Source organism: Phyllostomus discolor, chromosome 3 (assembly GCF_004126475.2).
Source record: "Phyllostomus discolor isolate MPI-MPIP mPhyDis1 chromosome 3, mPhyDis1.pri.v3, whole genome shotgun sequence".
Classification (NCBI taxonomy): Eukaryota; Metazoa; Chordata; class Mammalia; order Chiroptera; family Phyllostomidae; genus Phyllostomus; species Phyllostomus discolor.
Window position 1 is genome coordinate 127,859,632 of NC_040905.2, and position 288,358 is coordinate 128,147,989.

The window sequence follows — 288,358 nt, forward strand, 5'->3', positions numbered from 1 at the left end:
TGTTATATTTTAAGCCTAATAAGTCTTAAGGACCAACCTAAACACCTTAGTATTCTTAGGACCCTAATCCTGAGTCCCTGCTGATCGTTTATGGTCAGAACCACACAATTCATTACCTCAAACTGCACCAGGACTATTAATATTATGTCTCTAACTGGACCACATGCTCTTTCCAGGCTGGAGCAACATTGAAAGGCTGTCCCTCCTGCATTCTGGAGCATCGTGTTGTAAGATAAGTGGTGCTCACCAAACACTTGTTATTAACAGCAGTAGCAGTTATTATATTCAACAACGTGTAACAGTGTACACTCACTATAATCCTGCCTTACCAAATGTTGAGAGTTGTATCAATAGCTATAATCAAATATTCCTATAATAAGGAGAGATATTTGGCTCTGTAAAAGTAAATGTTGTTATTTGGGATTTCCTTTTTTTATTAAAACATTACAAATGGAGTGACAAATGGGAATGATGTTTTCCAGATGTTCTCTAAAAAAGACAACAAAAATATAAACAAGATTATTTTCTTATTTTTTTCCTGAGAAAATTCTAATAATACATTTAGTCTTTGACCAATTGACCCTTACCAAATTCACATTTTCTCCCTAAGCTTGGTGTGCTGAGCATAGGAAGGACTTGAGGAATCCATGTGTTGATAAAGGCACTTGACAGTGCTATCAACTTCAAGGTAGTTTGCAAAGGAAACACAAGAAGGCTCTCAGCCACTTTCTGTCATTAAAACACTTGGAACATGCATGGAAGAGAAGAGCAAACAATTGCTTGGAAACAAGTAGAGACAGTAAAAAGAGCACTACATGCTTCAGTCTATTGTCAGCCAAGCGTCAACACTTCCACCTATGTTCTCCACACTGCAAGAAAGCCAGGAACCACATTCCCAGAATCCCCTTCCCTGGGTGGTTCTAGGACTACTAGTGTCTGCTTAGGAAAAATACTTGCAAAAGATTGGGAAGACAGATTATTCAGAGATAGCAGTTATAACAGAAGATGTGGCCAGGTACTGAATTCAGAATACTGTCCCGGATTGCTCTACAGAGCTATCCACAACACTTCTGCAGAATGAAAGTTGGTGGGAGCTTCTGAAGGTTTATGAGAAAAGCAGCAACTTCCTGGGAATCTCCTGAGAACCTCTGAGTTTGAGGAGTCAAGCAAAAATTTTCAAGGAATATTTCATTTACTTTTATTCCCCTACTCTTTTTAACTATATTTCAATAGTTATGGGAGTCCCTTAGTAGTTGCTCTTACTTGTTGGTGTTTGGTGGGTTCTCTAAATGTTGAAACTTGAGTTTTTGTTCATCTTTAGGAATTTTTCTTGTATCAGTTATTTCTTTTATTGTTTCCTATCTGCCTATTGACTTTATTCTCTCCTTCAAAGAATCTAATAAATTTACTTAATTTCTTTGTATATTTTGGTCTCTTAAGTTTTCCCTCATTTCTTATTTCCCAGATTTTATCCTACAGATCACAGATATTTCCATCTTCACTTATGTTAAATCATTAATTTGAAACTGCAAATGAAATGTTATTTTAATAATCATACATATATACAATTTTACATATTACATAATAACTTAAAAAATTTCTTGCAACTTTTGCTCTGATTGCTCCATTTTTATAACAGCTCATTCTTATTTTGTTGATGCATGTGAATCTATCTAAGGTTCTTGATTGCAGTTCATATTGGCCAGGGTTATTTCAGGGGGGAAAAAACACTGTTTTCCAGACATTAAGAATTTCTATTTTATTTCTTTCATTGACTAATTTCTACAACTATGCTTTGAATTTTAATGGTCAGTTTAGGGCTTATAGTGTGCATTTTAAATTTATCACAATTTACTTACAAGTGATATTATACCACTTCACAGATAGTATGAGAATCTATAATATTATACTTTTATTTTTATTTTCTTCTTTAATCTATTGTTATATTTACTCTTTATTCTATTGTCATCCTTCTACACATGTTATAAACCCCCCAAACTGTTCCAAGTCACATGATCTTAGAGCCTAGATTGTCTAATCCATTCTCTTAAACTATGTCCTAAACACCTCAGTTAAACAAAACAGGAAAACAAAAACCCTCAGCGCAAATTTAGACTTTGGTGAGTCTCAGCTCAGAATGGTCATTCTGGTTTAACATGAAGTGGGCCCTGGCTAAAATGAAGCACAGTCAGGAATTCACATGTGTGTTAGTATGGATTCTTCATGGGTTCAACAATGTGTTCATTTAGGCTCCGAAAAGTTCTAAAATAGCTGCTGGGATAAAAATGGATATATTTACAGTTTTACTATAAGCTATTTCTCATGTGGAAAGTAAAATGCATAATGTAGCACACAGCTTTGAATTCCATAATGAACAATAATTACTTACACATATGGTGCTTACAGTATGAGTGCTGTATACATGCATATTAATTTATTCAACCTTACTTCATTGTAAAGTAGTCCATTTACAATAGGGCAATAAAATTGCTATATATGACAATTCAGAAAATGTTTAACTTGACAGTGTAATTAATTTTGAGGATGGTATGCATCCTGTTATATTCCTTTTTTGCACTTGTTATATCAAGATTTACAAGAAAAAATTTAGTTTTCACCTCAGGTGAATACTAATTTCTTTCTCTCCTTTAAAAGAAAAACATTTTGTGTTTTATCATTTCAACAAATTCTTAATCTTATTATTTGTACTAGTCTTGGTAAATTTGAGTTATTACTGTTCATATCATTTTATGATATGGCATCTGATTCTCAAATAAATATTGACAGGATCAGGTCTGGAATTTGTGGCATTATACATTGTTTGTATCATCTGTACCCCCCAAAGATTAATAAAACATACAGTCTTGTATAGCAGAATAGAAGGATTCCCCATGTATTCCAGCTGTCTCTGAGCACATTTGGGGAATATCAGAGTCCTGGTTCAGGAGAAGACCACTTGAGGTAGCAGTCCATGGCTAGAGGCACAGGCACCAAAGGATAGTAGTGGCATATCACTTCAAAAGGCCAGATGGGACCAGGAAGCAGACCAATCCAGCCATCCCACTAGTGAGGGGAAAAAACAATATTTGGATAAGCTCATATGGGGAGTTGAATAATCACTCAATAATAAGTAAAATGTATAGTATTATAGATAATGATACATGCTAAGGGAAAAATAGAGCAGGTAAAGGAGATAGGAATGGTCAGGGAAGGTGCCATTGAGAAGGTGACACTTGAGTAGAACCTGGAGGAGGTAAAGAGGAATGCCATACAGCTTCATAAAGAAGAGCATTGTAGGCAGCAAGGGCACTGGGCCCAGCCTGTTGAGAAAGATTAAGGAAGCCAGTGAGGAAGAAGTGAGGGAGGGCGGAGCAGGGACAGGCATAGGAGTGGAGTGTACATGTAGAGCAGAGGGCCAGATCACACAGAATCTGTGGGCCACTGGAAAGATGTTTGTTTTTCCAATAGATGGGGGCAGTTGCAGAGAATGTTAATGGGAGAGGAGGAAAAGATGTGAGTTAGACTTTAAATGCATCATCCTGGCTGCCATGTTGAAAGTAAACTTAGCAGGGCAAGGATAGAAGCAGAGAGAGCAGGTAGGGGCAAATTATACTAATTCAGCCTTGAGATGACTGAGGCTTAGACTATGGTAGAGGTCATAAAAATTGTTTAGTTCAGGGATATATCTGTTTTCTTATCTTCACCCAAGGACATTTCTCTACTGCTTTTAGATAGAAGGGAAGGAAGACAGGAAGGGAGAGGAAAACATCAATGAGAGAGAGAAAAAATAATTGGTTGCCTCCTGCACTCACCTGGATGGAGGTTCACACATGCTGGGACTGGGGATTGAACCCACAACCTACATATGTGCCCTGACCAAGAATTAAACCCTCAACCTTTTAGTTGCAGAACAACACTCCATCCAACAGTGATATATTCTGAAGATGGAGCTGACATGTCTGTCGATGGATTAATGTGGCATGTGGGAGAAAATGAGGAGTCAAGGATGAGCTCAAAGTCTCTGGCCTGAGCAATATATACTGAGGTGGAAAAGATTGTGGAAGGAGGAGTAGGCTGGAGAAAAAGATCAGCAGTAGTGTTTTGGGCATTTTTAAGTTGGACATGCCCCTCAATAATTCAAGTGGAAATGTTGACCATGTCATTGAGTAGATGACATTAGTGTTCAGGGGAGGAATCCAGCTGAAGATGCTCTTTAGGAATGTCAGTCTACATTGGCATTTATAGACACATGACTGCATACCACTCCCAAAAGAATGAGACTTTCTAACTCTTAGAAAATAAGGAGATGAGAGGAAACAGAAGAGGAGGTGGAAAGAGAATAGACAGTATGACCAGAAGAATACCAGGGGAATGAGATATTCAGAAAACCAAACAAAGAAAGTGTTTCAGGAAGATGAGGGTCAAAGTCTACTAGTAAGTCAAGAAGATTAAATTTTATAACTGACTCCTGGGATTAGAACCATGGAAATCATGGAAGACCTTGTTAAGAGCAGCTTTTGTGAAGAGGTAGAGGTAAAATCCTGGTAATATTGAGTTCAAAGTCAGTGAAAATGGTGGAGTAAGGACTTGTGAAAATTGCCTGCTTCATAAAAGCATTGTGAAAACTGGTAAAACTATCAGAATTAATTTTCTGAGAATCTTGGAAATTAGCCAAAGTCTTATAGCAATCTAGGGAGCATTTATGCAAGGAAAGCAGCCAAGTCTCAGTAAGAACAGAAAGGTTTGTGGAGCTGTAACTTGCCCTGTTCCCATCTCTTTCTCTCCACCTCTTCAGAAACCTCAAAAACCAGCAGCCTGACAGCCACTGGGGAGGGCAAAATGGAAGTGGGAAGTAGAGCCTTGTCTCAGAGAATTGTCTTTATTTGACATGTGTGGGGGTTCCCTGGAATACCTCAGTTAAAGAATGTCATTATTTGACCTGATTCAGAGCTTACCCAGTGAGAAAAAAGCCTTTGCTAAGAGGTGTTTGTTAAAAACATTTAGAGGTAATTGTCTAACTTCACAACTGTACAAAGTTAGGGCAAATTATAGGCTAACAAAAAACTTTAAACAGAAAAACTGAAAGTGAGATATCCATAGGGGCTTTGAGAAGCTCCAGTATATTCTAGGGAATCTAGAAGGCTATGCACATACACATGGCTCTGTGCGTGCTCAGGAATGACCTTAGCTCTCACTTCTCACTGGCTTTTAGGCTCTGTGTCAGCAGGAAGGGAAGGCTAAGGTAGAGTTGTCAACTGCTTGGCTGGGTGTTAAAGGCATGCCCCAATAAGTATACAGAGCCCTTATCAAAAACTGGGGGACTCCTCTTTTGCTCCAGGTGTTTAAGTAAATCTCTGATCACTAGCTGACCAATAAGCTAATCAAACAGAAACTTAAGTGGCCACACACAATAAAGAATACACACAGAACTTATTCAGAAAAGTTGTTAAACATGCAAATAATAACAAAAACAAGCAACAAGAACAAACTCTGGGAGAAAGGGAAATCTGATTTCCAGGGCTGCCACATTATATTATTATTTAAAATGTCCAGTTTTTAACAAAAATAATTATAAGGCATGCAAAGAAACAAGTTAGTCCATACACCAAGAAAAACAAATCAATAGAAACAGTCCCTGGGAAAGCTTAGGCACTGGACCTTCTAAACAAAGACTTCATTTTTTTTCCTTGTATCCTCTCCTGAGGACATGCTCATTGATTTTAGAGAGAGAGGAAGGGAGGGAGAGAAACATCAATTGGCCACCTCTTGCACATGCCCCAACTAGGAGCTGTACCCACAACCCAGGCATGTGCCCTGACTGGGAACTGAACAGTCTTTTGGTTTACAGGGCAATGCTCTAATCAACTGAGCCACACCAGCCAGGTTAGACAAGGACTTTAAATCAGCTGTTTTAAATATTTCAAACAACTAAAGGAAATCACATCTAAAGAAATTTTAAAAAGTATAAGGATGAAATGTTACCAAATAGAAAAGAGCAATAAAGGGATATTAAATGCAAAAGAGTAGGTTCAAAAGAGTATAACAAGAGATAAATTGATAAAAAGGCTAGCTATATTGATGGGGACAGGTCATTGCTGTCTAGGGGTTGAGGGCAGAGGGAGTGTCTGATTATAAAAGGGCAACACAAGGGAGTTTGGGGGGTAATGAAAGCATTCTGTATCCTGATTGGGCTGGTGATTACAGAAATCTATGCATGTCTTAAAATTCATAGAACTCTACCTCCAAAATAAGTCAGTTTTACTGTATGATGGTATAAGAGTAAAATTCAAAAACATCGAGTGTTGAGTATAGAAATAATAAAAAGATAACAAAATACGTGTTTCACAAAAGCTAAAAATAAAATACCAGACAATGCCATGCATGATGAAAAAGGAATAGGTTGGAAGACAGTTAAAGTTCCTTGTCTTATTCAGAACAGGCTAGTTAATAACCTCAGATTTAAATGTAAGTGTATACAGTTTCTAAGGATAATCAATAAAAATAGAAATATAATGGATCTTTCAAACAATATGGTAAATACACACACACACACACACACACACACACACATATAAATTCAACAGGAGGCAAAAAGGGAAAACCATAGAAATAAAGAGAAAGCATAATAAATTGGAAGCCTAAAATAAGTTGTTAAAAACAAATTCTCATATATATATATATATATATATATGTATGTACATATATAAAGATTAATTTTATCTACAGTGTTGGAGATAATTCAATCATATATTAAAAGAATGCTGCATAGCCCTGGCCAGGTGTCTCAGTTGGTTGGAGTATTGTTCTATACACCAAAAGGTTTTGGGTTTGATCCCTCATCTGGGCCCATACCTAGGTTTTGGGTTTAATTCCTGGTAGGGTTGCATACAAGGAAGCAGCCAATCAATGTTTCTCTCTCACATCAATATTTCTCTCTCTGTCTCCCTCTTGCTCTAAAATCAATAAACATATCCTTGGGTGAGGTAGCTTTTTTTTTTTAAGTGAGAGGAGACGGAAGGAAGAACAAGATAGAAAGAAACATTGATATGATAGAGAAACATCAATTGGTTGCCTCTCATATGCACCCCAGCCAGGGATGGAACTGCAACCCAGGCATGAGCCCTGACTGGAAATCGAATGGTGACCTTTTGCTTTGAGGGGCAATGTCCAACCAACTTAGCCACACAAGTCAGGGCTCAGGTGAAGATTTTTTAAAAATGCTACATAAAAGACACATATTAAATAGTGGGGGAGGGGACCAAAAGGATGATACAAGCAAAACAGAAAGATTAAAAATAAATAAATAAAAAAGAATAAATTCAATATAAGGCATAAATTGTATTATAAAAACAAAGCTATCATAGCAATATTGATATCCTGTAAAATATAATTTAAGGTATAGAGCATGAAAATGATCAAAAGGGATCATCTTATACTGTATCAATTAGGACTTCATGTGTGGCTTAACAAAACCCAACAAAAGTGATTTTAACAAAAAGAGTTAATTTTAACCATATAAGTAGTTCATTGCCAGGCTAACCAGAAGTGCTTCAGGGGCTCAGGATGTCAGCAATATTTTGGCTTCCTTCTTTCTCTATGTTCTGTCATTCTGTTGGCTTCCTCATGATCCTAAAATGAATAATTTACCTCCAGCCTCACTCCCCCATTCCAGACAGGAAGAAGAAAAAGAAATGCCAAGAAGCAGTGGTGTCTATATCAGAAGTTACAGACATGGCCTCTCTTAAATAGAAGGGAAATCAGCAGTTATGAATTATGAACTGAGTACATTGGTACTTCTAACCAAAACTGGGGCATTGTTGCTAAGGGTATATGAGGTAGGCCTCAGTGTTTACTACTCACAGTGCCAAAACAAACAGTAGTCTAAGTAGATAAAATTACCATAGACTTATATGTACCTAACAACATTGCTGAGAAATACAAAAGGCAAAACATTTGTTCCTGAGATATACAGGAACAAATTTGCGAAGTCACAGTCACAGTGGGAGTTTGTAAACAAGCCTCTCTCAGACAATGATAAATCACACAGGCAAAAAATAAAAATAAAGAAGATTTAAATCAGTGCTACTCAAAATTTGGTCTGTGTACCAATGTGCTATAAGGTTAGGAACTCATAACAGAATATAAATCAACTATGCCACTAAGCCCACAATTCAGTTTAGCTAATAAATTTTTTAAAACATTAGATCTTTTTGATGAAAGGAAGCTTTGAGTTCGTTTACATTCTAGCACAAACTCCTTTCTTGTCATAGACCTGATAAAATGTTCATAGACCAGCTACTTTTTCAGTAGTGCTCATTTAACTCTTCTTTATCCCTATATAAAGATTTCTTCATTGATCAGATACTTTGACTAATGCTGATTTAAATATCTTAACAAGCTCGAACCCAAACAATAGATTATAATTACTTTTTTCTAAGAGTTACTAAGCACCAAGAACTCAATTAATCCTGTTAAAAACCCAAGGGCCTATTAATGGGAGAGTCAGATTTAAATCTAGGCAAATCTAGAGGATATTGCTGGCAAGTGCTCTGCCATTGAACCCAGCACAGTAGGTTATTTCTGTGGTGGGCAGCATAAGTCCCAATGTGAGCCCCACCCTCCACACAAAGGCTAAGGGGTGACACACTTCATCCTCTGTCAGTATGCACAAGATCTGAACTGGTACAATTTATACTTTCTATCACATGGAGAATTGTTGATGCAACTTTGAATCTCATATTTCAATTTTAGCTCATATTAGTTTCAATAGTTAAGGCAAAGTCCATTTATGAGGTTTATTTCCAGAAATTCCTTTCCTTCTCCTGTGGAGAAGCAAAGACATTCATTTCCTTTACTTGAAGGGGATAAAGCAAAGGCTTGGGTGAGATGTCATTTTCTGTTGCAGGGCAATTTGAGGAATGTAGAAAAGATAGAAGTTATATGTTCATTTTCCTATGAATTGAGAGTAGACATCATTGTGAGAACAGCAATGAATGATGCTGTTCATTCGTTGACCTCCAAGTTGACACCCAAGTCATGTTGTAATTAACAACATGACTTGGAGGTCTCTCTGTCAATACCTATAGACCTTGTATACTGTGGTACAGTATCGTGTCATGTATATGTACATTTAACCCTATTGATAGATATTTGGGTAATTTCTATTTTGTTTTTGCTATGAAAAATAATACTGTATGTAGTTGTACCCAGTCTCCAAAGTTAGCTCTCAATTAAGTATACCTCAAGGCTTTCATGTCCTGATGTAACCCACTCCCACACTGAATCTGGGCTAATACTGTGACTCACTGTAACCAATAGAAAGCAAGGGACACGGTGCTGTAAGAGCTCCAGGCCTGTCTTAAGGAGGACTGACATTTCCAACTCTGTGGTCTTTGGAGCTGGCCATCATGTAAAAAGTCCTTTTGAAGACAGGCTGCACACAGAGGCCTTAGAGAAGGACATGCCCCCCACTTCCCTTGGAGACAGAGGCCTCATGGAGGAATATCAAGGTGCCATCCATGTGAGCGAAGAAGCCACCTTGGATGTTTTAACCCAGTTGAGCCTGAGTAGTTCTATCATCCAGTGGGAGAACCATCAGCTAAGCCTCATCAACCCACAGAACAGTGAGGGATAATCATGAATTGCTGTTTTAATCTACTAAACATTGAGTTTACTGTGTGGCAATAGATAAGTGACATTGCAATAAACAGTGCAACTTCCCTCCTATCTCTCTGTATAAGGAGAACTGAATGACTAAGTCATAGGGCATACACATCAAATATTAATAGCTCCTGCTGAATTACCTTCCCAAATGGCTGCACACCACTCTAGATTCCCACCCACAGTGACGGGAAGTAACATTTTTGCTTACCATGCTTGTCAGATCAAAATTAAGATTTCATTTCATTTGCATTTCTCTGATTACACTAAGAGAAATTGCATTTCTCTTAGTCAAATTAAGCATATCTTTCTGTGTCTACCGGCCATTTGTGTTGACTTGCCTGTTAGCCACCTGTGGGAGGAGAGGCCAACAGGACCGTGTGCTGGGTTCTTTTCTAGTTGTCTTCCTGGGGCTGCTCCTTGTCTCAACCTTCCTGGGTACCAGGAACCATTGCTATCAGAAAGCAACTCCCACAGCAGATAGACAGCTGAAAGCTATTTATCTATTCAATACCTGTCTTGGAGAGGCCAGTCTCAAGTCCACAACTGTTGGGAACCACCCTGCCTGGTTTCAGAAGCTGAAACCCCCCCATGGCTAAGGCTGAGTAAAAAGATCTTGGGACCATAAGACACTTAGGAGACAAAGCTTATGTCCCTGGCAGGGGCACTGCCTCTGCCCCCTCTATTTCACCCTGCTTGGCCCCAAGTGGATGACCGCTTAGCCAATAACGCGTAAAATTCCTCAAGGGAGGGATGACCTAAGACAGGCATGGTCATGAAGGGGCCCCCAGGGAAGGACTTGAGGGGCTATAGAAAAAGGAGGTGATGGACCCTTGCCCCTTGGCTTTGACATGGCCTGCACCCTCATTCTGTCTGCAAGAACTCTCCTCATCTCTTGGATGCCTTACTTGCCAGCCTGACTTAAGACGGAAACAATGTCTTAAGCCTGAAACAATGCCAGAGGCGGGTTTGGCCCTGTGCTGGAAAGGACAGTTTCCCTAGGGTGATCAGACCTAAGAAAGAATGCATAAAATCCTATGAAACCTACTTTGCTAATACCCTCAATTTAAATGATAAGGGTCCGAGCAGGAAGTGAGTTTTTTCCCCAAAGTTTTATGGTCCTTTAACTATCTGACCCTGATTGACAATAGACCCTCAGAGTTCTCTGAATGTTATGTATTGTTTGGTCATTTCTACCTCACAATGATTGATGAGCTTTATGTGTACACCCTGTATTCCTATGCAAATTAAATCCAATAAAAGCCCACTGAGGAACAGGTTCCTGGCCCTTCTCCTTTGAGAGATTGGCCACCTTTCCTCCCCAAGCAGATCATGTCTTGGTAGACTTATTCTGTTCATGATGGCTGGGGGGACCCTTCGGGTGGAGCCCCCCCCCACACACAATGGCCCCACTGTCATACCCTCAGGTAGACATCACTGGTACCCTCCCCCAAAATTTTTAAAAAGTGGGGGCTGCATCCAACCTGAGCAGCATCCAGACTGAGCAGCCTCATCCCAGGTGGTGAGAGACTTCACATCACACACCTCACCTTGAGATTGGCCTTTTGAACTGTGACAGCAATTATACCCCTAAGCCCCTGTTCTAACCACAACACCCCATCAACTTACCTTTGAGGACTGCCTAAGCCCCAAAAGGGCTATCACATCTCAGTACAGAAGTATCAGGGTGTCTTATTCACATCTCTGTAAGACCTGTGATCCTTTGTGGAAGAGGTCGCACACCTGCACAAGCACCCATTAAGTCTAGCACCAGCTTATTGGGATTCACAGGTATGAAGACAGCACTCCTCTGCAGGGCTGCTTGTCCTCAAGCAGCTCTATCCCAGAGCTAGACTCACTCCAAAGGTTCTCCGCAGACCAACAACCAGAGCTTCCACTCTGCTTGCCTAAAGTTGGAAGATCAAGTCTTTCCTGGAAGCTCTGGTTGTTGGTCTGCAGAGAACCTTTGGAGTGAGTCTAGCTCTGGGATAATTTAGCTGCCCCCAGAGAGTAAGAGCATCCACATGTACAGGGCAGTCACAGACCAGCACTCACTGGCTCTTGGGGGCAAAGGCACTATGGCCTTCTTCCCTAACACAGGGAATGAGTGCTTGTGTAGATTTTGTCTGTTTTAAATAATTTTATATTGGATAATCTTATATTATGCTTGACAATTTTATAATGAACAGTAAGTAAGTTGAAAGGGCTACCTCTAGTCTGTGTTCATTTATTACATTGTACTAGTGTCCTGGGGCTGCCATAACAGAGCATCACAGACAGGGAAGCTTAAAACAACAAGAAATTCTTGCCTCCCAGGTCTAGAAGCTGGAAGTCTGATATCAATGTGTTGGTCAGGCCTGCTCCCTCTGAAGGTGCCAGGGAAGGATCTGTGCTAGTCATCTCTCCAGCTGATAGTTCCTTGGCTTCTGGTACCATACCTCCAATCTTCTATGTGTGTGGCTTCCCTCTCTACACATCTATCCCTGTGTCTCAGTTTCCCCTTTTCATTCAGAGCACAGCGATACTGGTTAGGGGCCACCCTGATGACCTCATCTTTACTTGATCATCTAAAAAACCTCTATTTCCAAATAAGGTCACATTCCCAGTACTTCAACATCTCTTGGGGGGCCACAACTGAACCCACAACATACATTCGAACAAGTGAAGTAATGTAAGGCAGCTCACTGTGGGTCTAACCTAGTGGAACTGGAACAATTTTCTATGCGTTTCAGAGATTGTGCTATGTAGGAGAGGGGCTAGGTGTAGGAAAGGGGCACTGTGCAGTAAGACTGGTGATTGTGGATTCATATGGGATGGAGATTTGCTTTTAAGACAGAGAAATAAATTATTATTTTTTAAATTTTTTAATTTTAATTGTTCTTCAAGTACAGTTTTCTGTCTTTTACTCCTATCCCAGCCCACCCACCCCCCGAGAAATAAATTATTTTAAAGGGGATTTTAAAGATACTATAGGAATGAAATATTGTTGAACAAAAACCTTAGCAACATTTGTGTTTTCACCCAATAATCCTATTTTAGTAATCACAGTGATATAAATACTTCTTGGTTTTACTGACCTTTATTTTTTCAAAAAAGAATCAATGATTATATTTAACTGCCCTGTCAGGAAAAATGTTCTTACCACATATGTGGTGTAATGGGTAATTTTTTTTCTGGTCTTTGTCCCTGGTTCCTGGCACAGAGCTCCTAAAATCATTAGAGTGTCTTTGTTCCTTATAGCAAGTCCCTCTCAACCATAGCTGTGTTTGTGCTGATGGGGAGACTCTTGGAGGACCCCTAGGCAGCAAGCCTTATGAGAGTTGGAACTTTTAGCTTCCCCTGCCCCCACCCTCCCACTCCCAACCCTGACCTCCAGGGAGAGGAGAAGGGTTGAAGGTTGACTTCAATAAAAAATGGTCAATGATTTAATCACTTGTGCCTATGTAATAAAATTTCCATAAAATCCCCTAAATGAAAGGGTTCAGAGTGTTTCCTGGTTGGTGAACACATGGCAGTGATGGGAGGGTTGTCTCCTGAAAGGGCACAAAGGTGCCATGTCCTGCCCCCCTTACACCTTGCCCTATACATCTCTTCTTTGTGGCTATTTCTGAGTTGTATCCTTTATAATAAACTAGTAGTAAGTAAAGTGCTTTCCTGAGTTCTTCTAGCCTTTCTTGCAAATTATTGAATTTGAGTGGGGGGGTGGATTGTGTGAATCTCTGACTGGTATCTGATGAGAGCAGTTTTGGGACTGGGTGCTTAACTTATAGGGTCTGATGCTAACTTTGAGTAGTTAGTGTCAAAATAGAATTAAATTTTGGGATTCCCAGTTGCTGTTTGGAGAACTGGAGAACTGGTGTTAGAAAAGACACCATATTACTTGAACAATGATTGAAATAAAAAAAAAATAATTAAAAAAAAAAGAAATAGCAAAAAGAAAAATAAAATACCTAGGAATAAACCTTAAAAAAAAAAAAGAAAAGAAAAGACACCATATATTTGTTGTCAGGGGAGGAAAAAAATCTTCTCAACATGATTAAGGAGATTAAGACTAGAGCTTCAGTTAGTCTGGGCCTCCTTAAGATGACCACCTGCCAGGTGGGAGTTATCTTTGTACAAAACAATGAACCACAAAGGAAATATTATTATCTGTCAGTGTCTTTCTGTTGCTCCAGTTTCTTGACATAAAGATTGGAATTTAAAATAAAATTCCTTTGTTATACTGATTGCATTCAAGCTTTATGAACATCTGAAGTTCATAGTTATCGGTGAAAACTGGAGTCTTTGTGTCATCATACCTGAATCTAAACTTTTGGAAACAAGAAAGCCTATTCAAGCTGTCTGTAGACTAAAGGGTTTGAGATAAAATATACAAAACCAGTGTGGTTTGAATGAATGTGTAATTTCAGGATAAGCCTGTAATAAAGTTCATTCAGTTATGTAAGCATGAAGTGGAGAAAATGCTAGCATTATTTTATAAAGATTTGCTATACATTAGAAAGACTGTGGTCTGGTAAATGACAGAATTTATTGTGTTTGTCCTAAATCGTAGTTCAGCACCTTAGCATTTGCCTGCCTTGCTTTCTTCCTTCCTGCCTCTCCCCTTTCCTTCCTTTGTTAGCAAATATTTTGCTACTATATCTCAGGCATTAATGAGGAAACATCAGCTCATTCCTTATGGAGCTTCAAATCAGTAGGAAAAGTAGACAAGTCTTGTAAACTTGCCTCATACCAGTAAGATTGCAACTGTGCTATGTGCCTCCAGGTGGGATTCTAGGCACTGTGTCTACATGGACCTGGACCTGTTGTGGGATGCAGGTGACAGAGGCAGTGTCCCTCAGAAGTGACACCTGAAGGAATGAGTGAAAGCTACCTAGTGAAGGAAGTCAGAGGGTGCTTATTCCAAGCAGAAAGAACAGTCTGTGAAAAGGCCTCAGGTGGAAGGGAGCTTGGTCCTATTTGTGTTTGAGGAAATGGAAGAGAAAAATGCCTGGAAAATAAGAACAATGACAACAAGGTGCAGAGTGAGGCTGGGCAGTTAGGCCACACTGACCTTCATGCAGGACTCCCTGAGCATCCTCACAACATGACAGCTCCTGTAATATGAAGCTTTCAATCCTTACTTTAAGGGCCCTAAAAAACCATTGAGTAGCAATGTAGTTAGACTTGAGTTTGAGAGACATAAGTGTGGAGCTCAGATTAAAGCTGGGTGATGGTAGAAATGGGGAGATACTTTATCCAGGTGAGAGGTGAAATCATTCTGGGCTAGGGCCATGACAACGGAGATAAAGAACATTAGGCAGAAGGCATCCAGAAAGTAAAACCAATAGGACATGGTGAATATGGAGTGAACATAGGGAGAGAGGGAAGTAGGGAAGTGTCAGAGATGGGGCCTAGATTTCTGACTTGTGGAGCTACATGGATGGCAGTGCCTTTGGGTGAGGAAGGGAATTTAGGGAAAAAACTAAGTTTGAGGCAGGATTCATAGCAAATCGTAAGTTCAAGTTTGAACAACTTTAATCTCAGCTGCCATTAGAACAGCCAAAGTAAAAAGACCATGGAGACAGTTGAAAACATGAGTCTGGAGGTTAGGGAACATTTTGGGTTGGAGATATAAATTTTGGAGTTGCCAGACTTATAGATGGAGCTAAAGCCATGAACTTGGAAGAGATTCCTCAGTGGGAGGTTGTGGAGTGAGAAGAGTGCCTGGTGAGATACTGAGTGGAAGGGGAGGGCAGGAGAAACACCTCAAGAAGCAGTGGGGGAGCAGGAACTCTTGGTGCCATAGAGCCAGGGAAACATATGCTTGTGGGGAGGAAAGGTCTAAGGTCAAGTGCTGCAGAGAAGTTGCATTTCCTAGTCTGAGCGTCCCAGCTGATTGTGGCCCACCTGTTTGTGTAGGTTCAGGCCCAAAGCCAGATTCACAAGGAGAGTAGTGTGAAGGAATGGAGTCATCTTGTTTGACAAGTTGTCTTATTTATCTTATTTTGTACTTGGATTTGTGTACAGCTTGCTGCTGGTATAGCAGAAGGGTTCAGTTCAGTTGAGGATTTTCCTAACTAAAAAACGAGTAAGTGGAATTCCCACTGCATTGGTTTGTAAGTGTTCACCATGAAAGACGAGTGGGCAGAAGGCTGTGGACTGTGTCACCTACTTTCTGGAGGTTGGTATGCTCAAATATTCCATTCTTAGAGATATTTTTGGCCTGACCTAGCACTTACTGAGACCCAAAAAGCACTATCCATAAAAGAAAACAATTAATAAATTGGACATGATCAAAATGAAAAACTGCTGCTTTTGAAAAGGACATTGTTTTAAAAAATTGCTGTATTTTGCCATGTATAATGTGAACTTTTTTGCCCAAATTTTTGAGAGAAAAATAAGAATGTGCATTATACACAGGTAGTACTAATTCTGTAGCTATATAAATGTTTTTAATTCTTTTATTTATGTTTATGTGTTAAAAGTATAACTCTAGAAAGCAATAATGATATCTGCAAGCAAAATAATACCCTGGAATACGATAATTGGTTTTGTTTCTAAATATAAATAAAAATTGAATTAAAAAATTAAAATGAAAGATTTTTTTCCTTAAAGTTAGGGCCAAAAGCATGGTTGCACATTATACGTGGCAAAACACAGTATTCTCTCCACCCCTGTGTAGCTCTCTCCCACAAAGAAGATAGTTGACCTGTGAAACCAACAGGATACTGCAGAAAAAACTGCTTGACTTCCAAGTCTAAACTGTAAGACATTGCAACTTCTGCCTGGCTCTCACTCTGGGAAAAGCCAGCTGCTGTGTTGTGAGGATGTCCAAGCTCTGTAGAGAGGTCCATGTGGCCTCCTGCCCACACCCAACACTAACTTGCCAGGTGTGTAAGCAAGCTGCCTCGTAAAGAGACCCCTGACCCAGTCAGACCCTAAGCCAGAGGTGCCTACCTAAGCCTGTCCTGAATTCTTGATTCACAAAAACTACCTTTGTGAAATAATAAATGTTTACTGTTTTAGCTGCTAGGTTTGGGATGATTTGTTATGCAGCAACAGCTGATACAGGTGAGAAGGTGTAAGTAGCTCCCATCTTGCTTAGACCTAAGCCACATTCTGCTATATACTTAGAAAGAGCATATTTTGATCCCTCCCATTTATAACAATAGATGTATTGTGTTTACCTGTCCATTCTGAACTTGTAGGCAACCAAGGAAGGATGGAGTAAGGGGGAGATTGGTAAGAACAGGTCAGACTTACAGACTGTGGGGAAAAAGAAATGCTGAAAAGATAATTTTTAAGCAGCTTTAAGGAATCATGTGTCTTATAACCCACATTTCTGATCCCACCCAGGAAACTGTCAGCAAAAATACGCGTTGCTGTTTAAACTTTTGGTCAGGTTTGTGGGGAACCTAGTCATATGAAATTGCATACAGATGAGGGGCTGAAGTGCAATTGCGTCATTTCCCCAAGTTCACACCAAGAAGGAATGGCAGAGCTGCCCACCCAAAGGTTCTGGAACTACAGCCTCTAGCTGTGCCCAATGGAAAGAAAGCAAAGAGCACACCTCCTTTGAAAAGACAAAACTGTACTGATTGACCGGTTTTTAAGGGCAAGGCTCATGGAACCCTCCCTCTGTTGTCTGTCTGGTTTTCACTAGATCCAAAATGGAGGAGTCTGGAGCTAAGTGCTTCAGGACCAACTTTTAAAGTCGTGTTTACCCTTAAAGCATCCTTGAGGACCCCTATGGGAAGGAAAACCCAAAGATAAACACCTGGCAGTACTCAGACAACACTGGGAGAGCAGCCCCCAGTTGAAACCCGCACCAACAGTGTCAGAAGCCTGTGCTTGGGGTTGGGAAACCCCACAATTGGATAATGATTTTATGGTCTTCTTCCATTCACCCCGGGGATGCCTTGCTGCCTCTGGCCAGTGATGTCACAGTCTCTCCAATCTGCATTAGAAATGAGAACTGTGTGGGATACTTCCCCAAACAGATTCAGCACCTACAGTGAGAGGCCTAATTAACTTTAACATGGGTAATGGCGGAGCTGGCCCAGCCTCGCTGTCAACAAACAGGGAAAGAGCTTTTATTTCCTGCCATGTGTGAGGGAGGCAGTGGAGGGGCAATGGGCGGGGGTGGGGAGGTGAGGGGAGCTCAGGGGCCTCGGGGTCTGGCACCTAAGGCCTGGGATTTCCCTAATTCACCCCAACTAGCAGGAAATGGTGCTTGAGCAAAAATGTCAAACAAACTGTTCTATAATCAGTTAAAATATAAATCTCACAAAACAAAAAACTGCGACGCTGGAGGTTCCAAATCCTTTCTCCAAGACAGCAAAAACAAAGAAAATTCCTAAGTTACAAACTTGAGGGTCAGGCCTTACAATTCCAGACTTTTGCATGTGTTAAGCAAAACCAGGAATAAGCAAGAAAATATGCCATTTGAATTGCGTTCAAAATTTCTTTACAAGTGAAGCAAATTACTTCTGCATGTTCTGGGGCTCTGCAGAGAACAAATAGTGTTCTTCCTTTAATGGGTAAAATTACACAATTTGCTTTTAACAACAGTAGACCAAAAGCTACGGTGATTTCAGCTAGCATCGTGCTCTCAAGGGCTCCCTCCACTCGGCCCCACCCCAGCAATTTCTGAGCTTTTCCGAAGGTCTCTGTGGTCCCCACAGGGCGGCTGCAGCGTGGCCGGGAGGGGCCAGGAGGGCCAAGAGGGCGCCGGCGGGGCCGGGTCCTTTCCTTTCCTTTCCCTTTCCTTTTTCCTTTCCTTTCCTGTTTCCCTTCTCCAAGCCCTCGCTTCTCTGGCTCAGGCGCCGCTGGTTTCTGGGACTAGGTGGCTCTCTGATTTCTCCGGTGGAGGCTGGCGGGGCGCAGTGACCAGGTCCCCGGGTTGCTGCACGTTGAAGGTGGGTGCGGCTGGACACCCACAAAGTGCAGCCTTTGCGGCCAAGCATCTTGAAACGTAGGGCAGAGGGCGGGAGCGGGAGGAATGTCCCAGGACTGAGCCACTGTCCCGGGTCCCGGCCCCCAGCTTCCCGCGCTTCACGCCCGGGGCATCCCTCCGGCAGGGGGCGCCTGCCACGGCCTCGCTCTGCCCACCGGGGCGGGCGAGCCAGGGACCCTGCCTCCTGCGCGCCCGTGGTCCGCCCCTCGCGCTCGTCCCGGCGGCCGGACGCCCAAGCCCGCGTCCCGGAGTTTTGCAGTCTGCTGGAGCCGGAGCCGAAGCCGAGCGGCGCATCCGGCCGGGAGAAGTGGCGGACCACGAATTCCTCGAAAGGGACCAGCTTGCGAAGCGTCCGGGAGAAAGTGCTGCGGACGCGCGGCCAACAGGGGTGGTGGCGCCTGGCCCCCGGCGCCGCGCCGGCCCCCTGCGCCCGGCCCCCAAGGCCCGCGGCATGGCCCGGAGCCCGGCGCTGCTGCTGTTGTGCGCCCGGGTTCTCTGGGCGGCCGCCGCGCTCTTGCTCTTAGCGCCCCAGACCTCAGGTAGGACCCGTGCGCCGGCGGTGTCTCCTGGCATGAGTCCGTCTCTTTCTTCGCTCCCGGACCGCGGCCCGCCGGTTGGGCTGCTTCCCATAAGGCGCATTCTGAGGCCAGCTAAGTGTTTCCAGAGGCCGTGCGGGCGCCGCCGCCGGGGAGCCCCTCGCCAGGCGTTTTCGAGGGTCGTGAGTGTGAACGCGGCCAGGCCCCGGGTGCTCAGACGTGGCTGGTGCTTGTAAGGACCTTGATTCGGCCCTCTTCACTGAGGTTATCCCCGGCGCCCCCGTCTACTACAGCGTCCCCCGGGGGCCCGGGAAGTGTGTTCTTGACCCCACCGCTTGGTTGAGCCAGGCTTCGGATTCCCTTTTGTTGGGCCCTCCCCCTCCCCCACGGCCAGGAGGTAGCGGAAGCCGCTGGGGGGCGGCTGTCCCTGGGTGGTCTTTGGACTCCTGGGGCACCCTTCCGGACAAGGGACAAGGCCCACGTCTTGGAGGGACGAGCCGGGTTCCTCGGTGGCACTCTCTTCGGAGGGCACCCGCTGTCTCCAGGAGACCCTCCGTGGGCTTGGCTGCTTGGACTCCGCGGCGCGTGGGATCAGCCTCGCAGTTCACAGGGGGCTTGGAGGTACCGGCCTGGGGTACCGAAGGAGGCGGAGCTCTCCCACGCGGTCCAGAACCTGGGAGTTCCCCGGATTGTGCGCTGCGCGGCCGGATTCCGGGCACCCTGCCGGGTGGGGGAGGGCGCGAGGCTCCGAGGCAGGAGGTTTGCAGGATGGGGTTCAACTCAAATCCTAAAATGTGAGTCGCCCCCTTACACATAAGTGGGTTTGAGTGTCGTGCACCCCTCGCATTGTGTCCCATCCCTGCATTCCTGCAGGCAGGTGAGAATTTAGGGGACCCGCGCGGGAAGGCGCTCAGCTCTAACCGTTTCCTGCTGTCTTCTGCGCCTTCCAGAGACCAGTCCGATGACTCAGGAATGCGGGGCAACTTTTTCTGGGGGTCTTGTGTTTAAGCAGATGCCGATTACGCCGGACCCTTCTGGTTCCTTGACTTGGGAACGGGGTTTGTAGTAATGTTGCTTTCCCTTAAAGCGTCAACTGCTCGGGGCGCGCGGCTAAATGGTAAGTTGGTATATTTGAAGTCAGGGGAATTCTGACAACATCCCTGTGGATTTCTGCATCCGTCCACCTGCGGGAACCCTTCTCCCTTTAGAGTCAGGGGCGTCATTTGCAGCGCTGTTGGCCGGGCGGGTGGGGGTGTGGTGGTGGTCAAACCCCAGGACTCCACGTCTGGTTGCGTAGCGTGGGCGTGGTGGCCATGCGTGGGTTAGGGGCAGAAGCGTGACGGGGGCGGCTTTAGTTGCATTTTCAGGGGAGGAGTGTGGGGCGTGGAGCTGGAGCTGGGAGATGTGGTAAAGGGTGATGGGTCTGTTGCTCACATCAAGGTTGTAAGGAGAACAGGAAAGTGGCTCGCATTTCGGGTGGAGTAGTTTAAACATTGCCGTCGTCGTTTCCAGTCGAATTTAAGAATTCTCTGAGGAACAAAGCAATCCTGTGTCATTTTCGTTACTTTTGAACCCTGTATGTAAGTTTTTCCCCCCAATAAAATAATGGTAGCCTCTCTAGGTGAGGGAGTAGGAAAGCTGTTTATAGTTCTCTTCTGGAATTAGCCGAAAACTCAAAGAATATGATCATATTCAAAATATGAATCAGTTTTACGATTACAGGAGATTTGAGTGTTTGGCATCTCTTCTGCCCCGATGAGGAATCCCGTAATTTGAGTGTGTTTTATACACGAAACGTAAATCACTGTGTACAGACACGGAAAGGTTATCTCAAAAGGACTTACAAGTTCTTATTCTCCCTTTTTATAGAAGGCTCTTTTCCCTAAGGAGGCAAATCCCAGGTTTGGGACTGTGTGCCCCACTTAGGTAGGTTAGGTTGGGAATGGAAGTTTGGGGTCCAACTGCCTCCCCTCCGATTTTGACAGTGTAGTGTTTACTTCTGGCCGGGATCCCTGGAGTGATGGTCGTAATAAATAATGATAGTGATCCATTTGGAAGTAAATGAAAACATCTTGAATAAGAAGGCTTTGTGGGAAAAGAAAAGTCTTAATGTATGTAGTAAGGCAACATGTTTTTCTTATTATGGCTGTGTACCAAGCAAAGAAGCAGTGCACATTGGAAATGTTTTAGTATTTAGTAATGAGAGTGAATTTAACCCTTACGTCTACTTGATAAGGAATGCCATCCTGAGACTTTGAACACTACTGACCCGTGTGACATTCAGTGTAGGCTGCTATACAACGAAGCAGTGGGTGACTGCTGAGGGGCTCTAGTCAGTGAGCTGAACTTCCATTAGCACAGCATGTCATAGTTAGAGAACACTGTCAAGAATTCTGCTTAACATTTTGCATGCAAAAAAAAGCAACATGAGTTCAAAAGTATGCGTTTACCAGGAGTAGTTTTGGTGACAGTGACCTGCAGATTCGTGAGGCAATGTGAAATAATTTCTATTTTTATTGGTAAAACTTCTTGCTATTGTTTGGTCAAAGTACAGCTGTAATTGTTACATATATGTCATTATTTGTTAAGGCATGACTTGCCTTGGTTTACCCTCGAAGACAGTTAAGCCTGGCGGAGTCAGAATTTTATCCTGTCCTTTTTTAGGAATCTTTTCCCTGAGATCAGAGGGATGAAAATGAGGGTGGGGGAATAGCCTGTCTAACAGGTAGGGAACATGAATCCCTTAAAGGGGAATTCTAAAGCTAGGTTTCGGCTGGAGAGGTGGCACTCCTTTAACGTGTATTCCAGGGGGGCCAGGATGTAAAAAATTATCATTATCATTGATATGGAACTGGGTGTGAAATGCTGGGCCTCCCTAATCTGCAGACCCCCACTCCCCACCAGTCTGATTAAGTACAGGAAATGTGTGTGCTCTAATTATACTAATTCTAAATTGTAGTCAGGAAAAAAAGTGGGCTACTAAGTGTTACTAGTCCTCCCACAGGGTTTACAACCATCTTCTAATGCCAGAGGCCTTTTGGTGTTTATCTGGTCCATTTCCTGGGAACCTGGAGGGGGACCTGTGCCCCACCCCCATTCCTGTGGTTGCCCTGTGGAGAAGGACTGGCTGCAAAGCTTTGGGTTTACTTTGCTGTACCTCACGAGGAAGGGGGTGTTGTTATAGGCTATGACTATTCCTGGCAAAGAAAGTCGTCATTAAAATATTTCCTTCTTTGGGGACCTTGTAGTGACCAGTGACCACCAAGTGGATTCCATGAATATCATGCCTGAAAGGTTTCAAAGCAAAATACTGGGGGGATTGCTTTGCAGAGGAAGCATTCAGTGCTAGTTAAGTCTGCGTTCTGTGTGGCCAATAGCAATGTCATGAAAGGACCAGTAGGCTAAAAGGACTGGCTTTGAAAACATTGCTTCTCAGTGACCCTTTGAGTTCTTTGATTTTGTGTTGTTTTACTGCAGCACTGTAACAGGAATGTTAGTTCAGTAGCAGTGGGGCTTCTTGAGTTCTGAAGTAAAAATCTAAGCAAAACAAGGAGGTTGGTCCATTAATTATAGCTGCACTGGCTGGGCTTGCGCCATCCTCCCCCTTCAGTATGTATTTATTTGGTTTGGTTGAGGAGTTTGCAAAATTGGAAATAAGAAAGGGTTGGCTCTGTTTGAGTGTGCAGTTGTCATAAAGTAATGTCTGGAGTGTGATCTGCTTAAAATCATATTAACAGAGTGGTCAAGGAATTGTTGAATAATGTTGGAAATTTTCAGAAAGCTTTTCAAAAATAGGGAATTTTGTTGGTGTGGTTAGTACCATTGTTGGGATTTCTGGCTTTTTATTTTTTATTTTTGTAATTTCTATCTCTGAAAGAGCCAAAAAATTCAAAGCCAAAGGGAAGGAAATAATTATAGAAAAATTTAGCCTAATTAGAATAAGTGGCTTGTCCTCTACCAAGTCTTAAGCTCCAGGGGGAGGTGGTGATTGTGTGTGTGTGTGTGTGTCTTTAATTGTCCTTGGACTGAGCTTCAGTAAGCACTCTGTCATTTTTGAGTTGTTATCTGGGGAGGGTGTAGCTGCTTCTTCAAGTCCCCCTCCCCCTCACAGTGGGGGAGGGTTTCCCCAACTCTCAAATGCTCCTGCATAAAGGCTTCCACACCATGAACTCCAGGAGGGTCAGTTAACCAGCCTCCAGCTAAATTATAGAAATCCTCACTGGAGACTTGCATGGTGGACTATAGCAGCCACTATGCACAATAGCTGTTTAGGTTAAAGTTAATTAACCTGAACTGAAGGCACTAGTTGTATTTCATTAGTAGCAAGTGGCAGTTGGCTGATATCATTGTGGGAAGCTCTCTTGGCCACTGCTCTTTGTCCAGGGTTTGTGTGCTTGTCACTGTTGCTTCAGGAACATCTCCTAGAATTGGGAGCAAAAAGGGTCTTCCCGTTGTTGTTTGCTTAAAGTTTTTTTTGTTGTTGTTTGTTGTTGACTGTGGAGATTTAAATGCAAAAATGAACTGAATTGACTCTCACCTGTGGGAACAGAGTGCCCCAACTGAGAGGAGCTTAGAAGGCAGGCGTATGATGACCAAAGCAAGGAAACCTGAGCTATAGGGAATTAATAGGGTTTGGGGGATGGTGAGAAATAGGATGGGGACATAAGAGTTCCAACTAGAATGTGAGCAGCCCACAAATGGATGTCAAGATTGCATAGGGAGTGAGGAGGCCCAGGCTGAGAAAGCTTCAGGTACAATTACTGGGTCACAGAACGTACCCTACAAGTCCACCTTGTAGCACTATAATAGAATGATATTTTGTGTTTTCAACATTTATAGGACAATTGGGAAATAACATTTGGAAATTGGGTATTTTCTTCCCAACAGTGAAATAACCACCAGATAACCACATCATAGTCTTTTTATTATAACATGTGATACTGAAAAATTGAGGACCATAGTAATTCTGTACAGAGAGGGTGACAAGGTGCATTCTTGTCTTAAAGTAGTGTGAGAGGTTGGGTAGCAGACAGGAGTATGAGAGGCGGTGGAGGATAGGAGAATGAGAAACAGGTGTGTAGAGGATGTGGGTTGTGAGAAGCAAAAAGGTGGAGGAGCAAGGGTGTGAGAAGCAGATGGGTGGAGGACATGGAGGACGAGGGGTGGGAGGAGCAGGTGAGTGGAGGAGGAGGAGGAGGAGTGTGAGAATCAGACAGGTGGAGGACGAGGGGTGGGAGGAGCAGGTGAGTGGAGGAGGAGGAGGAGGAGGAGTGTGAGAATCAGACAGGTGGAGGACGAGGGGTATGAGGAGCAGGCAGGTGGAGGACAAGGGTGTCCGAAGCAGGTTGGTGGAGGGTGAGTGGTGTGAGAAGGAGGTGGGTGGAGGATGGGAGTGAGAGAGGAAGAAGGATTGTGGGAGTAGGATAAGTGGGTCCAGGGCCAGAGTTAGAGGTTAGGATGGAGGGCTGCAGTAGTCGACTGGCTGGTTGTGCATTTGCTTAATTTTGCAAAACAAAACATGTAATGGAGGAATCAGGAGTGACATCAGTTACTCAGATCCTTATTAACACACATGCATAAAGTAGATTATTATGTATATGCAAAAAAGACCCTTTTAAGCATTGTTAAGTGTACATTCAGTATTTTCACATTATTCTGTCACCATAACCACCACCCATTTTCAGAACTTTTTTCTTCTGTCCAAGCTGAAACTGTCCACATTGAACACTAGTTACCAATCCCTCTTCCCATTCCTGGAATCCTTCCTTGTACTTTCTGTGTGTATGAGTCTGCCTGCTCTGGGACCTCATTGAAGTGGAATCAAAGTGTATTTGTTCTTTTGTGTCTGGCTTCTTTCCTTTGGCATAGTGTTTTTAAAGTTCATTCATGTTGTAGCATGTGTCAGTACTTCATTTTTTTAAGGCCGAATAATAGTCCATTATGTACACACACGCCATGTTTGTAGCACATTTTGTTTTTCTGTTTATTGGTAGACATTTTCGTGGTTTCCACCTTTTGGGTGTTGTGAATAATATTATGAAAGTGTCTGCGTCCTGCTTTCAATTCTTTTGGGTATATACACAAATGAGGAATTGCTGGATTATATGGTAGTTCTATTTCTAATTTTTTGAGGAACCACCATACTGCCAGCACTTGTTATTTTCTGTTAGATAATAACCACAATGAGCGTGAAGTCATATCTTATTTGCTTTTCATTTGCACTTTTCTAATTACTAGTGATGCTGAGAATCTTTTCAAATTATCTGTATGTAGTTCATGGCCATTTGTATATGTATTTGGAGAAATGTCTCCAAATCCTTTGCCGATAGGACCTATATATTCTGGATATTAACTCCTTATATGATATATGACTTACACATATTTCAGTGTTTTCTTCCATTTTGTGGGTTGCCTTTGCACCTTGTTTTTTTAAAAATATATTTTATTGATTATGTTATTACAGTTGTCCCATTCCCCCCCTTCATTCCCCTCTACCCTTCACAACCCCTCCCATCCACATTCCTTCCCTTTAGTCATGTCCATATGTCATATTTATAAGTTATTTAGCTTCTATGTTTCCCATACTATTCTTACCCTCCCCCTGTCTATTTTCTACCTACCATCTATGCTACTTACTCTCTGTACCTTTCCCCCTCTCTCCTCTCACTCCCCTGTTGCTAACCCTCCATGTGACCTCCATTTCTGTGGTTCTGTTCCTGTTCTAGTTGTTTGCTTAGTTAGTTTTTGTTTTTGTTTTAAGGTGTAGTTGTTAATAATTGTGAGTTTGCTGTCATTTTACTGTACATAATAAGGGCTTGGTGATGATGAACTCCTTTAACTTGACCTTATCTGAGAAGCACTTTATCTGCCCTTCCATTCTAAATGAAAGCTTTGCTGGATAGAGCAATCTTGGATGTAGGTCCTTGCCTTTCATGACTTGGAATACTTCTTTTCAGCCCTTTCTTGCCTGCAAGGTCTCTTTTGAGAAATCAGCTGACAGTCTGATGGTAACTCCTTTGTAGGCAACTGTCTTCTTTTCTCTTGCTGCTTCTAGGATTCTCTCCTTCATTTTTACCTTGGGTAATGTAATTATGATGTGCCTTGATGTGTTCCTCCTTGGGTCCAACTTCTTTGGGACTCTCTCAGCTTCCTAGACTTCCTGGAAGTCTATTTCCTTTGCCAGATTGGGGAAGTTCTCCTTCATTATTTCTTCAAATAAGTTTTCAATTTCTTGCTTTTCTTCTTCTCCTTCTGGCACCCCTATAATTTGGATGTTGGATGTTTCAAGATGTCCTAGAGGTTCCTAAGCCTCTCCTCATTTTTTTGAATTCTTGTTTCTTCATTCTTTTCTGATTGGATGTTTCTTTCTTCTGGTCCACACCGTTAATTTGAGTCCCAGTTTCCTTCCCATCACTATTGGTTCCCTGTACATTTTCCTTTATTTCACTTAGCGTAGCTTTCATTTTTCATCTAATTTGCATGCAAATTCAGCCAATTCAGTGAGCATCCTGATTACTGGTGTTTTGAACTGTGCATCTGGTAGGTTGGCTATGTCTTTATTGCTTAGTTGTATTTTTTTTCTGGATCTTTTATCTGTTCTTTCATTTGGGCCATTTTTTTTTTGTCTTGACGCACCTGTTATGTATGAGGGGTGTCGGCTTTCACCCTGGCAGGGCAACCCTGTTGCTAGGTTGTGATGTTGTATGTGAGGGTGAGGTCCGAGAGGGAACTAGGGCCCTTGCTCCACTTTCTGCCAGCTTTCAGTCACTTCCTGCTTCCCACAAGCAAATTGGGTGCTTCTGGTGCTGATTCCCCTGTGGGTGGGTTTGTGTACATTCTAGGACCCTGTGGGTTTCTCCAAGGAACTCTCCTGTGAGGCTGGGAGTTTCTCCCAGCACAACTCCCACAGGTGTTTTCAGTATTTGGAGGCTTTATTTCCCTGCACTGGGACCGTGGGTTGCATGGTCTGTCTCGCTCCCCAGTTTTGCCTGGTTCATCTGTTTGGGAACGTGGGACTGCCGCGTCCACCAGCCGCCTTGCGCGCCGCATCCCTCCACAATCTGCTGCCTGGCTGGGTCCTCCAGCTGCCACCTTGCTGCGACCCTTTTCCCTCCAGACTGCCCGATTCTGCCCCTCCTACCGGTCTGGATCAATGTGTCTTCTTTAAGTCTTTGGTTGTCAGACTTCCATACAGTTCAATTTTCTGTTAGTACTGGTTGTTTTTTGTTTTTAAATTGCTGTTGTCCTTATTTTGGTTGTGCGAGGAGGCACAGTCTGTCTACCTGCACCTCCATCTTTGCACTTTGTTGATAATGTCCTTTAATGCACAAAGTTGTTTAATTATAATGAATCCATTTTATTGCTTTCTTGTTTTACCTATGCTTTTGGTGTCATATCCAATAAATAATTACTGACTCCAAAGTCATTGGAAGTTTCCCCCCATTTTTTCTTCTAAAAGTTTATAGTTTTAGCTCTTCTCTTTAGGTCCTTAACCGATTTTGAGTTAATTTTTATATATTGTGTAAGGTAACGTTCCAACTTCCTTCTTTTGCATGTGGATATTGTTTTCCTGGCACCCTTTGTTGAAAAGCCTGTTCTTTCTCCATTGAATATTTTTGGCCCCATTGTCATTTGCTACTTATGTAGATTGTTTTGGCTATTTGGGAGCACTTCCATAGGAAATTCCATATGAATTTTAGGAGGATTTTCTATATATGCAAAAAATGTCATTGGGATTTTGATAAGTATTGCACTGAATCTGTAGATGGCTTTGGGTGGTATGAACATCTTAACAAGTCTCGCATCCACACACATGGGTCTCTGTCCATTATTTAGAGCTTTAGTTTCTCTCAGCATTGTTGTGTAGTTTTCAGTGTGCAAGTCTGTCACCCACCTGATTAGATTTGTTCCTCAGTATATTTTTCTTTTTGGTGCTGTTGTGAGTGAAAATATTTCCTCAATTTGCTTTTTGGATTGTTTTTTTGTTACTGTATAGAAATGCAACTGATTTTTGCCAGTTGATTTTGTATAATGCAAGTTTGCTAAATTTGTTTATTAGCTCAAATAGATTTTTTGTGGGTAATTTTACTTCTTTCTGATTTTGGAGCCCTCATTTCTTTTTTTAAAATTTTAGCCTGATTGCTTTGTCATTGGAAGTCTAGAACTCCCATTGTTTAGTAGAAGTGGTTAAAGTGGACATCCTTGTCTCGTTCCTGATCTTAGAGGAAAAGCTTCCAGCTTTTCACTGTTGAGTATCATGTTATCCGTGGGATTGTAGTATATGGCCTTTTAGGTTAAGGTTAGTCTTATATATTTTTTGTATAGTTTTGATTTTTTGAATGTGTGAATGTTTTTTTGTATGTTCAAAAATAATGTTAAATCATTAAAGATGGTGGGAAATTAAAACTGAATGCAAACAAGTAAATAATCCCAATTACATTGCAAATGAATAATGTAACTATGCTGACAGGAGTAAAAAGAAACCTAGGTCAAGTGAATGTGGACCCAGTACTTTGACTATATATCCTCAGTCTGGATTAAAAACAGCCAACCTGATAACAGATCTCGCACTCTTAGTGGGTTTGTTTCTCATAGTGGTATGGTTGTAACAATTCTGAAACCATTTTGTGAATTGTGGGATTGGGCAAGTGAGAGATGTATTGATAGCATTGGATCCAGGGTTCCCACTGAGGAAGAAGGGAGATACAAGTGTGGAAAAAAGGAAGAAGAAGGAAGGCAGGGAGCAACCCAGAGGAGTTGGATTGGAATTGGTAAGATTGGTAATAAGTCATGATTTCATATGCTCATATTCATATATATATTCATATAGTATATATGTTAAGATATATAATAGTATGCTGAGATTATAATTCATAATTTTTACACTATATTTTTCCTACACATAGCAGTTATTTCATAGCCCCTTGTTAGCCATGAGCTCTTAGTGCCCAGATCTTGGTTTCTAAATACTGTTGCACATTAAAAGAACTAGCATGCATTGAAGAAATGACTGATAGGGGCTCAGGACAGGAAAAAAATACAAGATGAGCCAGAAGCATAGTCTAGTGATAGAAAGTAAGTTATCAAAAAAAAAAAAGAAAAAAAGGAAACATCAAAAACACAGGTGCCAACTTGGAGGAGTTCCAGTGGTCAAATCTGAGACAATTTAAGCGTCAATAAGGGCAAACATGGGTGCTTCCGGCCAAGATGGAGGCATAGGTGGACACACCGTACCTCCACGCACAACCAAGATTGGAACAACAACAATTTAGAGGCAGAATAACACCCAGAACTGACAGAAAATTTATCTGAATGGAAGTCAGACAGCCAAGAAGTTGAAATAGACCTGTTTACCCAGACCGGTAGGAGGGGCGGGGACGAGCAGCCAGGAGCGGGTGTGCGGAGAACAGAGAGAGTTGGGCGCATAAGGCAACGGGGGCGCATAAGGCATCTGGGGCATGCAAGATCGCAGCGGGTGGACCCTGAGTACACAAGCGGCAGCTGGTAGACCCAGTGAGGCGGCAATTGTGGAGCAGGGCGGAGCACGCAACCCAGGATCCCAGAGAAGGGACTGAGGTCCCACGGAGAACAGAGCTACCACCACTGTTCCCTCTCGGACCTCCCCACCCCACCCCCAGTCACAATCTAGGGACTGGGGTGCCCATCCCTGGTGAACACCTAAGGCTCTGCCCCTCACCGTAACAGGAACGACCAGACCAAAAAAAAAAAAAAAGAGAGAGAGAGAGAGAGAGATGGCTCAAACAGAAGAACAAATCAATGCCCCACAACTCATCCTTTTAAGCGACCGAGAGATAGCCAACCTATCAGATGCACAGTTCAAAACAATGGTAATCAGGAAGCTCACAGAATTGGTTGATTTTGGTCGCAAATTAGATGAACAAATGCAGGTTACCATAAAAAAAATGACGGAAAATGCACAGGGAACCAATAGTGATGGGAAGAAAACTGGGATTCAAAATAATAGAATGGACCAGAAGAAGAAAGAAACAACCAAACAGGGAAGAATGAAGAAACAAGAATTCAAAAAAACGAGGAGAAGCTTAGGAACCTCCAGGACATTGTTAAATGTTCCAACATCTGAATTATAGGGGTACCAGAAGGGGAAGAGGAAGAGCAACAGATTGAAAATGTATTTGAACAAATAATGAAGGAGAACTTCTCTATTCTGGCAAAGGAAATAGACTTCCAGGAAGTCCAGGAAGCTCAGAGAGTCCTAAAGAAGTTGAACCCAAGAAGAAACACACCAAGGCATATCATGATTATATTAGCCAAGGTAAAAATGAAGGAGAGGATCCTAGAAGCAGCAAGAGATAAGGGGACAGTAACCTACAAATGAGTTCCCATCAGACTGTCTGCTGATTTCTCAAAAGAGACCTTGCAGGTGAGAAGGGGCTGGAAAGAAGTATTCCAAGTCATGAAAGATAAGGACCTATATCCAAGATTGCTCTACCCAGCAAAACTATCATTTAAAGTGGAAGGGCAGATAAAGTGCTTCTCAGATAAGGTCAAGTTAAAGGAGTTCATCATCACCAAGCCCTTATTTTATGAAATGTTAAAGGGACTCATCTAAGAAAATAAGATAAAAAAAACATGTATAGTAAAAGGACAGCAAACTCACAATTATGAACAACCACACCTAAAGCAAAACCAAAAGAAACTAAGCAAACAACTAGAACAGGAACAGAACCACAGAAATGGAGATCACATGGAGGGTTAGCAACAAGGGAGTGGGAGGAGGAGAGAGGAGGAAAAGGTACAGAGAATAAATAGCATAGAATGTAGGTTGAAAATAGATAGGGGAGGGTAAGAATAGTATGAGAAATGTAAAAGCTAAAGAACTTAGAAGTATGATGCATGGGCATAAACTAACGGGGGGGTGTGGGTGGGAGAGGGTGTACAGGGTGGAGGGGAGTGAAGGGAAAATGGGACAACTGAAATAGCATAATCAATAAAATATATTAAAAAAATAGGGCAAACATGAATTATACATGGAACAAAACAGAAATTGTGATAAGTAGCCCTGGCTGGTGTAGCTCAGTGGATTGAGCATGGGCCTGCAAAGCAAAGGGTTGCCAGTTTGATTCCCAGTCAGGGCACATGCCTGGGTTGTGGGCCAGGTCCCCAGAAGAGGGTGTATGGGAGGCAACCACACATTGATGTTTCTGTCCCTCTCTTTCTCCTTCCCTCCCCTCTCTCTAAAAATAAATAAATAAAATCTTTTAAAAAAGAAATTATGATAAGTAAGTCATTAACTACACGTATTAGTTCCAATGTATTGGCGTAACAAAGTACTACAAAGTGGGTGACTTAAAGCAAGAGAAATCGATTTTCCTGCAGTTCTGGAGGCTGAATGTCCTAAAGGGAGGTGTCAGCAGTGCATGCTCTCCCCAAAGGCCATAAAGGAGAACGCTTTTACCTCTTCAGTTCCTGATACCTCCTGGCAATCTTGGGCTTGTGGCAAAGTCACTCCAGTCTCTACTCCTGCGTCACATGGCTGCCCACTCTGTGTCTCTGTGTCCCTTCAAGCTCTTGTAAAAACAACAGTCATTGTAGTTAGGTTCAGTTTAAAGCCAGGACGGTTTCATTTCTAGATCTTTAACTCATTACTGCTGCAAAGACTATTTCCAAATAAGGTCATGTTTGACATTCTGGGCAGGTTTGAATTTTGGGGGCACATTATTTAACTTACTGCATTACATAAAAGGAAATGGGAGTTGAGAACACTTTCTTTCTTTTTCTTTTTTTTTTTTAAGATTTACTTATTTGTAGAGAGAGGGGAAGGGAGAGAGAAAGGGAGAGAAACATCAATGTGTGGTTGCCTCCCACCCCTTGCCTCATTGTCCAGCATTCAATTTACCGAGCCACACCAGCCAAGGCTGTTTGTTTATTTTTCAGAAAAAAGAGAAGGGAGGGACAAAAAGAAGGAGAGAAATATCTCTGTGAGAAAGAAGCTTTCATCAGTTGCTTCTTCTATGCCCCCCAACTGGGAACTGAACCTGCAACCCAGGCATGTGCTGTGACTGGGAAGAGAACTGGCGACTTTTCACTTTGTGGGACGATACCCAACCAACTGAACTACAGTAGTCAGGGTGAGAAGCCACTTACTTTCAGCAAAATGCCAACTAATAAGCGTGAAGTGAGTTGGAAAACTCACATTTGTGACAATAATTGTACAGGTTGATTTGGGCAGGAATGATCAGTGAGTGGCTGACTTTAATTGAACAGGTCCATGCTGGACAGGATGTAGGAATGTTCATTGCTCATGGAATTTCTGCAGTCTATTTTTTTTTAAGATTTTATTTATTTATTTTTAGAGAGGGAAGGGTGGGGGAGAGGGAGAGAGAGAGAGAGGGAGAGAGAGAGAGAGAAACATCAATGTGTGGTTGCTGGGGGTCATGGCCTGCAACCCAGGCATGTGCCCTGACTGGGAATCAAACCTGCGACACTTTGGTTCGCAGCCCGTGCTCAATTCACTGAGCTATGCCATCCAGGGCTGCAGAGTCTTTATTATTGGCAAGGACACAGTTAGTGACTGTAGATGTAGAAACCAGATGTCACCCTAACTGGGTGGCAAAGGCTCACACCATCATGTGGACAGCGAATGCAGTTCTTCTAAGAAGGACATCGCTTAGATGCCATTCCAGTGGGGCAGCAGAGCCAGAATCTGATGGTGATACAAACCATCAGGCCCAGGTGGGATGGCATTTCATGAAACAGCTGGCTATAGTGAAGGGCAAACTTGGCTAAGGAACAGGCCACAGGACAAACCAGCCATGGGCAGAATGAGATTCCAGATGGACCTACATTGGAATGAGGACATGCCGATGGTGTCATTGGAACCTCTGATGAAACTGTATGTGGACATATGTTATATACAAAACGTTGTCAAAGTTAACACTCTTGAATTTGTTAATGTTACAGAGGTTCTGTTGGAGCAGGTCCTTGCTCGTATAAAGTATGTACTGGGTTTTAAAGGATAAAGGGCATCATGTCTACAACCCAATGTGGCTATGGAGAGAGAATGTTAAAGCAAATGGAGTGAAATGTGAAAAATTCGTGGATTCAAGTAAAGAGTACAGGGGCATTTTATGCATGTGACTCACTATTTTAATGTGAATTTGGAATTGTTTCAAAATAAAGTTAAAATTGTTCAGTTATGAAATGCGTGTCTGTAGCCAGTGGAATCCATGACAGAGTTGAACGAATGCTCTTAGAAGACTCAAATGGTTATAATTTTACTGGAAATGGTGTAAGACCTCACACAGGGATGGGGAGGGTAGAATCCACATGCCTCCAGGCCAGATGGAGTTTTACTTACAGGACTGAATACAGGACTGAAAATTGACAAGTCTTAGTCTAGTGTCTAGATTGCCAGGACTTCTTTTTTTAAATATATTTTATTGAATATGCTATTACGGTTGCCCCACTTTTTCCCCTTTCCACCCTGCACCCCTCTCCCACCTAGCACTCCCCACCTTAGTTCCTGTTCATGGGTTGTACATATAAGCTTCTACATTTCCTATACTATTCTTAACCTCCCCCAGTTTATTTGCACCTACCATTTGTGCTTCTTATTCCCTGTACCTTTTCCCCCATTCCCCCCTCCGAGCCCCTCTGATAACCCTCCATGTGATCTCCATTTCTCCGATTTTGTTTGTTTAGTTGTTTGCTTAGTTTTTTTTTTTTTTTTTAGGTTCATTTGTTCATAATTGTGAGTTTGTTGTCATTTTACTGTTCATATTTTTGACCATCTTTTTTTACTTAGATAAGTCCCTTTAACATTTCTTCTAATAAAGGCTTGGTGATGATGAACTCCTTTAACTTGGCCTTATCTGGGAAGCACTTTATCTGCCCTTCCATTCTAAATGAAAACTTTGCTGGATAGAGCAATCTAGGTTGTAGGTCAGTGCCTTTCATGACTTTGAATACTTCTTTCCATCCCCTTCTTGCCAGTAATGTTTCTTTTGAGAATTCAGCTGATAGTCTTATGGTAACTCCTTTGTAGGCAACTCTCTCCTTTTCTCTTGCTGCTTTTTATCTTTAATCTTGGATAATGTAATTATGATGTGTCTTGGTGTGTGTTTCCTTGGGTCCGACTTCTTTGAGACTCTCTGAGCTTCCTCGACCTCCTGGAGGTCTATTTCCTTCACCAGGTTGGAGAAGTTCCCTTTCATTATGTTATCAAATAAGTTTTTAATTTTTTGTTCTTCCTTTTCTCCTTCTGCCACCCTATGATTCAGATGTCGGAATGTTTAAAGTTGTCCTGGAGGTTCCTAAGCCTCTCTCCATTTTTTTGAATTTTCGTTTCTTCATTATGTTCTAGTTGAATGTTTATTTCTTCCTTCTGTTCCAAATCATTGATTTGAGTCCCAGTTTCTTTCTGTTGGTTCCCTGTATATTTTTCTTTATTTCACTTTGCATATAGCCTGCACTACTTCCTGTATTTTGCATCTGTATTCAATCTTTTCTGTGAGCATCCTGATTACCAGGGTTTTGAACTCTGCATCTGATAGGTTGTCTATCTCCTTATTGCTTGGTTCTTTTTTTGCAGTTTTTATCTGTTGTTTCATTTGGCCCTATTTTTTTTATCTTGACATGGCTGTTACATTGTAAGGGGCGGAGCCTTAGGTATTGCCAGGGCATGGCCACCCACTTGGCAGTGTTGTGGCGTTGTATGTAGTGGAGGGGGCTGAGAAAGAACAATGCTGCTTGTTCAGCTCTCGCCCAGCTTTCAGTCACTTTCTTTGTTACCCATAAGCAATTTGGGTCCTTCTGGTGCTGATTCTCAGGTGGGTGGGCTTGTGTATGTTCCTGGATCCTGTGGGTCTCTCTAACAAACTCTACTGTGAGGTTGGGAGTTTCTCTCACTGCTGTAGCCCCCATAGGTTTTTACAACCAGAGGTTTGAGGCTTTAGTTTCCCTGTGCTGGATCTCTGGGGTGTGTTGTCTGTCTCCCTCCCCAGTTCTTTCTGGATTATCCATATGCTAATGTGGGACCACCTGGTCCACCAGCTGCTGCCTTGCCGCCTCCTTTCCACCCACCTGTCTGTCTCTGCCTCTCCTACCGGTCTGGATGAATGTTTCTTCTTTAACTCCTTGGTTGTTGGACTTCCATACAGTTTGATTTTCTGGCAGTTCTAGTTGTTTTTTGTTTTTAAATTTGTTGTAGTCCTTCTTTTGGTTGTGTGAGGAAGCAAAGCGTATCTTCCTGTGCCTCCATCTTGGCTGGGGGACTAGATTGCCAGAACTTCTAACACATTTTTCCTTAGCTATTTAATTATAGAAGATGTCAAACATATGTAAAATTAGCCTAGTACAGTGAACCCCTACATATTTTTTACCCAACTTCAATAGTTACCATGTCCTGTTAATTTTGGTTCATTCTCCTTGGCCCACTTAATGAACCCTAGACAGCCTTAGTTTTTTAACTGGAAACACTTAAGCATGAATAGTAAGAACTGTTCCACATAATTGCAATGCTGTTATCACAGGCATCATAGGCAAGTGTCATCCCATGTGCTGCCAGCTTTCTTAGCTCTCTGGAAAATGGCCTTTACACTTGGTCTGTTCGCAGCAGTGAGAGCCAGGCAAGATGTACCCACAAACCTTGGTTTTTACTATCAGAGCAGCCTTCAGTCAGACCCTGGGGTTCGCATCAGGTTGCAGCTCTGCATTCCAGCAGGTGCATGTGCTGCTTCTCTGCCTCCCAAGGCTGCTGGCAGGGCCCAGGGGCCCTCCCCCATGTAGAGGATGGGGGCAGCGCACAGGGAGGGTCCAATCAAGCTTTTAACTAATCCAGCCCTTGCCAGTCCCTTCATTCTGGACCCCTCTTTCTGGGTGTGTCCTACTGCCTCTACCACCCCTAGGAGAGTGCTCTGTCCAGAGTGGGTCATTCTTAGTGCCCTGGGCTTATTAAAACCAAAGATGCTGAGTGTAGAAATGGAAGAAGGAAGGCATTTTAGCTTTCAGGTGTTTACTGCCTCCCTCTCCATTTTCATAAACAAAAGACTCAGTTTTGTGCTTCCTAGTGTGGAGGGTTTGGAATGTGTTCACAACATATTGGACAGATGAGGGGGCTTTGTAAAGAATTTGTAAGATAAATAACAAAATGCCCCAATTAAAAGAGGAACACAGGGTATAGCAGGCAGTTTGTAGAACAAGTATAAAAGGGCAAAAATTTAGGAAAAGAACTTGGGCTTATTAGGATTTAAGAAAGTGGAGATTATAAGACAGTAAATCCCTTTTTTTCTGATTGAGTTTTGGCTAAAGGTGGTGTGTGTCAGTAGTGATGCGGGGAGCATGGCACTGTGCCATGTAAGCTGCTACTTTGAGGGCAGTTTGACATTGCTTGTTAACATTTAACATACACATATTCTGTTGCCTGCTCTAAAACCAACATATGCTCCTGGAAAGCATGCTGTTCCCTGCTGTAATACTTCTAATGGTGAGAAAGTGGATATATTGATGTGCCTCTTAATGGGAGCCATAACCGGCCCCGTGTCTCAACTAAGGATTCTTGCACAATGGCTAAAAGGAATTTGGAGACCTATGGATGTCACCAGAAGGAGATTTCAAAGAGAGTTCCTGGGTGGGGAGAGAATCAGGCTGCAGAAGGTATGTGCTGCATGCTCTTGAGCTAAACAATCCCATCTCCCTTGCCCATTTCTGTGGGGATACTTAAAGCAAAATATGGAAAACATTTAACAGGATGTTGAGGTGGAAATGTGATTGGAGCTCTTTCAAAATTTACAGTTTCACAAACTCATAGATACAGAGAACAAACTGTTGGTTGCCAGAGGTGTGGGTGTTGGATAAATGGGTAAAAGATGTGGAGGAGATTAAGAAGTACAAACTTCTAGTAATAAATAAGTCACTGGGATGTGATATACAGCACAGGTAATATAGTCATTAATAAAGTAATAAGTATGGTGTCATGTGGATACTAGGCTTATTGTGGTCACTTCATAAGGTATATAAAACATAGCATCACTATATTATATATCTAAAACTAATATAATATTGTATGGCAACTATAACAAAAAAAAAGGAAGGTGGAGGAAGGTGTCCAGAAGGTACAAACTCCCTAGTTGTAAGTACTAAGGATGTAACATACAAAATGATGACTATAGCTAACACTGCTGTATGATATGTAGGAAAGTTGTTCAGGGTAAATTTTAAGAGTTCTCATCACTAGGAAAATTATTTTTCCTTTTTGATTTTTTTTTATTGTATCTATATGAGATGATGGATGATAACCAAACTTATTGTGGTAATCATTTCACAATACATGTAATTCAAACCATTATGCAGTAGAGCTTAAACTTACCAGTGATATAAGTCAATTATATCCTAATAAACTGAAAAATAATTTTAAAAACCACCGTAATTTACAGTTTCAAGTTTTTATGACTATTAAAGATGGAAGTTCATTGTTCTTAATAACTTTTTACAAACAGAATATTATATTGAAGCACAATTCAAAAAGATATATTGGAGTCCTAACTCCCAGCACTCTGATGCGACTTTATTTGGAGAGGGGCCTTCCCAGACATGATCTAGTTAAAATGAGGTCACTAGGGTGGGCCCTGATCCAGTATGACTGGTGACCTTATAAAAAGGGGAAATTTGGACACAGAGACAGACTTGCACAGAGGGAAGCCGAACGTGAAGCAGGGAGGTCATTTGCATGCCAAGCTGGAAAGCCTCAGAGAACCCAGCCCAACACACCTTCATCTCTGATTTCTAGCCTCCAGAACGGGGACCTTAAGTGTCTGTTAAGCCACCTTGGCTGCTGTGGTGCTTTGTGGAGCTTTGTCTCATGCTAAGGCAGCCCTAGCTGACTCATGCCTATATGTCTACACCTACGTACATGCTAATCAGGTATTGTTTTCTACTGATTTGATTTTTGGAGCATCTGCAAAGGAATTTATTTGATAAAAAGATTCCACTGCTAACCAACACCCCTTCTCTCTGAGTCCTCTGGGCCTTGTATGGTAACCAACTGTCTGGGCCCAGGGATGCTAGTGTTGGGGGAAGTCAGCACAGAGTCAGTAGGAGTTCTCTGTCCTCAGGGTCTGACATGGGCAAGTCTGTCCTCCAGGAGAGCTTGTGGACCAGTGCTGCTTCCCTAGACAGCTCTATGGTCGGCCCTGGGTGGCCTTAGAGCACTTCTGTGCCACCGGTTCCCTGTCCAGGCCTTCTCTCCAAGGGTCATTGGTCACCTACCCATTGGTCCTCTCCACCTTCCTCCAGCTGATTGCCTTGTTCTCAAGAGAGAATCCTTGGAGGTTAGACAGGGGTTCTCTCACTCTCCCAGAGGTCAGAGCAAGCGAGGTGGACCCTCACAAATTCCCCTAAAAGCCCCAAGATGCCAGGTGCCCATCCAGTGTGCCCTCCCTCAGGCCTTTGTTTCTCACAGGGAAGCCTGGCTAACAACAAAAACAAAACCCAAGGAAAGCAGACATCTTTAGGAGTGGGATTGTACAGCTTGTCAGCCTGTTGATTTACCTGGGTGTGAGGGCCTTTGTAGTAGGAGGCCATCGGACTCCTCGAAGTCTGGTCCAGTGGGGAGGCCTTGGACGTGCCAAATGGAGAGGAAGGGGCACGTGGGCGTGGGCTGGCTTACAGTGCCCTGGGCTCACGGGGTCCTGGGAGGGCTGGTAAGGGAAGGAGCTCTGGAAGTGTGATTTTCCATCCTTTGGATCAGTGGCACTTCCTTCACTTCTACCTTGTTACAAAGCGCAAGGATAGCTCTCTAGCAGCGTAAAGTTCCCATGGACAGAAAAAAGAATTGACTTGACACTGGCCCTGAGTTTTCCAAGAGGTGTCCCTAGCCACCCTCTTGGGAGCTTTTGTGGAAATCGTGGACAGGGGCGCAGGGGTCCATGGCCAGCTGCTTGTATGAGAGGCCACTGGTATAGGCACCTTTGGGTGTTGGAGAGTGGGGTGTGTGGGGAGTCATGCAGAGGGAGAGTTAGGAATGGTTGTATATATGGTTGCCAGTGTGCACCCCAGGGGCTGTCAGGGCTTCTGACTGTGGATGCTTCGGATCACAATGAGCTTGAATTTGGGGTGCAGTGAAGAGGGAAACTATTCAGTGCAGACCACTCCATTATGAAGCAGCATGGCTATAGGGCAACCCTGGGGCAAGGCTTCTCTTTGGCTAGACTGCTGTGCTCTTCTGCACCTGATTTGGTCTGGTCTGGTCTGGTCCTCTGCACTCTGCTCTGCTGAGACATCTTTGGTGTTTCAGTTCTGGCAGGGAAAACAGAGTCCTCATCTTGCACGGAAAGTAAAAGTGTGCTCTCCAAACCACAGGGGAACTGACTTATATATACTAAAGTCCTCACCCCTGGTTCCTGATTGATCCATCTTTATACAAATCCTTACATCCAAATCCTTATAGTTTGATAGGTCCAAAAAGCACTGTTCTGATTGGTCAGAATGGAGCTGCTGTGATTGGTCTGTGAAGATGCTGTTTGGAGGAGGACTGTGGCTTGTGCAACTCTGAATGGATAGGAAACGCCTCAGTCCTATTGGTTAAAATAAAATTTTAGGAACTCCTTTATAAGGGCTGGCTCAGAAGGCAAAAACACAGTGCAGGTGGGCAGTTCAGGGTGCGTGGCAGGCAGTTTTCTGTCTAGTGCAGTTTTCTCCCTGAAGTGCAGTTTCTGTGAGAAGCCCCTGTGTGGAAATGGCTACGAGACTGTTTTATAAATTTGAGCCCAGTTAGCCATCCAGGAGTTTTCTTAGTGTAGGTATCTTTTTTCTAGGGTCCATAGATACAACCTTCTGGTTGTCTGGTCCAGCAATATAATTGTTTTGTAGGTTAGAGTCAGCCACCCTTTTCATGGTATACCATTTTTTTCTTCATTATTTGCAAAATTCAGTATGTCATTGTTTTATTTTTGAAGAAGGAAAATCCATTGTTTGGCAAGGCAGACCTAGGCACAATTGCCTCTAATTAGTGAAGTGTTTTCAGGGTTCAAATAAGGTTCACTTACTTTTTCTTTTGTTATACTAAACTATGACCCCATTTTTTTAATAAGTAAAAGAAACCCCAAGATTTTTTTCTAGTTGAGTAGCCACATATTTCTGTGGGGTCTAAAAGCCAGGCTGATGCAAAACAAAAGAAAAAGAAAGAATGAAAACCAAGTGTGCCTATAAGTTGGTTTGTCCAGGATTAAGTTTTAAAAAATGCTCTTTATAATTGCTTTTTCCCTGGCCATAGATTGGGGCCTGCCTAAGTTTGGGGGTAGGCCGGGGGGAGGTCCTCATGATAAGGGAACTTTGTCCTGGGTCCAATTATCTATTTATAATTGCAGGCATTTATTTAAAAATCACTGTGTGAAAACCCTCATAAAACAATACTACATGTTTTTTGTCTTTTATGTAGGCAAATACTTCCAAGAGTCCCCTCCTGGCATTGGGTGTGATCAAAGAGACTTCATTTAGCTTTCTCTGTAATGTCTTAGTTTTTTGCCAGGCTAATGTATTTATTACTTGGTTAAATAAAAATCAAGAAAAAACAAAACCAAAAACCCAGTAACATGTAATGATTTGAAAAATCAAAACTGAGAAGGGCATAAAATTGAAAGCACCTCATAGCTTTTCATCTCCCTTCCCCGTGCTTCCCCCCAGAGACCCCCAAATAAACCTGTCTGGCAGTCTCTCTACTTCATTCCAGGCATTTTCTAGGCACACATGCTTGTCTGTGCATCTCGTTTATTTACTTATATTTAAAAATTGTGTTAGAAGTTACATGACATAAAATTAACCATTTTAAAGTGCACAATTCAGTGGAATTGCATATACTCATACTGTCATGCAGCTGTCATGCTTGCCCACATTCAGAACTTTCTGTCACTCCCAAAGCAAACCCCCTGCATTAGTGGTCACTCCCCATTTCCCGCCCTGGCCTCTGACAGCCACTATCTTTCTGTCTCTGTGAATCTGCCTATCCTGGAAATTTCATATAAATAGATGACAAAGTGGCCTTTGTATCTGATGTCTTTCATCAAGCATGTTTTCAAGGGTCATCCATGTTATAGCATCCTTGATTTGTTTTTAAATACAATGAGATTATATCATTCAGACTGAACTGAGGTTCGCTGTTTCACATACAATAGTTCTTATAAATCTTTCTATATTAGTGTGTACCAGGTACCTCATTTTTCAAACCCTCACTAATTTCTGTCACTTGGATGTATATAAGTCATTTCACTGGTCTCCTCTGGGTGGATACTTTTGATTTTAGCTACTGACATAAAACAGTGCTGCAACAAACATCTGTGGATACATATTTTGTTTTGTGTGTGTGTGTGTGTGTGTGTGTGTGTGTATCTGTGGAGTCAGTTCTCAGAAGTGAGTTTTTTGTCTGAGGTATTCATTTAAAAATTTTTTTAGATTCTACAAAATTTCTCTTCTAGAAGGTGGCAGCAGTTTATACTCCCTGCCAAGAGTTTGAGCTTTTCTGGATTCTCCAAGCCATGACTAACACTGGAAATTCTCAAGCATTTTCATTTCAGTAAGTCTGGGGGTTGGCAGGGAGAAAGTCATGTTAATTCTGTGCATTGACATGATTTAAATTGTCCATGATGCTGGATGTCTTCATAAGTCATTTATGTTTCTTTTTCCTGGAAAATACCTGTTCGCTTTCTCTTCTTACTTTCTGTTGTTTTTAGTTGTTTCACCGATTTCTAAAAATGTTTAACTTTATTCTAGATCATATGAACATATTTTTTCTCAGGTTGTCTTTTGAATGTGCTTATGATAATTGTTTCCATGCAGAAAGGTTTGTGGTGTCAAACTAAACTGCTTTTATTTTATGTATTTGGAGTTTTGCCATACCAAGATTTTAAAAAATATATCCTTTTGGGGGGTTGTTATGACTTACCATTTATGGCTAAAGCTTTCATTTGCATAGAATTTAGATCCAGCTTTACTTATTCACCTCAGAGAAATGAAATCCTTTATTGAATAATTTATTCCTTTTCAGTTATTGGAAAAACAGTCTTTTATTGGCATTAAAAATTTCATGTTAGGCCCTGGCTGATGCAATTAAGTGGATTGAGTGCAGGCTGCAAACCAAAGGGTTGCTGGTTTGATTCCCAGTCAGGGCACATGCCTGGGTAGGGGGCTAGGTGCCCCCAGCCGGGACCACATGAGAGGCAACCACACATTGATGTTTCTCTCCCTCTCTGTCTCCCTCCCTTTCCCTCTCTCTAAGAGTAGATAAATAAAATCTTTAAAAAATTCATATTAGTTTGATGTTACTTCTAGATCATTCAGTGTCTGTTCAATTTTTAATTACGATGGCATTATGAATTTTAATATTTGGTAAGATTAATATGTCCCTTTACCCATTTACCCAGAATTTTCCTGGCTGGACTTACTTAGTTTTCTAGATCAGTTATTTTCAATTTTTTTCATCTCATGGCACACATAAACTAGTTACAAAAATTCTTTGGCACACCAAAATATACATTTTTTGCTGATCTGACAAAAATAGGTATAATTTTGATTCATTCACCTTAGACGGCTATTGTGTTGGCTGTTGTCATTTTTTTACTTGACAGTCTAAGGGAAAAGAGGTCAGGCCCCTAATTAAATAGTCAGATAGTGCATGTTTTAAAGATTTATTGCTGCACGCCAGTTGAAAATCACTGCTCTAGGTGAATCTTAGAACAATTTTTATTATAAGTAAGGCAAGCTCTTACAGGTATAAATTTTCCTGTAAATGTAGCATCAGGTTCAGTTTTTAGATTGTGTTACATAATGCTTTTTATTGTATTTTCTAGATAGTCTATAATCTCAATTTTCATTTCTTCTGTGATTCAGGAGTTGAAGAAATTTTAATATTTCTAGGGAATTTTCTAGTTTTACTGTATTTTGTTTATAGGGAGTGTGGTCTGTATATATTAGTGTTGGGGAATTTCATGTTTTTTTCATGTTTCTTTAATGGCTTGTTATATCCATTTGGAACTTACAAAAACATAATTTCAGTTTAGAGCAACCTTACTGGTTATGTGATTTCATTTTCTTATATCTTTCTTATAGTTTTGTTTTCTTTAGCTGCCTGGGACAGAAGTGAATTCACGTATCTGCCATTATTTCTGTTTGTTTCTCTAATTTTACTTCAGTTTTTACTTTGTGTTATGAATGTTGTAGACAGGGTGAGGCAAAAGTAGTTTTGCAGTTGTGAGTATGCAAAACACAGTTTATTGTTGTATTATTTATTGTATTATTTCCATATCAACAACTATAAACAGACTTTTGCTGTACACTGTATATTTACAAAGGATCCTCATTGAGGATTGTACCTTTAAAGTGTTCCTTTTCCTTTTTGCTTCTGATTAAGTTGCTTAAAATATTATATGATTCTTCTTACTTGTGACATTTGCTCACCAGTCTTTATGTTTAAATATTTTTCTACCTCCTAGTTGTTTGGATTTAGACAGATATTTTAGATATAACAAATAGCTTTATTTGAGTTTTGATTCTTACTGATTGTTTTTCTTCTATATAATAAGTTTTTCCTCAATTATGTTCCTTGAGATAATATATTTTACTTTAAGTCTGTCACCTGTTTATGGTTAAATTTTCTATTTTTAATGTTTCTCTTCTCTTTGATTTGATTTGTTTTCTTTGTCTTTTACATTATATAACCAATCTAAATCATAAAAGAAGGGCAAAGGTTCAGGAACTTAACCGGTTGTGCCCCAATAATGACTGATCTTGTCCAGTTTTCTTGGGATCCAGTGTGCAAATTAAGCCTTCCTTTGAGTTTGTTTTGTCTGTTATACCCTTGCATATATGTTTTCCTGTTTGCTAGAGTCTCAGGGACACCACTTACAGATAGGTTGTGCCTCAGCTTCTGTAGTCAGCAGGTCCTCTACTTCTTGACTCTCAAAATGATTTTCAGCCTTGCCTGAGAGAGGTGGACTCACCTGTGGAGCATTTCTTTTTTCATATTGAGGGGAACCCAGGTCATTTGCAAATGCTTCCAGTTACTCTAATGTGAATCTCTGCTTTTCTGGGGAGTTTTAAAATTTGTGGTGTCTGCTTAAGGTTCTGATTGAACTGACTGGGATGTGGCTTGGGTATCCAGGTTTTTTAAAGCTTCCAGCTGAATCTTTTTCATGGTCAGGATTGAGTAGCCGCTCCTGTAAGACCTGAGTCTGGGAATTTGAAAACAAAGAGTATTTGCTTAGATTTACTGTTACTTTTGTGAAGTGAAAGCCAGGGAGCAGAGCTCCAGCTGTGGTGTGACCCCAGTCCTCAAACCTTTGTCCCTGATGAGGGCGCTTGATTGGGCGTTGGGTAAGAATGCCACTGGAGGTGCAGAACCATCCGGGTGTGTGGAGCTGAGGTTTGGCTCCACTGATTTGCTTCTGGTTTGAGGCTGTTCTTAGGTTTTCTTGAAAATGGAGGGGGTGGTAGAGGTCGGGGGTGGTAGAGTAAAACATCTCTAAGGCATGTTCTGCCATCTTTGTGCCAAATGTGTTTGGAATATAAGTTGAGTTGAAAAGAATTTCTGAGGGGACCAGAAGTAAACTCCAGGGCTGATTATTTTGTGTTTTTGAATGTCACTTATTCTGGAGGTGCTGGTTTAGTCTCTCGATGGTGTATACAGTCAGTTGCACAGGGCGAACCTCTCTCTCTCTTCACCAGTCACACCATCACGGTGTTGTCTTAGTCTTCTTCGCTTAACCAGAAAGTGTTGATAGTTTGGGGACATCCATGCTGACCACCAGCCTGGCCTCTAAGTGCTCACAGCCTAGTTCTTTCTAATTCTCTTCTGTGTTGCCACAGCATTTCCCCAAGTGGGTTCCCCTGGCACTCCTCCCCTGAGTTCCTTCATGGAAGAATGGCTCTGTGTGGAAACATTGGAGACTAACATGTGCAGTTTTGAAAAAAACCTGGTTTTTGTTTTTTAACACAGTGTTTCCCAAACATGTTTGGTTATGGAGCTCCTTTACTTTGGGGGCTTACTGTTTCTGAATCTGTTCAATTTTCTCGGGACCCAGAAACCGTAGTTGCTCTGCCTTTAATCATGGACCCACACTGCAGATGGTGGCGCACAGCCCACACCTGGGCATCTGTAGAGAAGAGCTGGGACACTGTGCATTTCATCGTTGCCTATCTGACCAGTTTGTCTGTTCAAGATCTTATAGCAAAATAAATAGGACTGTCGACATGCTGGCAGTGTTTGTATTTATTGAAGTAGCAGCAAGGACTGCAGAGATCAGTGGTGCCCAGTTCCTCCATGTGATTGAGATACCGTGGACGTGGGCCACCGACTACTTGCTCTGCACACCGTCTGGATGTGTCTTCTCGCTGCTTGCTTTGAGTCAGGATCATTTAATGCTTTTTAGACCCATGTCATCTTTGGAACAACCTCTGAGGAGAGGTGCTGTTGGTACTCTACAGATGGGCACACTGAGGCAGTGAGAGGTGGCATGACTTGCCCAGAGTCACAGCCCTGGAGTGGGGGGGTCTAGGTCTGGTTTTCCAGGGCTGCGCTCTCCAGTGCAGGGTTCCTGTGCTGTCCCTCTGCCTGCTCCTGGCCACTGGGCAGCCACGTTGGAGTGTGGCCCGTGTTGTGCTCCACAGGCACACCCCACACCACGATTGTATCTGTGGGGTTTTACATTCAAAGAAGAATCTATTACTTGTATTCCCAAGAGAAGGGGCCACATCCCAAGAGTAGGGAAGCCCCAGGTTGGTCAGAAGTGAGGGGAAGGGCAAGGCTAGGCACAGTGAACAGCTTTGGATTGGCTGGTTGCAGGAATAATGGCAGGCGTTGGGACATGGGGGCTGTTCTTGTGGTCACGTACCTGTCCCTGGGTGACGCAAGACCGGGAAACACTGTTGTGGTATGCATTGCTGGATAAGGCAGTGACTAGTGTGCATATGAAAGCATTGAACATTGTACCCCGAGCGCCCCTGTCCCGGCCCCCCCACCCAAGCCCTTTGCTCCCTGAGAATTGCCTTGCTGTGGACTGGGCAGCCTCTCCCTAGTCAGTGGGAGGCCACTGATGCCAGGGCACCCAGAGTATAGGAGGTAGGTCAACAATAAGTACAGTTGACCCTTGGAGGAGTAGGTGCCAATAGATAGTTAAAGAACCTAAGGCAACAGGAAGTGGCAGCTTGGGGTGGGGTTCGGAAATGAGTGACTCTTTGGCACTTTGTGCCCTGGTAGCAGGCCCCACAGAGGCAAGCCTCTTAGATGTAATACATTATGGGTACAGGACATTTGCAGTGCTCCCTTGGCTTTTATTTCAACAACAGAACTATTGAGATAGAGAGCATGAACCATAACATTCCTGTTTAGTGTGTACAGGGCATTCACAGAACTCTGCAGCCATCACTACTACTAAACTTTAAGACATTCCATCACCTGCACCTATTTTGACAACGTGTGGATGTACCACATGAAATTGCCTGTCTTTGACTGTTTTTAACCTACAAAAATGGCAGTCTCATACGCTTCAACTTTCAAACATTTGTCTTAAAATACCTCCTGAAAACTACTGTAAGGTTGTTCCTCCATCTTATTTTAAACCAATGTAAAAGTGTTTGGGGCCAGAAACCCTGTGTGTGGGCAGTTTGGTGTTGGCCTATCCACAGGCCATCACATGGAAGGACTTGCCCAGTGGCCCTGTGGGCTTGACTTCTGAGGGGAACATTATGAAGGTGACAGTAGGATCACTGAGGGGAGGGTATTGGGACACAGATTTCACTTTGATACAACAGTGACCTTTCTAATTATAAAGCTCCCTAAACCACAAGCTCTGCGCTACACCCAGTTGATTGGGTGATCATGAGCAGAGGCTGGTGGCGGGAAGCACTGGGGCATGAGCAGGAAGGGCTCCCTGCTGGCCTCTCTGGCTTCAGCTCACCTGTGCGGGTGCTGTCCTGCACCGCCCATGAGGAATGCCCTCAGCATTCTCAGCGTGCTCCAGAAGCCCCCATGTGTTCCTGGTTGACCCTGTTTCCAAAAGGTGCCAGCTTCAGGGTTTCTTTGTCTTTGTCTGGGATCCCACAGGCTTAGGATGGTGTGACCCCTCTCTGGGTCTATGTCCCATGTGGCCTTGAGGCCTGGGCTCTCTGGTTGGCCCAGAAGCTCCTCGAGGACAGGACTGTGGCCGCCGTTCTTGCTGCTGCCTATCCAGCCTACTCTGTGGCGGACACAGGCTCCAGGGGTTCTGGAAGGAGTGACCAGATTCACCTTGTAAGCAGGTGTGTATGTTCCTGCATGCGTGTGTGCATGCGCATATATATGCATATACAAATACATATGCTTTGTGTATACCTAAAGGAACATAATTCTGTCATGTTGAGTGAGCAGTGTAAATCACTGCCTTTGTAGGTGAAAAGGTTGAACAGTAAGTGAAAGAAGCTAGTCTGAGAAGCTGGCAGACTGATCCCAACCAGATTACACTGTGGAAAAGGCAAAACCATGGAGGCAGTAAAACACCAGTGGCTGTCAGGGTTTGGGGAGGAAGGAGGGATGAATTACAGGTGTGTGGAACACAAGGGATTTGTTTGGCAGTGAAACCACTCTGTGTGACCCTGTGGTGGCAGGGAAATGACTGATGCATTTGTTACTGCCCATAGAAATTTGTAACAGAAAGACTCAACCCTATGGTAACTATGGACTTCAGTTGATAACAGCATGTTGATATTGGCTCATCAGTATAGAAAATGTACCGCACCAATGCGAGATGTTAATAATAGGAGAAGCAGTTGAGGAGGTGTGCTGGGAGGGGTTCATGGGGAAGTCTCTGTACTGTCTGCTCAATTTTTCTGTAAACCTAAACTGCTCTAAAAGAATCTGTTCACTCAAAAAAGGTTGAATAGCAGCAGTTTTGTATGATTCGACCTTTCTTCTAGTTTTAAAAAATATGACTCACATATTGTAACATTCACCATTTTAAAGTACACAGTTGAATGGTTTCTCAGTGCATTCACAGAGTTGCGTATTTTTCACCGCGGGCCATTTTAGACCATTTTCATTACTTCAGACAGAAACCCTGAACCTTGGGGCCTGGCAAAAAACCATCTGCTTCCTGTCTCTGTGGGTTTACCTGTCCTGACATTGGAATAGTCTTTGAGTGAACACACATTTTAATTCCTTTTGGGCACCTACCCTGGGGTGGAGTTGTGGGGTCATATGGTCATCTGTGTGTTTGACGTTTTTAGGAGCCATCTAGGCTCTTTTCCAGTGTCTGTACCATCTTACATTCACACTAGCAGCAGCGTATGAGGGTTCTCTTTTCTCTACATCCTCACCAACACAGGCAACACAGGCAATTGTCTTAATTGCCTGTCTTTTTGATAGACTTTTTTTTTTTTTAAGAGATCCAGTGTAACTCTTTGAAATCACCTCTGGACACATTTTCTGAGTGTCACCCAGTTGTGGAGTTTAGCTGGCCCATCTGCCTTGTGGCTCAGAAGTAGAAAAGAGTGAGGTGTGTACCTGCTGTGGGAAGGAGGTCAGGAGGGTGGGCAGATGTTGGGTGCCCAGGCCCTTCCAGGTAGCTTTCTCATTTTCTCTTTTAGTGAGTAGGACTCTTTGAAGGCCTAGGAGGTGTGGCCCTCTGGTGCCTTTAATGGTGAGGGCACAGGGTCTTTCACCCATTGTATAATAAGCATTGTCCCCAGACTCAAGCCTCTACTCCTTTTTCTGTGACATTAATTATATTTTCTCATGAAACCTCTTTTCTGGTAGTTTCTTACCAGATACCTTCTTCCCCCAGAGGATCTGGGTTTGGATTTTTTTTCCTGAGTTGATTTTTAGGTAGCAGTGACCAAAGAGTTTGGAACTAAGAAACCTTCAGCCCAGTGGAGGGGAAATGACAGCATGAAAAGCAGCAGAGATTCTGGTCGAAGAGGGAATTGGAAATTCATGGCATACCCACCTAGCTGAGCCCAGTGTTGCTCTTAAACCGTTCAAGGGAGTGGGGAGAATGCAGTGAGGACAGGAGGAAATTCATGGTGATGGAGGTGTGGTTGGTGATGAAATGGATAAGCAGCACTTGAGTAAACACAGGAATTAATTTTGGAGCCACTGAATAGAGTAAACCTAGGCAGTTATGGAAGAGCACTGTGCCTCCTGGTGTCATCTGTTCTCTGAGACTTGCAGGCATTCGGCACTCTCCCTCTGGGGATGGAGACTTCTGAGTGCTTGTGAAGTCTGTTTTTTGTAAAGAGCTCAGAGGGTCTTTCTACCACACTGGCCAAATGCAGTTTTTCTCCCTCCTTTGCCTGTTTTTTTGGAGAAAGGGGTAGTTCGGTATCATTTTATATAATAAGGTATCACATTCTAAAAGAGTTGCTAAGTTCCATTCTTAATTATCCCCCTCAGTTTTGAAGTACCTGGTGTCAGGACATAGAAAGGGGCGCCAAATCACAGTAATTGTCATCTGTTTGGATGCTTTACTAGAAGTATGAATTACCATAAGGAAAACAATGACCATAATGGAAACAGAACGGGATAGGCTGGTTGATGGTTAGAATGCTTGCCTTCCACTTCAGAATTTTCTGATTTTTAAGGGAGGGTTTTTGGACTTGAAGTCCAGCAGACATTGGCAGTTGAGCAGAGAAGGGGTCCTGAGGATAGAGGTGGGGGGTGGGAGTAGGTGGAGGCCATGGTCCCTTGAGTTACTCCTGTGGGAGGGAGGTAACCAATTGAGGTTCTAGGGAGGGGCAGGGGAAGCAACAGGGGTGGGGCTATAGAGCTGGCTGTTGGTGGGGCATTCAAGTTAGGGCATTGCACTAGTATTAGCTTGGCTGGATTCACCAACAGTAAAGTCATGGAAGCTTCTGCTGATCAAAATAAGCTAACAGGACTTGGAAGGCATGTGAGATTATTCATGACTTTGGGTTTCTAATTTCATTCCAGAGTTATGGACCAAGACCATGAAAGAATTTCAGGTGCTTCAAAACAATTAGTGGCTGAGGAAACAAATTTCCATGGTTTGATCAGGTCAGTACTGGCTCCTAGGAAAAAAGTCATCCTGTCGTCCTTTCTTGTTCTCTCCTGAGTAGGGCAGCTATAGCCAAGATGTGAGGCTGCTGGGCTTCCTGAAGTCCTCCATAAGATTTTGAGTTCTTAGAGCCTCTGTTAATGGGTGCTGTGATACAACTGAGATAGAGAGGTTAAGAATGATCAACACTTCATTCTATAACTTAAACTAGCAGCCTGCCCTTTGTACTGCCCTCACTTCCCAGAAGGAGAATCAGAAGTGTACTGAACTTCTTGTGCTGGGTGCAGAAGAGATGGATTCCAGTTAAAAGGCAGCCACTTACATGGGCCATGTGTGCAGTTCATCTGTTGGGGGACACCAGTGGCGGTCACAGTTCTTAGTTCACTTCATGACCCTGTGTGAGTTGAAGACCACTGTGCCTTGGGGCTGACATTGGCTGGCTTCTGAGCCTGGAGTGGAAACATCAGGTGCAAAAGCCTGCAGGTCACTGTCACTGTTTTCAGCATAGTAGGCAGTTCCTTTGGTGAAATGGTCAGTGGCTAACCCTAGAATAGCCCTGATGTCCAATGCTGCATTACAGGAATGCAGATGTTGACATGGAAGGTACAACCACCTGTGGATATAAAAGGTGGCAAATTGGCTCTTAAGTGTTGAGTAGGCTTGTGTTAATTAAATGGTGGTGTTGAGTAGATTTAATCCAGACCCCAGTGAAAAGAAGCAGAAGAATTGAGCCCTGTATGAATTTTCTGCTGCCTCTGTGAGGCTTGCCCTGCTTCCGTTCTTGTGGCCAGTGTTCAGGTGTCTAGGTGTTCAGGTATCCTGGAGCAGAGCAAAGCTCTGAACTCAACCCTGGCCCCCAGAACCACTTGTCATGCCCTGGCAGTTGCATTCTTTTTTACCGTGTTGATCTGGGACCAGTTCATAGCCTGGTTCTGGGCAATGGGAAGTGAAGGATGAGCTTCTTTTCCAGTAATAACAGATCCCTGGAGCTGCTGTTTGTGGCCCTGAGATGGACCATCAGAAAGGCAGAAAGCTCACTGCTAAGCATGGTGGAGTGGACAGGTAGAACCTTGGGCCTCAGTGATGTCACTAGACCCTCCCTACAGATCTCTTCTTAAGTAAAGACCTTTATGGTTAGGATTTTTCTGTCATACTGAGAGCCCCAAACATCCTAACTGCTAGACATGAATAGAATTGAATTGTGTGAGTATTCTATTGTATTTAATGCAGGCTTAAACTCTCTGTAAAACATTTGCGATGTTTGTATTTTATGTTTAGCAGGGAAAATAAAATTTATGAAGTTACAATCTGACCTGATGAACTAAAATGAGGTTAGTTTGTGCCTGAGTTCTTAGCTTGTGACTTGAAGTTGACCTACTTTTGCAGATCTCTGAGCCCACAACATCCCTTTCCAGCCTGGCTGTGCTGGCCAGCTGCGCTGACAGTGGACCATGGCCAGGCAAACAGACGGGTGGGCACCTGGGCTGGTGCAGCAGTTAGGCTGCTGGTCAATTTTGGTGAGCAGCAGGCTGAGTATTTCATTTTGGTGTGACAAGTTCTTGGCTAGGAACTCTCCAGAGGGCCTGAGTAATCTTATTCTATGGAAACTTTTTTTTAACATTAAAAAATGGTTTTTAAAATATATATATGTACATATTTCACCATTTTAACCATTTTTAAGTGTACTGTTCAGAGGCATTAAGTCCATTCACACTGGTGATGCTATGCACCACCATCCAACCTTCTTCCCAAACTGAAACTAACCCATTAAACAAGCAATCCCCGATTATCCCTCCTCCTTGCCAGCCCCTGACACCCACTGTTGTACCTTCTGATTGTTCTGATTGTATAGGTGCCTCTTAAGTGGAAACTTTATGCAAATCAGAATTTTAAACTCTTAAGACTGCTGAAAGCATGGGCTGGCTAGAACAGAGGGAGTTTGAGGATAGCTCAGGAAAGAAATCCACTGGGTTTTACGTGGTCGTTGGATGCAGAGCTGGTGCCCTGCCCTGGGGTAGAGGAATTACAGAGGTGATTCTTGCTACCCAGCAGGCGAGGCAGAGCAGGCCCAGGGATTCCAAGATAGAACGCTGGTGAGGAAAAGCAGTTAGCAAGCCATTTTAATTTTCTCATCCAAAAGAAATTCTATAGGTTGTTTTTGGCAAAGTGATGTGTTGCATTAGGCTCTGTGGACTCTGGTACTCTGTAAACTGAAGAGGTTTGGGGCCATTGTGGTTTCTTTTTAAATTCCTCTTGTTGGCTTGATGCCGACAACAGCCAGATTTGCCATGATGTACTAATTTGGAGTGATGGAAGGGAAGGTTTTCCCTCCTGCTCAGCGGACTCCAGCTGTCCAAGGTGTCAGCTTTATGGGTTTTCATAATGAAATTATTAATGGGGTTGCATTTCTTCTATAAATTTGAGTCAATTTTGTTAGTTGGCACCTTCCACTTAAAATCTCAGTGCAGTTTTTTTTGGCTCTATTGAGTGTTTTAAAATCTCAGTCAAGCTTCTTTTTTGGATAATCTCTTAAATATGACATTAATTTTGTTAGTTATTATATGAATTAATAATCAGTCAGTTTGAAGGGACAGTTGAGGGTGTTGAATTTATTTCAAATATTTTCCTTTGGGACTGATATGGTTTACTTCCAAGTGATGATGGTGTGCTCTGAATTCCTGTGTAAACCACCCTGCCAAAAGAGTAAGTTCTGGTTCTGACTTACCTCATGGATCATCTGTCCTCTTGGGGATTAAATAAGTTAATGGTTAGGAAGCCCTTAGGACCAGTGCTTGGTTTGCAGAAAGTACTCAGGTAGTGTTGCTAGGATCTCTCTTATAAATCCTATGTGATCTTATCTTAAAAGCCATTAAAACTTATTTTTCCCCAACTAAATATTCTGTGTAAAACACCATCTGAATTCCCATAGTTGCGATATGTTGGATGGATGTTCTCCATAGATCAGTTCCTGCTGGACATGCCTTGAGGGTCTCAGGGGCTGCGTCTCCAAAAGCAAGCTTGCTGCCAGCATCTACCAACCTGTCCTTCAAGACATGGAATGTCCCCTGCATTCCCCTGATGGCCAAGACAGGAGCTAGGGAGTTGTTCCCGTCTCCTTCCTCTTTTCACCTGCCCTCCCCAATTGATACAACAATGTCAATTTTAGCTCCAGGTTGGCTTTGGATTCCCCCTCTCACCGAACCTGTCCCCTACCTGACATTTCCACGATGGGCCCATGTAAATCTGCTTAGGACCCTGAGGTTTATCTCATTATGCCCTACAGGCTTTTTGCGATGTGTGGAGGGGCCTCCTGTAGCTGTATTGATGTGGGCAGGGATGATGCTCCTTCACAGGCACTTGGAGGTGCCTTCCACAAGAGTCTCGAGGACTCTTGGGCTGCTACAGAATCCAGAAGTGTCTTCTAGAAGCAGTAAGAGTGACCCAGGCTCCTTTGTCATACCTCTCTTCCTGGCTGCACCTCCTGGCTGCTGGCCTCATCTTCCTACTGTGACATCTCAAATTAAAAGCAGTGTCTGGAAGCTGTTAGGACAGTGGCTGGCTTGTTTCAGGACAGACCTTGCTCTGAGCTTGCATCTGCCTTCTACAGCCCTGTGACCTTATTCTTAGCCCCACTTAGTCATCAGGGTCCATGTTTTGATGGAGCCCTCTTTGGTTGTAACTCATCAGCAGAGGCCAATTTCTGGGAAAATGATGAAACCCTGCCCATGAACCCTGGTGTGGGTATTTCTTTGTCTTGGTGCAGCTGATAGGTTGTAGGGGGGTCGGGACCTTAGGTATTCGCCAGGGCAGGGCAACCCTGTTTTCTGTGCTGCCAGCTCTCTGTGGGGGAGGGGCCAAAGAGGAAACGGTGTGGCTTGCCTGCTAGTCCCTAACGTACTGTACTTTTCAAGAACTCCCCTTTGAGACTGGGAGCTTCTCCTACCCCTGCAACGCTGTAGCCCACAGACACCTCTAAGTCCCCTTAAGCCAGCTCCTCCTGGCGCAGCAGCCCGCAGAGCTCAGCAGCTAGCCCCAGCCCCAAGGTCCTCCGCGACGTTTTTCTGAGTCAGCCTGGGGTCTGCTGCCTTACCAGTCTGATTATTCTGGTTGATTTTTTCTTGAATTCCCTTGTCGGAGTTCCATGTAGTTTGATTCTCTGGGGCGTTTGGTTGTTTATTGATTTCAGATTGGTTGTTATCCTCCTTTTGGTTGTGTGAGGAAGTGAAGGGTCTCTACCTACACCTCCCTCTTGGCCAGAACCAAATAAATTAAAAAAAAATTTTAAGATTTTCATTTGTGGTAAATTATACGTAACATAAAATTGACCATTTTAGCCATTCACTTCAAGAAGTTAAACAGTTAAACTTTCAGTGGCAATAGGTACACACACTTTTGTTGTTGTGCAGCTGCCACCGCCATCCATGCACAGGACTTGTCTGAGTTTCCAGCTGAAATTCTGTCCCGGGGCAGCCACCCTCCTACTTTTTGTCTCTATGGCTCTGACTCCACTGGGGACCTCACATAAGTGGAATCATGCACTGTTTGTCCTTTAGTCATGGTTTACTTCACTCAGCATGGTGTCCTCGAGGTCCATCTGTGTTGTAGCATTTGTCAGGGTTTCCTCCTTCTGGAGGCTGAGTGCCCTTGCGTCGTGTGTGTAGACCTGTTGTTTATACCTTCATTAGTCCATAGACATTTGGGTGGCTTCCGTCTCTTGGCTGTTTGGGGGAGTGTTGCTGTGAACATGTGTGAACAAATATCTCTTTGAGACCCTGCTTCCATTCAGTTCTTTTTAGTACCCAGAAGTGGAATTGCCGAATCAGATGTTAGGCCTGGTTTTGAGTACTCACGGTGGGGTTTTGCACTGTGGCATTTGCAGACTCCAAGGACGTCATTTCCCAGCACAAACCATGGATGTTTGCCTGAGGACCAGACTCTCATTCCCCTGACTCCAAACCTTTGCCTTCGTGTGCAGGGGGTGTCTTGAGCTGGGTGTGGGTTGGGACCTGGATCCTGCACTATGGCTGATGACTCTGAGGAGCCTGTGCTGGCAGGAGACTCACGTCTCGTTTCTCTCCACTCTCGGTTCCATTTAGAAGAGTTCCCCAGGCGTATCCTGAAAAGATGACTTCTGTTTAAGGAATGGAAGCTGCCCCCATTAGGCATTAAGTGAGCAGAACTGCATGGTGTGCTGGTCAAGGAGGTCCTTAGTGTAGCAGCTCAGAGTGTGGTTTTTCTCAGAAAGATGCCTTAATGGATTCAATTTTGGTTTCTTCTACTTTCAAACCACTGTTTTTAGTCCTTTATACTTTGGTTTTCATTCTGCAGATCCGACTTCGTCTTGGGGTTAACATGGTGACGTCCCAAAAGAACTAGGGTCAGACAGCCACCCAAACCCACCCCCACCCCGGAACCTAGGCGGTGCAGGATACGCTCTTCTGCTCTTGTCTTTTTTACATGGATTTTGAACAAATTCTTTGCACCCATTTGTGTTTGGAAGGGACTGCCCCATGTGTGTCAGCCTGACGCTGGCACTGTCCCAGCCTGTGCTGCGCTATGCGAGGAAGGGCCTGCGGGTGTATCTTCATGCTGGCATCTTGAGAATGAGGGAGTGTAAATAAATGGCTTCTTGTCTAGGACTTAGAGGATTTCTCACTTAAGTGGATTTTGTTTGCTGCTGTGACTCAGCCTGTCAGTTTTGCTCCCGTGATTTAAATACGTAGAGGAGCTCCATTGGGGACTTGTTATAAATGGGGATGGAGTTTCAGTTTTGTAAGATGAAAAGAGCTCTGTGGATGGACAGTGACCTCGTGGGTGCCCCACAGTGTGAATGTACTTAATGCTTCTGAACTTACACTGAGAAGTGGTTAAGGTAGTGCGTGTTATTTTATGTGTTTATGACAAGTTAAAAGATCTGAGAAAAAATTAGCCTGCAGATCTGAATGCACTGGAAGCTGTGTAAATCTGCAGCCTTAATGTTTTGTCAGCAATGTTCTGGGTGTTTCAGGCTGTCAGGGAATCATTGCGAACCAGTGCTGTTCTAAAACACAATGAAAAGGATTAATAGAAAATAAGACAAAATAATTAGTTAAATCCATTTAGTAATGCAAATATTATATGACCATGACTTAACTGGAAAAAACAATGAAATTAACAAAACCAAAGGGATTTTCTTAAACTCCATCCACCAAGGGGCTGTGCATAGTGGGAGAGACACTGGCTTCACTGGCTCCTGGGCTGCCGACACCCAAGGGCTGGTCAGAGCTGAGGTTAGGTGGCCCTTTGGCTGGAACTGGGTCTGTACATGTGTGATGGAGTCTTAGTGATTTGGTGGCATCTTAGTACCGGAGGTGGGAAGGCCTCATCATTTGATGGGAGCATAGACTGCTGAGCTATTCTCCCAGGAAGTCTTCCCCCCAAATTCTCAGACTCTCAAAAGTTTCTGTGTACAGACCTGTTCCTTTGGGGAGGGAAGAATTTTTCTTATAAACCTGTAAGTTTGTCATTTTGAACACCCCAAGTCTGTATCCAGGATGAGCTACTGAAACATCAATCTGCCTTCCCTAGGGGGAGCCACCTGCAGCCCGAGGACACACAGGCTCCCCTGAACCAGGCTGGGGGCAGTGAGGCTGCCCCCAGCACACTGTCCCCCAGCCCTACCAGAGCAGAGGTCACTGCCAGGACAGTGGAGTTTCGGGGACAACTGCTGCCTCTCAGGGTTGTGGTGTGGTTTAAGAAACCTCCCCTGAATTTTACTTTATTATGCTAGCTCAACAGTTATTACTGTTTTATTTCCTTTTAAAGAATTCTCTTCAAATGAGTAGTGTTTTTGCCTCTTTGTTAATAATAGTTTCTTAAAACCAGCAATTCAGAGTTGCACATAAACCTAGTCTGTAATTTTCTACGTTTTCTTTAATGTGCAATCTTCTACTGGGATCTAGAATTTCCCAGGATCGGCTCTACTCTTGGCTCTTAAAAAAAGAAAAAGAAGAGCATGCCAGTTGGCTTTCTTCCCTCATTCTTGATATTTTTACATTTGCTTTTATTTCCATTTTTCTCTACTGAAAGGTGTGTGTGTTTTTTTTTACCACCACTTCTCCTCCTCCTCCACTCATCTACCACATGGAGGAAGGGCTCGTGGTCTTTTAAAAAAAGAACACATTTGGGTGCACGTGTTTATACATACACGTGCATACATGTGTACATGCATGTGTGCGCCCATGTAGTCGAACCCATGCACATGAGTGTGCAACGCATGTGCATTTGCATGAATAAGAGGGCATGTATACACCTGTGCACATGTGTACATATGCATGTGTTCAGTGGCTGTGAGCTCGGCATAGTTCCAGGCAGCAGGCAGTATTGAAGGTGATATGTATTGAGCAGTTTGATTTTCCTTTTTGGAGGCTCTGCTCTGCCTTGTGAACTTGGAACCAGGGGCCCCTGAAGCATAGGTGGCATCAGAAATTTGAAGTAGTCAAGGCTCATTAGGGAAGTGTGATGTGCCAGGTGTATTTGATTCTGGAAGCTGGACATTGTAAGCCTTGAAGGGCCCTACAGTGTGTCTGGTTGTCCACCCTTGTGCCTTCCTTCAGGATTGGTGGCCGTTCTCTTGAGTACAGCGAGGAGGCCCTGACCCTGATGTCTTTAGGGTGGCCTCAGACCACTGGCACGGTGCCTGAACTCCTGTGCTGCCTGCCTCCGTCTCACCATTGGGAAAAGGCGAGGGCATGCCTTGCTTTGGCCCAGGCCCTGGCACTGACTTCTCAGAGGGGACCTGGAGGAAGATGGTGCCCCAGATTGAAGCCACCTGATGGAACTTTCTTGGACCCTGGTGACTCCTGGGTGTCCTTAAGCCAGGTGATGACAGAATGAAAGTTGGGAGAGCTCCCAGGTTCCGATGTGGGGAATCTCCATGCTTCAGTATCCTGTTATTGTCCTGGTGCTCTGTCTGGTTCAGCATCTACGCGGAGGCTGCCTCTCTGACAAAGAGGGTGGTGGTGTCTGGCCTTGCAGATGGTTCACCTTGTTTTTGTTTCTCTGAATGTAAGAAAAGCACTCTAAAATATTTCAGCCATCAACTGATTGTGGTTTTGGAAATCAAATGGATTTTGTTAGCAGATGTAGCAATCTCTTTATGTATACATAAAACAAGTGTGGGCGTTTTATTGCCATAGACTTCTTGGTCCGCCTCAGGCTCAGGTGTTTTTGTGAGCTCCTGGCAAGACTGCTCTGGAAACCGATGGAATGTGTGGTTGGCCCCGTTGTCTGCACAGCTGCTGGAACTCTCACATTGCTCACGATGACCAGGCTGACTGGGGGTGGGCAGTGTGCTGCTTTCTGGAACATTGACAATGAGGGGAAAACCCATTTCTGGGGAAGGAACAGATTTGCTGGTGTCAGGGAGGAAACTGTCATTTCTACAGAGAATACTTAAGTTGAGGTTGTTTCCCAGTTGTCTGCCTTTGAAATATTCCATGGAAGAGTTTGGAGACGTGGAACTGGGCTCATTTCTGCCTGGAGAAGAAAAAGTATGGCTTGACCTCTTGGGGCACAGCTACCCCACTAGTCTAAAGCACATTTATTTGGGGGGGCTTGTGTTGCAGAAGTGAGAGGGTGTGCAGTGGTGGGAACAGCTGAGCCTGATCTTTTTCCCTCAGCTTTCAGGGTGCAGAGGAGGCCCCACCCAGTGTCCATGTGGCATCTTCTGGCAGGCCGGGCTGGGGCTGAGCCTTGCTTTGGGGCCTTCAAGCTAGAGAGCACCGACAGTCCCAGTGCTGTGTTGAAGTGGCAGTTTTCCTGGAATTCTCTCTTTGGGGGGCAAAAGACTTTTTTGTATTTTGTTATTGTAAGTGTGTGTGTGTGTGTGTGTGTGTGTTCTTGATTTTAAAAAATATTGTGGTAAGATACACATACCGTAAAATGGACTATTTTAACCACTTCAGAGTGTACTTTGGTGGCATTACATGCATTCACACTGTTGTGTAGCTGTCACCACTGTCACCTCCAGAACCATTTTTATCTTGCAGATCTGTAGGACTGTCCCCATTAAACACTAACTCTCCCTTCTCCAGACCCTGGCACCTACCTCTATGAATCTGACTGCTCTAGGTTCTTCATGTAAGTGGAATCACACAGTATGTGTCCTTTTGTGACTGGCTTGTTCCACTTAGCATAATGCCCTTAAGATTCATCATGCTGTAGCATGTGTTAGAATTTCCTTCCTAATTACATGGTTTTTATGGTAATTTGTTTTGCAGTGCAGATATAATGTTCATATGTTAACTCCACCCTGAGGAACAGGTTCATATTAAAACGAGTTCTGCCGTGTTCTTTTATTGTTAGGATGGGCTGGTGTAAGGGCATCCCCAGCCAGGGGGTCTGACGGGGGTGTGGACATTGTGGGCAGACTCATAGAAGCTAGGAGGTCCCAGTACATGAGCATCACTAGATCTGTCATCAGGAGGAGCTTTTGGAGACCTGCTTTGGTTCAGCAGGGAGGCATGGAAGGACTGGCCGGGGCAAGTAAGGTGGTCCCCTGCAGAGCTGATTTAGGGCCAGGATCTGGGTTCCCCCTAGGGAAAGAAAAGGAAGGGCCCTGAGAGGGAGGGAGGTTTACTTCATGTGCTTTTGCTAAGTAAGGATAGAAAATTGAGTATTCTGCTTTAGATTAAAAGTGAGACATTCCTCCTAGGTAGGAAAGAATTAAATAAAGAAAACCAGTAGGAAAATTTAAAATAATTGCTTCTCGCCCCTTCCTCTGTTTTTGTGGGAGTCCCAATCTCTTTGTTACTTTCAGAGTGTGTAGGAAGCCAGTCAGCCACCTTGAGATTGTGCTGGGTGGAGGCCTTGTAAGCTATTATTCATCTGCAAAGTGGGTGTGACAGCTCTGTTGTGTGGAACACAGAGATGGGCCTGTTGAGTGAATTGAGGGAGAAACTGCACACAGTTTCTTTGAAGTGCCTTTGGTGCTTTTGGCCTGATGCTCTCTTCAGTCCTGACCAGTGGCATCTGGTGCAGGTAAAGGTGGCCTCGTTGCACAGGAGCTGTGGGCGAAGAAACAAAGCTCCCCCTATGCCTCAGGATCAGAGCCATCAGAGCACTTTTGTATTTAACACTCTGCAGAAGATACCTCCTTTTAATGTACTCGACCAACACTCGAAATTACAGGAAAGTTTTCTTCTATTGGAGAGCCTAGGGCTTAGTTCTAAGTGAGGGGTGGTGGTGCGTAAGTCAACAAGGTCTTTGTAGGTTTGGATACATTCAAAGCAACTTGTAAACTCTCTCTGTCCCTTGGCTGTGTGCATTTATGATTCCCTACAGGCATACAAAACACAGGTCTACAAATTGTTAACATGCAGGTTTTCATTTTGATGGTTATAATTGGATATATTATAATTTATACTAGATATACTACGTAACTTATCTATTTATGTATACCATGTAAATTTTACTGTCCCTATTTATAGTATAGTTTGCATTTCAGATGGGTATAGTTGGGCTGTCAAGTAAAGCAATTTGATGAGACAGTCCTTGTTTCTTTACTTTGACTGACAGACAGGAATCAGAAAAATCAGGGATGGTGCCTGCAGCCCTGTGCCATGTCTGATCAGCAAGCAGAGGGGTCACTGCACAACTTCCTGGCTTGTCCATGTGAGAATCCAGTAGCTTTTTAAAAAATTTGCCCAGAAAATCAATGAACAATCTAGTACCTGATTAAACATGGTGTTTTTTAATCCTAAGAGTTTTGTTTTTTAGTTCCTCTTTAATTAACAATGGATTTCCTTCTTAAAAACAGATGTGCATTCTTGACTTAAAAAGGGTTTTGCTTCTAGGAGGGGCTAGGTACCTCTGTTTTCAGAGAATTGAAGTGCAAAGTAGGTATAATTGTAGTGACAATTTGGGGGCAGTGGTTTTATGACACAGATGGAAGCTGGTGAGAGGGGCCTCCCAACTCCTGCCCTGGACCCTCCCGGGCAGCCATCAGGAGCCCAAAGCATCCCCTTTTTTGGGTGTTTTTTTCTCCATAAAGCTAGCAGCATCTGGACTCTTCAAAAACCATTTCCCTCCAGTGCCTCCGTTTTTAACAATTATATTGCACGTTAGCTGTTGTTCTCTTCCAGGTTAGTCATTGCCCGCCAAAGCTCTCCACCCTCCCTGAGTCAGGTCTTTGTCCCACCCCACCCCATCCCACCCCAAGCTTCACTCGTGGGCCCTGAGGGCACAGTGGGCCTGACTTTGCAGAGCTCATGGTGCCTTCATGTCCAGGGTGACCTCAGCCTGTGTAGAACTGGGAAACCCCAGTGCAGTGGGGTAGCTGCACTGCAGGGCTGCACACAGGGTAGGGGTGTGGGGCCTTATTTCACCCTACTTCCCCAGTTCTGGGTGTGATCTGTGGCTCAGATGCCCTCCCCTGTCTGTCACATGGCTGTGAGACTGGTCTTCTCTAGGATTCCAGGCTGGGATGCTCTTGATCTCTAGGACCATACAGATTAATGTTTTACTAAATTATCAAGGTTGCATTCACAGATCACAGGTAGATTTTATACTTTTAAAAGCTTAATTCTCTTACTCTTGGTTTCCTGGTATGTGTGTGCTTGCATGTATGATCATGTTTATATGCATGATATGTTTGTGTAGTTTTCTATATGTGTGGTGTGTGTGTGTGTGTGAGTATGTGTTGGGTTCAAAGTGTTGGTGGGTAAAGGCAGAGTTTGGGGAACACTTTGGGGAACCTGGTCTTAGGTGGCTGCCTTGCCCACCCCACTTTTCCAGCCTTTCCCAGTTCTGCTTTCCCAGCCTCTGTGCTCCTAAACAGACTTGTTTCCCAAGTGACTTCCACTCACCTGTTGACACTCCTCTGCATCCTACCCAGGGCATGGAGGCTGAGTTGGGCCCCAGGCACATGGACAGAGGAGGAAAGAGGCCCAGCCTGGAGTCTCATGGCAGTAAACTCCAGGCCTTGCCTCAGTGCCAGTCCCTGCTCTTCCTTCTCCCAGATGTCCACAAGCCCTCCAGCTGGGACTGCCCTGTGGCAGTAGCCTCTGCTCCCTCTTAGAGGCTGTCAGCACATGAGGACACTTCTCTGCCTCATTAATCCTATGCAATTTTCCTTGCCACCATTGCCTGCACTTCCACACCACCTTGGTGAGATTGACCACCTGGGCTACCACCATAGGCCAGATTTTGGGGTGCTAGTGTCTGGCCCACTGAGCCAGGCCTATCGGTGCAGCTCAGGAAGCACTGGGGAGCTGTATGTCCTGGAGACACTGAGAATGACAGGGATCCCACTCTGGGGTCTGCCCCTTTGTTCAGAAAGCCACCCTGCAGGTGCTTCCTGGACAGTGCAGAGTGACTGGGGCGGGGGAGAGTTGCCTCAGCACGGGGCAGTCCGGGGGTCCAAGGCCTTCCCCAGCCTCCTGGGGTCTTCAAGCTGGTGCAGATGTCAGGGACACCAGCAGGTACCACTCACAGGTGAGGGTGGGTCTGTGCAATTTTTTTTTTCCCTCCGTCCAGTTCTCTACCATAGGTGGGGAGGCAGGAGCTGCACCCGATAGGGTGTTCATTCAGCTTGCAAACACACTGGCCTTTGAAGTTTTATAAGCATATGTGAGTTAGGGGCACCGGGGCGATGGTTCTCATTGCCAATAGGTCCCTGGCCCAGATCCCATGGTGAAGGCAGCTCTGTACTGTGTAGCACTCACGTGGGTGAGTGCATTTGTCATTCTTTAAAAATAGGTACACATGCGAGTTACACTGTTACTGAACAAACAAGGGGGGCCTGGGATCATATACTATTACCGAAAGGAACCCCCCAGGTCCGTTATGTCTGCCGTCTATAGGAAAGATGTCTCTCAATGCCAGAGATTCATGAAAAGGAAAGGAAATGTTTATTTAATGCTATACAAACTTAAAGTAGTGACCCCTTAAAGTAATGTCCTCATCAAAAATCCTAAAGTCCCTTAAAACACCCACAAACAGACACAGTCCTTCCTTCCCCCTTTGCCCAGTCCAGACTACCATATCTCAGGAAAAGAAATAGAAGTCCATGGCTCAGGCAGCCCTCAGTTCTTCTCAGTAATCCTTGCTCGGCTGGTAGGCCTCCCTTGGTTCCCAGCACCCTCAGCTGTGTCGCCAGGATCTCTGCTAAAGCCGGGTGGTGGTTCCCCCTTCTAAAGCTGCGGGGGTCCCCACTCTGGCAAAGGCACGTGGGTCTCTCTCCCAGGGCCACGGGAGTCCCCACTCTGCCAAAATCTTGTGCTCGTCTTTCCTCAATGGCTGCAAGGAGGGGGGGTCACCACTCTGCCAAAGCCGAGTGGCGGTTCTCTGCTAAAGCTGCATGGTGAATCTCTCTCCCAGGGCTGCGGGAATTCCCTCTCTGCCAAAGCTGAGTGGTTCTCCCTCCAATGGCTGCCGCGTCTGGATTTAAATTCCCGCACCAGTCTTCCTCTGCAGCCCCGTTTCCGACTCCTCCCACACTCGGCCTTACACGCTAGATCTCATATCCTTCCAGCTTTACTGGGCTGCCATCATGAGTCTGGGCAGGTGTGACCCCATGTCATGGAGCCAATCATCTCTGAGCTCCCATGCAGGCGCTGTAACTCGGGGGACCTGTCCCCCAGTCACATCTTGGGGGGGTCCCTTTCCATCCCCCTGGCCCAGAGCATGGGCATAGCTATTTAGCATATCCAAGTGACCAGCCGAAGGCTATAGGTATGTTAAATGACCATGCCATGGATTAGCTGCAAAGCTGCCCTGCATGTTCTTGCTCTGTGTGCCCCTTCCCCCAACTCACACCTGTGGGGGAAGGGGTGGAGACATCTTAAAATCTCCTGGACACCTTGAGTTCTGGACCCCATTTCAAATGCCCATTTGGGGTCCCCCCTCTTGGTTGCACCCTGTAACAACACCTCTGTAAGTTGGTGTGTGGGCTCTGTGTCACCTCTTGGGGCTGGGATCCCGGCTCCAGTTGTGTGTTTTGGGTTAGGTGGTTTAATGTCCAGGCCATTTAATATCCCAGTGTTCCGCTGCCAAAGGAATCACCTCTCCTCCTTGCTGGGGTGTGGCGTGGGGTGCACAGCAGTACAGGGCCGGCCTCCTGGTGCTGCCTGGGGCACTGCTGTCAGCATTTTGGATCTTTTAGAGGGCTGAAGGTCCCTTTCTCTGAGGAAGGCTTGGAATGGACCATTTGTGGAGAAGTCCTGGACATGTGTACGAATGGGCACTTTAAGTGTGAGCAGGTTTTGGGACTTCCTTTCCAGAGGGTGACCTGATGGTGAGACTTGGGGGCGTGAGGCCTCGGGGGTGGGGCCCAGACAGGAGGAGGTCTGGACCAAACCTGCAGGATGTCTGTGTGGCCTGGGTGTCCCACTTTGTCTGTTACCAGAAGTAATACCCACGTGGACACATTGATACTCATAAGCAGACTCAGAGCGGGGCCCCAGCCATGGATTCTTTGTACCATTTATTAGCCCCATGACCTCTGGCAGCACCTGAAAGGAGGGCATGTCAGGAGGCCCAGTTTTCTCCTCCAGTTTAAATGGGTGAGAATGTCTGCCCTAGTTCCCATGCCATCACTTTGATCTCAAACAAGAGATTATATTTGGATGCACTTTGAAAATTAAGTAGTATAATTTTAAGTGCTAACAATTAGCTCAGCTTTCAAGTCTGACAGGATTGTAAACTCTTGCCTCCATTTTTGGGATGTTGATTCTGATCACAGTGTCTCACTGGGCTCGGTGGGCCCCCCTAGCACCCTCATGATGTCCAGTGTGTTCCCAGCTTTCAGTGCTTACCTGAATCAACAAGGAAGAGGAGCTTTTCTGAGGCAGAAGCACCCTCCTCACCTCCTAATGAGCTGTGTTTTCCTAGCAGAGGGTCTAAGGAGGGTACGGGGGTTGGGGGGTCAGTGCTGTTCATCTGGGGTTGCTGGGCTCTGCCAAGCGGAAAGTGGGCCTGTCGAGTGTGATTAAAGAGCCCAGTGTGATTTTGTGTTGGTGGTAAAATGACTAGAAAGTAATAATAAAAACACGGATTTGCAGAGAACATTGTTTTGTTTAATCAGTTTAAGCCCCTAAGAAAAAGAAAGAACCCTTAGAAGTCATTTAAAAGGGGATTACAGCATCCATGTGAATGTTCTCCACTTAGGCGTTAGGGGTTTAAAGCTCTAAGGGGGAAGGGGCCAGACAAGTTGCTATTTCTGGTTTTAGTCTTCATTCCAATGAGGCAGTTTCTAAAATGGAAATCGGAAGTGGATGGTGAGTGACAAACAGACTAGTCTGAGCAAGAAGAGTCATCTAGCTACTTGAAGTCCTGATCACCACACAAAATCCAGATGGGGCGGGTCTTCCCGGAAGCTGAAGGGAGAAAACTGGAATTTGACCATCTAGCAAGAAGTGATGATGTGAGGAGCGTGAACTTGGTTGGTTTTGAGTGGTAGTTGTGCATATAGACTTGGCGGGGACAGAATTGGGGGGAAAGCAGGGATCCAAGGCTGTATTTACAAGATCCCACCAGAGACAGAGTCAGCAGCCAGGATGGCACAGGCAGGGCCTAACAGGTCCCTTGCTGCCGCTTTTTTGATAGACTACAGGACACAGACTGCTTGGAGTTTTCTTCTAGCGGGAGGTAGAAAGACAGATACTGGGAAACTTTTCCAGTAATGAGTCCTGATTTCTCTTGGACCCTATGGATTTTATTATTGCTTGCAATACTAAACTTTGGCATTTGTCAGTAATGGAGGCTGTCACATCCACTTAGTAATTTGCTTTTCAGGTTCCTCCGTGTCTTTTCATGGCTTGACAGCTCGTTTCTTTTTAGCTGAATAATGTTTACTATTGTCCGGATGTACCACAGGTTATTTATCCATTCACCTACTTACTGAAAGACATCTAAGTTGCATGTTTTAGCAGTTATGAATAAAGCTGCTATAGCCATCCCTATGTAGGCTTTTGTGTGAGCATAAATTTTCAGTTAATTTGGTTAAATTCCTAGGATCATGATTGCTGGGTTGTTGGGTAAGAGTATGTTTAGTTTTGTGAGAAACCGCCAACCTGGTTTTCAAAGTGGCTGCACTGTTTTTTAGCCCCACCAGTAGTGAGTGAGAGAGTTCTGTGGCTCCACACCCTCACCAGCATTTGGTGCTGTCAGTGTTCTGGACAGGAAGAGTTTGCATTGAAGAAATAACTGAGTATCCTGCAGAGACGGGAAAGGGCAGAATTGTCCTTGATGCCCAAGAATAATGATGAGAATGCCCAGGAACAGCTAATGTTTAATACTCAGCTTCTGGACGTATTTAGAACGTGTAGTTCTCCATGGGAATTTTCAAGTTTTGCATTTTTTCTCTTCAATGGTAATCTAAAATCGTTGTTAATTAGTGAGCAGTTGTACATATTATGATGGTGGGGAGATCAGATGAGCCTGAGGCACATAGTTCAATGAAAGGTAGAAATGAGGGACAGAAACACTGGAATGTCCCAGGAAAGAACTTTCCTAGGAGAGCGAATGGCTAGTTCAAAGGTTCTGAGGCTGGAGCAAGCTTGCAGTGCTTATGGAGCAGGGCTGGTGCCACAGCAGGGATGTAGATGTTATTCTGTATGTACCAGGAAGCTTTTGGAAGCGTTTGAGTGGAGAAGTGCAGTGATCTGGTTTTCATGTTATGAAAGACCCTGCTCAGGGTCAAGCCAGAAGTGGTGGAAGATGGAACTCAGCTGCAGGTGTCTGCCTCTGGGCCGGACTGTTTGTTCTGCATCTTTCTGTAGGTCGTGGGCAGAATGCTGAGGTGCTCCCAGGCTTCCCTACCACCACCAGGCCTGCGACTAGGATAGATTTCCCTTTGTCATTAGGGAATACTACATGGCACAGTTGACCTTCAGGAGGGGAAACTGCCCAGCCAGCCTGACCTTATCATGTGAGATACACCTGGGTGTAGAGGTCAGAGACAGGAAGTCAGGAGTTCAACGGTGTTGCCGTCTTTGAAGACCAGTGGGCCAAGTGGTAGGGAATGGGTGTGGCTTCTAGAAGCTGAGAGCTGCCTGTCTGCCTCTAGCTGACAGTCAACAAGGGAGTGAGGGCCTTAGTCCTACAGATGTGAAGAACCAAGGTCCAACAACAACCCAAGTGAATCTAGAGCCACTAGAAGGGAACACAGCTGTGCTGACAACTTCCTTTTAGCTCTGTGACACTCTGACCTGAGAACTCGCCAGGCTGTGCCTGGACTTCTTGTCTACAGAACTGTGAGGTAATAATCATGAGTTTTGTTGTTTCAAGCCTCTAAATTTGTGGGAACTTGTTAGGCATCAGTGGAAATATACTGAACATGGATACACTTGAACACTTGAAAACACAGATGCAAAATATTCTATATAGAATTTAGCAAATAAGACCTGGCAATATGTTAGAGGAATAGTGATAAAAAATCTTTATCCTAGAAATTCCATGATGATTGAATATTTAAAAAAATCCAAATTAACATGTTAGAGGGAAAAATATTATCAGGGATGCTATAAGTGCTTGTGCCAATTTTCATAATTCTTTGCTGATGAAAAAATTAGTAAAATAGCCTTAGATAATTCAATAAAAGGAATCTTTTGGAAACCTACAGTGACTATTACACTTAAAGTAAAACATTTGAAAGTCAGGGAAGAGTTATAGATGTTTGCTGTCATTGTTACTATGCAGTGCTGTTCTGAAGTCCCATTGACATGATGAGTCAAAAAGATGAAAGAAAGGTGTCATTATTTGCAGATTATATAACTGCTGGTCTGGACAATTCAAGAGAATCAACTGACAGTGTGAAGACTAAGGAGAGAGATTAGCAAAGTGACTGGATATGAGTTGATAGAGGCAGACCTGAGAGATAGCGAGAGTTCAGCTCCAGATCACCACGATAGAGTCACATGAATTTTTGGTTTCCCAGTGCATATTAAAGTTATATTTACACTATACTGTAATATACTAAGTGTGCAATAGCATTAAGTCTAAAAATCAATGTTTATATACCTTAATTAAATAATACTTTATTGCTAAAAAATTCTAATCATAATCTGAGTCTTTAGCAAGTCATAATCATTGCCAGTGGAGAGTCTTGCATTGATGGTGGTGGCTGCTGACTAATCAGGGTGTCACTTGTAACCAAGGTGGTGGTTATCAGGGAGTGGGGGGCTGTGCCAGTTTCATAAATAAGGTAACAGTGAAGCTGAATGCATCGATGGACACTTCCTTTCATGAACAGTTGCTCTGTAGTGTGTGATCCTATGTGATAGCTTTTTACCCACAGTAGAACTTTCAGAATTATAGTCAGTTCTCTCAGACCCGGCCACTGCTTTGTAAACTTAAGTTTATGTAATATTCTAAATCCTTTGTTGTCTCTTCACCAGCAGTCGATTCCATCTCAAGAAACCACTTTCTTTGCTCATTTATGAGATGCAGCTCCTCATCCCTTAAAAGTTTTATCATAACATGGAAGCAGTTCAGGCACATCTTCAGGCTCCACTTGTAATTCTAGTTCTCTTGCAATTTCTAGCTCACCTGCAGTTACTGCCTTCACTGAGGCCTTGAACCTCAAAGTCCTCCAATCAACTTCTTCAAGACTCCTGTCAATGTTGATATTTTGACTTTTTCACATGAATCACGAATGTTCTCAGTGACATCTAGAATGGGGAATCCTTTCCAAATGTTTTCAGTTTATTTTCCCCCAATCCATCAGAGGAATTGCTACCTCTGGCCACGATAGCCTTACAAAATGTATTTCTTAAATGGTAAGACTTGAAAGTAGAAAATAATTACTCCTTGATTCAGGGGCTACAGAATGGCTATTGTGTTAGCAGGCATGAAAACATTAACCTCATTGTACATCTCCATCAGTGCTCTTGGGTGACCAGATGTACTGTCCATGCACAGTAATATTTTGAAAGGAACCTTTTTCTCTGAGCAGTAGATGTAAACAGTAGGCTTGAAACATGTAAACAGATGTGCTCTCATCCAGGATATGTTGTTTCATTTATAAAGCATGGTCAGAGAAAGATTTAGCATAATTCCTAAGGGGCCTTGAATTTTGGGAACGGTCAATGAACTTTGGATTCAACTTAAAGTCACTAGCTGCATTAGCCGTCGGACAAGGGAATCTGTTTGTCCTTTGAAGTTTTGAAGCCAGGCATTGAATTTTTCTCTTCTCTAGCTCTGAAAGTCCTAGGTGGTATCTCCTTCAATATAAATAAGGCTGTTCCGTCTACATTGAAAATCTGTTGTTTAGTGTAGTCACCTTCATTAATTCTCTTAGATCTTCTGGATAACTTGCTGTAGCTTCTACATTAGCACCTGTGTCTTCACCTTGCATTTTTATGTTATGGAGACAACTTCTTTCCTTAAACCTCACTTACCAACCTCTGCTGGCTTTAAACATTTCTTCCTCACCTCTCTCAGGCTTCATAGAATTGAAGAGAGTAAGAGCCTTGCTCTGGATTATGCTTTGGCTTAAGGGAATGTTGTGGCTGGTTTGATCTTTTATCCAGATCATTAAAACTTTCTCCATATCAGCAATAAGGCTGTTTCACTTTCTTTTCATTTGTGTGTTCACTAGAGTAGTACTTTTAATTTCCCTCAAAACTTTTTCTTTGCATTCACAGCTTGGCTGTTTGGTGTAAGAGGCCTAGCTTTCAGCTGTCTCGGCTTTCAGTATGCCTTCTTCCTAACTAAGCTTACCCATTTCTCTCTCTCTCTTTTTCGAAAGACCAGCATAGTCTTAGGATACTTTTTTAAAGATTTTATTTATTATTTATTTTTAGAGAGAGGGAAAGGAAGGTAGAAAGAGAGGGAGAGAAACACTGATGCCAGAGAAAAACACCAATAGGTAGCCTCCCATATGTGTCCCGACCAGGAACTGAACATGCAGCCCAGGCATGTGCTCTGACAAGGAGTCAAACCTGTGACCTTTTGCCTTGTGGGATGATGCCCAGCCCACTGAGCCACACAACTCAGGGCTTACACTTTTTTTTTTTTGACTTAGAGGTGTGCAGCTCTTCCTTTCATTTGAACACTTCGAGGCATTGTAGGGTTACTATTTGGGCTAATTTCAATATTGGCATGTCTCCCAGAGTATGGAGGCCACAGAGAGGGAGAGAGATGGGAACTGGTTGGTGGAGCACTCAGAAAACACATTAAGTTTGCTGACTTACATGGGCATGGTTTGTGGTGCCTCTAAAATAATTACAATAGTACTATCAAAGATCACTGATCTGAGATCACCATAACAAATATAGTGATAATGAAAAAGTTTAAAATATTGTAAAAATTACCAAAATGTGACACAGACACAAAGTGAGCAAATGCTGTCAGAAAAATGGTGGCAATAGACTTGCTTGATTCAGGGTTGCCACAAACATTTAATTGTAAAAAACACAATGTTTGTGGAGTGCAATGAGATGAGGTGTGTCTATGTAGGAAACTTATCAGCTTCCCAGTGCATCAGGAGGAACCTAATAGGACAAAAGCAAAAACTGGAAAACATCTAGAAATAAGTCTAGTAAAAATGTGTAACACCCATGAGAAGAAAACCATATACTTTACTAAAAGACCCCCAAAGAAGACCCAAGTGAAAGGAGAAGCCATGTTACTATCTAAGAAGACTCAGTTTTGTTCAAATGTCACTTCTCTGCTAAATAATCTATAGATTAAGTGCATTGTTAATCATAACCTCAAAAGACTTTTCATCAAACTCAGTAAGCTGATGCTAATATTCATGTAAGTGAGGAGGTTATCTAGTAGACATCAAAACATAGTCTGAGGTTCTAATTATTTAAACTGTGCGGTGTTGACATGGAATAGACAACTGCTACAGGCTGAGTTGTGTCCCTGTCGTATGTTGAAATCCTAACTCCAGTTACCTTAGAATCTATCTTTGGAGGCAGGGTCCTCAAAGAAGTAATTAAGTTAAAATGAGGTTACTAGGATGGGTCCTAATCCAATATGATTGGTGTCCTTATAAGGAGAGGAGATTAGGACACAGACCCACATAGAGGAGCCACCCTGTGCAGACACGGGAAGAGGATGGCTGTCTTACAAGACAAGGAGAGAAGCCTTGGGAAACCAGCCCCGCCGACACCCTGGTCTCAGACTTCTAGCCTCAGGACTGTGAGAAAATACATTTCTGTTGTGTAAGCTGCCCAGCCTGTGTGTGCTTTGTTATGGCAACCCTGGAAAACTAATACAACAACCAAGTAAGAAAACAGAAGAATCCAGGAACCGAGCCTTGTCTTTGTGAATACTTCATTTAATAAAGATGTTGGGGCCTTTGGGTATTCATTTGGGAAAAAATAGCTCTCTCCTCACCATTCACAATAATAAATTTCAGATGCAGTGTTGATCTAAGAGGTTGAAGAAGTATGTATAAGAGGTTAAGTTTATAAGCTAGGTCTGGAAGTCTCCTTAGTGAATACAAAAGCTATGTGGGAGAAGATTTCTCTTTATGAGAAACATTGTCATTTCACAGTGAAGATATCTTTAAGTGATTTCTCCTTTTTTTTTTTCCTGAGAAAAGCTTCCACTTTGACATGCGTGTATGGTCTGTTGTTCTGAAGAAGGAAGGCCAGGCTGATGGGAGTGGGTGGTAGACGACACCAGGGGGCTGGTGGAGGTTTCCCCCTGAGCTATGTGGCAGGAGGGGCCTTGTTCCAGAGCCCCTAACACCCAGGCACTTTCCTGCCAGGTCATGTTCATGGGGCAGCCAGTGTCTGTTTGCTCGCATGCTGTTGTTTTAAACATAAACCATATGTGTCAGGCACAGAATTGTGATGCTTACCTCAGAGTATGCAGGGAAAATGGCTCTTTGGATAGGGTATCCTTTTTCTGTTGGAAGTCATTTTAATGGACTCAATGTGTGTGAACCTTGGCTTTTAAACAACATTCGTTTTGTGCTTTTTAGCCCTTTGAAGCCCACCTGTGTTCTGGAAGTGGTAGAGTATTTAGAAATCCAGTCCAGAGGTCTGGATTGGGGGTGAGCAGCACCATCCCCTCGGGGCCCTGACAGTGTCCTGGTGAATAGGGGCGTTTGGTCTGCTCTTGATGGTCTGTGGGGAGTGGCTGCTGGTCAGACAGGAGCCTGGGAGGGTGGTGGGAGACACTGCTGGTGCTTCTACTGTCCTGAGGAAAGGCTTCCTGGGTTCCCTAGAACTATCTAGAAGCTGGGATTTGAGTTTCCCTGTCCAAGGCTGAGAGCAGCCCTCTGTGCACAGGTGTGTCCTTGCCTGTCTTCTCGGGGTCCCCAGATGTGGCCTCTGTGGCCCCTGATATTCTTCTTTCTTTTTTTTTTTTTAAGATTTTGGTTTATTTATTTTTAGAGAGGGGATGGGATGGAGAAAGAGCGGGAGAGAAGCATTGATGTGCAGGAGAAACATCAATCAGTTGCCTCTGACATGCCCCCAACCCAACCAGAGACTCTAACCGCAACCCAGGCATATGTCCTGACTAGGAATTGAACCAGTGGCCTTTCTGTTTGCAGGGTATGCAGAACAACTCCCTACCAGCTCAGCCACACCAGTCAGGGCTGGCTTTCTGTTTAGGCCTTTCTTTCAGAACATTGAGGAAAAGAGGCTGTTCCCATTTTTCTTAGAAAAGAACAATGGAGAAAAGCCAGCCAGACCTACACTAGGCTCTTACTGCTGACTGGACTGAAGGCCTGGGTACCCCTCCCCCCATGGGAGGGTGCAGGCCTAACTGTCCTGGAGTCTTTAGCTACAGAAACTCAGAAACTCGCCATCCCCAGCCCCCCCCCCCCCCCCCCCCCCCCCCCCCCCCGCTGCTCCACACCATCATCACCTCCAGTGTTCTCAGGGGTCCGAGCCAGAATTAATTTGGAATCTGTCCTAGGTAAGGGGGTTTCCTATGTGAATCAGCTGTAAAACACTATTTCTCAGCCTGAGAGCCCCTTAAAAGGGCAAAGTGCACAAATATGGATTTTAAAGTTGATCTATAATTTTTTAGACCTCAAGAAATTTCTGAGCCACCCTTTCTGAAACCAGGTCTTTTGGCTCAGTTTGAGGGAGTCACTGTGTTCCGTGCTGAGTTTTGAGTGAGGCCCTGCTATTTCTACTGAGCTGGTCTTCTGGTCCATCCCCTGCACTGTACATGAGTAGGAGGCATTACAGAGAGGTGGGGGACCTGTCCAACTGCCCAGAGGGAGGGCATCCTGATGAGACCCCAGGCACATCAGGTGTGTTTCAGGACATTTATTCTCAGTCCTCATAGGGTGACTTTCATGACTTAGTTTTGAGACAGGGCCTCCACAGTGTGTCCACCTGCACAGAGGCCCAGCAGTTGTGTGGTCTGGGGCGCGTAAAGGCCTGAGCATTGGCCCACATGGGGCAGCCTCAGCTCTGCAGGCAGGGGCTTGACTGAGTGCCAGGTGTGGGTGCTCAGTCAGTGCTTGGACTACTGAGTCATTCCACCAGTCTACCAGGAGGGGCACCAAGGTTTAGTATTGTGCTGGCAAGGTATGGGGAAATGAAGCCCTCACTCTTTAATTACACAGCTTTTCTTCCAAATGGAGTTATCCTCTGATTGTTTTTCCCAGAAGTTGTTCAATCCCAGTTAGAAGGCAAAGAAAAACAGACAGAGCCATGCATGTTAAAAAGAATCCCACCAAGCCACTTGGTGGGCAGCCTGTGGGTGTAGAACAGGTTTGGTGGGCACCCACAGCTCTCTTGCTGCGCCAGAAACCATGTAGAGTGTAACCCAGGCCACAGCTGTTGCTCCAAAGGGCCGTGGGGACCTTAGAGGGAGATTGAGAAAGGAAGAGGGCTTTCATTTTGGCTGTTGTATTACTCATTCACTTTTTTGGGATATGTCTGAACATATATTACATACCAAATTAAAGTTTTTCCAAGCCTGAAAAACAGACGGACCCTAAAACCTTTGAATAATTGGATGTCAGAAATGGAAGTCTAAAAGATTTCCTTTTTTTTTTTTTTTTTTAAGATTTTATTTATTATTTTGTTTTTAGAGAGGGAAGGGAGAGAGAGAGAGAGAGAGAGAGAGAGAGAGAGAGAGAGAGAGAGAGAGAGAGAGAGAGGGAGAGAGGGAGAGAGAGAAACATCAATGTGCCATTGCTGGGGGTTATGGCCTGCCACCCAGGAATGTACCCTGGCTGGGAAAAAGATTTCCTTTTGACTAGTGTGTCTTGTGCCCAGGACTGGAGATAGTCACCTGAAGCAAAACCCCACCTGACCTGCCCTCAAAGCCTTGCCTTCAGAAAGGTCTGTCTTTTCTGGGATCCAGGAAATTAAAAGCTGTCTTACTTAGGATTCTTGAAGAGGTTGAATTTCCTCCTACAAACCATGTGCATAGCATTCTCTCCTGTGAGGCTTTTAAATGGGAAGTAATGGGTTCCTGACCCTTGGTGACAAGAAAGATAAACCCCAGCAGGTAATATTATCTTTCCCTTTTCATCTGCTTATCTTTCTGCTGCCGGACAAACACCCTCGAGTGATGCTGCATCTGTGTGCTCACAAGAAACCTGCTGTTACGCCCACTTCCCCTGAAGTGGAAAACCCAATTTACTTAAGGAGAAAAGAAACTTTATCCAGGGAAGGAATTTGTTTTGTATTTTCAGAGAAGCTCGTGGAGGTCAGGAATCACTTCCTAACCTTCCCAAAGCCCTGGGAGGGGCCAGTTTACCCTGGAGCCTGAGGAGGGCTTTTGTCTCAGTGCAGGGGTTGAGAACTAGCTGTTCTCCATCCTGGCCCCAAGGTGGAGACACCACAGCATAGACAGCCTGTGGTGTAGACAGAGACCTACATCTACGTCGTCAGTCCTGCCCAGGTCAGCTGGGATTGAGGTGTGCCCTCATAACAAACAGTGTGAAGGATTGGTGTGGTTTCCATTACGCAGGTAGAGGGAATTGCATGAACCGGTGGACTACTTACTGGCTCCAGCAGTAATTGTCCACTTGTGCTTTCATTCTCTCCCCGCCTCTCTAAATTCATTGTCTCATTTGTAAACATCTTCCTATGTGTCTCAAAAAGATAAAGTCTCCTTTACAAAGGAACTGCACTGCCATTACCACACCTGAAACAGTGAACAATAATTTAATGATATAAAAATGCAGTCAGTGCTCACATTTTACTGTTTATCTCATGATTATTTTATTTTTTATTGTTCAACCAGGGCCGCAATTGGTGATTGACTTAAACCCCTTAAAGTAAATTAAATCTTACTACTGGAAAAAATTACAACATGGGGGAGGAGCTTTGGAGTTTTTCTAATGTCCCTCTTTGTGATGACATTTTAGTGAGTCCCCCAGATTCTGTCATATCCCAGCTGTACCCAGGCATTTTGCCCTGTCCTTGAATGATGTCCTCCGGCCTACTCTCCCTGATGCAGTAATGCAGTCACAGATGGGGTCGAGCTCTGGCCCTGCACCCCTTCCCCCTGCCTCCCCAGGGAAAGATGAAGGGATCATGCAGCCAGTTTACGGAGGACAGTGGTTGTCCTGACCTATTGACTGTGCTGATACTTCAGCTTGAGGAAAAACAATGCCCTTGGAGGTTGGTTCATTTCTGTATAAGAGGTCCAGGAACTGGGCTTCTAGACCTTAGACCCCTGCTGCTTCCCACCTCCCCCCCACTTCAGCAGAGGCTGCTTTGTAACTGCTCTTCTACCTTTTGACTTTCGACCTTTGCTCATGCCTTCCATTGTTCTTCCCCTGCAGGCTTTGGGCCACACTCCCATTTGGAAACCAGGCTGTCTCCTGGAGAGTGACTAACGAATGGGAAAGAGCTGGGACTCATAGGTTCAGGCCATTCAGTGAAGATTCTGGGGAAAGGTGGACAGTGGAGAGAGCTGCTGGCTTTCCTGCCTCTGCTCTGGGGACCGCCATATCTGGGCTTCTGAGCTCAAAGGTGTTGGCATTTTCAGTAGAAGACTTAGTGAGTTGGAAAATGCTGAGTTAAGGCAATAAAATGTTTCCTTCCCCCACTGATTAATCATCTTCTCAGCACAGGAAGTCTATGACTTAATTTAGAAAGTATGGTTAAAAAAAGTTGGTCCAGAGGCTGTTTGGACTTAATTCAGTGCATGTTAGTATCAATCCAAATTATACCCTGACATTTATTAAGAAAAAAAAAAGGTTCAAAAGTTTTGCCAAACTGGAAATGGAGGTATGCTCAGCGGTTGGAAGGAACAGTCTTGGATGTGCCTGGCAGCCCTGGGGGTGCTCTCCAGCTCCTATTCAGGCTGCAGATCCAGGACAGAAACAAGTTTGTCTTACATTGTTAGATCAGAGATCGGAGAAGATTGAGAAAAAGCCCTTTAGCATTAATATTCCGATGGTATTAAAAACTGTCAGAAAAACAGGCATGGTGAATGAGGAATGTAGAATATAGAATTTCTGTATCTGGAAGTCTGGGTTAAAACAAGGAAATCAAGCCTAGGTGGAGAGTAAATAATCTTCTTGGTCAGTCAGATAGGTAGATCGTGCCTGGATCCTCCCCCTCCAGTGCTTCCTAGAGGAGGTGACTGTGTGTCATGAGTTCCTGCCAACACATTGCTGGAGGTGAAATCTGAAATGCTCCTGAGAAGGAAGGGCCTTGACTGGTTTGTGTCACTGCCTGTGTCTGTTTGCAACACAGGGACAGGGGAGGTGGGTGTTACTGCGTGGGGCTGAATGGAACTGTACCAGACTGACAGAGGCTCAGGGCGGTGAAAGGAAGGAGAAAGGTACTCAAGTGCCGCACCTTTCCACGAGGAGATCTCCTTTGGTGACTGACTCCTCCAGCTTCCTTCTAGTCGAGTGGCATGCTGGTTCCACCTAACTAGTTGGGTGGTGAGTGTTTTCTCTCTGGTTTTCCCTCATCTGGCTTTTGCAGTGATTATAACATGCACTTTCCAAGACTCAGTTGTGCTCTGGCAAGAACTCCTGACATTCTACTCCCAGCTGGAAGTCAGGCTAGAAAGGGTCCTGGGGTGGGGAGAGGATGGTGTGAGGCTGATGGGATGGCCTTACGAGAAGGGATTTTGGTGGCATGGCAGCTCTAGCAAGGACTTCGTTGGAAGTTATGGCAGCTTCCAGCAGCAAGGGCATCATGGAGGGGCTGTGGCTGTTAGAGCACAGAATGGAGACAGATGTTTCATGTGGGAGCAAGAGGATTCCAGTTGCTGGATGTCTCATCCTGAGCTCTCTTGGCTGTGAAATTGTATGGAGCCTTACTCCCAAGTAGAATTTTCTGCCATGATGGAAGCATTCTTTATCTGTGGTGTCCAAGTTGTAGCTACCAGCCACATGTGGCCATTAGCACTTACAATGTGATTGGGAAACTGAATTTCTAATTTTATTACTTGATTTTAATTAATTTAGATTTTAAAGGCCCTATGTGGCTAGTGGCTACCATGTTGGGCAGTACTGTGGAGAGATTTTACCTTTAAACATTTTATCATCAATGCAAAAGGATATATACCAGCAAATTTACAGTGTGAAGAATGATGAAATGTGTGGCTGGGTACTTACTGCCTAGTTTAAGAAATTGAGCTTTACTCTGTTTCTCTGGGTCCCCTTAGCTCCTAAAGTAACAGCTGTCCTCCATTTTGGGTTAAAAATTCCCTTGTTTACTTTTTGCAGTTTTACCACATAGTAATGCATTAATTTCCTAGGGTTGCTGTAAGAAAGTACTGTAGATTGGTTTAAGCAATAGAATTTACTGTCTTACAATTCTGGAAGTTTGAAGTCCCAGATCACGGTACGGTGCCAGCGGGGCTGGTTTCTCCCGAGGCCTCTCTCCGTGGCGGGTAGACATCAGCTCCTCCCAGTGTCCTCACATGGTTGTCCCTCTGTGTGTCTGTGTCCTAATCTCTTTTAAAAAAAAATTTAAGTATAGCTGGTATACACTGTAGTGAGTGACTCCACATTTTTATACCTTACAATGTGATTAACCCACTAATGTCCTTTTATGACATCAGTTATGTTAGATTAGGACCCACTCAAACAAGCTCAGTTAAATGTAACTACTTTGAGGATCCTATCTCCAAACACAGTAACATTCTGAAGTACTGGAGGTTAGGATTACAGCATGGATTTTGGAGGGGTACAGTTGAGCCATAATGATCCCTAAGGAGTACATGGCTTCAGTTTTACCTGCTTTTGACCTTTATTATGTATGCTTGTGCAGCCTGCTTTTTTTCATTCAGCATTTTCATTGCCCCTTCATGGTCAGTGGGAAAGGCATGCCTTTCAGCTGCCTTCTAGTTTTGTGGGCCAGGGGTTCAGGTCTGGCTTCTTGTTTGCGTTTGAACAGGCCTGAACTAAACCACACTTGTTGTTGGCTTAGAAGGCTTTTGCATGGATATGACAAGGAGAAGCAGCTCCCTGTGGAGCCCTGCACTCCTTCTGCCTCAGCCAGATTCGGACACACAACACCCACAATGAGTGGCCGATGCCCACCTGGCCCCATGATAAAACTTTTGTCCCAGCCTCCACTTAAGAATTTTGATCTTTTTAACACCTCTCCCTGGCAGGCATTTTCTGCTCTCTCTTCACCACAGAAATCTACTTGTCCTCATTGGGCCTTTTACTATAAGCTTTTTCTCTTTGTAGCATTCTCATGATCCCACACAGCTTTGTTTTAACTCTTGCTAATGACTCACTGTCAAGGCATCATAGTTCAGTGATACTCATCCCCTGCCCCCCACCCCAATTTTCACCTAATGATAAAGCTGATTCATATATATGTCAATATTTGGAAGGAAAACAGTATAAAAAAGAAAACAAATTATTTATAATTATGGCACTGGAGATAACTCACTGTTAAAAATTGGAGCATTTACTTTTATTTTCATTTGCAATCATAAGATATGCTTTTATTTTATAGACATTTTTCTTGTTGCCTATATAATCCTTTGACAAACATCATTTTTTTCTTTTAAGATTTTATTTATTTATTTATTTATTTTTAGAGAGGGGAAGGGAGGGAGAAAGAGGGAGAGAAACATTGATTGACTGCCTCTCGCATACCCCTAGCCTTTGACCTGCCCCACCGCCCTATGACCTGGAATCAAACCAGCAACCTTTTGGTTTGTGGGGCAATGCCCAACCCACTGAGCCACACCAGTCAGGGCACAACCATAATTTTTAACGTTTGCCTGTTATCTAGCATGATATCAGTAATAGATTAAACACTTTGCTATTTTAGTAACATAAATTTTTCTAATTTTTCCAAATTCTATTTACGAAGTTCAGAATTTACTGGAAAGTTGCAAGTATAGCACCCAGAACTTTCTCCTCTGAACCATTTGAAAATAAGTAGCTGACAAAGTGCCTCATTACCTCATATGCTTTAGTGTGCGTTTGCAACAAACAAGGACATTCTTGTACACACCCCTACAACTACCATCAAAGTCAGGAAATTAGGGCTGATCCATGCCTCAGTCAGACCCCATCCAGGACAATGTGACCGGCCATCCCAGGAATCTTCTCCTTTTGTGAGAAGACTCCAGTCTAGGATCACATGCCCCACTTGGCCCCAGGCCTCTTTGGTCTCCTCCAATCTGGAGCATCCCCTAACCTGTTCTTGACCTTTGCACCCTTGACACTTGTGAAGGGAAGAGCCCAGTTTTGCAGAACGTTCCACTATTTGGTTTATCAAGTTTGGCATGTTTGGCAAGGCCAGGATGTGATGTGTATCTCTCTCATCGCATCCTATCAGATATGCGGGTTCAGTCTGTCCCTCAGCAGTGAGGTTCACCTGCCAGGCTCTCCCACTGAAATGAATCAGTATTTGGTATTTGGTGAGGGATACTTCAAAACCATCACATTCCTCATCAGAGTCTCATTTTATTCATGTTTATGTCTGTGAACATGGAATCAGGACTCCTGTTTTATTCGGGAGGTTATCATCCTGCCACAGGGGCTTGTGACTGTCATTGTCTTTTGGTAATGTGTCTATAAACACGGACGCTTTAAACATATTACTATATTAGTGTGCAAGGGTTGCTATAACAAAATGCCACAGGTGGGTGGCCCAAACACCAGAAACTTACTGTCTCACAGCTCTGGAAGCTGATGTCTGAGATCAAGGTCCTGGCAGGGTTGGTTTCTTCTGAGGCCTCTCCCTGGCTTGTGAATGGCAGTTTTCTCCCTGCGTCCTCATGTGGTTGCCTCTCTATGTATGTTTCTGTGCCCAAATTTCCTCTTTTTTAAGGACATCAGTCACATTGGATTAGAGCTGACCCTAATGATGTCATTTTAACTTAATTACCTCTGTAAAGGTCCAGTCTCCAAGTAAGGTCACATTCTGAGGTGTACTGGTTGTTAGGGTTTTGAAATAATGGATTTTTGAGGGATACCATTCAGCCTGTAGCAGTTACTAAATTGGGGTGTTTTTTTTTTTGTACTGACATTCTGCATGGCTAACTTTTTTACTATGATGAAAATGCAGTTTCACCTCCTTAGTCTTGCTAAGAATCTTCTCAGACAATGTGAGTGCAATCAGAGAGGCAAAAGGTCTGACTTTAAGAAAAGGGACAGGCAGGGCAGGGGTTAGAATGAAAGTATCTGTGGTTCTTGTCTAAGTTAATAGGACTCTCTTTTTTTAAATTCTCACTTGAGGATATGTCATTGATTTTAGAGAGTAGAAGGGTGGGGAGAGAAACATCTATCACTTGCCTCCTGTATATGTTCCGGCTGAGGATGGAACCTGCAACTTAGGTATGTGCCCTGACTGGGGATCAAACCCACAACCCTTTTGATGTATAGAACAACACTCCAATCAACAGAGCCACTGGCCAGGGCAATAAGACTGTCTTGACACTTGGTGTGTCTGTGGGGCCCAGGCTTCCGTTACACCCCCACACCTTTTTCTAGAGTTTGTTTCTTGGTAAACATGCCTGCTGTTGCAAGACTCAGGATGAGGCTGAGGGAGGGATATAGTGACTTTGTTCAAGGCTCAACTTATCCCCTGTGCAGACCGCCCCCAGTTCTGACCTGTGTAAATTCATGGCTATCCACCAGAAGAGTTCAAGGACTTGTGGATATTATTTTCTAAGCTTTAAAATTTTTATTTGCATATTTAAAAAATTTGTGCATTTTAGTAATTAAAATCATTTGAACAAAGAATGTGGCACTCTGGCCCTGGCTGGTGTTGCTTAGTGGATTGAGTGCTGGCCTGTGAACTGGGTTCTATTCTCAGTCAGGGCACATGCCTGGATTGCAGGCCAGGTCCCCAGTTGGGGGCATGCAAGAGGCAACTGATTGATTTGATGTTTCCCTCTCTTTCTTCCTCCCTTCGCCTCTCTCTAAAAATACATAAAATATTTTTTTTAAAAGAAAAAAAGAAAATGGTACTCTGATTACACTGCATTTTACAGCCTGCAGGACACCTTGGACTAGCTTGGTTTTTACTCTGGATTTCACCGTTGTATCACCCAGCTGCCTTCTTCACCAACATGCATGTCATGTAAGTTCTTTTCCTTCTCTGCCGGCTATACAGGCAGATGGGAGAGGCAGGTGTGGCCTTTGTTGTCAGTAATTTTCTGATGTGAAAAGGGGAGCACAGTCATTTAAACTAACCTAACCTCTTGGCATCTTACAAAGGTAAATAGTTAAAAGAAGTAAAATATGAAGGTAACACTTGTGCAGTGCTTGCACAAGTGTTACCTCTCATGCTGTCCTTTGTCCTTAGATTTAGAAGGATGCTGTCTCCTTCCCTGCTGCCCCTTGTGGTAGAGTGGCCCAGGAAGCTGGGATCCTGTCTCCTGTCCTGTGAACAGGGCACATGTCCATTCCTGGTGATGTGGGTGAATAGATGCTACCCATGAAGAGTGACTTTTTCTGTGTTTTGTTAATTTCCATGGCCTTTGGAGGTGCCGTTCTTTTGATTTGACTTTTTAAGAAAATTGGAGGTTTTTGTAATGAGTTCTTTGCTGGAGGATTCAGGAAATATGGTTGGCTTTTAATTTTGGTGTCACAGTGTGAGTGAGGGCCCTTCTCACATTGTGCATCTTAGAAAATGATGGGTGGCCACCATTTGGTTTGGACCTTTGAGTGGCATATAAAAGAGGCTAGTTATTATCAACCCCCCACCCCCAAAAGAGTGCTGAATGTGAAATGAGGAGCCTCTGGGACTGCTTTCAATGAATTAACACAGAGCTCATCCTCAGGGAACTCACATTTTATAGAACAAGCCCTTAAGTGAATTGATGTTCAGTTTGGTACACGCAGTGAGGTGGGGCTGTATGAAACACAGTGAACATCTAGAAAAGAAACCTGCTTCTGCCAGGTGAGGCCAGGAGCGCTTTGTGGAGAGCATTCGGCCTCAACCTGCCCATGGAGGGTGAGTCATCTTCACAGGAAGAGGAGGACCATGGAGGTGTGAAGAAAAATGGGATCTTAGACCTGGTAGGGGGAGGGGCTAACATGGTCCACTGAGGTGAGCTTCATTCACGTGCACTGTCCCCATCTCCCTCTACCCTCCACCAGTCTGTAGAATAAGTGACTTTAATTAACAGGCACAATTAAAGTGCTACTCTGGTAGTTTTCTAGCACAAAGGGATTTTTCAGGTACTGTAAATATTTCCTTTGTTACAGGAAGCTGGAATTGGTACTGGGGCCCTGTGAAGTTCTAAACACTATGGAAATCTTGTTAAAGCTGGAGGCTTAACCAAATTAAGGGGTGTCCCTCATAAAACCTTTCTTTGTTAGCCTCCTTTTGATGAGGAAATAATTGATTATCTTTGGGGATAATAATACCTTGACTTATTTATAGCTCCTCTCCCTGAGGACCTCTGGAACAGTTTGCAAATGCAACCTAATTATAATTCTCACAACCTCCCACTGAGGTAGGAGGCAAATATTATTGCCCCTTAGGCCTCTTCCTCCTCTTGTTTTAACATAAACCTAAACCTGGGAGGTGAGGAGACTTGCCTGAGTATAATTTAGCCTGTCAATAGACAACAGGAAAAACTGCTGTAAAACAAACTCCAGCTATACAATGACTTGATAACATCATTGGTGATTCTTCAGAATTATTACAGACTGAAAAAGAATTGGCTGTTAGTGATGAATGTAATAATGTCTATCTGGCAACAGTTAATATGTTTCCTAGAAATAGTATACATATAGATGGTAATTTTTCCATTATTGGTCTCTCTCTTCCCTGAATGCCATACTCTGACTTTCTTGATCCCTTTCTGGTCACAGAAACCCTGGATTCCCTGGTGAGCTCATTCTGTGTCTTTCTGTCTCCTGTCAGTCTGGGATGGGCACATGCCCCACGGCAGGCAACCCTGGCACTTTTTGATCCTCTTTTTCTCTTAGGAAGTCTAGGTGAAACCTTGAGTGTGTGGTAGCGAGGGAGGTCAGGTGAGTGGAGGGAGGCATGGGCACAGGAGACAGGAATGTTCCAAGAAATGATGTGTAAATGGTATGTTTTCTGAGTTCCACACACACACATGCTGGGTATCATTCTCAACTGATAGTTTGGCTGGATATTGTTCTAAGTGAGGGTTGTGTTTTCTGGAACATCACCCCACAGTTGCTAGAACCTGTGCAGCTGGTCCCTCATTTATTTTCTGGTGACTTGCTTTCATTTGGAGATACGGGGATCTTCTGTTTATCCTCGATGCTCAGAAATTTCACGATCATCTATTAGATGCACATGTCTTGGCATGTTGTTTTGAGGGCAGGTTTGTTTCTTTTAATATGGATATTTGAGTCTTTCAGTTTGAGGATGTTCTTTGTATCCTTTCTTTCTACCTCCCCAAAAGCTGGTTGTGTTATTTTATTTTATTATTATTGTTTTTTAAATTTTGATTGTTGTTCAAGTACAGTTTTCTGCCTTTTACTCCCATCTTGTATCCTTTCTTAAATAATGCCTCTCCCATTTTTTTTTTGTTCTTTCTGAAAGTTTCCCTTTCCTTTCTGTTCTTCTTGCTGTAACATTTCAACTTTATCTTTGAATATTTCTATTGAATTTTGCCTTTATTTTGGCATCTTAATTTCCAGTAGTTCTTTCTCTGATAATTCCTTTTTTTATTGCATACTGATAATTTTAAGAGTTCAATACAATTTCTAATGTCTCCAGAAATTTAATGTTTTTACTTTCTTTTGCAATTATCTTGCTTTTCTCCGGAGTCATTTTTTTATTTTAAATCTTGGTGCCTATTTTTTATATTGGATGCTTTCTTCAGATGTGTGGTGATTCTTGTTTGATTGTTGATTGAAACAATAGCATACACCTGAGTGGATGGGCGACTCACTTCAGGTTCATTTTGGGGATGGGCACTTTGCCCAAGCAGATGGCTCTCTGGCTCCAGAGTATGTTACCTCCATGTTGACTGGTACTATGCTAAGCAAATAAGTCAGTCAGAGAAGGACAAGTACCATGTGATTTCACTTATGCACAGAATCTAAGGAACAATATAAACAAACAAAATTGAAACGGACTTAATGGATAAGAACAGACTGATGGTTGCTAGAGAGGAGGGGTTGGGGGCTGGTGAAAAACCTGAAGGGATTAAAAAGTACAAACTGGTAGTTAGAGAGTAGTCACTGGGACATAAAGTACAATGTAGGAAATATAGTCAATAATATTGTAACAACTATGTATGGTGCTAGGTGGGTACTGGAAATAGTGGGGGGATCACTTTGTAAAGTATGTGATTATCTAAATACTGGGCTGTACACCTGAAACAAATTCAAAATAAAAAACATATATATATATATATATATATATATATATATATATATATATATGGGTTTTTGAATATATATAATGTTCAGAAAAGCAGAAAAAAAGAATGTCATGGAATCATAAAGTATTTAACTTCTGAGTCTCCATAATGTTGTTGTGACTCACTCACCTTATTCTCGGTAACAGTAGTTTATTCATTTTTATTACTGAGCAGCAGTCCATTGTATGGACGAACCACAGTTTACTTGTCCATTTACCTGTTGAAGGACATTGGGTTATTTCTAATCTTTGACAAATTAGTGTCTAGCTTTTCGGGAGAACATGTTTTTATCTCTCTCTGGTAAATACCTATGAATGGGACTGCTTTGTCACATGGTGTGTGTATTCAATATATAAGAAACTGCCACATTGTTTGGGAGAGTGTCTCTATCTTTTTGCATACCTACTGGCAATACAGGAAGGTTTCCGTTTAGCATTTTTGTCCCTCTTGCTTCATTGCTGATGACCTGCGTGTTCTGTTTCTGACACGAATTCCCTTCCGTGTGAAGCACTTCCCTTCCTTTAGCAGTTCTTTAATTACAGGTTTGCTGACAGTAAATGCTGGTAGTTTCCCTTTATTTGAAAATGACACCTTCATTTCACAAGGGCATTTTTGCTGGGTGGGCATAGAATTCTGGGTGAGTAGTTTGCTTCTTTGAGTGCTTTATTATTCTGTTCCATATCCTCTGAGCGCCACTGTTTTTACTGAGAAATCTGTAGCCATCACAATAGTTTTTGTTCTGTATATAATTTGTTTTCTCTGATTGGTGTTAAGATTTTTTCTCTTTGTCATGTCTCTAGTTTGTTAGCAGTCTGATCGTTACAGTTGGGTGTCAATTTCTTTGGGTTTATCTTTCTAGGCTTTCCCTGAGTTTTTTTATTTGTCAGTTTATGCTTTTTCCACATTTAGGAAGTTAATTTTTTCACTTGTCTTCACTCTCCTTCTAGGACTCTGATGATACAAATCTCAGACCATTTAATTTTGTCCCACAGGTCTGTAAGGGTCCCTTTTCTTTTCAATGTTTTTTCTCCTTTGTTCAGATTCTACAATGTTTATTGACATTTCTGTCATTTCCATACTACTCTTTAGCCCATCCTATGAAGTTTTTCTTCCATTTATTGTTTTCATTCTAAAATTTTAAATTTTTTATATCTCCAAGTTTTTGGTATATAAAAATTGTATCTTTCTGTTGATTTCTAACATGCTTGCTTATCCTTACTTGTTCTTACTTGTTGGAGCATTTTTATAGTAGTTGTATTAAAGTCTTTGTCAGATAATTTCAACGTCTCTGTCATCTTGTTTTTAACGTCTGCTGGTTGTTTGAGATTTTCCTGGTTCTCTGTATGTTGAGTAATTTTGTATTGTATCATGGAGATTTAAAATACTATATTTTGGCTCTGAGACTCTGAGTGTTGTTTAACCCCTATGGGTAATGTAGGTACTGTTTTAGCAGTTGGTTGATACATTTGTGTTCAGGCTGCAAGTTTCCAAACACCTTCCAGATTTGTGGTTGCAATGTCAGTTCTGCTTTCACAAAGCCTTTGTAGTGCTGTTTGGAGCTGGCCTGGTTGGGACCTGAGCGGTGTTCTATTTTTCACTTCTATTCTCAACATCTGTTTAGGGTCAGATCCACACATGCACAGCTCATGGGTGGTCCCAAGAGTTTATAAAAAACTTTAGGGATCACTTTTCTGAATTTCTCCTTCCCCATGACTTCCCCTATACCTTTTGGTTTCCTGAGCCTTCATTTTCAACCTTTTGGCACAAATCTTGGGCTTTAGTTACCTGCTCTGCAGCATATTCTCCTGTGTCTAGGGCTAAGCAGTTGGAGGACAGAAAGAGAAAAATGCAGCATATTTCACTACCACTTGGGACCCCAGCTCCTCCAATTGCAGATAGGTTCTTCTTCCTCAGAATTTTATGTCCCCACAGTCATCTGTTGCCACCTCCAACCCCACATCCTTAGCATCTCATGGGGACTGGTCAGGAACAGAATGAAGAAAATGATAAATAAAAGAATAATGTGCTTCCCAATACTCTTCTAGAAGGTAAAGATATATTTATTTTTACACTTTTCAAGTAGAGCCAGAAGACTCCCCCTGTGGCTCCCTCTTCTGTGCTCATGGCCACCTGTGAGTTTCAGGCCATGTCTGTTCCGGTCCAGGTCCCTGTTCTTTCTGTGGGAGAGACAGGCAGGGTGTCCCTACTCCATCTTGTCCAGAACCACAACCCGTAACATACTTTTTTATTATGATAGAAAATTTGCTATTTGGATCTATTTTTCTGTTTTGTCTTAAAGCATAGTAACACTAACCCCGTTTTGAGGAAGATTGGCAGATTTCAGTTGTTTCAAGATTCTATCCATTTTTTCCAAGCAAAAACATGTATTTGCAGTGTTTTGTTAGAGTCACTCCTCAGTACTCTCCTACCCATAGAACTTTGGGGATGATAGAAATTTCCATATCTGTGTATGGTGGCCACTGCAGCTATTAAGCATTTGAAATGTGGCTAGTTGGAGTATGTAATAAAATTTTAAATTGTTAATTTTAATTAATTTAAATGTCAGTAGCCCCATATGTTTAGTCGTTTCCTTATTGTACAATGCAGCTTTAAGGTATACTGCTGGCAAGCTCGGTTTTGGGCCAAGGGAAAGAATATCACTTTCTTTCTTTGCTAGTTTCTGTGAGTACATTTCTTCTGTGACTCCACTATTGTAACACAACACCTAGCTGTGATGTTTTGGTTTAGGTAATTCAGGAAGTGGCTGTTTTTATTTTTTTTAATGTGTTGCTAAATTTGGATAGCATCCAATGTTAGAGGCATATTCTCTGGAGCAGTTTAAAGAAAACATCTTCATTACATTTTGGGGGTGGGGCCCAATTGAGCATTGCTGGCAGCTCCGATTAAACTGTTCTCTTTCTTTCATGAGTCATCTTAAGCAGGCTGACGTAGGCCCTGAAGAAGCCAACATTTTTTCACTGTAACCACCCATCCATGCTTTCAGCTGAAAACCAAAGTATAACATAGTCCATACTCTCTTAGTCACTCATTTACAATAAACTCATATCTTGGGTCCATATTTTGAAATATTATCATGCTCTGGTCTAATTCTTTAATATATTTTATTGATTATGCTATTACAGTTGTCCTATTTCCCCCCTTCACTCCCCTCTACCCTGTACACCCCCTCCCACCCACATTCCCCCCTTTAGTTCATATCCATGTGTCATAAGTTCTCTAGCTTCTACATTTCCCACACTATTCTTACCCTCCCCCTGTCTATTTTCTACCTACCATCTATGCTACTTATTCTCTGTACCTTTTTCCCCTATCTCCCCCTCCCACTCTCCTGTTCATAACCCTCCATGTGATTTCCATTTCTGTGGTTCTGTTCCTGTTCTAGTTGTTTACTTAGTTTGTTTTTGTTTAAGGTGTTGTTAATGATTGTGAGTTTGCTGTTACTTTACTGTTCATATTTTTTACCTTCTTTTTCTTAGATAAATCCCTTTAACATTTCATATAATAATGGCTTGATGATGATGAACTTCTTTAACTTGACCTTATCTGAGAAGTACTTTATCTGCCCTTCCGTTCTAAATGAAAACTTTGCTGACTAGAACAATCTTGGATGTAGGTCCTTGTCTTTCATGACTTGGAGTACTTCTTTCTAGCCCCTTCTTGCCTGTAAGGTCTCTTTTGAGAAATCAACTGACAGTCTGATGGGAACTCCTTTGTAGGTAACTGTCCCCTTTTCTCTTGCTGCTTCTAGGATTCTCTCCTTCATTGTAATCTTGGGTAATGTAATTATGATGTGCCTTGGTGTGTTCCTCCTTGGGTCCACCTTCTCTGGGACTCTCTGAGCTTCCTGGACTTCCTGGAAGTTTATTTCCTTTGACAGATTGGGGAAGTTCTCCTTTACTATTTGTTCAGATAAGTTTTCCACTTGTTCTTCCTCTTCTTCTCCTGGCACCCCTATAATTAGGATGTTGGAACGTTTAAAGAGGTCCTGGAGGTTCCTAAGCCTCTCCTCATTTTTTTGAATTCTTGTTTCTTCGTTCTTTTCTGGTTGATGTTTCTTTCTTCCTTCTGGTCCACACCATTGATTTAAGTCCTAGTTTCCTTCCCATCACTATTGGTTCCCTGTACATTTTCCTTTATTTCACTTAGCTTAGCCTTCATTTTTTCATCTAATTTGTGACCAAATTCAACCAATTCTGTGAGCATCCTGGTTACCAGTGTTTTGGTAACAGCATCTGATAGGTTGGCTATCTCTTTGTTGCTTAGTTGTATTTTTTCTGCAGCTTTGATCTGTTCTTTCATTTGGGCCATTTTTTGTCTTGATGCGCCTCTTATGCAGTGAGCCTTAGGTGTTCACCAGGGCAGGGAAACCCAGGTAGCTGCATTGTGACGCTGTATGTGCGGGAAGGGTCTGAAAAGGAAAAATGGTGCTTGCTCCGTTCTCTGCTGGATTCCAGTCACTTCCCCCATTTCCCACAAGTAAATTGGGCCCTTCTGGTGCTGATTCCCGGTGGGTCGGCCTGTGCACGTTCTATGACCCTGTGGGTCTCACCACCGAACTCTAGTGTGAGGCTGGGAGTTTCTTCTGTTGTCTCAACCCCCTCAGGTCTTTTCCGTCAGTGGTTTGAGGCTTTATTTCCCTGCACTGGAGCCCTGGGTTGCACAGTGCGTCCTGCTCCCCAGTTGTTTCTCCCAGTTTATCTGCCAGCAAATGTGAGACTTCCCGCTCCACAGTCTACTGCCTCACTGGGTCCTCCAGCTGCTGCCTTGCCTGAGTCCTCTCTGCCTGGCTGCCTGTCTCTGCCCCTCCTACTGGTCTGGACAAATGTGTCTTCTTTAACTCCTTGGTTGTCAGACTTCTATACAGTTCGGTTTTCTGTCAGTTCTGGTTGTTTTTTGTTTTTAAATTGTTGTCCTTTTAGTTGTGTGAGGAGGCACAGTGTGTCTACCTACACCTCCATCTTGGCCAGGAGTCAGAGAGTTCTTGTTCCCTTGTCTAATGTTTTAAAAATTTTATTTATTATTTATTTTTTAGAGAGGGGGAAGGGAGAGAGAGAAGCATCATGTGTAGTTGTCTCTTATGTACCCCACACTGAGCCCCACACTGAGGACCTGGCCTGCAACCCTGGCATGTGCCCTGACTGGGAATCGAACTGGCGACCCTTTGGTTTGCAGGCCGGTGCTCAATCTACTGAGCCATAGCATCCAGGGCTTTGTCTAATTTTTAAAGGAAGTACAAAGAACTAATGTTCAAAAATCTGTTTCTTCCTAGTGCTTATAATAAGATACACAAATTGCTTTTGGCTGCTTTGTGTTCTTTTAAAAATAAAATGTTTCCACCTTCCCTGATGTTATTTCTGAAAAGTCAGTGTTTTGATATCCTAATTTGTAAGGAGGAGGAAGGTTAATGTGATTAAAATCACTTTTTTTTTCAGTGAAAAAAAAGAAACTGTTCACAGTTGAGTCATTTGATTCCCAGAGTTTCTAGTCTGGGGACTATTTTCATAAACTGAAGTGTCACTTAGAGGTGTCACTGTCATTTGAGGGAGAACCTGCTGGTTGGAAGGGTGCAAACAGTCTATTTTCTTCAAGTGGCAGGCTTAGGAACTCTGAGTGCCTTCATGTGGTTTTTCCCTTTGTTGTCCCATGAAAGAACTGGTGGAGAGAATTTAAGCTTTTTATTGCCATATAGAATTACTGTATTTGAAAACTAGACTAAAAAATTTTAGCTGTAGTTCTTTGAGGGATTTTTATAAGTCACAGAAAACTGAGTTGAACTTTGCTGTTGGGGGAGAGTATTTTGCAAAGCACAGAAATTCTTGGTTAAGGGATGTACTATAGCCATTTAAATTTCCCTTTTGAGAAAGTCTGTCCATTAAAGCCATGACAAGAACTTGGTCCTCCCTTCTGAGCAGCCAGAAGGCAGATAAAACAGTCTGTGTAACAGAAATAAAACATATGGTACATTTGGATTAACCTAGATCTGATTTATCTGTTACTTTTTTCCATGCACTGTTATAGCGAAAATGATCTATGTGTAAGTATAAGTAAGTTGCTGTCTGAAAGGAGCACATCGTGAGAGCATCCTGGCCCTCTGTGACTCCTTTGGCATTCCCTCATGGACGTGGAAACAGCAGATTCTAAGGGCCTCTGCTGAGAAGGAGGGACAGTGCGGAGGGCAGCTCCAGAAAGTGTATGCGGAGCCTCTTGACCCATGTGACTGGTTCTCCAGGCTATGTACCTTTGACACGTTTTGATCTATGGCAGTGTTTTGCTGCAGACTTGGGCGTAAACATTATGAGATGTTCAAGTTGTTATTGGGTTGGCCAAAAAGTCTGTATGATTTTTGTCCATAAAATAAAAGACATTTTTATTTTCACCAGTATTTATTGATTTGGATATTTTGAGTATGTTGTTAACTGTCTCGATTTGATGGCTATCAACTTCGACTGGTCTATCCGACTGTGGAGCATCGTCCAGTGAGACATCTCTAGCACAGAACTTCGCAAACCACTTTTGACCTGTTGGATCGGTCACAGCACCTTCTCCACACACTGCACAAATCTTTTTTTGCATTTCAGATGCGTTTTTACCTTTCTTGAAGTAATAAGGCATAGTATGCCGAAAATATCTTTTACTTTCTTCTGTCTTCAATATTAAAATGGCTACACAAAAATTCACCAATTTTGATAACTATTTTAAAAATGCACATTGATATGACAGCTGTCACAATATAATCTAACAAAATTGTTTTGAATGAAGTTAAACACAACTAAGCACAACAAGAGGGATTTTACAGAAAAAAAAACACAACAACAAATGAACTTTTTGGCCAATCCAGTATTAAGATTCTGTGACAAGATGGGAGAATTCCACCCCTTTTGCATTGACATTGCTTCTGTCTTCCCCTGCCCCTTCTCCTCTCCATGTCCGTGGCCCAGGTTCTCAGTTCCCAGGAGGAGAGGCGGGTAGGATAACCGGAGCAAGTTTGTTGCCTCAGATTGGAACATAGTTTATTCTCCATTGCAGGAACCAGGCTTTGTTCTGGACCAAACCATTGACAAGTGTGTTGGAAATGGTAGGACCCCTTTTCCACAGGTTCTGGGCCTTTAAGGTTGAGTTTAAATTGTAGGGAAAACACAAGGGTAAGGATGGACACCTTGCACAGTGGAGTGGGTCCAGGACCCTATCTCTCAAAGTGAGCCCACCTCTGCCTTTTCTTGAAGCCAGTCTCATTTTCCCTTTGCTTCTGCTCCCTTGCTTTTGCCCTAGCTTTTATGTTGCCTGAGTCTGTCCCCTTTTCCTTCTCATTTCCAGCATCTACAAATTAGTCACTTATGATATACTTTGGTTGAGATTTAATTCATATACAAATGTAAGTCACCAGTTGCAGTGTACAATTTAGTAATTTTTAATGTATTCAGTGAGTTGTACAGCCATCTCTATAATTAATTTGAAAAGTCTTATCACCTCAAAAAGAAACACATTTCTTTTCCTACCACCCCTGTCTCCTAATCCTCTCCAGTCCAGTGGTCTACTAATATAATTTTGTCTCTGTGGACTTACCTATTCGGGACATTTCTTTTTTTAAGTATATTTTATTAATTATGCTATTACAATTGTCCCAATTTGTTCTCCCCTTTATTCCCCTCCACCCTGCACTCCCCACCCCCCGCCCTTCAGCATTCCCCCCATGTAGGTCGTGTCCATGGGTTGTACATATAAGTTCTTTGACTTCTCCATTTCCTATACTACTCTTAACCTCTCCCCGTCTATTTTGTGCCTACCAGTTATGCTTCTTATTGCCTGTACCTTTCCCTCCCTTCTCCCCCTCCCCAAGTGATCTCCATTTCTGTGATTTTGTTCCTGTTGCAGTAGTTTGCTTAGCTTTTTGTTTTTTTAGGTTCAGGTGTTGATAGTTGTGCCTTTGTTGTCATTTTATTGTTCATAGTTTTAATCATCATCTTTTTCTTAGGTAAGTCCCTTTAACTTTATATATAATAAGGGCTTGGTAATGATGAACTCCTGCAACTTGACCTTATCTGAGAGGCACTTTATCTGTCCTCCCATTCTAAATGAAAGCTTGGCTGGATAGAGCAACCTTAGATGTAGGTCCTTGCCTTTCATGACTTGGAATACTTCTTTCCAGCTCCTTCTTGCCTGCAAGGTCTCTTTTGAGAAATCAGCTGATAGCCTTATGAGCACTCCTTTGTAGGTAACTGTCTCCTTTCCTCTTGCTGCTTTTAAGATTCTCTCTGTATCTTTAATCTTGGGTAACTTAATAATGATGTGTTTTGGTGTGCCCCTCTTTGGGTCCAATTTCTTTGGGACTCTCTGGGCTTCGTGGACTTCCCGGAAGTCTATTTTCTTCACCAGATTGGGGAAGTTTTCCTTCGTTATTTGTTCCAATAAGTTTTCAAGTTCTTGCTCTTGTTCTTCTCCTTTTGGCATCCCTATGATTTGGATATTGGAATGTTTAAAGTTGTCCCAGAGGTTCCTAAGCCTCTCCTCGTTTTTTTGTTTTTGTGAATTCTTGTTCTCTTCATTCTGTTCTGGTTGAATGTTTATTTCTTCCTTCTCTTCCAAATTGTTGATTTGAGTCTTGGTTTCCTTCTCTTCACTGTTGGTTCCCTCTATATTTTCTTTTATTTCACTTTGTATAACCTTCATTTTGCGACTGAACTCAGTCATTTCTGTGAGCATTCTGATTACCACTGTTTTGAACTGGGCATCTGATAGGTTGTCTATCTCTTCATTGCTTAGTTCTTTTTCTGGACTTTTGATCTATTCTTTCATTCGGGCCATATTTCTTTGTCTTGGTGCACCTGTTATGTTGTAAGGGGCAGAGCCTTAGGTGTTCACCAGGGTGGGGCAACCCACTTTGCTGGTTGTGGTGCTGTATATGGGGGAGGAGTCAGAGAGGGAACAATGCCACTTGCTAGCTTGCTTGGCTCTGGCCCTGCTTTCCATCATTTCTCTTGCCTCTCACAAGTGGATTGTGCCCTTTCAGGTGCTGATTTCCAGGTGGGTGGGTTTGTGTATGTTCTAGGATACTGTGAGTCTCTCCAGTGAAATCTGCTGTGAGACTGGGAGTTTCTCCCACCAGTGCAACCCCCATAGGTATTTACAGCCAGAGGTTTTGAGGCTCTATTTCCCTGCTCTGGAATCCTGGGTTGCACAGTCCATCTTGCTCCTAAGTTGTTCTTCCTGGCTCATCTTCACATGAATATGGGAAATCCCATCTGTTAGTTGCTGTCTTGCCTTGTGTCCTCTCTGCCCAGTTTCCTGTGTGTGTGTCCACCCCTCCCACCAGTCTGGATGAATGTTTCTTCTTTAACTCATTGGTTGTCAGACTTCCATGAAGTTTGATTTTCTGGCAGTTCTGGGTTTTTTTTTGTTTTTAAATTCGTTGTTATCTTTCTTTTGGTTGTGTGAGGAAGCATTTCTACCTACGTCTGCATCTTGGCCGGAACTCCCTAATATATAACATTTCCTTTTTAACTTTGTATTATGAAAGAAATTCAAATATATAGAAACATATGTAAACATTCATAGACCCATCACCTAGCTATTTGGAAAATTTACACTATTGAGGACATTTCATAAAATGGAATTACACAATATATGGTCTTTGTGCCTGGCTCCCTCCCCCACCCCCCACTTTTCATCCTTGTTTGTTGCAAATATCAGAACATCATTCCTCTTAATGGCTGCATAGTATTCAGTTGTATAGATACACCGCATGTTATTTATTTATCACTGTAAAGGCAATTTGGAATGTTTCTGCTGTTCAGCTGTACTGAACAGTGCTGCTGTGAACATTCCTGTACAAGATTTTACGTGGACATGTTTTCATCTCTTGGGTACATGCTTGGTCCTGAGGTACCAAGTTGAACATTCAGCTGCCGAGAGACTACCTTCCACAGCAGCCCCACCATTCTATTCCTGCCAGCCGTGCAGGGGGCTCCGATTTCTTCATGTTCTTGCAAACACTTCTTATGTGTCTCTTTAAGTTTATCTATGTTAGTAAGTATGAAGTGCTATCTTATGGTGATTTTGACTAGCATTTCGTGGATGACCAATGAAGCTGAACATCTTTAATGTCCTTATTTGCCATTTGTATGTCATCAATGAAGAAATGACCTCAGATTCTTGGGCCATATTTTAATTGAGTTATTTGTCCTTTAATTATTTAGTTTTGTTTTTATTAGCTTGGGCTGCCATAGCAAAATACTGTAGACTGGGTGGCTTCTATAACAGAAATTTCCTTCTGACAGTTCTGAGGCTGGGAAGTCCAAGATCAGACTTCTGGCGTTGTTGGGTTCTAGAGAGGGCTCTCTTCCTGGCTTGTAGCCGGCTGTCTACTTGCAGTCCTCAGGTGGCAGAGAGAGTTCTGGTCTCCTGTCTCTTTCTCTTCCTGTAAGGACACTAATCCCATCATGGCAGCCCCTCCTTCTTGACCTCATCTAAACCTAATTACCTCCCAAAGGTCCCACTGCCGGATGCTGTCACCTTGGGTTTCAGGGCTTCAACATGTGAATTTTAGGGAGGCACGAACATTCCATCTATAGCAGTGTTCTTTATGTATTCTAGATATAAGTCCCTGATCAAATATATGATTTGCAAAATTTTCTCTCATTTTTTGGTTCTCTTTTCACTTTCTTGAGGATGTCCATTGAGGAACAGAAGTTTTTAATATTGATGATGTCCAGTTTATATAGCTTTGTTTTTTTTTTTTTCTTTTGTGACCTGTCTTAGAAACCATTGTTTAACTCCATGTCATTTACATCCCTCTGTGTTTTATGCCCATATTTTTTCTAAGCTTTTTATAGTTTTAGCTCTTACATTTAGGTCTATGATACATTTTGCATTAATTTTGTGTATTTTGTGAGGAGGTGGCCCAACCTAATTTTTTGCATGTGGATATCCTGTTGTCCCAGCACCAGCTGAGTTGTTTTGGCAGCCTTCACAAAAACCGGTTCACTATGACTGTGGGTCTTTATTTCTGGACTTTGAATTCTATTCCATTGATCTCTGTATCGGTTCTATGCCATCAGCACACCATCTCAGTCACTGGGAGATGTGAAGCCTCCAGCTTTGCTTCTCCATTTCAAGATTTTTTTGGGCTATTTTGGGTCTCTTGCATTTTCATAGGAATTTTAGGAGAAGCTGATCAATTTCTAGAAAGAAATAAACATTTGAGATTTTGGTAGGGATTGTGTTCAAACCATAGACAAACTTGGGGATTATTGCATCTTAACAAATATTAAGTATTTCAATCCAGGAGTATGGGGTGATTTTCCATTTATTTAGATCATCTATAATTTCTTTTAACAATGTTTTGTAGTTTTTGGCCTTTCTTTTGGGGTGAGATGTAGTCTTAAGTACTTCTTTCTTTTTGATACTAATATCAATAGAATTGTTTTCTTAACTTCATTTTCAGGTTTTTCACTGCTAGTGTATAGGAATATAATTGTTCTTTGTATATTATCATATTTTGCCATGTATAATGCTCGCCCACTGAGTTTTTGGCTCAGACTTACAGGAAAAAAATCTTTTAACTTTTAATTCAATTATGTATTTATTTATGTTTAGAAACAAAATTGATTATTGTATTCCAGGTATTATTTTGCATATGGATATCTTATTGCTTTCTAGAGTTACACTTTTAACATGTAAACATAAATAAAATAATTAAAAACACTTGTGTAAAGCCCTGGCTGGCATAGTTCAGTGGATTGAGTGTGGGCTGCGAACCAAAGCATCGCAGGTTCGATTCCCAGTCAGGGTACATGCCTGGGTTGCAGGCCATGACCCCCAGCAACCACACATTGATGTTTCTCTCTTTCTCCCTCCCTTTCCTCTCTAAAAATAAATAAATAAAATCTTAAAAAAAAACCCACTCGTGTAGACAGGGAACTGGTACTACCCATGTATAATGTGCATCCATATTTTTCCCTCAAAAATTTAGGCAAAAAAGTATGCATTAAACATTGGAAAAAATACGGTACTTTTTATGTTTCTATTTTGTATATATCTGATCATCAACACACTCACAGGTGGATTAAATATCTCCATCCTTAAACGAGCTTTTCTTCCTGACTCTTTGCCCTGATCAGCTCCATCCATTTGTACAGAGAGCAGGAAACAACCTCGGTAGGATTTGACTTTTTCTCACAATCAAGGGCCACTGAGTGCTGCCCTAGCCCCGTCTCCTGCTCACCTCTGCAGAAACCGCACAGTTCCTCTCTCCCAAGGTAGGAAGGTGAGCTGGATTTTTTGCCCTTTCTGGCAGACATTGAAGGTCTCTGTAAGTTGGTCAGGGGTTCCCTTTTCCAGAAGTCCCTGATGGGAGGGGCCTGCAACCCTGAGCCCTTCCCGGGGAGTGTGGTCTCCTGTTACCTCTTGTGCCTTCCTGAAAGCATCCCAATTAGAATCTCTGCTCAACTCCCAGAGACAGGCCTGCCTTACAGCTGTCACCTTTGCAGACACACCCAGGGCGGGCCTGTAGGACCATATGCTCCAGTGCCCCTCAGTGTGGGCTGGGCTTGGGGGTGGCTGGTATTCTTTGTGTGGTTTCCTTTGTGATGTTCCTGCCAGGTGGAGCCGCCCACGTCTGTTGTTGCTCAAACATATCCCTTATCCAGGGATGTCAAACTCATTTCACTGGGGCCACATCAGCCTTGAGGTTGCCTTCAAAGGGCCGAATGTAATTTCAACTCCTTAACAGTCAAGGGGAAGTTACATTTATACGGTCCTAAAATTATTTTGGCGAAATAATTGTGAAAATGTGTTTGACACCCCTGCCTAATCCAGGGTTCTCAGGAACTTTAGTCTAGGACAGGGTTCCCCAACTTCTGGGCTGTAGACTGGTACCAGTCCATGGCCTATTAGGAATTGGGCTACACAGCAGAAGGTGAGCTCACATTACTGCCTGAGTTCTGTGCTCCTGTCCCTGCCTGGTTCTTCCATGAAACTGGTCCCTGGTGCCAAAAAGGTTGGGGACTGCTGGTGTGGAAGACTCCAGAAAATACCCTTGCCTTCATCAAATTCTTTCTTGGATGTATGGGAGAAGGACTTTCAGATGTTCCATCTGGTCAGAACTGAGTTATTCCTGCCTTCACCTTGGGTTAGGTCAGTGCTGGTGTCTCCTCGTGAGTCACCAAAGTTCCTGTTACGTGGCCTGCTCTGGTGAGCCTCACAACTGTCTGGACCCAGGCCCACAGGCTTCTGGGACCCTGCCCCTTTGTCCTTTGCAGCATTTATCTTTTGACTCTGCTCGGTGGTGACTCTGGAAGGAAGGGCTGTATCCTGCATGATGAGTGCCAGGGTTGTGTGTTTAGGCGGTAGACATCAGCACCTGATGCCTCAGTAGGCGCCAGTTGGTCAGCCTTTCTGTACTCACTTTCCTCGCCTGTGTGGTGGAGATGCTGTTATTCACCTCAGAGGCTCATTGTGAGGATTGATAAGTTGCCACATGTCAGTGCTTAGAACATACATGACACATGCAGGCACTGAGGAAATGCTTGTGAGCACAAAAATCATTAAGTGAGCTCAAAATCACTTTTGTTTTTAAAAATATGAATACTTATTTTAGAGCAGTTTTATGTTCACAGATAATTTAAGTGGAAGGCACAGATTTCCCATATACACTCTGCCCCCACAAGCATAGCCTCCCTGTCACCAACGTCGCAGCATCGTGGTGCATTTGGTACAGTCACTGAACTTTCACTGACACGTCCTTATCACCCAGAGTCCAAGGTTTACATTACGTTCATTGCTGGTGTGCATCCTGTGGTTTCGGATAAACGTGTAATGACATGTACCCACCGTCACAGCGTGCCATACAGAGAGCAGTGTCACTGCCCTGAAATCCCCTCCTCCTCACCTATTTACCAACTCCTCCTCCCCAACGCCCTGGCAGCTGCTGATAGGTGTTTAAGGTTTCTTCATGTCTTCGTGGCTGGATTTCTTTTTATCACTGAGTACTACTTCATTGTCTGGATGAATGTCTTATTTTTTAAACCAACATCTTGCCTCTGTGTGAATAAGACCTGCTGTCAGTAGCAGTGGTTTTCAGCCTTTACCTGCAGGGCTTATTACACACAGCTGATCTAGCTAGCCCTGTCCCCAGAGTGCTGGTTTCTACAGGTCTGGGGTGGGACTCAGATTCTATATTTCTGAGGACTTCTTGGGGCTGCAGCAGGCCACTAGGTGCTTTGGAAGCATGGCTCTGTGAGGCATATGTGCACGTGTAAACATCTGTACATGTGCACTGTGTGTATGTGTGCACATGTATATACATGCATGTGCGCACATGCATACATCTTTCCATTGCCTGGGTGGGTTGGTGATGGTTGCTACCCTCCCCAGGTCAGCCCTCGGTGGAACAGGAGCCTAGGTTGGGGACTATAGGAGTACGCGTCCTCCCCTGGGGGCCAGCCTAGGGGGACACTGCTTTTGTTTCCCAGGTACCATTGTTCCCTCCTTCCAAGGCAGGATTAGGGCCTGACGCCTAGTGGGACCAGGCTTCATTTGTACTGAGTGGGCTGCTGGCCCTGTGCTGGCTTCCTCCTAAATCTGGAGGACCTATGGGCACAATTTCCACCCGCCCCTCCATGTTCGCCCCTTTATTTTTTCATGTTCACTTCAACAGGATTTATGCTTGATTAAATTACTCTCTTTTATCATAATTAAAGGAAAATGTGGTTGGAGAGCACTCCAGACACCACACGATGGAAAACAGATTGCTGAGCCAGCGGGAAGGACAGGAGGCCCAGGCCCAGCTCCCGTTACCTGCAGGCAGGCTCTCTGGGGCAGTGTGCCTGAAGTGATGACCTGAGTGAGGTCAGGACCTTTGTGCACACTGCTTCCCGAAGTCCCTGTGCTGGGATTTTTGAGCCCCCCCAGCTGACCTGCTTGCACTTTGTGAAGATCCTGCTTTTAGCATACTTGGTCCCTCACAGCTACTTGTCATGGTGACACTGTGTAAATGTCCCAGTGCCTCCCTGGCAGTCACAAAGCCCTCACTCCTCGCTGGGGCTTCTGTGGACTTGACCCATGAGGTCAAGTCTTGTAGGTGTGATGGTCTTGAAGCAAAAGGGAAAACAGACTTGCTAGTGCTTGTGAAATGACCCCTGTCATGTATGTGGGTGTTTGGAATGTTGAGTGAGAGAGCTCTGATGTCCCAGAACTGCTGAATCCCCCAGGGAGGGGACAAGGAGATGACTGAGGAGGGGTGCCAGTCACTGAGGGATAGCATTGTTCAGTCCCCATTCTGCCACACCACATAAGACAAAGGGCCATTTTTGGGGTAGGTAGCAAATGAGTTCTGGGGCCCCTGAGCCTGTCAAGTGACTTCAACGGAGAATGGTTGAATTTATTGCTGTGTCCATTGTACATAATAAACATGATACCTGTTACGTGGGGTTGTTGCACAGGTGGATCAGGGAGCACCTGCTGAACAGTGGGAATTGTTACTGCTGTTATGGGGTACCTTTCAGGAAGTGAACATGGGGCCATTGCACGGTCCCAGTCAGCTTGGGCTGCCATGGGAGGTACACAGATAGGGTGGCTTGAACAACAGATGTTTATTCTCTCACAGTTCTGGAGGTAGAAGTGTGAGATCATGGTGTGGTCAGGGTTGGTTTCTCTTGAGGCCTCTTTCCTTGGGGTGTAGATGGCTGTCTTCTCTGTGTCTCATAAACAAAGCCTGCCTCCTGGACTCTGAGGAGACCTGCATCAGTGCTGTGAGACTGAAGTGCTCATTCCTGTCACATGATTTTGGCTCCTTAAAAGAGAATATTTCATCTCTTTGTTAATTTAAGTTATATTGGGAAGTGATAGGGAGCCAGATCACTTTCACCCACAGATTAGAATGAAATAAAATGATTACTTCTTACTCTCCAGTGAAGACTCTGCAAATGAGTAATGTCTATATACAGAATGGGCTGGGATAGAGCGCTTGTGTTGAGGAAAGTATAAGGCAGCAACTGTGTAGTGGGCAGTGTCGTTGTTGGTACCCGCCCTCCCTGATTGCTACCAGGTCATGCAGGCTGCTGACTGCAAGCCCTTGAGACTGACTCAGGCCTTTTCAGGCCATTCTTAGCCACAAGCCAGGTAGACTGCAGATGCAGGAGCTCTTAACATATGTATATCCCCTGCCTCCAGCAGCCCTCCCCTGCAATGTGCAGGACTGGGTAAAGAAATACGCCAGCTGCCTGGCCCATTGGGTGAGTCTGCGCCACAATGTATGGCCTACTGGCGTACCCAAAGAGGGTGAGTACTAACTAGTAACACTGCTCATTCGTTCTGGCTCAGTGGGCCAGAGAGTTGGCATATTTCTTTACCTAGTCCTGGTCATTGCTGGTGAGGGTCATCTGGTAAGGTCCAGGCCTGGAGGAGCCCAGTGGGCAGGTAGTCTCTGAGCCCTGACCTGGGCAGCTGTGCACAGCTGGAGGACAATCCTGTATTGTAGAGTGGTTGAATCCTGTTTGCCATCAGTACCCCCAGCAGAGTCCTCATTGTTTGGCAGACTCACTCACTACCTTACTTTGTTCAGGGGGCTCATCCTCCCAAACACCATAATGATTGTTTTTATCTGTTCACACAACCAACATTTCTCATTTGCTCTCATGGCACTCACTTTCCAGAGATGGCTACAGTGAGAAAGGCAATAAGCAAATGGACAAGTGCTAGGTAGTGTTAAATAATGCGTGCAGGCAAAATAGGATATTGAGGTGGGCAACTGAGACCTGCCTCATGTAAAGGTGAGAAATCTTTTCCCTTCACCTCTTTAGGTGTTCTTGCCTCTTAAATCACAGAGAAGAAAGAAGACTTCAGAAGGGTTAGGGTTAGGGTTATGCCGCCTTTCCCTTTCCCCTTCCCTTATTCCAACGAAAAGCCATAAAACTCCACTTCATACATTTTTCTGCTCGACCTGTCTTCTGTTCTTTTTTGCTTTTAGTTTTTCTTTTTCTTTCTTCTTTTTCTTTCTTTCTTTCTTTTTTCTTTCTTTCTTCTTTTTTCTTCTTTCTTTCTTTCTTTCTTCTCTCTCTCTTTCCTTCCTTCCTTCCTTCCTTCCTTCCTTCCTTCCTTCCTTCCTTCCTTCCTTCCTTCCTTCTTTCTTTCCTTCCTTTCCTTCCTTTTCTTCCTTTCCTTTCCTTCTTTCTTTCAGAGTTCCTTGACTTACTTTGTGGACCCCATTCCTTTTCAGCTTCCCCCTGTACATCTTGCATTGTTTCACTTGTTTATAGCCCTGCTCTTTGAACTGAATTCTTTGTGTCTCCTTTTAGAGATGCTCAGATTTCCTGCATTTGAGGATAAAATTCTGCCCATCACATACCTCTTGAAGGAAGTTGAATGCACTCCTCCTCCACAGCCTGGGAGGGATAAGTTGCTTTCCTTCCTGTCAGACATGGGATAGTCTTATCATAGTCATATACATGTTTTTTTTTAATATTTAATTTTATGTTTTCAATTACAGTTGGCATTCAATATTATTTTGTATTAGTTTCAGGTATATAGCATAGTGATTAGAAATTTACATACTTTGCAAAGTGATCCCCTTAGTAAGTTTAGTACCCACCTGGCAGTAAACATAGTTATTACAATATGATTGTCTGCATTCTCTATCCTGCACTCCACATCCTCATGACTATTTTAGAACTGCCAATTTGTACTTCTTAATTTTTCACCTAGTGTCCTAACCCCCACCCCCACCGAATCTGGCAACCCTGAGTTTGTTCTCTGTATCTATGGGTCTGTTTTCAGTTTTAGTTTATTTTGTTTTTTAGTTTCTACATTAAGCAAAATCACATGGTGTTTGTCTTTGTTAGGCTTATTTCACTCAACACAGAACTCTCTAGGTCCATCCGTGTTACACAAATGGTAAGATTTCATTCATTTTTCATGTGCAAAAAACATTCCATCATATATATGTATGACATCTTCTTTACCCAGATGTCTGTTGGTAGACACCCAAGGCTGCTTGCATATCTTGTCTGTTGTTAATAGCACTTCAGTGAACATAGGCATGTATATATCTTTTCAAATTAGTGTTTTGGATTTCTTCAGCTAAATATCCAGAAGTGGGATTGCTGGGTCATGAGTAGTTCTATTTTTAATTTATTCAGAAACTTCCATATTGTTTTCCATAGTAGCTGCACTAATCTGCATTCCTAACAACAGTACAAGAGGGTTCCCTTTTCTTCACATCCTCACTAAACATGTTTGTTGATTTATTGATGACGGCCATTCTGACAGGTGTGAGGTGGTAGCTCATTGTGGTTTTAATTTGCATTTCTCTGATGATTAGTGATGTTGAGCATCTTTTCATATGTCTCTTGGCCATCTGTATGTCCTCTTTGGAGAGGTGTCTGTTCAGGTCCTCTACCCATTTTTAAAATCAGATTGTTTCTTGACTTTTATAAGTTCTTTATGAATTTTGAATATTAACCCCTTATTGGAGGTATCGTTAGTGAATATGCTCTCCCATTTAGTGGGATGCTTTTTCTTTTTGTTGATGGTTTTCTTTGCTGTGCAAAACTTTTTTAGTTTGACATAATCCCATTTATTTTTTCATTTGTTTCCCTTGCTTGAGGAGATGTATCCAAAAAAATACTATTAAGCAATGTCACAGATTTTACTGTCTATGTTTTCTTCTAGGAGTTGTATGGTTTCAAGCCTTACATTTAACTCTTCAATCTAGTTTGAACTTATATATAGTGTAAGAAGGTGGTCTGTTGTATTTACTATTATGAGAGGTGAAAGTAGTCTCAAGAACACTAAGAGGTTGGTTGTAAAGAGCCAAATGAGCTTATTTGATGCAGTAAAATTTCTCTAAGATGAAATTAAAGTAAGGCAAACAGTAGGTATACTTTTCTTACAGTGATAAAAGCATTTTTAATTGCAGTTGATACTATATGTTTTTCTGCATATACAAAATGCAAGGAACTCAGTTAAACATTTTGGAATACTGTATTTAGCTGTGTATAGTGTGTTCCCATGTATAATGTGCATCCATGTTTTTGGCCCAAATTTTCAGGAAAAAATCTTTTGTTTTAATTTTTTAATTAAATTTTAAATTTATATTTAGGTACTTGTTTTTTTGTATTATAAAGGAATTTTAGCATTTATTTTTTAATATATGATGGTACAAGAAATTTTATGTAACAAATAATTATAAAACACAAGACCAGATACAAGACACAAGAAATTTTATGTACTGGTAACAAATTTATGATGCCCCGTGTATATAATTCACATCCTTATTTTTCTCTCAAAAATTTGGGCAAAACGTGTGCATTAAACACAGCAAAATATGGTACTAAAGGGTATATAGTGAGCTGGCTGGATTCAAGATCATCATAGAAACATCAGTGTTATTTTTATATACCTTCAAAAAAAAAACCCCACTGAGAACAAGTAATGGAAAATAATCCTGTTTACAATAGCAATGAAACTAATCGGATACCCAGAAATAAACACAGTGAGAATTTACATCAGCTCTATGACTTCACTGAAGAATGTAAAAGAAGTTTGGCATAATTAGGGAAATCCAGTTGTTGGATGGGAAAGCAATACTATAAAGATATCAGTCAGTTCTTCTGAAATTAACATACAAATTGAATACAGTTCCATTTATTACTTCATTAAGTTATTTTATAGAATCTAGCTTGCTGTTTCCAAAATCCATGTAGAATTGAAATTGGCAAGAAGAGCCGAGATAATTTTGAAAAAGAAAAACTAATGCTATTTTTGCTCTGATATCAAAATTTATTTTAATAATTACATAGACAAATGGATCAAAGGAATAGACTATATGTAATCCATTAACAAATCCATGGGATATACATTTATTAAATGAAATGTGCCTTTTCAATTGAGTGGGATAATAATGAAGCTTTATTTATTTATTTATTTATAGAGAGGGAAGGGAGGGAGAGAGAGAGAGAGAGAGAGAGGGAGGGAGGGAGGGAGGGAGGGAGGGAGAGAGAGAGAGAGAGAAACATCAATGTGCAATTGCTGGGGGCTGTGGCCTGCAACCCAGGCATGTGCCCTGGCTAGGAATCGAACTTGCGGTGCTTTGGTTCGCAGCCTATGCTCATTCCACTGAGCTACACCAGCCAGGGCATAATGAAGTTTTTAATAAATAGTTTTGGAAGAATATCGTGTTAGGCATCTGCTTTATACCTGTCACCAGAAAAAAAAATAGATGTGAGAATTTATGACCTTTGGATAAGGAATTTAACCTTAAGTAAGACAACAACGAAAAAATAAATGATTGATACATCTTAACAGAAACTTTGTTGGGCAAAGAATATTAAAGAAAGGAGTTTATAGAAGGAATATACAAATAGCCTGTAAAACTAGAAAAAAACCTCACCCTTCCTTAGCAGTATAATAGTTTCTTACTGCTGCCGTAACAAATGCCATAACATTAATTGCTTAAAACAACACAGATTTATTCTCTTACAGTTCTGGAGTCAGAAACCTAAAATGGGTCAGTGAAAATGACTCCTTCTGGGGGCTTCAGGGGACAATTCATTTCTGTGCCCTTTCCACCTTCTCCAGGCGCCCACAGTCCGTGGCTTATGGCCCCTTCCTCATCTTCAGAGCCAGCAGCAGAGCCACCTCATCTCTTGCCTTTGCTTCACAGTCACATCGACTGTCCTTGCCCTCCTACCTCCCTCTTACAAGGACCTGAGTGGTGGTTGATTGGACCTACTTGATAAACTGGGAGCATCTCCCTGTCTCAGGGTCTTTAATTTAATCACATATGCAAAGTCCTTCTTGCCATGTAAGGTAACATACTCACAGGTTCTAGGGATTAGGAAATGGACATCCTTAGTGGACCATTCTACTACATTCCTGTTAGGGAACAAAAGAAGTTAAGATTTTTAGCTATCATTTTGGCAAGGGTTAAGGAGTGTGTTAAGGCTGGTGAAGGGTAAGGAAATGGGCATTTTCATAAGTTGTAAAGTATAGATTGGTACATCCATTTTGGAGGGCAATTAACCATATCTCTTAAAGTCAACAGTGTGTGCTGCCATTGACCTGGTGATTTCATGTCTTGGGCTGTGTTCCAGACTCAATGAGCGAGGGGCACAGAGGGTATGAGGGTATTCATGGCAGTGCAGTTTGTGAGAGATAAAAGGAACATTTACTGTTCATTTTGGAAGTAGTAAAAAAAAACCCAAACCTGCAAACGTGGCATCTTCATATTAAGGAATGTTATGCATCTTTTAAGAATGAAATGAAAATAAGAAGTTACTCTGACTTCCAAGACCATGATGGCTCAGTGAACAAAAGTCATTTGCAAAATTGCATGTATGCCAGCCCTGGCTGGCATAGCTCAGTGGATGGAGCGCGGGCTGGGAACCAAAGTGTCCCATGTTCAATTCCCAGCCAGGGTACATGCCTGGGTTGCAGGCCATAACCCCCAGCAACCGCACATTGATGTTTCTCTCTCTCTCTCTCTATCTCTCTCCCTTCCCTCTCTAAAAATAAATAAATAAAATCTTAAAAAAAAAAAAAAAATTGCATGTATGCCGTTTATTTAGGGAAAAAGACACATTCAGAACAACCTATTTCCATAGACAGAGGAAGACTTGGAAGCATAAATGACAAAGTACTGAGTGGTTGTATCTAGTGGGGGTCGGGGATGAAGGTATGTCCAAGTGGAGCTCAGCTTTGCCTAAGAGCGTGATTCATTGGGGGCAGAGTATTCACACACATTTGAAAAGCAAGGTCATTGTGCAGTGAGCACCAGTAGTATGTACCCTTGAGGAAAGTGAACTTGGTACTTGAGCTGTGGGTTCTGTATGAATTGGGCATATGGCTGGGTGGGGAGGGGGGGACTCCAGTCACAGCTCTTTGTAGCTGGCTTTCTCAAAAGCAAGCATCAGTCCGCACCCAGAGCTGACAAGTTGAGCCTGAGAGCACTGTGTTTTCTCCCGGTCACACCCATCTAGCTCCTCTGTGGACATCTTTGTGGTGTCACAGTTCTTCTCTAACTCTTGGGCCCTTTGGGCTGCTCACATTCTCTTTTCCCATGCTGGGTCCTCAGGGTTGATGTCCTGACAAGGCTGGGAATACTGTGGCTTTGATTAGGATGTGGAGCAGAGTTTGTGTGCACAGTTCCTATGATGCTTCTATAATCACAAAACCATGGGAAAAAAGGGGTTTGGTCCTGTGGTAAGGTTGACCAAGGTGATTGTCATCCTGTTGTCACCTTCAGAATGGTACAATTTGAGTGTGGACCCCCCTTTTTTTAAAGATTTATTTATTGATTTGAGAGAGAAAAGAAGAGAAAAGAGGAGAGAAAAGAAACATTGATTTGTTGTTCTAATTGTTGATGCATTCATTGGTTGTTTTTCATATGTGCCCTGACCAGGGATTGAACCCACAACCTTGGTGTATTGGGACGATGCTGGAGCTGAATGTGGACCCTTTACTGGGTTTGTGGACAGTGGTTGCTGTGGACTTGAACTTTCAGTTCTTGCTGGTTGTGTGTTAACAATCCTGATTTTTGCCCTGGCCAGGTGGTTCAGTTGGTTGGAGTGTTGCCCTGTATATCAAAAGGTTGCAGGTTGGATCCCTGGTCAGGGCACATACTTAGGTTGTGGGCTTGAGCCCTGGTGGGAGGTGTATAGGGAGGCAACCGATTGATGTTTCTCTTTCACATTGATGTTTCTCCCTCCTGCTCTCCCTCCCTGTCTTTCTAAAATCAATAAGCATATCCTTGAGTGAGGATTAAAAAAAAAAAAAGAATCCAGATTTTCCTAGAGAAGAATACTCTTAGAGTTGTGCTTTAGAAGTTTTTGAACAGAAAAGTATTGTATAATGTGTGTGTTTTTCCCTCCTGTTATTTGGAGGTTATTATAAAAATGACCCCAACTGCCAGCCAATATTAGTGCAGCCCAACGCTATAGACTGAAAAGCCTTATGTCTTGCTGTTACCCTAATGAAGAAAATAGATGGCCCTGGGCAGAGGCCTTCTCCCCTCTCTGAGAAACCCGAAGAGTATAGGTACAATGTTCCTCCCCTGCTATGATCTCTGTGGACACCTCCCCCTATATCCTGACCTTTGAGGGGTTCTCAGGAAAGAGTCTTTCACCTGGTTCATTGAACAGCATTTTCCTTGACTGTTGATCACCACATGCATCTGCTATGGAAAAAGAAACCAAGATGTGGAATCAAACCAACACATTTTCTTGCCTTATTTTCCATAAAACACACCCGTCCTTTCAGTGAGAAGACTTGGGTATCATTACTTTTTGTGCCCCTGATGATAAAACTCTTCAAGATTCTGCTTGTTCTGAAAGCTTCCACAATACAAATAATATTTTCTGTAAAAGGCTCACCTGTTTTATATTTCAGGGCAGTTTTGACACTGCTGGGTGGGGGTGCTAGCCTGGGAGTCTGTTGAAGCTGATGCCTGTGTGCTTCCCATTCTGGAGAACGAGGCTGCATGCTTCTTTCAAGATCAAAGATGCACTTGTGTCCAGCTGAGCAGAACTTGAGCTCTGGGGAGTGCAGTTTTTGGTGGCAGTAGAGAGGTGAAGGATGACTTTCTGCTCAAATAGCACCCCTCAGTTCATCATGTGCTGGGGGGTATTCTTACCTCTACCCCTGGCACATGCGACATGAAAATGAGAAAAGTGGCTGTGAGAGAGAGATGTGATTTAGCATATAGTTGGGTCTTTCTTGTCAGTTCAGACTTATTTTCAGAGACCTGTATTGTAATGTTTGCTGCCCTTCACACTGATTCCTCTGGCGTCCTTGGAACCTGCCTATGTGAAGTTGCGATGGACTGAATGTCTGTGTCCCCCTAATTCTCAGGCTGAAGCCCTACCCCACTATGGGATGGCATGTGGAGGCGGGACCTATGGAGGTGATTAGGGTAGACGAGATTATCAGGGTGGGCCCCTGTGATGAGATCAGTGCCCAGGTAAGGAGAGGAGGACATACCACGTTAGGACTAAGAGAAGGTGGCTGTTTGCAAGGAAGAGGGTTCTCGCCAAGAACTGAATCTACCAGCACGTTAATTTTGGACTTGTGCCTCCAGAACTGTGAGAAAACAGGGTGTGCTGTTTAAGCTGCCCAGTCTGTGCTGTGTTGTTATGGCAGCCTGAGATGACTGGGATGGGGGTTAGGTTTGGGAGCCCTTTCTGGGGACACTTTTGGGCTTCTGTGTGGTGTGTGAATGCAGCCTTTCATTTTGGGGTGTACTGCATAGAGGAGCAGGTGATAGGTAAGTACTCTACAGTAGATGGGCCCTGACAGGACCTCCTGGCGCTCAGAGAGATGATAGCCCTGCCTGCTGTTGTCAGCCTGGGCCTCGGGCTGGATAAGAGGGCTGTGAAGGGAGGGAGAGTGGCCACCCCCAGGGACCCCTCCCAGGCTTGGAGTCTGTCCAGGCAGGGCAGTGCTCTGTTCCAGTGCCCAGCTCACCCCTGCTATGTGCAGGAGTGACTTGTGGTGTCATCTTGAATCCCATCTGATTCCTTTGTTGTGGGGACAGGGTTCGTCATGGGCTCCTGGGGCTATTGTGAGTGTCTGCTGTCCCTGCTGTAGCCCCGTGTACTTATGGACTCACTGTTTCCTCAGTCGTGCTATCTGTCCTCCTCTGTTTCCAGGGACATCTACTCATCTGTTAGTCCTGGCTCTGCCCTGCAAGTCTCCGCACTGTACACTCTGGCTGCCCAGTATCAGATGGGAACACTTTCTGAAGTGTGTCTTTATGCACTTTGGCACAGTTTCTGGGGGCACAGTTCTGCTGCCGAAGTTATTGATATTTGAACCTGGTGTTTTCCAGGGGAATAAATCTCATCTTTCAGCCCAGCAGCTTTCCAAGGGATTCTCTGGGGCTCTGTATTCTAAGGAGTGTCTGCCACTGAGGGGACAGCAGGAGGCTAGAGATGCCAAGACCACTGAATAGAGCAGACCATCACATATTCAGTAGTGAGGTTTCACCTGCAATTTCCAATAAAGAGAAGGTCCTATTGCAGAGAGAAAGTCTACCTCGGTCAGTTCTGGCTGCTGTAACAAAACACTCCATACTAAGCGGCTTCCACAGCAGATGTGTATTTCTCACAGCTCTGGAGGCTGGAAGTCAGAGACCCAGGTGCCAGTGTGGTCATGCCCTGGTGAGGGCCCTGCCCTCTTGCTGGCTTGCGGGCGGCTCACACCATGGAGGGAACTGTTCTATGGGATCAAGGCTCCAAGACCTCATGCAACCCCTGTCCCTCTCATAGGATCCATCTCCACACACAGTCACATTGGGGTTACAGTTTCAACATGTGTATTCTGGAGGGACATAAGCCAGTCCATAGCAGAATCAAAATCCAGTAAACAGCATCCTTAGTCTTAAAATGAGGAGCCTGAGGCTTACTTAACTCGATCAAGCTTGTTCAGGTGTGACCAGCAGGCCCAGGGCTAAGACCCTGTAACCCCAGCATGGGGTTCTCAGAGATGCATGCCTCAGGCAGTCCCCTTGCTCATGTCAAGGCCATCTCTGACTATGCCCATTCACTGCCATCGCTGTTCTGCTAGCTGCTCTAGGGCTGCTTGTGGAAGTGCTTAACTCAGTGTCTGTATTTGTTGGCACTCACCAAGATGTACACTCAAAGAGGGTACCTTTTGTGAGTAAATTATTCCCTACTACAACAGGTCCTCGAATAACGTTGTTTTGTTCAGCATTGTTTTGTTGTAATGCTGAGAAGAGAAAAAAAAACAGTCTATTCCCATCTGGGACCATTGTCCCCATGTCTGCATGGGTTTTTACCTGGGATTCTGGTTTCTTCCTGCGTCTCGATGATGTGCAGGCAAGGCGATGTTGACATCGCCCCACCTGAATGAGAGAACGTGTGTGTGCGCACACGTGTGCCTGTCCCTTCGATGGAAGGGTCGGGCCTGCCTGCGCCCTGAGCTCTCAGGACAGGCGCCTGCCCTCTGCGACCCTGAGTGGAATGAGTATGGGAAATGAATGGTCTTGCTTGTATTTATTCATCTTTCTTAAATGTATGCATAGCTCACATTTATTTCAGCATTTAGTATTGGAAGCATTTGTGTCTTTATTTTGAAGTTTGATGATGTTTTTGTGATCAGAAATATGCTGTAGGAACTTAACTCTTGGTCGAATTGGTTTCATCATGTGTCATTTTGCTTTAAGTTGCAGTTTCAGAGGACCTATCGATGATGTTGAGTGAGGGCTTCCTCAGTTAACATCATGTGTACTTAGTGAAGAGTCGTTGTATGTTGCAAACAGTGCTGGATTGGGCGTGTGTTCTTTAGACTCAACCCCATAAGAGTGGCAGTTGGAAGTGCGTGTATCAGAATTTCCATGTGCTTACCAAGTGGGTGAGTTTTTGGCTAAGAATTGAATGGCCATGAGAGGAAAGATGATTTTCCAGGACAGGTGTTTCCATGAACTTCTACAGGTTTCATACTTCTATGAGCAGAGCTGACCTGGAGTTCTTGGATTTGGTGGGAGGCCTGATCTTTCCACAGTCCTGGGGAGACTGCTTTGGGTCATGGCCTGGCTCCCCCAGGACAAGCAATGACTCTGGGCTCCCAGGCTGGACGCCAGGGTGAGGGACCCTGGGAGGACAGCGTCCAGAGCCCCTACTATTTCCAAGAAAGTTACTCTTGTCTGCTTGAGCACCGTGGGGGCTGGAAGGGCAGCTACTTGGCCTTGAGAAAGGACAGAAAATCAAAAACCGTCCATACACAAGCAGACCACTGTACTCTCTCCCTTATTTTTGATTGGATTCATAATTTGGAACTGTGTCATGAATATATATACTTTGGCTAGCAATACTTTGCAAACCTTGAAGTGGCTGTTTTATTTTTTATCTTTTTATTTTTTAAAGATTTTATTTAGTTTTCGAGAGAGGGGAAGGGAGAGAGATAGGGAGGGAGGAGACCATCAGTTTGCTGCCTCTCACAGACCTCCAACTCGGGACCTGACGCTTAACCCAGGCACATGTTCTGACCAGAAGCGAACCAGTGATCTTTTGGTTTGAAGGACAATGCCCAGCCCACTGAGCCACACCAGTCAGGGCTTGAAGTGGTTCTTTTAAATCAGGATGCATGTGTGGGAAAATAAAGGCATTATTTCCTGCAGCCCTGACCCACGGGTAACAGCTGAGATTGTGGAAAAGAATTGCTAAATTCAGCCTCTTTTGTCCCAGTAAGTTCATCCTGGTTCTGGTTTTCCTTTTGACCTTCCCAACCATGTAGGTTCTGGTGGCAAGTATGTATTCCAGAGCCTGAGAGAGGGCTTGCTGTGATGCGGCAGACAGCTGAAAAGATCTCGAGTAAGACCACAGTGTGTGTGTCAGCAATCAGTGGAGAAGTGAGGGCAGCGTCCTTAGGCAGGAACAAGTGCCTGTCTGTAGAAGGAGCAGAGCCCAGAGCCCACCACGCCTCCCCAGAGGAGGCCCAGGACCCTGCCAACAGTGCTTCTTTGTGTTCTTGGCTCCCAGGACTAACAGCTCGAAGCTGGGAGTTGGAAGTCTCGACATCAGGCAGCAGTTTATATCAAAATAATCACTTTAAGAAACGGTAGGGAGCTTAGCTGGAGAACCATTTCCTCTGCCCTGAAGCGCATTCTGATTTATGCTGTTGGCTCTGGGCAGGCAGCTTGCAGAAAGTTTAGAACTCAGTTATGATGACTCCTCCCTTCTTCCTCCCCCAGTCCAGGGATGAAAAACATTCCAGAAAGAGAGTTTTCAGAAGGTTTTTAGTGCTGGCGAGTGGCTGCTGAAAGGATCCTGGTCTGTCGGGGAATGAGATGTGGTGGGATGCTTGGTCAGCGCGAGGGCCGGGCCAGCTGGCAGGAGTGTGTGCTGGGCCTTTCCTCTGGTTCTGAGCTGAGGCTCTTAGGAACCTGTGGTCTGCTTCTCTGACTAAACAGTCACTTGAATTCACTCTTGGAGAAGACCTCCTTCCTCAGATGGAAGCAGGGGCAGCGCCAACCGTGGTGTGTTGGGGAGGGCATGTGTGTGTCAAGGCTGGTGTGGTGAGGGTGGCTCTGCTGGTGTGTCCCCATCTTTGTGTCGGGTTCTGGGCAATACCACCACGTCACATGGCTTCTCTCCGTAGGTGATGAGGCTGTCTCAATTTCTTCCATTAAGCAGGTGTAGGTGTAGGTTTGGGGCTGGATGTGGATTCCCTCCCATCCCCCTGCCTCGTGAAGGCAGGTGGGCCAGGTAAAGAGTGTGCTTCTCCAATGGGGCAGTCAAGATGCCCACCCCTCTGCCCTGGGCCTCCCTGGTCTCCCGTCTCATCCTTGGTCCACCCAGAACAACTGTCCTCTGCCCTCAGGTAGGGTGGTCAGATCTGGCTCCTTCTCCTGAATAGTTCATTTGGTGGATGGGCAACCTCATGTGACAAGTAGACTCTGCCAGGTGTCTGGGGAGGTCAGAGTGTTCAGAAGCAGAGCAGGAAGAGAGAAGGGTGGCAGCAGTGTTCCAGTCCAGCCAGCCTTGTGGATTTATTTCTTGTGGATAGTGATGTACCTGGAGAAAGACATGGTCCCGTGGGGTCTATGGATGCACAGTACATGCTACGTGGAAGCACACTCCTAGGGTGGGTAGAGTCCTGGGGGGGGTGCCCATTTTATCCCCCCAAAATTGGGAATTGAAGTAAAAACACTCCTCCACCCCAGTCAGCATTCTTCCAGGGCCTGTGGGCCATCAGAATGTGTTTTGTGGAGGATAAAGAATTTTCTGGAACAATCAGTAAGTTCTGGATCAATGGGTTGTTTTGAGGGGGCCATGTGGGCCTTGGACCTGCTTCTGCACGAGAGCCCCTCCAGGGGGAGCTGCTGTGTCCCTGTGCCTGGGGTGGGGTCTTCCTTGCAGAGGCCCCAGCCACCCTCTGTTTATTTCAAAGTTCCTTGGTGCTTCTGCTCAGTAGGGCTGCTTCTGTCCCATCCTCATCCTAGGTGACTCTCTTTTTGGTTCATCTTCTCCCAGCAGATACTCATGAGTGTACAAGCAAGTACAGAAAGCCATCTTGGAGGGGTGGGTGGGCTTTTCCAGGGACTCTGCCACTGGGGTTTATGGACACCTCAGTCCCAGGGCAGGAAGGAGCGGCCCGTGAGAGGGTGCTGCCTGCTGCACCTGCATACAGGAGCCTGGGATAACTTGGTGACACTGGCACTTTCTCTGCCCACCCCCTTCCTGTGAGCAGGGTAACTCAGGGGGCCTTAGTGGGTAGGTCTAGGTCCCTGCCCCACTGTGGAATGAAAATGTTGAAATGTGCAGAAAAGACTGAGCAAAGTGGCCTGTTTCTCTGTTGTCTTGGATTCAGGGACACTTTGGGTGATGAGAAAAGGGCTGAGCGTTCTCCTTCGGTGACGGGGAGGGGTGGGACGGTGGTGGCTTTGGTGTGTGGGGGGGTTTCCACTGGCAGGAGAAGCTTAGGCACAGGTGAAGAGCAGGCACCTGAGTGCTAGCCTGTGGGCATGTTCTTCAGTGTCCTGAGCTGTGACTTGGATGATGAGGGAGATGCAAAGATTAACCAGGCTGGGGTCTGGCACATGCCACATTTTGAGTTGGCCATTCCTCATAGCAGGAATAATAGTAACTATGTAGATATTCACGAGGGTCGGGGTCAGGAGTATGTTTGAGAAATTGGGGAGGGGAAGAAGAATAAGAAATCTTTTCCAATGCTGACAGTCCATCCATCTGGTGAAAATACTTATTTTTAACGGTCTCTCACCTTCACACTTTCCCTCGCCTTTATTTCCTTCCTCCACTCTCCATCAGCCTAGCAGAGCAGGTCCAGGCTGTGCTGGTCATGTGGAGGGACCTGGCTGGGACCTGGCTGCCTGGCCTTGGAGAACTTGGACTAAGATGCCTTTAGATGGCTGCTGCCAGGTCATGAACAGAAGGTAGAGGGACATGCACAAGCTTCTGGTGGGTCAGGTCCCATTAATGTAAGAAGAGGACGTTCAAAGAGCAGCACCAGGGGGGATAGCATTAGGACCTTTCCAGGGATGAGAGCGCAGGTTGCAGGCAGAGGAGGGGCTGCCACGAGCCAGGATGCCAAGGGCTTTGAACACTGGCCTGGCAACTGAGAGTCAGTCAACTCTGAGAGCAGTGGGGCAGCTTGGAGGTTGGAGACTGTAGAGGCTGCCAGCTGAGCCCCACCCAGCGCTGTTGAGAACCAGCCCTTGCATGGAAATAAATTCATGCAACCCCTGCTACAGATCCATGCTTGCGCCCATTCACACGTCACAGAGTAGCTAGAGTTAAAGTATTGTTACTTTACATAAACCATGAAAATGCTCTTTTAAAAATCAACTCTGGCCCTGACTGGTGTGGTTCAGTGGGTTGGGTGTCATCCCACAAACCAAAAGGTCAGGGCACATGCCTGGGTTGTGGGCCAGGTCTCTGGTTGGGGATATGCAAGAGGCAACCAACTGATGCTTCCCTCACACATTGATGTTTCTCTCCCTCTCTCTAAAAAATAAATTAATAAAATCTTTTTAAAAAGTCAGCTCTGGAAGAGCTGCAGACTTCTGTAGTCCTGGCAGACACTGTGGAGGAGCTGTGACTCAGGTGCTGCCAGGTTGGGGCCTGTGCTAACATTCTGAGGCCAGGGGAGTTTGTGAATGTCCACACAATGGAAGGGCTTCTGAAAGTGTCAATGACATAAAAAGAGACATAGCTTAAAGACAGGATAGCTTTAAGTTTCAGAAGTTCTTGGTCTGGCCCAGAAAACGTTGACTTGTCCACAGATACTGTATGGAGGGATTAGATTCACTCACGAGCCCTGGCCCTGGGTGTGAAATGATGGGTCATCTGTGTCCTGTTCTGTACATGAAGAGAAGGGGGCATGTTGTGCTCAAGAATTGCTGTGTGTCAGGCCCTTGGACCCAGGTGGCAGGATGGACCCAGGGTGTGTTCACCTTGGCTTCTGCTGAGCAGCAGTATATCTTGGGGTTGTAATTTGTATTCTATTTAAGGAGCTGCTTAAACTTATCTTCAGTGGTTGGATAAGGTCTTTCAATAACAGTGACAGCATATTGTCACATATCTATGATGTTTTTGTACCTGTAAAACATAACATGTATGCAGCTCAGTGGCTTGAAAATATGCCCTGGGAGACTGGGAACTTCCTTGGGCTCTGTGTTTTAGGTCCTAGAAGGAGCCCAGACTCCCATGGTCTCCGCAGGGTGGGTGCATGGCACATGGCTGCGCTGGCTGGCGTTGGAGCTGGGAACAACACATTAGATATTTGTTCTCTGTCAGGGATGAGGGCTTTTTTATGACTAGGGGCCTCTGTGAGGCTGTTGGGTATAGATGAGTCTAGAACATGCAGTTAGAAGTGTTGGTTATTGTCATCGGTTTGCCATTTGAAAGCCTGATTCTGGGTTCCTCACCATAAAGTGAAGGCTAGAGAATGAAAGAAGAGGTAGCAATGTCACTGGTTGTCGTGGCAGGTGGATGAGGTTGAACATAGGTATAGCCCATGTAGCTGATAGATGTTACTCCAATATACATTCTCTCTGATTTATTATGACCCTATGCCCCCAGTCACCCAGGCCTGCCCTGCCGCCTCTCCAGGACAGCTGAACCAGGTAGGACTGTGTAACCAGGCAGATGTCTGGGTGGATCTCTGGTGTGTGATAGGCTAGGCTCACTTGTGGGGTGCTGTTCCTGCATGAGAAGCATGCAGAGCTTCAGGGAAGAAGGGCAGCACCTGCAGTGGGCTCTGAGCAACACAAGTGTACTTGGTGCCTGCCACCAAGGGGCCTTTAGCAAGCAACTGAAATAAATGTGCTTGTGAAAAAAACAGGAATACAGTTCATTGTTGCATCCAAAAATAAAAGGCCGTGGAGAGTGGGGATTTCATTAAACATATTTGGATCTTCTGGTAGTGTTGTGGTATCAGCTGAGAAACGTGGCTTCTGACTTGGCTAGGCGGCTCAGTTGATTGGGGTGTCGTTGTGTGCACCAAAACATTGGGGGTTTGATCCCCAATCAGGGCATGTATGGGAGGCAACTGATTGATGTTTCTCTCTCTAAAATCAATAAACATATCCTCAGGTGAGGACTGACTGAAAAAAAAAAGTGCCTTCTGGGTCCTGATGCTGCACTGATATACCACTGCTACACACACATACACAGAGACACAAGGACACAGACAAGAACTCACACATACAGACCCAGGTGCATGCTCTGCTCTGACCATGCCAGGAATCTTTCAGGGTTTTGGGAGGAGACCAAGGGCCCGGCACCTCTTGGCTACCCGATCCCCCTTCCCCCGTGAGCCCTTCCTCCTGTTGAATCACAGAGTTAGCTCCTCGTCTGGTCACCCCTTGTGTGTCTCCCTCGCCCGCCCCACCACATGTGGCAGTGCACAGGGCCTGTGCCTCTGGAGCGTGAGCTCTCAGTGCCTTTATTCTGCTACCCCTTTGACTCTTTGCCCAGGATCTGTTATTAGGTTTCCTTGCTACGAAAGTGAAATTTTCCACTTTGCCCTCAGAGTTCACAAAGAAACCTTCTTTCTAGTTTCTGCTGAAGTAGACTGCCACTGTATGCTGAAAAATGATTTTCTTGTTCTTTTATTGAAAACTCCAGAGTGGGGCATTTGCTTTTATGAATGCTGGGTTTCACAAAAATTCGTAACATCTGTAATGGTTAAAGTGCGTAAACACACAATACCTGCTTTGCTGATTTAAAAGGACCTGGTGATACAGACCCCATTTTCTGACCTAGGGTCACTGTCCCCAGGGGCTTGGGCCCCTCCCCTTCTAGGAGGACAGAGCCGTGCTGTAGGTGACCCCTGCACACCAGCGGGAAGGACGTGGGCTCTGGGCTGCAGCTGACCTGCTCAGAAATGGATAATTTGCAAATGTGAGGTTCTAAATCGGAGTGGAAACCCCTGGGTTTTTTGATCTGTGAGTGTTTTCGGGTCTCATTTTATAAAAAGGTGATTCACAATGAAGGAAACAAGAGGCAGGCAGGGTATGTGCAGTGGTTCTGGAATGTTTCAGGTGAGAGAAGTGGTGGGGGTCATGGTCACAGCCTTGCCTGTGCCTAGGAGGCACCAGGCAGAGGTGCCTTTCCAGGTGGTCTTGGAGAAGACGCCTTGCAGCCCAGCTCTGCAGGACTGGGCTTCCTGACCAGTGGAAGCAGGCATGTAGGGTAGGCAGCACACAGCTCCAACGGGCTCGTTCCCAACACTTTCTCTCCAGACTCTGGGGTTTGGGTGGCTTGCTCTGTCCCAAAATAGCCTCAAAATGCCTGATTTAATTCTCATTTACATGCTATCAGGCAAAGCTGAGCTTTTCAAAGTGATACTTTCTCCTCTGTGAGTTGTGGTGGGCACACCTTCCACGGTCCAAAGGGAGAGTTCTACCCTCAGGTTTGCTCGTGTTAAGAAATATGCTGAGTATGTTAACTGCCTAATAAACTATAAATCCCAAAATAACCCCCCTGGATAAGGCAGGAAAATCTCCAAGTCAACTTGCAAACAGGAAACCAGTCTTGTGAGGCCAGTGGGAATGTTCGTGATTTGTTTTTTTCCTAAAGTATGTATTTAATGTGGCATTTTGACAGTGAGAACTACCACTTGAGATTTTTTTGTTTGTTGTACATGTTCCAGGTAGAATGTCTGAGAAAGTGGCACTTTAATCTACATCATTTGTTCTTTTACTCTACTTTGTAGTTTAAAATTAAGGTATGGAGAAAATAAATTGAACCTACAACAACACAAAAATACTTTTTCCTACTTGCCAAATGTGTATAGTTCAATCTAAGATCCCTGGGCCTTAAGAAATTTTCTTGTGCACGATTGGAATTTTTCTTTTTTTAAAACAGTTTAAACTTCTTTGAAAATGAGACAACTGGGAAATGAAAACTTTATGAGAAGCCTTTGAGAGTAACTGCCGGCTTTTTACTTGATGGGCCCTCTCCTAAAGCCCCTCAAGATCTCTCACCTTTAAAGAGCGTTCATAAACACGCAGGGGTGGGGGTCTTGTAATATAGCCAGGTTTTTTCCCTTCCCCTCTCAAACAGTTAAGTCTCATCTTATAATATTTGATAATCTTTTTATTGTTACAACTTTTAGTTTCATTATTCTTGATGTGACCTCATTACATGGTTTTCTTGTTTTAAGACCAGAAAACACTGTAGGACAGAAAATCTTAAGGAAAGATTTAATAATGTGCATATACATAGTTTTTAAAAATCTGAAATGAGGTTTCTTTTTTTTTAAAGATTTTATTTATTTTTAGAGAGGGAAGGGTGGGGGGAGAGAGAGAGAGAGAGAGAGAGAGAGAGAGAGAGAGAGGGAGAGAGGGAGAGGGAGAGAGGTTGGTTGCTGGGGGCCATGGCCTGCAACCTAGGCATGTACCCTGACTGGGAATTGAACCTACAATGTCTGGTTTGCAGCCCGCGCTCAATCCACTGAGCTACACCAGCCAGGTGAAATGAGTTTTTAAAATTGTTTTCCTTGAATACATATTTCTTAAAAATTATTTCATTAACTTTCTTCTTATGATTTTCAAATCCAAAACTTAAATTGTTATAGCTTCTTCTGGAAACAAACATCTTTTATACCACATTTTAAATATAGTAGTTCTCCCTGGCTGGTGTCTGTCAGTTGGTGACAGCATTGGCCTGTGACTGCAGAAAGGATGCTGGGTTTGACTCCCAGTCAGGGCACATACCTAGGTGGTGGGCTGATCAGTGGTCCAGGTGTGAGCACATGCAAGCCCCTGTCCGGAACGGTATGATCCCTGGTCCAGGCTTGAACAGTATGCACCCAGTCAATGCTTCTTTGTCACATCGATGTTTCTCTCTCTAAAATCAATGAAAAAAAATGTCCTTGGCTAAGGATAAAAACATAAATTAAATAAATACAGTGATTAGTTTAGTGCATTGGAGCACACACTGAATGCTGCAGGGCTCAGGTGGCAGGAGGTGGCCTCACCTGGCACTGGGGCTGCAAGGCTGGAACTCTGGCCAGCAGAAGTTGATTTTCTCTCTCCAGGTGCTCAGAACCCTGCAGCAGGTGGTGTTCAGGTTCCCAAAGGCAGTGTTCTAGGAGTTGGGAAGCAAAGAATGCCAGGCCCATGAGGCCTGGGCCCATGAAGTGGTACAGCATCTCTTTGCCATATTCTCTTGATCTGTGCAGCCACAGAGCCCCCAGACTCAGGAGAATGTAGAAGAGGACCAAGGCACTGTTCCATCTTCAGTCCATCCTGCTGCCCCACCTAGACGCCTGTGTTTCTCCCTTCACACCGTCTCAGTAAATGCTGAAGCCTAGGCCTACATTCCTAGGGACAGTTTATTGGTTTAGGGTGTGGTCTAGGAATATGTATTTTTAAAAGGGTAGTTCTGTAAGGTAGCTCTAAAGCATTACCAAGGTCATAATTGAATAGAACTAGGTGTTTGGCATGTAATTTGTGCATAGCAGGGCCTCAGTAAATACTTAGTGAGGTGTATTTTCCTAAGGTGGCTGCCTGGGCAGGGCACACATTATTACGGACCTGACGGTGAGGCTCTGGATGCCACCAGGGACCGCCGAGGTTATTTGGTCCAGAGACCCTCACTCCAGGCCTCCGTGGGAGTGTGACAACCCTGTGCGCACACATACCAAGTGTGTCATGTGTGTGGTTTAGTCCTTGTCACAACTGGACAAGGCTGGGAATACCATAGCTCCCAGAAGTTAGAAATTCACCATGAGGTCAGCAGCCCACGAGCGGTAGTGGTATAGCCCCAGCTCCAGGTGGGTGGTCCCTGTGTTGTCCCCACAGTGGGCAGCGGTGGCCAGGATGTTCTCGGCAGTGATGCTCATGAAGGAGCAATGGCTTGGAGAATCAGGACCTTTTCTTACACTGGAGTCTCTCTCTCACATACACACACACACACACACACACACACACACACCCCAGTACAAATAGCCAGGTTGGCCACATGCAACCTCATGGGTGAATCCCACCACCTGGAGGTCAGACCAGGGAAGGAAGAAGCCGTGGGTAGCACGCAGGCTCCATGTGCAGGGGTGGTGTTTTCCACTGGGCACCGGTGTAGATGGTGGAAGCCTATGGAAACAGGAAAGTGATAGCCAGAGAAGCATTGCTGTGGCATGGAGAAATGAGAAACGGTTTCTCTGGGGAGGGGGAGGACCAGTGGGTTTCCTTGGAGTGTATTTTTGTTATGACTTCTCTGTAGCCAGAACTCCTGAATCTGCCTTCCCAGCTGCAGGGCAGTTTTGCCTCCCCAGTCGCCCCCCACCTCTGCAGTGTACTCCACTTCCTCCAGTGCTCTCAGGTTGCAGACTCCTTTGTTCTCTGCCAGCTGCCTGCAGAAACTTTGGTCATGGCTTATTTCACAGATGTCCAGGCTGCTGCTGCTGGCCCCTGGGTCCATGGCTGTGAGTTCGGAGTGGTACTGGGAACATCTTCCCTGGGAGACACTGGGGGACCAGGACTGGGGCAGCTGGGCATGGACAGACCTGTGGGCAGGGGCATTGCTCCTGCTGCCAGCTCCTTTTGAGGACATGGCACAGGGGCTGGGCAGTGGGTATGTGCAGAGAGCACCAGAAGGTACTATACTCAAAATGCAAGTGCAGTTGTGAATTAAAGAAGCCAGTGAAACTGGAGTGTTTTCAGAGAAGGACACCGGCCTATGTGTTCAGCGTGTTTGATACATGGGGCACATCTTGGCTTTCATTAGCAAATAGCTCTCTCTGCCCTAGCTGGGCTAGTGATGGATACTTGGAGGTGAAGAGGGAGACAGAGCACAGCCGGACGGGCTCCCGGCATTTCTATTTCTGATGTTCTAGCAGGAGGGCAAGTTGAAGCTCAGAGGGGCCGTCTCTGGACAGCCTTTGTTTCCAGACCTGTGCAGCCTCTGGCCCCTTCCCCGGCCCCACATTCATGTGCTCGGAGACAGAAGGCAGAGTGCATTCCTGTGCTGGATGAGAAAGCAGTCATTTCCTGGCAGAGGGTTTGGTTAAGTTGTAAAGTGGCCTTGCTGGAGCAGAGCCTGTGGTACCCTTGGGGAAAGATACCCGAGGGCTGTGTTTGCTTAAGCCTCGAAGGAGTCGATGGAGTCGATGTTGCCCAGTGGAACTGGAAGTAACCCTGTGGGCTGGGTCTGGTGGGCTCCACCTTTTTTCACACCCATACTCACTGCCTTATAGTTGCAAAGCTTTTCACTTGGGACTCATGCCTATTGAGAAGGCTTTAAAAATTAGATTCCACTCTATTTTTCCCTCTGGGATTGTGTGTGGATAGATGTGTCCATTACTCAGTGTGGTGTTTTTGTTTGGGCTAGAACACAAATCTCGCTGACGTTTCTTTAGTGTGGCTTTGAGAGAACAGCACTGCTGACTGTGCTGGGGATGTTCTGTCCCCCATTATTTCACCCATGAGGCTTGGAGGGGAGGGAAGATGTAAGGAAAATTCACACAGTGCACATGCCTGGTCCAGTTCAGGATTCATGTTTGTTTGGTCGCACAGTTAAAAAATAAACCGCTAGACACAGTTTTGTTCTTTAAGTCAACCGAAAATGGGCAGCAGGTAGGAATAGTGGGGAGCCAGTCCCGATGAAGTGAGGGAGCGAAGGGCCACCCCAAGCATGCCCAGGGCATGTCTCTAGGGTCCCAGTCTTGTCCCTTGAGCCAAGGGTGTGTGCTTTTCTCTCTGGGCGGCAAGATTTACTGGTCTTTGTCTAGGAGATTTATTTGCAAGCTGAAACACATTTTAACTTTCAACACATCAGCTGGAATGGACCTTGGATGAGCTTTATAACTCTGAGGCCCAGGAAACTAGCCAGTCCCCCTCCCTCTTTGCCCCTCTCACCATTCCTGACCTCAGCCAGTGCTGCCTGAGGCTGGGGCAAGACCACAGGGAAAAAACCGTGCTGCTCACAAAGGCCTTGCATTTCCCAAAAGCTGGCCTGGAGAAAGGTGGTACTTGAGGGTACAATCAAGCTGGGCCCAAGGAGCTTGCTCTCAGCTGAGATGGGCACTCAAGCCCACTCTTCCTTGCACAGAGCACAGCACAGTGGACTGGGGGAAGACTGGCAGGACAGGAACTGCAGAGGTGTTTGGGTCACATGGGTCACAGGCTGGTGTGGGATGGACTGTTCTACTAGGGAGGGGAAGGCACTATGCTGGGTGTGTGGATGCTGGTTGGGGAGACCAGGGATCCAAGTACCTGGATGGTGTGGCTGCCTGTGTTGGGAGTGGTGGATTGGGCAGGGCTGGGGAGCTGCTGTGATGTGGGCTTAGTGCACTTGTCCACCTCCTCTGTTCCCTTCTGGGCTAGTGCAGGTTTGGGGAATGTACACCTGTACCTGCTTCCCTGCTTGTGTTTTCCAAGTCAAGAGGTGCTAGGAGGCTCCTGCTGGGGGAGCTGTGTGTGTGTAGTGCCAGGCCCATGGGCTGGCACTGCAGCCTCTTTTCTGGGACCCCTACTCACCACACCTGGAGTCCTTTCTCCACCAGGGCTCAGGGCTGCAGGAGGCTCCCAGTCTCCTCCAAGATAGGGATTGCATTTCCATTTCTCTGTTGTTTGGGGATGATTTGGGGAGTGTTCAACAGGAGAAACAGAATCAGTGGAAGATGTGCGCATATGAAGTGATTTATCCCAAGGAATTGGCTCCTGGTGTGGCTAGGAAAGTGGAGACCATCGTGAGGGAGGGCTGAGGCAGGGCCCACTCTGGAGCTCTTTCTCTGTAGAGAAGCCTGCTCCCTGCTCTGAAGCCATTCACCCATCAGTCAGGCCCACCAGACCTCTGGGCAGTGGACATTAGTCACATGTACAACATAGACCTGCATCTTTGATTGAATGGCTGGACTGTAGCCACCCACATGAATCTGGCCATCACGGGGGGAAGCTTGTATCTTTCTTCCTGCTTAATTTAGCATCTCATTAATGTTTTAAACAATAAGTGCTTTCTTCTGTAGCTAATGACTATGTTTAAATTTAAAGTAAAAAAATGTACCGGTGTCAATCTAAGGAAGGTTGCCCCCTGCTCCCCTGAATAGCATGGAATGACAACCCACTGTGTCCTGGGCACTGTGAGTGTCTCTGTTCCTCGTCCCATTTCTACGAGGTCAGCCATGCCCTGACTGATCAGGATGACCATATAGTCCACATGCAAGTCCAAACAGGGCAGGACACCCATGCTCAGCCTGAGATATGGTGTTTTTGGTGTGGAGGGGCCCTGGTTTGCATTCTTGACTTGGGGACATTATCGCAAGCTAGTTCTTGGCTTCACACAAAGCATTTCTTTAAGGGGACAGGAGATGGGCCATCTCTTTTGGAAGTGAGCTGCTTGGCCTGTTTGCTGCTACATGCACAGATGTCTGAGATACAGCCACTCGAGATCTTCCTTTTTGTCAACTGATCTCTATCCATCCCCAAACATGACTTCCTGTTCTCATCCTTTTTCTAAAAACAACAAATGTTGTTGCAAAAATAGTAAGTAATATTGCAAAAATAGTAATAGGAATTTTGTGAAAATCTTACATTGTAAACCTTCCTATATCTCAAAGGCCAAAAGTAGCTGCTGGGTATCTCTCTTTTTCTGTTCACATACAAAACCTTTTTGCTCAAGAAAGTGTTCATATTCACTTTCTTTGAAACTTGTTTTTTTCTCTAGTATGGCAGCATAAACATCGATCACTTTCAGGTATGGATGTGTATTTCTTTTGTATTCTTTCCAATGGCTGCAAAATAAACTTAGAAGCTCTATTCCTGAAGCTGCTGCCCCAGGTCAAGTTTCTGCCTCCACAGTGGGGAGTGTGCTGTTAGCTGTGCACCTTCTCAGACCTGCGCCTGGGAGCTGTGTGTGCCTGCGGCTTCATTACAGCCTGTAAGTCCAGGGGGCTTCAGTATGAAGAGCAAGGAGACACTCAAGTTAAGTGCTTTGAAAAGAGAGAATAAGGGAAACTTGTTAAAAAGTTGCAGTTGAATTCGATCTGATAATGAATATTGATGAGAGTTTTGTATTCAGGTTCATGGGTATGTGTAAACATGTCACTTGAAGAAAACCAAGCTAAGAAATAGATGATACATTATAACATATGTGATTTTTGAAGAAATTAACATAAACAGAAATCAGTAGACTGATTAATGATGGTTTATTTGTGTTTTTTAGGTTAAAATATTTATTATAGGGGTGCATTATTTTCTGTGTCCCACTTTATGTGATAGGCTTCCATTAATCACGTTGGTAAGGAGGTGTCAGCTGACCTGCGTTCTGGAACCGGGCTCTGCCCTCATTTTGTCACTCCCTGCTCTGATTATCTGATATTTTCTTCCCACAGCTCCAGGGATGTGGAAACATTCACAGCTCACGCCTGAGCCTGCTGCCTGCTCTGAGATGTGCATGTAAACACTGCCGCACACTTACAGGAGTGGCATAGAGTGTGAATTCAGTTGTCTCACTATGAACGAAATTCAGAGAGGTGACTACACACACAGTTCAGTTTATTTAGAGGTGGGACAGTGGGGTGATGCCTGGTTAGTGGATTTTTAAGCTGTACCTTGAGGTCATTTGAAAGTGGAATTCTCCTTCATTCCTAGCTGTGTTTACTTTCTGATGTCTGTAATCATTTGGACATTATGAATAGGGAGATTATGAGATAACCAAAAGACTTTCAAGAAAATTAATCACATATTTTTTCATTAATGGAAACATAGGAAACTAAAGATAGGAGGATAACTTTTTATAACATTAATATCTATGTCAAACTAAAAACAAACATTAATGGTGTAACCTAGATATTCCTATTAATTTGAAGGCCAGTTAAAAAGACTTACATGATATTGTTCTGCAAAACTTGCCTGTGTATTGAGACATGAAGCAGAAGCAAGGAGAGCTTTGAAGGGTTGTACAAGATGCAGTTATTTGATGAGATTTTGTGTCTTAAAATCTCAAGTGAACATACTAGCAACTTTTAGAATTAATTTTGAATTCCTTATTATATTTGGGTAAAATATATTGGAAAAGCTTGCTGATGTATCACTAATAGTCAGAGGCTTTGTAGAGGGAAAATCCCACTGCAAGAAGAAAAACCACATACCACCCACCACCATACCAGTGAAAACATGTAGGTCCCGTTGAAGTAACTGAAAAACTTTACTGAAGGATAATGGAAGCATGTTAGAATGGTTAGGTTTTAAATAAGGAAAGTAATTTATTCATGTTCTGGAAGCTAAGTGTTTTATAGATGTCATTTCTTCCCAGTGTAGCAACATTTAAAATAACCTCAGTGTGCCCCCAGCAGGACTTTTGGGCACTGCTGGACAGTAGCACAGCCCTGTGGCCTATCTGGAGGAAGAACAAAACCATTAAATGGCTGAGAGAATTTTTAGTATGAAAAGTGGTAAAAGGAGATCTTTACTGTGTTTTAAAACATATTATAAAGCTGCAAAGGCTAAAACAATATGGTACTGCCCCAAATGACGACTACTAATAGAATAGGCAATGAACAGTAGTGAACATGCAGAAGAAAAGTACTCATGGGCTGTACAGAAATTTAAGAAGTCCATAGAATCCTTTAAAATCCAGAAATAGAAATTAATTTTAAGGAGGGTAGATCGCTTTTTGGTTATCTAATGGCAAAGATTTTTAAAAGTTATATTCTTAATATACTGCTGGTAGATGTGTAAATTGGGCCAATTTTGTTATTCCACTTTCACTTCTAGGAATTTGTCCAAGAACATTGGGAGGGAAAGAAACAAAGTTTTATATGCAGGAATGTGTATCATAGCTTTATTTGGTACAGTTAACGATGGGAAAAAGTCTTGAGTGTTCTGTAGCAAGAGTATAGTTAAGTGAACTTTGTAAGCTACATAGAGAAGTATTTTATAGACATTTGAACAAATCACGCTTTCAAAGAGTAATGAATGGCACAGGAAAATCTTCATAATACTGTCTACAGTGATGGGAACTATTTTACAATATTCACCTGTCTATTCAATGGAGACATACTGAGTGCTCATGGTGCTCCAGGCAGTGCCCCACTCCTAGGTCTGTTTGCTCTGTAAAGAAAATTCTCTTCCTTATAGAGCATATAGTCCGGGGAGGAATAAAATAATATATGAAATGATTGTGACTGTGTAACAAAAAGTGTGTGTGTCAGCATGTAGAGGATATATAGTTTGGGGAGTCAGAAAGAAATGCACCAAAATTTTAATACTGGTTTTGTCCGGGCCAAAGTGTGACAGGTGATTTTTTTTGTTCTTTCGTTATACTTTTCGGTACTTACCAAACTTTCTATAAAAGTTGACTTATATTTTGGTAATCAGAACAAAGTCAAGAAAGAAACCTCCATAGTCTCCCCTTCTCAAAACAATACCCATAAACACAGTAATTGTTGATTTTTTTGCACGGATGAAACATCCTTTACTTAACCCATGGGTTTCTGTCCAGAAAGTCATCCTGTACAATTGCAGCATCTTGGAATTTAACCACAATATGTTAGATTTTATTATTTAGGAATGCTTTGGCTGTAACACAAATAATGATGTGGGTATGTTGAGATTAAAAACACCATGAAACAAGAAATGGGGCCTGCAGTGTGGATGGGGTCACTGACAGGCATAGAAATAACATAGTGATGTCAGCACTGGCAGAATGCTGGGTTCTGTGTGCTGTGCATTTCACTCTGGGAGATGAGATGGCATGCCCCCCCCGCCCCCAATGGATGGCCAGGGAGTGTCAAGTAGACCAGCTAGTACTTGGCTGAGCTGGAGTTTTAGTCCAGGGAGCAAAACCATAGGTCATCTACAGCAATGGCACCAGCATTTCCTCCTCAAAAAGCAGTATTTCCCCAGAGCCACCCTGGGCACCTTCCTGTTCTCCCATCCAGTTAGTGACTTTCCAGGAAGAAGACCTGAAAGGCCTGCGCCTCTCTGCCTGTGGAGCATGGTGGATTGAAATGACTCATAATGCTTGTCATTGGTGTATTTGTAAAAGAAAGACTTCTCTTTCTTTCCCCTGCTAAAACAATCAGAGCAGCGGTACAAGTCAGCAGTTTGTGGCTGTGGAGAACATCTGAGGACTTCCCCTGTGGCTTTGCTAAATTGGTGCTTCTCCTTTCCCAGTCCAATTAAGAGCTGATTCACAGTCCTGGGGTTTATAAAAATAGGACATGACATTGGTGCCCCTCTTTTGGGGGGGGCTTCCCAAAAGATAGGAGTTGGGTTGTGTTCCTCAAAGCACCTTCTCCCAGGTCTCAGGATGGATATTCCTGTGGAAATCTTCCTAAGTGTGATCATTTGGGCAGTGGCAGCTCTCCAGGTCTTCTGAGTTCTCTGTTTCACATTTTCGCCAGAGTGCTGGGAGGCCAGTTAAATGTGAGCGGGACCCGAGGGCTCCCCAGGGTGGGAGTGTGGCCTGGGCCTGTCCCCAGCTCCCTGCCTCAGAGCACCGCTCTTGGGTGGGGCAGGTGGCCCAAGTGTGGGTTTTACTTCATTGCTAGTCACCAGTCATCCCAGATGACCAAAGGGTTCCTTCCACATCCGGGACAGGGCTTCTTTTCAGGGCTTCTTTGTATCACATGCTTGTTGCCAGAGGTGGGAACAGCTGTGTGTGTTTTGCTTATTGTCTCTGATGTCTGAAAGACACATGTTAGTTGTCACTGGCTTCAAGCAGGTCACAGAAAACATTCAGGGTCAGGGGCTCAGCCATGTGGCTTGTCTGACTTGGGGACCATGACTTAAGCCTAGAGCTCCGATGCCTTCATTTCCTGGAGGCCCAAGGACTGGGGTAACCCCATGGATAGTGTGGGCCTTACTGGTACCTGGGTTAAGGCAGCCTTGCTTTGGCAGAGAAGAGAGTATGGCTGGTAAGAGGCCTTGCTGAGCCCTCCTGCCTCGTAATTGCAAACACATGGCTGTTTCCAGAGTAGGGGCAGACTCCATGTCTGCCTGGTGACAGCAGCGTGTGTGTGTGTCTGTGTGTGTCTCCGTGTCCCCGTGTCCAATGCCCAAGGAACCTGGGGAGCCGCATATAAGGGACAGGGGACAGCTGCCTCATGCCTCAGGTGGGCTCCCAAATGTGCTAACCCAGAACATTTTCAGTATAGGTTGGTGAACACTGGGATCTTTTTGCCGTTCAGTCACCCTCCATTTCATTCTGCAGTTTGGGTGACTGACTGTTTAAGTAGACTTCTTGAATGCACAGTGTCCTGAGGAGGGATGCCCAGCGCATGGCTCACACACCTACCTCCCTGTGCAGGTGAACCCCTGGCTAGAGGCCTTGCTTAGAGTGGGGAGGGCCCTGCTCGCACAGCAGAGTGAGTGCTCTTGTGTCAGAATAACTGTGTTCAGTGCCCAGCGGTCCCTTCCTTGGGGCACTGACCTCTGAGGTCCTTCCTGGTCCACAGTAGGCCAGCTGCAGTCTCTTCCCTGCTGGAGCTCAAGGAGGGGATATGTGAGGGAGAGTGGCAAGTGCACATCAAGAGACCTCAATCATATCTTCTCAGAGACACTTTGCTGACTAAGGACTCCTTGAGAACCTGAGGGTGGTGGGCGGGGCTGTGGGTTTCAAGGAACTCAGGAGCCTGAGGAGGAACCTCCTGTGTTGGAAGTTAACCCAAATAACCGTCGTCCCAATCCAGCACCCCCCTGCCAATGTGGCCTTTTTGTTTCCCCTCATCTTTTGATTATGGAAGTCTTTAAGTATTTAAAAGCGTTGAAAGATAGTAACACAGACAGGTACACTCTCCACCCAGATTCAACAGTCCTTAATTAATGTTAAGCCATGTTTCTTGTTGTCTTACTCTCTACCCTGTCCCTCCTCACTTCATAAAATTGTTTGCTATACAGTTCAAAAATAAGTTGTCGATATCATGATATTTCTCTCCACCTAATCCTTGAGCACCCCTGGTTAGGAGAGACTGTCTGTGATCTGACTGCCACCAGACCCTTGCTGGGTCCACCTAGAGAGCCAGGCCAGAACATGGAAGGCTTCCCAGACCCCCAGAGATCGTCTGACCCACTCTCTGGGGGGGTGTCATGCCCCAGCACCCCACCATCCTGCCCTGTCCCATAGAACTCCTTCGTGCCTGGCAGTTGGCGTGGGACACATCCGTGCATCCTGTTGCCGCCAGGACATACCTCATGTAAATCCCTTGATGACGTTTTAATGTAATGATGGAGTTGATAGCCCCCTTTTCCTGTGTCTCGGTCACAAGGGATTTTACATAACAACCCACCTCCTAAGAGTAATGACTTTCTTTACGTAGCAGCCATGCCACTCTTGGATGGAAGAGAACAGTTAATTCTGTGCTATCATCGAATGTTTCCTGATATTCACACTTCTGTAGGTTTTCCCAAAATATGTTTCATTCCTTTCTTCTCAAAATAGGATCCAGTTAAGTTTCACTCACAGCTTTGGTTTTTATAACCATTTGGTCTCCTTAATCTAGAACAATCCCCCTCCCCACACATCTTCTTATGTCTGTGATACCAGGGATTGGAGAAGACAGGCTGGTTTGCTTGTGCAATGCCGCAGGTTCTGAATCTGGGATTCCCCTCCCAGGGGTTGTGTGCTGGCTCCTCTGGCCCTTGGGCCTGCTCTTAGGCAGACTGCCACAACACCACTGGCCTGAGCACTGGTAGGTGGAGCTGTGCACTCCAGCTTGTTGCACCTGGTGGGCAGGTGGGCCATCTGGCTGGGAGGTAAATCCCACTGCGTATAGTGACTGCCCTGCTCACCTCTGGCAAAGCCTGTTGTTTGCCATCTGCTACAGCTAAGCAGCCTGTTCAATCCTACTTGGTCACTGTGCATAGACCCTGTTCCCTAAACAGCCTTTGCTCAGGGCTTTTGCCTGAATCAGTTGCTTTGTGGCAGGTTGTATAATGATATTCTGATTTAGTCATTTCTACTGCAAAGTGTCTCCTTACTCCAATTTTTGAGAATCACTAAGGGTGATTTTTTAAAAACCCTCAATGTATCATAATTACTTAAAGTCACTTTTATTCTTCCTGGTACATTCAGCTGCTGGGCATGTGCAGGCTGGTGCCTGTGTCCTTCTCACCTGACCCTGTCGGCGTGCCAGGATAGGGAGGCATCCCCATCTCAGACCAGCAGCCAGCTGCCTCCTAGGACCCTGGAGTGCAGAGAGCAGCAGGCACCTGTGTGCTCAGGGCCAGAGGCCCTCAGGGTCCCAAGGCCCTCTCCATGGCCAGCCCCAGGGAAACTATGTTTGAAAAATCATGACTTTGTCCATGTAGTTCCAGTTCAAATTTACTGCTGGACCGAGGCATCTTTACCTTTTCATTACTTTCATGAGTTGCCACGTCCCAACTTTGTGCCATTCCTTGAAGGTTCTTTTCTTGATTTCTGCTTAGTAGTGACTTTAAAAAAAGATTTTATTTATTTATTTTTAGAGAGAGGGGAAGGGAGGGAGAAACAAAGGAAGAGAAACATCTATCAGTTGCCTGTTGAATGTGCTTCTACTGGCACTGAACCTACAACCCAGGCCTGTGCCCTGACCGGGAATGGAACTGGAAACCTTGGCATTGTGGGACGACGCCCAACCAACTTAGCCATACTGGTCAGGGCAGCAGTGACTTTTTAACGCTGACTTATGCCCATCTCTTCTTTGTTCATGTACACTCTTTACTATGTATAAGTTAAGAACCAGTTTTATGTCACAGGCCCAGGAAATATAAAGCTATGAAAAATGGGGACCCAAGATCCTGGGCTCAGGAACCGTTTGGCATTATGTTTTCAACCAATTTCTACTCATGCTTCATTGCAGAAACATAAATTTCTGAGAAAAGGAGAGTGTTCCCCCATTTGGGGCTCAGAGCTGGAAAGAATTTGTCCAATTTTACTTTATCATTTCTCTTGAGTTCAGTGTATGTTACACACACTTGGAACTATCTGCTATCAGTGCCGCTGTGCACCCCCCCCCCCCCCCCCCCCCAGAATTATAGTCATGGGAAGATTATTGCTCTGTTGCCTTTAGGATATCACAGAAAGTCTTCACAGTGGTGCGCCGGCCTTTCCCAGAACCTCCTTAAACCCCCTCCCCCATTTTTGTTTTTATGAGCTCCACACTCCTCCAGTCTTCCTCATGGAAGCTGGACGGGCCCTGAGCCTGCGCCCTGTGGATCGAGCTCAACTGGGCTACCTGTTCCAGCACCTCAAGGGCAGGTGCCATTCCCAGTGACCTGACTGAGAACATGCACGTTGACACCTGCTGGGACAGGTCCTAGGTAGGCAATATGTGGGTCCCATCTTGTCCTTTGGTGTATGGGCAGGTGGCTGCTGTCTCCATGGGAAAGAGTGCTGTCCAGTCTGCTGTGTGACCTCAGAGGGCTTGGCGCAGGGTCTCCCTAACGCTTCAGATTTCTACTACGCCTCTGTGTGGCCCATTGCTTGGGGCTAGAAGACCATTGGTGGCCTGTGGACTAGAGGTCATGACTATGAAGAACAGTTTCAGTATTTTACGTTTGCATAGTGATTCACCTGGATATTTTTTTTTTGTCACTGTTTTGTTCACTTGTGAAGAATCAATGATCAGGTCTCTGGGTTTTCCCTGCAGTGGCTGAAGTTTCTGGATCTGGAAGGGCCAAGCATAGGTCCTGCTGCTTCAGCTGTTCCGGGGGCCAGTGCCCAGGCCTCCACCTGTGGTGGTGTTGCTCCTCTGCAGCCCACACCTGAGAGCTTCTGGGACCCTGCTGCCATCCTGCTCTGGCTGAGTCAGAGCCACCCATACTCCCTGGGGAAGTGAGGCAGTAGAACTAGGGGGTGGGCCGTGACAGGGAGAGTAGTGATTCTTATAGGCCTGTGTGTGGCCTCTGATGACAGCAGACTTGCTCTTGGCCTGAGGGATGGTGATGGGTTTCCCAAACTTTCACTTTGAACACAGCCTTTGGCTTTGTTTTCTAGGGGATGGAGGAGAAATATAAGCCCTGGCCTTACCAGGAACATCCAGTAGTCCAAATCATGCTAGGTTTTTTTGTTTGTTTGTTTTTTGTCTCTCTGTTGTATAGTGTTTCTTTTCCTCTCTGTTCCTTTTACAACATACCTATTTTCCCCACTATTTTATTGATTAGATTTGAATTAAGCCACAACATCTTTTTCCTTGAGTAGACCTCAGTAAAGACAGGTCACATGATTTGCTAATAGGCTGTCACAGGCAGCCAGAGGCAGCCCCATGCAGTCCTGCCCTGAGGGTGCCCGCTGCAGCCTTACCTGCCTTCATCACTCTCAGGGACTGAAGCTTGGAGGTTGCGAGCAAGGGAACTTTGTTGGTTCCTTAGGCCAGGATCCATCTGCCTCTGTGTTGCAGACAAGGCTCTGAGATCTTACATTATGTTCCTGGGATGGGGTGGGGTCTGGGTTCCTCAGTAGTTGTGGGTTTCCAGTGGAGACTGCTCCTTGAGATCAGATATAAAAGTCTTCCCCAGAGAATACGTTTGTGTCCTGGAGTGAATATCTGGACCGAGTTGAGCCTGGGGGAGTGGGAGGCTGAATGCAGCGCCCAAGCAGTTTGGCTGTGTCTGAGTAGAACAGGGTGACTGATCAGCCTCTGGCCTAGGAAGGGTGGGGGTGACAGGAGCCATGTTAGTTTGGAGTTGCTCAAGAAACCAGATGGACGTGGCGAGCTAAGGAGTAGGGTTTATTAGTGGGGAATAAAAGGGAAAAGTGGAGCCAACCAAGGGAGGTTAAGACTCGCTCAGTTGTCCTTAGGTCAGGGTTTTTAAGCGCCAAAACCCTCAAAGGGTAACTGGTTAGGGTGTCAGAGTCTGATTGGCTAGAGCTTTTTGCTGGGTGCCATTTCTGCTGACCACTGTTCTTGATACATCTCACCAGTGTCCAGTTAAAGCTGCATCCTCTTATGTCGGATAGGCTGACCCCAGATCCCAATCTTAGCCGGGCATCTGTTTGTCCTGGGTAGGGTTGGCAGGCAGTTTCCCAGGCTACAGGTTCCCACGGTACAGTTTTTCCACCTGGTGATTTTCCATTCCTCCTAGGCCTGCCCAGGTGTGTCAAGCCGGACCAGAGGGGCTACAGGGGAGGGACTCAGCTGGACCTGGGCGTGGCCCTGAGAGAGCAGGCTGCAGTGGCTGTGGGATGTGTTGGAAGCAGAGTGGTGGCTCTGTGGTGGAGGGAAAGTGTGTCTTAACTGAAGAGGAAAATTAACGGTAATAACAAGGTAGTATGAGTGCTTGGCACATGCTGGATGAACTGGCCTGGTGGCAGTAACAAAGGGTCACAGAATGCGTGTTCTAACAGACATTCATTGTCTCAGCTCTAGAGGACAGAAGTCCGAGAGATGGTGACATCCAGGTTGGGTTCTCTGAGGCCTGTCTCCTTGGCTTGCAGATGGCCATCTTTTTCCTGTGTCTTCACACTGTCTTAGTGTGTATCTTCACACTGTGGGTGTATGTCTGTAAGTTTCTCCTGTTTCCAAGGACACCAGTCATACTGGATTAGGGCCAACCTTAATGACCTCATTATAACTGGATGACTTCTATAAAGGCCTCTCTCCAAATAAGGCCATGTAAGATGCAAGGGGTTCAGCATATGAGTTTTGGGGACAAGATCCAACCTGTACACATACTTGAAGTTTGTGGCACTTGGCCAGTGCCCCTCCCTTCCACAGGATACCCTGCCCCCAGTCACTTGCTTTCTTTACCTTTTGGAAGCGGAAAGCTCCTAGATGTTCATCTATAGCCTAGACCTGGTCACAGCAAGGCTTTCCTTTCTCTTTGAGATCCTCCTTCAGGTCATCTTGCTGTCTCCAGACACCTTCCCTAAAACTGCTTTGGCTGCCCAGGAGGAGTTAAGAGGCATTGCTGGGTGCAAGGGAGCTGGACCCTGAAGACTGTAGAAGCCTTTGAGAGGACAGAGACTTGCAGCATCTCAGATTCTATCTGGAAGGGATGGGGGTTGGGTTTAGAGGTGTATTACCTTGCAGAGTCAGAGTCAGTTTGGAATCCTGGAGCATTCGTGCAGAAACCCCAAAGGAAATGTAAAAACATTCCAGCTCCCTCAGGAAGGCAGCAGCTTCAGCAGCCACAGATGGCCTGCGTGTGTCACAGGATGGAGGCAGCCTTGCCGGGGCTGTTCTACCCAGGGGAAACACAGCTTAGACACAGAACCCATGCTGCCAGTGTCTGTTGCTCAGTGTGGCCCCACCATCATGGAGCACTCTTGTCTGTTTCAGCCCTGGGTCCAAGTCTCAGAGGTTCTGATTTTACTTGTCTCTGTGGGGCTCTGGCATTGATCTTGCTCCAGTTCCCTAGCTGATTGCAGTGTGTAGGCAGCAGTCCTCTGACCTAGTCCACCCCCTGCCTTGGCCATGAAGAAGCTGGGGCTTAGGCAGCTCTAGAGGTGCACCCAGGACTACCTGCTGGCTGGCACAGCATGCTAGAGTTGGGATTACTGACTCCACAGAAATGATGCAGTATTGTGAGCTGTCACAGTGGAGCCCAGGTCAGACACACAGACCTACGACGAGAGCTGTCTTTGTGATCTTATTCTTTTTTATTTAAAAATTAGTATAAATTTTTATTCTCTTCCATTCCATATCTATCTTCATCTTTATTTTTCAAATATTCCCCCCAAATTTGAGTTAAGAAAAACAACCCACTGTCTGGGAAGATGAGCATATTTCCCTTGTGGCTCCGGACTGACTTCCTCCCAATCATACACACAGACATTTACACATAGACACATACACACATACTGACACAGATACAGACACACACCTGTAGATACACAGACACATAGAGATACACACAGACAGGCACACTCACAGACACGCAGACATAGACACACACACAGAGACTTCTCACTACTGCACTTGGCCTCATGGGGACAACTGAGAAGACTGGGTACTACTCCCTGTGCAGTGACAGCTCTGCACAGTACCTGGTGGGTGAAGGAATCTGAAGCTTAGTGAAGAGGTGGAGGCAGTTGGGCAGTGGCTGATGCTTGTGTGGTGTAATTGTTTTATTCCTGTACTTTCTAAGTTCTTATCCCAGTAAAAACATGAACTGTGTGTGCTTCATTCGGGACCTGAGCCCTGGCTAGTGCACTGTCACCCCGCTGTGTCCCAGGGCTCTGCCCCTTGCCACCACTCTGTGGCTTCAGGGAAGCTTGGTCACTCAGTGGCTGGCCTGGTCTCACTGTGGGCATTTCACCAGAGGCAGACCACCAGTCTCCCCACTAGAGCTGAGGAGGGGAAGAAGGGGTGATGTCCAGGCTGCTCGGGTAGAGCTGTGGGAGCAGTGGGATTTCTCTGTGGGGTGGGAAAGAGGGCTGCCATCCTGTAGCAACAGAGACCAGTGGTGCGGATACACAGAGGAAAGCAGAAGGGAGAGGCAGAGAGGGGACTGTGCAGGCTAGAGAGCCTTGCTTCTGGTGTGGCTGTCACTCGCTGGTGGCAGTTTGGGAAATGAACCAGCATCCGCCCAGAAGCCAGCCTTCGAGCTGACTTACGTGGAGCTGTTCATATCCGTTGGCACAAAGAGAGGCCAGCCAGTCGCTATTTAGAGTTTCAAAGCTGTCTCAGTGCATCTGGGCTGCTCTCACAAAGCACTGCCACTGAGCAGCTCACAAACACAGACCTTCATTTCTCACAGCTCTGAGGACTGGAAGGCCAAGAGCAGGGTGCGGTGGTGGCGGGCCAGGTTCTGGGGAGGGCTCTTTGGCTTTCAGATGGCCTTCTTCTCACTCACTAAGACCTCGCCTGGTGGAAGAGGTGAAGGGGCTCTCTGGGATCTGTTTTGTAAGGACACTAATGCCATCCATGGGGATCTGCCCTCATGACTACTTAACACCATCATGTTGGGGTCAGGTTTCAAAATATGAATTTTCAGGGGACACAAACATCAGACCACAGCACAAAGTCCCTTGGGCCACTGCTAAGTGCCCCTAAATTCTGTCCTGTGCTTTCTCTGTTCTGTGAAAGGGTTAGACTTCTTTGTAACCAGCTCAGGCAGTTGATCTGTTTCCTTGTACAAGAGGGCCATGCGGACTCCTTTGTAATAAATTCTTCCTCCCTGCCTCCCAGAGGGCTCTGTCAGGAATGATTCAGGTTTCAGCATACCTGGTGTCCAGTTAGCTCCGGGGGACTCAGAAGGGGAGGGCTGGCAGCGCCCCATGGCTGGGTAGGTGGGTGTCATGGGTGGAGGAAGGGGACTCATGGGGATGTCGGCCATTTGTGCCAGTTAAAGATACCACAAGAGGTTAATAATACCCTGGGAGTGCTGTTGCTAGAAAAGTTGAGTTGTTCTGCCCTACTGGAACAAAAGATATTTAGCTGTGCATATGAAAGAATAGAAATCTGTCATCTTAGAATTCACTAATTTACAGTTATGTGACACAGATTTGAATAATTAGAGGATTTGATCACTGGGCATGTGAAACCTATACAAATGTTGGTCGATGTTCTTGGAAAGAAGTCAAACTTTGAAACTGTTTGAGCAAGTCATGACTCTTTATAGGTTGCCACAAGCTGAATTGATTTAGTTTGGCAGAAACTACAAAAACAAACATGGAGTTTAGAAAAGCAAAGGATCATGTGATCATAGCTTTGGCCCCAGAGAAGAGGAAATGCTTCATAAATTGCACTGTGGACCACTGCCCAAGGCTCCCTCCCTCCACCTGATAATTTTAAGATAGTCTGGAACAGCTCTAAACAAAGGCTGAGACCCTGAGACAGCCTGGCTCTCCCCCTCCTCTGCTTTTTCTCCCCACCTCCCATTAACAACACACCAGGTTGTGGTTTCTTTCAGCTTTTACTCCCTAAGTAAATCATCATGGTAGTTAAACCCGGCCTTGACTTTTCTTCCGTTACCATGGATACCAGATGGCCACAGGACTGCCTGCATCCAGAGGGGCCATGGATCTGAGGGAGGCCCCTTCTTGGGGCCGGGCTGGTGCCTGCCGGGTATAAAAAGGTGGGGCAATAGCCATCAGGGCGTAAACCCGTTTCTCTGGCTCCTTGCACTAGACAGTCTTTTCTCAGATAAGTCCCTACACTCTGAGGCCTCATTTATGCTGACACTAACTTGGCCTCACCAGTTAGCCATAGGGCTTTTGTGGTCCTGCAGGTCTGGCTGGCTACTGTGATCTCTGGACACCATGGAAGGCCTCCGAAACTATAGCAGTCAGTTCACTGTCCTGGAATGAATTTGGGGAGGTGGGAACATACCCACTGAGGTCTGCCCCCCACAGCTGGGTCCCAACCCTCCTTCCCCACCTGGACCTCAGAAATGAAGTTGAATGAGACTGAGGCCACTGGTTGGCCAGCACTGAGTTTCGAAGATGTGTTGTCCATAGTGTTTGGAGTGGGAGTGCAGCACTCCTCACTGCCTGTGTGGGGGAGGGGAGAACCTAGAAGACAGACAGAGCAGAGAGGGCTGGAGCCCTGGGGGCTCCCGTCCGAAGTCTTCATCGTCTCTCCTTCTTCAGAAATGCATGGTGGCTTCAGAGAAATATAAAGCCTTGGATTGTCACATTTTTAGAAGAGTTACAACTTAAAATAGTATCATTTGCTAGTGAATGGTTGTAAGTACTTTCAAGTCCCACTTATGTGTTTTTTTCTTTTTGAAGTTGGGCTCAAAACCAGTAACAAGTGGTAAATGATGGTCATTGCCCTTCTCTCCTGTGCTCTTGCTTCCTTGGCTCACATTTAAATCCACCATGGGTTGTCATGTCACTTCCCTTGAAATACACAGAACTCACCAATTCTGGAGGAGAGTGGAGACAACAAACAACTACAAAATAAATGAAGGGATTGTGGGCAGAGGTGATGGAGATGAAGAGGATCCTGTGAGGGCTGTGATGGAGTGCTGGGGCATGGGGTGTAGGGGAGACTTAGGGGGCGGCACAGAAGACCTGTCTTAGTAGGCACTTCTTCTGGGAAACCTGGCTGAGGAAACACTGTTTCCCTTCCCTGGCAGGAAAGAGTCTGGGTGGCCGAAGACCAATAGGGAGATCGGGTGGCTACTCTGGAAAGGGGTGAGTCGTACCAGAGTGGGAACCGGCCTCTGCAGAGGTGGTGTGGATTGGTGACTTTAGTTGAAGTGGGGTGGGATGAGCTGCTTCTTGGAGGGTTTGAAGCAAGGAGGTGAGGACTATCTTCTGAGGAGACTCCTCTAGCTGCATGCTCACAGAGAAGCTACAGTGGCCGAGTGTGGAAGTAGGGACCTGGGGGGAGGCCACGTTAGTGGGCCAGAACAAGGATGGTGGGGCAGGAGAGAAGGAAAGAAGGAATTGGCTTTGGGACCTGTCCTTGGGGGCAGAGCTGACTCCTGACCAGGAGTTAGGGAAGGATAGAGTATGATGGCAGCTGTTGTTTGTCTTGAGCAACTGGATCAAAGGTGTTTTTTTCCTACCATTTACTGAGAAGGGTGTTCAGAAAGACTCAGGGCGTTCTACAGAGCTGTCCCTCTTAGTCGGCTGGATCATGAGCATGCTTAGAGCACGGCCATGGGAAGCAGATAAAGAGCAGCCCCTTCCTGTGGGTGGTTGTTACTTTTGTGTTGTTGCTGTTGGGTTTGTGAAACATACCCATTTGATGATTTCCTCTAATCAACTAAAAAGGGTTCCCAGAGCTACTTTACATTGCAAAGTGCTTCTCTGATTTCTTTGGCATCCCATCAAATGCTTTTGGTTTACAGGGAACTTCCATGAAGACCATTCCTTTCTCGAAGACTGACAGGTGAGGTGCTGTCGCATTTTCAGTCAAGAATACACTTTGATAGCCAGCAGGCAGTTCCTGAGCTAAGAACAGTATTTACACAGTTTATTTGGGGATTAGTGAAAATCCTGTAATTCTCTATGAGCCTGTCAAAAGCCACAGGAGCTTGATTTAATGTTTCAGTCTTGAGCGAAATGCACTCACTTTACCTGTAAATATTTAATGTTCTCTTTTAAGCACCTTTTCTGAGTCATGTATTCTAATTGCCTTCAAGTTTATTTTTCAGACCTTGAAAATGTCTGTGGTTACTTTGCTATTCAGAGGGAGCTATACTGCTCTGTAATTACAGCTCATCAGAGAAAAATGATTTTATATACGCCATGAATTTGTAATGTGGCATGTTGGGAGACATAGATCGTTTTAAAATGTAATGCATATTATGTATTATCGAAAAGGGTACTTGACATTATTGGATTTCCTTCTTGAAACAAAATCTATATAACCATGAACTTTTTCTTAAACCCATTCACTACATGAATAGAGCATCGCAGATTACTAGAAGAGTTAAATTGCTTGCATTCTCTGATCCTGACCTAGAACAGTTACCATCTTTCTGCACCTTGTTTTTGAGCAGGTGATGAGAGAGAAGTTTGCTGGGGGGCAAACACTTGACCAGGCCCTTGGAGTGACTGAGAGAAGCAGAGGATTGTCACTGCATGTGTCTGCTCAGGGGACTGATGAGGAAGGGCGTGCCCAGTGAGTTTCGTTAGTCCAAATCAGCAGGGCCTGGGTTTGAACTCAGTTTTCTTTGTTTCATACTTTAAATTCTAAAGTGCACATGATAATTTTATAGCATTTTATAGCCATGCCACAGGTGTGTAATAATCAACAGACTCCCCATTTCCTTTGCCTATCATTAAGATCCTTAAAAGGCAGGAGGAACCCTGTCACTTTATCTTACAGAGAAGGAATTAGGAGCATAGATGGAGTCCTAACTTGGGAAAACTGAACTTTTTTTGGTGTGGTCCAGACTCTGGTACTCAGCAGCTGGCCTGCTGTAGTGGTATTGCTTATTGCAGTGATTTGCAACTGGAGTGCCACAAAATTTTAAAAACATGAACGATATCTGACTATTTAGTCAGGAGCACTGACCTCTTCTCCCTTAGTGCGTCAAATACAAAAATGACAATAGCTAACACAACTATAACCATTTGCTGTGAATGAATAAAAGTTATACCTATTTTTGTTAGATTAGCCAAAAATATAATGTGTTTTTTGGTGTGTCACAGAATCTTAGTAGTTATGTGTGCCATGAGATGAAGAAGGTGGAAAATTGCTGGCTTATAGTGATGTTGTATTTTTGGCCTATATTCAGAAGTCATGTCTCAGTGGCTCTGCAGTCACTGACAGAGACTCTGAGAAGACACCTGGCATTTCAGGGTGGCTGTCTCACCATGGCCTTGGGAGCCTGTCCTCAGCAGAGCATGCACAGGGCAGTGACCGAGGCCAAGGTCTGTGAGTGCCAGAGGGGTTGTTGACGAAGCCAGCTCTTGCACTCCAGAGACAGAAGATGCTTCCAAGAGTAGAAATATGCCAGGATTCCTTTTTCTTTTTTTCTTTTTTTTTTATTTTCTTCCCTTCTTAAACATTCTTATTCTTGATAGAACACATTTTGCCATTTCTTTCAGTCGGGAGAGAAGATACAGGACTATTCGTGTATCAGAGAAGTTCAGGATTATCATGGAGCACCCGTAGTGTCCAGCAGGCCCTTAGCTCTTGTTATGCCATCTTTGCGTTTCCTCAATGGACTTGATCATTTCTGGTGTCCAAGGGCCTTCTCTTAACTTTGGCTTGGGGAAGCCTGTAGGAGACCATTCTGCGTGGTGTGGGCCCAGCTCCCACTAGGAGATGCACAGGACCCACACCCATGGATAGGTTCTCCCGTGGGGAATCAGGCCTGCAATGTGCTTAGGCTGCTTTGAGTCTTGCTCTTGCTAAAAAACTCCCTCACCCTGAATTGAGTACATTTACTGCAAAGTAACTTCCTAAAATCCATGCTAAACCTTCCAAGGATGAGTATAACCGGTTCAACCACTTTTGCCTTTTCATTTGCAAATATCCCTCTTCTGTGATGTGATTAGTGGCATTAGCTCCTTTGTTTCCTGTAAAAGGTAACCACCTAAAGTGAACCTGTGCATAGTGAATGAGGACCATCATGTAATGTGCTGAGTAACCCAATAAAGGCCGGTCATGGCAAGGGCCAAGGCTTTTGCTCCCCTTGAGAGAAAAGCCATGCTGTCCCTTTTCCTCCACCGGACTTGGTATCCGTGTGAATGTCTCATTTCATCCACAATTACACAGGCACTGCGGGCCAGTGTCTGCACCAGAAGCCTCACATTCCGGGGTTATAAAGACTCTTTCCTGAGAGCTGTATGGCTCTGATGGGAAGTGTGAATGGAGTGTTGGAAAGGCCTATTCAGAGAACATTGTAGAGTGGGCCCTGGCTTTGTACTAAGTGGTGCAGTGCAGCCAGGGGGGTTGGGCATGATGGAGTCTTCTAGAGGGCTTTTTTTTGGGGCTCCTGGGCAGGGAGGGCTGGGTTTCTGTGGTTGGGTGTGTTTCACGTTGCCCTGTGGTTCCTCAAGGATCCAGAAAGCAGGCCCTACGGTGTATGGCTGTTTACAGTTCACAAAGACCCTTTTTCACATCATAATTTCCCTTCTGTCCATTTATTTGGCTCCTTTAAGCGTGTGGGTTCTGAGTGGTGTTCCACAGATGGCAAACCCTCCCTGACCCAGACGTGCCAACCCTAAACAATCTGGTTACTGTTTAAACAACCGGTGTAAATAATGAGCCCCTCCATTACCTAGAGTATATATACATTTAGACAAGGACGAGTTCTGTAGAGTGAAAGTTTAGGTTATGTGAAAACACCAACAGCTGTAATTTGTAGGTCCTTGTAGAGGGAGGAGTGTGAGTGATGTCAACTGGCGAAGGCTGACATTTCGTTTATGTACATTCTGTCACTGTGCCAGGAGGCCAGCTTTGTTATATTTCCTCTTGTGTGAATTAGTCTTGAGAGGGCAGCACCTGCCAGAAGAAAATTACTTTTGCCCAAAGCCAACTTTGTAGAGGTGGCAAGTGTAAATGAGTACCCTAGCAAGGCTGGCTTGGGCAGGGCCCTAACTTTGTGTAGGGAACTGCAGTTGGTTAGCTGCTCTTTTCTTAGTCCTGAAAAAATAATTAAAGTCAAACCACAAAGGCATGTAATTAAGGTGAACTCAGCAGTAAGTAGACAGAAGAACATGTGAAAAAGAAACATGATGTTGGCCCTAGGAGCATGCCTCATGCTTTGCTGCTCAGAGCACAGGCGTAGGGCCTGCATCTCAGCACAGCCTGGGTGGGTTCTCCTGCTGAAAGGGCAGAGTCAAGGCTTCCTCTTTTTATTTTTTGGCCAAGGTGGGAACTGTCTGAAGACCTATAAAATTAAGTAGTTTTCTTTACAAGGAGAAGTGGGTGAGGCAGAGAGCCACTGGGGTGGGAGGGGTTGCTGGGTTTTTTTCACTGACTGCATAGGTCATGCATACCCAGCCTCCACCCAAGACCTGCTGGAGAGGGTCCCAGTGTAGGAGATGGCTACACACATGTGCATGGTCCACCATCAGAGTTGCTAATCCTGCCTTGTGTTTGGAAACAACATTTGTGTCATTTTTCACAGTCTCTACAAACTGAATTTGCAGATTAGTTTTGAGGCCTTTCCTGACGTCCCCTTCCCCCAAAATGCCTGGCCCAGAGTGGGAGCTGAGGGTGTATTTGCGGTAAGATTACCTACTTGGGAAAACGTGCCCGTCAGGTAACCTCAGTTAGCTGTTTGCTAAATCTCTCCTTTTCTCCCAGTAAGTAAATTTGGGAAGTTGAATTTCTCTTTTTAAAGATTTTATTTATTTATTTTTAGAGACTGTAGAAGGGAGGGAGAAAGGGAGAGAAACATCTATTGGCTGCCTCTCACACATCCCCTACTGGGGACCTGGTCCACAACCCAGGCATGTGCCCTGACTGGGAATGGAACCAGTGACCTCTTGGTTCACAGGCTGGTGCGCAGTCCACACCAGCCAGGGCAATGAGAAGAATTTTAAACCTCAATCTGCCAGCAGACTCTTTAGTTGTATGTGCCAGTTTGACCTAAGCAGGCAGAGATATCTAGGTAGATGGCAATGGCCCTTCTGTATGTATTTGTACATCACCTTACCTTTTACACTAATGTGATTCTGGAAAAATAAATCATCTGGGTCTGTTGTACTTTTTATTTTCTGTTCTTGAACTTGAGGTGTCAATTGTCCCATCTCCATGCATTGGAATCCAGCCCCATTCGGAGGTGGGCCTGAGGTGTCAGCTTGGGGAACCTGTGCACCGCCAGCTCCATAGGCTATAGGGCAGAGTGCTTGATCCTACCTGGAAGTGTGCCAGTGGTGGGAAGTCTGTGTTGGCCTCCATCTGTTGTCCTATCACTAGCACTTCTGAGAGGGCTCTGGCAGAGGTGGCCCACCCTCCTCCCTCTGCAAAGTGGCCAGGGCAGGTGGGTCTTAGGCAGCTCTGCCCAGTTCCTGTACAGCCCCAACCCACCAGTTTTCTTCCCTGGGCTATCCTCACAGGAGAAGTGTGGTCATTGCCAAGGCCCGTACTCATAAGGGCTGAGTTCCCAGTGTGTGACCCACATGGCAAACAGTACTTGTCAGGTAGCTCCTGGCCTTCCTGGGCATCCCAGCCCTGCTGTGCTCTCTGTCACCTCCCAAGCCAGAGCTTCAAGTGAGATCATGTGGTCCCTGCTTTCCAGGCTTCCTCTATGACACAGGCCACAGGATTTGTAGCTTTGTGCCCAGTAGACCATGTGACAGCCTTCCTTCTTGGGCACACAGGCTTCTGTGGGGGTGCTGGCGCAGCCCCCTGTGTTAACACCCTGTTTGAGGTGGAATTTATCTAAGTGGCAGCCATTCCTGGGCTGCTGCAGGATGCCGCATGTGTTGGCTTTCACCTCCTGTGCGGCCCCATGCTGCCGCCCTGGGCAGAGTCACTGCAGCCAGCAGCCTGAGAGCACAGGGCCTGGAACTGGCATGCCTCTGCTCGTAACCAGCCAGAGCACAGGCGCAGGAAGGGTTGCTCAGTTTGGCTGCTGTGTTCTGGCTCCTCCTTTGGATCTCTGTGACCATGCATCACAAGTGAGTAATGTCTGTGAGAAAACATCTGCTTAAGCGTAATGCAAAACCACACTTATCAATCTAGCAGGTCCTTCAGGCCTTGACAGAAGAAGGCATTTGCTGGCTGCTTCTTATGTGTGTGATAGATACCCTTGTACATCAGTGCTTTAGGACGAGCTTGGTTTTCACTGTGAAAATAGAAAAGTTGTGAAAGCTACTTCAGAGAGGCAAGACCTATTACCAAACATGCTTGAACATCAAGACATTATTGTGCCCATTCTAGATTTGCTGGGCAGCTTTGGGCACAGTGGAAACAGCTCAGCCCAGAGTGGTGGCAACTTGGTGAGGTTGTGGTGGCGGGAGGCGGGGGGAAGTTGCCTCCTGCCCCTATCTTGCACTTGGTCATTTCAAAGGGCAAACTGTTACCAGATGGGGTCTGGACCCGTAGTTACCCAGCTCTGGAGTGGCTCTGCCTTGGCCTTGCTGGTAGTGTGTGATTCTTGACTTCTTGTGGAAAACATTTTACAACATGAGTCCTGGTGATTTGGAGAGTATATTTATTAAAGTTGGGAACATTGAAACAAAGGAAGGACTTGAGATAGAAGAAGCAATTGGAGAGAGCCTAGGCAGGGCTGCTTTGTTTCTCTAAGAAATACAAGTCACAGTAAAAGAAGTGGGCTCACTAGGCAGAGGAAAAGGGAGCCTTAGAGACAGATTCAGGGGGTTACCGCTGGAGAAGGGGCCACTGCCCGCTGCTCCCCGGGTTGCAAGTCTCGTGGCGTCCTTTAGAATTCAGGAAGAAGACAGCAGAGATACAAGGTGTGGGCATGCTCTGGCAAGAGTATACTGTGGATTCTGTGTTTGTGGCTTTTTGTCTTTGGCCACCAGCTGGAATTTTAGGGGAGGTCTCAGGGGAAGGTCTTAATAGAATATTCTTTAGCTTCTCAGGTATGCCCTTCAATATGTTGATTCATTAAAATGTGTGATAAAGGGATCAGGATTATTCTTCTGGTTGGTTTTATTTTTAAAGAATGTTATTGAAAAGGGACTAGGGCCAAGGCTGGGCTGCCCCAGGATGGCCTGGAATGTATAAACCATTTGCTCCTAAGTGAAGACAAAATTTTGTGATTCATTAGCTGGCTGTAAGTTGCTCAGACTGTTTGGCCATGTTTAATTATTTTCCTTCAGTTTCCCTGATCCTACTTGTCAAGGAATTTCCCTAGCTTCTCACTATTCTGCCTCAGAATCAGCTGTCTTGTTGGCCAAGTGTTGGTAGGAATTAATAGCATGGAGTGGCTGGTGTTTTAGCTCTCGGTGCATATTATCAGTTTTACTAAATGGCCACAAATTGTGTGTCTGACAGAGGCACTCATTATCAGTTACAGCTGTCCTTACTTTAGACACTGTTACTGGGTTGGGAATGAGGTAAAGCCAATTCCTAGTGATGTCATCCTGTTCCAGTAAAGGTTAACATTAGTCAAGAGAACGCCTGGGTCAGGTCTGCGGGCTCTGAACCTTTCGAATACCATAGTAGTTGAGGGGACCCACTACCATTGCCTGCTCTGGCTGCCCACCAGTCCCCAGAAACTCACCAAGAGGTGTTGCCACGTGTCAGTGAATTGCTGGAAGTTCATCACACTAATGAGCACTGGCCTGCTGGGGTTTGGTTTTGGCCCAGAACCTATCCCCCTAGTACAGCTACAAACAGCCATGAGGCAGGCCTGGTTCCTCCCTTTTATAGCTCTTCCTCCTTCCCTCTCCTTTTCCTTGTCCCACCCCCTCCACCTGTTTCTCCCTCTTCCCACCTCCTACAGTTGTGGTGCTCCCTGGCTGCCATTGGGATCATCTGGGGAGCTTGGCAGGTCTGAGTACAAGCCAGCATGGGCTTTTAAATGCCCCATGACTCTGGAGTGTCCCTGGGACTGAGAATCGGTTCTTTGCAGTCATGTGGGCCTCTATCCGTGGGGGAGACTGCTCCATATGTGGTGCTAATGAAGAAGTTAAGAGCAAAATATGACCCAGCTCCACACCTGGGCAGATGGCCTTCCTGGCTGTTTCTTGAGTTCCACTTTCTCCTTGTGACATGGTGAAAGGGAGACACCTGACACTTTCGCACAACTGACTCACCAGTTAGGCATTTAGATGTCCCAAAAAACCATTCATACACAGAACCACTTTCAGGACTTCAGGGAAGAAAACATGAGCTTGTGTCATTAGTCGGCACGTCTTCTGTAAACTTGACAGATGTCCTCCACATTCACTCCATGGACCAGCCAGGACATTTCGTTCTGGTTAGTGACAGGTGGGGCTGCCTGCGTGGTAGCCTGAAGGAGCGCCGTTTTCTGTGATGTGTGTCGAGTCCCATGTTAGGGATGCAGGGACAGAACTCTGCGTGGACAACCCCCCCGCCCCACCGACATGGTGCCACAGCACTGCTTGGTGGTGCAGCCATAGCCTGTTTCCTCACTGTTAGAGCAGAGTTTGGTTTTGTTTCTGTGCCCTGCCCTGTACTTCTGGATAGCGTATGGCCCAGTTCTCACCCCAGGTTCTGTTCTCCAGCTTTTCCTCCCATACAGAAGACAGGTATTTGCCTTTTGCATTTTAAGCTGCCTCCAGGCCAGGCCTTGAGCTGGATGCTGAGGGCAAGGTCCTGAATAAGCAATCAGAAGGAATTCGGTAATCTGACTTCATGAGTTGGGCATGAGCAGAAATTTCTAGGTTTGTTTTTTTTTTTTTTTAAAGAAAATCACTTTCAAAATGTTTCTGTGGTTTAATGTGTATTTTCCTTACACTTTCTCTGTTGGTGGTCTTGTTACCATCTGAATAGTCAGGTAGAAGTCAGGTGTGTGTGTGGGGGGGTCTTCTGTGCAGATGAACAACTCTTGGGTCCAAGGCCTGACCTCTCAGGATGGCCATTTCCATAGCAGCTTCAATCAGTGGGTACACCTGTTGAAACCTCTGCGTGACCTTGTGAGCACTTGCTCAAATTGCTTATCCTCTTGCCCTCAGTTCTATCTTAACTTGTTTGTTTCCTGAGGTTTTAACTCAGGAGGCCTTGCTGATGGCACATCAGCCACACTCGGTGCACTTTGAGTGACCTACAGGTTTCCATGTTTCAAAAATGGAGCAAAAGCTCTAGACACTTGAACGTAAGGAATCCTTATAGGTTTTCACTCCCCCAAACATTTCTTACCATTGACATGAGCATAAGTGGATGATTATTTTTAAGTAACACGCCTATTTTTCTTCCTACAGTGAATGTCAGCTTAGTTTTTCTGATAGTACCTTTCTTGTTTACACCCAGGTCATCACGTACTGCCCAACTATGTAATGTAGCATATAGTAATACTACAGCTGGCAAGGACAGGTTTGGGACAATGGACCGTGGGTACCCAGGGTTCAATTAGTGCAGGCAGGGGCATGGGGAGGACCAGGATATCCGCCAGAGAGGACAGTAGGCATCCACCTGTCCTCTGCAAATTAGCCTAGCTTGTTAGGAAATGATCTGTCACATTCTCATAACTTTTCGATATTTCATCAACCCGCCCCCAACCTGTCCCAGGTCCAAAGTGGGATTTGTCCTTTTCCTTCTCCAAACCTGTTTTGGTTAATAAACCTTTCTCTAGCTTTCCACACCCAGCAGTCACGTAACAGCTGGTTCTACCTTTGAAATTTTGTCATGTGCATTTTCACCTTTTAATATCAAACTGAAGCTGAACTTTATGCTGAATTCCACTGGGTTCTTCACTTCCTCAATATCTGTGTTGTGGGGTGATGGGTGCTCCCCTGTTGTGCTTATGAGTCTGCTTTCCCATTAGTTACATTTCATAGTTACTTTCCAGGAAGAATGCCAGCTGAGGGTAATGGGACCTTTGTCCTTCAGGGTCATGATATTGACAATGGGATGCAATTCAGTTGAAACTTTTAATGGACTTCTTTCTTCATACAGCCCTAGGTGTCTGTGGGATGCTTTCTGTTGAGGTGTTGTGAAATGTGTATATGTGTTCATATGTGTGCAGTTCCATGTGCTCATGAGTGCTTCTTTCCATGAAGACACACCTGGAGCACATTGACATTTCTTCCTCCGCTGCCCCCTTTGCTTGCAAGTGTCTGCATTTTGGATGTTAAGTTCTCATGTCAAGAGTGTGTGACTGCCAAGCCAGGAGGTGCAATTTCTCTAGGCTTCCTGCTCTAGCCGACAATGGAGAGTGTCACTCAGTCAGAGCGATAGAGGGAGGGCGCTAAATTAGATGGAAGGTAAGGGGCGGATGGGAGAAGGCTGGCCCTCAGGGGCAGCTCCAGTTCTGAGCCAGCCACCAGGGGCCTGTATGTAGATCCTCACCTGTGTACCTGGGCTCCAGGTAAGGGGATTGATGCTGGATGGGGGGCAGGGGGCCTCTCGGGGTTGCTTACCCTCTCCAAACTCAATGCCTGTGGAATGAGTAGATAAAAACCAAGGGGTCACATGACTTATTGGCTGAGTGTGGGTGTGCAGAGGGCTGTGTGTGACAGTGAGTGCAAGTGATACTGAAATGCAGAGAGGGATTCTGAGGGCAATCAGGAGCAGTCCTGTGGCTTCTGAAGCCCAGAGCCATTTACTGTGGTTGTAAGTCATTAAATACTTACTATTCAAGCATGAACAGGAAGTGCTTTGGATAAGTAAGCACTCGTCTGTGAGGAGGAGGAGGAAGATTAAGGGCACACACCTTATTCCTACAGAACATCTTGGTGTAGTCTTTTAAATCATAAAAAAAAGGAAAAGGGGTTTTCCTGCAGGAAAAGTAATAGGGCTGGATAATGCAAATGAAGCTTTCAAGTGATCTAGTTATTTAAACAAAGGAAACCTAAAAAGTCAGCTACTAAAGGAATTTAATGGCATTTTCATCCCTACTTCTAAGTCCCTCGAGCTCAGGACTGTGATCTGCTCTTAACCCATGACTAAGTTTCATCCCTAGATGGGATGAAACTACCCCAACAGGGTAGAGAATTGCTCCTGTTGGTGGATCCCAGGGCCTGGGTGGCGTGGAACTTAGGTGGCGTCTCCAGGACTCAACCCTGGGTGAGAGTCAGCCAAGTGCAGACACCCCATGCTGATGAAGGCAGTCTGGGAGCATGTGCACTGGGAACCTGGTTCTTGCCAAACTGCCAGATCTGGACCTGGGGAAGCGGGGGCAGCCTTTTCTTCTGCTCCATGCCCTTCTGGGAAGAGAGACTTGGTCCTTTGTTCCTGTTACCTTCTAGCCACAGGGAGCATGCGGGCTGGGCCACCAGGGTGCAAGCCCTGGGTGGGGCATTGTCTGAGGTTAAGAAGAGGCTGCCAAACAAAGGCTCCTTCAAGGGTAGCTAGGTGGCTTTGCGGTTGTGGGGACAGGTGCAAGCTCTACTAAAAACACCTCTAGGTAATATTGATGGGTGTATTGGCACTGTGTTTCAAATCAGAAGAGAGAGTGGGCAGAGACAAGATGGTGTTAACCATTTCCCCCTGGCAGCACTGAGTTAGGTGACGATTTTGGTGGGACCCAGCATGTTGTATCTGGCCCTGGGGAAGCAGCTTTCAGGGGTGGCTGCTGTTAGTATTGTTCCCTTTTCAGATAAGTATACTGCCACATGTGCTTTCCTGGTGTCAGAGGTTGGGAATGGGTGTGTTTCTGGTGATGTTAGCCTCCATAGGGTCACCACATTGCAATCTAAAATGTTTCTACTCAGAGATGATTCCCCAAAGCGTAGGATGTGGGCCTTGGAGTTCACACCTTCATTCAATGAGATTCTGAAGGCAACCGTGAAGCAAACCTGCATAACCAGAATAATCCTAAAACGAGAGTCCCAATGGGAAGTTCAGACTATGCAGTTTTGTGTGCAGGGCTCCAGGCAGGCCCAAGAGAATGCGTGTCTCCGATCATCCATGTGCACCTGTGGTCCTGCCAGGGCTGGTATACAGTTCTGCAGGAAATCATGGGGAGCATCTCTGCATGGAACCTTCTCCCGTAATGTGCAGACTCCAACCTGTTCTGGCCCTCTGTGTTCTCAACCAGCTTGCATGAATTTGTTGTTAATTGTGGTTTAAAAAACACAAAATTTAGCATCTTGATCACTTTTAATTGTACAGTTCAGTAGTGTTAAGTACATTCACATTGTTCTCCAGAACTTTTTATTTTAAAAAACTGAAACTGTATACCCATCTCCCCCTCTCTCAGTCCCTGGCACCTGCCACTTTATATTCTGTTTCTATGGATTTGACTGCTCTACCTTCATATGAATTATGTGATCATCTAATATTTGTCTTTCTGTGACTGGCTTATTTCACTTCACATAATGTCCTCAGGTTCATTCATTTGTACCATGCATCAAAATATTTTTTAAGACTAAATAATAATAGTTTGCTGTTTATACTTACCACATTTTATTCAATTATCCTTTGATAGACACTCAGGTTGCTTCCACCTTTGGGTATTGTTAATAATGTTGCTATAGAACATGGGGATACAAATACCTCTTTGAGACCCTGCTTTTAATTCTTTTGGGTATACCCAAAATATGGTAATTCCATTTTTAAATTCTCAAGGAACCTCCATACTGTCTTCCTAGAGTGGTGCCACTTTGTATACCCACCAGCAGTTCACAAGCCTCCAGTTTCTCCTCATTTCCACCAGTGCTTGTTATTTTCTGTGAATGGACATGAAATGGCATGGTTTGGTTTCGCATCTCTCTAATGATCAGTGGTTTTTTTTTTCATGTGCTTGTTGACCATTTGTATATTCTCCTTGGAGAAATGTCTGTCTCTGTTTTTTGCCCATTTTGGCCAGTCCCTTTGACTGTGCATGAGGCAGCATCCCTGTGTGGCCCTCCAGCTCCCTTCACTTTCTCCCTGGAATAATGGTGTGGTGGTTCCTTTACCTCTGCAGGGGGGAAACCGAGAAAACCTATTCTTTCCACTCTCCTGGACCATGCCACCTGCTTGGGCTGGATTTGGTTCATTTCCTATGGGCAGAGGGGTGCTGTTTCTGGAGCTCTTTATGCCTGTTTGGTGAGCCCCTGTATTCGTCACTGCTTATGTTTAACTGGCCTTTGAAAAAGCTCCATTGCACAGAGGAAGGGCTTCCCTTATATCCTTGGGCCTCTGGAAATAGTTTCTTCTGCTCACAGTTGAGACTCAGCAGGGGTCTCAAACCCAAATGCCTGCAGGACACAGGTGGGTGGGTACCTTCCACATTAAGAAAAGGCTAATTTGTGAGGGACTTCCTTGACCAATGAAAGGCCCTGGTGATGGCTGCCAGTCTTACTTAACCCTGCTCAGCCTAACCTGAAGTGTACACTGGAGCATGGCCCATCTGCCTGGAGGCCTCACTGCTCACACTGGTCCACTGGCCAGCAGCATTGTATTGCATGGGAGCTGTTAGGAATGCAGAATCCCAGGCCCCACCATGCAGAGTCAGAATCTGTACTTAACAAGCTCTTTGGGTGGTTTGTGTGCTTGTTAAAGTGTGAGAGGGCTGGTCCAAAGAGATTGCTCAGTGTAGACATTAACTGCTCCTGGCTGCAAGCCAGAGAATGGAAAATTTCCGTTCATACAAAAATCTGTCCATAAGTGTTCTGTTTGGAATAGCCGAAAACTGGAAACAGGAGGTGTCATTGGGTGAACGAATGTATAAACAAACTGTAGTCCACCCATACCATGGAATACTGTTTTGCAGAAAAGAGGAATGAAATATTTCTATAGGCACCAATTAGATGCCTTTCAAAGGCATGTCGAGTGAAAGAAGCCAGTGTTAGAAAGTTATGTAGGGGAGGAAAAGAAAAAACTTTCTCTGCTCTCTTAGGTTCTATGGCTGGGCCCTGGGAATTAAATGACAGACAGCTTAACAGGAGGAAAGGCACACAGGTTTCATTGCACAAAGTGTTTCATAGAAAGAAAGTGAAAACACAAAGAAGTGGCTAGGCTTGGGACTCAAATACCATAAACAAAAGGATATAAATTGTGAAGAAGTAATTAGACAAAGGAAGGGATTTGGGCTTCCAGTGGCAGAAGAGTGTGAGAAAGTGACAAAGAGATACCCGTGGGGAAGTAATAATGGTGGAGAAGGGTGATTTAGTAGGGATTATTCATGCAGACTTGCCTTGGTGTTGTCTCTCTCTATAGTGATAAGGGTTGTCCTTCTTTTTCTGGTACAGGAGAATGGGCACCTTCACAAAGGGAAGTCCTGCTTTTAGGCAAATGGAGGAGACTAGGGAGCTCTCCTGTCTCTGCTCTTCTGGTCCCTTTCAGTTACATACTTTGTGATTCCACTTTTCTCAAGAAGAGAAAACGTCAGTGATGGAGAAGAGAGTGTAGGGCTGTCGAGGGAGAGCACAGAAGAGGTTTTTGGGTGATGAAACTATTCTGTATATTGATTGTGGATTTGGTGACCTGAATCTATTCATGTGTTAAAATTCATAGATCTGTACATTAAAAGAGAAAAGTCAGTGAAAATGCAAACAAAAACAGAAATCCAGTGTTTTAATGAATAACTGTGTACACATATCATTTCACGTGTATGGGTTGATCTTGTAGGTAAACTTCATAGAGGTGGAATTGTTGGGTTGGGTCACATTGTGTACCTTTGTGGATATGGGTCATTGTCCTGTGTGGCATTTGGCCTAGTTACACATCACCACTATGTGTGTGCAGACCTGTCCCCACTCACCCTCCTCAGCCTGTCTTGTCCTGTGACCCAGCCTGGTGGTCTGTGATGTCTGTTGGGGGAAAATAATCTCCATTTTAAAATGCCAGGTAACCTTGCCAGAGACAGTGGACCATTGTGTTGGAACGGTGAGTCACAGCTGCGGTCTGTCTGCTTCACCTTCAGTTCAACCGAAAGAACTGACTCCTTTCAGCCAGCTCTCTGGGTAGTTCCACTCTCTCCATGCCCCTGTCATTCAGGACATGCTGGTGGAATAGTCCCAAGGCCACCCTCCTTAGGACCTGACTACAGCCTACTTGTCGACAGGTGAAGTGGCTCTAGGGATTTGGAACAAATCACAGTAGCCCTGGAGTTTGAGCTCCCTCGTAAAACTGCCGTAAAGACATTCTTGGTGTCCCTCCTTTTTCATTTCCCCTTTAGCACAAGGCTGTGGGGTCCGTTAGTCCAGAGGAAGAGGATAACCTGAAGATTTTCAGACTGTGTCCAGCAGCCTACCCTGTGCCTCTTCCCTCTTGGATGGTTCCTGTGACCAGAGCTTCCTTAAGGAGCTTGGCCTGGGGAGCAGAGTGACACTGACCCCATGGCTACTGAGGCCTCTGTTCAGGGGAGTTGCATAGATGTCAGTGTCCACTTTATCTAAATCCCCCTATGCTTTAAATTCTTGATACATGATGGTAATGGTGGGAGGAGAAGTGAGGCAGATGGGGTGCCATCCAGCATCCTCTGTTGGAGTTGTCCAGCAGCTCAAGTGTGGGGTTTGGGAGCCAGCTTGTTGGATGTCCTGGTCTGATGTCCTCCATTATGCCAAGCTTTACCCTTCAACATGAGTAAAGGCCTTTCCTCCCTTCAACTTTGACATGGTATTAGACTTGGCATCTGTTTTGAGGGATAGTTTAAACAGGGCTGTGGCCATTATGAGCTCCTTGTTGTCTACAAGCCAGTGCACATGGAAGAAACGCCTATTTGCATAAATAATGAGTGTCTTTGGAAACATGGCCATGAACTTGAATGTGGCATAGGAACTGAATGTGAAGCCAGATGGGGAAGTGTTTTTAGTAGGAGTTGTGGCTTGGCATGTCTGAACTGTAAGCTCCTGGTCCCTTTACCTATTTCTGTCCCCTTCCCCACCCAGCCTGTGTCTTTGTCTCACTGGCCTTCCATTTTGTGTTTACATTTTTATTACAATGAGAAACCACAGGGAGGTGAGACCATGAAGTCCTTCCCATTCTTGTTTAAAAGGTACACGTTTCCTTAAGTAGTTCAAGTGTCTGGGCAACCTAGGTTTCTCTCTGGCTGGCCAAGGGCAGTGACCTACCTTTTTTGGTAATCCTAGCCAGGGATCCAAGAGGGGCCTGGTCTGCAGGGGCTCTATAACACACTGGTGGCCACGCCTGCAATGCTGTCATAATCTGAGAAGCCAAATCATAATGAAGAAGCAAATGCAGACATGGCAGTGCCACAGAGAGGGGAAGCAAAACCCTGAACTTTGGTCTTGCCTCTTCCCTCTCTGCCATGACCTCTCTGCTTTGTGATCTGGGTGCTGGTGCCAGGGGCTTTGGAGCCCATCCTCAGGGGAAGGAGCCACAGCCCTGGCTGGCATCTGGGCTAGCTCCCAAATGAGATGGAAGAGGAGGAAAAATTAGGAAAAAGGGGACACATGGAGAAAAAGATGAAGTCTTTAACAGTTTTCATGTATGGATCATAAAGCACAATCAGAGAAGTTCTGTGTGAATCTTATAGAACCATCACAGTGAGTCAGGGATTGAGGCCTCCTTATTGCCTTTTTGCATTTAAGGAGACATAGATGTCAAGGCGCCATTTCTCTTGCCCCTGGTTCACAGCTAGAGGTAGGGTGTACATGGGCATCTCTCTGGCTATGAAGATTGGGCTCTTTCAGTGCACATTTCAGAGTTCTGTTTTGGGTATGAATTTAGGAGAAGTATGAGCAAGGAGTCAATGACTGGATGAGAATATATCTAAATTTTGTTTAAACTCTCAGGCTTGCTGACTGAAAACTAAAAACACGCAGGAAAATAGGTAGTAGAATGGAGTCAAGCAGAGTTTCTCAACCTTGGCACTGTAGACACTGGGGGCCTGATAATTCTTCGTGGTGGAGACTGTCCTGTGCATTGAAGATGTTTGGCAGCATCCCTACCTTCCATCCACTACATGCCAAGGGTGCCTTCACCCCAGTCCGACAATAAAAAATGTCTCTAGGCATTGCCAGGTGTCTCCTGGGTGACAAAAATCCTCCCTCCCCACTGAGAACAACCAGAGTAAAGGCAAGATATCTTCTGGGAAGGTGGAAAGAAAACTGGAAAAGGAAACAGAAGAGGGTCCATCATAACTTCCTCTACCCCTTAACACATACAGATGTCCAAAATGAAAAGGAAAATTACAAAATTACAGTGAGAAAGGGGGAGAAGAGAGAGGGAAGAGTGTGTGTGTTTGAGAGAGGGAGAGAGAGAAATGGATCTGTTTGAAAATTCTTCACAAGCAGGTCTTCAAAAGGGTATTTTGTTCATGTAAATTGCCTACAGATGAGCAAAGGGGGGGGGATTCTCATATGCCAGCAGCTTCTCTCCTCCTCCTGCTCCTCCTTTTACCTGAAGGCCCTCCCAGCCCTACTCAGCTATGTGCTGAGCAGAAATAACAGCCATTTTCTCTTGAGTTCTGTGTTGGAAAAGAGGGTATGAGGAGAATAGGACACAGTGCTGGAGGATTTGATAGGAGGCACCTCATACTACGATTTTTCATGGACAAGGAAGGAGAGCCCAGGATGTCAGCCCCCACCTATGTACAGGATGGGAACCTCCACAGTTATTTCATCAGGTCACATTTTCCTCCAAATCCAGCTGCTTAAGAGTGCTGAAGGCCTAAAGCCACATGGTGGATTTTTAGGGAGCCCCTGAGTCAGGGGAGCATGTATGTGCGTGTTTTCTGGGTGTCCCATGTGTGTATATGTTTTTGTGTGCTTTTGTGATAATGACTGAGAGAGAGATCTCCGGGCACCATTTAATTATTAAGGCAAAATGCTTTACTATGTCAAGTTGAGAGCACTCCTGCAGATTCGAGAGACAGAAAAGTTAAGTCAGTCTTGTGATTACAGTGACATTCCATGATTGATTAATTTAGGGCTTTTGGTTGTGAAATAAGAAGCCTCACAGAAATGCCTCAGTCACGACTTACGAATTTAAGAGTCTCAATGAGGTGAAACGATGTGTTGAAAACGTCCTTTTTATAGGGGCACAGGAAATAAGTAGTGTCTGGTGATATGTAGTGTCTTAATTCTTCTAATAAATTATTTGCTTTAAAAGGAGACAGTATGGAGTTTCCTTGAAAAATTGAAATGGAACTGCATTATGACCCAGCGATTCCACTTCTGGATTTTATCTAGAGAAACAGGAAACACTTATTTGAAAGAATGCATGCACCCCTGTGTTCATTGCAGTGTTGTTTACAATAGCCAAGATATGGAAGCAGCCCAAGTGCTTCCAAATCTTCAGTACATGAGTGGATTAAAAAAAAAAGCTGTGGAGTATTTACACAATAGAATACTATTCGGCCACAAAAAAAGGAAATCTTACCTCTTGAGACAGTATGGATGGACCTGGAGGGTATTATGCTAAGTGATATAAGCCAGTCAGAGAAAGACAAATACCCTATGATCTCACTTATATGTGGAAAGTAATGAAATAAACAGACAAAATAGAAACAGGCTCATATATACAGAGAACATATTGACAGCTGTCAGAGGGGGGCAGTATTGGGGGCTGGGTGAAAACAGTGAAGGGATTAAGGAAAAACAAACAAACTCATAGACACAGACAACAGTATGGTGATTACCAGAGGGAAAAGGGGTTGGAGAGGTAGAAGAGGGCAAAGGGAGGGAGGTACACAATGATGGAAGGAGACTTGAGTTGGCATGGTGAACACACACTATTCTAGAATTGTGCACTTGAAATCCACGTAATTTTATTAACTAGTGTCATCCCAATAAGTTCACTTAAAAAAAATGTTCCCAATCTTACTTTCAGGGGTAAAACAAGTCGAATATAAAAAGTGAATAAATAAAAGGAGAAGTTTAGAAAAGATAAACAGTAATTTGTAGAAAAAAGTGATAGTTGGCAGTTACATGTATTTTTATGATAACTGCTAGCCTGGTTTATGTTGCTTTAATAGCATGGTCAATATTACTGCTATAATACTGTCAGTATAGAATACAAACATTTGTGTCAATGTTGCAAAAGAGAAGAAAGCGGATATCTCATGGTACCCACTGTGTAAAGATGGTAGGTGGGAGTATAGTGGAAAGACTCTATCTTGAGAACAAAGTCATGTTTGCCATAGAGGGGGCGGGTAGGAGATTGGGTGGAAAAGGGGAAGGGGATTAAGAAGTACAAATGTCCAGTTATAATATTAGTCACAGGGGTGTAATGTACACCACAGGGAACAGAGTCAGTAATATAATAACTATGTGTGGTGACAGATGGGTACTAGACTTAATCAGGGGGGATCACTATGTAAAATTTAAAAAAATATTTTCTCAGTGGTTGCCATGAGGGTTACTGTTATGTTTTTAAAAACGTAGTTCAGATTAATACTAACGTAATTTTGATGGTAACCACTTTGCTCCAATATATTGCTCTTCCCCTCCTCTTTTAATTATTAGTGTTACAGAAGCTTATATATTTTAAGTCCATCAACAGTTTCTAGTTCTTCCTGTGAGTTAGAATTCCTGTTCAATGTACTTTTATTTCATCTTGAGTGACTCTCTTTACTATGTCTTATAGAGCAGTCTACTAATGGCAGATTTTCTCCTTTTTGTTCATCTGGAAATGACCTGGCTCTCCTTTTGTTTTTTTCCAGCACTTTTAAAATGCTGCCCTCCCCCTCCCCCCTGCCCTGGCTTTCTGATGAGAGCCAGCTCTTAACCTAAGGGTTTCTTGTATTTTACTGTGTATAATGCACATGTTTTTGCCCAAATTTTTGAGGGAAATATAAGGATGCACTGTATATACATGGATATAATGATTACCCACCATAAGCATAATAATCCTGTGGCACCCACATTCTGTGTGCCTTATACACAGCAAAATATGTTAATGATGCTGCTTTCAAGATTCTGCCTGTGTTTTTCAACAGTTTAAATTGTGTCTACTTGTGGATATCTTAGAGGTTATCTACCTCTCATTCCTTGAATTACTTAAGTGTATGAATTAATGCTTTTATCAAATTTGGGAAGTTTTTAGTCATTATTTCTCCTTTCTGCCTCTTTCTCTTCTCCTTCTGGACTACCACTGTGTATGCGTTGGTATTCTTGAGAGTGCCCCACAGGCCCGTTAGTCTCTCTTATTTTACTTCGTTCTTTTTATTTTCTTCTTTTCAGAGGGAATAATCTCTATTCCAGTAAAGATATTAAATTGTCTTCTAGCTCACTGATTTAATAGTCTTGGCCCCTTCAGGGACCTTTTCTGTTGGGTGGTCTCTCGCCACTGTGCCCCCACCATGTGTGTGGCATACTTTACTATTTCCTTGTGTGTCTTTGTAATTCTTAGTGAAAAAATGGACATTTTAGATAATATTTTAACAACTCTGGTAGCAGATACCGCTACCCTTCAATGTTTGTTGCTGCTGCTGTGGTTTTTTGTTTCTGTTTTCATTTTGCTTTTTGGTGTCATTTCCTTGTTACTGCTTGTTTGTTTAGTGGCTTTCCTTACTAATTCCCTGGGTTTTGTATTCCCTGTAATGTGTGTCCACTGAGTTATTTGCAATTTTGTTAACTTCTTTTTGCTTTATTTTTTTAAACCACTTTAGGTGCATTGGACATTCAAAAAGTGTTACATGTTTACTGTATACAATATGGTAAGTTTGGAGGCAAACATCTGTGAATCCATCACCACAGTCTGTGCCATAAACATGCTCAACTCCTCCACAGCTTCCTCGTGTTCTTTGTATTTATTATTGTTGTTGTTGTTTTGTGGGTGTGATAAAAACACTTAACATAAGGGCCTGTCCATTTTTAAGACTGGCTCCTAGAGGGTCCCAAGTGAGCCAGTAGAAGTGTGTAGTTAGCCAGTCACTGCTCAGGAGATTTCCTTACAGACCTCACTGCATGTCTTTCTCCTTTACTAAGGGGATATTGTGAGGAGGCATGCCATCCAACCTCGGCCTTACCTGTCACTTCCCAAGTGTACGAGGGATGAAGGACTGGTGACCTGTCCCTTCCCAGGTCTTTCCTGGGTGTGTGCGTGGCCTTGTGTGGGAGCATAGCCTTTGTGATCTTGGAAATAGTCAGAGCTTCTGAAGCACCCTGGGGTCCTCTCTAGCTCTCAGATTGCCTTTCACATTCTGGGCGGGGCTTGGGTTTACTGCCGTTCTAGTCACAGCATTTGGCCCCAGAGGTGTTGCCAATAGTGTATTGCTGTTTCAGTAATGCCCCAGAATTAGCCTCCTCCTGCCACCCTTTCCACGACCTACTCCCAGCCCAGCTCTGAGTCAAATCTAGAGATTTCCCAGGCTGCTGCAAGTCCAGACAAAATAATTGACTGTGGTAAGCTACTTTTAACAGAGCTTCAAAGTGTGAGGTCTTCAGGGGAGGGCTGGGCTACAGTTGCAGCCCATGTTAAAGTGGCGTCATCCCACTGGCTTACTGAGAGCCAGTCCTTTCTCTTGGACAGATGATTTTCTAGTTTGTTCTGTGGCTCTGATTAATTCTCTGAGGCCTGAAATGGTGAGTTTTTTGTTGTTTTGTCTGCACTTAGGGAGCAAGTTCATCTAGATTTTCATGCCACCAATCCGTAGGTGGATTGTTTGGTGTGCTGCCTGTGAGCCCAGTGTCTTCCCTTAGCAAAATGTAAACTGTGATGCAGCCACTGTGAGGTGTGTGTATCCCAAGGTGAGGCATTTTATGGTTGAGTGACACATGGTATAATTTTAAAGTTGCGAAGTTTTTTTTATTCATTTGGAGTGGTAAAAACACATCTGCGTATTGAAAAGCGTGTGTTGTCAGAGAGATGGAAGTGGGGTATGAGTGGAGAGGAAAAGCAGTGGGAGATAACCAGGTCCTATGGCCTTCGCCTTGGAAGGGTGCAGTCAGGAAGGCGGAGCTGCTGTGGAGGAAAGCTAGATGCATGTTTGCGTGAGCTGAGGTGCAGTTTGTCAGATGCACAGGTGGAGATGTGAGCAGGTGCTCACGTTTCTGGGTTGGGCTTTCCGTGCAGAGATGTGCTACTCTGACTGCTTTGCTGTGTCATCAAGGGGACAAGTACAGAAGGAGAGGGCCACTGGAGTACATTAGCATCTAGTGAACCAGAGATGAGAAGGCCCTTCAGAGAGACCCGCAGACATGGGCACTCAAGTGAAGGGGTTGGGAGGACGATGCCCATAAAATGAGAAGCACTGTTACACGTTGACAGCGTCATTACCAAAAATGGTCAGACAGACTGCTCCAGACCCCACTGCACACCCTTCCAGGCCTGCTCGCTACTTGGTAGAGGCATGGGGAATTGGGGGAGGGATGGAAGTACCATAAGTATCATAGGAAAAGGAATGCCAGACTGAGAGGAGGGGCCCGGCTTGGGACCCTGGCCGCTGATGGAGACCCTGGGGAGACGAAGCTTGGAGGACAACAGTGCCCCAGTGATGTTTGTTTGAGGGCACCCATAGGGAACACCTTAGAAGGGAGGAGTTAGGGTGCTGGAGTTACTAGCAAGTGGCTGGCAGTTTTCTGCAGCACATGGGCAGCCCCACTACAGCACCTCTGGACTTAGTCCAGATCCCATTTATTCCTTCTCACTGAGGCTTTCTCTGTCTTTGTCAGTCTGAACCACACAGTTGCAAAGTCACTTTCAAGTCAGCATTAATTTTAAAGAAGCTTTGAAGATAAATAACACTACCTTTTATGGGTTGAATTCTGTCTCCCTAAAATAGATATATGGAATCTCAACTCCATATACCCCCAGTACCTCTTATTGTAACCGTATTTGGAGATAGTATCTTTATAGAAGCAATTGAGTTAAAATTGAGTTGCTAGTGTGGGCCCTAGTCCAATGTGACTGGTGTCCTTATAGGAGGAGATTAGGACACACACACACACACAGACACAGCCTTGTGAGGACACAGAGAGAAGACGGCTGTCTGCAAGCCAAGGAGAGAGGCCTCAGGGGAAACCAGCCCTGCAGCCACTGATGTCTAAGTCTCCTAGAATGTGGTGCTTTGTTATAACATATAACAGCCCTAGCAAACTCACAGAGAAGCTACCTTCGAAAAATCACCGCCACCATCTTTGCTGATTATAGATATTCACCCCCAGTTGCTTCCATGAAGTCAAGGTGATCACTGCTCACAAATCTGCTGCTTTCAGACATGACAGCTGGTGGACCCCTCCGGGGTGAGAGCGGCCTCTGCAGACCTTCAGAAGCCCTTCCCCCTGGATGTCATTCACTCCACCCCAGACTTCTCTAGTCAGCCCTGAGCACGTGCCCCCACCCCCACTGCCACCAAGGCCTTTCACATTCTTCCCTTAAGCAAATGAAAGGTAATGTCCATCATTGCCATAGGACAGTAAACGTTTAATTCTTTTTCTATGAGGGTTGGTTATTTTTTAAAAGATATCTTTTTCCTCTTTACCTTTAATTAAAAACCTTCTAGAGATTCAAGGTGAATGGGAATTAACTGATATTCAGGAGTCTTCAGTAAAACCACATGGAAACAGAATGAGCTTGGAGGACTAACTCATTATTTCTATTTGCTCTTTTTCTGTTGGTTTGCTGCAGTAATAAGCGGCCACCTCAGAGAAAGCAGCCAGGAGCTTGGGTGGCAGCAAAGAGGTTCTGGGTCTTGCCTTCCCAGCCATATCTATTGTAGGTAGATGTGCCCTGACCTCCTGGCTCTGCCAGAGTCCTCCTTGCAGCTTTGGGGGCTGTAGGTTCTGGGAAAAGAAGGTCAGTGGGACAGCCTTGCTCTCCCTGCCACAAAATGTGCCCTGGACCTTGATGCTGGGGCCTTAGTTGGGGGCTCTGTCAGCTGTCAGTGGCCGAGGTAGAAAAAGTGCTACGGTGGCGATACTGGAGGGACCTAGGCCTGAGCACAGACTTGTTTGGGCCTTTGATATTTTGCTGCAGAAGTGGAACCAAAGCAAAGGTTGTTGGATTTCACTGCTATTTCAGGGCAGAGTTAGGGCAGCCCTTTAAAGCAATGTGGAACTAACTAGATGCTAACATTTCCTCAACTCAAAGTTAAAAATAATGAAATAAAAAATTACAGGCTGTTAGATATTACCGATTAGGCCCTGGCAGCTTACCTGAATGCTGTGTGGTTTTCTAGCTAGCTATTAAGACACATGGTGGAGTGTTTTAATTAGCACATTCCCAGAAACACGATCAAGTCTCCTTACAATCGATGTACTTTCTCTGGCCCAGTTCCCAAGCCGATAGACTCATTTTTCAGAACTTTCTACTGTGTTCTTTCCAATTATTAATTTTTCTCTCAAGTGTTATATTGCCAGCATCATGGATATTTTCGATTTGATGTGTTGCTCAGCTAAGTGATTGTCCTGGAATGTGTGATTGGCATTTCCAGTCACAAGTGGATGTGCTGAGTTCTCAGGAGTGCAGTTCACTGTGGGGTCTAAGCTGCCCTTCCACAGGCTGCTGCCTGCCGCATACTCACCTTCAAGGCTGCAGTCTTCTCTGTGCCGTGACTGCTGTTCCTTCTCATGTCCTGGAAATTACACCTTTTCAGAAGGATAAACAAATCCAAGAATGCCAAGCTTTGGTGAGTAGAATGCCCTCACTAATTAAAAGGAAACTGCTTTGAAGTTGTTCAAATATGGCAGAGACTGCATCTCATTAATTCTCAACACTTGCACTGATTCAGATCAACAGGTAGAGATTAATGGATGAATAGTCTGAATAACAGAACATTTTAAAGAGAAACACAACTCAAAAACACCATGGACTCAAATCCAGGAGTGTGCATTGAAGTTCATTAGTAAATTCTAGCTTAACAGTGTCTCTGCTCTTAATGAGAGAGCTAGTATTTTAATACTTGAGAAATAGCTTGGAAATCAGAACAGACCCATATGCTACTTCGCAGATATAAATTTCTTTTGTCTTACTGATGCCATAAATCAAGGTGTCACAGAAGGTCTGCAGAAGATTGTATTTGGTACACAGTGTCTAATTATTCAGAATTAGCACATATTTGGGTGGGGTATGCAGGCCCTGTGTGAAACTGACTCCTTAGCAACCCCATCCACGTCACCTGAAAATCCTTTCATCGGGTTGTTCTGCAGACACCATTGGTTCGTCCCTGAATAGAAAAGATATTTGATAGGTGCTGCCAAGAAAATACCGTAAGTTCCAGGTTAAGAGCTAGTATCACCATGCCATGACAGTTCAGCTGAAAACCCAGCATTCTCCAAAGTGATCTAACTTCTGGGAATGCACGGTATGTTAATGAATCCCATGTTCAGTCCCAGAAATCTGTGCCGTATTCTGTTCCTGCGATCAGCACTCAAGCCTGTCTGGGAGATGTCTCTTGTGACTGCACTGTGAAGAATGAAGGGAGTTTGGAGATAGACTCTTTTCACTACAGCTCTTCTCTGCCTGTGAGCCTTGGTTAAGGCTTGAACAATGTGATCGAATGTATTACTGTTTTTTAATAAATTTCTGACTTTAGGATAGTGTTAGATTTATAGGAAAGTTACAAAGATACAGAGAGTTTCTGTAGATCTCACACTGCATTTCCCCTGGTGTTAAATCTTACTTTGGTATGGCGCACATGATGCAACACATGTGCATCATTCTTTTTTAAAAACATATTTTGATTATGCTATTACAGTTGTCCCATTTTCCCCCCTTCACTCCCCTCTACCCTGTACACCCTCTCCCACCCATATCCCCCCCTTTAGTTTATGTCCATGTGTCATAAGTTCTTAGCTTCTACATTTCCCATACTATTCTTATCCTCCCCCTATCTATTTTCAACCTACATTCTATGCTACTTATTCTCTGTACCTTTCCCCCCTCTCTCCTCCTCCCACTCCCCTGTTGCTAACCCTCCATGTGATCTCCATTTCTGTGGTTCTGTTCCTGTTCTAGTTGTTTGCTTAGTTTCTTTTGGTTTTGCTTTAGGTGTGGTCGTTAATAATTGTGAGTTTGCTGTCCTTTTACTATACATGTTTTTTCTTTCTCTTCTTAGATAAGTCCCTTTAACATTTCATAAAATAAGGGCTTGGTGATGATGAACTCCTTTAACTTGACCTTATCTGAGAAGCACTTTATCTGCCCTTCCATTCTAAATGAGAGCTTTGCTGGATAGAGCAATCTGGGATGTAGGTCCTTGTCTTTCATGACTTGGAATATTTCTTTCCAGCCTCTTCTTACCTGTAAGGTTTCTTTGGAGAAATCAGCTGACAGTCTGATGGGAACTCCTTTGTAGGTGACTGTCCCCTTATCTCTTGCTGCTTCTAGGATTCTCTCCTTCATTTTTACCTTGGCTAATGTAATTATGATGTGCCTTGGTGTGTTTCTTCTTGGATCCAACTACTTTGGGGCTCTCTGAGCTTCCTGGACTTCCTGGAAGTCTATTTCCTTTGCCAGATTGGGGAAGTTCTCCTTTTTTATTTGTTCAGATATGTGCTCAATCTGTTGCTTTTCCTCTTCCCCTTCTGGTACCCCTATAATTCGGATGTTGGATCGTTTAAAGATGTCCTGGAGGTTCCTAAGCTTCTCCTTGTTTTTTTGAATTCTTATTTCTTCATGCTTTCCTGCTTGGTTGTTTCTTGATTCCTTCTGGTCCACTCTATTGTTTTGAGTCCCAATTTCCTTCCCTTCACTATTGGTTCCCTGTACATTTTCTTTTATTGCACTTAGCATAGCCTTCATTTTTCCATCTAATTTGCAACCAAATTTAACCAATTCTGTGAGCATACTGATTCCCAGTACTTTGAACTGTGCATCTGATAGGTTGACTATTTCTTGGTCGCTCAAAAGGATGAGTCCTGGAGGACTTACCTGTTCGTCTGTTGGAGACATGTCTCTGTCTCTCTCTCTCTCCCCACCCCCCAACCCCCTGTCTGGTCACTCTTGTTATGGTGAGGGGCGGAGCCTTAGGTGTTCACCTGGGCTGGGCACCCCAGTTGCTATATTGTGACATTGTATGTGGGGGCGGGGGTGGAAGGGAACAATGGCAGTAGTTCCATTCTCCTGGGATCTCGGTCCCTTCTCTGGGATCCTGGGTTGTGTGTTCTGCCCTGCTCCACAATGCCGCCTCACTGGGTCTGCCAGCTGCTGCTTGCATACTCAGGGTCCACCGCTGCAATCTTGTGTGTCCGGAAGGCTTATGCACTCTTGGTGCCTTATGCGCCCAGTTCTCCCCGCGCACTGCGACCCGCGCCTGCTCCTCTCAGCCCCTCCTACCAGTCTGGATGAACGGGTCTACTTCTACTTCTTGGCTGTCCAACTTCCATTCAGATAAATTCTCTGTCAGTTCTGGGTGTTATTCTGGCTCTAAATTGTTGTTGTTCTGATCTTGGTTGTGTGTGGAGGTACGGTGCGTCTACCTATGCCTCCATCTTGCTGGAAGTCCCTTTTTTCGCATCATTCTTAATAAGTTCGTACTGTTCATGGTCCCTTAGGCTTTCTTTACCTAGTATCTTTTTCTGTTCCAGGATCTGATTGGAGTTACCACATTGTAGTTAGGCATTAAAGTGTAATTTTGACATGAATCAGACCATACATTCAGTGTATCATTGCATTACCACAAGCTACACTTACAATATTTGTTTCATATTAAATGTTCTCTTTTCTTTAAACATCAAAAAAACAATAAGGAGCTAATAAATCACCACTGTCTAAGCGATGCTACCAAATGTTTGAAGTTTCTAGTACCTTTACATTGTCTCCCTGGGTGTGTTCACAGTGAAAATCACCCACATCCAGTGGAGAATCAAGCTAGAGTACCATAAGCTGGACACTCTTGATGGTCACATCATGTGACATTAGGAGCATGCCTTTTAGGGTTTTGCCAAAATGAAGGACATGTAGTTTGCTCTAGGCAGTAGCCTCATTTTCAGAAGAAAATAATTAAGTCTTGAGGAGTTGGGGCAGATGAGGCTGCTCTCAGACTCTTTTCTCTTTTCAGGTATTCCCCTGTATCCAGTCAGGTGGCTGGGGCTTGGGTATCAGCACCATCTAAATCCAAAGCACTCAGACTGGCTGAATAGTAGATGCTACAACCTGTTAGACCAGTCACCCACTTAAGCAGGTTGGCAATGATTTCCTAAGCTGGTCATGGGGTTAAGAAGGTGGAGTGAGGTCATTTGGTCAGCTCCAATGACATGCAGAAGAGCATGCCAGTTAGAGAGAAAGCAGATGATAGGAGTGTCCATGCTGTGTCCATTTTGGTTGCCCCTGTACTGATGAAATACTTCCCTGACTCTCCGTACTGCAAGCCACATGTCCTCGGCAGCAGGAATGCAGACATGGCCAATCTCTGCACCAGGTGGACCTCTGGACCGATACACTTGGGTACCCTAGCTTTTCATGATTCTCTCTAACATCTTTTGTCATGTCTGAGTCTCGCTTCGCCCTCCATATCCTGTCTTAACCCGAGGAGCCAGAGCCCCCTACGGTGTGTGGTGGTGGTGGTGGGACCTGCTGGTGTAACACTGAGCGGGGGCCTCCTTTGCCTACCTAGTACAGCCTGCTTCTAGCTAGACTTCATTTTATTTTATGCTGCTACCAACATGAAATTTTTTAAATGTAATCATAAAATTGATGTTTGTTCGAAAGGCCACATATTATATCGTTTCATCTATATAAAATGTCCACCATAAATAAATCTACGGAGATAGAAAGCAGATTAGTGGTTACAGGGCCTGGAGGAGGTGACATTGAGGGGATGGTAATGGGATCAAGGTTTCTTTTTGAGGGTGATGAAATATTCCAGAATTACCTAGTGGAAATGGTTGCCAACCTTGTGGATATACTAAAAGTCACTGAATTATAGATTTTAAAATAGCAAATTGCATGGTATTTGAATTGTGCCATTTCAAATTTTGATGCTTGCCCCAGCTGGTGTGGCTCAGTTGGTTGGTCATCATCCCGCAAACCAAAAGGTTGCTGGTTCAATCCCCAGTCAGGGCACATGCCTGGGTTGCAGGTTCAGCCCCCAGGTGGGGCACATATAGAAAGCAGCCAATAGATGTTTCTTTCCCTGTCTTTCTCCCTCCCTCCCCCTCTCTCTAAAATTAAAAAAAAAAATTTTTTGATGTGTATTCATTGCAGCGATGCTTAAAACTAAAATAAGAGATTTAAATTACCTGTATAATTCCAGGTAACTAATAATGACATCTTGATGTATGTGTGGCAGTTTTTGTTGTTGTTCTGTGTTTGTTTTTTTCTTTTGATTTTTTTTTTCAGCCTTTTTTAGGGTTCCAGCCCTGTTGGAATCCGCAGAAACACTGGACCCTGTTCCCACATGTGCCCTTTCCCCAGACACACACATACCTGTTACATTTCGCTTACAGATTTTAGGAGGCGTAATATATTGAGTGAGGGAGACCATTTTGTGCCTATATATAGTGACACTTCTAAAATTTCAGAATATAAACGATGTCCTTAATTCTCAGGAAGCCACAGCAAGGCCTGGTTTTGTTAGAAGTTAAGGTCTCAGTTCTAAGGACCGTGGCAAGTGGACATCCTAGATGTACTCACATATTGGGCTTGTGAAGGAAATGCACTGGGCCTTTTCCTTTGGATGCTTCCACATCTAAGTCTCAAAGCTGGGGGGCAGCTGGGGAGATTTGCTTTGCTGTCAGTTTAGTGGGCTACTTGAAACTTTACCCATTTTTCCAGATATATAGACAGGATACTTTTTTGCTCAAATACCCAAACAGATTTTACCTAGGATAATGCTTGAGGCTGGAAGAAATGAAAAATCAAATTCCAGATGCCATGTGTACTGACTGGCACAGAGAAGGTTAACATTTCTAATGTCATCAGTGACTTTGCATGTCTGGGTGGGGTGACACCTCTGGCCCCTCTCACACAGGAGACTTCATGTGCATGAAAGCACAGGGTCCAGCAGAAGTGAGGCCTGCTTGAGTGTGGCTGGCAGGGTAATAATATGGGTATCATAATTTACAGTTTTAATTTGAACATTTTACCTAAAATGTCTTTTGGTGTGCTTGAGTGTCATATTGCTATGTTACAAAATTATATGCTTATGATTTTGTGATAAAAGATTTCATAATAAAAACGGGGTGTTACTTGTGTCAGACCCTGTACTTCAGCTCCCAACTGAAAGCTGCCTTAGAAGACCTGGGAATGTTTTCCGTAGTGGAATTGGACTAATAGCGCTTATTTTTCTTGGGGATGTATATTTATTTGACTGTTTCATGCCATTTGTCAATTTCTAAGCAGTTAATAATTTTATACCTCTTTCACATGTGTGTATATATTACAAGTGTGTTTGATTTTCTGTGGTCTCTGTATATTTAAACAGTGCTGAGTGATGGCATGTGTGACATGCCAATTTAAAATTTCAAACTCAAACTGCAAGCCTTTAATTGACCTATTGACGGCCTTGCATAGCACCTGCTTGTCTCTCACGTGCAGCAGCCTGGATTCTACTTACGTTCCAGTGCTTGGACCACTTGCCTCCCTGGGGGTGCAGCCCTGCTGTTTGCAGGGTGCTGAGGAAGGTTAATATGAACAACAATGACTAACTCAGGAGAATAATCTCACTGCCACAGGAGAGCTGTGTGGCTTGGGGAGGGCGGTTTTAGAGAATAAAGATGTCACTTCCAAATGATGAACCTGGAACGTTGTTGTGAAAAATGGCATGGGAGAGTAGCTTCCAACACGTGGGCATGTTTGAACTGGAAGTAATAGCAACAAGGAGTCCTCTAAAACTGGATGTGAAAAGCCAGGGAGCTATTCAGAAAGTCTCTTCTGTAAGCTCTTTGGACCTGAGGCTGAATTTTAAAGGTGCTGCAGATCTCAAGCATCACTTGCATGTCCCGTGATTTAGGAACTGGTGGTGAGGAGAGGATTGGGTCAGACACCTGTGCCCTGAAGTGTAAATGAGCCACTATTTACTGAGCTAAACAGTTTGAAGAATCTCAGCTTCCTGATTCCATCTGAAAATCAACTGTGCTTCCTTTTTCAGACCTCAGCTTTTTCGAGCAAGGTCTCATTTTAAAAGGGGTCTGAAATGTCCGGGCAGTCTATTCTTGTCTCTCTTTCAGGACAGACAAGGGGGTGACCCAATATTGAATTATAATTTGCTTTTGGTAGACTTTTAAAAAAAATTGTGTAAACATACAACATAAAATGTACTATTTTAACCATCTTTAAGTGTACGATCAGTAGCATTAAGTACTGGGGTCCACAGTGTTGAACTGAAACTTTGTGCCCATTCAGCACGAGCTCCCCATTCCCTACTCCCCCAGCCCCTGGCACCCAGCTTTCTATAGTCATACACTTTTCTTTCTGCATGAGTTTGACATCTGTAGGTTCCTCATAGAAGTGAAACCATATTCTTGCTTTGTCACTGGCTTATTCCAGTCAGCATCATGTCCTCTAGGTTCAACATGATGTAGCATATGTCAGGGTTTCCTTCCTTTTCTAAGCTGCATGATATTCCATTGTGTGTGTGTGTCTAACTCTTGAATAAGCTTTGATGCAGTAAACCCAGATCTATCCAGGAGATGTGTTGTCAGTGTCGCCCCTGACTTCACCGTCTTCCCTCCTCTCTTCAGTGTGGGGACTCAGTAAAAGCCAAGATCCCCAGTGAGTCTGAAAGGAAAAGCAAAAGAGAAAGGGACTGGGGTGGAACACAGAGAAGGGTCTATGTGAGGCCCACTTAGTTCCTAGGACATCAGTTCACACCTGCCCATCACTCCCCTAGATTTGGAGAGAGGGCCATGTATTCCTAGTTGAGCGAACCAGATCTATTTGCCCTTGGTGTTTATGAGTTGGGGGTGGGTGCTACCACTAACACACAGTCTCCAAGGGGTGGAGAAAAAATTGCAGCAAAGGTGAGAACTTCTGTCTTTATAGTTGTGGGTAGATTCGTCCTTGGGCACTGGCTGCAAGTGGGTCTAGGGACCAGGAGGGGAGTGACTTGCTTAAGAAATTCTTTAGTTCTGAATGTATTCAGATTTACCAGGGACTGTGTCTGGAGAGCAACCTGCTGACTCTGCTATGGAAGTGCTTTACTTTGGCAGCCAGTGTTTTGACTCTTTGCCTTCCCAGAATGATGCTCGGGGCTTCAGTGACTTGCTTCATCTGCCTCTGCTGCAAAGCATTTCATTTTGCCATGCTTAGGGTAAACATAAGACCTGGGTTTACTGTTGCATCAAATCCAATGCTACAAAAGCCCCCTAGCAGTTACCATAATGCCTTTTCCCTCTAGGTTTTCTATAAACAGAGCACAGTCTTGCTAGAACATGACTTCATTTGCATGAGAAGCAAAGTAAAGGTTCCTGAAGTAAAAATTCATTAACATGTGTGCTGTGCTCTCTTGTCCAGGAGATTCAGAGGTTCTGGATCTAAATGACCCTTTGGGACAGCTGGATGGACCTGACAGCGCCATTCCAACTCTGAAAGGTAAACGGGAAGTGCTCTTTTAACGCGAGTCTTTGGCCATGTTTTCAGTGCTACATAGAGACTCATGGTGGTTTGCCATTTCTACTGAAAGCTTGGCCTTCTGGCACTAATGGCTGGGGTGCCCTGTAGCCTGGCACTGCCCCATGAATGGGCATGGTGGCATGCCAAACTCCATAGCTGCCTGGAGATGCACGGAAGGTTGGGGAGGGCTACTTGGAGGTGACAGGTCAGGGGTAGGCAAATGGGCACTGGAGGGAGGGAGGGGCCATAGGGAGTGTGGGCCTGAGTAGAGCTTTAGGAGGTGGACTCCTGGCTTGGCCACTAATTCTCCTGCTGACAAGTGGCTCTCTTCTGGGATCATTCCCGATGTGATTGTCCAGAGTGGGAAGTTGTCTCAGGTGGGCAGGCTGCTCTTCTCCACAGGGTCCTCAAGGAGTAGGTTCTTTGTCTTGTTGACACAGCCTTTCCCAGAGGTTTTAGCATCACTGCTCACTTGGCAGACTCTGTAGGCACCTTAGATTTATAGAGTCGATGGAACATATTTCCTGCCTCGCAGCCCAGTTACTCTAGGAAGTGGTGCTGTTCTTTCTTCATCCACTGTCGCCCTGTTGCCTCAGATCCCTGTCTCAGTCAGCTTGGGTGCTATAACAAAATACCACACATGGGGCAGCTCAGTCCACAGGAGTCTTTTTCTCACAGCTCAGGAGGCCGAAAGTCCAGGATCAAGGGGTCATATGGTCAGTCCTGTTGAGAGCTCTTTGTGGCTTGCAGACAGCACTGTGTCCTCGCCGGAGAGAGAGCTCTGGTCTCTTCCTCTTTCTCTGAGGACACTGTTTCCTATACAGAGCCACACCCTCAGAACCCCATCTAATCCTAATCACCTCCCAAAAGCCCCACCCCCAAAAGCCAGCCCATTGAGGGTTAGGGCTTTAACATTTAAATTTGGGGGACACACAACATAATTTATAAGTTACTGATCAGAACAGCCACTTTATTTCTGGTTGTTTTTGTTGTTGTTTTGTTTTGTTTTGTTTTTTACTTTAGCATGATTTGAAACCCAGAAATCCATAGTAGTTTCATAGCCCTCTGCACATCGATGCTGTCTGCCCCTTTAGGACTTGTGTCTATGTCTGGGTCTTCTGGGGACTGAGCAGAGATGACTCAGGTCCACCAGGCTCTGCCAAGGTATCCAGAGTATCCCTCTTTGTGGTCTCTGCCTTGTGGAGCTTAAGGGCCTGAAGAGTTGGTGTCATAAGGGAAAACGGTGAGGTTACACAATTAGGAATTATGGTAAGGAGCCCAAGGAAGAGAGGAGGTCATGTTGAGCTTGAAGGAAAAGGAGGGGCATCTTGGTTTGGGGAACAGGATGTTGCACTGAGATCTGAAGAATGACATGTCCTAAGAGGTGATGGTGGGGATGTATCCCAAGGCAAGGCCCTGCAAAAGCCCCGAGGCCAAGAGAGCTCAGTGTCATGGGGCAGCTGAGAGAGGTGGGGGCTTCTGGGCTGGGGTGGCTGAGGTCAGAGAGCTTGGCTGGATGGCTTGATACTGCATCCATCAGCCATGCATACGTCTTCCAGTTTGAATCAACTAAAATTAAGTAAAATGAAGAATCCAGTTCCTTGGTCCTACTAACTACATTTCAAGTGCTCAATGGCTTGCACAGACCTAGAACATTCCACCATCACAGAAAGATCTGCCAAGCCCCTCTGGGTAGAGCATGCATGGCTCATTGGATGACAGGAGAAAGTTGTTTCATCACAAGTGCCTTCCCCCCATGGAAGGTTCTGACCTGGGATGTGGTGTAACCTGATTCATACTCTGAAGCTTGTTGGACAGCTCTGGAGGATGATGGTGGGGAAGTGGAGGGGCAGTTGGTATGGAAGAGAGGCTGGGTGAAGAGACGTGGAGAAACCACAGTACTGATCTAAAACCCAATCTGTGGTCATTCTGTGGACTTTCCACTCCCTTAGTAACGCATGCTGGCTCCCCCATTAGAGTGTAGACCTCCTTGTGAGCCTGGACTAAGGGTCATGGGGCAGGGAGGAGCTGGGAGTGGGGGGGAGCAGCACCCTAGCCATCACTATTTCCTGCCTAGAGGGCTTACAGCTGGAAGAGCATCTGCTGATCACGGGGCAGAGATGCCTGTGGGCTGAACATTCATGGACATATGTATTCTCATACATATGCATATCTAGCCACGGGCTGCAAACATTGATGAGTCAGAGTCAGTGCCTCAGATGGCTCTTGGACCACCTTTTTGATATTTGAGCAGTGCTCTGTAATGCCCTGTACTTAGTTGGGATTTGATGGCTTCCTGACTGGCTAACCCACATGTGACTGTGTTAAAGCCTGTGCCTGTGTCATTATGCAGGGAGTTTCAGGTAAGGTTTGGAAGCTTGCACTTCTCCAAGGCATAGGAACGTCAAGCGCAGAGGATAACTGGTCAAGAGGCTGTGTGTGTGTGTATGTGTGTGTGTGTGTGTAGACACACACTTGTAAAAGGGCAGTACACCAAGTCCTAGAAGAATGTTGTTTAATTCAATGTCATTTCATTATAATTGATGAGATGCCATAGGAGCATACTTTTGTTTTTATTAGTCACATATTTTAGGATGAAATTGGTTTCATTGTATATTGTTTTGCTGAAAGTCACAGAACTTATGAGGACTTACTGTACAGAAGGAGCAGAGAGCCTGAGAGGGCAGGCCTTGTCCTCATGGTGGCACATGGGGCAGTGTGGTTTGTGAGTGCCACAGTCTTGGCTTGACCTTGGCTTGGCCAGAAAACAGACCTGGATTGGATGGCAGCTCCATCCTCCTGTTATGGCAAGGGCACTGCTCTGAGCCTCAAGTCACCCCAGCCACCAGAGGGAGGAAATGGCCTAGGGGACAGTACTTAACCCAGGAAGCAGTGGCTAGATGTTGATGTCATTTGTTGTGATCATTTGCAGTTATGATTGTTGGCTGTGTGTGCATCACTTTTCAGGCATGGACACCTCAGTATCCTCTCTGGGATGGAATTCCAATGAGCAGTCCTCAGGGCCCCAAGGGACCCGTTACATCCTATGCAGCCCAGTGTTCTGGTTCTGTAGTACAGTTTACTTCCTTTTGGGTAAAGTTTCTTGCACAAAAGGGGGTTCCCTCTCGCTGCCCCCCCCACACCCTCATACCCTCAGTGACAGAGGAACTGGCTTGGCAGTGCCAAAGCCACTGTTCCATGTGCTTTTTTGCTTAAAGAGCTTCTGAGAGTGTTGCTGCCTGGCTATGATTGGCTTAAATCATGTATAAAAAGTACTATAAGCTGAATGGACAGTATGAGTTATCTCTTTAATCCAGTAACTGTTTATAGTTCCTACATATCTGTGAAATTGCAGACTGGTGAAAGTGGCCAGCGGGCCAGGCCCTCAGTGACACCACCGCTCCGCCTGAGCAGAACGGGATCTGAGAACTAGTTAGATGTGTAAAAAGCATTCGTCTTCAGGTGCATTCTGCCAGTATCGAGCACTTAACATGGCATTGGTGGTTGGTATTTAGAGAGAGATCCCAGGGCAAAATGCCTATCTAGAAGAGAAAGCGAACAGAAAAGACGTTGTGGTTTAGAACTAAAGAGTTTGCTTGAGTTTCTGTGTGCCAGAATGCTGCCATTGTTGGGACTGGTTGTAGTGCTGTGTCACCAAGGGACTGGTTACAGCAACAGTTTGGTTCCATGCTACATTAGATACATTAGTTTATTGTTATTATTACAGAAGTGTACATTTAGCCTAGAAATCATTTGCTTATTTGTTCAAAGGCCATACTTTCAACGCATATGCCACATATCTCAGGTTTTATAAAATCAGTGCTGTGGAGTATCTGTGGAAGCACATCCTCTCTGAGAGGTCAGTGGAGCACTATCCATCCTGCAGCCCCCACAACAGACCCAGCATGCTGCCTCTCTTGCCAAAGCAGAGAGCTGGCTGCTCAGCATCCCCCTGAAACCAGGAGGGGAGTTCCTAACCATACTCACTGGAGGAGGGCACATTGCAGTGATAGGATTTCAAAAGCATTCTGAATGATGGGGCAGGAACCGATGCCTGCTCACCATTCTGTGCTCTGGAGCTGAACTAAAATTTCCATGGACAGAGAAAACAAAGCAATCAATAGAGGCCATTGTGTTGGCATGGAAATGAAGCCTGTTCTCTGGTTACTTAGTTTTCGTTCCCAATTCATGTAGAATGTATGGATTGATCAGTATATCTGGTTTATTATGGAACTTTTGGGGTATGTGTGTGTGTGTTTCCTGAAGTTTAGTACAGAATGAGGGTCTCCATGCATGGCTGATGGTGTAAAATTGAAACAGCACTCTAAATTGCAGACACAGCTTTATGTCTGTATCTGGGAACGTGGACCTGGGCTGAGCTGTGAGCCTGAGCTCCTGCACCTCCCCACTGAGTGTCCCCTGGTCCATCATTGAAACTTGGGGTAGTGGTAGAAGGCCTAAAATTTTTTCCAGCTTCCTGTGCCAGAGTCACGTTTCCAGGCTCTCCATCTGGGCCACTCTGGAGATGAAGGCCATTTGGTTTAGCACCTCTGACCTCCTGCTGGCTGTGCATTTTATTTTTCAGGGCCCATTGGGTTGTCCTAGATGTGGTAAACTGAATGGTGTTGGTAGAAAGTCCCAACCCACAGGTCAGAGGTTTCAAAGCACACACAGCAGTGTGTGCAGGGCTCAGACTGTGGTCAGGTCCTCGGAATGTGCGTGTGGGCACTCCTGTGGACAGTGGGAGTGCACCCGGCTGATTTTCACCTCCAAGCCTTCCTCATTATCTCATCTTCTTCCCAGGGTTTTCCACGTCCCGCCCCCTCTTTCCCCCAGTAGTTCTGCTACTGATGCTGCAGCTGGGATTGAATCATGGCAACCGACACCACCGTCATCTGGCTGGTACCATTGATGTCTGCCCTTCCTACTGCAGTGACAGAGGAGGCAGGGGTTCTTCTCAGCATGTTGGGTGTAAACATGATACTGCCATTCACATGTTTATTCACATGTGCTTATCTTACAGCTGTCTCTGGTGTGTGTGTCTGTTTCATATCCCTGTCCCTCTGTGAGGATGTGAGTGTCACCCTGTGCATAGGAAGCTGTCTCCTCCCTTCTTCGTCACCTTGCATTAGTTTCTGAGGTTGTCACAATGAAGTGCCACAGACTGGGCCCTCAAAACAATAGAGACTTACTCTCTCAGAGTTCTGGAGGCTGGAAGTCCCAAATCAAGGAGTCGAGACTCTGAGGAGAAACTGACCCATGCCTCTTACCTCCTGTTGTTGACAGTCCCTAAAGTTCTATGGCTTATGAAAGCATCACTCCAGTCTCTGTCTCAGTTGTCACATGGCCTTCTTCTCTGTGAGTCTCTGTCTAAATATCCTTCTAATGAGGACATCAGCCATGGGAGTAGGGCCCCCCATATGACTCCAACTTAACTTGACCCTGTTTTCAAGTAAGGTCCCATTCACAGGTTCCAAGGGTCAGAGCTTCCACAGAACTCACTGGGGGATGCCATTCACCACCCAGCACCCTTCTCCAAATGTGCAGACATTCTTTGGTGCTGCTCTCCATTTCACAGGTCATTTCATTTCATTTTCCCGTTTTTCTCATTTTCTTCGACTCTCATCCTTTTTAATCTCACACCCTCCTCTCTTGCCCCCGTTGCTCTCCTGCTAAGCAGCCCCCCTCTCATTTTACATGACTGGTCCTGTTCAGACCACTAGACAGCTTAGTGGGGCAGTCTGAAAGGGGGAGCCCTGCTCCCACGACTTGACTGGTTCATTGACCTGTAATGAACCAGGTACCTCCTGGGAAGAGCAGCTCTCAGGGTCTCGAAGTCACCAGCCCTTCCAGGCAGGTCGTCTGTTTTGTTTACCATAAATTAATGCCCTGTAACCTTGTGACCCCTTGTAGATAAGGCTCTCCTTATCTCCTTCCCAGATACTCAAACACCTACATAATCTGACCAGGTTGGTGAGTATGTGGGTGGTCAGTTGGGATAAAAATGAGGTCACTAACCTGTAAGGCAGGAGTGGCACCCTCGTAGCAGGTCCCTCTGCCTCTGGTGTGTCTTCATCTGGACTGGGCTCCACTGTCCCAAGTGTGTGGTGAGCAGAGTTGGCCTGGGCAGCAGGAGACAGAACTCATCAGCATGTCTTGTGAAACTTCTTCCACTGTGAGGAAGGGAAACCCTCCTTGGAAACTAAAAAGGGAGATTTCCGATCTTTTTGATGCTGTAGAGTGCTGACCACCTCCCTGTGAGTGGTCAGCACCAGGCCTGGTTCCTCTCGGCCCATTCAGTTATGTCTGCCGAGGTTTGAGGGAGCTCTCGAGGAAGCCTTTGTGAGCCAAGGAGGAGTTTAGTGATGGGTCGTACAGACCCATGTTTTGTACATAAAGGAAATGAAGTTGACAGGTTAAATGGCTAGCTGTGAATAACACACCAAAAGAACAGTAGCAAGGCGCTTCATCTCTGGAGAGTTTTCTTTGTAGCTTTCATTTTGGCCAAAATTGGTGGAACAAACTAATGTGGCCACCCTCCTATGTAAATTATATGCAAGTGCTCAATCAGTTATTAGTCAAACATGTACATGATTAGATGAACTTGTGAGAGAAATGGAGAACTGCCCAGGAGCCAGGGATGGGAAGGGAACAGCACTGTGCCAGGCTGGGAACCAGAGCAAGGGACCACAGGATGATCCTGCTTGGTTGGTGGCCTTGAAGAACGGCCCAGGTATCCTGGGAAAACGTTTCCCTGAGGCAAAGAGTTGGGCTCTGCAGATGTCATGCAGTTTTGATATAGGCTGCTCAGCAGTGGCAGGTGGTGTCACAGATGTGGGCACATCTCTGGGAGCTAGAGAAGAAGGAGCATTAATATGACATGGACACCTCAGCAGAGCTGGTGCAGGCCAAGAGCAACAGCACGTTTCTCAGGTCCTGCAATGCTCTGATGTTGGAATAGCCCCCAGAACATAAATACGCCACTAGAGAGAATACCAGGAGTAGGAAAATCCCCAGTGAGATGACCTTAAAAAATACACTAAAGTTACTAATTTCAGGAGAACTAGGGGTTGGGACAGAAATCAAGTTTGGTTTTAGGAAAATGAAGGCATTTGCATTTCTTGTACCCTAATACAAGGCCTGTGAGATATCAGCCCTGCTGTAGAAACTATGCTTCTAGGCTCAGTTGCATTGGAGCCTTGGCTTTTAACATCAAGCTGGAAGGGAACCCGTGGGGTCTAGAGAATAGAGGTGTCGAGGATGAGCCTCTACAGAAAGCCAGGAGACCTGGGGTTTGCAGACTATTTCACCCATCAGCCTAGGGAGATGCCTCCACCTTGGCTCCAAAGTATGAGACACATTTTCCCCATGAGAACTCAAACTTGGACCCACCACTTAGGAAACCAAATCTGCATGACTGGAATGTTGCAGGGATTCTAGAGTTCACATGGGAACTCAGCAGTGCCCATTGCAGGAACCCAGTCTTCAGGGGGTTTCCACAGGAAAACCAGCCTGGCAGGGAAAAATTACAAAGCATACTTGGAGAGGCCTGGGGCGAGTGGTGCATTAGCAACCAGGGAAGCCAGAAGGATTAAAAATAAAGGAAGAAAAAGCGGTGGATTTGAAAAGGAACTGAAGAAACCTTGTGGACAAAATTATAGTTGATGAAATGAGAAACTTGATGGACAGGTTAAGGAGTAGACAGTGCAAAACTAAAGATAAGAAAGGATAGGGAACATAAAGGAGGTAAAGGGCATGAGGAATCACATAGGAAGTCAGCATGTATTTAGAGTGAGATTTCAAAGAAGAAATAACTGGGGAGGGAGAAACAATATTTCATGAGCTTTTGGTAGAGAATTGTATGCAATTGATGAGAGACACAAATTATCAAATGTTTAGAATGGCACCAAGGCCCAAAGAGGCCAAAATGAAAATAAATTCACAGCAGTACTTTGAAATGGCAAAGAGAAATATGAAAAGTATCCCCTTTAAAAGGGCAAGGGTCAGATTACTCACGAAGGAATAAGAACAGGCAAGACTTACGGTAAGTGCAAAACCAGAGGATGCTAGTGTAATTGCCAGTTTAGACTTCTGTGCCCAGGTAAGCTGTTACGCAGGGATAAAAGTAACAGATTTTTTAGAGCAAGACTCTGTTTCAACCTCATTGCTTTACTTGGAAAAAGAATGTCAATTGGGAAGAGTTTAGTTGTACTAAGAGGAAGGAATGAGATGCAAGTGGTGTTGACAAAGAAAGAAATTGGCAAACAGATCAGCAAATCTAAATGACTCTCTTAGTTAAAAAGCAGCAATAATAATGACTATGGGGCTTAAAAATGGAGCATAACTAAATATTGGGAAGCAGTAACTCAAAGCCATAACAATAGAAAATAGGAAAGGTGAATCAAGAGACAAAATAAAAACAAAAACAAAACCCATCACTTAAAAAACTCGCAGATTAACATGTAGACTCATAAATTAACATGTTAAATATTATGTTGTTTGTAAGGTTCACATGTGCTATATAATCATAAAAGTGATTTAAAAGTTAAAAATAAAGAGTAGGGTTGTGTTAACCAAAAATACTCTGAGGTGACTACGTTAATGTCAGACAAAATGGCCTTTCAGACAAAACCATTACATAGTAATATAAGGACCGGATGATGTAATAAACCTGAAGTTTATTGTTCCCAGCAACTCAACCTGACAGAATTATTCATAGCTGTTAGATAAATACAGAATCAGTTGACATATATCTCATTGATACTAATAGATAAGCATATTAAAAATTTGAACAACAGACTTCCGGCCAAGATGGAAGCATATGTAGACACACTGTGCCCCCTCGCACAACCAAGATAGGGACAACAGTAATTTAGAAACAGAATAACAACCAGAACTAACAGAAAATTGAACTGTATGGAAGTCAGACAACCAAGGAGTTAAAATAGACACATTCATCCAGACCGGTAGGAGGGGTAGAGTCGGGTGGCCTGGCAGTGGGACCAGATACACAAGGCATCCAGGGCGAGCAAGACCGTAGCGGGTGGACCTTGAGCGCGCAAATGACAGCTGGCAGACCCCGGCCAAGGGATAGCAACTGGCAAACCCAGCAAGGGTATGATTGTGAAGCAAGGCACTGTGCACAACCCAGGATCACAGCCCTGGGAAACAGAGCCTTGGGGCACTGATTGACAACACCTGTGGGGGTTGAGGAGCAGGGAGAGACTCCCAGCCTACAAAGGAGTTCCCATCAGAATGTCAGCTGATTTCTCAGAAGAGACCTTACAGGCAAGAAGGGGCTGGAAAGAAGTATTCCAAGTCATGAAAGGCAAGAACCTACATCCCAGATTGCTCTATCCAGCAAAGCTCTCATTTAGAATGGAAGGGCAGATAAAGTGCCTCTCAGATAAGGTCAAGTTCAAGGAATTCATCATCACCAAGCCCTTATTTTATGAAATGTTAAAGGGACTTATCTAAGAAAAGAAGATAAAAAACATGTATACTAAAATGACAGCAAACACAATTATTAACAACCACACCTAAAACAAAAACAAAAACTAAGCAAACAACTAGAACAGGAACAGAGCCACAGAAATGGAGATCACACGGAGGGTTAGCAACAGGGGAGTGGGAAGGGGAGAGAGGGGGGAAAGGTACAGAGAATAAGTAGCATAGATGGTAGGCAGAAAATAGACAGGGGGAGGGCAAGAATAGTGTGGGAAATGTAGCAGCTAAAGAACTTATGACATATGGATATGAACTAAAGCGGGGGAATGTGGGTGGGAGAGGGTGTGGAGGGGAACGAAGAGGGGGTAATGGGAAAACTGTAATAGCATAATCAATAAAATATACTTTTTAAAAATTTGAACAACATAATGGACAAGCTTAATCTCATGAACATGTATATATGAGGTTTGTCCAGAAGGTACAATGTAATATGAAAAATAGAGACATTAATTGAAGGAAGTACAAGATACATTGTACATAGGACAGTGATGCCTCAGTCCCCTTCAAACTGGGCACCTTGGGACTTCACACAATTCTTCCAGTCACCTTCAGCTATCCCATTGTATTTTCCCGAATCTCATTAACGGTCTGAAATCTCTTCCCTTTCAAAAGTGATTTTAATTTTGGGAAAAGTCAGAAGTCACAGGGCATCAAACCTAGGCTGTAGGAGGGGCTGAGTCACCTGGGTGATTTGATATTTTGCCAAAAAACTCTGCATGAGAGAGATGCATGAGTGGGTGTGTTGTCATGATGAAGCTGTCACTCACCAGTTGCCCAGAGCCACAGCCTTGTGAATAGTTTCCACAGAGGGAGTTCAAGCTTAACGTAAAATTTGATGCAGATTCATTGCTCTACTCAGTCACTTTGAATGCAACAGACATACAGTACACATGCTCACTCAACACTGTCTACTGTCCCCACTATTAGAGTGAAGTTGTCATTGTTCACACATGTGCATGCTAGTCCTCTCTCTTTGGCTCTCAGGTTACGTGGATGTTGCATAAACCATTCTCATTTTATTAACAATGGTTAGGCTTTTTCTAGAAAGACCTCATATAATGCCTTCACTGAGAAATTAGAAAACACATTTTTACCAGTCAAATGTGGACCATTTACAGAAATTGATGCCACACTGGGCTCTGAGCGAATCTGAGTAGTATCAAAGAAACACCGTCACTCAGGTTGTCTTCTGTGACAACAGTGCAATTGTAGCACACTTTTAATAACTCATAGCTACAAGAAAAAATTATAATGTAAATTGCAAGGTTTTTGTTTCTGATCAGCCATATGGAGTTTAAATAAGCTGATTTATTGGGTAGCTAAAGAGGACGTTGAAGGGAGCTCTGGTGGCTGGCTCAGTTTATTGGAGCATCACCCATGTACCAAAAGGTTTCGATCCCTGGTCAGGGCACATGCAGGAGGCAACTGATCAATGTGTTTCTCTTTCTCTCTCTCAAAAATCAGTAAACATATCCTTGGGGGAGGATTTTTTAAAAAGAAGTTGAAGGGAAATTTCACATTTAGTGAATATATTAGGAAATGAAAAAGAAAATTTGAACAGGCCATACAGAAGGAGAGTACCAGTGGCCAGGGTCTTCCAGGAGATGTTCAAGCTCATGAGGAATTCTCAAAATGGAAAATATAATAGCAGCATGTTTGTCAGGCTGAAACACTTTAAAACCCCAAAACGCCAAATGTTGGCAAAGTGGTGTGACAGCTCTGTAATTGGGACAACATTAGTGGAGGACAGATGGTTTCAAGCACTGTTGAGACCTAGAGAAATGAGAGATTTCACAGCCCTCTGAGTTAGCACTCCTGCTGTCCAGGTGCTTCTGCATATGTACAGGACGAGCCACATGTTATGAGAGGTCTTCAAACACTTGTTTGCACCAACAAAAACGTGGAAACAACTTACTGCCCCTCCATTGGAGAAAGCATAATGAAACTGGTTTATTTGTACAGTGAATATTATACAGTAATTTTAAAAAGTGATTAAATTCAAGTTGACTTTGAGTGAAAAAACATAAAACAATTAGCCAAGATGTTCTTTCAGGGAAAAATTTTAAAATGTAGAGTAATACAGATACGTCTTGGAATTGTGCATGCTAGTTCTGTAAGAGAGGGGGAGCAATATGGGTCTGTGGGCTTTAGTTACATTGCATAATGGTTTTTTTTGAAGTGTAAGTCAAATATGGCAAAATGTTAGCATAAAATTTTGATGTTATATACATGGATACTATTAATATTTGTATTTTTCTGTATGTTGACAACATTTCAGTATTAAAAAAATCAAAGGAATTGTTGAACAAAAACACTTCGACAAAAGAACATATGAGTAGTATGATTTTTGAAAGTAAAAAGGCTATATTATTGTTAATTGAAGAAGATACCTAAATAGAGAGTATAAGACAATTGACTCAAACTATTTTAGCTAATAAGGTAGTTCAGTAAAGTGACAAGATAAAAGGGAAGTATACCAGGTGGACTGGACAATGAATGGCTCCCAAAGATGCACACGTCCTAATCCCTGGAAGCTTCCCAGACACAGGGACTTTGAAACTCATATTAAGCTAAGGGATTTGAGATGGGAAATGATCCTGGATGATCAAGGTGGACTCTGTGTGTTTGCAGGGGTCTTTAAAGGGGAGGCAGGAGGACCAGAGTCACTGGTGGGAGGTGCAGTGAGAAGCAGAGATTGCAGTGATGCAAGGAGAGCGCCAGGATCCAGGGCAGGTGGTGGCCTCCAGGGCTAAGGAAGCCATGGGAAGAGACTTTCCTGGAGCCTCCAGAAGGCACACAGCCCTGCAACACCTTGATTTGGGAGGTCTGACCTCCAGAGCTATAAGATGAATTTGTGTTGCTTTGCGTTACTAAGTTTGTGCTAATTTGTTACAGCAGCAAGAATAAATTAGTACAATATATAGATATGTAATTGTTTTCCTGTAAGCCTTAAACCACTTATATGGAAATAATAGAAATGAAACCAGCTCACTCACTAGTAAGGAAAATTACAGAGTACCTAGAAAACTACCTAAAAATAAATGTGAAGATGTATGGAAAGAAAATGACAACGCTTTTTTGAAAAGATGAGAAGGTCTGAAATAGAGACATAGACCTTGTTTTCTCAGTATTGTCAAAAGGGCAGTTTTATACAAATATCTGTAGAAGCAGTTCTCCATCAACACCCCAAATTTTGTGTCCTCACCTGAGGACATGCTTACTGATTTTAGAGAGAGGGTGAGGGTGGGAGAGAGAGAAGAAGAGAAACACTAATGTGCGAGAGAAACATCAATCAGTTGCCTCTCATACACACCCTGACTGGAGACTGAACCCGCAGCCTAGGCATGTGCTCTGACTGGGAATTGAACCCGTGACCTTCTGATTTATGGAACTGATGCTCCAAACAACTGAATCACACTGGCCAGGGCAATAGTCCAATTTTTTTTATTATTATATTTTAATCATTGTTCAAATACAGTTTTCTCCTTTTTGATCCCAATCCATTCCCCCCTCCCACCCTCCCCACTTCCCTCCCATTACCACCCTCCCCTTAGTTTATGACCATGTGCCCTTTAAGTTTGTTCCTGTGAGCCCTTCCCATTGACCCCTTAAATTTCCTCTTCTCTCCCCTCCAGTCACCGTGAGCCTGTCCTCTATTTCAGTGTCTTTGGTTATGTAGAGCTTGCTTCTTTGTTTTGTTATTTAGGTTCCTGTTAAAGGTGAGATCATATGGTATTTGTCTTTCACTGCCTGGCTTGTTTCGCTAAGCATAATGTTTTCCAGTTCCGTCCATGCTGTTGCAAAGGGCAGGAGCTCCTTCTTTCTTTCTGCTGCATAGAATTCCATTGTGTAAATGTACCATAGTTTTTTGATCCATTCATTTACTGATGGGCATCTTGGTTGCTTCCAGCATCTAGCTATTGTAAATTGTGCTGCTATGAACATTGGGATGCATAGGTTCTTTTGAATTGGTGTTTTAGTATTCTTAGGATAGAGTCCCAGCAGTGAAATTGCTGGGTCAAAAGGCAGATCCATTTTTAGTTTTCTGAGGAAGTTCCATGCTGCTTTCCATAGTGGTTGTACCAGTCTGCAGTCCCACCAGCAGTGCACTAGGGTCCCCTTTTCTCCACATCCTCTCCAACACTTGTTGTTTGTTGCTTTGTTTATGATGGCCATTCTGACTGGTGTGAAGTGGTATCTCACTGTGGTTTTAATTTGCATCTCTCTGATAGCTAGCAATATTGAACATCATTTCATGTGTCTTTGGATTTTCTGTATGTCCTCCTTGGAGAAGTGTCTGTTCAAGTCCTTTGCACACTTTTTCATTGGATTCCTTGTCTTCTTAGAGTGGAGTCGTGTAAGTTCTTCATATATTTTGGAGATTAAACCCTTGTCTGAGGTATCATTAGCAATATGTTTTCCCATACAGTTGGTTCTGTTTTAATTTGGATACTGTTTTCTTTGGCTGTGCAGAAGCTTTTAATTTTGATGGGATCCCATTTGTTTATTCTTTCCTTTATGTCCCTTGCTCTAGGGGACACGTCAGTAAAAAAGTTTCTTCGTGAAATATCTGAGATTTTCCTACCTATGTTCTCCTCTAGGACTGTAATGGTGTCATGTTTTATATTTAAGTCTTTTATCCACCTTGAATTTATTTTTGTATATGGTGTAAGTTGGTGCTCAAGTTTCATTTTTTTGCATGTGGCTGTCCAGTTCTCCCAACACCATTTGTTGAAGAGGCTATTTTTATCCCATTTAATGTTGCTGGTTCCTTTGTCAAATATTAATTGACCATAGAGACTTGGGCTTATTTCTGGGCTCTCTGTTTTGTTCCATTGGTCTATGTGCCTGTTTTTATGCCAGTACCAGGCTGTTTTGATTACAGTGGCCTTTTAGTATAGTTTAGTGTCGGGTATTGTGATCCCTCCTACTTTACTCTTCTTTCTCAAAATTGCAGCAGCTATTCGGGGTCATTTATAATTCCATATAAATTTTTGAAGTGTTTGTTCTATGTCTGTGAAATATGCCATTGGTACTTTAATAGGAATTGCATTGAATGTGTAAATTGCTTTGGGTAGTATGGACATTTTGATGATATTAATTCTTCCAGTCCACGAACACGGTATATGTTTCCATTTGTTTGTGTCTTCCTTGATTTCTTTCTCCAGTGTTGTGTAGTTTTCTGAATACAGGTCTTTTACCTCTTTGGTTAGGTTTATTCCTAGATATTTTATTTGTCTTTTTGCTACTTCGAATGGGACTTTTTCCTTGATCTCTGCTTCTGCTGTTTCATTGTTGGTATACAGAAATGCCTTTGATTTCTGGATATTGACTTTGTATCCCGCTGTTTTGCCAAATTCATTTATTAGGTCAAGCAGTTTTTTGGTAGAGTCTATAGGATTTTCTATGTATACTATCATGTCATCTGCCAACAGTGACAGTTTCTTTTCCTCCTTGCCGATTTGAATGCCTTTTATTTCTTTTTCTTGTCTGATTGCTGTGGCTAAACCTTCCAGTACTCTATTGAACAGAAGTGGTGAAAGTGGACAGCCTTGCCTTGTTCCTGATCTTAGTGGAAAAGATTTTAATTTTTGCCCATTGAGTATGATGCTGGCTGTAGGACTCTCATATATGGCCTTTATTATGTTGAGGAATGCTCCCTCTATTCCGACTTTGCTGAGTGTTTTTATCATGAGTGAGTGCTGTACCTTGTCAAATGCTTTTTTGCATCAATTGATATGATCATGTGGTTTTTGTCTTTGAGTTTGTTTATGTGATGTATTACATTTACTGACTTGCGAATATTGCACCATCCTTGCATCCCTGGGATGAATCCCACTTGGTCATGGTGTATGATCTTCTTAATGTACTGTTGGATGCGGTTTGCCAGTATTTTGTTGAGGATTTTAGCGTCAATGTTCATCAGTGATATTGGCTTGAAGTTTTCTTTCTTTGTTGTGTCTTTATCTGGTTTTGGAATTAGGATGATGTTGGCCTCATAAAAAGAGTTTGGGAGACTCCCATCTTTTTGGATTTTTTGGAATAGTCTGTGAAGGATAGGGGTTAGCTCTTCCTTAAATGCTTTGTAGAATTCTTCTGTGAAACCATCTGGTCCCGGGCTTTTGTGTGTTGGGAGTTTTTTGGTTACTGCTTCAATTTCTTTTGTTGTTATTGGTCTGTTCAGGCTTTCTGCTTCTTTTTCATTGAGTTTTGGAAGATTATAGTTTTCTAGAAAGTTGTCCATTTCACCTAGGTTTTCAAATTTCTTGGCATACAGTTCTTTGTAGTAATTTCTCACAATCCTTTGTATTTCTGTGGTATCTGTTGTAATCTCTCCTCTTTCATTTCTGATTGTGTTTATTTGGGTCTTCTCTCTTTTTTTCTTGATGAGTCTGCTTAAAGGCTTGTCAATTTTGTTTATCTTTTCAAAGAACCAGCTCTTGGATTTATTGATCCTTAGAATTGTGCTTTTAGTCTCTATGTCATTTAATTCTGCTCCTATCTTGGTTATTTCCTTCCTTCTGCTTGCTCTGGGCTGCCTTTGTTGTTGTTCCTCGAGTTCTTGTAGACATAGGGTTAGGTTGTTTGTTTGGAATGTTTCTAACCTTTTTAGGTGGGCCTGTATCGCTATGAACTTCCCCCTCAGGACTGCCTTGGCTGTGTCCCATAAGTTTGGGGTTGTTGTGAGTTCGTTTTCATTTGTTTCCAGAGACCTTTTGATTCCTTCCCTAATATCATTCTTGACCCAATCATTGTTTAATAGCATGCTATTTAATTTCCATGATTTTGAGTGTTTTGGGTTTTTTTCCTTCGGGTTTGTTTCTAGCTTCAGACCCTTGTGGTCTGAGAAAATGCTTGGTATGATTTCAGTTTTCTTGAAATTCTTGAGGCTTGTTTTGTGTCCTATCATGTGGTCTATCTTTGAGAATGTTCCATGTACATTTGAAAAGAATGTATATTTAGCTTCTTTTGGATGGAGGGCTCTGTATATATCAGTAAAGTCCATTTCCTCAAGGGTATTGTTCAATGCCACAATATCTTTGTTGATATTTTGTTTAGAAGATCTGTCCATTTTTGATAGTGGGGTGTTAAAATCTCCCACTATAATTGTGTTGCTGTCCATATCTTTCTTGAAGTCCTCTAAGATTTTCTTTATGTATTTGGGTGCTCCTATGTTGGGTGCATATATATTTACAATATTTATGTCTTCTTGATGGATTCTTCCCTTGAGTATTATGAAGTGACCTTCTGGGTCTCTCTTTATGGACCTTTTTTGGAAGTCTATTTTGTCTGATATGAGTATTGCTGTCCCGGCTTTTTTTTCCTGTCCATTTGCTTGGAAGATTTGTTTCCAGCCCTTCACTTTCAGCCTGTGTAGGTCTTTTATCCTGAGGTGGGTCTCTTGTAGGCAGCATATGTGTGGGTCATTTTTTCTTATCCATTCAGCTATTCTATGTCTTTTGATTGGCGCATTTAATCCATTTATGTTTAAGGTTATTATTGATAGGTAGTTATCCATTGTCTTTTATGTACGTGTGTTCGTCTTTCTCTCTCTCTTTTCCCTCCCCTCCTTAAAGCAGTCCTTTTAGAATCTCTTGCAGAGCTGGTTTGGTCGAGGTGTATTCTTTTAGACTTCTTTTGTCTGTGAAGCTTCTTATTTGGCCTTCTATATTGATCGAGAGCCTTGCTGTATATAGTAGCTTTGGTTGCAGCCCTCTGGTTCTCATTACCTGGAGTATTTCTTGCCATTCTCTTCTGGCTTGAAGTGTTTCCATTGAGAAGTCAGCTGTTAGCCTTATTGGGGCTCCCTTGTGTGTTACTTCCTTTTTCTCCCCTGCTGCCTTTAAGGTTCTCTCTTTGTCTTGAAATTTTGTCATTTTAATTATGATGTGCCTTGGGGTGGGTCTCTTTGGGTTCCTCTTGATTGGGACTCTCTGTGTTTCCTGGATTTGTGTGACTTTTTCCCTCATCAAATTAGGGAAGTTCTCCTTCATTACTTGTTCAACTAGGTTTTTGATCCCTTGCTTTTCTTCCTCTCCTTCTGGTATGCCTATGATATGGATATTATTACGTTTCATATTGTCTTGCATTTCTCTTAATCCCTGTTCATTCTTTCTGAGCCTCTTTTCCTTTTCTTGCTCTTTTTGGATGCTGTTTTCTACTTTGTGCTCCACCTCGCTAATCCGATCTTCTGCTTCATCAACCCTGCTTTTCATTCCTTCTACTGTGTTCTTCAGTTCAGAAATTGTATTCTTCATTTTCTCTTGACCTTTGCTGAGGGTTTCTATTTCCTTTTTCATGTTTATATAGTTTGCAGTGAGATTGATGTAGTTTCCCTCTAATTTCTGAAAGCTCATTGTGAGTTCATTGAACTTCCTGATAATCATTGTTTTGAACTCACTATCTCATAGTTGAGTTGCCTCTATTTCATTTAGCATTTTTCCTGAGGCTTCCTCGTTTCCCTTTAATTGGGGGTTGTTTCTTTGTTTTCTCATTGTTCGTGGGTTTCTTCTTTTTACTTCTTGTTTGTTAATTTGATCTGTTCTAATTCCCTGTAATTATGGTGTGAACTTCTGTGGTAGAATATTTGTGAGATTCCATGGTGCAATCTCCTTCGTGTATGCTGGTGCTCACAGCTTCCCCTTACTCTTTTTTGTGATCAGTTGGAGGAGTAAGGCAAAATGGTTCAAAACAGCAAGACAGTATACTATGATACTTACTTTAGCAGCCAGTAGAGAAGAGAAGGGTTATCCTTTGGCTCCTTATATTGTTAACCGTGATCCTCCACCCCACTATCCACGTTTTAGGAAGGATAGAAAGAAGGTAAGACTCTTATTGGGAACGAGAGGATTGTTAGTTGGATCTAGAAAGCTGTGAGGCTGTTGGAGGTCTGATTCTAAGGTAGGATTGGACTAAAGATTAGTATGTAGGAGTAGTGAGTAAAATAATAGAGACAAACCCCTCAATATTATAGTTCAGAAAATTGCAAAGCTGGCTGAGATCAGGTAGGGGTATTGAGAAGCATTTACAATTGTATAGACTAGGTCTTACTAGCAGTAATAGTAAAGTGACAGTCTTGTGGCAGAATCGATGAGGTCTAGATAACAAGAATAAAGAGTATAGAACCTTGAGAGGTGTATTAATGGAACACAGATGAAGGACAGTAACTTCTCAACACCTTGTGACTGAGATACCAGGGGGAACCTATCAAATGACAGTGTAACCAGCCAAGCAAAGAAGATTATACAGAAAGAAAAAGAATACCAAAATATTATTAAAATAAAAAGTGTTGGAAGATTGAGAAAAAGATAATACAAGTTTACAGTAACTTGCAAGATTAAAAAAAAAAAGGAAAGAAAAGGAGAAGATGTAGTGCAGGAGAGATAAATTTGGAGTGGAAAGAATAATATTAGGGTGAATGGAAGAGAAACATAAGGGATTGCAAGATAAAAATAATAGGAATTGAAAAATAAACCGTCACTTAAAACACAAGATAAAATCAATCAACCAACAACAGCCAGAGAAACCTAACAAAGCCAAAAAAAAAAAAAGACAAACAAACAAAAACAAAAACAAAAAACCTCTTGTTGGTTTCTAACTGGCCAGACCAGTTTTTCTGATCTTGCTGGCTTCAGCTGGCTGAGGGACCTTTGAAATCCTTCTCTCTCTCCCAGCCAGACCTCAGCTGGTTTGTCAGGAAGCCTGGGCGCTCCCGCACACACCGGCTCTCTGGATCTCACTTCCCCGTTCTTCCGTACTCCGAGGTCCTGTAGGTTTCCAGCTCTATGATCCCAGGAGGCACCCGCAACGTTTTTGGATTCAGTGTGCCCTCCCTGGGGATCGTAAAAGGGCACGCCCCTCCCCCAAACTTTTGAAATTGGGGTCTAGGATCGCCCTAAGTGCCTCGCTGCGTCCCTTCCGGCATCAAAGTGCGAGAGTCAGTCATCCTGTCGGGGCTCGCGCCAAGCCGTTTCCAGCTCCGTGTTCCCCCCTCCGAACCGCACTGTGCCTGGGTGTGGGCTCCTTTCCCTGTTCCCCAGGTCGGGGTGGCTGGAAATTTCTGCCACTACTGTAGAAACGCACCAAGTGCCACAACCCTCTCAAGATCGCAGCACGAGATTCAGGCCTCCCTATGGGGCACGAGCGGAGGGGACCCGGGCCCGGCTCTGAGCTCTCCACCGATCTGCACTTCCACCGGGCTAGGGTTACATCGCCCGTCCAGGCTGCCCCGGGCCCTGTCAGATAGTGTCCCTCACTCCTCCCAGGCCTCTGGGCGGGTGTTCACCGTCCCTGGGCTATTTTTTTCCAGTCCAACTGTCCAATCTGTTCCTTTTAGCAACGTTCTCCCCTGGAGTTGCTCACCCCCAGTATTCCGGGGAGGGAGCAGCTACTTCTCTCTCCTGGGCGCCCTGGGGCAGACCCCAGAGCACCCCGGGTGGACCTGGGGTCTGCACACCCCTAGACCCCTCGCTGATCCCTAGGTCCCTTTTGTCCTGTAGCAGACTCCTTACCGTCTGGTTTTCCAGTGAGCACAATAATTTTTGATGTCCTGCTTTCAAAAGTGATTCGGTAACCTAGTCCACTTGCTCTGTTTCTCCACCAGTCCGCGAGTTTCTCTCCTCTTCACAGAAGCCAAGAAAAACGCTGCCTAGAGTAAAGCCTCCATCTTAGGACCCCCCCCCCCCCAACAGTCCAATTTTTAAGTGGAACTTAGAATAATTCTAACGTGAATGTGAGAAACTAGCCCCAAAAGGTAACATTTGTTATTCTTGATTTCTAAATATATTTCAGTCACCATAATTGAACGAGTATGACTTTGCCACAGTAACAGGCCAAGCTCAGTGGGGTGGGAGCAGGGTTAGAAACACATGGAGATTGTTTAAGGTGGGGCAGCCCGGAGGAACACCTTCTGCGAAGGTGACCTTTCGGCAGAGGCTTGCCCCTTGAGAAATAGGGAAGCTCCAAGACAAGGTGTTCTCAGCAGACTCTGTGATGAGGGACCAGCTGGATGTGTTTTAGAAAGAGCAAAGAACCCTCCTTTCCAGTGGAGAAAGGGAACTTTCCAGAAGCAGGATACTGTGGATATAAGTTAACTTGTCTTTATCATCTCTCTACTTGCTTTCTTCCTAAAGTCTCAGTTTTATTGACCTAGCTAGGGCAGAAGCAGTGAATTTATGAAGTTACCATACTGACCTATGGTTTTGGTCTCTCTGAGCCTCCAGTAGAACATGAAGGAGGTTGACTCAAGGCCCGCATTGGAATGGGGGTGGCCTTCTCTATGTCATTGCACCCAGAGCCACCCCCAGGGATGGTGTTGGCCATTGAGGACTGCTTTCCAGTCCTGGCGGTCCCCTCTAGTGATGCCTCTTCTCAGTGTTGTCTGTTCTGCTTTAAGTTCATTCTTAGAGGGTTTGGGTTCACTGGAACTACAGCTTCTTTCTCCTCAGCCCTTCAGAGCAGGGCTCACAATGTTGAGCAGGGTTGACCCCAGGCTCCGTGCCCAAACAGAGGGCAGGGCAGGCAGGAACAAATCCTCCCTGTCTTTACCTCTCAAAAAGGAGCCTTCCTGGGGACACTGAAAGCCTCAGGCTTAACAGTTGCCAACTTGTCAATCAGGGGTGTAGAGGAAGCTGTTAAAGGGAATGAATGGAACATTGAAGGAGAAGTCCATGTTTCCATATGCTTCTGAGGGGAAAAAAAATGTATTCTCGCAAAGGAGTAGATACTGAGGGTCTATTTACTATAATTGGACAGTCCCGGTTTCCCCTCACGTTCCCTTCTAAGTGGTACAGATCCTTAACTTTCTTCTCTGAGCACTCCCATTCTTTCTTCCTCGACAAATGTCTCTTCTGTGTTGAAGAAGAAGAACCTTCTGTACTTCTCAAGATATTTAACTGACCAGTGGAGATGTCCCAAGTTGATGTGTGCAGATGTCCTGAAAATGGAGGGAGGTGATGGCAGGATAACTCTGGAACCAGCCCCTACAATCGATGAGATGACAGTTAACAGAGACTTCAGTGTCCCGGCCCTCAGAACCCCTCAGAACTCCTTTTAGATTTTGCTGGTCGGCTTGGAGACACAGTCCCTCACATCCTCCCTGTACCCGAAGCATTGCACTTGTCTGCTGGGAAGCCATGGTTTGTCATGCATACAGATGAGAATTACAGTTAAACTTAATGCCAAGAGGAAGAGATTGTTGTGACTTTAATATGTTATTTTCTATTTTAAATTACAATTTGCTGACTATTCTATATTCCTTAGTGTGCTTTTAGTGTTATGAAGACCTTAATGAAGCATTTGAATATTAAGCAACTTGAAAGTACTTCATATGAAACCCTGATTAAGGTGGGCTCTGACCAGAACACAGTGCGACAATGTGTTTGCCATATTCTGTCAGAGTAACTGCTCGAAACTGTAAAGTCAGAGTTGGTGTTATGTTCAGGCGTGCAGGGTCTAGTGCAGGAACCTCAGGCACACAGGTCTTCCCCAGCTGAGCTGGTGCAGTTGAGTTAATGAAGAGCATTCATCCAGAATGCCACTAGACTTGATTTAGAACATCTTTTCAGGGGGTTGTCATTGACATTTCAGTTACCTTCCAGCTTTGTGTCATCCATAAGAATTCTCTTTCACATCTTAGTTCAGTGCATTGAGAAAAGGGTTGGTCTGGAAGGAATCAAGATAGACCCTAATGATATTTATTAAATACAATAATCATAAATAATCAGCGTGAATTAGTAACACCTCTCCAGATAGATATCTATCCAATCTTCTTATGAAGGAAAACTGCCCCTTTATCATGAAACCCACAGCATCCCACCCCCTCAGCTACCACCAACCAACCACCCACTGTGGGGGGGGCCTCACCCATCCTGTGAAACGTACCCTGGGGGTCTACTCGAAATCCTGTAATTTTCTATCCAGTTAAATCAGTAATAACAGAGATAGGCCATCTTTCAGTCTTTCAACTTTATTTTTTAAAAAAGAATTAGGGACCAACTAGAAATCAAGGCAGAAGATTCAGAACACAAGTATATTTTATACTAATATTCAGATTGTGCTATCTCAGTTTTGAATTCAGAAGCGAGTTCACCTCCTGATGATTGACTGTCTTGTCTGTCTAGACTGTTTTTTATGTGTTATTGAATTTTAGCATGCGTGTTTATCTTGAGAGAGTGACCTCCTGCCCCGATCTACACTGCAAACACACATGCACACACATATGCTACACACACACCTCTCTCCTCACTGTCCACCTCACTTCCTCTTGTTCCCTTGGCATGGGTTGCAGCTGAGCCCAGAGCAGCGTTTCTAGCCCTGCTCCCTCTGTATTCTGGGTCTTTCCCTGTAGAGAGTGAGCCCGGGGCAGCTCCTTTCTGCATCTGACCCAGATGCAGTGGGACATCAGCACCACTTAGCCTTGTCATTCTTGTTTTGGTTAGGCTAGTGATTAACTTGTGTTTTGGGACATCTTTGTCGTGGGGCAAGAGGGAGGATGGATTTTATAAGCGTGAATTTACATCATAAATTAGTGAGATTAGGTTAGATTTAGAGCTTGAAAACGAAGTATAGTCAGTCCTCGTTATTTGTTGATTTCCTGTTGGTGAGTTTGCCTACTGCCTAAACTATTTGTAACCACACATCCGCCCTCACTCACATTTGTGGTTCACTTACAGACATACTCAGATTAGGGAATGTGGATTTACAGCTGCATGCACCCCCAGCTGAGCATGAGGGAGGTAACACTCTGCCTGCCTTGTTTCAGCTCACACCAGGAACAAGTGTTCTTTCCATGGTTGGTAGTCCCATGGTTTCACATTTTGTTGGTGATTTCACTGGTTAAAATGCCTGATACACCCTGGCTGGTATGGCTCAGTGGATTGAGCGCCTGTCTGTAAACCAAAGGGTCATCGGTTCAATTCCCAGTCAGGGCACATGTTTGGGCTGTGGAGCAGGTCGCCAGTAGGGGGTTCTTGAGAGGCAACCACACATTGATGTTTCTCTCCCTTCCTTTTTCCTTCCCTTGCCCCCTCTCTAAAATAAGTAATATCTTTAAAAATATTTTTAAATGCCCGATACTGGTGCCGAAGTGTGTCTGGTGTCCCTAAGTACAGAAGGCTGAGACTGGCTCCACATATCTTATGGAGAAAACATGTGAGCTGGATATGCACCCTTCAGGCAGGAGCTCCAACACTGTCGGCTGTGATCATGATGTCAGTGCCTCAACAATACATAATAAATAAGGTGTCTTTACACAAAAACACACATAAAACAAGGTTAGGTATAACTCATTTGATGAAAATACTCTGACTACAGGCTCAGTTACAGCAGTGGTTCTGTATTCCCTAATTCAGTATTGCAACATTCTAGAACAAAGTTCTGCTGATAATGGGACTGGACAGTATATGTGAAATTAAAGCCTTCCCCAGCAGCTCCCAGGAAGCCCTTCCCACCAGCCCCTGCTGAAGTTTGCTCTTATGTGACACTCTCCTTTTCAGGTTACTTTCTTAACTTTCTGGAGCCAGTGAACAATATCACCATAGTCCAAGGTCAGACTGCCATTCTGCACTGCAAGGTGGCTGGCAACCCACCCCCCAGTGTGCGGTGGCTGAAAAACGATGCCCCAGTCGTGCAGGAGCCGAGGCGTGTCATCATCCGGAAGACAGAATATGGCTCTCGGCTACGCATCCAGGACCTAGACACAACAGACACCGGCTACTACCAGTGTGTGGCCACCAATGGGATGAAAACCATAACTGCCACTGGTGTCCTGTTTGTGCGGCTTGGTGAGTGAGGGTGGTCTGGGCCTGTCCATTTGCAGCTAGGGAGTGTCACAGCCATTGCAGGAGATTAACTTGCAGTTTGAAATTGTACACACACACACACCAGCAGAGAAGAAATGAATAAAACCGTTACCCAGAGCCTTCCCCTTGGGCACGGGGCCCAGTTTACCCTGCTTCCCATTCAGCTAGTAAGAAGAGGGGCACAGATGGACACATTGGATACAGAACATAAAATCAGCACAAAGGTGAGCTCTGAGATTTAGCGGGCAGGGCATATGTTACAAGTTCACCTTGCCACACACAGCCTGAGGGGCCCGCACAGGCCCAAATACCTACCTACCCCACTGATACCTGGCCCAGCTGAGAGGAGGGGTGGACAGCCAGCATGATGACAGTTCTGTACTCTTGAGCTTGTTAAATGGCTGGAAGGAATGTGTCCCCTTTTCATCCCAGTTGTGAGAAGGTCCCTGCGATGCTCCAGCTTGTCACACAAACCTCATGCCACTTCATCACTGATTAGTAAAGTATATCTTATGAATCAAGGTTAGATGAAAGAGAAAGAGAAAAACTCCCAATAATATGTCCAAATGATTTTGCCTCAACAGAGTGCCCCTCCATGTTTTGCGGTTTCCCTGTCCCTGGCACAGCATCCTGGGTGGGGGCAGAGCCGGCCAAGGACAGCTTACCATGAAGGGGCACCCTGGGCTGTGGCTGCCTTCACCATGGGCTTGATTGGAAAAGAGTTTGGTTCCAAATCTGAAATATTAATAACATGTACTTTTTTTTTCTTTTTAGGTCCAACACACAGCCCAAATCATAATTTTCAGTAAGTACCTGTTTTCCTCAAACCATTTTCTCATTCTCTGAGGGTTTCCATTACGTAAAAATCCAGGTTTTAAATCTAGCACACAACATCTTTGCCGAATTTGCTGGAAGTTTGCTGGACTTCACACCAGGATGGCAGTATGTTTGTTGTGTACTGGAAAACTTATATTTTCCAGTCAGTGTTAGGAAAATTGTCATGAAAACAGACATTGCTAGTACCTTTTATGTATTGTGACCTTCCGGGCAGGTACCTGGAAGAAGTATTAGCATATGGACCAGTTTGCCAGGGATACCTGGACTTGGTATCCAAGCACATTTAGAGCCAGGGAAGCAGTTCCCCTTGAAGTCCCGGCACCACCCACAGCCATAGGCAGATTCTTATACCCACATCAGCCATGAGGAAGCTGAGGCTCCAAACCCAGCTCAGGGTCTTCATTGAGCCATGAACTCAGGCCTATTTCCAGTCCAGTCTTTCCAGCATGCCCATCCATCGTGGGAATATTCCCCACTGGACCTGATTTGTTCTCATTGTGTGCCTGAGAATTACTCTGCAGCACCTGTGTTTGAGGTTGCAGGCATGGTTGGATTCCTCATTTCCTGCCCAGACATCAGAGAACCAAAACTTCACTTACAGTGTTCTAAAAGACACGGGTGCTGTGTTGGTAAGCTGAGTACTGTTTGCACATCCCTGTCCCCTTGGTTCCTCATATACACTGACCACTGGGGCATGGCATGGGGCAGGGCTGACCCTCTGAGCATACAGCAGATGCTTTTTGCACAAGGAAGCTTTTGGGGAATGTTCTGTGTTCAGCAAATGTGCTGCAGCATTTCTCCTTAAGCGATCATTCTTGAGTGTAATGAGGAATGAAGAAGTTGTGTAAAGGGAACATCTATGATGCTTTAAAAAAGGAATGAGTCACTTCAAATGAATTATTTTTTTTTCTGTCATGTAATTTATTTATGTGATAATTTATATACTTTACATAAATATATAACAAACATACAATATGTTAGAGTATATAAATATAATTTATATATAACTATAATATAATTTAATATATAAATATCAAGTATATTTACATTTTGAAATTTTATATAAAACTTTAACAATATTTTAATATATTTTTTTCTCATTTTTAATTATGGGTTAAATCAATATATTTGTGCAAAGATAATTTTTAATTATGAGTTATAAATCAATATGTTTGTGCAAAGAATTCAGGCAGTTGTGTGCCCCAGGGTCCTACATTGTCATGTGGGTGGACCAGCACTGGGCCTTTCTTAGCTTTGAGAGCTATAGCATCTCACTTTTACTTTTTTTTTACATAAATGATAATTATGTTTGACATGTTTAACAGTCTCAGAACATTTAAAATTCCCCAAGGATTCTTTCTTTCTCTCCACCCGCAGAGTGAGTGCTTCTTTCTGCAGCGTCAGGCATTTCCATGGCTTCCGTGCCCTCCAGGGCCTCCCTGTCTGTGACCCAGGACTGTTGGACGGAGTTTCTCGAGGGGGATTCTGAGGACTAGAGCATGGAGGGGCACACATGGGCGAGGCTTCCCTGTCCATTTCTCTTTGTCTGCAAAATGATCCCTAAATCTATTCACTTTGCTACTCTGAAGGAGGAGAACTTTATGACCACCTTGGTCCCCCTTCCCCATCACCTGTGAGGCTTGCTGGACAGAGACGTTTCCTGGCACTTACAGTTTCTCTTTGCCAACTGTCTCCTCATAGTCCTTGCCCACTGCCCTTACATTGTTTCTTTTTTTTTTAAGATTTTATTTATTTATTTTTAGAGAGGGAAGGGAGGGAGAAAGAGAGAGAGAGAGAGAGAAACATCAGTGTGCGGTTGCTGGGGGCCGTGGCCTGCAACCCAGGCATGTGCCCTGACTGGGAATCAAACCTGCGACACTTTGGTTCACAGCCCGCACTCAATCCACTGAGCTACGCCAGCTATGGCACATTGTTTCTTAATGATTTTCAAAAATTATATATCTTCTTGATAACACAGCAATTTAAACTTTCTATCATTTGTCAATAATTATGTGGGTTCTTATGTGTTTTTTTAAAGAACACCGTAGTTTTCTTGAAATATTCTGAGAGTATTTTTATTGGAATTGTAATGACTTTTTAGATAAATTTGGGAAAATTAATATTTAATCGAATTGTCAAGAACCACTTTCTTCACGCTTTAAGATAGCCTTTTTTCCTAACACTTACTATGAAAAATTTCAAACATAGAAAAGTAGAAAAAATTTCCCTGCCAAGTAGACGCTACCGTTTACATTAACTACGTGGTGCTACTTCTGTCGCTTTGCTTTCCATCAATCTCCACCCATCAGTCTGTCTTTTTTTTTATTATTGATCTCACAAGTTGCAGATTTTTGTACACTCATCCTGAAATTTTTCAGCATGGAAATCATTAACAAGAGTTCAATATCTGTACATTCTTGTTTCTTTTTGAGTTAACTTAGATACAATGAAAAGCACAGGGGTAGAATTGCCAGTGCATATTATTCACAGAATACTTAGGATTCCTGTGTTTCATTGTATGTAAGTTTTAGGTCAGGTGATCATTATGTCACACTAATGTCTTGAAAAAGTAATTTTTATTAGTCATTTTAAATGTTCAAGCAAATGCATTTCAAATTATAAAGTTTCCTCTGAACACCATTTTGACTACATCTTTCTCTTCTACCTCCAGCCACAGGCACATAAGCTTTTATTTTTTCTGAATTTTTTGTTGCATTATTATCAGTGAATTTGGGATATGTTTTACTTTTGATAATTTGTTAAGGTTTTCTTTGTGACCAATTAGATATGGTCAGTATTTGTGACTATGTCCTGTTGTTTCAACAAAGTGTTTTATGGTGGGGGCCACATGCATTTTGATTCATACAACAGATCACATATGTTAAGTGTGTTATTAAAAATGTGTTTTGACTTCCAGCCAAGATGGAGGCATAGGTAGACACACTGTGCCTCCTCACACAACCAAAACTAAGGACAACAAAAACTTAGAAACAAAAAAGCAACCAGAACACAGAGAAATGAACTGTACAGAAGTCTGACAACCATTCATCCAGACCAGTAAGAGGGGTGGAGGCCTACGGAGGGGGGTCGAGGGGTCCCAGCAGGAAAAAGCAGTGGCTGGCAGACGCACGCCCAGGGAGCAGTGGCAGTTCGTGGACCCCAGATGTGCAGGGGCAGCTGAGGGACCCAGTGCAGACCCTGAGTGTGGGAGGCAATGAGCAGACCCAGTGAGGTGCGCAAGGCAGCTGGCTGTCCACAGCTACACATTTATGTATAGATAAACCAGGCAAAAACGGGCAGCAACACAGACTGTACAACCCAGGGACCCAGCGCCAGGAAATAAAGCCTAAAAGCACTGATTGAAAACACCTGTCGGGGTTGAGGTGCCTGGAGAATCTCCCAGCCTCACAGGAGAGTTCCTTGTGGAGACCCACAGGGTCCTAGAACGTACACAAGCCCACCTGCCCAGGAGCCAGCACCAGAAGGCCCCAGTCTGCTTGTGGGAAGCGGCAGAAGGGGACTGAAGTCTGAGAGAGCATGGAGCAAGCGCCATTGTTCCCTCTCTGACCCTGCACCCACATATAGCATCACAACCCAGCAATTGGGGTGCCCCACCCTGGTGAACACCTAAGGCACCACCCCTCAATACGTTAACAGGCGTGACCAGACAAAAAAAAAATGGCTCAAACAGAACAAATCAAATCGCCGCAGCCAATGCTTTTAAGTGACCAAGAGATAGCCAGCCTATCAGATGCACAGTTTAAAGCACTGATGATCAAGGATGCTCATAGAATTGGTTGATTTTGGTTGCAAATTAGATGAACAGATGAAGGCTACAATAAGTGAAATGAAGAAAAACGCACACGGAACCAATAGTGATGAAAAGAAAACTGGGTTTCAAATCAATGGAAGGGACCAGAAGGAAGAAAGAAACAATCAAACAGAAAAGAATGAAGAAACAAGAATTCAAAAAAATGAGGAGAGGCTTAGGAACCTCCAGAACACCTTGAAACATTCTAACATCCAAATTATAGGGGTACCAGAAGAAGAAGAGGAAGAGCAACAAGTGGAAAACTTATTTGGACAAATAATAAAGGAGAACTTCCCCAATCTGGCAAAGGAAATAGACTTCCAGGAAGTCCGGGAAGCTCAGAGAGTCCCAAAGAGGTTGGACCCAAGGAGGAACACACCAAGGCACATCATAATTACATTAGCCAAGGTAAAAATGAAGGAGAGAATCCTAGAAGCAGCAAGAGATAAGGGGACAGTTACCTACAAAGGAGTTCCCATCAGAATGCCAGCTGATTTCTCAAAAGAGACCTTACAGGCAAGAAGGGGATGAAAAGAAGTATTTCAAGTCATGAAAGGCAAGGACTTACATCCCAGATTGCTCTATCCAACAAAGCTTTCATTTAGAATGGAAGGACAGATAAAGTGCTTCTCAGATAAGGTCAAGTTGAAGGAATTCATCAACACCAAGCCCTTATTACGTGAAATGTTAAAGGGACTTATGATAAAAAGGAACAGAAAAAAAAGACATCAAACTCACAATTATTAACAACCACACCTAAAACAAAAACAAACTAAGCAAACAACTAGAACAGGAACAGAGCCACAGAAATGGAGATAACATGGAGGGTTAGCAACAAGGGAGTGGGAAGGGGAGAGAGGGGGAAAAGGTACAGAGAATAAGTAGCATAGATGGTAGGTAGAAAATAGGGGGAGGGTAAGAATAGTATGGGAAATGTAGAAGCTAAAGAACTTATGACACATGGACATGAACTAAAGGGGGGGAATGTGGGTGGGGAAGGGTGTGCAGGGAGGAGGGGAATGAAGGGGGAAATGGGACAACTGTAATAGCATAATCAATAAAATATATTAGAAAATAAAAATAAAAATGTCGGTTTTTATGCACACAGATCACACACTCATTTTCTCAGTTTTCAGTTTTTTAAATTTCTGTGTATGCCCTTAAATACATATGATGTGAGGCTGTGCCATTTTGTTATGTTTCCAAGTCCCTATGTTTTTTCCTTGAGCTTCTTTTGCATATAATGAAATTTTGCTGCACTGGCTCTCTCTTCATTTACGTTTGCTACAAACCTCTTTTACAATTCCTGTCCCACTTTTTTCCTTTTTGTGTTCTGATTTATGTAGTCTCTTGTAAATAGTAAGCAAGGACATTTTTTTGGAAGTTGGTAGGGGGCGGTTTCCAATTTGAATCTTCATGTAAATACATGTAGGTTATGTTCATTTTAACAAACATACAGCATTCTATTGCAGGAGTCAGTCTCACTTTAATCATCCATGTGCCTGCAGAGTGAAGGACAGTTATCTTCTGTGACACAGGCAGTCTTGTGTGAACATCTGTCCCTGTCTCCTTGTCCCTGTGGCCGAGAGCCCTCTGTGGCAGTAGAGACCTGGACCTGGAATTGCAGGCACACCTTCCACCTCCATCAGGTTGCCCCCCCCAAGTGGCCAAGGAACCCATAGTGCCCCTAGCAGGGCATAAATTCTCCTTTCCCCAGGTTTTCCAACACGTGGCATTATCAGAACTTCAAACTATATCAATAGTAATCTATAGTAATTTGCATTTGATTTGACTAGTAAATAGCGAACATATTTTGAATATAAGTTGAACATACTTTTTGTTGGTTTAATAACCATCGAATTACCTGTTCATATACAGTTTATCGTCCTTGTTTGAGGATTTTATACCTGCAAATTCTGTTCCTCACTGAAATTTCTTTGTAAGCCCAAAATTAATACTCAGGGTGTTTTCACAGTCTCTTGTGGACATGTGTAGAGCAGTCACCCAAGGCACATGGTCCCAGCTGAGGTGTGCTTTCTTGTTTGAGCCCTCCTACTGCCAACAGGTGTCCTTTTTGAGGTCTGTTTACACTTTATGCTTTTTGTTGGTGAATTTACTGTTGAAATGGCACAGGAATGGTGCGGCAGTGCTGTCTGGCGATCCTTAGTGAGGAAGCTGGGGTGTGTCTCCTGGAGGAAACATGAGTTAGGTGGGCTTTGCCCCTGAGCTTGGTGTTAGTCAAACAGGAACAGAAACCCATGTGAAATAAGGTGATATATTGATTGATTAATGAAAATGTGATGAACACGTACAGTAAAATGTTTTTCCACAAGGAACAATGGCTTAGTATTTGCTAATTCAGTGTTTACAGTGACTTTATAGAAAAGAACTACTACCGATAACCAGAATGGGCTATATTTTGTTCACATTTCATTAAGATGTTTGTCTTCCCCTTACCGATTTGTAAAAGTTTTAAAATATATTTTATATATCCTTTTTATATAGTTTTTACTCCATCTGGAGCTGAGGTTCTGTAATATGTTTCCATATCAATGGCCTAGTGAAGTGATTTTCAACCTTTTTCATCTCATGCACATATAAACTAATTACTGACATTCTGCAGCATACCAAAAAATATATTACAGTTTTTACCAGTTTGACACAAAAAAGGTACAATTTTGATTCATTCACACTGAACGGCTATTGTTGTGTTGGCTGTTGTCATTTTTTTGACCATCTAAGGGAAAAGAGGTCATGCCTCTGGCTAAATAGTCAGATATTGCATGTTTTTTTAAAGATGCTATTTATTTATTTATTTTTAGAGACAGGGGAAGTGAGGGAGAGAGGGAGAGAAACATCAATGTGTGGTTGCCTCTCACACGCCCCCTACTGGGGACCTGGCCTGCAACCCAGGCATGTGCCCTGACTGGGAATCAAACCAGTGACCCTTTGGTTTGCAGCCCATGCTCAACTGTGCCTGCCGAGCCACACCAGCCAGAGCAGATATTGCATGTTTTTAAAAAAACTTTCCCCCCAAGGACATAATCTTTATATGGGAACTGTTAGAGGAAGAGAGGGAGGAGTTAGGACTGGTGGGCATGTGGGGGGAGGGGCTTCTCAAACTGCTTTTTAATTTAGTGCTCCTTGCCTGGAGGTTGTTAGGGTGAGTGAGAACCATTGTAAAAGTGAGAGGAGGGGGAGAGGAAGAGGAAAGGTGATGGAATGGACACTTTCCTTAGGGATGGAAGCCAGGACCAGGATATGGGGGCTGGGGGTAGGGAGGGAAGGCACCCTTTTATATACTGAGGCTCAACCAAGGTCACTTCTTGATGCCAGCTCCTCCACCCCAGCCCTATCCCAGCTCCTGGCCCAGATGTCTGCCCTTCTAGTTCCCTCAGCTTCTGTGGAGAGGAGGGGAATGAAGATGTGGGGAATGTGTCATCCCCTGACTCCAGGTCCCTTGCCTAGGAGAACGGTTCACTCAGCCTGTCCTAAAGTCCCAGCTAGTGTCAAGAGGACAGGAAGGCAGCATGCAGGCAGGGGAACAGTTGTGCCCATCACCACTCCTCCTGACCCTCTGCCCTTCCCCGGCTCCTCACATGAGGTTGCACCTCTTGGCTCCATCCTTGTGTATTTCGTCCTTGTTCTCCCAGTCTGGCCATCCTGCCTGCTGAGTGAATCACTGCAGTCCCTGTGTGAGTCAATACAACACAGCTGTCAGTGGCCACGGCAAAGACGTCCCTGAGGCTGTACTCAGAACCAGGAGGAGCGCTCCATGAGGGACATGACCCCTACCTGCTTGGCCAGTAAAGTACCCTGCTCATATGTAACAGGAATAAGCTACTGCTTGGATAGCTCCCTCAGTGTGACCAGGTTGGTCCACATGCCCAGTTTGTAGCCAACCAGCACAACCTTGGCATCGAGGCAAGACTCCTAAGTCTTCCCATGCCACTTCTTGAGGGCACTGTTCAGTGTTTCTGGTCAGCTAATGTGGAAGCAGATGAGCACAGCATCTGAATCAAGATATGCCAGAGGTTGGATGGTAGGGACATAACTCTGGGGGTAGGTATCCTTGGTGATTACCTGTAGCAGTGTCTCTTGCCTCACCCCATGCCCCCTAACACCATGATCTACAGCAGCTGCCCTGCCTCTCTGTGGTCCTGTCTATGCTCCAGACCCTCACACAGCCCTCCCCAGGCATCACTGAAGCAGTGCAGCCACTGGGCCCAGCACCAGCTTCTTGCAGGCCAGCACTGAGCTCCCACCTAGGCCACGGTGCCCCCTCTGCTTTACTCCCATCCCCTTAAAAAGTGCTGGCAGTGCACCAGTTGAAAATCACTGGCCTAGTGTCTTGTCCACTACCTACTGAATACCGCCATCTGTAATCAATAAATTCACTGTGACCTCTGTCATGCGAAATTTCTGTACATGTAGATCTGCTTCTAGGCTCTCTATTTTCATCCAGTAGCTTCTGTACCTAGAATAACAACACAATACTCTAACAGTATGGCTTTATAATACATCTTGCTATCTATAGGTTGGGGCAAAAGTAGGCTTAGTTGTTCATATGGGAGATACTATAATAATTAATAAATAATAACAAGAATAAACTGTTTTGTATACTCACAAGTGTAAGCTGACTTTTGCAACACCCTGTATACACAAGCAGCCTTACCTACTACTATGGACTGAATTGTTGCTACCCCAGATACATATTCTGAAGCCATAACTTCCGCTGCCTGCCTTCCATGGGACTGTATTAGAGATAGGTCCTTTAAGGAGGTAATTAGGTTAAATGAGGTAGGTCATGAAGGTGGGTCCCTGATCTGACAGGACTGGTGTCCTTATAATTAGGGGAAGGAACCTCAGAGACCTCTCTGCCAAGTCAGGACACAGCAAGAAGGTGGCCACCTGAGATCAAGGAACTGAATAGGCCAGCACTTTGACACTGAACTTCTCAGCCTCCAGAACTGTGAGAAATCAATGTCTGTTGTTTAAGTCACCCCATGTCTGCTACTTGTTAGGACAGCCTGACCTGACTAGTACATCTACCTTGTTACTGTATCATTTTTCTAATTATCTTGACCATTGTCTTTTACTCTTTCATGTGAGTTTTATCAGTTTGTATTTTCATTGGAATTGCACAGAAGTTCAATTTTTGCCGTTTTTCAGATCCAGGGTGATAATGTAGTTTTTCTCCTTTGGACATATCACTATTATGTTACATAAAAGACTTCCCGTTGAATCACTTCACCATTCTAGACTGACTGCACTAGGTCAGGTGAGCTGTTCTGTGACCGCACTGACCTGCTAACTCTGCACTGGCACGTGACTTTTTGCCCAACGCCTCGTAGCCCGAGGCACCAGCCCATTAGCAGTTGTCTTTCTGATGCCCTGATTTTTTTCTCTTTTGGCTGTGATTGTGTTTCAGTGGACTAACCACCTCCTTTATGATGTCTCTGGAAGTTATGCAAAACAAAGACAGAAAGGGAAAATCAATCAGCTTAAAACAAAATCGTTCACAAGTTACACATTTTTGTCACTGGAATATCAGCAGCTTAACCTAGGCTGTAACTGCTCTTGGGCACAGTAGTTAAAGGTCTTTTGTTGTTGGTCTAGTGGTGAATCCTTGTACCTGCAAATGGAGAGGTGTACTGTGAATGATAGCATAGCTTTGGTTGATCCTGTGTCCTGTAACTCAATTTCAGGACATGCTGCTGTTGGTTCTGAAACTGGAACAGGAGAGGTCATGGTGACTCACCCCCTCCAGGCTCATCGCCCTACTTCCCAGTGCTGCCTCACATGTCCACACATGTAGACGCTGGCAGTGTGTTGCACATCAGTTTGCCTTTGCATTGAGGGTGGTGGGGAATGGAAATCCTCAAAGGTTAAAGGAGTTACTACCATTTTACAATAGATTTTCTTTCCCCATTTACGGGAGTGAAGTAAGGAGGGTTTGTATGTGGAGAATAAAAGCTTTGAGAATAGGCTGCTTTCTCACAAATGTAGGTTCAATGACAAGGTTATTATAGCTTACTTAGGTAGTGTTTCAGTAACGTGAGGGGATTAATGTGAGGCTATGCATCTCATATTTCATAGTGAGTTTCATTTTTATCTGGTCTTCTAAAAAGTGGTTCATTCTTATGATTATAGACGCCTACATACACTGGTGGGGTAGCCTGCTGGTGTGGAGATGGGTGATGGGGTGGGGCAGTTGGTGCACAGCGGGGTGCATTCCCTCAAGCTCGAGCATCAGACTTCCTTGTTGCCTGCAGTGCTGTCCTGGTCCAACCTCATGGCCCACAGTGCATACACACATAATGTGTTTCAGTAAACAGCTACTTAAAGGAAGGGTATTGTACTTTTGGACAGTTAAAAGTTATGGGAACTGTTGGCTTCTGGGAAATCACCTTCCTTGGGCCTGGGTCCTGAGCCCTCTTATTTTTTTACTTCACAGATGGTAGTAATTCCAAGGCTTCAGCCATTCTCCCCCCGAGTGGTCATGACCTAGAATCCCATTTCTAGGTCTGATGTATATCACCTCCAGGCCCCCAAAAGCAGCTGCAGAATGGTGTCTCTAGGTGATGACTCAAAGACTTTGCATGTCTAAACAACTTAACCAGCTTCTACTTCACACTCCTTCCATGGCTGTTTTGGGGGAGTTTGTCATAAATCTAGTTCATACTTTATCCTAATTACAGGAAAACAGTGCTATTAAAAAAACAAAAACAAAAACCTGAAACTGCCAACTGACAAGCCAGTAAATAAAAATAACTCAGAAGAAACCAGGCTGCCTTACTATTGGTAAGTAAACTAACTTGATGTTAAAGCCCTTAAGCCACCAACTTCATCAAATTGAGTTGGAAGGAGGTGAGAAGAAGACCTAACTTTTTTCTCTATGATTTCTTATTTTGGTAAATTTTACTTTCTGGAAAATGTAACAACTTTTTTTTAATACTATAATACAGAACCTGAATAAAAGATAGAATCTTAATCATTGTAAGGTTATGTGATACAGCCGATAAGTGACTAAGTAGGCAAGCATTGTAGAGTAAACAGAGAATGCACAGTCTCCTTAATTTAGACCACGTAGTGACACATTTAATGCCCCCGCTTAGCTTTTTGCATTCACCTGAGCCCATGTATTAACTATTATGCCCTATTCATGCGTGAGAGCTTTTTATACACTGATCTCCAAAGTCACCCAAGGAAATACCAGTCTTCCAAAGTTTACCGAGTAGGGGACCAGCACCCTAAGCATGGTGGAGGAGAATAGCATAATTTCCCAGTGGAGTGGTCATGTCAGAATCAGTACATCTCTACCTCTGGTGCCTCATGCAATCCTGGCCTTAGAGATGGCCACAGCAAAAGCCAATGTTTCTAAAAGTTTCAGCTGACTGGGTTTTTTCCACATGAGTGGTGTTGGGTGTATTCAGTTGGACCAGGTGAACTTTTTGCCACATTTAACCCAACATCAGTATAATTGGATGCTAGGAGCATTTCATTGTGGAAGCAGAGAGAAATTAATATAAAGTATGGTATTTGATTTTGAAGGAAATCATTCATTCAACAAATTTAAATTGAGGGCCAGTCCCTGCAGTCCCTGTTCAGGGTGTTGAGGACACAGCAGCGAATGAAACAGACAAAAACTAAAATTCCTTGTACTGTTTATATGCACTTAGGGGGCTTCTTTCACAAAGCGTGATATTTGAAAGATTCTTTGTGTGGTTTATTCCTTTTTATTGATGACATTCTGCTGTATGAAGGTACTACTATATGTTTATGCACCTGTTGATGGACATTTGGATTCCTAGTTCGGAGCAATTATAAGTAAAACTGTTAAGAACATTTGTGTTCAGGTATTTTGGTGAACATGCTTTCATTTCTCTAGAATAAATTCTAGGTGTGGGATTGCTGAGTCAGTAGGCAAATGTATATGTAAAGTACAAGAAATTGCCAAAGTCGTGTCTCCAATTCACACTGCCACCAACAATGTCTGAGAGTCCCAGTTACCTCACTCTCTTACCAACATTTGATGTTGTCAGTCATTTAATGTTAGCCATTTATGTCACATAATGTTAGCTATTCCAGTGCCTTGTGTTGTGATGATGCACAGTGGTTTAGTGTACATTTCCACCATCATTAAAAATGGAACCATCTTTTCAACCTACACTTTTGTGAAGTATTTTTAGACCTTTTGTCCAGTTTTAGTGTATTGTTTGTCTTCTTATTGCACTCTGGGATTTGTGTATTATGAATACAATACTGTATATTCGGATTACAATTCCTTTGTCAGATATATAAAATGTTCTCTCCAAGCCTGTGGTTTGCCTTTTTCTTTTTTTTAAGATTATTTATTTATTTTTAGAGAAGGGAAGGGAGGGAGAAAGAAAGGGAGAGAAATATCAATGTGTGGTTGCCTCTTGAGTGCCCCTACTGGGGACCTGGCCTGCAACCCAGGCATTGTGCCCTGACTGGGAATCGAACCAGCGACCCTTTGGTTCACGGGCTGGCACTCAATCAACTGAGCTACATCAGCCAGGGCATGCCTTTTTATTTTCTTAATGCTGTCTTAATGATCAGGAAAACCTAGTTTTGATAGAAGTCTAACTTGTCATTCTTTTATGTGTCATGTCTAAGAAATTTTTGCCTTTGTCTATCTCAGTACTGTAAAGATATCCTTCTGTGTTTCCTCCTAAAATGTTACAATTTTAGTGTTTATATTTAGGTCCGTGATCCATCTTAAAAGCAGTTTTTTTGCACTGCTTTGCAAAGTTATGTGTTGAAGTTCATTTTATTCCATACAAATATTCAATTTAAGCACCATTTTTTTCCGGTTCTTGCCTGAGGATATGTTTATTGATTTTAGAGAGACAGGGAGGGAGAGACAGATGGACCGACACACAGACAGACATTAATGGGAGAGAGAAACATTGATCAGTTGCCTCCCTTATGTGCCCCAACTAGGAATCAAACCTGCAACCTAGATATGTGCCCTGATGTAGAATTGAACCCTTAACCTTTTGGTATATGAGGTGGTGCTTCAACCAACTGAGACACTCGGTCAAGGCTCAAGCACCATTTTTGGGAAGAGGTCCTGGCCTCCTTGAATGCCTTAGAGCCTGTATCGAAAATCAGTTGACCATATGTGTGGGTCTGTTTTGGAATTTTCTACCATGTTCTATTGATGTACTCTCATACCCCAATTCCACATTGTCTGGACAATTGTAACCTTATAGTCAGTCATACAAGCAGGTGGCAGAAATCCTCCTTCATTCTTGTTCTTCATGATTACTTTGGCTATTCCAGTACCTTTGCATGTGCATGTAAATTCTAGAATTAGTTTGTCGATTTCTGCAAAAGGGTCTACTGGGCTGTTTTTTAACTTCTGATTTTGAAAGAACTCCAAACCTACTAAAAAGTTACAAAAATAGTAATAAATAGCCCATATGCTCTTTACCCAGATTTACCAATTGTCATCATTTTGGCATATTCGATTTATTATTTCCTCAGTGTATATTTGCAATTACTATTGTTTCTGCATCATCCCAGAGTATGTTGCATTCATTATACTTCTTTGTTGCTTAGTACTCAAGTGTGTGTTCAATGATATTTCCTTACAGAACTGCACCTTCAAATGTAGGGCATGTGTCCTTGAATTGCCATTTGTCCTCCGGTTTCTTTAGTTGTCCCACTTGTGCTGTTCAGACCCCTCTCCCCTCAGCACAGAGTCTTCACCATGTTGCTTTAGTCTCAACTGAGAAAATAACATGGGTCTATGTCTCTGTGTTTTCAGTGGTTGGTTTTTAAATGTTAAAGTAACTTCGGACTCCTGGGTTAACCCAGTTGGCCCATTACCCATTTCTATAATGTCTTTTTACTTTGCTGAGCCCAGTTGGCTGTGTTTTGTGGAGCATGTTGCTGTTTGATTAAGAGACATATTGGTCTGTAATGTTTTAGGATATTCTTGTCAGGTATTTTTTTATTAAGGTTATATTTGCCTCATAAAATAAATTAGAAGGTGTCCTGTACTCTATTTTCTAAAGGAGTTTGTGTAAAATTACTAATGTTTATTGCTTAAATGTCTAACAGAACTCAACAGTTTCCATTATTTGGACCTAGAGTTTTAATCATGGAAAGGTTTGTGATTACAGCTTTCATGTATGAGATTTGGGTCTATACTGAGTTTCAATTTGTATTGGCAGTGATTTTGATGTTTGTGTTTTTCAAGAAATCTGTCATGTTTTTAAGTTGTTGGATCTATGTTTATATATTTGTTCATAATGTTTCTTATTATCTTAATATTTGTTAATGTCTTTGGTGATGCCCCCTTGTTCTTTCCTGGCATTAGTGATGTGTATTTTCTTTTTTTTCTTGATCAGTTTTTCCAGGCATTAGCAACTTATTAACTTTTTTAAGAACCAACTTTTTGCCTTATTGATTTTTCTGTTATCTTCTATTTTACTGATTTCTGCTCTTGTCAGTAATGTTTTCTTCTAATTACCTCAGTTTTAATTTGTCATTCTTTTTCTAACTTCTTAAGGTGTAAAACCTTATCTAAGTATTTACAGCTACCTTATTTTTATTTTTTGTAGTTTATGTTTTCACATTTTATTTAAAATTCTGTTTAATTTTCCTTGCATTTTCTTTTTTTAAGCCCAAAGTTTATCTGGAAGTGTGCTATTTAATTTCCAAATATTTGAAGAGTTTCTAAATATCTTTCATTACTGATTTCTGATTTACTTCTGTGCGATCAGAGATATATGGTTTCAATTATTTTAAACTTACTGCGAGTTACTTTGTGGTGAGCATACAGTCTTTCTCGAGGAGCATGCCCTGAGTGCGGACATGTGTGTGCTGCTTGTTGGGGGTGCTCTGCAAAGGCTACTAGGTCAAGGGGGTAGTTACTCTTTCCACTGCTGTTTCATCACTACTTTTTTTTATTAGTTCTCATTGCCGAGAGACCGGTGTTAGAATTGCCAATTATAATTGCGGGTTTGTCTGAGTTGTCCTTTGGTTCTGTCAATTCTCGTTCCCATATTAGCTCTGGTATTAGTTGCATTCATGTTTATGTCTTTTTGGTTAATAGACCCTTTCATTTGAAAGGCGTTTTTGCTGAGCACTGGGCATCTTGGCTGCTTCCAAGTGTTAGCAATTATGGGTAAAACTGCTACAAACATCTCTGAAGGATTTTGTGTGGACTTAAGATCTCCATTCGTTTGGGCAAATACCTCTGAGGAAGAAGATAGCTAGATCGTAAGATGCCAGATCTAAAAAGAAAAATTTACTGGGGAACTCTACTCCTTCCACTGAGCTTACAGACTGTGTTTCCCCAGAGACGACGACCATGAGGATGGGTTCTGCCAGCCTTACCGGGGAATTGCTTGCGCTCGCTTCATTGGGAACCGGACCATCTATGTGGACTCCCTCCAGATGCAGGGAGAGATCGAGAACCGAATTACAGGTAGGAGCATGGGCTTTCCTCGGGAGACAGCTACAGGTGTGGCCACCTCTCACCACTCCAACAGTCCACTTGTGCGTTTTTTCAGGTCCTACCTTGGACAGTGGGTTGCTGCTCCATGTCTCCTGCAATAGAAAGAGATCTTTTTTTAGAAGCAGTTGCAGTGGCTACCATGCTTTACCTTAAAATATTCCTCCCATTTATATGTTTAAATTAGCAAGTATGGGTTGTTAGAAATAACCGTACTTCTGACACACTGAATGAGGCCAACTGTGCAGGTACGAAGCCCTGAGTTGTCTTGTCCTCACTGCCTCAACCAGGGTCTTCCGTCCCAGGGCTGGCCACCCTGGTGCAGGCAGCCCAGCCCCGAGACACTTACTGCACTTGACTTTTTTATTCTGCCTTTTGTGACTCTGCACCCTCTTGGAGTTGTGCTGGTTAAAAGGTACATGGGCCTGATCTCAGTTGTTTGGGAGAGGTTGCAGGTCATGCACGGGGACACTGCCATGAGCTCAGACCTGTACCAGCCCTCAGCTCCCAGAAGACACTTTGAAGCATTAGAGAGATGAAGCAAATCTTTCAGGAATGAAGCAGCTCATTCTTCATCTCTGGTTGGATGTTAGCCTTCAATGCACTGACTTTTACATATTGATGTAAAGGTCTTCCTGGGGGAATCCCTTGAGAACTGAGGATGTGAATTAAATGAGCTCTGCAAAGCCCTCTTCCTCCTGTCTCTTTTCTCCCCACGAAGGCACACACATTTCTTGTTCCAGATGCTATAAGCACCCAGGAAAATCTTGTGAAGAAGGCAGGTGTATCAGTTTAACTGGGTTCGCTACACAGTAGGTTTTTTTTAATATCCTCACCTGAGGATGTTTTTTTTTTTTCATTGCTTCTAGAAAGAGAGGAAGAGAAAGAGAAAAACATTAATGTGAGAGACAAACATCAATTGGCTGCCTCCCATATGTACTCAGACCAGGAATCAAACCTGTACCCAGGCATGTGCCTTGACTGGGAATTGAACCCACAACCTTTTGGTTATGGGAGGCAGTGCTCCAACCAACTGAGCCACATTGGCTGGGACTCTACAGAGTAGTTTTTGACCTCACCTGTCCACAAGAATCACTGGTCAACCTCTGATGCTGGGTTGCCTAGTAGAGTCTGATGAGGTTTGCCCTGATAAGGGGCAGGCCTGACACCCCCAAGCAGAAACTCACGTGCGTGTCTTTGAGGTGTCCTGTTAGGTTGGCCAAAAAGTCTGTGTTTTTTTTTCCCCTAAAATAAAAGACACATTTTTTTATTTTCACCAATAACTTTATTGATTTTGATATTTTCAGTATGTTGCTATCTCCTGCTATTGACTTCTAATGGATAGAGGCCAGGGGTGCTGCTAAATATCTTTCAGTGCATAAGATAGTCCCCAGCAAAAAATTATTTGGCCAAAATGTTAATAGTGCCAAGAAACATCACAAACCACTTCTGACATGTTTGGTCAGTCACAGCACCTTCTCCTTACACTGTACAAATTTTCTTCCATCTTCAATACTAAAATGACTACACAAAAATTTGCCAGTTTTTTATTTATTTATGTATTTATTTATTTATTTATTGGTCGGTTGGTTGGTTTTATATATATATTTTTTAGTTGTTGTTTAAGTACAGTTTTCTGCCTTTTACCCCCATCCCAGCCCCCACAGCCCTCCCCGCCTCCCTCCTGTTTCCACCCCACCCTTGTTTTTATCCATGTGTCCTTTATACTTGTTCCTGCAAACCCTTCCCCTTTCCCCCTGAAATTCCCTCCCCTCTCCCTTCCAGTCACTCTCAGCCTATTCTCTATTTCAGTGTCTTGGTTATATTGATAAGTTTTCTTTAAAGTGCATGCTGATAGCACAGCTGTCACAATTTAATCTAGCAAAGGTGTTTTGGATGACGTTAAAGACAACTAAGCACTTACTAGAGCCACCGTATGGGGAAGAAAAAAAACAACAAATGAACTTTTTGGCCAACCCAATACATTTAGGTCAACTCTGGTCTTGCCTTTCACACTCAGTCTGTAGGGTTTAAGGTCATGATTATTGAAGGGTCTGTCTGGCCTGTACAGTTCCAGAATCCCCTGAGGACAGGGCCAAATATCTGGTAAGAAATGGAAAGGCAGTAGTGGGACCTGGCGAATCCTGGAAGGTGCCATCTGGATCCAGTGGTGAGAATGTTTGGAAAATGTTGCTATCTCTCATTGGAAAAGCTTCTCATGCCATTCATAAAACCTTCCGGGCACAACACAAAATACTTTACATTGTCACTTAGTGTATGCATACATGTATTTCACAGAATTGAAATGCATCACAAGAAACACTATTTACCCTTAATAAGACTTGGATTTTTCTCTTTAGTTTTATATTATTTTTTAAAAAGTTGGTTGTACCCTTTATGTGAACAATGCACTCTGACATTCTTTGTTCTGTTAGAATTATCTTTCCAATTATGCTAGCCACAACTGCAGAATTAATTTTACAATCCACTAGTTGGCAAACACTAATTCAAGGCCCACAATTTTCCCTCTGTTATTTCTTCAGGAATTGTGTAAAGGATTGGGCAGCTTGTATATCTGATCAGACTGGTTTTATAGAAAGTTTTAGATAAAAGTTTAGAATGAGGATTCTCTAAATTTGTGGATTTTGGTTTTTATTTTATATGTTATTATTTTTAATTGTTTTTATTGTTGTTGAATTACAGTTATCCCCATTTTCCCCCCATTGCTCTCCCCTGCCCCGCCCATCCCCTCTCCCACATTCAGTCCCCCCTAACAGTTGTCCCTGTCCATGGGTCCTCTATACGTGTTCCTTGACCCTTCCCCTTCTTTCCCCCATTGTCCCCCTCCCCCCGGTCACTGTCAGTTTGCTCTGGATTTCCATGTTTTTAGCTCTATTTTGCTCATTTGTTTGTTTTGTTTATTAGGTTCCTATATAGGTGAGATCATATGGTATTTGCCTTTCTCCTCCTGGCTTATTTCACTTAACATAATGCTTTCCAGTTCCATCTGTGCTGTCGAAAAGGGTAGGACCTCCTTCTTTCTTCTGCATAGTATTCCATTGTGTAAATGTACCACAGTTTTTGATCCACTCATTCACTGGTTGGCACTTAGGCTGTTTGCAGCACTTGGCTATTGTAAATTGTGCTGCTATAAACATTGGGGTGCATAGGTTCTTTTGGATTGGTGTTTCAGGGTTCTTAGGTATAATCCCAGTAGTGGAATTGCTAGTTCAAAAGGCAGTTCCATTTTTAGTTTTCTGAGGAAATTCCATACTGTTTTCCACAATGGCTGCACCAGTCTGCATTCCTACCAATAGTGCACTAGGGTTCCCCTTTTCCCTACATCCTCTCCAGCACTTGTTGTTTGTTGATTTGGTTGCTATGGCCATTCTGACCAGTGTGAGGTGGTATTTCATTGTGGTTTTAATTTGCATCTCTGTGATGGCTAGTGATGCTGAGTATCCTTTCATATGTCTCTGGGCCCTCTATATGTCCTCCTTGGAGAAGTTTCTGTTCAGGTCCTTTGCCCATTTTTTAATTGGGTTGTTTGTCTCCCTGGTATGGAGTTGTGTGAGTTCTTTATATATTTTGGAGATCAAACCCTTGTCTGAGGTATCATTGGCAAATATATTTTCCCATATGGTTGGATTGCTTTGAAAATTAATTTGAAGGTGTTCTAGACTGACTGTGATTTAGACTGCCTTTCTTGTGATGTTCAGTTCAGAAGCCTGCTCATCAGAACTACTTCCCAGGACTCTGGGAACTTCCTAGGGAATGAACTCCAAGAAACCTTCAGAGTGATGTGCAGGGTGTGGGTGAAAGTCAGGACATGGATGGACTTGGCACCTAGAGTCATACTTTCAGAAATCAGCTCTCAGTTGAAATGTCAGGGGGAGAGGAGGAGAAATACTAAAAGGGTCAGCTCTGACATTGGATTAATCGATTACCCCAAAAGAAAGACTAATGGCTTTTGTAGTCTTCCCCTGCTTGGAATTCAAGGCCAGCATTCCTATCCTCATGGTTGCTAACTCCACAAGGATGAGATTCAGCTGGATTCACACCTGGTTCTGTGGTCAACCTCTGTTCCCCAGTTTTAATATTAGCTAGGAGTGACCTGGAGGACAAAGGATGTGTGACCCGCATACCACAGAGTGCTGGGCACAAGGTGCTCGGTGCAAGTGTGTGAACACGGCTGTTACACACACACTTGTGGGACATTCTTCTTACTTGCCATTTTACAGGCTTCATGTGGGCTTTCATTCCCCTGACTTTCCTGTAGTAAATAGCTGGGCAGGGAGGAACTGGGCTCCCATGCAGCTGTCTAACCTGGAGCCTGCCTTTGTGCCTGGTGGGTCTCCTAGGGATAAAGGGCACCGGCAGCACCACCTGCTGGCCAAGAAGGACATAGCACTACAAGTGAATGTGTCTGAGGTATCCCAGATATGAAATTCCAGCCTCTCAGCAGGGCATGTAGGGGAAGGGGCCACTCTTTCTTTAGCCATCCAAGATCAAATCCTTAGAAGCAGGTCTTTCACAAGTCAAAGTGGGGTGGGCCTTCTTGCTGGTGACTTCCTTTGAGGTCCGACTGCCACAGCCTTCCCTCCTGCCCTCTTCATTTCTCCACGTCAGGTGTCAAGTTCTTCCTCTGGGATGGTTCATTCCCATCATACCTCATCCTGTGATCTTGCCCCTAAAAACCAAACCTAGGGACCCCAGCTTGGAGCCTCCTGAGCTTCTCCCCAGGGCCACATCTCTGTGTCTCCTTTACCACAAGTCTCTCCCCGCTGTGCAGTTGGTATTCAGCTCTCTGTTCAGCACCCTACCACTCTCTCTGTCTTCCTTTCCTCTGCCACTCCCTGTCATCTGGCTCCTCTGACCATGCTGAGGCCTCCCCAAGCTGCTGTGACCTCTCCTGCAGGCCTTGCAGTGTCCGGGAGAGCAAGGCCTGGTCCTTGTGCCTCTTCTCCAGCTTCTCTTTCTAAAGCCACGCCCAAAACTTCACTTATGCCCTGTGCTTGCAGTGCCCCCAGTCCTAGCAGGGCCTGAGGAGGTAACTTTTAGGTCTGAAGTGGGATTCTTCCTGTCATAGAAGAAGCATCTAGCTGGATGATATCTTGGGCCTAGTTTTCCTTCTTTTTTGTTTTGTTTCCTTTTGATGTGAAGCCTCCTACCTTCTATGTCTGGTTCAAATTAGGGCAGCTCACGTGCCTCCTGGGGCCCTGGGGTGGGGGTGAAGAAAGGGTGGAGGGCTGGAGGCACTGCCAGGCAGGGTGGGGGCACAGTGGGCGGGGTGGAGGCTATCCCCCTAACAGGTCTCACGCCTCCACAGCGGCCTTCACCATGATCGGCACGTCCACACATCTGTCAGACCAGTGCTCACAGTTTGCCATTCCGTCCTTCTGTCACTTCGTGTTCCCGCTGTGTGATGCTCGATCCCGGGCGCCTAAGCCTCGAGAGCTGTGCCGTGACGAATGTGAGGTGCTGGAGAGTGACCTGTGCCGCCAGGAGTACACCATCGCACGTTCCAACCCACTCATCCTCATGCGGCTACAGCTGCCCAAGTGCGAGGCGCTGCCCATGCCCGATAGCCCTGATGCTGCCAACTGCATGCGCATTGGCATCCCTGCGGAGCGGCTGGGCAGCTGTGAGTCCCACCTACCCCCAGGGCCTCTCTTCCAGTAGGATTGGCAGGAGGGCTTAAGAGCAGGGGTATCAGTCACAGCACCAGGCCACACCCAGCTGGCCCCTGCCTGTCTTTGGGACCCAAGTAAGTCACTCCACTTCTCTGAGCCTCAGACTTCATTCTGTAAGGTGGAGTCATTTGTCTGCCTGGTTGCCTGCCTGCCACGAAACACAGTAAGGGGCATCAGGGGAACAGGTGGGCTTCCAAACCCCGCAGTGATCAACAAGCCCCTGTCCTCACTACTAGGTCAGGTCCCCAAGCCCTCTTCCAGGGCACCCAGGGCAGAGGCTGCATCCATTCCTTGGGCCAGGGGGTTCCTGAGTGTGGCAGGGCTCCTCTGGGCCCTAGGAGCCTGGTCCCTGCCCATTGTGCTCCCTGAGTCCTGGATGCAAGGCTTGCTTGTGCGACTTTGTCATTTTTTAAGTATCATTTCTTCTTGTTCCATTGGAATGATGACTGCTAACCTTGGGAGTGGGAATGAAGATTAAATAAGTTAATAATATTTAGACGGTTCTTAGAACAGTGGCCAAACACAGTAAGCACTCTGTAACCATTCAACACATGCATACCCCAGATCTGGCTCAGAGAGTACTGGGGGGCTCCTCTTAGGAGGTGGAGTGACTCACATGGCTGAGGTGTGGGCCTGGCCTGGCAGCTCACCCCTACTGAGGCAGCAGGGGTGTCTGAGGTGTGGGCCTGGCCTGGCAGCTTCTCTCCCCTCCTGCCCAGTTTGGTTTTGCTTCCAGAGCAGATGTTCATGAGGTCCTCATTCTGGAATGGGGATGCCTGGTAGATCCCAAAGGTGGTTTCAGGGTCATAGAATAACTTCCGTTAAGTTTTCTTCCCTGTATATGTCCCTGATGTACCCCCAGTTTAATTAGTGAGTTTGGGGCTTAACTGCCATTTTTTTTAAATGCTGCTTTTCTTAGAAATTATGGGAAATCCTTTGGTCTTTTGGAAACTCGAGTTTGAGTACATGCAGACAAATTGGTTTGTTGTCCTTTCTGGAAGAGTTACACAGGAAGGGCTGCTTGCTTTTGATTCGAGCCTCCTAACATATCTCCTCTCTCAGACCATCAGTGCTACAATGGCTCGGGCACAGATTACAGAGGGACAGCAAGCACCACCAAGTCAGGGCACCAGTGCCAGCCGTGGGCTCTGCAGCACCCCCACAGCCACCGCCTGACCAGTGCAGACTTCCCTGAGCTTGGAGGGGGGCATGCCTACTGTCGGAACCCTGGGGGGCAGATGGAAGGCCCCTGGTGCTTCACAAAGAATAAAAACGTACCCATGGAACTGTGTGACATACCCTCTTGTAGTAAGTATTTTCTGTCTCATTTTTCAAAAAGTATTGACTGTTGAGTATCACGTGGAACTGGGAGGCTGATGGTACTGGGCACCACCCCCATTCCACTACCATGATTACTTGTTTTAATAAAACTGTTGCTCATTATAAAAGTAATATCTGGTCATTACAGGATGTTTTAAATTATAGAAAAGTCTAAGGAATCATGGGCAAATCACCTCTAATTTCCTCACTCTGTTTGCATTTGGAGGCCTTCTTGTCAGCCCTTGTCCTGTGTGTAGTCCTTGGATTCACTTTGCATCTGGTTTCTCCATCACAGTACCAGCAGTGCCCCAGCTGCGTCTGCAGTTGGGGCGCCCTGCCTTTGTCTCCTCTCCAGCTTCCAAACTTAAATCTCTTCACCATTTTCCCTGCAATTGTCTGTCAAATTATGAATAGGAGAAGAGTTTGTCATTATTGCAAGCTTTATAACCTTTATTATCCTGTATTCCAATATGTATGTCCCACCCGCTCCAGTTAGCCTGGGTACCTGAGACTGGGCTGCCTTCTGAGTCTTCCATTTTGGAACCTTAGGTAGAGGGTTGGTGGAAGATTCTTGGGAGAAGACTGATAAAGAGAGGTAACAGGTGAAGCACATCAAGGGTCACCATTCACCTGGAAACCTTTCCTGGCAGCAGGTGTGGGGTGGGTCTGGTGTGCCTCCACACTGCCAGCAATGAGAATGCAAACCTGTGCTCATTTCCTTCTCTGAGTCCCAGACTTGCACTTCCATTCACTCAGCAAGCAGCACACACACCAATCTTCAACAGTTGTGTTCATCACAGGAGTAAGAGTTAAGAGGGAAATGTCAGTAGTTAGATTATAGTATAGCTACTCTATGGAATGTAAGGAGGGATGTTCATGATGTCCTGTTAAAGGAAAGAAGCAAGTTGTAGGACATTGTCTGTGTTACATCTGTGTGTTCTCTCTCTCTCTCCTTCTCTTCCTCCCTCTCTTCTTCCCTTTCTCCCCTTCTCTTTTTTCTTTCTTTTTACAAAAAAGCAAAATGAGCAAAAGCTGTGTGTGTATCTGTGTGCACATAAGCACTTACATTTCACTGGTGAAGTTTGAGGAAAATACACACCAGACTTTTAGCAGTGATTTCCCATGACCTACAGAAATATGAAAATATAAGGGTAATGAGCAGTTATTACTTTTATACCTAAAACTAAATCAAAGCAAAGAAAAAAATTTATGTTTGACCTGTCAATTGCAGGAATCTTATATTGCAGAAATACTTGTACTTAGGGGGCGGAAATGCAAAGACATTTATTGCAGAATCACTTTTAATAGCTAAGTAAGAAACAGACTGATTGTTTACCAGTAGGGGGTTGGATGGAATTGTGGGCACTCTCAAGGAACACTCAGAGCTCTGTGCTACATGTGTTCTCTGAGATGGATCACTCTGCCACAAAACCAGGAGCAGGGAGATGTGGCTGATACGATTCTATTTAAAATGAATTCTAGTCAAACTTCTATTTCAAAAAAACCATAAGAAACTGCTGCTTCTATGAGTCAAAATAGTTGAATATTGGTTATTTCATGTTCAACTTAAAGTATATGAGGGAGAAACCCCCAAAACCCGGAATTTATTTATAAAAATTGTATATTTATTCTTACATGTTTAAAGTTAGGTCACCTTCAAAGTACTTTGCATTTGATGCAATATACCTATCAAGACATTTTTTTCCACTGCTCAACACAGTTTTTCAACTCATCGATTTTGATGCCTTTTGTGCTTCTGCTGTTTTTTATTTCACCTACTTCACATTGGCAAAATGTTTCCCTTTGAGGACTTTGTTCATCCAGGGAAACAAAAAAAAGTCACTTGGGGCAAGATGGGGTGAATAGGGAGGGTGGGACATGGAGGTCATGCCATTTTTGGTCAAAACTGCTAAACACTTAGTGCCATGTGGGCAGGTATGCTGATAAATCCCCCATCATGAAATGGGTAAATGTGTTGAAAGTGTCTTAAAAAAACTTTTACTGAAGCTGAACACAGCCTCCATGACAGTACCAGCTGGTACATGGCTACAGATGGGTTCCCAGAACACTCACCTAGTAGGGAAGCCTGTACTACAAGGGGCCAGCCCTCCAGAACATAATTCCAGTATTTTGGGGGCCCCCTCTAATACATAAAAAATCAGGTGAACAGCAACCTATTAACAATGGAATAATCTTTAGCAAAATGAGCTGTTAGGAATATTCACTGTTCTGTAATACTCCAGTTGTTAATAAGCATGTGTTCTGTTTGTGATTTTGAGAAGGTAATGATAAAATAAATGGTCATATACGAGGTAAGTATTTGGACAGCGCTCACACCTCTGATCTTGGCCTGAGAGGTGTGGATTCTTCCCAACCCTGATAATGAAAGTTGACAGACTCTCCACTGCCTCCCGAGGCTTCCTCCAGGTGGTGCCAGGAGAGTTTTGTGTGCGGTGTGACTGTATTTTAGTTTGAATGCTGGGATGCCAGGCTGGATTTGGGACAGTGGTGTGTGCTTGTGTGTGTGTGTGTGTGTGTGTGTTTATACTGAGGAGGCAGTACTGTTCATTTTCAGGTGAATTATCTTTTCTGAATAGAAGTCACTTGTTTGCTTTCATATGGAGAGCTTGTTATCCACTAGTCATAGGGGCACCCATGTCCCATGTGATTATTCACAGGAGTTGGGTGGGAAAGTGGCCTATTGGGGGTCTGGTTCTGCCTCCTTATGAGGGAGCCCCCAGCTCTGCTCCAGTTGTCAGACTGCCACCTGAGGCCTATTGTTTGGCTCCAAGTCCTGGATGGGAGACAAAGGGCTGCCCCTCAGCCCCAAAGGACTGGGATGGAAGGTCTGCCTGGAAGCCTCACAGTGTTCATCCATCTGTCTCACCGAGGCTCTTCCAGAATTCTTGTGCCCTGTTGCACTCTGTACTAGCTGAGACTCGCCAGTGCCACTGCACTTTCAAATCAAATGTGCTTTTAATCAGTACTTTAGAAGAACATGTAAATTTACAAAAAATATGGACAATCCTAAAATACGGAATGGGGAACTAGATCATTTCCAATCCCTGTACTGAGTTTCCTTCACTGAGGACAAAGGTCAGACGTGTTTCGTCACATTTCATAAAGATGCAGTTGGGCAGAGCACGTGTTTCTAGTGGTGTTCAGGTGTTAGGAGGGAAACACACTGCTGCTTGGGGCTTTGGGAGGCCTCAGAGTCCATCCGTGCTCCGTATTTTATTTTTTCCATGGGGCCACTCTGGACTGGGTCACACAGGCTGACCCAGGGTGTGCATTGTTTTGGTACGTTGCCTTTTTTTAGGTTGGGTATGTAATTGTGTCCATTTGTGCAACCAACCTGATCATTCACGCGTGTTTAAATAGTGTAGCCGGAGGTGGGAGTGGGCCAGTAGAGAACCTGAAGTTTTCTGAGGACTCAAGGAAGCCTTGCTGTTGGCAGGTCCCAGGGACGGCAGCAGGATGGGGATCCTGTACATCCTGGTCCCGAGCATCGCCATACCCCTGGTCGTCGCCTGCCTTTTCTTCCTGGTCTGCATGTGCCGCAACAAGCACAAGGCTTCAACCTCCACGCCCCCACGCCGGCAGCTGATGGCATCCCCCAGCCAGGATGTGGAGATGCCCCTCATTGGCCAGCACAAGCAGGTCTACCAGCTTACCCTCTGCCTGCCCTGTTACATTTCTTAATCTACTAAAGCACAGCACTCTTAAACTGTCTTTCATTTCATTGTTTCTTCTCTGAAATGTGTCAGCACATTTGTGTCTTTAGAAAATACGTGGTATGCATGTCAAGGATTAATGTGCCAGTGGGAAGCTTTTCCTTCGCAGTCTTCCTTCTGTGATGTTTAAGCTGTGCCTATGGGGGCACCAGAACTGGGCTCAGGCTGTCTCCCCCACCGGAAGGTCAATATGACATTGTGAAGGGACAGGGGCCTGTTGCTGCACAGTGTGGGGTGTGGCTGGGGTTGCTGTTTTGTTTTTCAGGGAAGGATAGAGCAAACAGTCTTCTAGAGGAAGTGGGCAGGCCTCCCCCACAGTAGGAGAGGTGGGGAAGGTGATAGCCCACTGAAGTGCAGCACAGGAAGGTCTGCCACAGCTGCTCAGCCATGTGATGGGATAGTCGCCTTACTTCCAAGCTTTGTGGCGGGGGGCGGGGGAATCAACCTCTTGCAGGCTTGGAAGGGGAAGAGTGGACTCTCAAACTCTGTCTCCAGCAGTGTTTGGGGGCAGGGGTGGGGTAGCTGGACAGCAAGGGGGACACAGAGCCCTCTGGGGTCAGGGAAGCTCCCAGGAGGATGGCAGCCAGACCCAGAGAAGGGGTGAGAACCGTAGAAGCTGAGAGGTGTAAAGTTCGAATTGATTTTTATCCACATGGTGCTTCCATCAAAAAGCATCTAATTGAGAATCTAATCAAGAGGAAGATGCAAGATAGGCCAACTAAGGAGCAATGTGAGAACAGCTGGCCTGGGCTCTAAAATGACAGAAATCATGGGGCCTGCACCTTGGCTTCAAGAGAAAATAGACATGGATCTTGCTGTGCTTAGCAGTGGTGGCTGGACCTCCTCCATGAACACATATGTATTGGGGAGCAGGAAAGTTCCTGGGTGGGAAGGACACAGCTGGGACAGTGTAGGGGCAATTGGGGCCACTGGAGCTCAGCTTAGCTGGGTATGTGTATGAATAGGTGTGCACACACAGTCGATTATGATATCTCAGCTGCACTTGGGACATAATTGGCAACCTGGTGGGGACCCGTTGAAGGTTTCAGGCAGCCTTATGACATCAGGGTGCGTTTAAGAGCAGAAAGTAGTGTGTGGAGAGGGCTGAACCAGGGGAAGGCTGGATTAGCAGTTCCTCTGCAAGGCTGTCCTGCCAGATAGCACTAGAACTGGCACTTCCAGAGCTCCTTAGAACTTCCCTATTCTTCCTTCTTGAGTTGCAGTGGCAGAAATGTTTCACTAGGTTTTCTTCTTGGCAGGCCAAACTGAAGGAGATCAGCTTGTCCATGGTGAGGTTCATGGAGGAGCTTGGGGAGGACCGCTTCGGGAAGGTCTACAAAGGCCACCTGTTTGGCCCTGCATCAGGGGAGCCGGCCCAGGCCGTGGCTATCAAAACACTGAAGGACAAAGCGGAGGGGCCACTGCGGGAGGAGTTCCGGCATGAGGCCATGCTGCGGGCACGGTTGCAGCACCCCAACATTGTCTGCCTGCTGGGCATGGTGACCAAGGACCAGCCCCTTAGCATGATCTTCAGCTACTGCTCCCATGGTGACCTCCATGAGTTCCTGGTCATGCGCTCTCCACACTCCGATATGGGCAGCACGGATGATGACCGCACAGTGAAGTCAGCCCTGGAGCCCCCCGACTTTGTGCATGTGGTGGCTCAGATTGCATCGGGCATGGAGTACCTGTCCAGCCACCATGTGGTACACAAGGACCTGGCCACCCGCAACGTGCTGGTGTACGACAAGCTGAGTGTGAAGATCTCTGACTTGGGGCTCTTCCGCGAGGTGTACTCAGCCGACTACTACAAGCTGATGGGGAATGCGCTGCTGCCCATCCGCTGGATGTCCCCTGAGGCGATCATGTACGGCAAGTTCTCTGTGGACTCAGACATCTGGTCCTATGGTGTGGTCCTCTGGGAGGTGTTCAGCTACGGCCTGCAGCCGTACTGTGGGCATTCTAACCAGGACGTGGTGGAGATGGTCCGCAGCCGGCAGGTGCTGCCTTGCCCCGATGACTGCCCGGCCTGGGTGTACGCCCTGATGATCGAGTGCTGGAATGAGTTCCCCAGCCGGCGGCCCCGCTTCAAGGACATCCACAGCAGGCTTCGGGCCTGGGGCAACCTGTCTAACTACAACAGTTCAGCGCAGACCTCGGGTGCCAGCAATGCCACACAGACCAGCTCCCTGAGCACCAGCCCGGTCAGCAACGTCAGCAACGCCCGCTATGGGGGCCCCAAGCCCAAGGCTCAACCCTTCCCGCAGCCACAGTTCATCCCCATGAAGGGCCAGATCCGACCTCTGGTGCCTCCTCCACAGCTCTACATCCCTGTCAATGGCTACCAGCCTGTGCCGGCCTATGGAGCCTACTTGCCCAACTTTTACCCTGTCCAGATCCCCATGCAGATGGCCCCGCAGCAGGTGCCTGCCCAGATGGTCCCCAAGCCCGGCTCTCACCACAGCGGCAGTGGCTCCACCAGCACAGGGTATGTCACCACTGCACCTTCCAACACGTCAGTGACTGATAGGGCAGCCCTGCTCTCCGAGGGCACTGAGGATGTGCAGAACGTCCCTGAAGATGCAGCCCAGAGCCCCATGCAGGAAGCAGAGCAGGAGGAGGACGGCTCCGTCCCGGAGACTGAGCTGCTGGGGGACAACGACACTGTGCAGATGGACGAAGCCGAGGTCCAGCTGGAAGCCTGAGGGGTGCGGTGCTGAGGGACGCTGGTGGGAGATTTCAACCACCTTGACAGGTGAGCCCCAGGCACTCAAGGTCTGGCTTGCTGCTCTTTCACCATGCAAAATCTCACCTCCAGCATCCTTTTTGCACAGAGCTGCCACTTGGCCCTTGTTTGGTCTTTCAGCCAATGGCACCTGAGGAATGGTGACCCCCAATGTGGCCTGCTTTTCCCTGGAGGAGGATGGGAGTGAGCATTGCCTGTGCCTTGAAGGAAAATGGCTGGCGTCTTACCACCACTGTCTTGCATGTGGATCTAATATCGCACAACTTTGGGACAGCAGGCCTGCTCAAGGTAGCAAGGTGGGACTTGAGATTGGTGACTCTTAGCAACTTGCTGTTGGCTATAGATGGAGGGGCTGCCTTTCCTTTGGCTGCCCCTGCCAGGGACTGTTGGGAAAGGGGCTTCTGAAATGGGAGTCCCATTTTAAGACAAAATGTGCCTTAAAACAAACCAACACGATTTTGTATTTTTGTGAAATGATTTGAATTATCCTGCATGTGTATTTTGCCCACTTTTCTGGCATTTAAAGGAAAGTATTTCTTGGGTTTGGAATGTTACAAAGGAAGCAGTGGTGTACACAGCACTGTATTGTTTGTTTTCTTGGAATCATGTACAGACCTTAAATGTAATTTATGTAATTTTCGTATGCCATTTTCATTGAAGTATTTTGAGTTTAAAATAATGCCTTAGTAATTTAACTGTTTACTTTACCCATCTGGGATGCTGCCTGATTGTATTTTGGTTGCTTGTGTTTGTACCGATGTAAGAGAGGTCCGTTCATTTCAGAGCTCCTGTGAGAAGAGGCCCGTGGGCACCCTGCACGGGACACACAGACAGTGCCCATGTGTGACTCCCACACCTGGTGTCTCCAGTAAAGTGCAACCACATTAGCTCGGTTCCCTGCAGGTTGTGAGGGTGTCAGGCGTCAGGCAGTGTGGGATGGGGAGGTGCTGGATGGTGGTGATGTGGGCTGAACCCTTTGCAGCCTAGGCTGGACCAGAACCTGAGAATTCATGTGAATGTGGATGTACGTTGTTAAATAAATGATGGAAACAAGCTCCGTTGCTTTCTCTGTTAAGGACTTGGGGGTGAATTCATTGCTGATGACATGAAGTAGGTCTTTGGTTGTAAACCTCTTTCCTCCTGAGGTACCAGGATCCCTATTTAGACTGGTGGCCTGGTGCTGACCAGGGTGCTGGAGCAGTGCAGTGGGGTGAGGCCATGAGGGAGAATGGACCTCCTTCACTACCTGCTCAGAGCTGTCTGCACCTTCTGAGTGTGGCCAGCTGAGCCAGAGTACACCTGAGCAGGGTCACTTGTCGGGGGGGCGGGGGGGGTGCGATCAGGGGAGAGGCACTGGAGCAGCCACAATGTGGGTAAGGCCTAGGAGAGTTCCCGCCAGCCCGCAACAACCCCTGCTGCCCCAGGGCCACAACCTGCCCCAACACAGCCTGGAGGTTTTCTGTGAGTACTGTAGTGGGCCCACAACCCAAGGGCCAGGAGGGGCTCTGGTGGAGATTTGCCTCCCACTTGTAGGCCATGGTTTTTTAGCCAGCAGCAGCACCTCTTCCCTGCTCCCAGGATGACTGGGTGGGGCCAAGGAAGTGCATTTCTAACAGATGCCCTCCCAGAGGGTGCAGATGCTGTGGTCAGAGGACCCACTGAGAGCCACTGAGCACAGAATTGATTGCTCACAACTGTCTAGCATCTGGGGCCATCCTGAACTTCAAGTCTATCCTGTATACCCCTTGCCCACTGCCTTATTTAGCACAATGCTGCTCAGGAGAGTCCCCACCCGCCCCTACCACACACAAGTAATGAAATGAAGTGTCGATGAGTGTATCTGCAAACCAGGACTGGCTCCGCCCTGCTCTCCAGAGCAGAGGGATGTGATGGGGTAGGACTGGGAGCCTCAGTGCATACTGGCTAGTGTGGGTCAACTATTTAGGAAAGGTCAGGGTTGGATGCAGCTACTTATTTCCATTGACCTGAGGGAGGAATTTATCTCTAACGTGGTCCCCCTGATGGTTTAACTGTTGCGTGGAGGTTCTCTTCCCTGCGTGTTCAGTCAGGAGGCCAGCCCTGCTACAGTCGTGGCCACACGGTCCCAGACAGGAACCTATGCTCAGACCACAATCCATGCAGAGCCAGCAGCAGGGATTCTGCAGAAGCATGTTGGGAGGGTCTGTTGGCGGGGGTGGGGTGCTGAAGGTTCCAATTTGGAGTTGGTTTTTTATTTATTTATTTTTTGGTTCACTGTGACATTTATTTGTTACCACTCATTCTAATTGTAAAATCTCAATTCATCTTGAGGGAGATTGAGCTTTTAAAATTGGTGCAATTGAACAAAAGCACTGAATTTTTTTTTTTTTTTTTTTTTTTTAAATATTTTATTTATTTATTTTTAGGGAGGGGAGGGAGAGAGAGACACACACACACACACATCAATATGCGGTTGCTGGGGGTTATGGCCTGCAACCCAGGAATGTACCCTGGCTGGGAATCGAACCTGGGACACTTTGGTTCCCAGCCCGCGCTCAGTCCACTGAGCTACGCCAGCCAGGGCTAGCACTGAATTTTTTGGACTGGAAGACACACAGGACCATAAGGCACACCTAGGTTTTAGAGGAGGAAAATAGGAAAAAATTTTGAAACAAAAAATGTGAAATATTTAATAACATAAATAACATAGACTATGCCCCTCCCCAACCACAGTGAGCCAGGTAAGCTACATTCACACTATAAGACATACACCCCTTTGTCCTCCCAAATTGGGGGGTGGGGGGTGCGTCTTATAGTCCAGAAAATACGGTAACTGAGTTGGGATGTTCCAGAACAACCAGACTTTGATCTAATGTGGGTGATTCAGATAAATATCATTCATGTGGTCCACCCAGTAGTGTGCCTGTCCCTGTTCACCCCACAGGAGGGAGACTTCCACAGCTACTGAGCATCTCATTTAAGTATAGTTAGTTTAATCAAGTTGTACGAAGCCAGAAATACCTCGTGCACTTCCTGATAAACAGTGCTTCTTTAAACAGTCTGTAGGAGCAAAGGCTAACTTTCTGGACTAATTTTAGGGTATTTGATTAAATACTACAGTATATGACAGCTTCCCACTAAATCGGGAAAAACCTCTTTATTCTCTCAACAGGAAAACACTTGAAATGTGCTCACTTTGGATTTACTTCAACATCGAGATTTGTGTTAGCTGTTCTTGGACAGTGTGATTTTATAACTGTTTGAAACAAATCTTACACAGACGTTGGTTCTATGTGAGTTTCTTATGGGACCACTTAAAACCTTTTTTTCTTTTTTTGAGATGAACTTTTAAGAAGATTGTGTTATGGTGAATTTACTTCAGAGTACTGTTTTGAAATCTGGCCAGTGCAAGCCATTGTGGCCTTTTCAGGGTCAGTCCCCTGAAATTAGGGGGACTGTCCCCTCACCCACTTTTTTCTCCCTCATCAGTGAGTCCTCATATGGCAGAGACTAAGTATTTTGTAGCCTGGCACTTAGTGAGAGGGCTCTTAAAAGAGTAATGCTTTATTTAGGTAGAAAAGACCTGGATTTAGGCTGCTGGACACCTGGACAGAGGACATGAGCCTTTTTGTTGGGTGTTCACACTTAGGCCAATAGCGCGGTTTACAGTATTGGTTTTCTGTACTTCTACTATTGTTCCATCATTTGTGTAGTTATTGAACAGCTAGTGCATTCCTGTAATTCAAAGACACAGTAGGAAGTCCCTCTTGCACTCCCTCTGCTCAGCTTCGCTTCCCCTCCAAGTATAACTGTTATATTACCTTTCTTTTTTAAAGATGTTATTTATTTATTTTTAGAGAGATGAGAAGGAAAGAAACATCGATGAGAGAGAAACATCGATTGCTTGCATCTACTACACGCCCCGACTCAAGATTTAACCTGCAACCCAGACATGTGCCCTGACCAGGAATCTAACCCATGAAATTTTGCTTTGCAGGATGACACCCAACCAACTGAGCCACAGCAGTCAGGGCTGTTATTGGCTTTTTCTGGATCAGCCCAGTTTATTAATGCATATATAAGTAAATATGCCTGTATGTTCTCATAGTTATTCCATTTTTACATAAGTGGTAACCTGTACAAACTGTTTTCTGTCTTGCTTGTTCATGTAATTGTGTATCTTGGGGGCCTTTGCCTGTCAGTGGGTGGGAGCTGGTCTGCAGGAGGAGTTCTGGCACTGGCCCTGCTGGTGAGTGGTAGGGTGGCAGGTGGTGCCACAGTGCAACCCCCCCACCCCCACCGCCATATCCGGGGCTCCGCTGCGTGCATTGACACCAGTGATGCCTCAAAGTGCCACTTCCCCTAGCCCCCCGCCTGGAGCAGGGGGGCTGTGCGGGCACAGGTGGGGAGAAGGCTGTGCATGGAGGGGGCTGGGGAACACTGGGCTCAGTTCTAGCGCATATTTTTTAAAAGACAGGGCAGGTTAGTATTTTAAATCATTAGTATTGTTTTTTTCCACAATTTGTCCTGTTCATTTTTTCAGTCTGAAGTGTTAAAGGTTTAATGAAAAGTTGTCCAGAGACAGAGAGATTAAAATCATCTCTTGGGTGTTGGAAGGCCTTGGGGGCTTGTGCAGAGAAGGGAGTTACCCAGAGGAGGGAAGGAACCAAAGGAATGCTCCCCTGGAACTCCAGAAGGCAGCTGCAACACCCCTCCTGGTAATAAGGCCCTGTGCCATGCACTGCTGTGCCCATCAGGGAGCTACATTCAGACGAGCTGGGGTGCCTGCTTTCATGATCTTGCTCAGGTCTCAATGCAAGACAGCAAGGGAGAGGGTGTCCAGACAGGAAAAAGAATTCAGGGAAGAAAGACACCCCACCCCCCTCTGCTTCAGCCACCCCGTCTGTGTCAGATGTGCTCGTTTTTCTATCAAGAACTTGACAGTGATGGTACAGTGAATTTCACAGTGCTCTCTCCTCATTCCCAATGACTTACCTATAAAGCACTGTATTTTTAGATTTTTAATTTATTTATTTTTAAAGAGGGAAGGGAGAGAGAAAGAGAGAGAAACATCAATGTGCGGTTGCGGGGGGCCGTGGCCTGCAACCCAGGCATGTGCCCTGACTGGGAATCGAACCTGCGATGCTTTGGTTCGCAGCCCTTGCTCAATCCACTGAGCTACGCTAGCCAGGGCAAAAAGCACTTTTTATACTTTAGTATCTGTTTAATACAGCTTTCCTAGGGTTTAACAATCATCTATTGTCACTTTTCAAATTGCATTTTTAAGTTTTGTCTGCTCTCTGTGGGCTCTTTACTGGAAAATTGCTCTAAAGCCACCTCTTCAGGAGAAAGCTAGTCTAAATGAATAAGAATGTGACATTGTATAGTTTTGTTAAGAAAATTCACCAGTACTTTAAGATACACAAAATAATTCAAATTAGGTTACAGGAGCCAAGGGAAAGATTGAAGAAACTGATGTATAAAATTGAAAGATGGTTTTAGAGTTAAGAGGCATCTTCCTCCCAGGTTTCCATTCTTAATTTGCTTGACAGCTTTTCCCTTAATGCTAAGGTGCACCTCAGCTGTGGCACTGGTTAGTCTAAAAGACCTTTACAGGCTGCATTCCAGCCAGCACCTAAACAACCTGAAGGCAGGGCAATGGGCCTTGCCACACCTGGCTGTTACCCTGTTTCCAGTCTCCCATGTGCTGCACCCTTGCACTTCTCCCTGAGGAGATGCCCAGCATTTTGCAAAAAGGAATTAGTCCTGGACCCCAGGATAGGCACTTCCCTTTTCTTCAGGTGGAGATCTCAGGGCTCACTTAGTCTTCATTGGTTACCTTAAAGAACACTGAATGACCACTTTTTAAATAGTTTGTGCTGTAATTTACTTCCAGAAAACTTACCCATTCTAAGTGTACAATTCAGTGATTTTTTAGTAAGCTTGTGGAGTACACAGCTTTCATCCCAGTCATAGTGTAAACATTTCTGTTGCCTCACAGAGACTGCTTCATGCTTGTCTGCCCTGGAAATATGTTCTGCTTCCATCTTGATGGGTTTGCTTTTTCTGGACATTTCATATTCATGGAGTTATACAGCATGTAGCATTTTGCTTCTGGCTTCTCTCACTTGGCAGAATGTTTTTGAAGTTCATCCATGTTGTAGAAGGTGTCATGTTCATTTTGTTGCTGAGTAGTATTCCATTTACTGTATATCCATTCACAGTTTATCGATTCATCCTTGGATAGACATTTGGATTTATCCAGGTTTGGATTGCTATTATAATAATGCTGCTATGAACACTTGCATTATGTTCACTTCAGATATGTTTTCATTTTTGTCATGTGGATTGCTAGGAGTGGGATTTCTGGGTTGTACGGTACATCATTGATCTTTTTAAGAAATTTCTAAACTATTTTCCAAAGTGGTTTCACCCTTTTACCTTTGTGCCGGCAATGAATGAGGGCTCCAGTTTCTCCTTGTCCTCACCAGCACTTAAATCATGTTTGTTTTGTTTTAATTCGAGCCAGCCCCTTTTAAGAATATCAGAAGAAAACATTACTTAGATGGAGTGACTGAGATTGCAGCCAAGTTCTATGAATGGTTTAATAATTGACCTTTACTTATTTGTTCATACAGCTTTTCAACAAATATGTCTAAAATGCGTACTGTTGGCTGGATTAGGTGTCGAACAAGATGGGAAATACCACCCCCACTTTCTCCTGAAGAAGGCCACTAAACAAGGGGTGTTGCATTTGCTGAGTGACACGCCTTGGGCAGAGCCCCACTGTGACAACTGACAAGGGTCACAGAGGTGTCATCAAATCAGGATCCTGCGTGTGCAAGTGACAACGGACAGAGACTGCCTCCCCTGTCATGGGCACACTAAGGGGATCTGGAAGTGCAGGTGGCTGGCGTCTTTTCTGAGAGGCAGGGCTCTCCTCCACTTCAAAAACATCCTGCCAAGTGAGAGAAGCCAGAAGCAAAATGCTACATACTGTATAACTCCATGTATATGAAATGTCCAGAAAAGACAAACCCATCAAGATGGAAGCAGAGCATATTTCCAGAGCTGACAAGCATGAGCAGTCTCTGTGAGGTGGTGGAAATGTTCTACGCTGATGTGCCTCTAAAAATCCCCACAACTGAGAATCATCTAAAAAGTTCATCTGTAAAGTCCCTTTCCTGGTAGCCTGTAACGGCTTTTTCACTCAAACATGCAGGCATAGCAACATTGGCAGTTCGCTTATGCAAGAAAAAAATCATAGAACTGGGAAATCCTTCTGACTGTTAAATAAAAATCCTACCAAAAGCATTAATGTCCAGGCCACAAGATTAATGATCTCAGGATAGAGGAAGATGGGAGAAAGAAACTGCTAGTGAAGACTGATTTTTATGGGGACAGGAAGCCAATCTTACAGCATGTGATTAGCTGTGCAGGCAGGAACCTTGTGCCCTTCAGATCGAGTGGGAGCGGCCTGAGCAGGAAGCTGGTCCCCAGGCCTATGGGTGTCCTCAGCCTCCTCTGTTCCAGGTTCTTCAACAAGAAGTGATGCAACTAGAAGCCACTAGCAAATGAATTCTGATTAAGTCACTGAGCTCCTTATGTAGCTTCTCTCCTGAAAAATAATTTTAGTTTACAGCCAAAAAAGGGTAGGACAGGCATTTCAAGCACCAATTTAACCAAAGGGGGACATAAACATAAATAAGAACAACAGAAAAGTGTGTGTCCCCGGTGCCCCTTAAATGAGAACCACAGGTGGTAGGTTGATCCCCACTGCAAAAGTGAGTTCACAGGGTCGGGGGGAAGAGCCTTCAGGGCGAGGATTTTCTCCCTCTTTTATTCACTGTTGTCTCCACAGTGAAGATGGAGCTCTTCTGGGCAGGGTCTTTAAATCAGGATCCGAGACAGAATCATTGGACATACCAAAGTGAAGAGGAGGCCGCTCCCCTGTGATGTCCAGTATGGTCTCTGGGAAGGTGTTGAAAGACTATTCTGCTCAATCAAGTGTCTGGACAGGCTGTAGTGAGGATCCAGACATTCATCTCACACCTACTTTCTGTAAGATGTCACTTCAGGATGTGTTCCTGCAAACTAGGGGAGGAAATCAAGAGAAAGATGACACAGGGTCCAGGAAAAGTAATAAGAAGGCTTCCTAAAATTCATTGCTCAAATTTCCTAGCTCAGAGTAGCTGCTGTCTCCCTCCCCTCTCATCCCCTCCTCTTTTGTCCTTCTTCCTCCCCTTCTGCCTTGAGGCTCTAAGAGGCCTGACACCACACATACTCACACACTATTCACCACAAGAAGTATAGTTGTTGGCTTTTCTTTCTGAAAACCATCATGGTGAATTTTTGGTAAGTGAAATTCTTCTCTGCATCTAGATTTTTTTGAGTACTAAGCTATTTCTAAATGTTTGCTATTTTAATGTTGCAGTGAGCTTACTGCACACAAAACACTGACCTGCAACACACCTGGCATAATACAAGGCTGTTCTTGTCACCTTCTTGTTGAGCCAGCATGTTCTGTATGTAGCCCCCCCTTTCTCTGTGCCCACTTTTATTTGCCTCTACAGTCATGTCTTCTCTCATACCCATTTGCTTTCCTCTGACCCAGATTGACTTCTCACAATATCCACGTCTATAGATGGAAGCTGGGAGAACAAAGTCTCATGTTTCACCAGAAACCCCTTTCTTCTGGACTTGAAGCACAGCTAAGTAATAAATTTGTTACACCCAAGACCTTGTGGCTACAGATGTTGGTCATGGTGTGCATGGATCTAAATGAACGTTGCATCATTGAAAATAACCCTAAGATAAATACCATGAAGTTGAAGTATTGAGACTTTCAAGGTGACCTCCCCATGCCAAGGAGAAATCTCTGTATTAGCCTTCAGTCTGATTTAAAAGTAGAATGCCAGCATGGATATGGGACAAAATGGGGCGTATGGTGAGTGTTGGCATTTCGTGAGAGATGAACCCTTTAGTGACTTATGTCCACATGGCCGGAAGTGTTTGAGGCGCTCCTCTGGCAAATATACTCCACCCAGTCCCGCCTGCTCAGGAAAGAGATGTAAAGATTGATTAAAACACAAAGCAAAAGAAGAGGGTGGCTGTGACTGTTAAATACAATGGGATTTAAGGCCAAAAGTACTCAGAGATGTTTACACTCCAAGTATGGTAGGTAAGTACACAAAGCAACAACTCCTGGGACTAAACAGCCTTAGTGGAAGCAGTAAATTTATAACCAAGCAAACAGAGGCCCATCCATTGGCACCTTGATGCATGACACAACAATTAGTGTGGAGAGAAACAGGTTTTTATTTTCTGGGGTGAAACCTCAGAGGGGCTGAGAGCACTTATGCTTGGAGCCCTGTTCTTCCCCGAGAACAAGTGTAACAGGGTGCAGCCAAGAGGGGGGCCCCAAAAGAAGGATTTGTAATGGGGTCCAGAACTCAAGGTGTCCAGGAAATATTAGGATTCCTCACCCCCTCCCCCCAACACAGGTGTGTGTTGGGGGAAGGGACACATGAAGCAGGGCTATTGAGAGCTGTTTTGCATAGCAACAGCTTTGTAACTAACCTCTGGTGTGGTGATTTAACATATCTATAACCTTTAACTGGTTTCATAGATATGTTAAATAGCTGTGGCCCTGCTCTGAGCCAGGGGGATGGAAGGAACTTCCTCACCAAGACAGAACTGGGGGGCAGGTCCCCTGAGTTACAGTGCCTGCGTGAGAACTTGGAGAAGATTGGCTCCGTGGCATGGGGCCACACCTGGCCAGACTCATGATGGCAGCCCAGTAAAGCTGGAAGGATATGGGAATGCTGGCAAGTGTAGCCGATTGTGGGAGGAGTCAGAAATGGGGCTGCAGAGGAAGATTGGTCTGGGGATTTAAACCCAGACATGGCAGCCATTGAGAGAGGACCACTCAGTTGTGGCACTGCAGAGAACCACGTGGCTTTGCCAGAATGGGGACTCCCACGGCCATTGTGCAGAGAGGACCACGTGGCTGTGGACATGTGAGAGAACCACTTGGTCTTTAGCAGAGTGGGGACTCCCACAGCCCTGTGAGAGAGAATCACCATTCGGCTTTAGCAGAGAATTGCCACTCAGCTTTGGCAGACCCCTCTCCTCACAGCCGTTGTGGAGAGAGGACCACAGACATGTAAGGGAGAACCACACGGTTTTGGCTGAGTAGAGACTCCTGCAGCCATTGTGCTGAGAGAATATGGGAGTGCTGGCAAGTGTAGCTGATTGTGGGAGGAGTTGGAAATGGGGCTGCAGAGGAAGATTGGCACGGGGATTTAAACCCAGACTCAGCAGCCATTGAAGAGAGGACCACGTGGCTGTGGCAATGAGGAGAACCAAGTACTTTTGGCAGAGTGGGGACCCCACCGCAGCCATGAGAAGAATCACCATGCAGCTTTAGCAGAGAACCACCATGTGGCTTTAGCTGGAGATCCCGGCAACACAGCTGATGGTGCTGGGAACTGAGGGAGGCCTACCAGCTGAGCACGGATTACTGGGAAAAACTGGGGGCTGCCTGAGCCATGGACTTCTATTTCTTTTCCTGAGATATGGCACCCCAGACTGGGCAAATGGGGGAAGAAAGGACTGTGTGTGTTTGTGGGTGTTTTAAGGGACTTTGGGATTTTGATGAAGACATTAAGTCATTACTCTTAGTCTGTATAACTTGAGTAAATAATTCCTTCCTTTTTCATCAATCTCTAACATGGAGAGCTATAATTCTCTGGCTTAGGGAAAGGTGAACCTAGTACAGGGGGACCCCAGGAGAAGGGAGGATCAATTCAGTAGCATTGTGGGTCCCTCTTCCCTGGTGGCCAATCAGGGAAAATCATGGGAGACCACATGTGCAGTAGCTTTAAAGTAATGCAACTACTTGTACATGCGCAGTAAAAGCCCACCAAAACTAGCCAGAAAGGATCTGCCCTATAAGAATAGAGTCCCTCCAGCCCATGAGGTCAGTCTCTGCTTGGAGTTGGCCTGCTCCCATGTTCTTTACTATAAACTGTGGGTGTTCAGTTCAATTCTTTGTCCCAATCACCAAGAACTTGGTTACCTGTGCCCACCTGTGACAGGGGGAACCACCACCCGGCTTTAGCAGAGATCCCGGCGACACAGCTGTTGGTGATGGGAACTGAGGGAGGCCTACCAGCCGAGATGGATAATTGAGAAGAACTGAGGGTTGCCTGAGCCACACACTTCTATTTCTTTTCCTGAGATACGGTACCTCAGACTGGGCAAAGGGGGGAAGGAAGCACTGTGTGTGTTTGTGAGTGTTTTAAGGGACTTTGGGATTTTGATAAAGACATTAGGTTACTACTTTAAGTTTGTATAGCATTAATAAACATTTCCTTTCCTTTTCACATATCTCTGACATTGAGAGATGTCTTTCCTCTGGCGGCAGACATAACGAACCTGGGGGGTTCCTTTTGGGTAATAGTATATGGTCCCAGCCCCCCCAACCCCTTGTTCTGTAACACAAGCACTTCCCTTGCTTCCCCAAAGACTAAAAGCCAAATCCAAGCCCAATAGTTCCCCATATCCTTACCTTAAGCTGGCTGCACAAACAGTTCTCCAGTCCTTCTGGAAAGTACCTTTGTTGGTTTCAGACTCACCATCCTCTCTCAACAGCTCTCTCCTTCAGGAGCTGGGGTATGTTGTCCTCAGCCTCCATATTATAGTCCAGGAATAAATGTGCCATGTTACACTGGATCATAGTGAAGTCCAGGAAAGGCACAAGTCCCAAGAAAGTAGTCTCTCTGTATGTCCCAAGTCCCAAGAATCCAGACAGAGCCTAGGTCTGCGAGGCAGCAGGGCAGCATCTTGCAAGGCAGGCTCCTTGGTGGCTTCAGAGTTGCTAGAGTTGGCATGAACAGAGCAGCAGCATGCAGTTCTCTCCTATACTACAGGAGGCCGGATGGCCAAATCCTGACTACAGACTGCCTAGCTGCCACATCATGGCTCTTCTCTACACTCATTCCACCACATGGCTCCTATCTCACTACTGGCAGCATGGCTGAATCTCCCTCATCTGGCTGCCCTCTTCACTGCAGATCAGCACTGCTGCTACTACTCTCGCAGCCCTCGTGGCAGACCAGCCTCTCTTTGCCTGCCCTTAGTTTAAAACCTGACCCAGAGCTTCCTATGTGACCTCCTTTGCAGCTTCTCCTACGGTGAACTACATTTGCATTTCCTGTATTGTTTACATTCTTTTGGCTGCCATCTTTTGTCAGGGCAAGACTGACTCAGGGGGCAGGGGGAACCACCTTTCTGCCTCTTGTGCAGGTGCTATACAAACCCCTAGCTATGTCACTAGTCAGCATACATTCTTTTTTTTTAAAGATTTTATGTATGTATTTATTTATTTTTAAAGAGGGGAAGGGAGGGAGAAAACAAGAGAGAAATATCAATGTGTGCTTGCCTCTCACGCACCCTCTACTGGGGACCTGGCCTGCAACGCAGGCATGTGCCCTGACTGGGAATCAAACGAGCAACCCTTTGGTTCTCAGACTGGTACTCAATCCACTGAGCCACACCAGCCAGGGCTTCATCATACATTCTGAAAATCACATACACACCTTTTTCCCTGGGGCCGTAGCACAGCTATTATCTAGTGACCAGCTTGCCATTGTTTTCCAAAGTATCTTAATTGCCTATCATCTGCTCCCCCTATCCCCAACCAAGGTCTTGGGAGTCTTGAAGATCTCTCACTGTGTGTCTCATTTCAAATGCATCCTTCAGAAATTGAGAGAACAAGTCCAAAAATGCATGATGAGTAAAGGACAGACTGAGCTCTCTGTCCCCTAGGCATACCGGTTAGTCTTTTTTAGGGCACATTTCAATAATCAGTAATGTAGTTGAGAGCAAAATGAATGACTTAAGTTAAATCTGGCATTTCTGTAGTGTTTTTTTCCTTTTCTTCCTTCCTTATTTCCTTCCTTCCTTCTTCCTTCTTCCTTCCCTCCCTTTTCCCCCAGGTATGGGTCTGGCCTTGGATCAAAAACTTGGTATCTATACCATTTTTAATAGGACACTGATGAAATTGGGATGAGGCTGATGAGCTTCCATAAAAGAAACCTCTAGAGTTACATTATCTCACCTCACTCTTACCAGAACCCCTACAAGGAGGGGGTTCTTCTCCAACTCCACAGCTGGGGAAACTGAAACCCAAAGGAATTACAATCCAATGCCAGTTTAGTAGAAAGCAGGCATTTGAACCAGGGCTGTGACACATTTTGGGGAGTGGGAACAGGCATGCAGCTGCCTGGCCTGGGGTTCCACACTTGCAGTGACATCTAGAGTGCCTAGGCTACTGGCCTTTCCCACCAGAGGCTAAGGACCACTGCTGGGGGTTGGGGCAAGGGCTCACTGTGGGGGTGGGTGCAGGGACTCCACCTGGCCTTGGGACTCAGGGTCCAGTGGGGGCACGGTGAGGTGCAGGGTCTGAGGGTGGGGCATGGGGTCTTGGGGATGCAGCACCTAGTCTGAGGTGGGGCACAGAGCATCCTCCTGAGGTGAATGCCCCACCCCACCACTACTCTTGCCAACTGGCCTCAGAGCTTTCGGGAAGTGTGAGGAAAGAGAGGCCCAAATGCTGGTCCATGCACTGGCTCAAGGGGGCGCTTGGCTGAGGGACTTCCCTGGCTCCAGCACAGATTGCTGTGGCCCCTAGAGCAGGATCTGCACAGGTTGCATCCCCAAGAATGAGTCCCACCCCAGGGTCCTTGGCTGCAGAGATTTGGTCCCATTTATTTTCTCTCCATCAGTTATGTAATGTTAATTGAACTGGAAACTCACACATTGAAGAAAATGGAATTTATGATTTTGTTGCCACCAAAGTGGGGAAGCTTTTTTGCTTTTTAAAATACTGTAAAATCATTAGGAAAATCTCAGATATTTCACGCAGAAACTTTTTTACTGACTTGTCTCCTAGAGCAAGGGACATAAAGGAAAGAATAAACAAATGGGACCTCATCAAAATTAAAAGCTTTTGCACAGCTAAGGAAAACAGTATCAAAATAAAAAGAGAACCAACTGTATGGGAAAACATATTGCTAATGATACCTCAGACAAGGGTTTAATCTCCAAAATATATAAAGAACTTACACGACTCCACTCTAAGAAGACAAGTAACCCAATTAAAAAATGGGCAAAGGACTTGAACAGACACTTCTCCAAGGAGGACATACAGAAAATCCGAAGACACATGAAGCGATGCTCAATATCGCTAGCCATCAGATAGATGCAGATTAAAACCACATTGAGATACCACTTCACACCAGTCAGAATGGCCATCATAAACAAAGCAACAAACAACAAGTGTTGGAGAGGATGTGGAGAAAGGGGGTCCCTAGTGCACTGTTGGTGGGACTGCAGACTGGTACAACCATTATGGAAAGCAGTTTGGAACTTTCTCAGAAAACTAAAAATGGATCTGCCTTTTGACCCAGCAATGGAATTGCTGGGACTCTATCCTAAGAACACTAAAACACCAATACAAAAGAACCTTTGCACCCCGATGTTCATAGCAGCACAATTTACAGTAGCCAAGTGCTGGAAGCAACCTAGATGCCCATCAGTAAATGAATGGATCAAAAAACTATGGTACATTTACACAATGGAATTCTATGCAGCAGAAAGAAAGAAGGAGCTCATACCCTTTGCAACAGCATGGATGGAGCTGGAAAGCATTATGCTAAGTGAAACAAGCCAGTCAGTGAAAGACAAATACCACATGATATCACCTTTAACAGGAATCTAAACAACAAAACAAAACAAAAAACTAGCAAAATATAACCAAAGACACTGAAATAGGGGATAGTCTGACAGTGGCCAGAGGGGAGAGAAGAGGGAATTTTAGGGGGGAATGGGTAGGGATTACAGGAACAAATTTGGAGGACACATGGACAAAAACTAGGGGTGGGGGGTAATGGGGGGAAGGGGGGAGGGTTGGGTGGAGGGGCTGGAACGGGAGTAGGGGGGAGAAAACTGTACTTGAACAATGATTGAAATAAAAAAAATACTGTAAAATCACTTTTTAAACACTGAACTGAAAGCTTGTTATTAAAGTGTCATGTACCACAACCATTAGTTTTTGTCATTTTAATTGCTCTTTATAATTTTGCATTCGTATGCTCCACTTAATAGAGTTCCCATTAGCCACAGTATTCTTGGATGCAAGAAATACATCTTTTAGGAAGTTATTTTAGAACACACAACTAGCAAAGCACAATGTGGTGGAGGGGGGCGGGGAAGCAGAGAAAGAGTTAAATTGCCTACTAGAAGTTTGCTGAACAACCTTCTAGCAACCTTCCCCCTTTATCTAGGAGAATCTTAGATAAAATTCTCCTAAATATCAAAAACATTGGGTACTTAAGATAAATACCTATCTTCTCCTGTTTAAAAAATCTTATTTTTAAAATGCCCAGATACAAATCTAGTTTTAAAAATTTAACTTCTCAGCCCTGGTTGGTATGGCTGAGTGGATTGAGTGCCTGGCCTACAAAGCAAAGGGTCGCTGGTTTGATTCCCAATCAGGGAACATGCCTGGGTTGTAGGCCAGGTCCCCAGGAGGGGGCATGCAAGAGGCAACCACACATTAATGTTTCTTTACCTCTCTTTCTCCTTCCCTTCCCTTCTCTCTAAAAATAAATAAGTAAAACCTTTAAAAACTTTTTACATAGTTTAACTTCTCAGATTTTTAAAGGCTATCTCTAGGAGAATCATTTTTAAAAGTTAATTGCCTGAGCAGGAGAACCAGAGAAGTCTGGTTAAAGTGAAAATAAATAAGTGAAAAAACTGGCAGGAGTATCCCTTGCTAGAGAATCAGTTAGTATTTGTTTTACGTTCTATTTTTCAAGCAGGAGTGGAGACAAATAAAATAAGGCAGTGGGCACGTGCAGTGCATCTCAGAGCCCAGAACAGGGCTTTTGTAGGGTTTCAGGAACGTTCATGAAGGCTCTCCTGATATTGGGTGGCAGGCAGCCTGCTGGCAGGACACTTGGGATACAAAACACATTCCTGCCCTGGGAGTCATGGGTTGGAGACATCATTTGCCGGAGGTCGCAACTAAGATAGGGCTGTGTGCTATTAGGCCTGGTGGGAAGTTAAAGAAGGACTTTCATATCCTGCTGGTGTCCCAGTCACTTCAGAAAACTATCTGGAAGTTCCTTAGAAAGTTTAACATACACCTACCATGTTGATCCAAAAGTTCTCCTCCTGGTTATTTGCCCAGGAGAAATGAAAATATTTGTCTATTCACAAACATATTTGTGAGTATTCCCTGAACATTGTGCAGGAATGTTCATTGCAGTTTTATTTCCAGTGTCCAAACATGGGAAACCACCCAAATGTCCATTGATGGGTGAAAGAAAGCAACCATATAATGGAATTGTGCTCAGCATAGAAATGAACAACACATGGACACATACAAGTGTGGCTGAGTCTCAGAAACATATGCTGAACAAGAGGGGCCAAACAGAGTGGTGCCTACGGCATGACTGCTTGTGAGGGTCTAAAACAGGCAGTACTAACTGGCAGTGACAGGAAGCCTCAGGAAGTGGGTGCAGGTGCAGACTTTTTTGAATGAGAGGAATGTCCTTTAGCTTGAATAAGGTTACATGGGTGTGTGTGCGCATTTGTCAGAATTCACCAAATTAGACACTTTGCATTCATACTTAGAAGTAATGCTTTTTAAGAAAAATACCAAGCCCTGCCTGGTGTGACTCAGTGGGCTGAGTGTTGTCCTGCAAAGTGGAAAGTTGTGGGTTTGATTCCGAGTCAGGGCACAAGCCTCGGATGTGGGTTCAGTCCCCAGTCTGGGCATGTATGACAGGCAACCGATAGCTGTTTCTCTTTCACATTGATATTTCTCTCTCTCTCCATCTCCCTCCCTTCCCCTCTCTTTAAGGTCAATACACATGTCCTCAGGTGAGGATTAAAAAAAGAGGAAAGAAAAAAAATACCCAAAACACTTTTAGTGTGTTTAAACACAGATGCTAATACCAATCATAAAATTTACAGAAGGCCAATATACTTACTACATTTGACTACAATTAAAAAATCTTTATGCAGTCATGTGGGTGGAAAGACAGTTTCAAGCTTGGAAGGGGGAAGGAAGGGCAGGCTAGTCAGTGGACATGTGAGGTGAGCCCAGCCTCAACTGCCACATGACTGCAATTTTGTGAGAGACCCTGAGCCCAGTCCACCCCGTTTCATGAATAGAACAGGTGAATGTGGTGGCTGTAACTGCTCTCTAGGGTGGGTTTTTGCAAAGCACAGTAGAATGGAAGTAACCAGATGAGGTGTTTGGCTTTGGTATGGAAGGATGGTGAGCTGTGGTTTGAGTTGCCCTGTTCCACCCCTAGACACCAGAGATCCTCCACTACTCACTTCTCCCAATTACAGTCCCGAGCACCCTCAGTGTGGGGCTTGCCCAGCTGCAGAACCATATGGGTTGCCCCTGGGTCCTGCTCTGGATCCTCCCTGACACTGTGGAGGTGACTGAACAGGTGCAGCCCTGGGGCAATACAGTGGCTGTGGTATCAAACTCAATTTTGTGTTCCTGACGCTATGAAAAGGCACTCAGTCATCAGGGTTTGGAGTAAAAAATGGTTTATTGATGGGAAAAGCACCAACTGAGAAGACAGGAGACTTAGTGATGCCTCAAACCCATCTTGCTTAAAAACCAGGCCAAGGGTTTTTAATGGGTTGCTGATGAGAAAAGTTTCAATTAGAGGACCTTGGAACTTGGCTATTTATAGCAAAGTGGAGTCAACGCCAAATCCTTCTGGACAGTGAACCCTTGGATTCTGAAAGGGTTCTGGTGTTCAAGTTCTGGTCATGTCCTGATCCTTTGGTTCCACTGGGTGGGGGGCAAGACTTTGGTTCTGAGTGGCAGAAGTTCTCTCCTCTGCACATGCTTCCCTACAGGACCTGAAGTCCTGGTCTGCTGTCCCTGAGCTGGTTCTGTGGTTATGACCAGGCAGATTGGAGCAGGTGGATCAATTGTTTTTCCCTTGCCTACAGACAGAGTCTCCTCAGGCCCTGTAGTTCACACATCTCTGATGACAGTCCCAACTGATGGCACACATGGCACTGGCAGTGCCAGCTCAGTCATTTGTTCTCTCACACTTGCTGTCTTTTGTCGCTGTTTCCCCATGTACCTCCCACTCTGTGTTCTAGGAAATCCACTGTAGAGATGCCTGTTGGCATTCTCTAAGGGCTCTGACACCAGAACCCAAGGGTTCAGAATCCAAGGGTTCATTGTCCAGGAAGATCTGGCGTTGATGCCCCTTTAGTATAAATAGCCAAGTTCCAAGGTCTTCTAATTGAAACTTTTCTCATCAGCACTGCCTGTACCTGTTCCCCCAACTCCTTAAAAACCCTTGGCCTGGTCCGGTGAGCAAGATGGGTTTGAGGCATCACTAAGCTTCCTATCTTCCCAGTTGGTGCTTTTCCTGTCAATAAACCATTTTTTATTCCAAACCCTGATGTTTGAGTTTGCCTTTTCATAGCGTCAGGAACACAGAATTGAGTTTGATACCACAGCCACTGTATTACCCCAGGGCTGCACCCGTTCAGTCACCTCCACAGTGGCAGGGAGGATCCAGAGCAGGACCCAGGAGCAACCAGTATGGTTTTGTAGCTGGGAAGGCCCCACACAGAGGGTGCTCGGGACTGTAATTGGGAGAAGTGAGTAGCGGAGGGTCTCTGGTGTCTAGGGGTGGAAAACGGCAACTCAATGTAGAGAGATGCCTGTTGGCATTCAGACAAAGGGATTGACCAAGTCTGTTGGCTCTTCGAGCTTAGAGTTCAGGGGAGTACATTTGGTCTAGAAATACACATTTGGGAGCCTTCAGCACATACATGGCAAGCCAATCTGTAACAGTGGAGAAATGTCACCAAGGGAGCTAAGTGCAGAGTAAAAATAGAAGAGGCTTGAGAGTAGCCATGGAGCTCTCCACATATTTGGACCCATCGGAGGGTAGGAGTAGGACTGCGAATATGGCCTGTCAGGGGCTGCTGCGGGACTCAGCCACCCTCTCTCTGTGTGGGAGTCAGGAGGAGCAGCCACTGCAGGTCTTAACAAGAGACACTTGGGTTCTTGACAAAGGAGGCAGAAGGCTCAAGAGCAAATTGGAAGGGGAAAAGGAAGAGAGACTAATGATCAAGGTGTTTGGTGACCTTCTAATCTTTTTTCTTTTTTTAAGTATATTTTATTCATTACTGCTATTAGTTTTCCCAATTTTCCCCCCTACATTCCCCTCTGCCCTGAACCCCCCAACCCTCCAGCTTTACCCCCTTAGTTTATGTCCATGGGTTGTACATACAAGTTCTTTGACTTCTCTGTTTCCTCTGCCATACTTAATATTTCCCTATTTTATGTTTACCAATTATGCTTCTTATTCCTTGTACCTTTTACCTCCCCCCCCCATTCTTCCTCTCCCTCTCCCCACTGAAAACCCTGTATGTGATATCTGTCTCTTTGATTCTGATCCTGTTCTAGTTGTTTTCTTAGTTTTTGTTTTTAGGTTCAGTTTTTGCTAGTTACAAATTTGCTATTTTACTGTTCATAGTTTTGATATTCTATTTCTTAAATAAGTCTCTTTTTTATTTTATTTTAATTGTTGTTCAAGTACAGTTTTCTCCCTTTTACTCCCACCCCAGCTCACCCACCCATCTCCCTCCCATTTCTAACTACCCCTAGTTTTTGTCCATGTGTCCTTTATATTTGTTCTTGTAAACCCTTCCCCTTTTCCCCTGAAATTCCCTCCCCTCTGATCACTGTCAGCCTGTTCCCTATTTCAGTGTCTTTGGTTATATTTTACTTGTTTGTTTTGTCATTTAGATTCCTGTTAAAGATGAGATCACATGGTATTTGTCATTCACCATCTGGCTTATTTCACTTAGCATAATGCTTTCCAGTTCCAATCATGCTGTTGCAAAGGGTAGGAGCTTCTTCTTTCTTTCTGCTGCATAGAATTCCATTGTATAAATGTACCATAGTTTTTTGATCCATTCATTTACTGATGGGCACCTAGGTTGCTTCCAGCACTTGGCTACTGTAAATCGTGCTGCTATGAACATTGGGGTGCATAGATTCTTTTGGATTGGTGTTTCAGGGTTCTTAGGATATAATCCTAGCAGTGGATTTATGGGTCAAAAGGCAGATCCATTTTGAGTTTTCTGAGAAAATTCCATACTGTTTTCCATAGTGGTTATACCAGTCTGCAATCCCACCAACAGTGTAGTAGGGTCCCCTTTTCACCACAACCTCTCCAACACTTGTTGTTTGTTGCTTTGTTTATGATGGCCATTCTGACTGGTGTGAAGTGGTATCTCAATGTGGTTTGAATGTGCATCTCTTCGATAGCTAGCGATACTGAGCATCTTTTCATGTGTCTCTGGATCCTCTGTATGTCCTCCTTGGAGAAGTGTCTGTTCAAGCCTTTTGCTCATTTTTTAATTGGGTTGCTTGTCTTCTTAGAGTGGAGTCATGTAAGTTCTTTATATATTTTGGAGATCAAAGCCTTGTCTGAGGTATCATTGGCAAATATGTTTTCCCATACAGTTGCTTCTCTTTTTATTTTAATACTGTTTTCTTTAGCTGTGCAGAAGCTTTTTATTTTGATGAGGTCCCACTTGTTTATTCTTTCCTTTATGTCCCTTGCTCTAGGGGACATGTCAGTAAAAATGTTGCTGCATGAAATATCTGAAACATTTCCCTGCCTATGTTCTCCTCTAGAACTTTAATGATGTCATGGTTTAGAGAAATCTCTTTAAGATTTCATATAATAAGGGTTTGGTAATGATGAACTACTTTAACTTTACCTTATCTGGAAAGCACTTTATCTGCCCCTCCATTCTAGATGATAGCTTTGCTGGATAGAGTAAGCTTGGTTGTAGGTCCTTACCTTTCATGACTTGGAGTACTTCTTTCCAGCCACTTCTTGTTTGGTAGGTTTGTTTTGAGAAATCAGTTGACAGTCTTATGGGAACTCCTTAGTAGGTAACTCTCTCTTTTCCTCTTGTTGCTTCTAAGATTCTCTCTTTATATTTATTCTTGGGTAACTTAATGATGATGTGCCTTGGTGTGTTCCTCTTTGGGTCCAACTTGTTTGGGACTCTCTGGGCTTCCTGGACTTTCTGGAAGTCTATTTCCTTCGCTAGACTGGGGAAGTTTTCCTTCATTATTTGCTCAAGTACGTTTTCAATTTCTTGCTCTTCCTCTTCTCCTTCTGGTACCCCTATGATTCTGATATTGGAATATTTAAAGTTGTCCCAGAGGCTCTTCAGCCTCTCCTCATTTTTCTGAATTCTTGGTTCTTCATTCTGTTCCAGTTGACTGTTTATTTCTTCCTTTTGTTCCAGACTGTTGATGTGAGTCCTGGTTTTCTTTCCTTCACTGTTGGTTCCCTGTATGCATTGCTTTATTTCACTTTGGGTAGCCTTCATTTCTTCCGTCATTTTGTGACCAAGGTGAATCATTTCTGTGAGCATCCTGATTACCAGTGTTCTGAACTCTGCATCAGATAGGTTGGTTATCTCCTTGTCACTTAGCTCTTTTTCTGGAGCTTTGATCTGTTCTTTTATTTTGGCCATATTTCTTTGGGTGCTTCTGTTTTGTAGTAAGGGGGACAGGGCCTTAGGGCCACCAGGTGGAGGCAATCCTCTTTGCTGTGTTATGGCTCTGTCTGTGGGGTAGGGGTCAGAGAGGGAACAATATGCTCACTTGCTCCACTCTAGCCTCACTTTTCAAAGAACTCTGTTGTGTGACTGGGTGTTTCTCCCACTGTGGTAACCCCTGCAGTAGTTTTCAGCTACCTTGAGTCTCTAGTTTCCCATTCAGCCAGCCCCACCTCGCCTGTGTCATCCACCACATTGTCATGGGTCCTCTCTGCCCACCCACTGCCTGTTCCATCCCTTGTTCTAGTTTGGTGAATGTTTCTTTAACTCTTGCTTGTCGAAGTTCCATGCAGCTTGAATTTCTGTCACTTCTGGTTCTTTATTATTTTTAGATTGCTTTTTATCTTTCTTTTGGTTGTGTGAGGAAGCAAAGAGTTTCTACCTACACCTCCATCTTGGCCGGAACTGCCTCTTGTTTCTTTTGATAGTCTATTTTCTATCTGTATTCTTCTAAGATTTTTTTCTTTACTCTTGCAATTCACCAATTTTGTCAGGCCCTATCTAAGTGTATTGGTTGCTATGGGTGCCATATCAAAGTACCACAGGCTGGGCAGCTTAAACAGCATTTTGTAGCCTCATGGTTCTGGAGGCTGTAAATCCAAGATTAAGGTGTTGGTAGGGTTGGTCCATTTCAAGGACCGTATCTGAAGGTGTTCCAGACCTCTCTTCTAGCCTTGTGGACAGCCATCTTCTCCTTGTGTCTTCACGTCATCTCCCCTCTAGTCACATCATTCTGTGTGTCCAAATTTCCTGTTTTCATGAGGACACTAGTCATATTAGACTAGGGGCCCACCCAACTCACCTATGACTTCATCTTAACTAATTGCATCTGCAACAACTGTATCTCCAAATAAGGTCTTGTTCAAAGCTTCTGGGAGTTAGGACTTTAACATACAGATTTGGAGAGGACACAATTCAACCTATAGCACTGAGCATGTGTCTTTTAAAAATATTAGTGTTAGTATCACTTAGGACAGAATCAGTCCTGTCAATTTGTAGGTTTCAGTCTTCATTCAGATCAGAACATTTTTTTCTATTTGCTTAAATATCTCTTCTCCATGTTTCCTCTTCTTTATAAAATTACTTTTTTTGGTCACATGTTCCAACTCCTTGGGTCTGCCTTCCAAGTCTTTTATCTTTCTCTTCACAATTTTCTTCTTTGTATTTTTGCTTTATGTTCTAAAATATTCAGTTCACTTGATCATATATAGAAGATCTGAACAAAGACTACCCTATTTTCCTGTTCATGTATTGAAACTTAAAAATCATGTATTTACTTCTGAAAATGCATTTTATGCTTTTGGTGAAGCCCCTTGAGAATTTTTACTAGTGTATAGATATGTTCTTATCTGCCTCTTCAATTCTGTCTGCCCAAGTCAGGGAACCAGTCAGATACGTTTGCCATCTTTGCCTCCTACCTCTGGTGTGCAGGACCTCCACAATGGTTCTCTTTTTCCCTCTTCCATCTCATGACTCAGTGCATCATTGGCCATCAGGAAAAGCTATTAAGACTATCTTAAGCAACAGTGAACTTGAGTGTGGTAGAAGGCATACAGGTTTTTTGATCTTGTTGGGTGGCAGTCAATAGTGGCCACAGGGAAAAACCCACTCAGACTTCCCCATCTTCCCATGGGGAGCACCTGCCCTCTCCCTACAACAGGGATAGGAGAAGGGCAGGTCTGCAGGTACCTCCCTGTCCAGCTGGCTGAGCAGTCTTTCAGATACCCATGGAGACTAGGCAGTTGCATAGATGTGACCTCTACCACAGTGCTTTGCTGATCTCTTCTGTTTGAGCTCTCAGTGGACTATATAGTCCTGGTTTGGGGTCTAGATCTCAAGACAAAGCAAAAACCCGCTTGCTGCTGGTTCCTATGCAGCCATCACACCTAGTGCTGGCTTTCTCCTGTGGAGACCCTGATCTTACCTGTTGGCTCACATTTCACCAGCTCCTTGCTATGTTGTGTCTCACTCCATAGGAAGTGAACGAAGTCAGAGCTCAACCCACCAGCTTTCCTGAATCCTGTCTTCCATACTGTTGTTTTTTTCCTCAGCAGCCATTCTCCATCTCTCCTTCCCAATATTCTTGGGTTTCAATTTAGGAATCCATGTGGATCCAGAAACACTGGATCTGCCTTTGACTTCAGGAATGGAGCTTCTGACCTGGCCTAAGTGCTTACCATGGAACCAGTTCAGTGCAGGGACAGATGTGTGTCCTAAACCAGACTAATCAGAATAAGGGCTTGCCAGAAATGCTGGGACAAAGAGTTTCCCTCTCATCTTTCTTTCTGAGTGTGGTCAACAAAATGTGGAACCCCAGCAGCTGCTGGCAAGAATTTTGAGATCACCATAGAAGCCACTTTAGATTGAATCAACAGTGTGAAGACAGAGCTGAAAGACACAAAGAAAGAGTTTCATGGTGATATTGTTAAGCTCAGGTCCATCTTCTAATGGCCAGGCTCATATATCCCTCTGGATATGTTCATCTGAGTCGCCCACTGGCCCATCAGACTCACAAAGCTTCCATGGAAAGTGACCATTATTTCATTCATGACTCATTCTCCTCTTGTTTTCCTGTGTCAGTGAGTCCTACTGCTGTGTGCTCAAAGCTCAAGACATTGCCCTTGATGCCTGCTTCTCTGCTTTTTTCCAGGTCTCTCATTCATTCATTCATTCATTCATTCCTGTTTCTTCTGCTATGAACCTTCCTACATTCTACAGTTTTGCTCCACCAGTATAGGCCATTGTCATTCTTACCAGGATGGTACAAGCAGCCTCCAAACTTGTGTCTCAGTCTCCCTGGATCTTCTAGTCCATTCTCCCCACAGTGCTGAGACAGGACTTCTTTGGCTATGAATTGGATATGTCCCCTTTCTGCTTATGGCCCTTTAGCAGTTGGCAGTTGTGACTTTGGGTGAGTTCGGTGGAATCAAAGCCTCCCCATTTCCTAGCAGGAGGGGCTGCACCCTCACTGGATCCCAGATTCCTGGGTTGAATGGCTGCTTTCTCAGACCACTCCAAGGTGCAGGTTCCTCCTCAGAATGAAAGCCCATCCCATGTGTCCCACAGAATGACCTGACCCCATGCTTCTCTGCAAGCCAGTAAGAGGATGAGGGACCATGGTCTTCTTACCTCTTCCTGATCTGTGATCTGTGAACTTATGTATTTCCCCATCTTGTATCTTGTGTTGTACAATAACACAGTGCACTATATTAGCATCAAAAGAAAGAAATCCCAAAATGGCATCATTTTCCTTTGGTGATATAAATGCTAATGTGTAGGAATGATACCTCATTTCAATTTTTAATGTGCACTTCTTGATTAATAAAAAGAGTGACCACATTTTTACATTTCTTGACCATGTGGTTTTCTTTTCCATGAATTGAGTCATCCTACTTTGGCCTGTTTCTCTTGAGTGTTTTCTTTAATTTTCTTATTGTTCTATAGGAGTTCTTTACATATTCTTACTATTTAGTTGGCCAGGTGAATTAAAATATCTTTTCTAATATATTGCTTGACTTTTAACTATTTAATCTGTCTTACAAAATCATTTATTTTTAGCACAATAGAGTTAATCATATTTTATATCTTATTCAATAGTTCCTTCCCCATCTAGATGTCCTGTAAATAATTCCCTATATTTTCTTCCAAAAATTTTACAGTTTGCTTTTCACATTTAGTTCTTTAATCTATTTAGAATACATTTGTGTGTGTGTGTGTGTGTGTGTGTGTGGTTTGAGGTAGGAAAATAAATCTGCCAATTTTTCTACAGTTGTCCAGCATCATCTGTCAAGAGTTGATGACTCTCTCCTCATATGTATGGGCAACATATATATGTATACATAACATATATATGTATGCATAACAGAAAAAGTCAGTTTCCAGACTATTTTCTTTAGTTGTTGATTTGCTAAACACATTTAAATGACATGCTTACTTAAAATCAATAGAACTGTATTTTTTTAAAGATTTCACTTATTTATTTTTAGAGAGGGAAGGGAGGGAGATAGAGAGAGAGAGAGAGAAACATCAATGTGCAGTTGCTGGGGGTTATGGCCTGTAACCCAGGCATGTACCCTGGCTGGGAATTGAACCTACGACACTTTGGTTCGCAGCCTGTGCTCAATCCACTGAGCTACGCCAGCCAGGGCTAGAACTGTATTTTTAAGACTCCACTTTTTGTGTTTTATGTTGCCCATGTATGCAAATACATTGTGGCAAGTTGAGAAATTACATTCTTGTATCACAATCAGTCAGTCCTAATTTACCAATCTCATGCATCTGGGGATTAGAGCTTAGATAGGGGACTCTCATCTTGTTGTTGTACCTCTGAGTTGCAAAGGCCATGTGACTAGTTGCTGACAGTGATCTCAGATGGCATTGGGACATTCAGGAGTCACCCTCCTAGGCAATCGATCAGCAAATGGTTGATTGGTAAGTTTACTTTCATTTGCAAAATGAGATTTTTTTTAATATGTAAGGTATAGTAGTATAAGTTTTAAGGAATTGTGTCATCCATCCTTATTTATTTTTTTCCTCCCTCCTTCCTTCCCTCCCTCCCTTTCCTTCCCTTTTCTTTCTGAACTCCCTAGAATTTCCTAATATAGTCATGGAAGTTACATTGCAAATGCCTGGGCTGTTGAGCAGTGTACCTAGCTAGTCTTCAGAATGTCCATGGCAGAGTAGTATGTTGAGATTATGGCACACCTTTAATTAGTTTTGCTTTTTTTTTTATATATGTAACCCAAACTTTAATCCCAAGGATTCTCACAAAACATATTACAAATGACAGCATGAAAAAAACTTTTGCACAGTAACTCAAAGTTCAGCTCTACAATGTACTGTTAGCCTGGTAGGACACTGGTATCTTGGTGGCAAATTCCCAAATGAATAATGTTACAAAGAGCTATGTATTCATATATAGCAATCATATAAGAAATTTATGACCTAAAGCAAAGAAAGGTAAACTGACTTTATTGAAACTTCTTAGGTTCTACACTAACTGGACAACCTCTGCCCAGTATAAAGACTAGTTGGATTTTTTTAAACCTCTAATCTAGCTTAAGGGTGCAGCTTCAATTTTTACTTGCTGGTTTGTGTTCACAGCAGCTTTTGAAGGCTATGTGTTCTTCTACTACTGTATGTTAAATCCCAGCTATGGAAAGTCTCAAGTTTGATTTTTTTGCCAGTTTAGTTTTCATAATACTATACATCACACTTTAGCTGGAAAGAGTTAAGAGATTTATTATTAGTCTATGCAAGACTAAAGTTCAAAGCAAAACCAATTTTGCTTAAGGGAACATTGTAAAGTAACAATTCTTGGTATTACATGCCTGACATAATCCATTTCAAACCATAGAGAATTACATTTTTATGTCACTGTTCTAAGACAAAGGTGAACAGCTAAAACATCTTTAAAATGCACCAAGCTTATGAAGTCTCAAGCAAAACTTGAATTTTCTGTACATACCCCTGTCAAATGAAGTTATTTCCTGTACACCACTTCTCTTGAAAACTGGTCTTCTATTTCCTTTCATTTGACCTAGATCGGCTACGAGACCTAGAGAAAGACCCGGGCAACTTGTGATTTCTCTTCCAAGACATTGATCTGTCTCTTCTATCTCTAGAAAGGAACCTGCTCCAGCTGCAGCAGAAGCTTCTCCATCTTGGAGATCTGCGATGAGGTGGAAGACTCCTTCTCTGATGATCAATCATCTCAAGGGTGACGACCCCAAGAGGGAGGTGGACAGCGATTTCGACTTCTCTTTTAACCATTTGACAGTTCACTCCTACTGGCAGCCACATGTGTTCTCCCATCTAGCTCTCGGACAGCATCGACTGCATCTCGGGGATTCAACAAAAGCAAAGCTGTGAGGGTTTCTAGCAACCCACGCACTTCAGAGTGGTCTGTAATAGCCAAAAGCTCGTCTAAATTCAGTCTTGTTACTGTTGTTTCTGAGATTACCTACATAAACCTTACCATCCAATGGACAGGAATCACGATGCTTTTTGAAATCTTGAATTAGGGACGTGGTAAGTAGGCCTGGTCTTCTGCTCTCCCCCACCCGGCTCCCACAGATGCTGTCCCCTGCCCGGCATCCACAAAATGACCTAGTTTTGCTTTCTGAAATAACGTGTGCTTGAGAACTAATTTATATGTGTTGGGAATTAGGTGTGATGACACTTGTGGTGCACAGCTCCTAAGTGGCCCCCCCCCACCATGATCCCTTTTCCTGTGTTCACACCTCTACACAAGCCCTTCCTTGTGAGCATGTGCAGGACATGTTGTTTGCTTATGCCTTGTATAAGACTCTGTTGCTTTAGCCTTGCTTTGTCTTGCTTTCCTTTGCTGGCTTTGAAGAAGTGAGCTGTGAGGAATCCTACAGTTGCAAGGAAACAAACTCTGCCAGCTGCTGGAGGGAGCCTCGCCAATCACGAGCCCAGGCTCAGTCCTGATAGCGGCCTGTGAGACTCTAAGCAAGGACCCAGCTCAGTGTGCCTGGATTTCTAGCCTGAAGGAGCTGTGAGACAGTGTGTTGCCTTAAGCTGCTATGTAGTGATGTGGTAATTGTTATATAGCAATAGAAAACTAATACACTAACTTATAGGTGATTTCCAAAAGTCACTTCCCTGGCTAATGTGCACGTTGGTTAGAATGTTACAACAAATTCCACTGGGTTTGTATTTCTCTAGATAAGAGGTATGAAAATGTTTATATTGACTCTTTCCCAGGGCCCATTACATGAACTTGGGTAGAATGCTTGTAAGTGGTTCTGTGACATACAACTTTTCCCACTTTCTGTGACTATGTTTCATGTGCTGTCTCAGTCAGAACATGAGCTGACAGCCTAAGAATGGAAGGGGCCGGTCTTCCCAATTCACTGTTGTACTCCCAGCCTCCAGCGAGGGCCTAGTGCACAGTTGGCTCAAAACATGTTTGTTGAATAAATGAGTAAATGAACAAACTGTTGGTATCGTATTTTTCTTATTATTGCCACAATTCTGTCTCAGGCTCTGTGGCAAGTGTTTTAAATACGTCATCTCCCCGAATCATTAAAATAGCTTGTTAGGCAACGGGTGTTGGTCTCATTGCACAAGTTGGGAAGCTGAATTTCTGAAAGTTTAGTGATTGGCCAAGGTCAGACAGAGATTGAGTAGCAATGCAAGGCCAGGTCTTCTCCATTCACAACACTTTAAAACACATTCACAAATATACCTCCATACATATCCATGCATATCTATCTATCTATCTATCTATCACCTATCATCTATCTATATCTAATATATATGTACATTTTTAGTAAGAAGTCTGAAGTTCTCTTTCACCTACATTGATTATGTCACCTTAACGGGATTTGGGTTCTGAAATTTCTCAAGTCCCTTTGCATTTCCTGCGTCTCCTGTCACCTGTAAGTGCCCTCATGGGATGTAGATGGCGCTGCAGGATTTGTCACTGCTTGGTTTTCTCAGCTCAGAAATTACTGTATTTATTCCTGGCATCCTTGACACTTGGAGAACTAACTTTCTAAGGATTAATATGGAAGGGTGGTCCCAATTATGGTTGCTTCTTCTTCTGTACATTTCTAATAGTGATTTAGAAACTTCTGTGTTACTCACTTGGAGGGACTAATTTCCTGAAAAAGGTAACCAGGGACAGGAATTCACACTACACAGTGCTTATTCTGTGACTTTAAATGACTTACTTTACATTCTGACCTGTGTGGCTCAGTTGGTTGGACATCGTCTTGCAAAGTGAAAGGTCACCAGTTTGATTCCTGATCAAGCACATGCCTGGGTTGCAGGTTTGGTCCCCAGTCAGGTAGCATACACACGAGAGGCAACCAATTGATATTTCTCTCCGTCTCTTTCTTTCTCCTTACACGTCTCTCTAAAATAAATAAATAGATAGATAGATAGATAGATAAAATGTTTAAATGACTTACTTTACCCCATTAATCTCATCACATCCTTATGAGGGAAGTGCTATTATTACGCCTCCCACAAAGCTGAGGAGACAGATCTAGAAAGGAAACACACTCTAAGGAAAGCGAGGGAGGAGTACCTCTTGATTTAGATTCCACATCAGAGGCCGCTCCCACAGGGCTGTGGACTGGCCTTATCTCCACATCAGGTACAGAAAAAAAGAGAAGGGAGCAAAGGGCTCCTTGGAAAAATTTTGTTGGCTTTGTTTATTTCCTTTGTGGCACCAACAGGAGTGAGTCACAAAGCAATGGAGCAACAAAACAATACATCAACTTGGACCGTGCACCTGTGGCAGATACCCACACCCTACGGTCAGATTCCCCCTGTTGTGGGAAGAAGGTGAGTGGGGAGCAGTAGAGTAATAGGGAAGTGGGCATGGTACTTTTGGGGAGTAGGATGGGTGGTGGGGACAAGATGGGGAGGGCTTCGCAGAGGTCCCTGCTGTTGTAAATAATTTCTATCACATTTAAAAGAACCAATCTCAGAAAATATTAGACAAAATGGGATTCAACTAAACAGGATAAATCCTTTGGATTCGAAGTGCTAGGTGCTCTACTTTGAACCAAGGCTAGCCTAAGTGGATCTGAAGTCTGGGTTCTGTAGGGCTCAATGACAAACGCTGAGTCATAGAGGAAAAAGCCAGAGACAGACCCTTCCTACAAAATGAAGTGAAGGGCAATTGCTTGTCTTAATTTGTCTAACTCAGTGAGTTTGGGCTTCCAGGAAGGTGAATGACAGCCACGCCCTCCCTTGGCATAACATAACTGCAACTAGTCAGTTCTAGTAAGTTTAGAAATTTCCCAGAAAATGGAGTCTCTTTTCCATTAAATTAATGTTCTTGCAAGAGCTAACAGAGGTCTTAACAAAACAATGAGGCAAGTACTATGAATTAAATTGCACTAATTTTAGTTGTAATACAACCACCAGTTTTTATTTGCATGATGAAGAAATACGTATTGAGGCTGAACTTGTTAGGTGTGAAGCAAAAAGACCTCTGACCACAAAGTCTCCATCCAGTCTCTGGGCTTGATGTGTTGCTCTAAAGTTTGTAATCACTGTCACGTGAGACCATGGGACATTCATCAGTAACAAGTCTGAGTGATGTTATTAAACCCCTTTTTAGCTGAATGACTTCTCCAGAACACTTTTTAACCTCCCAGATTCTGCCACTTCTTTTCCAGAATTGGTGTGTTAACTAATACTCCACTCTCAAGGAGTCCACCCAGATAATTTTGTCTCAATAACGCACGATGGGGTACCAACCCCCACCCCTTTATCTAGAAGGTTTAAGGCAAAAGCTTTGTTACCTGTCTTTAGAAAGTGCTCCCAATATTGATAGAATAACATTGAAGACAATGTAATAATGTAGCCCAAAGGGCAAATAGACCCCCTTTCCTTACTTCTTTGCCAGAAGAGATCTTCTTGTATGCTTATTAGGGTATAAGAGAAAATGACCTATTGAAACTCAAGAGTGGAGCAGCAGAAATATAGTAGAATCTTTATTTATTTATTTACAAAACAAATTTTTATTGTATTTTTTCCATTACCATTTATCCCCCTTGTACCCCCACCCTGAAATCTGCACACTGCTATCCATGTCCATGAATCTTTTTTCCTTTTTGCTCAATCCCTCCACCCCCTTCCCCCTCCCACCAGCTTTTATGTGCTCTCCATCTATGAGTCTGACCCTATTTTCCTTGTTAGTTCATTTTGTCCATTATGTTCCACATATGAGTGAAACCATATGGTATTTGTCTTTTCCTGACTGGCTTATTTCACTTAGCATAATATTCTCCAGGCCCATCCATGCTGTCACAAAGTGTAAAATTTTCTTCTTTTTCAAGACTGAGTAGTATTCCATTATGTCAATGTCCCATAGTTGTTTTATCCACTCATTTATTGATGGATACTTGGGCTGCTCTCATATCTTGAAGATTGTAAATAATGCAGCAATGAACATAGGGGTGCTTATGTTCTTTCAAATTAGTGTTCTGGGTTTCTTCAGGTATATTCCCATAAGTGGGATTGCTGGGTCAAAAAGCAGATCCATTTTAATTTTTTTGAAGTATCTCCATATTGCTTTCTATAGTCTATATTCCCACTAAGAGTGGAAAAGAGTTCCCCTTTCTGCACATCCTCACCAGCATTTGTTGTTTGTTGATTTGTTAATGATAGCCATTCTAACAGGTGTGAGGGGATAATTCATTGTGGTTTTAATTTGCATTTCTCTGATGATTAGTGATGTTTAGCATGTTTTCATATGTCTATAGACCCTCTGCATGTCCTGTTTGGAGAAGTGTCTATTCAGGTCCTTTGCCCATTTTTTAACTGGATTTTTTTTTCTTGGCGTTAGGTTTTATAAGTTCTTTATAAATTTTAGCTATTAACCCCCTATCAGATATATCATTGGAGAATATGTTCTCCCATTCTGAGGGTTATTTTTATTCTGTTGACGGTTTCCTTTGCTGTACTTAAAATTTTTAGTGTGATGTAGTCCCATTTGTTTACTTTTTCTTTTGTTTTCCTTGCCTGAGGAGATATATCAGATAAAATATTGCTATGAGCAATGTCTGAATTTTACTGCTTATATTTTCTTCTAGGATTTTTTTCAAGCAGAGTGCTTCATTTTATTTATTTATTTTTAAAGTATATTTTATTGATTATGCTATTACAGTCATCCTATTTTTTCTCCCCTTTATCTCCCGTACTCAGTACCCCCATTCCCTCCAGCACTCCCTGCCTTTTCATGTCCATGGGTTATTCATATAAGTTCTTTGCTTCTCCATTTCCTATACTATTCTTAACTTCCCCTGTCTATTTCATACCTACCATTTATGCTTCTTATTCCTTGTACCTTTTCTCCCTGTTCTCTCCACTCCACTCCCTGCTGATAACCTTCCATGTGATCTCCATTTCTGTGATGTTATTCTGTTCTAGTTATTTGCTTAGTTTGTTTCTGTTTTTGTTTTTATGTTTTTAGGTTCAGTTTTTGATAGTTGTGAGTTTGATATTCTTTTTATTAGATAAGTTCCTTTAACATTTCATATAAAAAGGGTTTGGTGATGATGAACTCCTTTAACGTGACCATATCTGGGAAGCACTTTATCTGACCTTCCATTCTAAATTATAGTTTTTCTGAATAGAGTCATCTTGGATATAGGCCCTTCCTTTTCATGACTTTGAGTACTTCTTTCCAGCCTCTTCTTGCCTGCAATGTTTCCTCTGAGAAATCAGCTGATAGTCTAATGGGAACTCCTTTATAGGTAGCTCTTTCCTCTTCTCTTGCTGCTTTTAAGATTCTCTCCTTATCTTTAATCTTGGCTGACTTAATTATGATGTATTTTGGTACGTTCCTCTTTGGGTCCAACTTGTTCGGGACTCTCTGAGCTTCCTGGATTTGCATATCTAGTTTCTTCACCAGATTGGGGAAGTTTTTCTTCATTATTTTTCAAATAAGTTTTCAATTTCTTGCTCTTTCTCTTCTCCTTCTGGCACCCCTATGATTCAGATGTTGGAATGTTTAAAGTTATCCTGGAGGTTCTTCACCCTCTCCTCACTTTTTTTTTTTTGAATTCTTGTTTCTTCATTCTGTTCTGGCTGTATGTTTATTTTTTCCTTTTTCCCCACATTGTTGATTTGAATCCCAGTTTCCTTCCCTTAATGTTAGTTTCCTGTATATTTTTCATTATTTTACTTTGTATAGACTTCACTTCTTCATTTATTTTGTGGCCATACTCAGTCATTTCTGTAAGCATCCTGATAATTAGTATTTTGAACTTTGCATCTGATAAGTTGGCCATCTTCTTGCCTTAGTTCTCTTCTGGAGTTTTGATCTGTTCTTTCATTTGGGCCATATTCTTTGTCTTGGCACACCTGTTATGTTGTAAGGGGTTGAGCCTTAGGCACTCACCAGGGCAGGGCAATCTACTTGGATGTGTTGTGGCACTGTATGTGGCAGAGGTGTCAGGGAGGGAATTATACTACTTGCTTTGCTCTTGTCTTGCTTTCAGTCACTTTCCTTGCTTCCCACAAGGGTATTGTACCCTTTCAGGTGCTTCCCTGGTGCTGATTCCCAGGAAGATGAGTTTGTGTATGTTCTAGGACCCCATGGACCCCTCCAAAGGACTCTCCTGTGAGACTGGTAGTTTCTCTCACCACTATAACTCTCACAGGTTTTTATAGCCAGAGGTTTTGAGGCTTTATTTCAGCATTCTGGGAACCTGGGTTACATAATCTATCTCGTTCCCCAGTTGTTCCTCCAGTTTATCTGCATGCGAATGTGGGATGGTCTGATCTACCAGCCACCTCACCCACCAGGTCTGTTGCCTTGCCATGCACCCTTTCTGCCCCAGCTGCCCATCTCCATCCCCCCACTGGTCTGGATGAATGTTTCTTTTTTACCTTCTTGGTTGCCAGACTTCCATACAGCTCAATTTTCTGGCAGTTCTGGTTGTTTTTGTTTTTAAATTGGTTGTTATTCTTCTTTTGGTTGTGCAAGGAAGCAAAGCATATCTACCTATGCATCCATCTTGGATGGAATCTTTTCTAGGATTCTTATCGTTTTGGGCTTAACATTTAAGTTTTTATTCTATTTTGAACTTACTCTTGTGTTTGGTGTAAGAATGTGATCTAGTTTCATTTTTCTGCACATATCTGTCCAATTTTCCAAACACCATTTATTTCATAAAATATATGTAGCCCATTCTATGTGCTTGCTTCCTTTGTCAAATATTAATTGACCATAAAAGCATAGGTTTATTTCTGTGCTCTTTATTCTGTTTCATTGATCTATGTGTCTGGCTTTATGCCATTACCATGTTGTTTTCATTACTATGGCCTTATAGTATAGTTTAATACTAGTTAGTGTGATTCCTCTAACTTTGTTTTCCTTTTTTGGATTGCTGTTGCCATGCAGGAGCTTTTGTGGTTCCATATACATTTTGAAATATTCTAGTTCTGTGAAATATATCATTGGTATCTTGATAGGAATTGTGTTGAATCTATAGATTGCTCTAGGTAGTACAGACATTTTAATGGTGTTAATTCTTCCTATCCATCAACATGGTATGTGCTTCCACTCATTTGTATCTTTAATTTCTTTCTTCATTGTCTTATGGTTTTCTGAGTACAGGTCTTTTACATCCTTGGTTAGATTTATTCCTAGGTATTTTATTCTTTTTGAAGCAATTATGAGTGAGATTGTTTTCTTAATTACCATTTCTGATAGTTCATTATTGGCATATAAAATTGCAACTGATCTCTGGATATTAATTTTGTATCTTGCTACTTTGCTGAATTCATTTATCAGATTTAATTTCTTGATGGAATGTTTAGGTTTCTTTATGTACAATGTCATGTCTCTGCAAGTAAAGACAGTTTTACTTCTTTTCTAATTTGGATGCCTTTCATTTCTTCTTTTTGTCTGATTGTTATGGCTAGAATTCTAGCACTACAATTCTAGCACTATGTTGAATAAGAGAGGTGAAAGTGAACATCTCTGTCTTGTTCCTGATTTTAAGGGAAACACTTGTATTTTTGCCCATTAAGTATGATGCTTGCAGTGGATTTCTCCTATATGGCCTTTATTATGTTTCGGTATGTTCTCTCTATTCCCACTTTGCTGAGAGTTTTTATCATAAAGGGTGTTGAATTTTATCAAATGCTTTTCCTGCATATATTGATATGATCATGTAGTTTTTATCCTTCATTTTTTAATGTAATGTATCACATTTTTAAATTTGTGAATGTTGTACCAACCTTTCATTCCCTGAATAAATCCTACTTGATCATGGTATATGATCTTTTTGATGTATTGCTATATTTGGTTTGCTAATATTTTGTTGAGGGTTTTGGCATCTATGTTCATCAGGGATATTGGCCTGTAACTTTCTTTTCTTTTCTTTTCTTTCTTTCTTTCTTTCTTTCTTTCTTTCTTTCTTTCTTTCTTTCTTTCTTCTTCTTCTTCCTTCCTTCCTTCCTTCCTTCCTTCCTTCCTTCCTTCCTTCCTTCCTTCCTTCCTTCCTTCCTTCCTTCCTTCCTTCCTTCCTTCTTCTTTCTTTCTTTCTTTCTTTCTTTCTTCTTTCTTTCTTCTTTCATAGTATCTTTATCTGGTTTTGGAATTAGGATAATGCTGACCTCATGAAATGAGCTAGGGAGTCCTCCCTACTTTGAATTTTTTGGAATAGTTTGGGAAGGACAGAATTTAGTCCTTCTTGGAATGCTTGGTAAAATTCACCAATGAAGCTATTCAGTCCAGGCCTTTTGTCATTGGGAGTGTTTTTGATTACTGCTTCAACTTAACTGGGTGTAATCTGTCTATTCAGATTCTCTGATACTTCCTGATTTAATTTTGGAAGACTATATGTTTCTAGGAATTTTCCATTTCATCTAGGTTGTCCTGTGGGATGCCCTGTCCCACAGAGCTCTCCCGGCCACGGATGAGATTGAGTCATCCTGGACACAATCGGTTGTTCCAGTGGGAAAGGGGGTGGAAATTTCCTCTGGTGGAGAATGCCTCAAACCCTTCTCTGAAATGGCTTTATTGGGATAGATTTGTGCAGAGGTATACAGCATACATACATAGCTTATAAATCAGTGTTCAAAGGCTATAGTTATAGAAAACTGATATTATCTATAGATGACAATTGAGGAAACACAGAGATCTGCCTCAGGTCAGGGTCTGTTAGATAGGCTGACACCAAATGGTTGTTAAGATGTGTTTCATGAGATAAGGAGTTCACTCCTTATGTCTTGAGCTTAAACATCTGGTTTATATCAACAGGGCTATAGCAAAGCAAACCAAGCTTCTAGGGATACAATGTATTCTTCAGGCCTGATTTCCCATGGGAACCCTCAGTGTTAGTATCAGGTCGTGCCTGCCACCTGCATTCCAGGTGTTCCAGCCGAGACTTGCAGGCCTCTTCCAAGGCTTCACTGGTGTGGGACTACAGTCTCTGATAACACACAAAGTGACCCCCAACATCGTCCAATTTGTTGGCATATTGTTGTTCATAATATTTTCTTATAATCCTTTGTATTTCTTTGGTGTCACTTGTTATTTCTCCTATTTAATTCTTGATTTTATTTATTTGGGTCCTCTTTTTTCTTGATGGGTCTGGTTAAAGGTTTGTTAATCTTTTTTATTTTTTCAAAGAAGCAGCTCTTGGATTCAATGATCTCTGGGATTGTTTTATAGACTCTTTCATTTTTTTCTACTTCAATCTTTATTATTTCCTCCTTTCTACTCACTTTGGGCTGTTTTTTGTTCTTTTTCAAGTCCTTTTAACTGCAGAGTTAAATTGTTTATTTGACTTTTTCTTGTTTTTCTGAGGTAGGCCTGTAAGGCTATGAATTTCCCTTTTAGGATTGCTTTCCCAGTGTCACACAGATTTGGGGTTGTTGTGTTCTCATTTTCTTTTGTTTCAAGGTATCTTTTGATATCTCCCATGATTTCATTATTTACCCAGTCATTGTTTAATAACATATACTTAGCTTCCATGCCTTTGTGTGTTTTCAGTGTTCTTTTTTTTAATCATTGTTCAAATACAGTTTTCTCCTTTTTACTCCAAATCCAGTCCCCCCTCCCACCCTCCCCACTTCTGTCCCATTACCACCCTCCCCTTAGTTTATGACCATGTGTCCTTTAAGTTTGTTCCTGTGAACCCTTCCCACTGTCCCCTTAAATTCCCTCTACTCTCTTCCGTGGGCACTGTCAGCCTAACCTCTATTTCAGTGTCTTTGGTTATATTTTTCTTGTTTCTTTGTTTTGTTATTTAGGTTCCAGTTAAAGGTGAGATCATATGGTATTTGTCTTTCACTGCCTGGCTTGTTTCGCTAAGCATAATGTTTTCCAGCTCCATCCATGCTGTTGCAAAGGGCAGGAGCTCCTTCTTTCTTTCTACTGCATAGAATTCCATTGTGTATATGTACCATAGTTTTTTGATCCATTCACTTACTGATGGGCATCTTGGTTGCTTCCAACATCTACCTATTGTAAATTGTGCTGCTATGAACATTGGGATGCATAGGTTCTTTTGAATTGGTGTTTTAGTATTCTTAGGATAGAGTCCCAGCAGTGGAATCACAGGGTCAAAAGGCAGATCCATTTTGAGTTTTCTGAGGAAGTTCCATACTGCTTTCCATAGTGGTTGTACCAGTCTGCAGTCCCACCAGCAGTGCACTAGGGTCCCCTTTTCTCCACAACCTCTCTAACACTTGTTGTTTGTTGCTTTATTTATGATGGCCATTTGGACTGGTGTGAAGTGGTATCTCACTGTGGTTTTAATTTGCATCTCTCTGATAGCTAGCAATATTGAACATCATTTCATGTGTCTTTGGATTTTCTGTATGTCCTCCTTGGAGAAGTGTCTGTTCAAGTCCTTTGCACACTTTTTCATTGGATTCCTTGTCTTCTTAGAGTGGAGTCGTGTAAGTTCTTCATATATTTTGGAGATTAAACCTTTGTCTGAGGTATCATTGGCAAATATGTTTTCCCATACAGTTGGTTCTCTTTTAATTTGGATACTGTTTTCTTTGGCTGTGCAGAAGCTTTTAATTTTGATGAGATCCCATTTGTTTATTCTTTCCTTTATGTCCCTTGCTCTAGGGGACACGTCAGTAAAAAAGTTTCTTCGTGAAATATCTGAGATTTTCCTACCTACATTCTCCTCTAGGACCTTAATGGTGTCACGATTTATATTTAAGTCTTTTATCCACCTTGAATTTATTTTTGTATATGGTGTAAGTTGATGCTCAAGTTTCATTGTTTTTTGCATGTGGCTGTCCAGTTCTCCCAACACCATTTGTTGAAGAGGCTATTTTTATCCCATTTAATGTTGCTGCCTCCTTTGTCAAATATTAATTGACCATAGAGACTTGGGCTTATTTCTGGGCTCTCTGTTCTGTTCCATTGGTCTATGTGCCTGTTTTTATGCCAGTACCAGGCTGTTTTGATTACGGTGGCCTTGTAGTATAGTTTAGTGTCAGGTATTGTGATCCCTCCTACTTTACTCTTCTTTCTCAAAATTGCAGCAGCTATTCGGGGTCATTTATAATTCAATTAAAAGTTTATATTATAATTGTATAATATAAACTTTTGAAGTGTTTGTTCTATGTCTGTGAAATATGCCATTGGTACTTTAATAGGAATTGCATTGAATGTGTAAATTGCTTTGGGTAGTATGGACATTTTGATGATATTAATTCTTCAAATCCATGAACACGGTATATGTTTCCATTTGTTTGTGTCTTCCTTGATTTCTTTCCTCAGTGTTATGTAGTTTTCTGAATACAGGTCTTTTACCTCTTTGGTTAGGTTTATTCCTAGGTATTCTATTTTTCTTTTTGCTATTTCAAATGGGATTTTTTTCCTTGATCTCTGTTTCTGCTGTTTCATTGTTGGTGTACAGAAATGCTTTTGATTTCTGGATATTGACTTTGTATCCCTCTGTTTTGCCGAATTCATTTATTAGGTCAAGCAGTTTTTTGGTGGAGTCTATAGGATTTTCTATGTATACTATCATGTCATCTGCAAACAGTGACAGTTTTGTTTCCTCCTTTCCGATCTGGATGCCTTTTATTTATTTTTCTTGTCCGATTGCTGTGGCTAAAACTTCCAGTACTATATTGAATAGAAGTGGTGAAAGTAGACAACCTTGTCTTGTTCCTGATCTTAGTGGAAAAGATTTTAATTTTTGTCCATTGAGTATGATGTTGGCTGAAGGTCTCTCATACATGGGCTTTATTATGTTGAGCAATGCTCCCTCTATTCCCACTTTGCTGAGTGTTTTTATCATGAATGGGTGCTGTACCTTATCAAATGCTTTTTCTGCATCAATTGATATGATCATGTTGTTTTTGTCTTTGCTTTTGTTTATGTGATGTATTACATTTACTGACTTGTGAATATTGAACCATCCTTGCATCCCTGGAATGAATCCCATTTGGTCATGGTGTATGATCTTTTTAATGTATTGTTGGATGCAGTTTGCCAGTATTTTGTTAAGGATTTTAGCGTCAATATTCATCAGTGATATTGGCCTGAAGTTTTCTTTCTTTGTTGTGTCTTTATTTGGTTTTGGAATTAGGATGATGTTTTCCTCATAAAAAGAGTTTGGGACACTCCCATCTTTTTGGATTTTCTGGAATAGTCTGTGAAGGATAGGGGTTAACTCTTCCTTAAATGATTTGTAGAATTCTCCTGTGAAACCATCTGGCCCAGGGCATTTGTGTGTTGGGAGTTTTTTGATTACTGCTTCAATTTCTTTTGCTGTTATTGGTCTCTTCAGGCTTTCTGCTTCTTTTTCATTGAGTTTTGGAAGATTATATTTTTCTAGAAGTTTTTCCATTTTCCCTAGGTTTTCAAATTTCTTGGCATACAGTTCTTTGTACTAATTTCTTACAATCCTTTGTATTTTTGTGGTATCTGTTGTAATCTCTCTCTTTCATTTCTGATTGTGTTTATTTGGGTCTTCTCTCTTTTTTTCTTGATGAATCTGCTTAAAGGCTTGTCGATTTTGTTTATCTTTTCAAAGAACCAGCTCTTGGATTCAATTGATCCTTAGAATGGTGCTTTTAGTCTCTATGTCATTTAATTCTGCTCTGATCTTGGTTATTTCCTTCCTTCTGCTTGCTCTGGGCTGCCTTTGTTGTTGTTCCTCGAGTTCTTGTAGACATAGGGTTAGGTTATTTGTTTGAAATGTTTCTAACCTTTTTAGGTGGGCCTGTATCGCTATGAACTTCCCTCTCAGGACTGCCTTGGCTGTGTCCCATAAGTTTTGGGTTGTTGTGAGTTCGTTTTCATTTGTTTCCAGAAACCTTTTGATTCCTTCCCTAATATCGTTCTTGACCCATTCATTGTTTAATAGCATGCTATTTAATCGCCATGATTTGGAGTGTTGTTGTTTTTTTTCCTTCGGGTTGGTTGCTAGCTTAAGTCCCTTGTGGTCTGAGAAAATGCTTGGTATGATGTCAATTTTCTTGAAATTCTTGAGGCTTGTTTTGTGTCCTATCATGTGGTCTATCTTTGAGAATGTTCCATGTACATTTGAAAAGAATGTATATTTAGCTTCTTTTGGATGGAGGGCTCTGTATATATCAGTAAAGTCCATTTCATCAAGGGTATTGTTCAATGCCACAATATTTTTATTGATATTTTGTTTAGAAGATCTGTCCATTTTTGATAGTGGGGTGTTAAAATCCCCCACAATAATTGTGTTACTGTCCATATCTTTCTTGATGTCCTCTAAGATTTTCTTTATGTATTTGGGTGCTCCTATGTTGGGTGTATATATATTTACAATATTTATGTCTTCTTGATGGATTCTTCCCTTGAGTATTATAAAGTGACCTTCTGGGTCTCTCTTTATGGACCTTTTTTGGAAATCCATTTTGTCTGATATGAGTATTGCTACCCTGGCTTTTTTTCCCTGTCCATTTGCTTGGAAGATTTGTTTCCAGCCCTTCACTTTCAGCCTGTGTAGGTCTTTTATCCTGAGGTGGGTCTCTTGTAGACAGCAGATATGTGGGTCATTTTTTCTTATCCAATCAGCTATTCTATGTCTTTTGATTGGAGCATTTAATCCATTTACGTTTAAGGTTATTATTGATAGGTACTTATCCATTGTCTTTTATGTACGTGTGTTCCTCTCTCTCTCTCTTTTCCCTCCCTTCCTTAAAGCAGTCCTTTTAGAATCTGTTGCAGAGCTGGTTTGGTCGAGGTGTATTCTTTTAGACTTGTTTTGTCTGCAAAGCTTCTTATTTGGCCTTCTATATTGATCGAGAGCCTTTCTGGATATACTAGCCTTGGTTGCAGCCCTCTGGTTCTCATTACCTGGAGTATTTCTTGCCATTCTCTTCTGGCTTGAAGTGTTTCTATTGAGAAGTCAGCTGTTAGCCTTATTGGGGCTCCCTTGTATGTTACTTCCTTTTTCTCCCTTGCTGCCTTTAAGATTCTCTCTTTGTCTTGAAATTTTGTCATTTTAATTATGATGTGCCTTGGGGTGGGTCTCTTTGAGTTCCTCTTGATTGGGACTCTCTGTGTTTCCTGGATTTGTGTGACTTTTTCTCTCTTCAAATTAGGGAAGTTCTCCTTTATTACTTGTTCAACTAGGTTTTCAATCCCTTGCTCTTCTTCTCCTTCTGGTATCCTTATTATACGGATATTATTATGTTTCATATTGTCTTGCATTTCTCTTAACCCCCCTTCATTCTTTCTGAGCCTCTTTTCCTTTTCTTGCTCTTTCTGGATGCTGTGTTCTACTTTGTCCTCCAGCTCGCTAATCCGATCTTCTGCTTCATCAATCCTGCTTTCATTCCTTCTACTGTGTTCTTCAGTTCTGAAATTTTATTCTTCATTTCCTCTTGACCTTTGTTGAGAGTTTCTATTTCCTTTTTCATGTTTATATAGTTTGCAGTGAGATTGATGTAGTTTCCCTCTAATTTCTGAAAGCTCATTGTGAGTTCATTGAACTTCCTGGTAATCATTGTTTTGAACTCACTATCTGATAGTTGAGTTGCCTCTATTTCATTTAGCACTTTTCCTGAGGCTTCCTCGTTTCCCTTTAATTGGGGGTTGTTTCTTTGTTTTCTCATTGTTCGTGGGTTTCTTCTTTTTTCTTCTTGTTTCTTAAAGTGATCTGTTCTGATTCCCTGTAATTATGGTGTGAACTTCTGTGGTAGAATATTTGTGAAGATTCAGTGGCGCAATCTCCTTCATGTATCCTGGTGTTCACAGCTTCCCCCTACTCTTTTTTCTGATCAGTTGGAGGAGCAGGGCAAAATAGTTTAAAACAGCAAGACAGTATACTATGATATTTACTTTAGCAGCCAGTAGAGAAGAGATGGGTTATCCTTTGGCTCCTTATAGTGTTAACCGTGATCCTCCACCCGATTTTCCAAGTTTTAGAAAGGATGGAAAGAAGGTAAGACACTTCTTGGGGACGAGAGGATTGTTAGTTGGATCTAGAAAGCTGTGAGGCTGTGGGAGGTCAGATTGTAAGGTAGGGTTGGACTAAAGCTTAGTATATAGGAGTAGTGAGTAAAAGAATAGAGACAACCCCCACAATAGTATAGTTCAGAAAATTGCAAAGTAGGCTGAGATCAGGTAGGGGTATTGAGTAGTATTTACAATTGTATGGACTAGGTCTTATTAACAGTAATAGTAAAGTGACAGTCTTGTGGCAGAATCGATGAGGTCTAGATAACAAGAATAAAGAATATAGAACATTGAGAGGTGTATTAATGGAACACAGGTGAAGGATAGTAACTTCTCAACACCTTGTGACTGAAATACCAGGGGGAACCTATCAAATGACAGTATAACCAGCCAAGCAAAGAAGATTATACAGAAAGAAAAAGAATACCAAAATATTATTAAAATAAAAAATGTCGGAAAAGTGAGAAAAAGGTAATACAAATTATAATAACTTGCAAGATTTAAAAAAAAAAGGAGAGAAAAGCAGAAGATGTAGTGCAGTAGAGATAAATTTGGAGTGGAAAGAATAATATTAGGATGAATGGAAGAGAAACATAAGGGATTGCAAGATAAAAATAATAAGAATTGAAAAATAAAATGTCTCATAAAACACAAGATAAAATCAATCACCCAACAACAGCCAGAGAAACCAAACAAACCAGAAAAAAACAAAAAACAAAAAACCCTCTTGTTGGTTTCTAACTGCCCAGACCAGTTTTTCTGATCTTGCTGGCTTCAGCTGGCTGAGGGACCTTTGAAATGCTTCTCTCTCTCCCAGCCAGATCTCAGCAAGTCTGTCAGCTACCCTGGGCGCTCCCGAACACACTGGCTCTCTGGATCTCACTTCCACGTTCTTCCGGACTCCGGGGTCCTGCAGGGTTCCAGCTGTATGATCTCAGGAGGCACCCACGTCACTTTGGGATTCACTGTGCCCTCCCTGGGAATCGTAAAAAGGTGCACTTCTCCCCCAAACTTTTGAGATTCGGGGTCTAGGATCACCCTAAGCGCCTCACCGTGACCCTTCCAGGTTTAAAGCGCTCGAGAGTCAGCCTTCCCAATGGTGCGAGAGCCAAGCCGTTTCCAGCTCCATGTTCCCCACTGAACCGCACTCCGACCAGGTGTTGGCGCCTTTCCCTGCTCCCCCGGTCGGGCTGGCTGGAAATTTCTGAGCCACAACTGTAGGAACGCACCAAGCGCCACGTCCCTCCCGGGATTGCAGTGCGGGATTCAGGCCTCCCTATGGGGCGTGAGCCGAGCTCGGCCCAGCTCTGTACTCTCCACCGATCTGCACTTCCACTGGGCTAGGGGTGCGGGCGCTCTTCCAGGCTGCCCTTGGTCCTGTTGGCTAGAAGCCCTCACTTCTCCCAGGTCTCTGGGCGGGTGTTCATAGTCCCTGGGCGATTTTTTCCCAGTCCAACTGGCCAATCTGTTCCTTCTAGCAACACGTTCTCCCCTGGAGTTGCTCACCCCCCATATTCGGGGGAGAGAGCAGCAACTTCCCTCTCCCAGGAGCCCTGGGGCAGACCCTGGAGCACCGGGTGGGCCTGGGGTCTGCACACCCCTAGACACCGCGCTGATCCCTGGGCCCCTTTTGTCCTGTAGCAGTCTCCTTACCGTCTGGTTTTCCAGTGAGTGCAATAATTTTTGATGTCCTGCTTTCAAAAGTGATTCAGTAACCTAGCCCACTTGCTCTGTTTCTCCACCGATCCTCGAGTTTCCCCCCTCTTCACAGAAGTCAAGAAAAACGCTGCTTAGAGTAAAGCCACCATCTTCTGTCTCCGTGTTTTCAGTGTTCTTGTGATTGACTTCTAGTTTTGAAGCATTGTGATCAGAGAAGATACTTGATGTGATTTCAATCTTCTTAAATTTGCTGAGACTTGTTTTGTGTCCAAATATTTGGTCTATCCTAGAAAACATTCCATGTACACTTGAAAAGTATGTATATCCTGTTGCTTTGGGGTGAAATACTTTGAAGATATCAATTAAATCCATTTGACCTAGTTTGTCATTTAAGACCACTGTCTCCTTGTTGATTTTCTGTCTGGAAGATCTACCCATTGAAATCAATGGACTGTTAAAATTCCTCTTCTATGGCTGCATTTCTGTCAATCTCTCCCTTTATGTCCATCAAGATTTGCTTTACATATTTAGGTGCTCCTATGTTGGGTGTGTAAATGTTTACTAAGATCATATCATCTTGTTGGATTGTTCTTTTTGTCATTATATAGTGCCCTTCTTTGACTATAGCCTTGGTTTTAAAGTTTATTTGGTCAGATATAAGTACTACTACCCCAGCTTTTGTCCTTTCCATTTGCATTTGAAATATCTTTTTCATCCCTTTACTTTTAGTCTGTGTATCTTTCAATCTGAGATGGGTTTCTTGGAGAAAGCATATATTTGGGTCTTATTTTCTTATCCATTCAGCTACCCTGTGTATTTTGGTTGGAGCACTTAAGCCATTTGCATTTAAGGTGATTATTGATAGATACATATTTATTGCCATTTTTAAAAACTATTTTCTTCTGTTTTTTTCTTTTTCTTTTATTTCTCCTTCTCCTCCCCCTCCTCCTCCTTCCTCCTCCTCCTCTCCTCCTCCTTCTCCCTTCTTCTTCTTCTTCTTCTTCTTCTTCTTCTTCTTCTTCTTCTTCTTCTTCTTCTCCTTCTCCTCCTCCTCCTCCTCCTCCTCCTCCTCCTCCTCCTCTTCCTCCTCCTCCTTAAAGCAAGCCCTTTAACATTTGTTGAAGTACTGGTTTGGTGTTAACAAACTCCTTTAGTTTTTTCATCTGTGAAGCTCTTTATTTCTCCTGCATTTTTAAATGATAGACTTGCTGGGTAACATAGCCTTGGTTGTATGTCCTTGCTTTTCACCATCTTGAATATTTTATACCAATCCCTTCTGACCTGAAATATTTATGTTGAGAAATCTGTTCTTTCCTTGTTTTTAAGCTTTACCATATGAATTATGGTGTTTCTTGGTGTAGGCCTCTTTGGATTCATCTTGTTTGGGGATCTCTGTGCTTCCTGGTCTTGTGTGTCTTTTTCCTTTACTAGATTAAGAAAGTTTTCAGTCATTATATTTTCAATAGGTTCTCAGTCCTTTGCTTACTCTCTTCTCCTTCTTCCCAAGATGTGGGTGTTGTTACACTTCATATTGTCCCAAAGGTTTCTTAAGCTTTCTTCATTTTTTAAAATTCTTTTTTCTTTTTGCTGTTCTTCTTGGGTACTTTTTCTACTTTGTCTTCCAAATGATTGATCCACTTCTCTGCTTCATCTAACCTACAGTTTATTCTTTCTAGTGTATTATTTGTTTCAAATATTGCATTCTTTATTTCCAAGTGTTCTTTCTTAATGGTTTTCTTGTCTTTTTTCATGTTGTTGAGTATCTTTATAATCATTGCTCTAAACTCTATATAGGATAAATTGCTTGCTTCTATTTCATTTAGTTCTTCTTCTGGAAAATTCTCTCTCTCTTTTTTTTATTTGGGGCTGGTTTCTTTGGCTTCCTATTTTGACTCCTTTTTTTGTGTTTGTTTCTATGTATTAGATAGATCTTCAAAGACTCTGGTGCAGCCCTATGCCAGACATTGCCTGGAACTTGCCCTTGGCAACTTGTTTGAAGCTATCAGTGATCCACAGCTTGTGGCTCCCTTTGCTGGGCCTGGGTGTGTTCAGAAAGAACTTGTTTGGGCACCAAAATTGGGTTTTATTAGCACTGAGCTCAGGCAAGGGTCAGCTAAATTTCAGATTCTCCAGAGATTTGCCTTTATTGTTAGCCTTAATCACTAACATAGCCTCCAAGTTGTACTTGATAGCCTGGTTTAAGCTCCACAGAGAGGGGCAAGTGGGATTCCTGTGAGTGAGGCTATTGTTTTTCCTCAGGCTGATGCTGCTTGGAGGGGAGTTCTCTGAGAAACATGGCTCCTACAGTATGGGAAATGACTCAGCACAGGGATCTTGGTGGCTGTTCCTTCAGTTCTCTCCCAGAGACAACTACTGCAGACTCTTTTCAAGCATCTCTAGTTTGTTCACTCTGCCCTCCCTCTGCCAGAGCCCAGGGTAAGTGGCTGCAAATGAAATTTTGTGCATTGGCTCTTTCAGAGGCTCTCTGCATATCTAGCCATCTCTCCCTCGTGGGCAGAAACCTCACTGCTTTTCACAGCCATATGCTATTTGGTTTATTTTCCTGGTTCTGGTGCTCTAGGCTGGGAGCCCACACTTCTTTTCAGTTACCTCCCTGGCCACTGAAATATCCCTCCAGAACTTCAGCTGTCCCTTGTGGGAGTACAGCCAACCTTCTTGTGCCTCCACACTCCCTTCCAGTCTTGTTGTGGTACAGTGGTTTCTTCCATATGTCCTTGGTTATAAGGCTCCTTTCCACCTAGTGTTCAGTTGGTTATTCAGGATGATTTTTGTTTAATTTAGTTGTAATTTCAGTTTGGCCCTGGGAGGGAGTTAGTATAGCTTGCACTTACTCCTCTGCCATCTTGGGTCTCTGTAGAATCTTTAAAACCCTGTATTCTATTGCTGTTCTGGAAGTACACAGATTTATAGACTGTTTTTTAAGTTAGTCATCAAATATCATAACTGTCTATTTAATAATGGGCCACATGACTCTGCTAGATGCTGACAATGCAGTGACCAAACACTGGGCCTCTATTTCTGGAGTTTGCAGCCTCACAGAGGGGGACAGTCAGTCAGCTAGCATAACACAGGAAAATCGGTGACAGAGGGAGCTCTGGGGCCTGTGCAACAAGAGTCAGACCAGCAGTCTAGAGGTAGAACTAGGCTTGAAACCGAAAAAGCCAATGTTCATGCTGCCTGTCACCACTAGAACCAATAAGCAGAGACAAGATTAAGTCTTTATGGGTGCTTTACTTAGATTGCTGGTGATTTGAGAAGACTGGGTTATGTACCCTAACAGGCCATCTTATATTCCATTTCAAACTGACCCTTTTTATAAGGAGGAGAAAAGTGTCAGTAAGGGGTCTGGAATTCAGGGAAAAGTTAATCTGATAAAAAGCTTCAGCATTCTTTCAACGTTGACCTTTATCTGTATCTTGGGTGGTGGTCATCTCATCCTGGAGTACACTGGCTCAGATAGCACCTTGATTGCTTGCAGCCCTCCTGGGGCACAAAGGTGGAACTGCTTGTGGTCTCCTGGAGTCAGGGTGGGTCATACCTTCAGTTCCTCAGATAACAGTTTTTATATGCATTGATTACCTTAAACTAAAATTTTCCAACTCTTGAGTTCCCCATTATTCCCTCCACTGTTAGCCTAAAGTAGCTAATTTCTATGAGATTAGTTTCATATGAAAGTACTTATTTTGCTATTGAGCATGTAGCTTAGCATTAGACTGTCTGGTAGAGGGTTTAGGAACACATTTCATTGTAGATACACATAAGATGGCATATTGTATGCAACAACAAGCTATGTTACTGAAAAAAATGAAAAGAATAAAAACAATAAATGCCTTCCTAGGACCAGAATACTAGGCAGCCAGGAGGTTAGTTTAGGCATATCAATATCAAAGAATCCTTTTCTTTGTTTTATGTTGGAAACTACTTCATTTATTTTTTACTTTACTTTATGCTTTGTGTGTTGTAATTATCAGTCAGGTTGTTAACAGCAGCATCCTTCATATTCATGAGTATGTATTAAATGGAGGTAGTACTTAGCTGCATGATTCTCTAATACTCCTTCTCTAACTCCTTCTAGTCCTTGAGTAATGTCACTAATGGTTTGTGGGGTGGCATTCAAAGTGTTTGCCATAGCACAGACTAATCTACTTATTTCTACATTCAAATAGGTTAGCATGGCTGTCATTATAAATATAGCATAATCAAAGACACATATTCAGTGGGGTAAAATTGCACAAATCACCATCACAATCAGGTGCAAGGAGAGTTCCTGTCAAACCTGGGTGGGGTGGAGCTTCTGAGGCATAAACACCATCAATCTTCACAGAAAGCATGGTCCCAAGAACTGTTTGCTGGAACATAGGAATAAACAATCTTTCCACATATTAGAAACCATCCTGCAGGCAATTTCACATGACCAAAGGCATAAGATACATCAGTGGTGGTGGTGCAATTGATCTTCTCATCTGCTGAAAACACAAAACAGTTTTTAGTACAGTTGACAAAGGTTGCACACTTTCTAGCTGGGGCTACATTAGCAACTTTTAAGGAAAATGTTTCCCTGTCCTTTAATTACCACAGACCCCCAATTATAAATATCGGAGTAGGCTATTTTCTTATTGATATGCTTAAACAAAGCATAGTTTTGAAGGCTTTCCACAGGAGTACAATCACCTATAAGACATGAAGTGAAAGTCTGCTAAACAGAAGTTCCACCTGCAAGAGAAGAGTCAGAGATGTTTAGAGCATTTTTTTTTTTGCTAAATACACCCAAATATTTTCATCTCATTTGAAAGGAACAAGTTCTCCATTACATGAGGTTAAACAAAAAGTAATAAAAAGAATATAAGTCATTGTTTTTGAAAGATGACTTTCAGGTGTTACAGTTCAGTGGTCCATTGTCCTTCCAGTGCTTTCTTTATTTGGTGTGATGAATCCAAGGTTTTATTGCTGCCAATTTCATTGCATTTGGGTGGTGAGGAGTACATCCCAAGGTTCAGTCCACTTTTGTTCTAGTTGGCTTTCTGGGGATCCTGTCCTCCGAGTCTTAAGTAGCACCTTATCACCAGGCTCAAGGGAATGTAGCAAACCTGTAGGGGAGAGGTCTGTAATACAAGCAAGATCATTAGCTAAGGTCTGATTTAGGTGTTGTACATTTTCTTTACCTCCACTTCTTGATCTATATATGTGTCTCCCACCCCAATCATAACCTGAAATAGTCTCCTGTACACAATGTCATAAGCACTTGATTGAATCCCACTTCAAGGGGCAATAGGTAAAGCTTGAACCCAATGGAGATGAATTTCTTGACACAGTTTGGCTATATTTTTCTTCAAGGTGTGATTCATCTTCTCTACTTTCCCAGAAGCTGGATGTCTCCAAGCTATGTGGAGTCTCCACCTGATTCCTAAAAATTTATTAACCTCCTGTTAATTTCTGAAACAAAAGTAGGTTCATTATTGCTTTGGATGCTGCCGGGTAGGTCAGAATGAGACATTATTTCCTTCAGTAGAGCTTTCATAATCCCTGAGGATTTCCCCATTCTAGTAGGATAGACTTATACCCATCCTGATGAAATGCTAACACAAACTAGCAAATATTACCACCCTTGGATCCTTGGTATCTGGGTAAAGTCTATGTGTCAGTCCTCAAATGGGCACTGTTCTTGGTAGTGCTTCCCTTCTTTCTTTTCATGGTGATCTGTCTTGGGGTTGTTCTTCTGGCACAAACATACCTAGCAATTATTTTGTGTGTGGCTTTACAAATTCAAGGACCTGTGAGTCACAGTGTAATATATGTAGTTAATGAATCCCTTCCATAGTAAGTGGCCTCATACAAATGCTTCATGACTGGCTCTAGTAAATGTTCCAGGAGTATAACTCCTTTTTATTCTTTCTCCATCCACTATCAGCATCTTCTTCATCAAAACCCTAGCTCTCAGCTTTCTCTAAGTTTGCAGTCAAATATTTAGGGTCAAATTGTGACAAGTCTAGAACAGGTACAAAAGGCATTATAAACATTTTTTTAAAGAATTTATTTATTTATTTTTAGAGAGGGAAGGGAGGGAGATAGAGAGAGAGAGAGAAACATCAATGTGCAGTTGCTGGGGGTCATGGCCTGCAACCCAGGCATGTACCCTGGCTGGGAGTCAAACCTGCGACTCTTTGGTTCTCAGCCCACACTCAATCCACTGAGCTATGCCAGCTAGGTATAAACATTCTTTTATCAGACTGTTTCACTGCTCAGTCAGCCAGATTGTCTCCTCTAGCCACTTCAATGTCTCCTTCCTGATGCCCCGGCCAGTGTGTAACTGCCACCTATAAACATACCTGAAGAGCCTCTAGTAATTTTAAAATTTCTGCAGCATGCTTAATCTCCTTTTTATTGGAGGTTAACAGTTCTTTTTCCTTCCAGATGGAACCACATGATTGCAAACTTAGGAGAGTTTACCTTGAATCAATACGCACATTCACTCTTTTTTCATGTAACAATTATAGTGTCCTTGTTAATGCAATCGGTTCAGCTTTCTGAGCAGAGGTTCCTAGCAGCAAGGCCTTGGCCTCCACTATTTCTTTAAGAGTCACAACTGCATACCCAGCTTTTCTGTTTCCTTTGTCCATATAACTGCTTCCACCTGCATATAGAGTCCAATCTGCCTCTTCTAGAGGATGGTCCCATAAATCAATTCTGCTAAAATAAACTTAACCAATTATCTCAGCACAGTCATGTATTAGTGCAGCCAACTCAGGCTCCAGGAGAAAAGAGGCAGGCTGAGATGCTGGGATTGTCAAGAAGAATTGCTTGGTACCTGCCCATTCTTCCAGCAATGAGCTGCAAATTTTCCTTTTCAAGCAGGCTCAGCACTTAGTGAGATGAATGAATGGTGATAGGTTGTCCCAAGGAAAACTTTTCAGCATCCTGTAAGAGCTTGCATGTGGTTGCCACAGCTCTTGAACAGGTTGGCCACCCCTGGACAGTGTGAGCTAATTTCTTTGGCAAGTATGCAATGGATTGCAGAATATCACTAAGCATTTGGGTGAGGACTCCTAGGACAACACCCTAACTTTTGTGAACATATAATTGAAAAGGCTTTAGTAGGTTTGGAAGTCCCAAAACTGTTGCAGAAGCCAGTTGTGCCTTCAGGGACTCAAAAGCCTGAGTGTACTCCTTCATCCATTCTAAAGGCTATATTCTGTTCCTTTCAGAGCCTTTCCAATGTAGAAAATGGAGTATGTGCCCAATAATATCCAGCAGGCTGGCCCTCTGACCCTACCACTACCGAGAGTCTTCACAAAGGGTATTGCCCTGTCCAGTAGGGATTGTCCTCCTCTGAATTTGGCTCCCTGATGGGTTTGAGGAGGAGAGACCAGTTCAGGCTCACTTTCCCCACTTTCCTCAGTTTAGTAAGGAGGAAGAGCCCCCAGGACTGAAAGGGCTGTGGAAACCCTGAACATGCTCATAGCAGCCATAATAGCTAGATCTTCCTGGTCCCTCTCCTATGAGTGTCTGCTATCTTTCACAGGCAAATTCCCTTTTTTCCAGACCATTAATCTATGTCCTTTTAATCCTGCACTCTTACAATGTAAACTCATGAAAGTTTCTCGGTAAGGCATTTTGTTTCACTTCCCTGATCTTTGACAAAACAACTCTAACTGAAGTAATACAGTAATATAGTACCCATTCAGTGGCCAGCACTCTCCTGAGTCTAAAATATACAATACATAAGCCAGACTGTATTACAATAAAAAACATGTTCTATTTAGCCAAAGCTTTATAAACATAGGTCAGCCAATCAGCCTAAACTCACCCCCAAAGGCTGTTTCCCGGAATAGAGGCTTTTCCTCCCTTTCTAACAGACAAAGCTCTGTAATATCACACAAACCCGAAGGCACCTTAATTAAACCAGAAGACACCTTTTTACCAGACAGAGCTCTGTAAACCAGAAGGAAACTTAATTCCTGACAATTTAAGTCATGACCCTGGGTTATAACCTGAACAGTGGTGATCCAATCAAAAAGTGAAGATGACGGGAAAGGCCAGGAGTTGGAGAAGGAGAGTCTCCAAGTGGAATCTCTTGGCAGCTGCTAGGGAGTCTCCCAGTCTGCACCCTGGGTGTGCCCAGTCCAGGCAGCCAATGGGATTCCCCACCAAATACCCAGAGGCCAGGAGAACCAGAGCCAAGATTTGGACATTATCCTCAATTAGCACTGAGACTTTTTAAGCACAGGAATGACCTGGTCACATTTGTGCCAAGAGGTTTTCAGTGTTGAAGAACACAAACTGACAGAGTAAATGTGAAGATCTAATGGATTTATTTAGTGACTCCTGAGTCAGGCAGTGTCCTGTCTGCAACTAGAAGAGCTCTCCTAGTGGCTTCACAAAATGGGAGGATTTTAGAGGTGGACCAGTGTGGCAGGATAATTATTAGCAAAAGAAAAGACAGGATTATTTTTGGATCAGGTCAGTTTTGGTGGGCAGAAGAAATGGCAGGGTTTTTATCATATAGATTACTGCTGGTGTTGATCAACAAATTCCAAAATGATTAGTTTAAATTTCCACTCCTGGGACAGGCTGAAACTGTAATTAGTTTAGTTATTATGCTTTGGTTTGGTGACAGGACTTAGCAAAAGTGACTTCATTTTGATCTGTTTTTTTTTAAATATATATGTTTATTTTTTACTGTATTTTTTCCTTTACCATTTATCCCCCTTATACTCTCTTACACCTCCACCACTTCTCTCCCCCCGCCCCCCGACAATCAACACACTGTTGTCTGTGTCCATGAGTTCTTTCTCTTTCTGGCTGGGTCCCTCCGCCCTGACCAACCCTGCCCTCAGCTCCCCCCGACCCCTGCCAACCCCTGAACTGTCAGCTTGCTATCTATGAGTCTGCCTTGGCCATATTGGATTAGGTTCCACTCATATAATCTCATTTTCATTTAATTACCTCAATAAAGACCCTATCCCCAATTTCAGTTACATTCTGAGGTACTAGGGGTTGGGACTTTAACAAATGAATTTGAGAGAGGTGGGCACAATTCAGACCTTAACACTCCACCTAAGTAAAATGCTTTTCCTGAGATGTTACTGCAGAAGAATTTTGAAGCAAAGGAGAAAACAAATTTTCTCTTGAAACTTTGAGAGCTCAACCAGTCAAAGGTAATTAAATTTATTTACCAGGAAGTAATTGCCCCTGTATACAACGTATTTCTGTAGAGCAGAAATTTTCAACCTGTTTCATTTCATAGCACACATGAACTAATTACTAAAATTCTGCAGCACACCAAAAATATATTTTTGCCAATCTGGCAAAAATAGGTATAATTTTTATTCATTCACACTGGACGGCTATTGTTATGTTGACTGTTGTCATTTTTTAAAATCTGACAATATAAGAGAAAAGAGGTCAGTGCCCCTGACTAAATAGTCAGGAATTGTCTGTTTTAAAAATTCTTGCAGCAAACTGGTTGAAAATCACTGATCTAGAGGAAAGCCAATTGTCACCAAACCTATATAATTGAATCACAAAGACACCTTCCTTCTCCTTCATTCACTCCTATCTCAAGTTCTTTTATGCCTTTCCAGTAAGGAAAAAAAAAAGAGAACTCTTCTGGACATGTACATGTTATCTTTAAACAAAAAGGAATGGAATTAGGCCTTGTAAGGCCAGGCATGTTATATGTCAATCTGAAATAAAGACTTTCTCTGTCCTGATGTTTCTCCACCACTGTTCCAGTGTTCTCAGTGTACCTGAATGGACTGTGGCAAGAGAGGACACGGAGGGACTCATCAACACTGTTACATATTTATGACAATAAAGATATTGTTATTTAAAAAGCCTTCAGTGCTTCTTATTGAATTTAAAAGTCCCATTTTGCTTTAAATACTTCTTTTTCCAATTTTATTGTGATTGACATCATATTCTCTTACATAAAAATTACTCTCCAATCCAGAAATTCTTCATTCTGACATCTATCCAAAATTTTCTTTCTACAACATGCAGTCATAACTACTTGTTTTAATACCACCAGCTCCTTCTTCCTGATGTCACATTCTTGCCTAAAAGGCAACGGAAAAGAAAACATCTCTCTTGGGAGCCCAGAAACGCTGTAGAATTCTCTGTCAAGTGATTTGCTATGTTTATGTAACCAATGGAAAGCAAACACAGACATGTACTACCATCAGGAAATCCCAGTGTGTTCCATTAGACAAACAAACAAACAAGAAACACCACTTTGGTCTGCTTTCTCAAGGAAGAGAACCAGCTAAAGCTAAAGTTTCTAGAGTCTTTACAGGCACAACCATGCAATGATGACTTAAGTACTTCCATTTAAAAACAGCAAGATGACAGTCTAGACCAAGGGTGCCCAACCCCTGGGGCCACAAGAAAAGCTCACCTGAGCTCTACCTTCTGTTCCTCCTCCAAGCACAGTGTGGGGGCGGGGGTGTGTGTGAATCTCACCTGAGCTCTGTCTCCTGTGTGCCCCCAACTTCCTCTAAATTGGTCCATGGTGCCAAACATGTTGGGGACTGATGGTCTAGACCAAATGCCCCAGTTAGCATCGTACATACTTTCAGAATTTCATAGCCTTGCCACTACAGTGGAAAATTTGATAAAAGTAAATTTTCTGTAATAAGGTAGTGTAGTGTGGTAGAAAAAAATTACTGATGAATAAATACATATTGAGGCAGATCTTTATGATTAATTCATTTAGTACAAGTGAAGAGCTTCTGCTCTAGGGATCTTTATTAAGTATCCAGGGCTGAGTGTTCACACAAGATTTGTAATCACTTTTTATGAAGCCATGGATGATTTTCAATTTAGTTACTGGACATTCTAAGTGGGTGGGTCATAGGGTCACCTTATTTTTAATGTAACCCCAATGGAAATTATAGGAGAAAACTCAACTAGTTTGTGATAAATATTCTGAAAGAGCAAAACATAATAGCCAATATAATTTTGAAAACTAAAGAAAGAATGGAGATTATTTACCTCTACCAGAAATAAATGATACTATAGAGGAATGGCACTTTTGGGGAAGCTATATATTCATTCCCCTTTTCTTCCCAAGAAGTATAACTTAAAACCCTAAAAATCATATATAAAACAGACATAAGAATACTCTCACTGGCCAAGAAAACAGGAAAGACTGTTCAGAGAAACTGGGATCCAAGAAATGACAAAATGGTGAGTTTCCTGAATTTTATTTATTTTTATTTTATTATTATTATTATTACCACCTCATATATGCCAGACCCGATACTGGAGAAGTACCAACCCAAAAACTCCAATGTGCACTTGACAAAAAAGTTCCCCCAAATGTCTGCTTCCTCCAGCCTAAGGACCAAGAAAGGAGCAGTTTAGCAAGACAGAAAACTTTCAGACAATAACTGCTCTGTTCAATCCAAGCACAACAGCAACAACAAAAAACCCTGTGGCTTCACCTCCATACTCATAGCTGGCAAAGTGGAGAGCCTAGATTTCCAATCTTGACAGGCCAGGGAGGTTACCCAACTTCGCACTAGGGTGGTGTCAGAGAAGGCAGAGTAAGAACTTGGGACTTTCACTCACACTGGATAGTAACAAGCCCTTCTCTTGAGTTCTGTGGTGTTGGAAGATCACACGAGGAGGTTGGAGTTCTGCCCCACTCAAGGTGCACACCCTCCTTTTAGCAGGCATGATGTCACAGGAGACCTAGTGCAGAATCAGGATTTGCACTACCAATCAGCAGTCAAAAGACCACCCTCCCAACCATGTCAGTGGCCTTCTTCCAGCCAGGTTGCGATCCATAGAGGCTTAACTGGGAGCCTGAAATTCTAACCTTGCTCGACAGTCCAGCAGTAACAGGGAATCTCTTTCTCCCAAAGTCAGTGGACACCAATTGGAGAACCTTGACTTCTACCTCACTTGAAATAAGGTGATACCCCTGGAGTGGTTTCAGAGAAGCCTATTAAAATACAGGTTTATATGAGATGCTTGTGATGTAGAATCCACAAGGTCCAAGTCTCAGTCAAAACCACTCGGCATACAAGAACCAAGAACATCTTAACTTGAGTGGAAAAAGAATCAAAAGACAACAATGCCAATGCTCACAGATGTACAATTATCTGACAATGATTTAAAAACAGATATAAAAATGTTCAACAAGTATTTATAAATACTCAAATTAAGTGTAGAAAATAGAAAGTCTCAGCAAAGAAATAGATGCTATAAAAAACCAAAGAGAAATTTCAAAACCACAACATATAATGGCGAAAATAGAAAATTCAGTTGATGGGTTCAATAACAGAAAATATAAGAAAGAGGAAAGAAACTTGAAGAAAAAAAATGTAGAAATTACCCAATCTTAACAACAGATAGAAAATAGACTGAAATAACAATGAACAGAGACTTATGAGCATATGGTATTTTAATAAAAGATCTAACATTCATGTTGTTTGAATCTTAGGAGAAGCCCAGTGGGGCTGAAAAAGTATTCAGAGAAATAATGGCTAAAAACACCCATATTTGACAAAAATATGTACTTACAGACTAATAAAGCTACATGATCCCCAAACTCAAAAAAATCCACTCAAGGACACATCACAGTCAGACTTCCAAAAATTAAAGTCAAAGAAAAATTTTGACAGTATTTTGGGAAAAATAACACATTATCTATAAGGGAAGAAAATTTAAATGACAGTGGATTTCTTGTCAGAAATCATAGAGGTCAAAGGATATGGCATAACATTTTCTTAATGTGCTGAAAAACATTTTCAATGCAAGAATTCTATATCCAGCAAAAAATATCCTTCAGGAATAAAGGCAAAATAAAAAATAAATTTAGATGAAGCAAGACAGAATTTGTTGCCAACATACCTTCCTAAAATGGCTAAAGGTAAAAAGATGAAATAAAGAATCTTGGAAAATCAGAAAAGAAGGGAAAGCACAGAAAGAATACAAATATGGATAAATACAATAGACTTTCTTTTCTTTACGAGTTTTCTAAATTATGTTTAATGGCTGAAGGAAAAGTTACATGGTTATCAATGTATGTAAAAATATTTAAGAATATTATAAATCATGGAGAGTAAAAGTGAAATTGGAAAAGAGACCGGCATTCGGCCTGCCTGTCACTAGCAATGACAGCAATTGAATCTTTATGGGCTCTTTATTCAGATGGCTGCAATCTGAGAAGATGGTGGGTTCATACCCTAACAGACCATCTTGTCTTCTCTTTCCAGGTCAGACTTTTTATAGCTGGTATAGCTTACCACAGGTGTGGTAAGGCCTTTGAGATTCAGAAGCTGCAACATTCCTGTCCTGGGCAGTTAGCTGTTCCCAGGGGCCAGTGGTCCTCTGTCTGTCCCTGGAACACAAAGGCCCGGATGCCTCCAGTTGTCCCCAGGCAGTAATCTTTAGCAGTGCCCCAGGAGGTCAGCTGTTTTCCCAGGAGCCAGGACAGGCCTTATCTGTAGTTTCTGAAACAAAAGCTTTAACCTACACATTACTTGCTGGACATAACCTTTTACCTTAATTAAAATTTTCCAAGTCTTGAGTCCCCTATCATTCCCCACCATTAGTATTAAACTATATAATTTCTATGAGATCAGAATTTAGCATTGGATTGTCTGGTGGGTGGGAGTTAGAAATACACCTAATTGCAGACCTACATAAGGAGGCACATTGTATGCAACAACAAGCTATGATACTGAAGAAAATGACAAGGATAAAAACAATAAATGTCTCTTGAAGACCAGGTATACAAGGCAGCCAGGAGGTTGGTTTAGCCAAGTTAATACCGAAGAATCCCTCTCTGTGTTTTATATTGGACACTACATCATTTACTTGGTTTACTTTTTGTTCTATGAGCTGTGAACTATCACTTAAGTTAAAACAGCAGAGTCCTTTAAATTCTTCACATCCATGATTATGCCTTAAAAGAAGGTAGTCTCTATAGGTGCACAATTTTCCAGTACTACTTCTCTGACTTGTCCTAGTTCTTGACTAATGGCACTGATGGCTTGCAAGGTTGTTACAGGGTGCAGCCAAGAGGGGGACCCCAAATAGGCATTTGAAATGGGGTCCAGAACTTAAGGTGTCCAGGAGATTTTAAGGTGTCTTCACTCCGTCCCCCACAGGTGTGAGTTGGGGGAAGGGGCACACAGAGCAAGAACATGCAGGGCAGCTTTGCAGCTAATCCATGGCATGGTCATTTAGTATACCTATAGCCTTTGGCTGGTCACTTAGATATGCTAAATAGCTATGGCCATGCTCAAGGCCAGGGGGATGGAAAGGGACCTTCCCCCCAAGATGGGACCTGGGAGGCAGGTCCCCTGAGTTATAGCGCCTGCGTGGGAGCTGGGAGAAGATTGGCTCCATGACATGGGGTGACACCTGCCCAGACCCACGATGGCGACCAGAAAAGCTGGAGAGGACAGCAGATTGAGGGCAAGTGTGCCCAAGTGTAGGAGGAGTCAGAAATGGGGCTGCAGAAGAAGATTGGCGCGGGGGATTTAAACACGGACACGGTAGCCATTGAGTGAGAAACCACGCGGCCTTGACGGAGTGGAGACTCCTGCAGCCCTGAGAGAGGGAGAACCACGCGGCAGCCTTGGAGGAGAGAACCATGCAGTTTTGGCAGAGTGGGGACTCTCCCTTCCTGCAGCCCTGAGAGAGAGAGGACCACATGCCTGGCAGAGTGGGGACCCCCACAGCTTTAGAAGGGGGAACCACCACCTGGTTTTAGCAGAGATCCTGGTGACTCAGTCAAGGGTGCCGGGAATCCAGGGAGGTCTCCCAGTCGAGATGGAGTTCTAACTGAGAAGAACCAGAAGACTACCTAAGTCATGGACTTCTATTTCCTTTCCTGAGATAAGGTACTCTGGACTGGGCAAAGGGGGGAAGGAAGGAAGGACTGTGTGTTTGTGGGTGTTTTTAGGGACTTTAGGATTTTTTTTTTTGATAAAGACATTAGGTCACTACTTTAAGTTAGTATAGCATTAAATAAACATTTTCTTTCCTTTTCACGAATCTCTGGCATTGAGAGACATCTTTCCTAGGGCGGTGGACGTAACGGACCGGGGCCTTCTTTTAATAATAGTGTATCGTCCCAGGCCCCCACCTTGTGTGTTCTGTAACAAGGTGGCATTCAAAGCTTTTACCACAGCAAAGGCTAATCTGCTTATTTCTACATTCAAATAAGTAACCATGGTTGGCATTACAAATATAGTTAAAGACACATATTCAGCAGGGCTAAAAAGGTGTAAGTCACTGATACAATCAGGTATAAGGGAGAGGATCCTGTCAAACCTGCGTCAAGTGGGGTTTCTGAGGTATAAACACTGTCAGTCTTCCCAGAGAGCATGGTCCCCCAGAGCTGTTTGCTGGAACCTAGGAACAGACAGTCATTCCACATATCAGAAACCACCTTGTTGGCAGTTTATCATGAGCATAAAATACGTCAGTGGTGATGGTACAATTCATCTTAACACCTGCTGAGAACACAAGACAGTTTTAGTACAGTTGACAAAAGTTGCACATTCTCTAGCTGGGGAGTGAGGCAGACCTTGCAACAAGACGACCCAGTGCAGGGAAATAAAGCCTCAAACTACTTATTGAAAACACCTGTGGGGGTTGAGGTGCCAGTGGGTGAAACTTGCAGCCTCACAGGGGAGTTTGTTGGAGAGACCCACAGGGTCCTAGAATGTACACAAACCCACCCACTGGGAGTCAGCACCAGAAGGGCCCACTTTGCTTGTGGGTAGCAGGGGAAGTGACTGAAAACTGGCAGAGAGCGGAGCAAGCATTATTGTTCCCTCTTGACCCCTCCCCCTCACACAGTGTCACAAGGCAGTGATGTGGGTTGCCCCACCCTCATGAACACTTAAGGCTCCTCCCCTAACTGCATAGCAGGCACACCGAGAAAAAAAAATGGCCCAAATGAAAGAACAGATCAAAGCTCCAGAAAAAATACAACTAAGCAACAAAAAGGTAGCCAACCTATCAGATACACAGTTCAAGACACTGGTAATCAGGATGCTCACAGGATTGGTTGAATTTGGTTGCAAATTAGATGAGCAAATGAAGGATGTGCTAAGTGAAATAAAGGAAAATGTACAGGGAACCAATAGTGATGGGAAGGAAATTGGGGTTCAAATCAATGGTGTGGACCAGAAGGAAGAAAGAAACATTCAACCAGAAAATAATTAAGAAACAAGAATTCAAAAATATGAGGAGAGGCTTAGGAACCTCTAGGACATCTTTAAATGTTCCAACATCTGAATTATAGGTGTGCCAGAGGGAGAAGAGGAAGAACAAGAAATTGAAAACTTATTTGAAGAAATAATGAAGGAGAACTTCCTCAATCTGGCAAAGGAAATAGACTTCCAGGAAGTCCAGGAAGCTCAGAGAGTCCCAAAAAAGTTGGACCCAAGGAGGAACACACCAAGGCACATCATAATTACATTACCAAGATTAAAAATAAGGAGAGAATCTTAGAAGCAGCAAGAGAAAAGGAGACTGTTACCTACAAAGGAGTTGCCGTCACGCTGTCAGCTGATTTCTCAAAAGAGACCTTACAGGCAAGAAGGGGCTGGAAAGAAGTATTCCAAGTCATGAAAGGCAAGGTCCTATATCCAAGATGACTCTATCCAGCAAAGCTATCATTTAGAATGGAAGGTTAGATAAAGTGCTTCACAGATAAGATCAAGTTAAAGGAGTTCATCATCACCAAGCCCTCATTATATGAAATGTTAAAGGGATTTATCTAAGGAAATGAAGATAAAAAATATGAACAGTAAAATGACAACGAACTCAGTTATTAACAACCACACTTAAAACACAAACAAAAGTAAATGAAGCGAACAAGCAGAACAGGAACAGAAGCACAGAAATGGAGATCACATGGAGGGTTATCAACAGGAGAGGGGGAGGAGGAGAGAGGGGGCAAAGGTACAGAGAATAAGTAGCATAAATGGTAGATAGATAATAGGCAGGTGTAGGTTAAGAATAGTATAGGAAAAGTAGAAGCCAAAGAACTTCTATGTATTACCCCATGGGCATGAACTAAAACAGGGGGGAGAATGTGGATGGGAGGGGGTGTGCAGGGCAGAGGGGAATAAAGGGGAGGGATGGTACAACTGCAATAGCATAATATCACTAATTTTTTCAAAGATTTTATTTATTTATTTTTATAGAGGGAAGGGAAGGAAGGGAGGGAGAGAGAGAGAGAGAGAGAGAGAGAGAGAGAGAGAGAGAGAGAGAGAGAAACATCAATGTGTGGTTGCTGGGGGCTGTGGCCTGCAACCCAGGCATGTGCCCTGAGTGGGAATTGAACCTGTGATGCTTTGGCTCGCAGCCCACACTCAACTGCAGTAGCATAATAAATAGGCACAGTGAGTCTACCTATGCCTCCATCTTGGCTGGAAGTCCACATTTAAAAATTCTTAATGAAATATTGGCAAATAAAACTCAGCAATATGTAAAAATAAATACACACCATGTTCCAGCTATGCAAGTCTTGTTCAATATTCAAAAATCAATGTAATTCACTATATTTACAAGCTAGAGTAGAAGTGTCACCTGATCATATTAACTGATGAAGAAAAAGCATTTGAAAAATTCAACATTCACTCATGAAAAAACTCTCAGAAAATTGAAAATAAAGGAGAACTTCCTCAACTTGAAAAAGAACATGTAGAAAAACGTCAGCTAAAATCATGCAAAATGGTAAAAATCTCAGTGTTTTCCATCTATTATCAGTGATAAGACAAAGATGTTCCTCTTCTGTTATTTAATATAGTACTGAAATTTCTAGGCAATGTAATAAGGCAAGAAAATAAAATAAAAGTCATATAAACCAGCAAGAAAGATACAACACTGTTCCTATTTTCAGGTGACATGATCATCTGCATAGAAGAGGACAAGGAAAGTACAAACAAGCAAATAAATAAATAAATAAATAAATAGTTCCCAAACTCCTAGAATTAATAAATGAGTTCAGCAATGTTGAAGGGTATAAGGCCAACATACAGAAATCAGTTTTATTTCTATATACTTGCAATGAACATGTGTGAACTGTCATTTTAAATACCATACAGTTTATAATCACTCAATTAATAATGAACTACTTGAACATAAATCTAAGAAAATATGTGAGACTTGTGTGTCTAAAACTACAAAGTACCATTGAATATCTACACTCATAGACTGGAAGACACCCTAGTAAGAATGCTAAATATCTCCAAACTGATATACAGTTTCTATAAAACACCAGAAATAATTTTTAGATATAGACAAAATTATTCTAAACTCTATATGGGAAGGTAAAGGAACTAGTGGGGGGGGGGCTCCACCTGCAGGGGCCCCCTGGCCACCACGGATGAGAATAAGTCTACCAAGACATGATCTGCTTGGGGAGGAAAGGTGACCAATCTCTCAAAGGAGAAGGGCCAGGAGCCTGTTCCTCAGTGGGCTTTTATTGGGTTCATTGGCACAGGAATACAGGTAAAGGTCATTAATCACTGTCAGGCAGTAAGGATCAAACAATAGATAACAAAGAACTCTGAGGGCCTATATTGAGTCAGGGTCAGATAGCTAAAGAGCTGTACAACTTTGAGGAACAAATTTACTTTTTTCTTGAACCCTTATCAGTTAATTGAGAGCATTCTAAACAAAGCAGGTTTCACAGGGTTTTACATATTCTTTCTTAGACCTGATCACCCAGGGAACCCACCCTTTCCAGCACAGGGCTGCACCACCCTCTGTCATTGCTTCAGGCTTAAGTCAGGCAGGGGAAGTCAGGCAGCCAAGAGACTAGGAGACTTCTTGCAGACAGAATGAGGAATCAAGCTTTATCAAACCTGAGGGGTGAGGGTCCATCACCCCCTTTTGCTGTAGCCCCCCAAGTCCTTCCTTGGGGGCCTCCCACGTGATTATACCTGTCTTAGATTGTTCCCCCCTTGCGGAATCTTACCCGTTATTGGCTAACCGACCAAGAATTGGGGGCCAGTTATGGATAAAGTAAAAGGAACAGAAACAGTGCTCCTGCCAGGGAGGTAAGCTTTGTCTCCTCAGTGACTTATGGTCCCAAGGTCACTCGCCC

At 43.9% G+C, this 288,358-nt stretch overlaps 1 protein-coding gene, 1 long non-coding RNA gene and 1 pseudogene across 2 annotated transcripts; 1 reads left to right on the plus strand and 2 right to left on the minus strand.

Moving 5' to 3' along the window:
• The first annotated feature begins 18,662 nt into the window (after positions 1-18,662).
• On the plus strand, positions 18,663-226,047 carry ROR2 (receptor tyrosine kinase like orphan receptor 2). Its single transcript, XM_028531459.2, has 9 exons — positions 18,663-19,137; positions 170,955-171,032; positions 195,056-195,343; positions 196,136-196,166; positions 211,346-211,473; positions 216,830-217,144; positions 218,256-218,501; positions 221,971-222,173; positions 223,507-226,047. The coding sequence occupies exons 1-9, from the start codon at positions 19,050-19,052 to the stop codon at positions 224,950-224,952; spliced, it is 2,823 nt and encodes a 940-aa protein (XP_028387260.2). The 5' UTR covers positions 18,663-19,049; the 3' UTR covers positions 224,953-226,047.
• On the minus strand, positions 100,460-102,509 carry LOC118499633. Its single transcript, XR_004902140.1, has 2 exons — positions 102,067-102,509; positions 100,460-100,665 (listed from the first exon to the last, which is right to left on the minus strand). It is a non-coding gene; the product is annotated as an uncharacterized LOC118499633 (long non-coding RNA).
• A 25,371-nt stretch (positions 226,048-251,418) lies between the features above and the next one.
• Positions 251,419-253,912, minus strand: LOC114512540 (annotated as a pseudogene).
• Positions 253,913-288,358: the final 34,446 nt, after the last annotated feature.

Coding starts and splice junctions, on each gene's coding strand:
- ROR2 (XM_028531459.2), top strand. CDS start 19,050: ATGGCCCGGAGCCCGGCGCTGCTGCTGTTGTGCGCCCGGGTTCTCTGG. Junction 19,138..170,954: donor CTTAGCGCCCCAGACCTCAG/GTAGGACCCGTG, acceptor TCTCTTGTCCAG/GAGATTCAGAGGTTCTGGAT. Junction 218,502..221,970: donor GTGTGACATACCCTCTTGTA/GTAAGTATTTTC, acceptor TGCTGTTGGCAG/GTCCCAGGGACGGCAGCAGG.